Genomic DNA, 288,358 nt, shown 5'->3' with positions numbered 1-288,358 from the left:
CCTAACTTCTTAAATTATCCCCCCCCCTTTTTCCTCTTTGGTCTATAGGTCTGTTTATGTTTTGTATAGTTCATTTGTATCTTTTTCTTTTGGATTCCACATATAAGCAATATCAGATGATATTTGTCTTTCTCTGTCTGGTTTACTTCACTTAGTGTGATAATCTCTAGGTCCATCCATGTTGCCACAAATGGCATCATTTCATTCTTTTTATTGGATGAGTAATATTCTGTTGTATAAATGTACCACATCTTCTTTGTCTGTTCATCTGCTGATGGAAATTTAGGTGCTTTCATGTCTTGGCTATTGTAAATAGTGCTGCAATGAACATTGAGGTGCATGTATCTTTTCTCATTGTGTCTTTCTCTAGATGTATGTCCAGGAGTGGGACTGCGGGATCATATGGTAGCTCTATTTTTAGTTTCTTAAGAAACTTCCATATAGTTTTCCATAATGGCTGTTCCAATTTATATTCCCACTAACAGTGTTGGAGGGTTCCTTTTTCTCAACATCCTCTCTAGTATTCGTTATTTGTAGATTTTTTTTTTTTGATGATGGCCATTCTCACTGGTGTGAGGTGATACCTCATTGTGGTTTTGATTTGAATTTCTCTAATAATTAGTGGTGTTAAGGATCTTTTCATATGCCACCTGTATGTATTCTTTGGAGAAATGTCTATTTAGATCTTCTGTCCATTTTTTTGATTGGGTTGGTTGTTTTTTTTTTGATATCGAGCTATATGAGCTGTCTGAATATTTTGCAGATTAAGCCCTTGTCAGTCACATCATTTACAAAAATTTTCTCCCATTCCATAGGTTGTTTTTTGTTTTATTTATGGTTTCCTTTGCTGTGCAAAAACTTAATTTGGTCCCATTTGTTTATATTTTTGGTTTTATTTCCTTTAGGAGAAAGTCCAAAAAGAGATCACTGCGGTATGTCAAAGAGTGTTCTGCCTGTGTTTTCCTCTAGGAGTTTTATAGTATTTGGTCTTCTTCCCATTTTGAGTTTATTTTTGTATGTGGTGTTAAAGATGTCCTAAATTCATTCTTTTACATGTATCTGTCCAGTTTCCCCAGCACCACTTATTGAAAAGACCCTGTTTTCTCCATTGTACATTCTTGCCTCCTTTGTCATATATTAATTAACCATAAGTGCCTGGGTTTGGAATTCTTCAAAGAAAATTTGTTCTGAAATTCTTCTTAAAGGTCTTAATGGTCTTAAAGACCCTTCTTTCTTAACTGGGAAGTAGAAAAATATAAAAATCTCCCAGGGGAATAGGAGTTCAAACTACAAAGATTCTCTAACCTTGGAGATTCTACTTGTTTCTGTGACCCTGCCCACATGGGAAGTCCTCATATGAGATTCACTAGTTGTGAGCCAGTGTGATTTACGGGAATTTGCTTATACCACTTGTATCAGTCAACTTAGGCTAAGTTATGCCCCATTAAAGAAAGATCCCCCACCTCCCCAAATCTTAGTGTCCTACAAAAAGAAAGATTTGTTTCTTGCTCAAGCTGCAGTCCTTTCCCACATTATCTTGTGACCTGCACTGAAAGAGCAGCCCCTATTTGGCAAATTCTGATCTCATTACAGAGGGAGAGAAGAAGGAATGGAACCATATGATGAGTTAAAAATCACTGGATGTGGTGGTAGATATCTCTTTCTTCTTACCATTTTATTGGTCAGAGCAGGTCACCTTTCTACTCCCAAATTCAACTGGGTAGGAATGGGAGGATTAAATGGTCATGCAATTGGGCTGGGAGGAGTAATCTATAAGGAATGATAATGCAATCTGCTATACTACTTGGGTTATGTTTGGAAAAATGGTGAAAAACAGAGCTCTAAACCTTGGGCACCAGACAATCAGATGCCTAACTGACCCATCCATATGTAGCCATCTTTCCTAATCTAGGCTTTCCATTGCTCAGTTTTGAGAAAGCAGTGAACCCTTTTAACTGTTTTCTTAGCTAATGCCATTCCTGCTTACTCTTGCGACCCCATGGACTCCTCTGTCCATGGGATTCTCCAGACAAGGATACTGGAGTAGGTTGCCATTTCCTTTTCCAGGGGATCTTCCTGACCCAGGAATCGAAGCCAGGTCTCCTACATTGCAGGCATATTCTTTACTGACTGAGCTATGAGGGGAAACTTTATCTCTCAAAAGCAATGCTTTTTAAAATTATCCCCCCTTTCCTAATATCCTCAGCTTTTCTACCTTTGTTCACCCATACTCTGAGACCCCATAGTAGCAAATTTCTCTCCTTAGGTATTTAGACACTCTTAAATCTGTACTCTTTCCAAATCTCTTGGCGTGATGCTCCTGCCCCTCATTACTTTCCATTTCCCCACTTTCTCTGTGAAATGCTCTAGACCTATGGTCTATACCACCATCATTATTTCCATTTCCTCCCTAACCCTTGCAGTTCAGTTAAATTCAATTCAGTTGCTCAGTCATGTCTGACTCTTTGTGACTTCATGGACTGCAGCACACCAGGCTTCCCTGTCTATCACCAACTCCTGGGGCTTACTCAAACTCATGTCCATCAAGTCAGTGATGCCATCCAACCATCTCATCATCCTCTGTCATTCCCTTTTCCTCCTGCCTTCATTCTTTCCAAGCTCATCAGGGTCTTCTCAAATAAGTCAGTTCTTCCCATTAGGTGGCCAAAGTTTTAGAGTTTCAGCTTCAACATCAGTCATTCCAATGAATATTCAGGACTGATTTCCTTTAGGATGGACTGGTTGGATCTCCTTGCAGTCCAAGGGACTCTCAAGAGTCTTCTCTAACACCACAGTTCAAAAGCATCAATTCTTCAGCACTCAGCTTTCTTTATAGTTCAACTCTCCCATCCATACATGACTGCTGGAAAAACCATAGCTTTGACTAGACAGACCTTTGTCAGCAAAGTAATGTCTCTGCTTTTTATTTTTAAAAAAATTTTTATTTTTACTTTTTTACTTTACAATACTGTATTGGTTTTGCCATACATTGACATGAATCCACAACAGGTGTACATGCGTTCCCAAACATGAACCCCCCTCCCATCTCCCTCCCCATAACATCTCTCTGGGTCATCACCGTGCACCAGCCCCAAGCATGCTGTATCCTGCATCGGACATAGACTGGCGATGTCTCTGCTTTTTAATAAGCTGTCTAGGTTAGTCTAACTTTTCTTCCAAGGAGCAAGCGTCTCTTAATTTCATTGCTGCAGTCACCATCTGCAGTGATTTTGGAACCCAAAGAAATAAAGTCTCTCACTGTTTCCACTGTTTCCCCATCTATTTGCCATGGAGTGATGGGACCGGATGCCATGATCTTAGTTTTCTGAATCTTATCCAGATAAAGCTCTAATTCCTTGTCTTATATTTTACCTCCTTACAGGATAGCTCATTCTCAGATGATCAGAAATTGAAAGCTTTATCTTTCTTCCTAAATTAGAGCTTCCTCTCACCTTCCCTGTTTTTATCAGTGTCAAATTTTAGACCTGTCTACCATGGAATTCCCATGAACCTTTGCTCTCTGTGCTCTCTTTTACTATTCTTTCCTTAGTTGCTGTTTTTTTTTTTTCCCCTCAATTCTGACTGACATCACTCAAATCAGATTCATATTATCCCATTCCTAAATTGCTCCAATTCTTAGGTAGATTTCCTAACTTCCCCCCTTTAGAAAAATAATTCATCTAAGATGTTGCCACCAAATGTTAAAACATACAGTTATTATATACCGCTACAGCCCCCCCAAAAAGCAAAGGCAAGAAAGGCCTTCTCCATTCCCAAAGAAAGGTAGTTCTAAAGAATGTTCAAACTACTGCACAATTGCACTCATCTCACACACTAGTAAAGTAATGCTCAAAATTCTTCAAGAGAGGCTTCAACAGTACATGAACTGAGAACTTCCAGATGTTCAAGCTGGATTTAGAAAAGGCAGAGGAACAGAGATCAAATTGCCAACATTTGTTGGATCATAGAAAAAGCAAGAGAATTCCAGAAAAACATCTACTTTTGCTTTATTGATTACACCAAAGCCTTTGACTGCATGGATCACAACAAACTGGAAAATTCTGAGAGATGGGAATACCAGACCACCTGACCTGCCTCCTGAGAAATCTGTATGCAGATCAGGAAGTAACAGTTAGCACCAGACATGGAACAATGGACTGGTTCCAAATTGGGAAAGGAGTAGGTCAAGGCTGTATATTGTCACCCTGTTTATTTAACTTATATGCAGAGTACTTCAGGCTTCCCTGATAGCTCAGTTAGTAAATATCATGGCATCCGGTCCCATCACTTCGTGGGAAATAGATGGGGAAACAATGGAAACCGTGACAGATTTTATTTTCTTGGGCTCCAAAATCACTGCAGATGGTGACTGCTGCCATGAAATTAAAAGACACTTGCTCCTTGGAAGAAAAGCTATGACAAACCTAGGCAGTATATTAAAAAACAGAGACATTACTTTACTGACAAGGGTCTGTATAGTCAAAGTATGCTTTTTCCAGTAGTCATGTATGGATGTGAGGGTTGGACTATAGAGAAAGCTGAGTGTTGAAGAATTGATGCTTTTGAACTGTGGTGTTAGAGAAGACTCTTGAGAGTCCCTTGGACTGGAAGGAGATCCAACCAGTCCATCCTAAAGGAAATCAGTCCTGAATATTCATTGGAAGGACTGATGCTGAAGCTGAAACTCCAATACTTTGGCCACCTAATGGGAAGAACTGACTCAGTAGAAAAGATTCTGATGTTGGGAAAGATTGAAGGCAGGAGGAGAAGGGGATGACAGAGGATGAGATAGTTGGACGGCATCACTGATTCAATGGACATGAGTTTGAGCAAGTTCTGAGAGTTGGTGATGGACAGGGAAGCCTGGCGTGTTGCATTCCATGGGGTTGCAAAGAGTCAGACACGACTGAGCAACTGAACTGCACCGGATAGCCCCCAAATTAGCAGAATATCCACAATATCTTTTTAAGTTTCTTTTAACTCTGAATTTTCAAGACTCCATGAATTTCTCAAGGCCGGAGGGACCAGTTTGTCAAATGACAAATGAAGAGAATTCATAGTGTTTGATTCATCCATTCATGGCTCCAGTTTTGGCTATCTTCACTTTTCTTGCTGATGCTTGGTGTTACACCTAAAAAATATTCCTAAGTCATTTACTATGTGCATTCTTGTCATTGTTGCAGTGACTCTATTCTTGGTTCAAGTTCTTACTATTATCTTCGGAGGTTCTTTAAGGAAGGACTATTTTCTATTCCCTCCAATGATTGCTGGTTCTAGTGCGTTCCACGCTTTGGTTTCTGAAGTTACAGTCATTTTAGCTTAAAATTTATGTCTTAATTACTGTCTCAAATTCAGGACAGGCTTATAGCCTTAATTACATGCTCTGCCAGACCAGACTCCCCTAGTATTATCCTACCATTATACCAGTTAACTAGTTAAGAGTCTCCTCTCCTCCCCCATGGTAAATTTCCTTTGTGGTGATGTATATCTTTTTTAACTGTCAATTGGGACCAGCCAAATCATCATTGTAAGAGGTTCTTATAATGTTATACCTCAAGAGGAAAGGTTTGAGTTTTGATCCCTTTCTTCCCAGGAGGCGATTTGCCTCCATCTCTCCCAGCATCTTTGGGCATTGGAAGATACAGCCTTTGTCATGCTACAGAAAAGTTCTTGTTATAGTCTTTCTCTCAGGATGCTTGCATCACTTAAAATTTCCTAAATGAAAAAGCAGCTGGCAACTCCAGTTCTTCCTACTATATCTATACCACTACTTTATGTATACTTATAAAAAATTGATCTACTCTATGGGAACAAATCTCTTAAAAGTTCTCCATAAAAGTAATGGTATTCAAACACCATAACTCCTTTCTGTTTGAACCCAGTTTTTACTTTATCCATGTAATGTTCTTTCACTACCAAAATGACTATTTACTTTTTATCTTTTTTTTCCCCGAAATCATGGGGACTCTTATATCTGTTTCTCCCTTTGAGTCTCTTTAATTCCTATCCTGAAGCTTTCTCTGTTTTTTCCATGTCCATAGTTGATAAAGGCCACCCCCAAAATGGTGGCCCTAGCTCCTAAGTTGTTTAGTTTTTACATATGTAGTGTCCATATCTAGCTAACAGAAGTCTTCAAGCTTCAATTCTAAGTTTTTAGGAAAATTGTTAGATAGCTAGGGTTGATGTTTACTGTTGTCCAATCAGTTGGTTTCAACCAGAAGTTGGATCATATACTAAAAACATGGCTGCTTACATCTGTCAATTTGAGTTTGGTCTCAGAGTACAGAAGCCTGGGTTGAGAAGATAACTCAAAATGTATAATTGTATAGTGTATGGAGGAAAGAATGTGAGCAATTGCTTAGAGTTGGGAATTAGCTTAAAATTTATAATTGGCAATTAGAGTAACCTGACAGGAAGGTATGCTCCATAGCAAACTATTGGAAAGCAAGTGTTTGTGTACACTACAAATCCAATGTCTTGAAGTTTATTTGCCAGTCTCATTACTGTGAATTTTATAATATGGTAAAAGCATCAGGTAACTCGGAGAAGGAGCTTCCCCGGTGGCTTAGTGGTAAAAAATCTGCCTGCAATGCAGGACATGCAGATGACATGGGTTCAATCCCAGGGTCAGGAAGAACCCCTGCAGGAGGGAATGGCAACCTAGTCCAGTACTCTTGTCTGGAAAATCCCATGGGCAGAGGAGACTGGTGAGCTACAGTCCATAGAGTTGCAAAGAGTCAGACACTCTTTAACATAAGAGTCAGATGTGTTTTAGTACAGGAATGTCATTATTATATTAATCATAGATGGGAGCAGTAGAACATCCTTTTGTACTTAATCCCTCAGTCACCTGTATACAGTACTCTTTGATGAGCTTACTTATTTTCTCTTATTTTGGCTATTTGGGGAGCAATAACAAAATTTTACTTGTGCTATCCTAAGTAAATAGAGGAATTTATTATAAGGCCTTTTGTAACCTAAGGGATGGTACTTCAGCCAGGGACTAGAGCCAGTACTAGAAAGCCATTAGAAATTGGAATTATGTAAATGATCTCTTTGAGGACACATGATCTTACATCTCTGCTTTTCTGTGGATATATGCTTTATTCTTTGTGCTAATGAACTTTCAGTTTACTTAGGAAAGATATGGCTTTATAATACTTGTCTTATATCATTTTAAAATTTAGCACCCAGTGGAAACTGACTAGAGTCCAGATTTTTACAAAGTATACTCTTATTGGACATCTTGGCTTGAGCCAGCTGTCCCTGACTGTGACTACGGAGATTTGGGCGAATATAGTATAGGGTGTTGGAGAAAAGCACTATGCATGGATTTGCAGTTATTAATGCTGGGAAGTTTGGGCTGAGGAGAGACTTCAAAAAGTGTCAGCTAAAATTACAAGCTCTTTTAGCTTCATCTCTTTTCAGTTCGCTGCTTTTTGTGTTTATTTCATCTTTTATCCCAGGTTGCAAGGTCATGTTTACAAACAGTCAAAGTTTTTTCTAATCACCACTGTCAATTTTCTTTTTCTGTCTTTACTACAGCACTTTCCCCCTCAAGTCCAAAATGACGGGAATGTTTGCACTTGATATTTCATTCACTTTAGGAAACTTTATTGTTGTTGTTCAGTTGCTAAGTCATGTCTGACTCTTTGTGACCCCATGGATTGCAGCATGCCAGACTTCCCTGTCCTTCACTATCTCTTGGAGTTTTCTCAAACTCATGTCCATTGATTTGGTGATGCTATCCAACCATCTCATTCTCTGTCATCCCCTTCTCCTCCTGCCCTCAATCTTTCCCAGGATCAGGGTCTTTTCCAAGACCTTTAGGATACTAGGCTTAAATAAAGATTCAACCCCACAACAGGGCATTTCTTTATAAGTTATATTCAAAAATATGAGAGTGCAAAGATTCACAAGAGTATCTCATTGAATTTCACTTTAGAAGAAGTCCATCAAGATGATGACCAGCTAAAGAACCACCAGAAATCTCAAAACAAAATCCTTAGGGAAGTTGCATTCAAGAAAACAACTCTGACTAAGAAAAAGAGCCATGAACGTAGTTCATTGTGGAAAAAAAATGTGAGTACAAAATATACTCCTTCAAAAAGAAAGCTTCTTAAATTTGATTCACATGGAAAGAATTTAGACTTACCTGGTGACCTAAGAAACTGTGCAGAAAAGAAATCTGATATAGCTAAAGAGCATAGGAAATCATTCAGTCATAGCTTATCTGATACAAAGAAAGACAAAAATCAAATTGGAAAAAAATGTGAGAAATCATCTACCTATAGCTCATCTAATGGGCCTGACAAAACTCAAACTGACAAGAAATATACTGAACAGGACAAAATTCAAACTGGAGAAGAACATGAAAAATCATCCAGCCATTGCTCATCTCTTACTAAGCGTGAAAAAACTCAGAATAAAGTGAAACCCTATGAATGTAATGAATGTGGGAAGGTTCTCAGCCATAAACAAGGACTTATTGACCATCAGAGAATTCATACAGGGGAAAAACCATACGAATGTAATGAATGTGGGATAGCCTTTAGCCAAAAATCACACCTTGTTGTACACCAGAGAACACATACTGGAGAAAAACCATATGAGTGTGTTCAGTGTGGCAAAGCCCATGGTCATAAACATGCTCTCACTGACCATCTGAGAGTTCATACTGGGGAAAAACCCTATGAATGTACTGATTGTGGGAAAACCTTCAGACATAGCTCAAATCTTATGCAACATGTGAGATCTCATACAGGTGAGAAGCCCTATGAATGTAAGGAATGTGGAAAGTCTTTTAGGTATAATTCATCTCTTACTGAACATGTGAGAACACATACGGGTGAAATACCATACGAATGTAATGAATGTGGAAAAGCCTTTAAGTATAGTTCATCCCTTACTAAACATATGAGAATTCATACAGGTGAGAAACCCTTTGAATGTAATGAATGTGGGAAAGCTTTCAGTAAGAAGTCACACCTCATTATACATCAAAGAACTCACACTAAAGAGAAACCCTATAAATGTAATGAATGTGGAAAAGCCTTTGGACATAGCTCATCTCTTACTTACCATATGAGAACTCATACAGGTGAAAGTCCATTTGAATGCAATCAGTGTGGGAAGGCCTTCAAACAAATTGAAGGTCTCACTCAACATCAGAGAGTTCATACTGGGGAGAAACCCTATGAATGTAATGAATGTGGGAAAGCTTTTAGCCAAAAGTCACACCTCATTGTACATCAGAGAACTCATACAGGGGAGAAACCCTATGAATGTAATGAATGTGGGAAAGCCTTCAATGCAAAGTCACAACTTGTAATACATCAGAGATCCCACACTGGAGAGAAACCTTATGAATGTAATGAATGTGGAAAAGCCTTCAAACAAAATGCATCCCTTACCAAACATATGAAAACTCATTCAGAAGGGAAAGCTCATGAATGAAATTAGTGTGGGAAATCTGAACACAGGTTTTATTTAAACTTATATGTATTCTGTACTTAAAGGATGTTAGAAAGCCTTTAATAAGTCACACCTTGTTACACATAAGAGAATTTGAAAATGAATCTTCACATAAAAGAAATGGATGGAGAGTTTAAATTTGATACTAAACCTTTTATATAAAATATTGTTATAAATGATCTATATATTCAGACTGAAATATAAAGCTTTTAAAATTGTTAATAAATTAAATAATCAGTACACTAGAGAACCAGATTACATATTCTGACAATTCCTGAGTGGCTTGAGTGTTGTGTCCTTAAGCACCATGTATGAGAATTAAGTTTGCATATCTGTTTAGTGCCGTGTATAAACGTCTGTGACTGTTGGTATAAGCTTCATCTTTGATACTATCGCACTAGTCTTTGTATTATCAGAAAACTTTATAAGAGGATTATTATTTATATAAAAATGTTAATGCAAAATTAAGAGAAAATGAAAGAAATCAGCTGAGGACACACAGTGCCAATAGGGAATGCTGTCAAAGATACATTGTTGAGTGAAATAAGCAGGTTGCTCAACTATGTATATAGTTTGTTCCCATCTATGTACAAAAGGGTGTGTGTATTTGCATGTCTGTCCATGTGTATGTAAGTATTAATATCTTTGTATACATGTATTTATCTGTGTGTATGTATGTATGCGTATATGTGTATATACATATTTTTTATGTAAATAGATTGGTTTGAAAAAATACAGAAGAAACTTAGGGGTTGCCTTTGGGCACAGGCATACAGGAATGAGGTCTGGGATGAGAGAGAGACTTTCTCTTTGTTGTATACTGCTTAAATTTTAAAATCATGTACATATATTATTTTCACAATTAAAATCCTTTTAATATGTATAAATCAACACTAATGAAAATTTTCACTGAACCCACTCTATGATGTGATTTGACTAAGTAAAAGTTTCTAGGCTTATTCATAAATGAGCATATGGTATTAAATTTGATACTGAATTCATGAAGGCTTTTCTTATCAAACATATTCTTTCATTAAAATAATGAATTACAACTATTGCTTGGAGCTGTTTCTTTTATTTACTGTAATTTTAAAGACTGAAGATGAACTGTGATTGCAGCTGAATAAAAGGGATTTTCTGAACAATCACTCCACTTTACCTCATATTCAAAGTGCTTTTATACAAATACTTCAATCTGGGATTTCAAATGTATTGCAACAAATGGCACTACTTCCTGTTCTTGCCCAATAGCATACCTTGTGAATGGATCAGTGCACTCTTTCTGAGTGAATCTAGACTTGGCCTCAGAATATTCTCAAGCATGCATTCCAGAAGGTACTGTTAATCCGTTTGGGTTTGCACAGGAAACCTGTTTTCCTATTTTTCCTCATGAGTTACAGACTTAAAAATACAGCTGAACTGTTCTAAAATGTAAGTTGTTACACTAAAAACAGTAACATAAGGACAAAAAATGGTTTTGAATATAAGATAATAATAATATTTGATATATATGTCATCTTTTATATTTTTCATAGCACATTCACTACATTACCTGATTTGTTCCTCAGAATAAACATGAGTTGGTAAGAAAGACTTCTCTAGTCATGGTCAATACTTCTCAATAAATATTTCAAATAAATAGGTACTGTTCTAGCATAATTATAGACCCTTAATAATATGTGGTTAAATGCTATCTTTGCAAATATTTCCTGTCCCAGTGGCTGCCTTACTGACCTCATTTTTTGAGAATTTAAAGGTATAAATATTTAAAATAGAACTTGTGTTTGTGTGTGTACACGTGCACATGCATGTATTGAAAGATCAACTCATGAATATTATACACTCATTACCAAGTAACTTATTTACTCTCAGGTGAAGAAAATGAAATCTGAAAGTCATTTCCCTCAGTAATTTATTACCAAATGAAAATCTGGCACTATACACAGAATGAATTCATCACTGTCTAGAGCTGTAATAAATCTCACTTTTTAGAAGAATAAAGCAGTTGCATGTGTGACTAGATTAACTTTCCTACATCTCTTGGAGAACCCACAATAGTGCCACACCTGGGATGATCAAGAGTATAGTGTGCCTGAATATTAAAAAATGAATGCTGAAAGTCATCCTGTGCAGTAAAAAATGAATTAAAATTTAGCATCAATGAATGAAGAAATAATATTTGAAAACGACTAGAGGCAAACAGTGAAAGAAAATAGACATACAGATGTGAGTCCAAATCCATGATACAGTTGATTGGGCATGCATCACAATGGCCTAGAAGGCTTGTTACTTGAAAGACTTTAGAAACAGGCCCCGCCCACAAAATTTCTGACTCAGTAGGTTTGTGATCTGGCCTGATAATTTGCATTTTAAATAAGTTTACAGAAGATGCTGATGCTGTTGGTTGGGGACCACACTTTGAGAATCACTAATCTGAATAATTGTTTAAGTAAAATTTTAAAATATTTTTAAATGTTCCTGAAATATTTCTTCAATATAAAGAAGAGGAAGGGCATGGAGTTAGTTGTTATATTAACAGTTTTAAACCATTTATTTCTTCATGAACTTTTGATCACATATATATTATATGCTGGGCACTATTATAAATCTGAGGGACATAGCAGTCAACAAAAAAAGAAGGAAAGAAATCTTGTCCTCAGAGAGCTTAATTCTAGAGTGGGAGACAGGCAGTAAATCTAAATATAGTTGCCCCACAGGGGATTGGTTCCAGGACCAGTCACAGTTACCAAAATCTGAGAATGCTCAAGTCCTATAGTTGGCCCTCCAAATCCTTCATATCCAAGAAGTCAACCAACCATGGATTGTGTAGTACTGTATATATTTATTGAAAAATATCCATGTATAATTGGACCCACACAGTTCAGACTGTAAGTGAAATATAGAATATGACAGAGGGTGACAAGTGGTATGGCAAAGGACAAAACAGAGAAGTGGAATGCAATTGTAAGAGAATGAAATTTTAAATTTGATGGTGGTGGTGATGGAGTAAGCTCAATCTCACTTAGTGGTGACACAGTCTTGAAGAGTGCAGAAGCAAGTCATATATATATATGATGAAAGAGCTTTCCAGACATAACTCTTTTAGAATCTGAAGGTATGGAAAGAGAAAGATGCTGAACATACAGAAGAGGAAAAACTAAGAACCTTTTCTATTAAATCAAAAATTTTAAATAATCAGGTTTGCAAGAGAGGCAGAAAGCAAGATCTCTCTCTCTCTCTTTTTTTTAAATGGGAGAGCACACAGACAAGCAGTTTATTTATTTAAGTCAGAAGCAAGACAGACATACATACTCTGAGAAAAAGGGTATGGTCATCCTCTCTGGTGAGGAAAAGCATAGTAAAGAGATAATTTTCATTTTTATTTAAAGGATTTCATTTTCCCAGTTAGACATTTGAGAAAAAAAAAAGTCTTTTTTTTTTTTTTTGGCTGAGACAAATGGTTTGCAAAAAAAAAAAAAAAAGATCTCTCATACACTGCTTTTCATAGTCAAGTTTGTATAACCTATTTAAATGTAAATCTGACAGTGCACACTGCACTCCTACTTCCAGGAATCTGTTCCATGATACACAGTTAAAGTGTACTATAGTGATCACAGAACAGAGAAGTTGGATAAAGCAGTTAATTGCCAATTAACTGATTAAAAAAGTATGACACCCTCATAAGATAAAATTTGATGTGGCAGAGGAAGATAATTTGAGAGAAAACACATAGTTGTTTTTTTTTTTTTTTTCCTTAACATGAAAAACCACAAGACTGAGTTTATAGCAACCACAGCTACTGGAAAATGAGGAGAAAATCCCAGAAAAGAGACACAAAGAGGGAGGACCTCAAATTATGTGAATAAACTCTGCCCTAGTCTCCGGCTGCCCCGAACCATGCATGTGTGGCACAACTACTATCTTTCTGTCTTTTGAACTGAGCTTTCTTTTGTGCTGCTACTGCAGAGACAGAGTTTAAAGTTTGAGTTCAACAATGTTAATTACTTGATAAAAGCATTAACACTCCTCCAAGAAATATACAGAATCCTGAATTGCCATGATTTATCACTCACAATATCTAGGATACAAGAAAATTCAGATTAGGAAAATGTGACCCCATTTCAAGAAAATAGACAACCAACTCAGAAATTGGAATAGCAAATGATGATATTATTATAGATATTATAACTATGCTTAATGAAATAAAATATGCTCCAAATGAATAAAGATTTTTTAACTCAGGGAAAAAATGGAAACTAAAGAAAAACCAAAATAAAATTCTAAAACTGAAAACACAATATCTGAAATATAAAATTCACAAGATAAATGTACCAAATGTAAATTACAAGGAAAAGAGTCACTGCCTTGAAATAGATCAGTAGAAATGATCAAACAAGTGAGAGAAAAATGATGACAACACATTAACCTGTGACCTGTGGAACAAAAAAAAAAGTCTTACATCTATGTAGATGAAGTCCCAAAAGGGGAGTGAGGAGAGAATGGGACATACTTGAAATATTTGAAGATATAATGGCTATTTCCCCAAGCTTGGTAAATAATATAAATATACTGATTTGAGAATCTTGGCAAACTCCTAATTGGATAAAAATGGAAAAAACCATCATTCAGTTCAGTTCAGTTCAGTCGCTCAGTCATGTCCGACTCTTTGTGACCCCATGAATTGCAGCACACCAGGCCTCCCTGTCCAACACCAACTCCCAGAGTTCACTCAGACTCACGTCCATCGAGTCCGTGATGCCATCCAGCCATCTCATCCTCTGTCGTCCCCTTCTCCTCCTGCCCCCAATCTCTCCCAGCATCAGAGTCTTTTCCAATGAGTCAACTCTTCACATGAGGTGGCCAAAGTACTGGAGTTTCAGCTTTAGCATCATTCCTTCCAAAGAAATCCCAGGGCTGATCTCCTTTAGGATGGACTGGTTGGATCTCCTTGCAGTCCAAGGGACTCTCAAGAGTCGTCTCCAACACCACAGTTCAAAAGCATCAATTCTTCGGCACTCAGCCTTCTTCACAGTCCAACACTCACATCCATACATGACCACAGGGAAAACCATAGCCTTGACTAGACGGACCTTAGTCAGCAAAGTAATGTCTCTGCTTTTGAATTGCTATCTAGGTTGGTCATAACTTTTCTTCCAAGGAGTAAGCATCTTTTAATTTCATGGCTGCAGTCACCATCTGCAGTGATTTTGGAGCCCCCCAAAATAAAGTCTGACTCTGTTTCCACTGTTTCCCCATCTATTTCCCATGAAGTGATGGGACCGGATGCCATGATCTTCCTTTTCTGAATGTTGAGCTTTAAGCCAACTTTTTCACTCTCCTCTTTCACTTTCATCAAGAGGCTTTTTAGCTCCTCTTAACTTTCTGCCATAAGTGTGGTGTCATCTGCATATTTGAGGTTATTGATATTTCTCCTGGCAATCTTGATTCCAGCTTATGCTTCTTCCAGTCCAGCTTTTCTCATGATGTACTCTGCATATAAGTTAAATAAGCAGGGAGACAATATACACCCTTGATGCACTCCTTTTCCTATTTGGAACCAGTCTGTTGTTCCATGTCCAGTTCTAACTGTTGCTTCCTGACCTGCATGCAGATTTCTCAAGAGGCAGGTCAGGTGGTCTGGTACTCCCATCTCTTTCAGAATTTTCCACAGTTTATTGTGATCCACACAGTCAAAGGCTTTGGCATACTCAATAATGCAGAAATAGATGTTCTTCTGGAACTCTCTTGCTTTTTCGATGATCCAGCAGATGTTGGCAATTTGATCTCTGGTTCCTCTGCCTTTTCTAAAACCAGCTTGCACATCAGGAAGTTCACGGTTCACATATTGTTGAAGCCTGGCTTGGAGAATTTTGGGCATTACTTTGCTAGCATGTGAGATGAGTGCAATTGTGTGGTAGTTTGAGCATTCTTTGGCATTGCCTTTCTTTGGGATTGGAATGAAAACTGACCTTTTCCAGTCCTGTGGCCACTGCTGAGTTTTCCAAATTTGCTGGCATATTGAGTGTAGCACTTTCACAGCATCATCTTTCAGGACTTGAAATAGCTCTACTGGAATTCCATCACCTCCACTAGCTTTGTTTGTAGTGATGCTTTCTAAGGCCCACTTGACTTCACATTCCAGGATGTCTGGCTCTAGATGAGTGATCACACCATCGTGATTATCCGGGTCGTGAAGATCTTTTTTGTACAGTTCTTCTGCGTATTCTTGCCACCTCTTCTTAATATCTTCTGCTTCTGTTAGGTCCATACCATTTCTGTCCTTTATCGAGCCCATCTTTGCATGAAATGTTCCCTTGGTATCTGTAATTTTCTTGAAGAGATCTCTAGTCTTTCCCATTCTGTTGTTTTCCTCTACTTCTTTGCACTGATCGTTGAAGAAGGCTTTCTTATCTCTTCTTGCTATTCTTTGAAATTCTGCATTCATATGCTTATATCTTTCCTTTTTTCCTTTGCTTTTCGCTTCTCTTCTTTTCACAGCTATTTGTAAGGCCTCCCCATCAGCCATTTTGCTTTTTTGTGTTTCTTTTCCATGGGGATGGTCTTGATCCCTGTCTCCTGTACAATGTCACGAACCTCATTCCATAGTTCATCAGGCACTCTATCTATCAGATCTAGGCCCTTAAATCTATTTCTCACTTCCACTGTATAATCATAAACATCCTAAACACACTCTAGAGCTTGAAGATAGAAATAAAAGCTTGGAAGCAGGAGGAGGAAATGATACATTTTATGTGATAAAAACTATTTTAATGATTGGTGACTTATCATCAATACTGTGGAGGCCAGAAGACAGCAGTGGATCAGTATCCTTAAAATGCTGTAGAAAAACAAACAAAAACTTTCAACCTCGACCTTGAATTCAATAGCCAGCAAAAATATCCTTTAAAAAATGGAGGTGACATAATGACATTTTAGATAAATGAATTCAGTTCAGTTCAGTTCAGTCGCTCAATCATGTCCGACTCTTTGTGACCCCATGAATTGCAGCACACCAGGCCTCCCTGTCCATCACCAACTTCCGGAGTTCACCCAGACTCACGTCCATCGAGTCCGTGATGCCATCCAGCCATCTCATCCTCAGTCATCCCCTTCTCCTCCTGCCCCCAATCCCTCCCAGCATCAGAGTCTTTTCCAATGAGTCAACTCTTCTCATAAGGTGGCCAAAGTACTGGAGTTTCAGCTTTAGCATCATTCCTTCCAAAGAAATCCCAGGGCTGATCTCCTTCAGAATGGACTGGTTGGATCTCCTTGCATTCCAAGGGACTCTCAAGAGTCTTCTCCAACACCACAGTTCAAAAGCATCAATTCTTTGGCTCTCAGCCTTCTTCACAGTCCAACTCTCACATCCATACATGACCACAGGGAAAACCATAGCCTTGACTAGACGGACCTTAGTCGGCAAAGTAATGTCTCTGCTTTTGAATATACTATCTAGGTTGGTCATAACTTTTCTTCCAAGGAGTAAGCATCTTTTAATTTCATGGCTGCAGTCACCATCTGCAGTGATTTTGGAGCCCCCCAAAATATAGTCTGACACTGTTTCCACTGTTTCCCCATCTATTTGCCATGAAGTGATGGGACCGGATGCCATGATCTTCCTTTACTGAATGTTGAGCTTTAAGCCAACTTTTTCACTCTCCTCTTTCACTTTCATCAAGAGGCTTTTTAGCTCCTCTTCACTTTCTGCCATAAGGGTGGTGTCATCTGCATATCTGAGGTTATTGATATTTCTCCCGGCAATCTTGATTCCAGCCTGTGTTTCTTCCAGTCCAGCGTTTCTCATGATGTACTCTGCATAGAAGTTAAATAAGCAGGGTGGCAATATACAGCCTTGATGCACTCCTTTTCCTATTTGGAACCAGTCTGTTGTTCCATGTCCAGTTCTAACTGTTGCTTCCTGACTTGTATGCAGATTTCTCAAGAGGCAGGTCAGGTGGTCTGGTATTCCCATCTCTTTCAGAATTTTCCACAGTTTATTGTGATCCACACAGTCAAAGGCTTTGGCATACTCAATAAAGCAGAAATAGATGTTCTTCTGGAACTCTCTCGCTTTTTCGATGATCCAGCAGATGTTGGCAATTTGATCTCTGGTTCCTCTGCCTTTTCTAAAACCAGCTTGAACATCAGGGAGTCACGCTTCACGTATTGCTGAAGCCTGGCTTGGAGAATTTTGAGCATTACTTTACTAGCATGTGAGATGAGTTAAGAGAATTTATACCCAAATACCATAAATTTCTTTAGACTTAAGGGAAATAATACCAGATGGAAACCTGGTTCTTCAAGGAAGCATTAACAAGCATCAGAAATGGCAAATATATAAGACTATTCTAACCTGTTGCTGCTGTTTTGCTAAGTCACTTCAGTTGTGTCCGACTCTGTGCGACCCCATAGACAGCAGTCCACCAGGCTCCACCGTCCCTGGGATTCTCCAGGCAAGAACACTGGAGTGGATGGCATTTCCTTCTCCAATGCATGAAATTGAAAAGTGAAAGTGAAGTCGCTCAGTCCTGTCCGACTTGTAGAGACCCCATGGACTGCAGCCCACCAGGCTCCTCCGTCTTTGGGATTTTCCTTAAAATACTTAGGGTTATTTAAAACAAAGCTTATAATAAATAAAATTATTATTATTATTTTTAAGGGCTTCCTTGGTGGCTCACTGGTAGAATCTGCCTGCCAATGCAGGAGACATAAGTTTGATCCCTGATCTGGGAAGATCCCACATGCTGCACAGCATCTAAACCCATGCGCCACAACTACTGAGTCCACCTGCCACTATTAATAAGATATCCCTATTAATTTGAAAAAATCCTTTTTATCCCTAGTCTAAGAGGTTTCTTTTTGCTTTCTTATCATGAAAGCATATTGAATTTTGTCAAATGCTTTTTCTACATCTATGGCATATGGTTTTTCCTTTTATTCTTTTAGTAGTTTTATTTCCTGACTCTTAAACATTAATCCAACTTATATTCCTGACATAAATTCTGCTTTTACATATGTTATTTTCATATGTTGTTGTGCAGCTCATTCCTGTTGAGTAATCTGGTTTGAATACTGTAAACTCTTTGGCCTTCCTATTATCTGATTTCTTTCTCCTCAAGTCAGTGAACCCCTGGGCTCTCTTTGAAATATTCCTCCCTGAAAATTTATCCTGAAGCTTCCTCCAGGATGCAGACTGCGGCAATCATAGAGCTCACTGGATCTATTTTTCAAGTATCATGGTTCTGTACTGTTATTCAGTGTCTCAAACCATTGTTTTATATGTTTTCGTCCAGTTTCCGAGTTCTCTAAGCTAAGAGGGTGAATCCAGTTTCTTTTAATCCATCATGGATGGTTGTGTAATTCTTAACCTCCAACCCCACTCCCCTAACAGGATTTTTAAAAATGGAGTGATCACATTTATTTTCAACTTCATCTGAAACTTAAAATACAAAAAATTGCCCCAATTTTTCTGTAAAGAACACTCACAGAGAATTTATCTACCTGATAAACTTATGTAAAAAACAACAGTAATTAGTGTAGTATAGTATTGGCATAGGAGCAGCTTAGTAGTAAAAAAAAAAAAAAAAAGGCTGATATATATATATATATATATATATATATATATATATATAAAAACTGATGTTGACAATGCAGATTTGGACTGCACAGGTCCACTTATATGCAGATCGTTTTTCTATAGTTAATGCTACTTGATATATGGTTGTTAAATCTGTGTATGCAAAACCTAATACTACTTGGCAAGTGTGAAATTATCCTAAAGGGGGTTAATTGTGTGATGCAAATTTGTGAAGGTCTTAGATATTGTTATCTTTTTAGTTCTAGCCCCACAATAAACCTGCTTACTGAGATAAACAGATCTAGCTAATATTTGATGCTGATCTCTTCTCCTCCATGTTGTGTATGAATAGGAACAGGCTACCATTTTTTGCATCTCTCTAACATCTGTTTTTTTCTGTGTTCTGTTTCCATCACTTTACTTTTGATTGATCCATATTTCTTTACATGTATTGCTGCCATCAATAGGGTTGTAATCATGTCCATTTATGCATGACTACTTATGATATCTATACACTTTCTGTTATCTCTTGTGTATAGTTTATGTTTTTATGTTTATAGTAGATAGAAGATTTACTACTTTCAGTGTTTTTAATAGGAAAACTTCAGCATTGCTTTTGTATACTCTCACCAGATACGTCAGTTCAGTTCAGTCGCTCAGTCGTGTCCAACTCTTTGCGACCCCATGAATCGCAGCACACCAGGCCTCCCTGTCCATCACCAACTCCCGGGGTTCACTCAGACTCACGTCCATCGAGTCAGTGATGCCATCCAGCCATCTCGTCCTCTGTCGTCCCCTTCTCCTCCTGCCGCCAATCCCTCCCAGCATCAGAGTCTTTTCCAATGAATCAGCTCTTCGCATGAGGTGGCCAAAGTACTGGAGTTTCAGCTTTAGCATCATTCCTTCCAAAGAAATCCCAGGGCTGATCTCCTTCAGAATGGACTGTTGGGTCTCCTTGCATTCCAAGGGACTCTCAAGAGTCTTCTCCAACACCACAGTTCAAAAGCATCAATTCTTCGGCACTCAGCTTTCTTCACAGTCCAACTCTCACATCCATACATGACCACTGGAAAAACCATAGTCTTGATTAGACAGACCTTAGTCGGCAAAGTAATGTCTCTGCTTTTGAATATACTATCTAGGTTGGTCATAACTTTTCTTGCAAAGAGTAAGCGTCTTTTAATTTCATGGCTTCAGTCACCATCTGCAGTGATTTTGGGGCCCCCCAAAATAAAGTCTGACACTGTTTCCGCTGTTTACCCATCTATTTCCCATGAAGTGATGGGACCAGATGCCGCTGGATCATCAAAAAAGCAAGAGAGTTCCAGAAAAACATCTATTTCTGTTTTATTGACTATGCCAAAGCCTTTGACTGCGTGGATCACAATGAACTGTGGAAAATTCTGAAAGAGATGGGAATACCAGACCACCTGACCTGCCTCTTGAGAAACCTATATGCAGGTCAGGAAGCAACAGTTAGAACTGGACATGGAACAACAGACTGGTTCCAAATAGGAAAAGGAGTGTGTCAAGGCTGTATATTGTCACCATGCTTATTTAACTTCTATGCAGAGTACATCATGAGAAACGCTGGGCTGGAAGAAGCACAAGCTGGAATCAAGATTGCCGGGAGAAATATCAATAACCTCAGATGTGCAGATGACATCACCCTTATGGCAGAAATTGAAGAGGAAGTGATGACAGTGAAGGAGGAGAGTGAAAAAGTTGGCTTAAAGCTCAACATTCAGAAAACGAAGATCATGGCATGTGGTCCCACCAGATACATGCTGCTGCTGCTGCTAAGTCACTTCAGTCGTTTCCAACTCTGTGCTACCCCATAAACAGCCTCCTACCAGGCTCCTCTGTCCCTGGGATTCTCCAGGCAAGAACATTGGAGTGCTTTGCCATTTCCTTCTCCAATGCATGAAAGTGAAAATTGAAAGGGAAGTCACTCAGTCGTGTCTGACTCTTAGCGACCTCACGGACTGCAGCCTACCAGGCTCCTTCGTCCATGGGATTTTCCAGGTAAGAGTACTGGAGTGGGGGTGCCATTGCCTTCTCCACAGTAGATACATAGTAGGTACCAAATAAGTACTTTTGGTCACTCCTGAATTTAGAACTTTAGAACCCTGAACTCTCTTTGAACAACTTCCTAGCCCTTGCCCTTTACTTTGTCATTTTGAGTTGTTCGCTTTACTCTTTCTTTCATAAGTAGTTGCATGCATGAGCCCTTTGTAGGCAGGTATTTGTTTGGTGTTCTAGGAACCAGTGGCACTGAAAGGTGTGCCAGCACAACTTTATATTGTGGTAATGAAAAGAATCAGGCCATTGTCAGATACTATATAAGGAAGTGATAACAATTTTAGGAACTTTGTCTCATTGGTTAATTATAGCTTTGTAGTTACTGTAGATTACCATGACTTTTGGAGAAGGAAATAGCAACCCATTCTAGTATTCTTGCCTGGAAAATCCCGTGGAGAGGAGCCTGGCAAACTACAGTCCATGGGATTGCAAAGTCACGACAGAAGCAACTGAACACACACACACACCCCATAGCTTTTTCCTCAAATGTCAGTGTATGGGATTATGGTATTTACAGGTACTTATCTGAGCTGGTCTTTGAGTTTAGGGACCAGAGATCTTAAATTTTATTTGTGCATGGATACAAGGTATTTCCTTTATTAGTAAACAGTCAATTGCTTCTTTCTTCAAAATACTGTACACAGATAACTTAACTTTGTTGCCTTAAGCATCAAAAACACTGCAGATGGTGATTGCAGCCATGAAATTAAAAGATGCTTACTCCTTGCAAGGAAAGTTATGACCAACCTAGATAGCATATTCAAAAGCAGCGACGTTACTTTGCCAACAAAGGTCTATCTAGTCAAGGCTATGGTTTTTCCAGTGGTCATGTATGGATGTGAGAGTTGGACTGTGAAGAAACCTGAGAGCCGAAGAATTGATGCTTTTGAACTGTGGTGTTGGAGACGACTCTTGAGAGTCCCTTGGACTGCAAGGAGATCCAACTAGTCCATTCTAAAGGAGATCAGTCCTGGGATTTCTTTGGAAGGAATGATGCTAAAGCTGAAACTCCAGTACTTTGGCCACCTCATGCAAAGAGTTGACTCATTGGAAAAGACTCTGATGCTGGGAGGGATTGGGGGCAGGAGGAGAAGGGGACGACAGAGGATGAGATGGTTGGATGGCATCACTGACTCAATGGACATGAGTTTGAGTGAACCCCGGGAGTTGGTGATGGACAGGGAGGCCTGGCATACTGCAATTCATGGGGTCGCAAAGAGTTGGACACGACTGAGTGACTGAACTAAACTGAACTGAACAGCATCAACATTCCTATATTTCAGAGTTCCTGAAGACAACTTAAGACACAACTTTGAGATCCATCATAACCACCCAAGCCAATATCCTGCACCAAGATTCTTAGCATTAGCTTTTTAAATCAAATATTATCTTCTAAGTAGGAAAGTGGAAATGAAAGTTGCGCAGTCACATCTGACTTTTTGTGACCCCATGGACTTAGTCCATGGAATTCTCCAGGCCAGAATACTGGAGTGGGTAGCCTTTCCCTTCTCAGACAGATCTTCCTGACCCAGGAGTCAAACCGGGGTCTCCTGCATCAGAGGTGGATTCTTTACCAACTGAGCTGTGAGGGAAGCTAAGTAGAAAGAACCATATTAACAGATAACAGAGGGAAAAAAATAGAGAAATGTCACAAAATACTTAGCCAAGAAAGAATCAGGTAACTAAGTTACAATCAAGTAGCTAGAAATCTTTGTAAATAACAGTTCATCTGTCCATTGCAGTGGTGGTACAAGGTTCTAATTTTAGTTGGTAGGAGGTGGTAGACTTGGAAATGCTGGTTCGTGTCCACTGTGCAGAGCCTCCTTTTGCGTGCGTGCTATGTCTCCTCAGTCATATCCAACTCTTTGCAACCCCATGGTCTGGAGAAGGAAATGACAGCCTACCCCAGTAGTCTTGCCTGGAGAATCCCATGGACAGAGCCTTCTCTTCAGTTCAGTTCAGTTCAGTCTCTCAGTCACTCAGTCGTGTCTGACTCTTTGCGACCCCATGAATCGCAGCACTCCAGGCCTCCCTGTCTATCACCAACTCCCGGAGTTCACTCAGACTTGCGTCCATTGAGTTAGTGATGCCATCCAGCCATCTCATCCTCTGTCGTCCCCTTCTCCTCCTGCCCCCAATCCCTCCCAGCATCAGAGTCTTTTCCAATGAGTCAACTCTTCCCATGAGGTGGCCAAAGTACTGAAGCTTCAGCTTTAGCATCATTCCTTCCAAAGAAATCCCAGGGCTGATCTCCTTCAGAATGGACTGGCTGGATCTCCTTGCAGTCCAAGGGACTCTCAAGAGTCTTCTCCAACACCATAGCTCAAAAGCATCAATTTTTCGGCGCTCAGCCTTCTTCGCAGTCCAACTCTCACATCCATACATGACCACAGGAAAAACCATAGCCTTGACTAGACGGACCTTAGTCGGCAAAGTAATGTCTCTGCTTTTGAATATACTATCTAGGTTGGTCATAACTTTTCTTCCAAGGAGTAAGAGTCTTTTAATTTCCTGGCTGCAATCACCATCTGCAGTGATTTTCGAGCTCCAAAATATAAAGTCTGACACTGTTTCCACTGTTTCCCCATCTATTTGCCATGAAGTGATGGGACCGGATGCCATGATCTTCGTTTTCTGAATGTTGAGCTTTAAGCCAACTTTTTCGTTCTCCTCTTTCACTTTCATCAAGAGGCTTTTTAGCTCCTCTTCACTTTCTGCCATAAGGGTGGTGTCAGGTCCTAGGTCAGGGGCAGCGGCCTAGAGTGCCAGGCTGTGACGGCGCAGGAATGGCCGAGAGGAGCTACCCTGCGTTTGAGGTCAGGGACGGCAGCCGAGAGGAGCTACCCCGCATCCGAGGTCAGTGGCGGCCGGGAGGAGCTACTGGAATAACTAAGTGACTGTTAAAAATTAGAAACAGCAAAATAGGGCTTGCTGTCCAAGTAATTCAAATGGTAGTCTGTAGGAAACAAAATAATTGGTATACCACAGATGAAACAACTGTATCTGTAGAATAGAAAACAAAGAGAAATACTTATATATGATACTTCCATATGTGATTTAAAAATAGTATCTCAAAACAAATAATGGACTATTCAGTATAATGTTGGGATAACTGGCTATTTATTTAGAAAAATAATTACTTGATAACATGCACAAAATTAAATTCTAGAAAGGAATAATTGAATGCCTTTTTGTGGTAGTTTTCCAGAAGACAGGAGCTAGGCACATAAATCTGGGGTTTCTTCAGATCCTTCCATAACCACTATTGGATAGACACAAATTTAAAAGTTCTGAAGAAACTTTATTATAACTGCTGATAGAATTATAATGGCATGGTTCTCTTCAAATCATTAAGGAATGATTTGAAGAAGAGGAATAAATCTGGAACAAAAGATTAGATATAACCATTTTATCAGTAAAGAGCCCTTTTAAAGGTTACATCTTTTAGATTAGGTTTACAGGAAGGAAAACTAACATTTGTTGGTCACTAACTTAAATAGTATAGAAATTAAGGTGCTAAGGTTATCTAAGTCAATCATTGTTACCCAACTTTTCAGGGCAGAACCAGGATTACAAAACAAATACACCTAAAATTAGTTTAAATACTTTCACAATAAAAAAGTAGACAAAAATAAATTTGTAGGGTTCTGATGACAAGTGATGGGACCAGATGCCATGATCTTTGTTTTCTGAATGTTGAGCTTTAAGCCAGCCTTTTCACTCATGGCATCCAGTCCCATCACTTCATGGTAAATAGATAGAGAAACAGTGGAAACAGTGGCAGACTTCATTTTTGGGGGTTCCAAAATCACTGCAGATGGTGACTTCAGCCATGAAATTATAAGACGCTTACTCCTTGGAGGAAAAGTTATGACCAACCGAGACAACATATTAAAAAGCAGAGATATTACTTTGCCAACAAAGGTCCATCTAGACAAGGCTATGGCTTTTCCAGTAGTCCTGTATGGATGTGAGAGTTGAACTATAAAGAAAGCTGAGCGCCAAAGAATTGATGCTTTTGAATGTGGTGTTGGAGAAGACTCTTGAGAGTCCCTTGGACTGCAAGGAGATCTAACAAGTCCATCCTAAAGGAAATCAGTCCTGGGTGTTCATTGGAAGGACTGATGCTGAAGCTGAAACTCCAGTACTTTGGCCACCTGATGTGAAGAGCTGACATTTGAAAAGACCCTGATGCTGGGAAAGATTGAAAGCGGGAAAAGGGGATGACAGAGGTTGAAATGGTTGGATGGCATGACCGACTCAATGGACATGAGTTTGAGTGAACTCTGGGAGTTGGTGATGGACTTTTCACCCTACTTATATTTCCTTTGTTGTCCAAAAGCTTTTAAGGCCTGGTGTGCTGCGGTCCATGGGGTCACAAAGAGTTGGACACGACTGAATGAACTGAACTGATGACAAAGCTTGTATGAATTTTGCAGTGATATCATACACAAGGGCCTATTCCATAGGGTAGAGCTCATTACTGGGCAGAATACAAACATAGGAAACCGAAGATATGCATTTTCACTTCCTGGGACTGATGGAACAAATTATCAGAAACTAGGTGGCTTAAAACAACAGAAACGTATTGTCTCAGTGATGTTGAGCATCTTTTTATGTGTTTGTTAGCCATCTGTATGTCTTCTTTGGAAAAATGTCTGTTTAGTTCTTTGGCCCATTTTTTGATTGGGTTGTTTATTTTTCTGGTATTGAGCTGCATGAGCTGCTTGTACATATTTGAGATTAATTCTTTGTCAGTTGTTTTGTTTGCTATTGTTTTCTCCCATTCTGAAGGATGTCTTTTCACCCTACTTATATTTCCTTTGTTGTGCAAAAGCTTTTAAGTGTAATTAGGTCCCATTTGTTTATTTTTGCTTTTATGCATATTTGGCCTTGGAGTACAGAATGAAGCAGGGCTAAGGCTAATAGAGTTCTGCCAAGAGAACACACTGGTCATAACAAACACCGTCTTCCAACAACACAAGAGAAGACTACACATAGGACATCACCAGATGGTCGACACCGAAATCAGATTGATTATATTCTTTGCAGACAAAGATGGAAAAGCTCTATACAGTCAGCAAAAACAAGAGTGGGAGCTGACTGTGGCTCAGATCATCAACTTCTTATTGTAAAATTCATACTGAAATTGAAGAAAATGAGGAAAACCACTAGAGCATTCAGGTATGACCTAAATCAAATCCCTTATGACTATACAGTGGAAGTGAGAAAGAGATTTAATCTTAAGAAATTTTAGATTTCTTAAGTAAGAAATAGATCTGATAGACAGAGTGCCTGATGAACTATGGATGGAGGTTCATGACATTGTACAGGAGACAGGACTCAAGACCATCCCCAAGAAAAAGAAATGCAAAAAAGCAAAATGGCTGTCTGAGCAGACCTTACAAATAGCTGTGAAAAGAAGGGAAGCAAAAAGCAAAAGAGAAAAGGAAAGATATACCCATTTGAATGCAGGGTTCCAAAGAATAGCAAGGAGAGATAAGCAAGCCTGTCTCAGTGATCAGTGCAAAGAAATAGAGGACAAGAACAGAATGGGAAAGACTAGAGATCTCTTCAAGAAAATTAGAGATACCAAGGGAACGTTTCATGCAAAGATGGGCTCAGTAAAGGACAGAAATGGTATAGACCTAACAGAAGCAGAAGATATTAAGAAGAGGTGGCAAGAATACACAGAAGAACTGTACAAAAAAGATCTTCATGACCCAGATAATCACAATGGTGTGATCACTCACCTAGAGCCAGACATCCTGGAATGTGAAGTCAAGTGGGCCTTAGAAAGCATCACTATGAACAAAGCTGGTGGAGGTAATGGGATTCCAGTTGAGCTGTTTAAAATCCTGGAAGATGATGCTGTGAAAGTGCTGCACTCAATATGTCAGCAAATTTGGACTCAATGGACCTGGGTTTGGGTTTGGGTGGACTCTGGGAGTTGGTGATGGACAGGGAGGCCTGGCATGCTGTGGTCCATGGGGTCACAAAGAGTCAGATACTACTGAGTGACTGAACTGAACTGAACTGATTCTGGGACGTGAGTCATGTAGGATTTTGCTGTGATTTATGTCAGAGAGTGTTTTGCCTATGTTTTCTTCTAGGAGTTTTATAGTTTCTGGTCTTACATTTAGATTTTTAATCCATTTTGAGTTTATTTTTGTGTATGGTGTTAGAAAGTGTTCTAGTTTCATTCTTTTACAGATGGTTGACAGTTTTCCCAGCACCACTTGTTGAAGAGCTTGTCTTTTTTCCATTGTATATTCTTGCCTCCTTTGTCAGAGATAAGGTGTCCTTAGGTGGGTGGATTTATCTATGGGCTTTCTACTTTGTTCCATTGATTTATGTTTCTATCTTTGTGGCAGTACCATACTGTCTTGATGACTGTAGCTTTGTAGTATAATCTGAAGTCAGGCAGGTTGATTCCTCCAGTACCATTCTTCTTTCTCAAGATTGCTTTGGCTATTCAAGAATTTTTGTATTTCCATACAAATTGTGAAATTATTTGTTCTATTTCTGTGAAAAATACCATTGGTAGCTTGATAGGGATTGGATTGAATCTGTAGATTGCTTTGGGTAGTATAATTTTCACTATATTGATTCTTCTGATCCACAAACATGGTATGTTTCTTCATCTATTTGTGTAATATTTGATTTCTTTCATCAGTGTTTTATAGTTTTCTATATATAGGTCTTTTGTTTCTTTCAGTTCAGTTCAGTTCAGTTCAGTTCAGTTCAGTCGCTCAGTTGTGTCCAACTCTTTGAGACCCCATGAATCACAGTACGCCAGGCCTCCCTGTCCATCACCAACTCCTGGAGTTCACTCAGACTCACTTGTTTCTTTAGGTAGATTTATTTCTAAGTATTTTATTCTTTTCATTGCAATGGTGAATGGAATTGTTTTCTTTAATTTCCCTTTCTGTTTTCTCATTGTTAGTGTATAGGAATGCAAGGGATTTCTGTGTGTTAATTTTATATCCTGCAACTCTACTATATTCATTGATTAACTCTAGTAATTTTCTGGTGATGTCTTTAGGGTTTTCTATGTAGAGGATCATGTCATCTGCAAACAGTGAGAGTTTTACTTCTTCTTTTCCAATCTAGATTCCTTTTATTTCCTTTTCTTCTCTGATTGCTGTGGCTAAAACTTCCAAAACTATATTGAATAGTAGTGGTGAGAGTGGGCACCCTTGTCTTGTTCCTGACTTTAGGGGAAATGCTTTCAATTTTTCACCACTAAGAATAATGTTTGCTGTGGGTTTGTCATATATGGCTTTTATTATGTTGAGTATTTCCTTCTATGCCTGCTTTCTGGAGAGCATAAATGTCATAAATGTGTGTTGAATTTTGTTAAAGGCTTTCTCTGCATTTATTGAGATAATCATATTGTTTTTATCTTTCAATTTGTTAATGTGGTGTTTCACATTGATTGATTTGTGAATATTGAAGAATCCTTGCATCCCTGGGATAAAGCCCACTTGATCATGATGTATGATCTTTTTAATATGTTGTTGGATTCTGCTTGCTAGAATTTTGTTGAAGATTTTTGCATCTTTGTTCATCAGTGATATTGGCCTGTAGTTTTCTTTTTTTTTTTTGTGGCATCTTTGTCTGGTTTTGGTATTAGGGTGATGGTGGCCTCATGGAATGAATTTGGGAGTTTACCTTCCTCTGCAATTTCTGAAAGAGTTTGAGTAGGATAGGTGTTATCCTACCCTACTAAATTTTTGGCAGAATTTACCTGTGAAGCCATCTGGTCCTGGGCTTTTGTTTGTTGGAAGATTTTTGATTACAGTTTCGATTTCTGTGCTTGTGATGGGTCTGTTAAGATTTTCTATTTCTTCCTGGTTCAGTTTTGGAAAGTTATGCTTTTCTAAGAATTTGTCCATTTCTTCCAAGGTTTCTGTTTTATTAGCATATAGTTGCTGATAATAGTCTCTTATGATCCTTTGTGTTTCTGTGTTGTCTGTTGTGATTTCTCCATTTTCATTTCTTATTTCATTGATATGATTCTTCACCCTTTTTTTCTTAATGAGTCTGGCTAATGGTTTGTCTATTTTATTTATCTTCTCAAAGAACTAGCTTTTAGTTTTGTTGATTTTTGCTATAGTCTTCTTTGTTTCTTTTTCATTTATTTCTGCTTAAATTTTTATGATTTCCTTCCTTCTACTAACCCTGGAGTTCTTAATTTCTTCTGTTTCTAGTTGCTTTAGGTGTAAAGTTAGGTTGTTTATTTGATTTTTCTCTTGTTTCTTGAAGTAAGCTTGTATTGCTATGAACCTTCCCCTTAGCACTACTTTTACTGAATCCCATAGGTTTTGGGTTGTTGTGTTTTCATTTTCATTAGTTTCTATGCATATTTTTATTTCCTTTTTTATTTCCTCCATTATTTCTTGGTTATTCAGAAGCATGTTGTTTAGCCTCCATATGTTTGTATTTTTAATAATTTTTTTTCCTGTAGTTGACATCTATCTTACAGCATTGTGATCAGAAAAGACGTTTGAAATGATTTCAATTTTTTTGAATTTACCAAGGCTAGATTTATGGCCCAGGATGTGATCTATCCTGGAGAATGTTCCATGAGCACTTGAAAAAATAGGTGAAATTCATTGTTTTGGGGTGAAATGTCCTATAGATATCAGTTAGGTCTAACTGTTCCATTGTATCATTTAAAGTTTCTGTTTCTTTGTTAATTTTCTGTTTAGTTGATCTATCCATAGGTGTGAGTGGGGTATTAATGTCTCCCACTATTTTTTTTAACTGTTTTTTCCCACTATTATTGTGTCACCATTAATTTCCTCCTTCATACTTGTTAGCATTTGCCTTACGTATTGAGGTGCTCTTATGTTGGGTGCGTATATATTTATAATTGTTATAGCTTCTCCTTTGATTGATCCTTTGATCATTATGTAGTGTTCTTTGTCTCTTTTTACAGTCTTTATTTCAAAGTCTATTTTATTTGATAGAAGTATTGCTACTCCTGCTCTCTTTTGGTCTCCATTTTCATGAAATATCTTTTCCAGCCCTTCACTTTCAGTCTGTATGTGTCCCTTGGTTTGAGGTGGGTCTCTTGTAGATAGCATATATAAGGCGTCTTGTTTTTGTATCCATTCAGCCTGTCTTTGTCTTTTGGTTGGGGCATTCAAACCATTTACATTTAAGATAATTATTGATAAGTATGATCCCATTGCCATTTACTTTGTTGTTTTGGGTTTGAGTTTATAAACCTTTTCTGTGTTTCCTGTCTAGAGAAGATCTTTTAGCAATTATTGATGAGCTGGTTTGGTGGTGCTGAATTTTCTGAGTTTTTGCTTGCCTGTAAAGCTTTTTATTTTGCCTTCATATTTGAATGAGATCCTTGCTGGGTATAGTAATCTGGGTTGTAGGTTTTTCTCTTTCATCACTTCAAGTATGTCCTGCCATTCCCTTCTGGCCTGAAGAGTTTCTATTGAAAGATCAGCTGTTATCCTTGTGCAGACCCCCTTGTGTGTTATTTGTTGCTTTTCCCTTGCTGCTTTTAGTATTCGCTCTTTGTGTTTGATCTTCCTTAGTTTGATTAGTATGTGTCTGGGGGTGTTTCACCTTGGATTTATCCTGTTTGGGACTCTGAGTTTCTTGAACTTGGGTGGCTATTTCCTTCCCCATTTTAGGGATGTTTTCAATTATTATCTCAAGTATTTTCTCATGCCTTTTCTTTTTGTCTTCTTCTTCTGGGACTCCTATGATTTGAATGTTGGGACATTTAACATTGTCCCAGAGGTCTCTGAGGTTGTCCTCATTTCTTTTAATTCTTTTTTCTTTTTCCCTCTCTGCTTCATTTGTTTCCACCATTCTATCTTCCACCTCACTTATGCTATCTTCTTCCTCAGTTATTCTACTGTTGATTCCCTCCAGAGTGCTTTTGATCTCATTTATTGCATTACTCATTATTGATTGCCTATTCTTTATTTCTTCTAGGTCCTTGTTAAACATTTCTTGCATCTTCTCAATCCTTGTCTTGAGTCTGTTATCTGTAACTCCATTTTGTTTACAAGATTTTAAATCATCTGTACTGAATTATTCTGAATTCTTTTTCAGGTAGACTCCCTATTGCCTCCTCTTTTGTTTGGTTTGGCAGGCATTTATCATGTTTCTTTACCTGCTGAGTATTTCTCTGCCTTTTCATTTTGTTTATATTGCTGTGTTTGGGGTGCCCTTTCTGTAGGCTGGAAGTTCATAGTTCCTCTTTATTGTGGAGCCTGCTCCCTGTGGGTGGGATTGGACTAGTGGATTGTCAAGGTTTCCTGGTTAGGGGAGCTTGCATGTGTGTTCTGGTGGGTGGGGCTGGATCTCTTCTCTCTGGAGTGCAATGAAGTGTCCAGTAGTGAGTTTTGGGGGTGTTGATGGGTTTGGCATGGCTTTGGGCAGCCTGTCTTTTAATGCTCAGGCTGTGTTCCTGCTTTGCTGGAGAATTCGCATGGTATGTCTTGCTCTGGAACTTGTTGGCTCTTGGGTGGAGCTTGGTTTCAGGGTAGGTATGGAGGCTTTGGGGTCTGCTCTTGTCTACTAATGCTCCCTGGAATCAGGAGTTCTCTGATATTCTCAAGTTTTGGAGTTAAGCCTCCTGCCACTGGCTTTCAGTCTTATTCTTACAGTAGCCTCAAGACTTCTCCATCCACACAGCACAGATGATAAAACATCTAGGTTAATGGTGAAACAATTCTCCACAGCGAGGGACACCCAGAGAGGTTCACAGAGTTACATGGAGAAGAGAAGAGGGAGTAGGGAGATAGAGGGGACCAGGAGGAGAAGAGGAGGAGTCAAAAGGGGAGAGAGCAATCTAAGCAGTAATCAATTCCCTCAGTGCTCTCCACAGTCTGGAACACCCAGATAGATTCACAGAGTTACATAGAGAAGAGAAGAGGGAGAAGGGAGATAGAGGTGATCAGGAGGAAAAGAGGGAGAGTCGAAGGGCGAGACCAATCTAGCCAGTAATCAGTTCCCTAAGTGTTCTCCACAGCCCAGAACACCCAGAGAGATTCACAGAGTTAAGTAGAGAAGAGATGGGGGAGGGAGAAGATAGAGGTGACCTGGCAAGGGAAAAAGGAGAGTCAAAAGGGAAAAGAGCAACCAAGCCAGTAATTACACCCCTAAGTGAAAATGGAACTGAAGATTGGATTCTTAAAGGTACAAAATTGATAACAAATACCAAAAAGCAAAGATTAAAAATCTAGAGTAGAAGTTAGACTTTCAAAAAAAATATTAAAAACACAAAACAATCACAAAAATTATAAATATATATATATATCTATGAAATTTGCTTTAAAAACAGGGTATTTATTTTTTGCAAAGTAATAGTAGGTTATAAAAGGAAAATCAAAGGAGTAATAAAGAACTCAAATTAAAAAAAATTATAAAGTGATAATAGCAAAAATATATCTAGGAATTTCTCTGGACTTGTTGTGGGCAGTGTGGGGTCAGTTCAGTTTCAGATAGTTCCTTGTTTCAGCTTGCACTCATTCTCAAGGTCTACAGGCCCCTCCAATGCTTAGTCAATGTTAACTACAAGGTTTTAATCTGTTGTGCCTGTCGCTTCGAGTGGTTCCCTCTTCTTTGTTTATTTTGGCTTTCTCTGTTTGCAAGTCTCTTCAGAGTCTAATTTCCACTCTGACACAAGAGGGTAAAGGTGGTCATTTATTTATTTATTGTGTTATTGTGTTTTGGGGAGGGAGGGACACTGCAAACAAATACAAAGAGGGAGAGTCAAAAGGGGAGAGCGATCTAGCCAGTAATCAGTTCCCCAAGTGTTCGCCACAGCCCAGAACACCCGGTGCGGGGAGTGCTTGCAGCGCGTGCGGTCTGTGCCCTTCCCAGGTCTGAGCAGCTCAGGTGACCAGGTGTTCGGCGAGCACACTATCCCAGGTGGGCACTTTCCCAGGTGGACTGTGTGTCTTAATCACCTCCCCATCCGGCCACTCAGTTTCCCTGGTGTGCTGCAAGAGTACTGACTCAGGTATGCTGTGTGTCTCCTCTGGGGAGCTGATCTCGGCTGCAACCCTCCTGGCAGATGTCAGCCGTCTAGGATCCCAGGAAGACATGGTTAGCACCTGGGAGCCTGCTCACAGTTTGGTGGAGCAGCTCCTTGCTTTCTGGCTCCAGCTGTCACACGCCTGCCTCTCTGCCTCTAGTGGGGAGGGAGGGGCCTGTACACTGCGGGCTAGCTCTCCTTTATTCGCTCAACCCTTTGTTCTGTGAGTGGGCCAGGCTGAGCGTTAGAGCCTTTTGTGGCAAAGTTCTCTGCTGGTGGCAGATGCAAGCATCTGGGCTATTTCTCCACTGGCAGTTGAGGTTATGCACGTATTCTGTGGGTTGTGTTTTTTTTTTTTCCTCCCAGTTATGTTACCCTCTGAGATTCCAAAACTCCCCACAGACCCGCCTGTGAGAGGGTTTCTTACTGTATGGAAACTTCTTCACGACTCCCTCTCCAGGATGGGTCTCCATCCCTAACTTTTTTTTCCTCTCTTTTTGTCTTTTATATTTTATCCTGCTGCTGCTGCTGCTGCTAAGTCGCTTCAGTCGTGTCCGACTCTGTGCGACCCCGTAAACGGCAGCCCACCAGGCTCCCCCTTCCCTGGGATTCTCCAGGCAAGAATACTGGAGTGGGGTGCCATCGCCTTCTCCAATGCATGAAAGTGAAACGTGAAGTCGCTCAGTCGTGTCCGACTCTTCGCAACCCCATGGACTGCAGCCCACCAGGCTCCTCCATCCATGGGATTTTCCAGGCAAGAGTACTGGAGTGGGGTGCCATCGCCTTCTCCTACCTCCTTTCAAAAGAATGGGCTGCCTTTCTGGGTGCCTGGTGTCCTCCACCAGCATTATAGAAGTTGTTTTGTGGAAGCTGCTGGGCATTCAAATGATCTTTTGATGAATTTGTGGGGGAGAATGTGGTCTTCTATTCCTCTGCCATCTCGGGACCGCCCCCGGCCCCTCCCTCTTGAACCTCTTCCACCCTTTCCCACCCTTCTAAGTTGTTACAGAGCCTGGTCTGAGTCCCCTGGATCAGGCAGCAAAATTCCCACTGGCTATCTATTTTACATACGGTAGTGCAGATGCCTCCCTGCTGCTCTCCATCTCACCCTCTCCTTCCTCTCCCCAGACTCTTGTCCATAAGTGTGTTCTCTATGTCTGCATCTCCACTGCTGTCCTGAAAACAGGTTCATCAATACCATCTTTCTAGATTCCACATATATGCATTAATATATAATATTTGTTTTTCTCTTTCTGACTTACTTCACTCTGTATAATAGGCTCTAGGTTCGTCCACCTCATTAGAACTGACTCACATGCATTCCATTTTATGAGTGAGTAGTATTCCATTGTAGATATGTACCACCGCTTCTTTATCCATTCACTTGCCAATGGATATCTAGGTTTCTTCCATGTCTCAGCTACTGTAAACAGCGCTGCAATGACTACTGGAGTACGTGTGTCTTTTTCGGTTTTGCTTTCCTCAGGGTATATGCCAGGCACTGCCCTAGGCGATGAGTATAATAGTGAATAAGACAAGTCCTGCCTTCATGAGAAAGACAAATTATAAAAAAGTAAATAAATACAAGATCTTATATACCATTTTCAGAGCTAAGAAGAAAATAAATAGGGGGCCACAGAGAGAAGAACAGGGGTCAGCATACCTAGATGGCAGGGTCATAGAAGGCTCTTCAGAGAGGTGATATCTAAGCAATCTGGATATGTATCTAAAGGTCAGATGTGCTTACCTCTTGGCCAAGAACTCCCCCTTTGAGGAATCCAGAGTACAGACGTGCATACACGCAAATATACACGTGAGAACGTGGGCCAGTGCCGTCTCTCTTGCCCCATCCCCTGCACTGTAGCTCACAGCAGCCTGTGTGATCTCTGGGAAGCTCAAATCTGATCATGTTCTCTGCCCGGCTTAAAACCCATTGATTACTTGCACTTTGGACAAAGTCCATACTCCTTACCTTATAAATCCCACAATAATCTGACCATTCCCCGTTTACAGCATAACTCTATTTCATACCATCCTCCCCTGGCTCCTAATGATCCAGCTGCCCTGGTCTATTTTCTGTTCTTCGCGTGAGCTAAGCCTTTGCTCAGATCATTCCCTCTGTCGGAAAGCTCTTGCCTGGAGCCTTCCTGTGGTTGGCACATTCTCATCCTTAGGTCTCAGCTCAGGGCTCACTTCCTAAGAGTAGCTTCCTGACCACACAGATGGCTTGTGTTCTGTCAAGTTGGTTAAAGTGGGAACTGTTTCCCAGCATTGCTTTCCCTGTATGATTCCATTTAGAGTTAGCCATAAGAGGAACATGCGTGAAATTTGGAAGGTGGAAGTAAAGTAATGGCCATTGCTCTCTGAAGGTTGTTGTATCAGATGTGGTGATGGACAGATGGATATAGAGGTACCCAGCAGATTCCAGCTGGTAGTCAATCTCCCTACCCTTACCCCACCGTGTCTGGCTCTTCTTTCTGACTCCTGGCCCTGCTGACAGCCTCAGGCTCACCCGCAGCAAAGGCAAGGGGTGCAAGGCAAGGACCCCACACCACATGGGCCCCAGGAAGCTGCGGCTCGTGAGAGCTGGACAGCGCAGCTGGTAAAACAGGGAAATGAGATGAATTCAGAGGCTTCCTGCTGGTTGTGCTTCTTGGCCTCCAACATACTGGGCAAGGTGGCTGTGATGATTTCCATCTGAAGGAGGAAAAAGACTGGGCACCCACAAATTATCCAATTTGAACCACCTGAAAAAGAGTATATTAATCATTTTTACTGATTATTTTCAGTATGTATTTTTCTGAGGTCTTTGGCTATTTTTTCTCTTTTCAGAAAAGTTGGTAAAATGTTCAGTTGAGAGGATGCTTGCTAAAAGATTTTTAAAAATATAACTACTGATGATCCAGTGCCCTGAAGTGACTGGTCACTAATGTCATTTAGGCCACTATGCATCTCCAAAATCACTCTAGGAGTGGATCGTGTTTTATTCTCACATGCTTTTGGCTTGTTCTTAGAAATTAAAAAAAAAAAGAAGCAACTTTTGCATGAAACATCCAAAGAAGGATTTTTGACACATCATATAGCCAGAATCTTATTATTCCTTTATTCTTTATTTGCCATGTATTGATTTAGCTCCTGTTCTGTGCCAGGCGCCATTACACCTGCTCTGTGCCCCAACAGTGGGCATTAAGGACACAGCACGGGACAAGCAGACAGAATCCCCATACTATGGGAGTTTATGTTCTATTCAAAGAGACAGACAGTAAGCAAACAAGTGAAACAAATGTGTAATAAAACTGCAGGGACTATGTGCTATGGAGGAACCAAGTAGGCTAAACAGTGATTTTGGGAAGAACAAGCCTTGCCATGACGTAGGAAAAATGTGTTCTAGCAGGGATAGCAGTTGCAAAGGTCATGGGATGGAAACAAGCTTGACATGTTCAGGGAACAGCAGAAAGCCCAGTGAAGAAAGGAGCCAGCTAGGACATGAGGTTGGGCTTGGAGAGGTCAACACTGGAAGCAGTTTGGATGGTTTTCCAGGGGTGATGGAAAGATGGAGATTTTCAACAGTAAAGTGATCTCATTTCCATTTTTGTAAGTTTGCTCTGGAAGTTGTGTAGAAAAATAGGTTTCATTTGTGAATGGAAACCAACAAGAGGAAGATTAGAGCCAATAGCCATTGCTACAGTTCTAAAATTTGTTAAAATAGCAGACTTTCCAATTTTTAAATGGCATCATAATGGGTACCACTTCTGTACTCTGCTGATTCTTCAGGTAGTAGTTGCATATTATATTTACATGTGTACACATGACAAAAATAAGCATTCAGTACTCCCGACCTGAGAAACCTCACAATGCACAGAAGAGAGGAAGCAGGAAGAGGCTGCTCCTGTGGGCAGGGAGCAGCCAGCCAGGCTGTGTGATGCAAGTCAGGCCTCTGACTGGCCACTAGGAGGCAACCTTGCCGCACTTTTGGGCTCTGGTCCGCTGTCTTCCTCTTTGCCAACTTTGGCTTCATCTCTGTCCCAAGCTGCTGATGGGAAATGTAGCTATGAATTCTTCCCCTTTCATCTCTGGGTGAGCTGGAACAGATCCAAACATGGGCAGTTACAGGGATCTTGGAGAGCCTGCTGCCCTTGCAGGTGCATAAGAACAGGTCTTTCCAAGGCCACCTGTTATCTTCAAGATAGTAAATCATGCAGACTTTTTTTTGGTCCTCGTTTTGCTTGACTTTTCATCAGCATTTGATCTGCCCCCGCTTTATTTTTGCATATACTAAATTAAAATTTTATTCAGTGAAAGGCTGTCTCCAAAACTCATGATTGAATAGACTATACCACGTGCAGTTAAACTGAACAGAACAGCCATTTAACATGGAATGTCACACAGATTGGCACATCTCACTGTACAAAACTGTTTATATACCTGTTTCATAATAAAGCATATAGTATTAAATTTGTAAATAATATATTGGAAGAAACTGACAGATTAAAGCATACACTAAAAAATCTATTCCCTATATGCTCTGCAAATCTATTTCAATTTATTTTTGCATTATAAATAAATCTAAATGCCAACATCAAAACTAATCATGGTCATCCCACAGAATCGGCTCTCAAACTCAGAATGCAAGTTTTGAATTTATATATATGTATATATTAAGTGAATAAAGTAGGGCAAAAAACAAAGAAATAATCAGTCATTGCCAAATTCATATAGGCATACTTAATAGTCTAGGTTTAAGCATTTTTTAGGCATTTATAGCTATATAATAGGTTGCATCTGCTAATCCCAAACTAATAATCCCCTACACCCCTGCCCCTTGGCAATCACAAGTCTGTTCCCGGTGTCTGTGAGTCTGTCTATTTCATGGATGAGTTCACCTGTGTCCTGTTTTAGATTCCACATTTAAGTGACGTCATGTAGTATTTGTCTTTCTGATGACTTGGCTTAGTATGATAATCTCCAGGCCCGTCGATGCTGCTGCAGATGGCGCTGGTTCCCTCTTTTCATGGCTGAGCAGTATTCCATGGTAGATATGTGCCGCATCTTCTTATCCATGCATCTGTCGATGGCCATTCTGGTTGTTTCTGTGTCTTGGCTATTGTGAATCATGCTGCAATGAACATAGGAGTGCATGTATCTTTTTGATAAAATTCTATAATTTATGATCAATAATTACATGTCAGAAAATGAAAATCATTGATGTCAGCAGTCGTAACACTACTATTCAGTGGAACCATAAGAGACTGCAATTATTAACTATCTTTTAACCTATAAAGTAAACATTTTACATGGTTTAACTCCATGTTCTCCACAGTTGTCCCCTGAATATATGATCCAGTGCATTTGGTATAGGTTTCTGAGTAAGCTGGAGAAAGCTGTAGATACTAACAACAAACAAAATTGTCCAACTTCACAATGAATTAATTAAAGTTGAAAAATTATTTCCTTAAAAAAAGACATTTGAAAGAAAAGAAAAAGCATTGAACTGATTAGCAGATTTTAACTGTTTAGCTGTGTTATCATGGTTCTTATCAATACTTCACAACAAGCAACTTTCTAAGTGAATGCAGCTAAATGCTTGTATTTTTCTCATTTAGTGCTTCTGGAGGAGAATAACCAACAGGGCCAGTGGTGCAATGGCTAACTGCAGATCAGAAGATTCCAGGTTAGTCTCCTGGCTGACCTGAGGTTACCCCTCGCTGCTCTAGTAGGGAGGTAGGGTGGTGTGTTATTTACAAACCACCTGACGCTCTCTTATTGGCTTCCCTGGTGGCTCAGATGGTAAAGCGTCTGCCTGCAATGTGGGAGACTTGGGTTCAATTCCTGGGTCAGGAAGATCCCCTGGTGAAGGAAGTGGCAACCCACTCCAGTACTCTTGCCTGTAAAATCCCATAGTCAGAGGAGCCTGGTAGTCCATGGGGTCTCGAAGAGTCAGACACAACTGAGCAACTTCACATGATTCACATGGAGGAAAATGAAATCTCTCCTCTTCTGCCCCCTGTTGGCCACTTCGTTTTCCTGCTTTGCCAGTTTTTAATAGAATCTCAGTGGTCTTATGAAGACTTTGCTTTTCCAAAAGGAAAAATATTTGGTTCCTTGACTTAAAGGACTTGCTCCTTTTCAGGATGCCAGACCAATGGTGAATTGGTGGGAAAACTAACTTGGTGTAAAAGTGTATAAATTTCATACCTGTTGTGCAGTAAACCCAGGAGGAAACAGATCATCAGGAATCAGCTGTTCCTCTTTGGAGCTCAAGTCAGCGTCTGGTGGGAGAGAGCGAGACAATTACTTAATGCAAGGCCACAAGCAAAAGAATAAAAAGAAGAGATGTATGTTTGAATGGATTCATTCAGAATGTAAGCAGCAGGCCCTGAGCTTTCTCTTGGAACGCTGGGGTTGCCTTATGTCATAAGCTTGGCTTTTTTTCCCTCTTGATGGTAAGACCTTGTTTTCAACTTCCCTGCTGTTCTTTGCACTGGGTTGGGACACTCAGCAAAGACTAGTTGGTTCCCAATAAAGGTGCCTTGGAGCAATCTCTGTCCCCAGAAAATAGATGTGCCAGTGAGGCTGGCAAGAGCAAAAACAATGCTGTTCTTTAGACAAGAGCATTTCAACAAAATGAGGCTGTGTTTCTGACATGGAATAGTCTGGGGAATTGCTAAAATGTTTGGAAATAAAATATACTTTTTGTTTGGTGGCTCAGATGGTAAAGAATCTGCCTGTAGTACAGGAGACCTGGGTTCAGTCACTGGTTTGGGAAGATACTCTGGAGAAGGAAATGGCAACCCACTCCAGTATTCTTGCCTGGAGAATTCCATGGACAGAGGAGCCTGGTGGGCTACAGTCCATAGGGTAGCAAAGAGAGGACACACCTGAGTAAGTAACACTTTTACTTTCTCTAGAGATGTTCAGTATTTCCCAATGGGGGTGCTGTTGATGTGCTGGATGAAACAGTTCCGTGTTGTAGGGAACATGCTTGTGTGTGTGCTGCGTCCTAAGTGGTTTCAGTCATGTCCAACTCTTTGCAACCGTATTGTATATGGTCTGCCAGGCTCCTCTATCCATGGGATTCTCCAGGCAAAAATAATATAGTGGGTTGCCGTACCCTCCTCCAGGGGATCTTTCCAATCCAGGGACCAGACCTGGGTCTCTTATGTCTCCTGCATTGGTAGGCAGGTTCTTTACAACTGGCACCACCTGGGAAGTCCTGGATCCTAAGCACCAAATGTCAGTAATACTTTCCAGTTACTGCAAAAATAAAAAATGCTGTATCCCCTTCCCCATTTCCAAAATCACTCCTGGGACTAGTGCTGGCCTTAGTTAAGAACCATTAAATCCTCTCATTTTTATCAGTTGAGGCCTAGAGAAGGGAAGGAGCTTGCCTAAATCACAGATAAGACATATAGAAAACAATCAGAGGAGATTTATTGAAAATCAATTACTCAAAGCTCAGGCATTCTACCAGAACCTAGCTGGGGCTGGGGACAACAGAGAGAACACTATAAAAAACAAACAAACAAACAAACCTGATCTCTCTTCACAAAAGAGGTGAGAAAGAGAGTGAATGAGCTAATATTTATTGGGAACCTATTGCATTCTAGCACTCTCTAAGCCTTTTTACATTATCTCTGCAACAACTCTGAGGAAACAGAGGCACAGAGGTTAAGCGTGGAGGCATAATTTGAACTTGGGTTTTCCTGACTCCAAAATCATTATCTTTTCACAGTTACCTTTCCAATGTATGTGTAACCATAAAAACTAGTGTTTTTAAAAATTATCCAGAAATTGAAAAAAGGTAAAAGATAACCATGTGTTCTTTCAAAGTCATACAAGAGAACTACCTAATAAGCCCTCCTGGTGTCCTCTGGTTTTCTTGGCAAATGTGACTTCTTAATTTACTATTTAGTGTTGTTTACAGGCCAGACTCTATGAATTTAGAGATTAATTAATGTAAAATTGCTGCTGCTGCTGCTGCTAAGTCACTTCAGTCATGTCTGACTCTGTGCGACCCCATAGACGGCAGCCCGCCAGGCTCCGCTGTCCCTGGGAGTCTCCAGGCAAGAACACTGGAGTGGGTTGCCATTTCCTCCTCCAAAGCATGAGAGTGAAAAGTGAAAGTGAAGTCGCTCAGTTGTGTCCGACTCTTAGCATCCCCATGGACTGCAGCCTACCAGGCTCCTCTGTCCATGGGATATTCCAGGCAAGAGTACTGGAGTGGGGTGCCATTGCCTTCTCCGATATAAAATTGAGAAGGTGCAAATTATTTCTGTCTGGTAAATATGTAAATGCTCTCTGTCCCGTTGAGACAATGGCCACAAAGGTTGTGGATTTATTGCCCTGTAAGACATTAACTACACATGTCTAATTTAGCAATCTTATTCCAACCGTTTTTTCTCGCACTGAATCATGTGTATATCAGCTTCTCATAACCTCCTTTGAATCAGCTGTCATTCTTTTGGTTCCTTCAATAATGGTTTAATATTAAATCTTTGACACAGACTCACTGTATAGTTGTATGAGAGTCGTTTTTTCTTTTTTTTTTTTAAGCTCTTTTGGAATTATATTTAGACAGTAGCTTGAACCAATAAGTGATTGACTGCTGTAATGTAAGGGTAAAACTCTAAGTACTATGTGTGCTAAGTCGCTTCAGTTGTGTACAACTCTTAGCGACACTATGGACTGTAGCCTGCCAGGCTCCTCTGTCCATGGGATTCCCCAGGCAAGAATACTGAAGTGGGTTGCCATTTCTTTCTCCAGGGGATCTTTCCGACCCAAGGACTGAGGCTAGGTCTCTTATGTCTCCTGCACTGACAGACAGGATCTTTATCACTAGCACCACCTGTGCTCTGAAGTGAAGTGAAGTGACTCAGTCGTGTCCAACTCTTTGTGACCCCATGAACTATAGCCCACCAGGCTCCTCCGTCCTTGGGATTCCCCAGGCAAGGATACTGGAGTGGGTTGCCATTTCCTTCTCCAGGGGAACTTTCCAACCCAGGGATCGAACCCAGGTCTCCCACATTGTGGGCAGATACTTCAACCTCTGAGCCACCAGGGTTATTACCTGTGCTATGGGAACATACAAAGGATGAGAAGAGTGAGCCCTGGGGCATCAAAGGAATTCTTGAATTCTTGGCCTTCGAGGAAGGATAATATTTGAAAAGGCAGAGGAGGGAGGGCTTTCCAGAAGGGAGTGCAGCATGAAGAAAAGAAGGAAAAAGTCAAGGGTTTTTGTAGAGGCTACAATTAAAGGAGAGGCACCTAGTTTGGTCTTTTTCCTCAGGTCACTCTCCTGACCTTATAGGATCCAGAATATGAAGATTAAAAAGAAATAAACCATTGTAGAAGCTCAGTAAGGGCAGGAATTTCAGCTATTTTTGTCAACAGTGTACTCTCAGAGCTTGGACATATTAAGTCCACAGTGACTATTTGTAGAATGAATACGCTGATCAAAAGAAAAGAATATGATTAGCTTCAATTAACTGACCACTTGCTATGTGCCCAGCATTATGCCAGGCTTTTTAAAAATTTTTTTAAATATTCTCTTGGAATACTGTTGATGTAATTACAGTTCATTTCAGGTGTACGACAGAGTGATTCAGTTATACATACACATATATCTATTCTTTATCAGATTCTTTGCCCATATAGTTTATCACAGAATATTGAGTAGCATTTCCTGTGCTATGGAATAGGTCCTTGTTGATTATCTATTTTATATGTAGTAGTGTGTATATGTTAATGCCACTTCCTAATTTATCCCTCCTCCACACTTTTCCCCGTTGGTAACCATACGTTTGTTTTCTAAGTCTGTGAGTCTGTTTCTGTTTTATAAATAAGTTCGGTTGTACCCTTCTTTTAGATCCCACAAGGAAATGATATCATATGGTGTTTGTCTTTCTCTTTCTCTTCTCTTTCACTTACTTCACTTAGTAAGATCATCTCTAGGTCCATCCATGTTGCTGCAAATGGCATCATTTTAATCTACTTTGTGGCTGAGTAATATTCCATTGTATATATGGACCACAGCTTTTCTAATCCATTCATCTGTAGATGGAAATTTTGGTTGTTTCCATGTCCTGGCAATTGTAAATAGTCATGCAGTGAACATTAGGATGCATGTAGCTTTTCAGATCATGGTTTTCTCTGGATATACGCCCAGGAGTGGGATTAATGGATCATATGGTAGCTCTATTTTTTATTTTTTTAAAGAACCTCCATACTGTCCTCTATAGTGCCTGTACCAATTTATATTACCACCAAGAGTGTAGGAAGGTTGCATTTTCTCCACACCCTCTCCAGCATTTGTTATTTGTAGACTTTTTGATGATGGCCATTCTGACTGGTGTGAGGTGATACTTCATTGTAGTTTCGATTTGCCTTTCTCTAGTAATTAGCAATCTTAATCTTTTCATGTGCCTGTTGGCTATCTGTATATCTTCTTTGGAAAATGGCTATTTTTGCTCGCTTTTTTTATATTGAGCTGCATGAGCTGTTTATATATTTGAGAGAGTAATCCCTTGTTGATCCCATGGTTTGCAAATATCTTCTCCCATTCTGTGGGTTGTCTTTTCATTTTGTTTATAGTTTCCTTTGCTGTGCAAAAGATTTAATGCTTAATTAGGTCCCATTTGTTTATGTTTGCTTTTATTTTCATTACTCTAGAGAGTAGATCAGGAAAGGTACTGATGCAATCTTTGTCAAAGGGTGTTCTGCTTTTCCTCTAATAATTTTATAGTATCCAGTCTTACATTCAGGTCTTTAATCCATTTTGAGTTTATTTTTGTGTAAAGAGTGTTCTTATATCATTCTTTTACATGTAGCTGTCTACATGCCAAGCTCTTTACATAAATAATTTCTTCAGATCCTTACATTGATGATATGAAACAGATTTTCATGTTTTCAAATTAGGTCTCAGTTTGGTTCAGTTCAGTCACTCAGTCGTGTCTGACTCTTTGTGACCCCGTGAATTGCAGCATGCCAGGCCTCCCTGTCCATCACCAACTCCCGGAGTTCACTCAGACTCACGTTCATCGAGTCAGTGATGCCATCCAGCCATCCCATCCTCTATCGTCCCCTTCTCCTCCTGCCCCCAATCCCTCCCAGCATCAGAGTCTTTTCCAATGAGTCAACTCTTTGCATGAGGTGGCCAAAGTACTGGAGTTTCAGCTTCAGCATCATTCCTTCCAAAGAATTCCCAGGGTTGACCTCCTTCAGAATGGACTGGCTGGATCTCCTTGCTCTTCAAGGGACTCTCAAGAGTCTTCTCCAACACCACAGTTCAAAAGCATCAATTCTTCGGCGCTCAACCTTCTTCACAGTCCAACTCTCACATCCATACATGACCACTGGAAAAACCATAGCCTTGACTAGACGGACCTTAGTCAGCAAAGTAATGTCTCGGCTTTTGAATATACTATCTAGATTGGTCATAACTTTTCTTCCAAGGAGTAAGCATCTTTTAATTTCAGGGCTTCAGTCACCATCTGCAGTGATTTTGGAGCCCCCCAGAATAAAGTCTGACACTGTTTCCACTGTTTCCCCATCTATTTGCCATGAAGTGATGGGACCAGATGCCATGATCTTCATTTTCTGAATGTTGAGCTTTAGGCCAAATTAGATCTGGCCTATGGCAAAATTGTTACATGAATAATTTTTATCTTGAGAACTCCTTGACCCTTTCCCAAAGGATCCATAATCCAAGACTTATGATTATTCTTCCCACTGCCCAAACTGTCTTCCTCCCATCCCAAGCCTAGTGGTGTCAGTATCAGTGGAATAAACTGGTCCAATGATATGCTTAAGAGAGTCCCAGATGGATTGCTGGGTAACCTGGGCCCACATGCAGTAAGTACTTGCTGAATTTTGATAATCTGATAATGAAATCTTAATAATTTTGAATCTGGAGGCAACAATCACTGGTATCATTGGTTTTCTTACCCACAGGGAGCCCTCATGTTGTGCTAGAAATTTCAAACTAGAAGGGAAGGAAAGGGTTTTTGCCTCCACCGGTGCCCCATGTGAGAAGAGAACTCTGGATATTAGGATGGTGTGTCAGACATAGAGATACATTGCTCAGATTCCCTCTTCAAGAAAGGGCTCATTCTGCAGCTGTGAGGAGAGGGGTTAACCCACAGCCTCCACTGTTACCTGGTTCTGATTGGCCTCAACTCTTGAGCTGAGATGGTGGTCTTCTTGGGGTGGCCCCATCCAGTGACTGTGCAAGACTATGACACAAGGTCCCATCCTTTTCTGCCCAACAGAGGCCTCCTCTCACATGCTCAGAGCTCCCTGCTGGGCTGACAGAGACTTTGTCAGATCGATGTCATGGTCTGGCAGCTCCCTTTCCCTAATCCCATTTCCTTCTTTTCCCTTTCACAAGTGTTAATCCCAGTAAGCCTTTTACACTCCTAAATCTGTCTCAGCATCTGTGTTTTGGAGGGCCCAGATGACACAGATGGGATGATGTTAGCTCCAAGAAACCTTTCATCAGTGAAGGGAGTGGCTACTTTAAAACTGGATTTGAGCCACTACCAGCAGAATATATAATCACCCTGGATGCTCAAGTCCAAGGAGTACTTCCAGTCTGGCACATGAATCAAATAAGCATTATTTCTTGCTATTCCTTTCGGCACTGTGTCTTGCTATTATATAACATGACTTGAATGTTTCTATTGTCTGTCTCAATGAGTGATTTGTTAAATTAATTAAGAGTGTGACTGAGGACAAGGTCATTATGTCCATTTCCATTCTGCTGGTTAGTTTCAGTCAAGTTGCCTGTTATGGATGGACTGTTGTCTGGTCATAAATGGACTCCGTAAACCCCTTACCCATGCTGAATCATGACTTAGGCTAGTCATTTCTCAACTTCCTAGTAGACCGTCACCCTTCCTGAGAGTCACTTATAAAAAGCTCTATATTTTAGCGTTGGGTGAGGAAGTCTTAATGTGGTTGGTGACCAGTACTTATGGCCACAAATCGAAGGGCATAATTTTTGCCTTTTGGGGTATGGAAACATCCCCTAATTCTTTGTTAGAAATGCTTGTATTCACACTCAGTCACTCAGTCATGTCTGACTCTGCAACCCAATGGACTGTAGCCCACCAGGCTCCTCTGTCCATGGAATTCTCCAGGCAAGAATACTGGAGTGGGTTGCCATTCCCTCCTCCAGGGGAATCTTCCTGACCCAGAGGATGAACCTGTGTCTCCTGCATCTCCTGCATTGGAAAGTGGATTCTTTACCCCTGAGCACCTAAGCCCCATTAAACGAGCAGTACCCCTCAAATTATCCATTCACCCATCAAATATTTGTTGACCGAGAGGGCTGCTACTTGCCTGTCACTTGATCTGACCCTCAGCTCTGTCCCTAATGTCACATTTTGGGGAAATCTGCATGCAACTTCTTCCATAGTAACTACCAGGCAGACATCCCTGAGAGTCTAAAGCATTACTTATTCCTGTTCCACCTGTCCTCTGTGTCAGAAACATCAAGCCTCGATCTGTGTCATGGAGTCAGTCAGCGTAGGAGCTCTGGGAACAGACAGTCTTGGGTTCCAATATAGGTTCTCCCACTTGCTTGCTGTGTGAACTTGGTAAGCTTACCTAACCTCTCTGAGTCTTAGTTTATACCTTTATAAACAGGATAATAATACCTATCATACAGATCTATTATGAAGAGTCTAGGAAATAATATTTATAAGGCGCTTGTCTAATACTCATTGATATTCACTCTGTTCATGACAGCAAAATACCATTCTTTAATGTCTGGCTCCTGGACAGCTGGGTTTACTGCTGCAAAATATATGCCCACTGTAGCTACCTGCCTTGGTAAGTGGATTACGGCACAATCCCATGTTTGAACAAATGTGTTTTTGAACGCCCTTCTTTATTTGATTACCAAGTTGTTCCTAGGTTTGTTTAAGTCTAACCACCTTAGATATAAAAATAACAGATGCAACTTGACTGTAATATAGTAGTTCGGATTCAGGTTGTCAATGACATGTTTGAACTGAGGGAATGTGATTAAATATTACCTCTCTGTTCCTAAATGATTGGTAGATGTTTGAGGAGAGGGAATGAGGCGGCATCATTACTTTTTGTGGGTATGATCTGGTCAGTTTTTGCTCTTAATTGTTTTTCCCTTTATTTATTAATTGAAGTAAGTTAAGAATCCCATGGACAGAGTTGATTTACAATGTTGTGTTAGTTTCAGGTGTATAGCTAAATGGTTCAGTTATACATGTATATATATATATATATATATATATATATATATTCTTTTCAGATTCTGATTCATTATTTTTCAAAAATCCTTAAGTAGCACGTCTTCTAAAGCAGCTTGCTACACCACAGACAGAGTTACTCTACATCAAATACTTGCCCTGTATATTTTGCATTATATACTAGATGTGTTCACCATTGATGGATGGTCAGGTGAACTTTTGTAAAATGAATCCTTATGCCATGTACTTACGTCATCTTCTGAGAGATGCTAACATCAGTGGTTGTTACTCTTCTATGTTAGTTTTTTTGGTCATCTTTCCTCATCTCTCTACCCCTTCCTATCTTCCATAGTAAAAAGTCAATAAATCACTCAACTGTGATATTTATTGTTCACCTACAAGTTGTGAGAGTGTTTCATATTGTTAATTTACAACTCCTACCACAAATATTTAAGCACAATTCAGGAATATTGTTTAAGGGAATCCTACTGTAAAGCCAGCATCACCCCTGATTGGTTTAATATTAGTGCAGCTTTGGTTTTGACTGGGTCTTCTCTCACCAGGCCGCTAGGTGAACTGCATCACACCTTTGGTATTTTTGAAGCCCTGACCTTACTATCTCAGTGAATACAGGCTGTCCTGGCAGTGCTTGAGCCGACCACCAAAAATGAGGTAGATCTGAAATGGAAGTGAATAACCAGAGTCGCGGACAGTCAACTCAGATCTTAGTATCAAAAGATAAGATCACCCACAACATGGGCCTCAGATAATAGATTTCAATCCTCTGCCCTCTCTCCACTCCTGTGGACCAGGAGCTAACAATGAAGTCACTGCCCCAAAGCAATATTTAAAAAGGATTTTCTACAAGGTTATTTCTCAAAACTAGAATCCTTGGTGCTTTCTGGGCTTTCCAGGTGGTGCCAGTGGTAAAGAATCCTCCTGCCAAAGCAGGAGACACAAGAGACACAGGTTCGATTCTTGAGCCAGGAGATTCCCCAGAGTAGGGAATGGCACCCCACTCCAGTATTCTTGCCTGGAAATCCCATGGGCAGAGGAGCCTGGCGGGCTACAGTCCATGGGGTTGCAGAGAGTCAGACACGACTGAGCGACTGAGTACATTCTAGTGCTCAGTACTGAGCTTGAAAGCGCATCCTGCTTTTCAGACAGGATTTAAGGTTCAGTCATTCCAGAGGTAATACTATACGTATCAGGTGCTATGGTAGGTACAAAGCAGAACAGGAAAGACATCTCCACCAGCAGCGGAAAATTACAGTGTGCAGCTCTAAGGGTTGGGAATGGTGGTGGGTGCAATGGTGATCTTGTGTGAAGTGGTGGTAGCTGACGCTCCCCTCAGCACCACAGCCCAGGAAGAGTGGGGTTTGTCGTGCAAACCTGGTTGCTCATAGGCTGCCATCTCTTCTTGGGAGGAATCAAACCCGGGGAGTAAAGTACACAGCCTTTGTTACTATTTGTCAAATTCAATTCTTCCATCTCAGGGACAGGAAAACTTGCAATCAGCCCATGATGACAAAAAAGCAGTGGCTGGATATCAGTTAAGCATGAGCTAGGAATGGTCACACAAGGACCTGGGATGATTTTTTTAAAAATATTGACCATTTTTATAGTCTTTATTAAATCTGTAGCTATATTTCTTCTGTTTTATCTTTGGCTTTTTGGCCACAAGACATGTGGGATCCTAGCTCCCAGGCCAGGGGAACGATGTCCCCTGAGTTGGAAGGCAAAGTCTTAACCACTGGACCACCAGGGAAGTCCCTGGGAAAACTTCTTAAAGCAGGCCATAGACTGAATGCCACAATTCTGAGGTCCACTGCCCTGTGCCAGCTCCTCCCACGACGCCAGTCACTCTCTTAGGCGTGCAGAAGGGACTATTGGGTTTCCCTGTTGGCTCAGCAGTAAAGAATCTGCCTGCCAGTGTAGAAGACACGTGTTCAATCCCTGGGGAAGGAAATGGTAACCCACTGCAGTATTTTTGCCTGGGAAATCCCTTGGACAGAGGAGCCCAACGGTGTAGGGTAAGGGAGTTAGAGAAGGCGAGGTTCGGAAAAAGAACGAGACTGGCGCTCTACAGGAACAGATCACCTTTAATGAGGCGAGAAGGGGCAGCAGTCAGATTAGTGAGCTGCTACTGAACTGAACTGAACTGAGCTGAACACTAACCCAAGAAGAGTAAGTATATATAGGCATATATGTGGAAATCTACTGTCCTAAGGGGGCCTGTTCTTCTCCAAGGTTGTTTGGGTTAGTTATCTCTTAAACGGCTGGGGCAAGGAATTCTGGAGATCGGCCAGAGGCTGGACCGGCTGGGAGCTGGGCAAAATCAACCTTAATGTCCATTTTTTTTCTTCCAGTGAGAGAGTTCTTTGTTTTGCATAGAATGGTGGGGAGGACCTTGAGGGGAGTTTTAACTGCAGGCTATTTTGAGCTGTGTAACTTTCCTTCAGATGGGGTGCAGGCCATGGGCTCACACAGAGTCGGACACGACTGAGCACTCATTCGCACCAGTACTCACAAGGGGACACTAATTCGAGGCAGAATAAGCCCCAGCTTTTAACAAGCCTCAGCTATGGGGTCAGGATCCTAGCACAATACTGTCCTCTCACCTGCCAGGCTCTTCCCACATGCTCTGCATATCTCTATTTCCTCTCTAACTTACAAGACCCACCCCAAGTCCTGCTGTCTCCTGGAATAAGTCTCTGATCTCACCAGCCCAGTGTGTGCTGGACATTCTTTTCAGGGTTCCACACAAAGCGTCCCATTGAATCCCTTCAGCGACCCTTGCATGCGAGCTTGCTAAGTCGCTTCAGTGCAACCCTATGGACTGTAGTCTGCCAGGTTCCTCTGGGATTCCACGGGATTCCAGTCCATGGGATTCTCCAGGCAAGAATCCCAGAGTGGGTTGCCATGCGGTGCTCTAGGGGATCTTCCTGACCCAGGGATCAAACCCTGGTCTCTTATGTCTCCTGCATTGGCATGGGTATGTCATTGGTTCTTTACCACTAGCGCCACCTGGGAAGCCTACAGCGACCATGCTGCTGCTGCTGCTGCTGTGAAGTCGCTTCAGTCGTATCTGGCTCTGTGCGACCCCATAGACGGCAGCCCACCAGGCTCCGCCGTCCCTGGGAGTCTCCAGGCAAGAACACTGGAGTGGGTTGCCATTTCCTTCTCCAATGCATGAAAGTGAAAAGTGAAAGTGAAGTCGCTCAGTCGTGTCCGACTCTTAGCGACCCCATGGACTGCAGCCCACCAGGCTCCTCCATCCATGGGATTTTCCAGACAAGAGTACTGGAGTGGGGTGCCATTGCCTTCTCCGACAGCAACCATAGGCAGGTGTAATTATCCTGCTAACACTCAGAGGATAACTCTCAGAGATCTTAAATCTGTCTTCATAGCTTCAGAATGGCAGAGACAGGAAGGAAGCTCAAGTCTCCATGATGCCAAAGCCTGTGTTCTTGGTTACTTTTTTTTTCTCTCTCTTGTTATTAAACAGCAAAGCCAGCAGAGGTCCACCCCGCACACTCCCAAAGCACTTTTATTGCACTAAAAACAGAATTTATAAACAAACACTTGGGAGAGGATGTCTTCAAGATGTACCCACAATCAACTTCACGAGAGATATCAAACATTGTGGGGGCCTAGAAAATGGGGATCCCCAGAGGGAAAGCAGAGCTTTCAGGAGAGTTATCTGGGTCAGAAAAGGGGGTGGGAAGTCCCAGCGAGCATCTAAGTCCCTGCGGGGCTCTCTGTCCACTTTCTCTGCCCTCAGGCCTCTCCCAGGTGGTCCCAGGAGCAGAGGACCTGAGGGAGCAGGCCAGGACTGAGGCCGGAGGGTGCACGGCCAGGGACCCCAGCGCCGAGGGCCTTCGTTCTCAGGTTCAAGGGCATGGGTATGTCTCACCAGGTGGGCCAAAGGGAACACCTGCTCCCCTCCGCAGTTCCTCCCCACCCCCCACTGCCCCCATGTGATCTGGAAAGCCAGAGCTGGGAGGGACACCCTTTGGACTAGGAGGGGGCACCCCAGGATCCCCACAGACCAGCATGGTCCATCCTCACCCCGCAGGCAGCCCAAGAGAGCCGAAGGGCAGGGCTGGCCTGGCCTGGCCCTGCTTTAGACTGTGTTGTTTGTGTCTGGCTGGGCCGGTTGTTGTTGTTCAGTCACCCAGTCGTGTCTGACTCTTTGCGACCCCATGGACAGCAGTAGCCAGGCTTCCCTGTCCTAACAGCTGAGCCGGAAACCGCCACAAAAATCAGTCAAGGACCCACACACTGATGTGACAGTTAAGACAGCTGTCTTAGCAGCCTGAAAAGCCACAAGCTGGTGGACAAGCACCCCTTGTCCCATCCAGCCTAGCACAAACCTATGGACACAGGTGGAGTAAAAGCTGAGGCCTCAGTCCCTGAGCAGCACTTCCTGGGTTCAGCTGCCAAGGAGGGTGCTGGATGCTCAGGAGCAGGCGGGGACAGGGAGGGGCAGGGCCCAGGAGCTAGTGCCACTCTCTGGGCACCATCTGAGCCAGCCTTCCAGAGGAGGCAGGCCTGGATGCCCATTGGGGCCACAGGGTCCCCAGAAAAGAGGGCCTTGGAGGAAAGCAGCCCACAGAAGGGCTGCCTCACTTGAGGGGCAGAGCCATCAACCCCCTTTCTAATCCTCTGGGGCTTCCTCTTTGGCTGCGGGTCTTTGCCATGCAGCTCAGACGTGGCACCCTCCTCCCTCTGACTGGCTCTCATCTCAGGAGCCTGGGAGGGCTGAGAGCTGCCCAGAGACCGCTTAACCCCGGAGTGGGGGTCCTCCCGCAGCCCCATGGGGCGCCGCGGGCAGAACGAGGAGCTAGCATCGCTCTCTGCGGGGTGTCTGGCGGAGGATACTCACAGTGCCGCAGAGAAGATCCGGCTGGGCCCCAGGACAGGCAGCCTCTGGGTGTGTGATCGGACTCTGCTGCCTCCTGGCTCAGGTTCGAGAACTCCGGAAGGGGTGAGCGGCGGCGGTGGGGGCAAGGAACTTGGGGTTCAGAGGGACTCAGCCCGGCAAGCTGTCCCTTCCTTTTCCCGCAGCAGCCCCCTTTCTTCTCTTCCATTAAAAGTAACCCCTGGAAAAGAGTATGACCCAGGACACCCCCAACAAGAGCCTCAGCATCAGGGCTTCCCTGCAGGATCCGGAGGGGAGCGGGGCCTCTACAAGAAGGGCAGCGGTGGAGGTCAGGGGCAGCTCCTTCTTCCCCAGCAGCGTGTGCCGCTTGAGACTGCTGCCCTTGTTCACCACCTTGATCCTGAACGCCAGCTTCCTCACACTGACTGGCCCCAGGCCGTCAAAGAAGTCCTCGCTGAACACGGGGAGGCGGCAGTTCTTGACGTTGGTGCTGCGCTGCTTCTGCAGCTTGCGGGGCGCCAGGCACAGACCCACGCAGCAGCAGATGTTGCAGGCATTGCTCTGCCAGTCGAAGAGCCCCTTTCTCAAAAAAAAAAAAAAAAAAAATTCTTTACCTTTGGCTGCATCTGGCCTTAGTTGCCGCCCCTGTGGCGCATGGACTTAGTAGCTGTCGCTCATGGGCTTAGTTGCTCTGTTGGCATATGGGATCTTAGTTTCCCGACCAGAGGTCGAACCGCATCCCCTGCATTGGAAGACAGATTCTTAAGCACTGGACCACCAGGGAAGTCCCCTTAAGCTCTATCTGCGTGATACGACCTCCTACCATCAGCCCTTTGCTGACCAACAATGGTCTGGACTTGGTCCCATTCACTTGAGTTATTTTCATGCTTGTAGGATTAAGTTCTTATTGAGTACAGGAAGCATTTCCCCACCTTCATTGAAACTTGTTTAAAGGAAGGATGGCAGCTTGTACTTCTCTATTTATCTTATGGGACCTAAGAATGGTGAGGGATACACAGTGATTACACACTTCCTTACTCATTGTGTGGAAAGGAAAGACTACAAGGGTTGAGTTCAGAGAAAAAAGAAAAGGAATTTAAATGTACTGAATACCAGACACCATACTTTAAAGACTTTGTTACTATTTTATCCAACCCCCTTTTAACCAACTGTGTGTTAATGCTTTGTGATAGCTACTATCATCTTTGGCAGAGACAGTTTCTTTGTTTCTGAGGCTATCAAAATGAAGTGACTCACCGAATTCCATTGAGACACAGAGTCCCTACCTTGGTTAGACTCCATTTCTGCCACATGTAACTGGATTTTGGATTCTAAGCCAGATCCACAGTTAAATCTGGTTCCACAAGGCAGCCCTTTCAAGCCTCCACTATTTTTCTAGAGTATGTGTTTTGAGGAGTTTAAGGTCACTAAGTAGATCGAAAAGAGATGAAGTTGCCAGATTTCAGAAGGTCAGGAACAGTCCTTGGCCTCGCCCCAGGGAATAACAGCCCATGTCACAATGTGGGAGGAGGAGAGGTGGTGCCTTGTGGATAGTAAACTGGACCCCAAGTGGATATAAAAGGAGAGGCCCTGGGGAGCCAAGCCACCATCAGGAAGAGACTCACTCTCAGTGACAGTAGAGAAAACAGCGCTATCTCCTGCCAAGATGAAGCTGCTGCTGCTGTGTCTGGGGCTGACCCTAGTCCGTGCCCAGGAGGGAAACTCTGATGTTGTGAGAAGCAACTTCGATATTCCAAAGGTAAGGGCAGGGGAGCAAATTGCAGGCAGATTCTTTACCAACTGAGTTATGAGGGAAGCCCCACACTCACCCAAGGGCAGTGGAGCATAGTGACTTTGGATTTTGGAGGGCATTTTGGAAGATTCTGAAGCAGAGTGGCCCTCTGGGAGGAGAGGCGGTCCTTGACATAATAGAGGCTTCAGATCTGGGTCTAAGAAAGGGCAGTGGTGCCATGTTAAAAGGTGACAACACTTAGGGAACCTCCAACTTACTGGAGGAACAGTGAACAGTGGAAAAAGTCCTCAATATAGTGCCGATTGACCTGAGTCTAATTTCATCTTCACATCATCATGATGGGAGTCCTGGCCCAGAGGACAGGGTTCGAGGAGACAAGGGTTCATGTTGTATTCCTTTCCTCTTTTCTCACCCAATCATTTTATTGATTTATTGCAGATTACAGGGGAGTGGTTTTCCATTCTCTTGGCCTCAGACAACAGGGAAAAGATAGAAGAAAATGGTAGCATGAGGTTTTTTGTGGAGCACATCAGTCTCTTGGAAAATTCTTCTTTGTTTATTAAAATGCATACAAAGTAAGTGTGTATTTTTTTGCTTGGGAAAGGGAAAACAGAAGACTGAATATGATGTTGGAGCTTTACCCACACATGCGTGAACACGCATGTATTCTGGGCCTTTACTAAAATCAGGGCCCATCCTTGATAAAATCGTTGGCACTGACCCAGGGATTGGGGAACCTGAACCTGTGACTTTGCTAGATTTCAGAGATAAGAATTGGGACAGGAATATGTTTCAGTGGGAACAGAGGAGGTAAGGGGTAGAGAGGTATCAGATCATTAGTAGTATGGAAAGACAGCACAGGTTAAGAGCACAGGATTCAGAATCAACCACCGATCCAGTTCTGACTGTCTTTGTGTCACCAGGAAAATCCACCTCTTTCTTCCTCAGTCTTCTCTGGAGTAAAAGAGGATGATATAATTCTCTCTCGTGTCTTTTTGTGAGGACCAAGCAAGGTGATGTTTGTAAGGCACTATCTGAGAAACTGGCACATGGTCAGAACCCAGCTAATTCTCTAGACAAGTAACTGTCATATCAGTAAGAGTGGGAAGTGACAGAGGCATAGGGGTAGAAGTAGTGGGCTCATTCTCAAAGTACCAAGTGAAGTGATACAATGTAAATAAAAGCGCTTTGGAAACTATATCCAAAATGTTCAACAGCTAATCAATGAAATGGGAAACTCAAGTTACAGGTAGAGTCTGAAGGAGCCAATCACTTCAGGATCTCTTGGGCATCAGCTCATTTTGTTTTACAGGGTAAACGGAGTGTGTACTGAGCTTCCTTTGACTTGTGACAGCACAGGAGAGGATGGCGTATATACTGTTAGCTGTAAGTATGTTAAAAAAAAAAAGTCTTTCTAGATTCTACTTCCAGCTGCAAGGAATTTACTCCAATGTCTTCAGGATTTGATAAGTTCCTTATATATTTGTTTAGGTAATCTAATGTGGCCATCTAATAGTCAATATCCTGAATTTGGGAAAAATGTGTGTGTCAAAGCCAGTGCCTGGCACACAGTACCATCAGACAGAGAAAAAAGCTTGGTCATATGTATTTCCTGCAACAAAAGGAAGCTGGCAAATAAAAAAGTAAATTGGCAGGACAGTTTCATATTCCTTACCCACTTTAAATAAATTATTTATTTATTTTGGCTGCACTGAGTCTTCATTGTTGCCTTTGGATTTTTTCTAGATTTAGCAACCAGGAGCTATTCTCTACTTGTGATGAGCAGGCTTCTCGTTGGGCAAAGATTCAGCCTGCAATGCAGGAGACCTGGGTTTGATCTCTGGGTTCGGAAGATCCCCTGGAGGGGAGCATGGCAACCAGCTCCAGTATTCTTGTCTGGAGAATCCCATGGCTTCTCATTGTGGTGCCTTCTCTCTTGTTGAGGATCATGGTCTCTAGGGCTCAGGGGCTCAGTAATTGCACCATGTGGGCTCAGTAGCTGGGGCATGTGGACCTTAGAGTATACGATCTTAGTTTCCCCAAAGCATGTGGGATCTTCTTGGACCCAAGGATTGAACCTGATCCCTTGAATTGGCAGGTGGAATCTTATCTACTTGACCGCCAGGGTAGTTCCATGGCCCACTTTCTGATGATATCTGATAGCCATTGCCAGAGCATATCATTCAGGTTATAGTACTGGGTATATAAGGCCAATGGGGCTTAGAGAGGACATTTGGCAGAGATGGCCGAGGGAGGTGGTGGGTCCAAGGTGTCATAATAGAGGGGAAGTTACTGCTATGGCTTAATTTTTCTACCCTAATTGTCATTCCATTGGTGCTGCTTAGAAATTGCATCTTGAAGCCCAGAGAGATGCAGATGGAAGGCAGTAGATATAACTATTTCTTTCAGGATTTGTTTTGTGGGAGAGAACAGGTAAAAGGGTTACACTTCTTTCCCACAGACCAAAGAAGTTCTGAGCCATGTTCTGTTTTCTCCACAGATGATGGAAATAATAAATTTCCCATACTTCAGGTGAACTATAGTCGCCATATTATTTTTTATCTCGAGAATTTCAGTGACTCGTTCCAACTGCTAGAGCTCTACGGTAGAGTATTTTCATGCTGGCGCTCATCTTGGGGTGGGGAGGCCAGGGAAGGAAGGAAGCCTGGAGACAGAGTGGACTTCCCAATTGTACCCTGGGACCTCTCTCCTCATTAAAGATGGATGTTCCCCTTTGGTAAAATCTCTCAGGCTCAGTGATGGGAAGATGATGACTCTCTCACTGTGCCAGAAAGATATCCTAAAGGTGTCTTTCCTAAAGAAAGACTTTTTTCCATCCCTGAGACTTGTGCCTAAGCACGTAATCAGTGCCATTCACTTTCCCACTCGGCCAGAGACCAACCCCTGTCATGAGCCTCCATCACCAGGAAACAGGACAAAGCAGCTCCTGTTACTCTTCCCACAGCCTGAGAACCAGATACGAGTCCAGAACTCAAGAACGAGTTTGTGGAAATTTGCCAAAAGTATGGAATTGTTAAGGAAAACGTTATTGACCTGACCAAAGTGGGTAAGTTGAGCTATCTCTGGCTTTCTCTGCCTGAAATCCCATGTTGCTGAGTAGGGTGTTACTGAAGGGAGAAATCCAAGAGAAGTTAATACCCCCATTCAGTCCCCTTTGTCCTAACCTGGAAAATCAAGTGGTTTCGTTCTGGGAAATAAACTGGGGTTGGTGTTTGAACGTGCTCTTCTCTGCCTCTACAGATCGCTGCTTCCAGGCGCGAGGGAATGGAGTGGCCTAGGGCTGCAGTTTGGTGAGCTCTGCTGGAGACGGGGTGGCCCAGGATTCCAGAAGCATTAGGGGATTACAGGAGGAGATTTAAAAGATCACAATAAAAATAATTTGGTAGGAAGAGCTTGAAATTTGGAGTTGGAGGACCTGGGTTCAGGATCTACTTCTGCCATGAGTTTTTTAGCAAATGATACAGCAATTAGAAGGGGAACAATGAGGTCTACCTTACAGAATCGGTGTGAATATAATGCTGGAGAAAAGGGCTCAGTAATTGATAATGTGGGAAAAATCAGTAGGACTTACAGTTTTAAATGGGAAAAGGGTGCAAATATGAAACTCAAATACATTCTGTGTTTGTGGTCCATCTTCAAATCCTGAAAGCCCATCTCACCCTCCAATATATGGAAAGAATTTTTTCCTTCAATCTCTGCATATTCTTAACTTATAATCTGGGAATAGAGCTGTCTGGGCTTCCAGTTGTCTTCCAACCTGGAAAATAGACTCTTGACAAGTTTCCTTATCTGTTTCCTGCCTCAGATTTATTGTGTGGCTTCATTCAGATAATGTAGGTGAAAGTCTTAGCAACTATGGCTTACATAAAGTCAGCATTTAATAAAAGATTGCTATGGCTTTTGCCAATTTGTCAAAAATACTTTAAAACTTCCAGTGCTGAGGATGGCAGAAATAAACCTAGCATCCTTCATTGCTTCCACTCTTCACAGGCTCTGGGGCAGGTTAAGATGGGGTCAACAATAGGAGAAAAACAGGAAAAGAATCACTAACACCCTCCTTTCCCCTATTCTGGCAAATAGCATGGGTTAGAATGCAGATTGATGACTATTTCTTCAACGTATTTTTGGTAATAGAAATTCTCTTCATCCTCAGTTCAGTCTGAGAAGCACTTAATAAGCTTTTGTGTTCTCATTCTCATTTGCTTATTTAGTGCCACCTCGTTTGGGCTCCAGAATCTTCTCTTCCATGGTTCCCATATCATCTTATGACAAGTGCTTCGACCTGACTTTCACCACGATTGCACGGGAAGGCACCGTCTCTGCATCTTCAGGATATTCCCTAATTATCTAGGAAGACTTAGCAGCTCACTGAGAATCAAAGTTTCCTCCAGATTTCCGATCTCCTTTGCCCCATTCAGGACAACAGGACCATGAATAAGACCTTCCTCAACCTGCTCAATAAATGATTTGCCTTGCAGTCATGTGGTTTTTCTTCGTTTATGTAAGAATCGTGGGGTGACAGGAAGAAAATGAGGCCTTGTGACCAGAATCTTCCCCTAGCCTCTCAGAACCTTCCCTGAGATTCAGGATTTTCCCTCGTCTGCAATAATTCTCTGTCCCGATGAGTGCTACTGATCTTTTGAGTTGCCCATTTCTTAGTGACCTGGTAAACTGTAAGACTTGCCCTAGAAATTGCTCCATCCTAGAATTCTCTTTTTCAGTGAGGGTCCTGAGAGAGCGTTGCTGCTGGGGCTGACACCAGCTCAACATGTTTTTATGATACGACTTTACAACCCAGCTTCTCTCACTCATCCATCCTCTGAGATTGTCAGTGTCCTTTCTTTCTTTTTCTGGTATGGCAAATGCTTTTATTTTGTAGAAACACATCTATGATATCTAAGTTAAAAATTATCATTGTAAGTTGCTATTAATTTCAAATTCTTCATTTAAAAAATTTTATTGAAGTATAGTTGATTTACAGTGTTAATTTCTGCTGTACAGCAAAGTGATTCAGTCATATATATATACACATATATATATACACATCCTCTTTCCTATTCTTTTCCATTATGGTTTATCGCAGGATATTCGGTATAGTTCCCTGTGCTATAAGTAAGACATTTATCCATTCTGTATATAATAGCTTACATCTGCTAATCCCAAACTCCCATTCTATCCCTCCCTCATCACTTATCCCCCTTGGCAACCACAGGTCTGTTTTCTATGTTTATGATTCCATTTCCGTTTCACAGACAGGTTCATTTGTGCCATACTTTAGATTACACACATAAGTTGTATCATATATCATTTTTCTCTTGGTCAGTGTCTTTTCATACTCTTGGAAAACCTTCAATCACTGCTTTTTTTACTGTGAACATGTTAAGTGAGATTCCGTGAAATGTGATCAATACTTATCTTCAGCATTCTATACTTAATATGGTCAGGAGGTATCAGTGAGGCTAAATGTTACTGGTCTCTTCTTGGGGAGCTTACAGGCTTTGGAGGAAGGGAAATTAAATATCCTCCTTCAGCTGTAACCCTTTGCCAACATCAGCCGATAATGAAAACGATGTAAGAGTCACACATGAGTGTTGTGGCAGAGCAGGGTATGGGTAGCAGTTGTGTGAAAAAAATGACTCACTCCTTACGAACGTACGATTTATATGAACAAAGAGGGCTTTCCAGGTATCTGACTCTCCCCATATTACTCTGCCTTCAGGTCAGAAAAATGTCTTAGGTTCAGGCTTATTAGTCTTTACTTAAGGCCTTGTCCGGTTTGCTGAAATATGACAAAAGGCTATGGAGAAATCCAACCAGTCATGCTGGGATCACTCATTTTTAAAAGAAGCCTTTAAGAGACAGAAGGGTGTGGCCTAGCATATCCTTGGGAATGCTTAGAACATTGACAGCAATAGTAACCAATGCACGGGAGGGCCATGTGGGTGATGGGGGATGGCTGTATCGTGCCACATGTCCAGAAACTACAGCTGATGCGGAAGCACAAAATGACTCTCAGGGGTTCCCAGATCAAGAGGACAGATGAGCTCACACTGAAACCTGACCCTCAGCCCTAGATAATATGCAAATAAAGCACAAAATGTTAAAGACACTCAAAAGCAAGGAATGAAGATGTCTGCGGATCAGAAACAGAGCAGGCCTTTTCCAAAGAAGTGAAAAGATAGAAATCACGGGGAAGATGTGGGTAAAGAGGCCAGAACAGGCTTTATTCATATGCCGGCAATTGTGCGGGAAGGGGAGGATGGACATCCGTCCAAAGGCTGATTCTCCCACCCATCCCCTACTGACAACCAGTGGGGAAAGAGTTTTTCTAGGTTGAAGGAGAGGTCTACATACAGAAACAACACAGTCAGCTCTGACAGTCATCTTCAAGTTTGTCATCGGTGGTCTGACCAGTGTCATCTTGATATCGTTTTAAGTACAGTTAATCTTCAGTTCCAGGATGGGTTTGTTTCTATTTCTTTGAGGTCAGTTCTTGAAATTGTGGCAGCTTATGTCACAGCTACAGTTTGGTCATCCTGTAATTAACTTCTCCAATCTAGTGGGGGTTTTAGTATCTAAAAGATAGCTCACAGGATATAGCTCCGAATATTATCTGTAGTCCTTGAGAAGGAACTAAAGGTTACTGAATATGCTTAATGACTGCATTATTATTATTTGGTCTCATTTGACTCTTCTCCTTTGTTTCCGCATGTTCTCATTTCTCTGACGAAACGTATTCTTTGACTATAGCTTTCCACAGATGAAAGGTAGGCAGAGGACATGGGGCAGGGGGCAAGGACCACAGGGTCCTGCTTCATTTCAGTACGGGTTCAGTTCAGTTCAGTCACTCAGTCGTGTCCAACTCTTTGCGACCTCATGAATCGCAGCATGCCAGGCCTCCCTGTCCATCACCAACTCCCGGAGTTCACTCAGACTCATGTCCATCGAGTCAGTGATGCCATCCAGCTATCTCATCCTCTGTCATCCCCTTCTCCTCCTGCCCCCAATCCCTCCCAGCATCAGAGTCTTTTCCAATGAGTCAACTCTTCGCATGAGGTGGCCAAAGTACTGGAGTTTCAGCTTTAGCATCATTCCTTCCAAAGAAATCCCAGGACTGATCTTCAGAGTGGACTGGTTGGATCTTGTTAGTAAACTAAAATCAATTTCATTAAGTCCGTAAAAGATTTTCTTATCAGCGACATAAATGTGAGTGTTCTTCAACATGTGAAAAGGAATGTACTAGATCTATATTAACATTGTTAGAGCTCAGAAGCAAATTGAAAGGTGAAAAAAGCCAGTTGCTGAATGATATGTGCAGTATGACATCATTTATATAACTTTTAAATAACATACAGAACAATGCAATACTTATTTATGGATTCCTATAAGTATGATCACACAGTGCTTCTTATCACGTGTATACGAATCACTTGCAGATCGTGTTAAACATTAGCAGGCTCTGATTTAGTGGGTCTGGGGATGGGGCTTGAGACCGCTAAATCAGAGCCTGCTACTGTTAAACAAGCTCCCAGAGATGCCTGTGCTACGTCATCATGGGAGACAGGGGACACAGGTAAAGTGAAACTTTCTTACTTTCTTCAGTTTTGTTGCTCAGTGTGGATGCTGGAACCTCTCTGTTGTACTTCTGAACTCTCATAAATGTATTCTTGCCCATGAGTGGTTGTTAAAATGGGTGTATCTGTGGGGTTATGTGGGCTGGCACTTCCTATTCTATCATCCTGCTAATGAACCCAAATCAGTTGTGTATCATTTCACCCACAAAACACACAGTGAGAAAGACACTGAGGTGTTTGTTGTTGTTGTTGTTGTGTGTGTGTGTTTTTTTTTAAATGTTTCTTTATTTAGCTGTGCCGGTTCTTAGTTGCAGCATATGAACTCATCTAGTTCCCTGACTGGGGGTCCAACCTAGGGCCCCCGCATTGGGAGCATGGAGTCCCACCAGGGATGTCTCAAAACACTGAACTAGTTTTTATTTTTCTAGAACATCTACTGAAATCAGGGATCAAATGAAAATTATGGTGGAATTGTTACTGGTTTAGGTCCTCGGACTCTTATTCAGTAGAATTTTATAAGAAGCCCCACAAGGAGTTCTGGCAAGGCTTTATGGGGACTCATGCTGCAGGAGGGAGTGAGAACAAGGAACAGGTGCCCTAGTCACTCCTGGAGGGAGGGTGAACTGGTTCCTTACCCAGGATAACAGCAGGGGTTGGTCCGGGGCTCCAGTAAGAGCGTGGCTTAGATGGTTAGCTTACCCCTTTGGTGGCTCTGTGTACCCTGCTTTGGCTCTTAGCACTTAGAAGCAGGCTTTTGTGGCCTTTGGTATCTTACTGTTTATAATTACCCCGACTGTGCATGCCTGCAGCTATGTTTTTAGCTTCGTATGGTTTCTTTGTATTGTTACTAGAGGAGGCGTTTGTCCAGGTGCAAGGGCTGCAGCAAAGGGTCCCGGGTCCCAGCCCAAATCAGAGTCAGCTGTCAGGGGGAGCTACACTGCTTCCTTGTCCATTTGGCTCAGGGATGGAGGCTAGCCACACAGCAACGTTCCATCGAGGATTTTCCATCATGATATTTAAATCCTAAACTGTGTTTTTATTTGTTCTGTATCACCCTCCTACCACCTCAGTGTGCATAAACTTGCTCCCAGGTCCTGTAACACATTGAGTTGATTTAAGGAGGGGCAGTGGACTTCCCTGGTGGCTCAAACGATAAAGCATCTGCCTACAATGCGGGAGACCCGGGTTCAATCTCTGGGTCAAGAAGATCTCCTGGAGAAGGAAATGGCAACCCACTCCAGTATTCTTGTCTGGAAAATCCCATCGATGGAGGAACCTGGTAGGCTACTGTCCATGGCGTCACAAAGAGTCGGATATGACTGAGCAACTTCACTTCAAGGAAGGGCAGTAAGTCCACTGTAAAGAGCAGCGCAGAATAATATTCCAAATGCAGGTAGCATGAGGTAGGATTGCACAGTAGATCATATGTGCCACTCCCTTCCAAGAGTTAAACGCTTATGTTAGGAAAACTAACAGAGTTAGGAAACTTTGCTGCTATATCAAAGATACAATTAGGAAGCTCTATTCTGTGGAGAAGGAAACGGCAACCCACTCCAGTATTCCTGCCTAGAGAATCCCATGGACAAAGGAGCCTGGTGGGCTGCTGTCCATGGGGTCACACAGAGTTGGACATGACTGAAGCGACTTAGCATACATGCCTGCATTCTTGGCATGCAGCTGGACAGGAGAAATGGGTCCTACATTCGTTTCCTGTTTCTGATGCAACAAATAACCACAAATTTAGTGGCTTCAAACAGCACAAGTTTCTTTTCTTACCACTTTGGAGGTCAGAAGTCTGACATGGGGATCCCTGGGCCAAAACCAAGTAAGCCTGGTATCTATAAATTTATTCAGATCAGCTTTCAAGTCTCGTCTTAGAGTTTTAAAGTACCCTCCTCAGTGATTGTCTGGTGTATTCTTGGTTGTTAATTCCTATCTATTGATTGATATTTCACAGTTTTTTTGTTTATCTGTTTTGTTTTTTCAACAATTAGTTATTATCATGAGTTTTTGCTGGTATAGGGAGATGTTACTGATTTTTGTAAGATCTCTCTAGCAACCTTGATGAAATTTTTCATTAGGTGTAATAAAATTAGTCCTAACACTGTGGATTCTGTTGGTTTTACGGGTACTTATATATGATTATATTATCTGCATGTCAATGTATCTCTTCCAGTCCTTACACCTCTCTCTCTTTTCTTACTCCTCATTCTTTATCCAGAATCTCCAGAAATACTTAAACCATTGATATCATATTTTCTGTACCAAAGTTTGGCAAACTATGGCCCATTGGCCAAATTTAGTTCAGTGCCTGTTTGTATATAACCCATGAGGCAAGAACATTTGCAATTGATGTAATATTAGAAACAATCACTTTTAAGCCCACTTAAGCAAAATATTATTCCAAAACAGAATTTCGTTCTTATTAATTGATACATGGTTTTTCAAAACTGTACTCAATATTATATTTTTAATTGTATCAGAAAATTTGGAAATACATTTTCTCTATTATTATATTAATATCTATAATATATAATATCTTCAGTTTTGAATCTTGGCCTATAAAGTCTAAAATATTTACTATCTGGCTCTTTTAGGAAATGTCTGCTGACTCCCTTTTCTACATCATGGCCTTTCCCCTGACTATTATTTACTATAGTTATTTGTACTACATTTTCTTCTAAATAAATAAGTTTGTCAAATGGAACCCCTCAGGAGGCTTTCAATAAAATAGACTTGAAATTATTGGATTGTGGGTTAAGGAGATATTTTAAGTTGTCCTGTTATCACACCCCTTCAAATATTATGAATACCTTCAACCTGAATAGAGGAAATTTAGATAAATATCAAATTAACTTCCAGAGTAAACATTAAACCAGGACACCCTGAGGTTATTTTGGAGTTTCAGGGACAATGATGAAGACTATAAATCTCTATTCTTGGCTTAGAAGACTTTGTCACTTGATTCTCTTGTCCCAGGACAAAACTTGAGTTGAAACTGTTTGCTCCTGGAGGTGGGCCAATCAGGATGCTAGCTGCTGTTCTTAAAAATTAGCATTTCAGAAGCGTTGTTTTGTTGGTTTCAAAATGTGTAAGTTCAGTTCAGTTGCTCAATCGTGTCAGACTCTTTGCAACCCCGTGGACTGCAGTATGACAGGCCTCTCTGTCCATCACCAATTCCCGGAGTTTACTCAAACTCATGTCCATTGAGTCAGTGATGCCATCCAACCCTCTCATGCTCTGTCGTCCCCTTCTCTTCCTGCCTTCAATCTTTCTCATCTTCAGGGTCTTTTCCAATGAGTCAGTTCTTTGCATCAGGTGTCCAAAGTATTGGAGTTTCAGCTTCAACGTCAGTCCTTCCAATGAATATTCAGGACTGATTTGCTTAAGGACAGACTGGTTGGATCTCCTTGCAGTCCAAGGGACTCTCAAGAGTCTTCTCCAACACCACAGTTCAAAAACATCAATTCTTCGGCACTCAGCTTTCTTTACGGTTCAACTCTCACATCCATACATGACTACTGGAAAAACCATAGCCTGACTAAATGGAACTTTGTTGGCAAAGCAATGTCTCTGCTTTTGAATATGCTGTCTGGGTTGGTCATAACTTTCCTTCCAAGGAGTAAGCGTCTTTTAATTTCCTGGCTGCAGTCACCATCTGCAGTGATTTTGGAGCCCCCAAAAATAAAGTCTGTCACTGTTTCTACTGTTTCCCCATCTATTTGCCATGAAGTGATGGGACCAGATGCCATGATCTTCGTTTTCTGAATGTCGACCTTTAAGCCAACTTTTTCACTCTCCTCTTTCACTTTCATCAAGAGGCTCTTTAGTTCCTTTTCACCTTCTGCCATAAGGGTGGTGGCATCTGCATATCTGAGGTTATTGATATTTCTCCCGGCAATCTTGATTCCAGCTTGTGCTTCTTCCAGCCCAGCGTTTCTCATGATGTACTCTGCATAGAAGTTAAATAGCAGGGTGACACAGCATTGACATACTGTTTTTCCTATTTGGAACCAGTCTGTTGTTCCATGTCCAGTTCTAACTGTTGCTTCCTGACCTGCATATAGATTTCTCAAGAGGCAGGACAGGTGGTCTGGTATTTCCATCTCTTTCGAATTTTCCACAGTTTATTGTGATCCACACAGTCAAAGGCTCTGGCATAGTCAATAAAGCAGAAATAGATGTTTTTCTGGAACTCTCTTGCTTTTCCATGATCCAGCGGATGTTGGCAATTTGATCTCTGGTTCCTCTGCCTTTTCTAAATCCAGTTTGAACAACTTGAAGTGCACGGTTCATGTATTGTTGAAGCCTGGCTTGGAGAGTTTTGACCATTACTTTACTAGCGTGTGAGATGAATGCAATTGTGCAGTAGTTTGAACATTCTTTGGCATTGCCTTTAGTTGGGGTTGGAATGAAAACTGACCTTTTCCAGTCCTGTGGCCACTGCTGAATTTTCCAAATTTGCTGGCATATTGAGTGCAGCACTTTCACAGCATCATCTTTCAGGATTTGAAATAGCTCAACTGGAATTCCATCACCTCCACTAGCTTTGTTCGTAGTGATGCTTTCTAAGGCCCACTTGACTTTACATTCCAGGATGTCTGGCTCTAGATGAGTGATCACACCTTCGTGATTATCCGGGTTGTGAAGATCTTTTTTGTACAGTTCTTCCGTGTATTCTTGCCACCTCTTCTGATTCTGTTAGGCCCATACCATTTCTGTTCTTTATTGAGCCCATCTTTGCATGAAATGTTCCCTTGGTATCTCTAATTTTCTTGAAAAGATCTCTAGTCTTTCCCATTCTATTATTTTCCTCTATTTCTTTGCACTAATCATTCAGGATTTACTTCTCCTTGCTGTTCTTTGGAACTCTTCATTCAAATGGGTATATCTTTCCTTTTCTCCTTTGCTGTTTGCTTCTCTTCTTTTCACTGCTATTTGTAAGGCCTGCTCAGACAGCCATTTTGCTTTTTTTTGCATTTCTTTTTCTTGGGGATGGTCTTGATTCCTGTCTCCTGTACAAATTCATAAACCTCTGTCCATAGTTCTTCAGGTACTCTATCTATCATATCTAATCCCTTGAATCTATTTGTCACTTCCACTGTATAATCATAAGGGATTTGACTTAGGTAATACCTACATGGTCTAGTGGTTTTCCCTACTTTCCCAATTTAAGTCTGAATTTGGCAATAAGGAGTTCTTGATCTGAGCCACAGTCAGATCCTGGTCTTGCTTTTGCTGAATGTATAGAGCTTCTCCATCTTTGGCTGCAAAGAATATAATCAACCTGATTTTGGTGTTGACCATCTGGTGATGTCCATGTGTAGAGTCTTCTCTTGTGTGATATCAAAATGTGTGATAACTCTTTTTTGGTAGTAATGGTCTCAGCGAGGCAATGGTGAGTGGAGGTATGAAGGGAGATCTTAATTCCTTGCCCAGGAACTGAACCTGGGGAGCCTGGATGAGAACCAGAGATCCTAGCCCCAAGACCAGCAAGGGCTAGAGGCTAGAAGCTAGAAGCTATTTTCCCCTGGATCTTTGCCCTCAGCGAAAAATGCATTTATCACTGCAGCAGTGAGTGGAAGCATGAATCGAGATTTTAATTTCCTGCCCAGGAATTGTTCCCTGCCCACCAAATTGAATTTGTTTGGATGAGACAGAAGCAAGGCAGAGATGCACACCTAGCGAGAAGGGTGTGGGCATCGCCCTAGTGAGGAGGAATACAGTAAAGAGATGGTTAAGTCGTTCATATAGATCAGTTCTTCCGTGTCTTTGTTTTCCTTCAGGCCAATTATCTGATTTCTTTTTCCACACCTGAGCTACACAAGGACCCTCCCCTGGATACGCCTGCATCCCTCAACCAAGATGGATCTTGAAGTGTAGGCTTCTGGGAGGAGCAAGACTCGTTACGGCCTGGAGTCAGTCCTTGACTTTTGACTCACAGGGAGCCTTTCTGTGCTTGTGTAGCGTCTCCCTTGTCCTGAAAGAGGTGAGAGCTGAGATCCCTTAATCCTTTACTCCAACAGGGTTTTACCTCCATGTCCCTGCCTTGACTCTTACCTTGATTATTGCCATGAGTGTCCCCATAAGATGTTTGCAAGAGACAAACACTGGCTATTTACCCTGTTACTTTTGTTCCTTCTATTTTGGAGGGCAAACTGGAGGCTGACTGTCAGTGTCTTAACTGGAGCCCTACCATCTCTTGTCTCAGGAAATGCTAATAGTGGCCAATATCCAGCCTGAAGCCCACATCTTCGTGCCCCATGAAATGTAAACAGGAGGCCGGTTCTAAATGTCTGACCTGGAGCCCATCTATCTCTTGCATAAATAATAGACAATTACTGGCATCACCGACTCAATGGACATGAGTTTGAGCAAACTCCGTGAGATGGTGAAGGACAAGGAAGCCTAGGATGCTGCAGACCATGGGGTTGCAAAGAGCTGGACACGACTGAGCAACTGAACAACAATTGGCTAACCACTTGGTAAGAAAGAAAACGGAGTCACAGTTTATTCAGGAGAGCCTGGACTTCCCTGGTAGCTACAACAGTAAAGTGTCTGTCTATAATGTGGGAGACCCGAGTTCGATCCCTGGGTTGGGAAGATCCCCTGGAGAAGGAAATGGCAACCCACTCCAGGACTATTGCCTGGAAAATCCCATGGAGAGAGGAGCTTGGTAGGCTACAGCTCATGGGGTCGCAGAGTCGGACACGACTGAGCGACTTCACTTTCACTTTCACTTTCTGGCCTGGGAAATAAGGTCTGGCCAGCAGCGCTGATGGGGATTATCCAGCCGCCAGAATTCCCACAACCTAACACAACGACCTTCCTCTCCCCATGTTTCTATTAAAGCTGAACTAGCTCCTCACAGATTTTCTCAGACACCCCATGAGCAAGCCCACCTCTGGACCCCAGGCCTTGCTGCTTCCTTTGTGTGAAACACTCATCTCCCAGATGCCGGCATGACCCACTGTCTCACGGCCTCCTGGCTCCTGGGTGACTCCTCCAAACTCCAAGTCTAAGTAGCACTCTTTCCCCATCTTTCCTGGTGAGCCTTCCGTATTTATTTGTTTATTGCCTGTACCCACTCCCTCTAGAATGGAAACGTGTTGAAGTCAAGGAGTTTCTTTTATTCCCTGCAGTATCCAACAGGTGAAACTGCTCAGTGTGACACAAGCAGGCATGCCAGGCTTGTTTCCTCCATATGTGGCCTTCCGGACCTGCACCAGAAAGATTAGAGAGCCCAGCTTCTTTCTCCCTTGTCTGGTGGTAATATTTTCATGAGTGCGTTTCAGCTCAGACCAAAGAATGTGGGGCCTTTAGCATCTTTCCCATTGGTAGAATTGGAGAAATGGGAACTCTAATGTGATTGGTTCAGAAAAATCTCTTCACAAAACACTATGCTCTGAATATCTAGTTTTCACACCCACACACACACACACACAGGTTTAGCAGTCAGCCTTGAGAGAAGAGCAGAGAATCCATGACCCTTCCTCCCCACCTCCTACAACCTGGCCACACTGGCTATTGCCACTCCATTTTTGTCTAGCCTTCTAGGAGGTCTTAAAAAAAAGTTAAGATTCAAGAAGCTACTGACATAGTAGGTACAAGACTTGGCCAGATGGAGGGAAATGGATGGAAATGAATGCTTTTTGGAATGTGATCCAGTCTTCTGAGTTGACTCTGGGTTAGCTGAAGGGACTAGGGGTACTCGCTCAGTTGTGCCTAACTCTTTGCAACTCCATCGACTATAGCCCATCAGGCTCCTCTTTCTATGGGATTCTCTAGGCAAGAACCCTGGAGTGGGTTGCCATTTCCTTCCCCAGGAAATCTTCCTGACCCAGGGATTGAACCCGGATCTCCCGCATTGTAGGCAGATTCTTTACCATCTCAGCCACCAGGGAAGACTTTGAAAGACTATTGGAAGGCACTGGAGGTCTCTGTGTATACAGGTTAAAATGGAAGAGGAGATTTACAGGATTCAGAAGTAAAGGAGAGACTGTGTGAGGGGAGCTCAGGAGACAGCCTGTGCCTGGGCTTTACTTTTTTCACTTTCCTCAAGTTGGTTTGACTGATTTGATTCACACCTTTTTTTTTTCTTTCTTTAAGACATTTCTGATGTGGACCATTTTTACAGTCTTTATTGACTTTGTTACAATATTGCTTCTGTTCTATGTTTGGTTTTTTAGCTGTGAGACATGTTGGATCTTAGCTCCCTGACCATTGGACTGGCAGGTAAGGTCCTAACTCATAGATTCTTGTAGAAAAATATGACTCTTGATTCAACAAAAGCAAATAAATTCCTACATTTGTCGTCATCTTGTATGATACATATATTGCTATACCTCTTCCCCAAACTGACAGCTATGCCCACATCTCCCCATTGCTTTAAGGCCAGGAAAAGATTTGTAAAAAGCTTCCCCCCCACCACCCCCGCCCCACTCAGTTGTTGCTCTCAAATCTCTTTCACTGTACCTTCTCATCTCAGCTCTAAGGCAAGGAATATAATAAGAATCTATCTATGTCCTCTCTATCTTTAAAAGTGGAATAATAATAACGCATGCTCAGTCAGTGGGTGGGTCCCAGGTACTTAACTTGTTGCCACAAATGGAAGCACATAGTGTCTGCTTTTTTGGTATGGAAGCATCCCCTAATTCCTTTTAGAAGTGCCTGTGTTCATGCTCACTCAGTTGTGTCTGACTCTGCAACGCTGTGGACTGTAACCCACCAGGCTTCTCTGTCCATGGAAATTTTCTGGGCAAGAATACTGGAGTGGGTTGCTATTTCCTCCTCCAAGGATCTTCCTGACCCAGGGGTCGAACTTGCATCTCCTGCATTGGCAGGAGGATTCTTTACAATGGAGCCAGCTGGGAAGCCCCATTAGACGAGCAGTACCCCTCAAATTATCCATTCACGCATCAAGTATTTGTTGACCGAAAGGGTTGCTACTTGCCCTCCACTTGATCAGACTCTCAGCTATGTCCCTAGTGTCACATTTTGGGGAAATCTACATGTAACTTCTTCAGTAGTAACTACCAGGCAGACATCCCTTAGGGTCTAAAGCATTACTTATTCCTGTTCCATCTGTCCTCTGTGTCAGAAACATCAAGCCTCAATCTGTGTCATGGAGTCAGTCAGCGTAGGAGCTCTGGGAACAGACAGTCTTGGGTTCCAATATGGGTTCTCCCACTTGCTCGCTGTGTGATCTTGGTAAGTTTACTTAACCTGAGTCTTAGTTTATACCTTTATAAACAGGATAATAATACTTATCATACTGATCTATTATGAAGATTCTATGAAATAATATTTATAAAGCACTTGTTTAATACTCATTGATATTTACTCTATGTCAGCAAAATATTATTTTTTAATTATCTGTCCCCAGTACAGATGGTTTCTGTACTGCTGCAAGATATATTGCCGTAGTAACTACCTGCCTTTGTAAGTGGATTATGGAACAATTCCATGCTTAAACAAATATGTCTTTAACAGCCCTTCTTTATTTGATTGCCAGTTGTTTCTAAGTTTACTCAAGTCTAATCATCTTAAAAATAAAAATAACAGATGCAAGTTGACTGTAATACAGTAGTTTGGATTCAGATGTCAACGCCATGTTTGAACTGAGGCATTAAACATTACTTCTCTGTTCCTAAAAGATTACCCCTAAGTGTTTAAGGCATAGGCAGCCACCTCTGTAATGACTGGTTCATGTGTGCTCACGGGTTCAGTTGTACTTGACTCTTTGAGACCCCGTGGACTGTAGCTCACTGTCAGGAAGCATTTAGTAGGAGGCTTCCTGTGTGCTGTTTTGGATCTGTCATGAATCCTCTGTCCCTTATTAATTCCTGAATATTTAGGAATTAAGTGGAGTAGCAGGCTACTCCTGGGCTTAGGAATGCATGCATTTCCTTCGTTAATTTTTCCATATGGTGAAAAGTAACTATTTACAACCCTCTTTCCTTTTTATGAACCATACAGTAAAAGTGATTATTTAAACCCTCTCTCTTTCATATAGATGACCTCATGTTTCCTTGATAACTTGTAAGTTTTGATTTTATCTCTGATGAAAATAGCTACCTTGTAAGACAGTATAAATATCCACACAATGTTGAATAAAACATGTTTGCTCCATCAGAGCTTGGGTCCCCGTGTCTTTCTTTCTTTCTCTCTCTCTCTTTTACTTTCTTATCGTCGACTCTGGACCACCAGGTTCCGGTCCATTAAAGGACCTCAACAGCTCACCAGGCTCCTCTGTCCATGGAATTTTCCAGGCAAGAATACTGGAGCGGGTTGCAGTTTCCTACTCCAGGGATCTTCCCAACCCAGGGATCGAACCTTCAACTCTTGGGCCTCCGGCATTGGCAGGCAGATTCTTTACTACTGTACCACCTGGGAAGCCCTAACAAAAATGAGGACCATATTCAGCTGATCCCGTAAAGGAGGCAACCCCGAGGCTAGCTCTCCAGATGGCAACGAAGACAGGATGTACACTTGGTCACCTGCCTCTGTTGTACTGCCTGAGACTGTCTCATCAGCCTCACTCATCTGCCTCCACAAAGTCTTTGCTTCTCAGGGAGCCTCCTTTTCCCTCTCCACTGGGCCAGGAGAGGACTGTGGTCTGTTGAAGTTGGTGTCTGTAGATAAAACTGCTGCTCTGAAGGGGAAGCATTCTTCTGGCTCTGATCCTGGAGTTAGGTGGTCGGTCAGGCTTTGATGAGACAAAATCATGGTTTCTTTTTCTCCTTTTTATTCCTCTTGTACATTACCATAGGATTCTCTATTTCCTGATATAATTTTTCCCCTTTTACCTTATATTTCAATTGTTTTCAATTTATCCTCACACTGGCTGGGAGTCTCTTGAAGACACAGCCCTTATTTTATCTCTTTGGGCCCCCAAAATGCCTAAGCCCAGTGTGTGGAGCAGGTGTTTGGTAATGGTAGTTAACTTCAATCATTGTTTTTTGTGTGCGATCTGGTCAATTTCTGCTTTTAATTATTTTTCCTTTATTTATTAATTGAAGTATAGTTGAGAATCCCATGGACAGAGGAGCCCGGTGGGCTATAGTCCATAGGGTAACAAAGAGTCTGACAAAACTGAAGTGACTTAGCATGCATGCACATAGTTGATTTACAATGTTGCGTTGCTCCAAATGTATAGCAAAGTAATTCAGCTATATATGTATATATACTTCTATTCTTTTCAGATTCTGAATCATTATTTTTCAAAACTACTTTAGTAGCACTGTCTACTAAAGCACCTTGCTACACCACAAACAAAACTGCTCTACATCAAATACCCTGTATGTCTTGCATTCTTTGATAGACGTGTTCACCATTTATGGGGAACAAGTGAACTTTTGTAAAATGAATCCTTCTGCATGTGCTTACATCATCTTCTGAGAGATGCCAGCATCAGTGCTTGTCACTCTTCTATTTTCTTTTCATGCTCATCTTTCCCCATCTCTCTACCCCTTCTCTTTCACAGTATAAAGGTTGATAATTCATTCAACTGTGATATTTATTGGTAATCTACAAGTTGTGAGAGTGTTTTATATTGTTAATTTACAACTCCTACCACAAATATTTAAGCACAATTCAGGAATATTGTTTAAGGGAATCCTACTGTAAAGCCAGCATCACCCCTGATTGGTTTAATATTAGTGCAGCTTTGGTTTTGACTGGGTCTTCTCTCACCAGGCTGCTAGGTGAACTGCATCACACCTTTGGTATTTTTGAAGCCCTGACCTTACTATCTCAGTGAATACAGGCTGTCCTGGCAGTGCTTGAGCCGACCACCAAAAATGAGGTAGATCTGAAATGGAAGTGAATAACCAGAGTCACGGACAGTCAACTCAGATCTTAGTATCAAAAGATAAGATCACCCACAACACGGGCCTCAGATCATAGATTTCAATCCTCTGCCCTCTCTCCACTCCTGTGGACCAGGAGCTAACAATGAAGTCACTGCCCCAAAGCAATATTCTTATTTACAAAAGGATTTTCTACAAGGTTATTTCTCAAAACTAGAATCCTTGGTGCTTTCTGGGCTTCCCAGGTGGCGCCAGTGGTAAAGAATCCTCCTGCCAGAGCAGGAGACACAAGAGACACAGGTTCGATCCTTGAGCCAGGAGATCCCCCAGAGTAGGGAATGGCACCCCACTCCAGTATTCTTGCCTGGAAATCCCATGGGCAGAGGAGCCTGGCGGGCTACAGTCCATGGGGTTGCAAAGAGTCAGACACAACTGATCACATTCTAGTGCTTTTAAGACAGGATTTAAGGTTCAGTCATTCCAGAGGTGATTCTAGGTATCAGGTGCTACGGTGGGTTCAAAGCAGAAGGAGAAAGACATCTCCAGCAGCAGCAGAAAGTTATAGTGTGGAGCTCTAAGGGTTGGGAGTGGTGGTGGAATGGGGTTGTAATCCTGTGTGAAGCAGTGGTAGCTCACTCTCCCTTCGCACCGCAGTCCAGGGAAAGTGGGGCCCATTGTGCAAACCTGGTTGCTTATAGGCTGCCCTCCATTCTTGGAAAGAATCAAATGAGGGGAATAAAGTCCAGAGCCTTTGCTACCATTTATCAAATTCAGTTCTTCCATCCCAGGGGCTTGAAAACCCACAACCTACCTATGATGACAAAATATCAGTGACTAGATATCAGTTAAGCATGAGCTAGTAGTCAGACACAACTGAAGCAACTTGGCAGCAACAGCAGCAGCAGCAGCAGTAATAATCACATGGGACCTGGGATGACTTTTTTTTTAAAAAATATGGACTATTTTTATAAAAATCTGTAGCTGTATTACTTCTGTTTTATGTTTTTACTTTTTGGCCATAAGGCACGTGGTGTCTTAGCTCCCAGACCAGGGGAACAATGTCCCCTGCGTTGGAAGGCAAAGTCTGAACCACTAGACCACCAGGGAAGTCCCTGGGAAAACTTTTAAAACAACTATAGATAGAATGCCACAATTCCTAGGTCCACTGCCTGTGCCCGCTCCTCTCATGACACCAGTCACTCTCTCTTTTAGGGGTGCAGAAGGGGACCATTGCGATTCCCTGGTGGCTCAGCGGTAAAGTATCCGCCTGCCAATGCAGGAGACTTGGGTTCAATTCCTGGGTTATAAAGATCACCTAGAGAAGGAAATGGCAAAGCACTCCAGTATTCTTGCCTAGGAAATTCCATGGACAGAGGAGCCAGATGGAGTACAGTCGTGGGCTCAAACAGAGTCAGACCTGCTGAGCAAGGCAGAACGTGCTGTAACTTTTAACAAGCTCCAGTTGAAAGTCAAGGATCCTAACACAACGTTGTCCTCTCACCTGCCAGGCTCTTCCCACATGCTCTGCACTTCTGGAGTGCCCCCCTAGCTTTCAACACCCACCCCAAGTCCTGCTGTCTCCAGGAATAAGCCTCTGACCCACTAGCCCAAGATGTGCTGGACATTCTGTTGAGGGTTCCACACAAAGAGTTCCACTGAATCCCTGCAGTGACCCACAGGCAGGTGTAATTATCCCCATGATGAGGAATCTGAGGCTTAGAGATCTTAAATCTGTCCTCATGGCATCAAAATGGCAGAGATAGGAAGGAAGCTTAGGTCTCCATGACTTCAAAACCTGTGTTCTTAGGCATTTTCCATTTTATAAAATATGTGTTTATTTTTGGCTGTATTGGGTCTTACAAGCAGGTGGACCCTGTAGTTAAGGCTCAGTAGTTGTGACTCATAAACTTAGTTGCTCTGTGGCATATGAGACCTTAATTCCCCGAACAGGGATCCAACCACATCCCCTCTATTGGAAGGCAGATTAACTGATGGACCACCAGGGAAGTCCACTTAGGCACTTTCTGCATGATACTACCTCCTGCCATCACCCCTTTGCTAACCGATGATGGTCTGGACTTGGCCCCACTCAGTGGAGTTATTTTCTTGCTTGTAGGATTAAGTTCTTACGGAGTATATGAAGCATTTCCCCATCTTCTTTGAAACTTGCTTAAAGGAAGAAGAAATCTTGTACTTCTCTATTTATCTTATGGAACCTAAGAATGGTGAGGTACACAGGGTGATTAAATGCTCAGTCATTGTGTGGAAAGACTACAGGGGTTGAGTTCAGAGTATAAGGCAAAGGTATTTAAATGCACGGAATATCAGACACCATACTTTAGAGACTTCGTTAATATTTTATCCAACCCCATTTTAACCAACTCTGTGTTAATGCTTTGTGATAGTTACTCTCACTTTTGGCAGAGACAGTTTCTTTGTTTCTGAGGCTATCAGAACCAATGACTCTCCAAATCCCACTGAGACACAGAGTCTCCAAACATCGCACTTCCTGGTAAGACTCCATTTCTGCCACATGTAACTGGAGTTTGGATTCTAAGCTAGATCCACAGTTAAATCTGGTTCCACAAGGCAGCCCTTTCAAGCCTCCACTATTTTTCTTGAGTTTTTGTTTTGAGGAGTTTAAGGTCACTAAGTAGATCTAAAAGAGATGATGTTGCCAAGTTTCAAAAGGTCAGGAACAGTCCTTGGCCTCACCTAAGTGAATGACAGCCCATGTCACATTGTGGGAGGAAGTGAGGTGGAGCCTTGTGGACAGTAAACTGGACCTGGAGCAGATTTTAAAAAAGAGGCCCTGGGGAGCCAAGCCACCATCAAGAAGAGACTCATTCCCAGTGACGGTAGAGAAGACAGTCTGTCTCCTGCCAAGATGAAGCTGCTGCTGCTGTGTCTGGGGCTGACTCTAGTCTGTGCCCAGGAGGGAACCTCTGATGTTGTGAGAAGCAACTTCGATATTCCAAAGGTAAGGGCAGGGAAGCATAATGACTTTGAATTTTGCAGGATAGTTTGGGAGATTCCGAAGCAGGTTGGCAATCTGTAAGGGCAGGAATTCCTTGATATAGTAGAGGAAATGGGAAGTTTAAGGGCAATGGTACCATGTTAAAAGGTGACAACACTTGGGGAAGCTCCAACTTACAGGAGGTACAGTGAACAGTGGAAAGAGTCCTCGATATAGTGCCAATCGACCCGAGTCTAATTTCATCTTCACCATGATGACGGTCCTGGCCCAGATGTCAGGGTTCAAGGAGACAAGGGTTCATGTTGTATTCCTTTCCTCTTTTCTCACCCAATCATTTTATTAATTTATTTTAGATTGCAGGGGAGTGGTATTCCATTCTCTTGGCCTCAGACCACAGGGAAAAGATAGAAGAAAATGGTAGCATGAGAGTTTTTGTGGAACACATCGATGTCTTGGAAAACTCTTCATTGTCATTTAAATTTCATACAAAGTAAGTATGGGTTTTTTTGCTTGGGAAAGGAAACCTAGAAGTCTGGATATGGTCCTGGACCTTTACACACATACACACAGACACACACGTATGCATACATTCTGCATCTGTACCTAAAATCAGGGTCCATCATCTAGCACTGACCCAAGGCTTGATGAACATAAACCTGTGACTTTTCTAGATTTGGAGATAAGAACTGGGACAGGAATACAGGTACATCGGAGTTCAGGTCAGTTCAGTTGCTCAGTCGTGTCTGACTCTTTTCGACCCCATGGACTTCAGGATGCCAGGCTACCCTGTCCATCACCAACTTCTGGAACTTACTCAAACTCATGTCCATCAAGTCAGTGATGCCATCCAACCATCTCATCCTATTCATCCCCTTCTCCTCCTGCCTTCAATCTTTCTTGAAGATTGAGTTCTTGATCTGAACTCAAGGAGTTCATGATCTGAACCACAGTCAGCTCCTGGTCTTGTTCTGCTGACTGTATAGAGCTTCTCCATCTTTGGCTCCAAAGAATATGTCAATCTGATTTCAGTATTGACCATCTGGTGATGTCCGTGTGTAGAGTCTTCTCTTGTGTTGTTGGAAGACGGTGTTTGCTATGACCAGTGTGTCCTCTTGACAAAACTCTGTTAGCCTTTGACCTGCTTCGTTTTATACTCCAAGGCCAAACTTGCCTGTTACTCCAGGTATCTCTTGACTTCCTACTTTTGCACTCCAGTCCCCTATAATGAAAAGGACATCTTTTCAGGGTGTTAGTTCTTGAAGGTTTTATAGGTCTTCAGAGAACCATTCAACTTCAGCTTCTTCATCATTACTGGTCAGGGCATAGACTTGATTCCTGTGGGAGTAGAGGAGATAATGGGCAGAGGGGATTCAGATCATTAGTAGCCTGGAAAGACAGCACAGGTTAAGAGCACAGGATTCAGAATCAATACCCTATCTAGTTCTTGAATCTCCGAGTTACCAAGAAAATTCATCTCTTTCTTCCTCAGTCTTCTCTGGAGTAAAAGACAATGATACAATTCTCTCTCTGTGTTTTTGTGAGGATCAAGTGAGGTGATGTTTGTAAGTCACTATGTGAGAAGTTGGTCAGAACCCAGCTAATTCTCTAGATGAGTAGCTGTCGTAATAGTAAGAGTGGGAAGAGGTTAGAGGCATAGCGATAGAAAAGTGGACTCATTCTCAAGGTACCAAATGAAGTGAAATCATGTAAATAGAAGTGCTTAACAGCTGATCAGTGGAATGGGAAACTCAAGTTACAGGTAGAATGTGAGGGAGCCAATCCCATCAGGATCTCTTGGGCATCAGCTCATTCTGTTTTACAGGGTAAACGGAGTGTGTACTGAGCTTCCTTTGGTTTCTGACAGCACAGGAGAGGATGGCGTATATACTATTAGCTGTGAGTATGTTTAAAAAAAAAAATCTTTCAAAATTCTACTTCCAAGTGCAAGGAATTTGCTAAGGTCCAGGATGTTGATCAGTTCTTGATATGCATAATGATAATCTAACATGGCCATCTAATAACCAGTATCCTGAATTTGGCAGAAATGTGTGTGTCAAAGCCAGTGCCTGGCATGTAATAGGATCATACAGAGAAAGCACCTCAGTCATATGTACTTCCTGCAACAAAAGGAAGTTGGCAAATAAAAAAGTAAATTGGAAGGACAGCTTCTCATTCCTTGCCTACTTTAAAAACTATGTTTGTTTATTTATTTTTGCTACACTGAGTCTTCACTGCTGTTTTCAGGCTTTCTCTAGTTTCAGCAAGCAGGAACTACTCTCTAATTGCAACACCCAGGCTTCTCATTGCGGCAGCTTATGTCCTGCTGTGTATCATGGGCTTCAGGGCTTCAGGGCTTTAGGGCTCTTGGGCTCAGCACTTGCACCCCATGGGCTTAGTAGTTGGGACTGTGGGCTCTAGAGTATACAATCTTAGTTGCTCTGAGGTATGTGGAGTCTTCTTAGATCATGGATCAAACCTGTGTCCACTGCATTGGCAGATGGATTCTTAACCGCTGGATCACCAGGGTAGTTCCCTGCCCCACTTTCTGACAGTGTCAAAAGGCCCTTGCCACAGCGTATCATTCAGGATATAGCACTGGGTATATAAAGCCAATGGGGCTTGTAGAGAAGACAGAGGCACATAGTTGGCAGAGATGGTTGAGAGAGGTAGGTGAGTCTCAGGTGTCAGGATAGAGGGGAAGTTACTGCTGTGGCTTAATTTTTCTACCCCTAATGGTCACTCCATCAGTGTTCCTTAGAAGTTGCCTCAAGAAGCCTAGAGAGATGCAGATGGAAGGCAGTAGACATCACTTTCTATTTCTTCCAGGATTTGTTTTGTGGGAGAGAACAGGTAAAAGGGTTTCACTTCTTTCCCACAGACCAAAGAAATTCTGAGCCGTGTTCTGTTTTCTCCACAGATGATGGAAATAATAAATTTCGCATACTTCAGGTGAACTATAGTCACCATATTATTTTTTATCTCGAGAATTTCAGCGACTCATACCAACTGCTAGAGCTCTATGGTAGAGTATTTTCATGCTGGTGCTCATCTTGGGGTGGGGAGGCCAGGGAAGGAAGGAAGCCTGGAGACAGAGTGGACTTCCCAATTGTACCCTGGGACCTTTCTCCTCATTAAAGATGGATGTTCCCCTTTGGTAAAATCTCTCAGGCTCAGTGATGGGAAGATGATGACTCTCTCACTGTGCCAGAAAGATATCCTAAAGGTGTCACATTCAAGAAAGACTTTTTTCCATCCCTGAGACTTGTGCCTAAGCACGTAATCAGTGCCATTCACTTTCCCACTCGGCCAGAGACCCATCCCTCTCATGAGCCTCCATCACCAGGAAACAGGACAAAGCAGCTCCTGTTACTCTTCCCACAGCCCGAGAACCAGATACGAGTCCAGAACTCAAGAACGAGTTTGTGGAAATTTGCCAAAAGTATGGAATTGTTAAGGAAAACGTTATTGACCTGACCAAAGTGGGTAAGTTGAGCTATCTCTGGCTTTCTCTGCCTGAAATCCCATGTTGCTGAGTAGGAATGTTACTGAGGGGAGAAATCCAAGAGAAGTTAATACCCCCATTCAGTCCCCTTTGTCCTAACCTGGAAAATCAAGTGGTTTTGTTCTGGGAAATAAACTGGGGTTGGTGTTTGAATGTGCTCTTCTCTGCCTCTACAGATCGCTGCTTCCAGGCGCGAGGGAATGGAGTGGCCTAGGGCTGCAGTTTGGTGAGCTCTGCTGGAGACGGGGTGGCCCAGGATTCCAGAAGCATTAGGGGATTACAGGAGGAGATTTAAAAGATCACAATAAAAATAATTTGATAGGAAGAGCTTGAAATTTGGAGTTGGAGGATCTGGGTTCAGGATCTACTCCTGCCATGAGTTTTTTAGCAAATGATACAGCAATTAGAAGGGGAACAATGAGGTCTACCTTACAGAATCGGTGTGAATATAATGCTGGATAAAAGGGCTCAGTAATTGATAATGTGGGAAAAATCAGTAGGACTTACAGTTTTAAAAGGGAAAAGGGTGCAAATATGAAACTCAAATACATTCTGTGTTTGCGGTCCATCTTCAAATCCTGAAAGCCCATCTCACCCTCCAATATATGGATAATATTTTTTCCTTCAATCTCTGCACATCCTTAACTTGTAATCTGCACATCCCTAATTTATAATCTGCACATCCTTAACTTGTAATCTGTCTGAGCTTCCAGTTGTCTTCCAACCTGGAAAATAGACTCTTGAGTTTCCTCATCTGTTTCTTGCCTCAGGTTTATTGTGTGGCTTCATTCAGATAATGTAGGTGAAAGTCTTAGCAACTATGGCTTACATAAAGTCAGCATTTAATAAAAGATTGCTATGGCTTTTGCCAATTTGTCAAAAATACTTTAAAACTTCCAGTGCTGAGGATGGCAGAATAAGCCTAGCATCCTTCATTGCTTCCACTCTTCTTTTCATAGGCTCTGAGGCAGGTTAAGATGGGGTCAACAATAGGAGAAAAACAGGAAAAGAATAATTAACACTCCCCCTTCCCCTATTCTGGCAAATAGCATGGGTTAGAATGCAGGTTGATGACTATTTTTCAACGTATTTTTGGTAATAGAAATTCTCTTCATCCTCAGTTCAGTCTGAGAAGCACTTAATAAGCTTTTGTGTTCTCATTCTCATTTGCTTATTTAGTGCCACTTCATTTGGGCTCCAGAATCTTCTCTTCCATGGTTCCCATATCATCTTATGACAAGCGCTGCGACCTGACTTCCACCGCTATTGCACGGGAAGGCACCGTCTCTGCATCTTCAGGATATTCCCTAATTATCTAGGAAGACTTAGCAGCTCACTGAGAATCAAAGTTTCCTCCAGATTTCCGATCTCCTTTGCCCCATTCAGGACAACAGGACCATGAATAAGACCTTCCTCATCCTGTTCAATAAATGATTTGCCTTGCAGCCATGTGGTTTTTCTTCGTTTATGTGAGAGTCGTGGGGTGACAGGAAGAAAATGAGGCCTTGTGACCAGAATCTTCCCCTAGCCTCTCAGAACCTTCCCTGAGATTCAGGATTTTCCCTCATCTGCAATAATTCTCTGTCCCGATGAGTGCTACTGATCTTTTGAGTTCCCATTTCTTAGTGACCTGGTAAACTGTAAGACTTGCCCTAGAAATTGCTCTGTCCTAGAATTCTCTTTTTCAGTGAGGGTACTGAGAGAGCATTGTTGCTGGGGCTGACACCAGCTCAACATGTTTTTATGATACGACTTTACAACCCAGCTTCTCTAACTCATCCATCCTCTGAGATTGTCAGTGTCTTTTCTTTCTTTTTCTGGTATGGAAAATGCTTTTATTTTGTAGAAACACATCTATGATATCTAGGTTGAAAATACTATTATAGTTCAGTTCAGTCACTCAGTCTTGTCCGACTCTTTGCGACCCCATGAAGCACAGCACGCCAGGCCTCCCTGTCCATCACCATCTCCTGGAATTCACTCAGACTCACGTCCATCGACGCAGTGATGCCATCCAGCCATCTCATCCTCTGTCGTCCCCTTCTCCTCCTGCCCCTAATCCCTCCCAGCATCAGAGTCTTTTCCAATGAGTCAACTCTTCGCATGAGGTAGACAAAGTACTGGAGTTTCAGCTTTAGCATCATTCCTTCCAAAGGAATCCCAGGATTGATCTTCAGAATGGACTGGTTGGATCTCCTGCAGTCCAAAGGACTCTCAAGAGTCTTCTCCAACACCGCAGTTCAAAAGCATCAATTCTTTGGCGCTCAGCTTTCTTCACCGTCCAACTCTCACATCCATACATGACCACAGGAAAAACCATAGCCTTGACTAGACGGACCTTAGTCGGCAAAGTAATGTCTCTGCTTTTGAATATACTATCTAGGTTGGTCATAACTTTTCTTCCAAGGAGTAAGCATCTTTTAATTTCATGGCTGCAGTCACCATCTGCAGTGAGTTTGGAGCCCAAAAAAATAAAGTCTGACACTGTTTGTACTGTTTCCCCATCTATTTGCCATGAAGTGATGGGACCAGATGCCATGATCTTCATTTTCTGAATGTAGAGCTCTAAGCCAACTTTTTCACTCTCCTCTTTCACTTTCATCAAGAGGCTTTTTAGCTCCTCTTCACTTTCTGCCATAAGGGTGGTGGCATCTGCATATCTGAGGTTATTGATATTTCTCCTGGCAATCTTGATTCCAGCTTGTGTTTCTTCCAGTCCAGCGTTTCTCATAATGTATTCTGCATATAAGTTAAATAAGCAGGGTGATAATATACAGCCTTGACATACTCCTTTTCCTATCTGGAACCAGTCTGTTGTTCTATGTCCAGTTCTAACTGTTACTTCCTGACCTGCTTACAGATTTCTCAAGAGGCAGGTCAGGTGGTCTGGTATTCCCATCCCTTTCAGAATTTTCCACAGTTTATTATGATCCACACAGTCAAAGGCTTTGGCATAGCCAAGAAAGCAGAAATAGATGTTCCTCTGGAACTCTCTTGCTTTTTCCATGATCCAGCGGATGTTGGCAATTTGATCTCTGGTTCCTCTGCCTTTTCTAAAACCAGCTTGAACATCAGGGAGTTAATACTTCACGTATTGCTGAAGCCTGGCTTGGAGAATTTTGAGCATTACTTTCCTAGCATGTGAGATGAGTGCAATTGTGCGGTAATTTGAACATTCTTTGGCATTGCCTTTCTTTGGAATTGGAATGAAAACTGACCTTTTCCAGTCCTGTGGCCACTGCTGAGTTTTCCAGATTTGCTGGCATATTGAGTGCAGCACTTTCACAGCATCATCTTTCAGGATTTGAAACAGCTCAACTAAAATTCCATCACCTCCACTAGCTTTGTTCGTAGTGATGCTTTCTAAGGCCCACTTGACTTCACATTCCAAGATGTCTGGCTCTAGATTAGTGATCACATCATCATAATTATCTGGGTCGTGAAGATCTTTTTTGTACAGTTCTTCCGTGTATTCTTGCCAAATTCTTAATTTAAAAAATTTTATTTTTAATTTTATTCCTTTAAATAAGTATAGTTGGTTTACAATATTTCTGCTGTACAGAAAAGTGATCCTGTTACATAGGTATATACACATTCTCTTTCATACTCCTTTCCATTATGGTTTATCACAGGATATTCAATATCATTCCCTGTGCTATAAATAGAACCTTATTATTTATGCATTCTGTATATGGTAGCTTACATCTGCTAATCCCGAATTCCCATCCTATCCTCCCCCCACCACCTATTCCCCCTTGGCAACCACAGGTCTGTTTTGTATGTTTATGATTCTGTTTCTGTTTTATTTAGAATGTGCAATGTTTCGATTGCAAATATAAGTGGTATCATATGCCGTTTATTTTTCTCTTGGTCAGGGTCTTTTCATACTCTTGGAAAACCTTCAACCACTGCTTTTATTTACTGTGAACATGTTCAGTGAGATTCCATGGAATGTAGTCAATACTCATCTTCAGCATTCTATACCTAGTACGGTCAGGAGGCATCAAGGAGGCTAAATGTTATTACTGGTCTCTTCTTTGGGGAACTTACAAGTGTTGGAGAAAGGGATATTAAACTTCCCTTTCATTTGTAATCCTTTGCCAACATCAGCTGATAATGAAAATTGTGTAAGAGTTACAGATGAGTGTTGTGGCAGAGCAAGACATTGATAGCAGTTGCCATGCGAAAAAAATAACTCATTATGGGCACACAAGGTTCTCTTTAAATGAACAAGAGAAGGCTTTCTAGGCATCTGACTCTCCCCGTATCTTGGTTTTTGGTGTTGTTCAGTTGCTCAGTTGTGTCTGACTCTTTGTGACCCCATGGACTGCAGCATACCAGGATTCCCTTTCTTCACGGTCTCCCAGAATTTTCTCAAACTCATGTCCATTGAGTCAGTGATGCCATCCAACCACCTCATCCTCTGTCATCCCCTTCTCCTCCTGCCTTCAGTCTTTCCCAGCGTCAGGTTTTTTTTTTTTTTTTTTAATTTTTATTTTTTTATTTTTTTAAATTTTAAAATCTTTAATTCTTACATGCATTCCCAAACATGAACCCCCCTCCCACCTCCCTCCCCATAACACCTCTCTGGGTCCTTTCCTAATGAAAGGCCAAAATATTGGAGCTTCAGATTCAGCATCAGTCCTTCCAATGAATATTCAGAGTTGATTTCCTTTAGAATTGATTGGTTTGATCTCCTCACAGTACAAGGGACTCTCAGAAGTCTTCTCCAGCACCACAGTTCAAAAACATAAATTCTTTGATGCTCAGCCTTCTTTATGGTCCAGCTCTCGTGTCGATACATGACTACTGGAGAAAACCATAGCTTTGACTATACAGACTTTTGTTGGCAAAGTGATGTCTCTGCTTTTCAGTATGCTGTCTAGATGTGTCATAGCTTTTTTTCGAAAGGCAAATGTCTTTTAATTTTCTGGCAGCAGGTACCATCCACAGTGATTTTGGAGCCCAAGAAAATAAAGTCTGTCACTGTTTCCATTGTTTCCCCATCTATTTGCCATGAAGTGATGGGACCAGATGCCATGATCTTAGTTTTCTGAATGTTGGGTTTTAAGCCAACTTTTTCACTCTCCTCTTTCACTTTCTTCAAAAGACTCGTCTTTGCTTTCTTCCGTAAGAGTGGTGTCATCTGCATATCTGAGGTTATTGATATTTCTCCTGGCCATCTTGATTCCAGCTTGTGCTTCATCCATCCTAGCATTTCTCAGAGTTACTCTGCATATACATTAAATAATCAGGATGACAAGATTCAGCTTTGATGTACTCCTTTCCCAGTTTTGAACCAGACCATTGTTCATGTCTGGTTCTAACTGTTGCTTCTTGACCTGCATACAGGTTTTGTAGGAGGCAGGTAAGGTGGTCTGGTATTCCCATCTCTTTAACAGTTTTCCAGTTTGAGTGTAGCCAATGAAGCAGAAATAGATGTTTTTCTGGAATTCTCTTGCTTTTTCTATGATCCAGCAGATGTTGGCAATTTGACCTCCGGTTCCTCTGCCTTTTCTAAATCCAGCTTGAGTATCTGGTTCTTGGTTCATGTAGTATCGAAGCCTAGCTTGGAGAATTTAAAGCATTTCTTCATTAGCATATGAAATGAGTGAAATTGTGTGTAGTTTGAACATTCTTGGGCATTGCCCTTCTTTGGGATTGGAATGAAAACTGACCTTTTCCAGTCCTGTGGTCACTGCTGAGTTTCCCAAATTTGCTGGCATATTGAGTGCAACACTTTAACAGCATCATCTTTTAGGATTTGAAATAGCTCAGCTGGAATTCCACCACCTCCACTAGCTTTATTCATAGTGATGCTTCCTAAGGCCCATTTGATTTCACACTCTAGGATGTCTGGCTCTAGGTGAGTGATCATACCATCGTGGTTATCATGGAAAAAGTCAAACACGACTTAACCAAACCACATTTATGTAGGTATGGCTAACACACTGGATATCCCCAAGGCTTTGGGCCTGAGAAATTGAAAGGATAGAATTGCCCTTAACTCCAGTTAATTAGAGGAACCAGTTTAGTGGAGAAGGATGAAATGTTTCAGACATTTAGAATTCATTTATCTAGCTCGTGTGTGTGCTCAGTCAGTTCAATCATGTCTGACTCTTTGTGACGCTATGCACTGTAGCCTGCCATGCTCCTTTGTCCATGGGATTCTCCAGGCAAGAATACCGGAATGGTTTGTGGTGCCCTCCTTCAGGGGATCTTCCTAATATAGGGACTGAACCCACATCTCCTGGGTCTCCTGAGTTGCAGGCAATTCTTTAACCACTGAGCCACCTGGGAAGCACTTATCAAGTTCAGCTGCTATTTAATAAAAGAGACCCAATTATAATTTAGTATTTTACTGAAAGATGGGTCCAGGTACTCACCACTCAAAACCCAATGAGGCCAGGTTGCTGGAAGGAAAGTTTGCTTTATTTCACATGCTGGCAACTGTGGGGGAAGCAGGGGGTGGACACCTGTCCAAAAGCTGACTATTCCCCCCGCCCAGGTGACAACTAGTGGGACAGAGCTTTTCTAGGATGAGGGAGAGGGATGCCTGCAGAAACAGCACAGTCAGCTCTGACAGTCATCTTCAAATTGGTCATCAGTGGTTTGACCATTGTCATGCTGATTGTTTTAAATACAGTTTGGTTTGTTTCCATTTCTTTAAGGCCCATTCTTGGAACTGTGGCGGCTTATGTCACAGGTACAGTCTGGCCACCATGTAATTAACTTCTTCTACCTCGTGGGGGTTTCAGTGTCTATGAGACAGGATATGGCTCCGAATTATATCAATACCCTTTGAGAAGGAACTAAAGGTCTTTGACTCTGCTTAATGGCTACATTAGTATGATTTAGTCTCGTCTGACTATTTTCCCTTGCTTCTGCATACTCTCATTTCTCCGATTAAACTTACTCTTTGACTAAAGCTTTCCAAAGACAAAAGGCAGGCGGAGAACATGGGGCAGGGGGCAAGGACCATAGGGTCCTGCTTCGTTTCAGTATGAATTAGTAAGTGAGAGTTAATTTCATAACTTAGTGAGAGATTTCATTATCAGCAACATAAATGTAAACATTCTTCAACACATTAAAAGGGAATAGTCAGTTCAGTTCAGTCACTCAGTCGTGTCCAACTCTTTGCGACCCCATGAACTGCAGCACGCCAGGCCTCCCTGTCCATCAGCAACTCCTGGAGTTCACTCAAACTCATGTCCATCCAGCCATCTCATCCTCTCATCCCCTTCTCCTCCTGCCTCCAATCCCTCCCAGCATCAGAGTCTTTCCCAATGAGTCAACTCTTCACATGAGGTGGCCAAAATATGTACTAGATCTATATTAGCATTGTTAGATCGCAAAAGTAAATTGTAAGGTGAAAAAAGCCAGCTGCTGAATGATATGTGCAGTACGATGCCATTTATATAAATTTAAATAACACAGAACAATGCAACACATTATTTATGGATTCCTATAAGTATGATCACACAGTGTTTCTTATCATGTGCATGTGAATCACCTGCGGATCTTGTTAAACATTGGCAGGCTCTGATTTAGCGGGTCTGGGGTGGAGCTTGAGATTCCACCTTCTAACAAGCTCCCAGAGATGCTGGTACACCATCATGGGAGACCGGAGACACAGGTAAAGTGAAACTTTCTTACTTCCTTCAGTTGTCTTGCTCTGTGTGGATGCTGAAACCTCTCTGTTGCACTTCTGAACTCTCATAAAGGTATTCTTGCCCATGAATGGTTGTTAAAATAGGTGTATCCGGGGGGTTACGTGGGCTGGCACTTCCTATTCTACCATCTTGCTAATGAACCCAAATCAGTTGTGCATCATTTCACCCAAAAGACACACAGAGAGAAAGACATTGAGGCTGTTGTTGTGTGTTTTTAAAAAGTGTGTATTTAGCTGTGCCGGTGCCTAGCTGCAGTGTATGAACTCTTAGTTGCAGCATATAGTTCTAGTTCCCTGACCAGGGTTCCAACCTGGGCTCTCTGCTCCATTGGGAGTGTGGACTCTCATCCAGGAAGTCCCAAAACACTGAGTTTTCAGAACTATTTCTTATTTTTCTAGAATATCTACTGAAATCAGGGGTCAAATGAAAGTTATGGTGGAATTATTACTGATGCGGGTCCTTGCTCCACAAGGAATTCAGGCAAGGCTTCACTGGGATTTGTGCTGCAGGAGAGCTTGAAAACAAGAAACAGGTGCCCTTTCTTCATTCCTAGAGGGAAGGTGCGCTGGTTCCTTACGTGGGATAACAACAGGGGTGGGTCTGGGGCTTCTGAGCAGGAGGAGTGCCTTAGGGGGTCTGCCTGTTCACTCGGTGGCTCTGTGTATCCTGCTTGTGCCTAGCACTTCAGAAGCGGCAGGCTTTTGTGGCCTTTTGTATTTTACTGTTCATAAGAACCCAAACTGCGCATGTCTGAAGCTATTTGTCAGTTCCATATAGTTTCTTTGTATTCTGTTACTGGAGGAGGCATTTGTCCAGCCGCAAGCACTGCAGCAAAGGGTCCCAGGTCCCAGACCATCTCAGAATCAGCTGTCAGTGGGAGCTACACCGCTTTCTTGTCCATTTTTCCTCAGGGATGGAGGCCACGCTCACAGCCAAATCTAGTGTTTTCATTTCTTCCTTATCACCCTATTGCCTCTTCAGGTCCCATGAACATGTTCCTAGGTTCTGAAAACAAGTTGATTAAAGAAAGGGAAATAAGTCTACTGTAAAGAGCACCACAGAATAACATTCTAATTACTGGCAAGTGTGAGCTAGGGTTGCACAGTAGATAATATGAGCCACACTTCCTTCCAAGAGTTAAACATTTATATGTTAGGAAACTCTGTTGCTGTGTCAAAGATACAGTTGCATGCCTGGATGTGAAGTCACTTCAGTTGTGTTCAACTCTTTGTGACCCCATGGACTGTAGCCTACCAGCTTCTCCGTCCATGGGATTTTTCCAAGCAAGAATACTGGAGTGGGTTGCCTTTTCCTTCTCCAGGAGATCGTCCCAACCTAGGGACTGAACCAGGGTTTCCCACATTGTAGGCAGATGCTTTACCTTCTGAGCCACCAAGGAAGTCTGAGATCCCTTAATCCTTTACTCAAATAGGGTTTTGCCTCTCTGTCCTTGATATGACTATTCCCTTAAGGTGTTTACAAGAGACGAACACTGGCTATTTACCCTGTTGCTGTTGTTAGTTCCATTTCAAAGGGTAAACAAGAGGCTGACTGTAAATGGCTTAACTGGAGCCCATCCATCTCTTGTCTCAGGAAATGTTAACACTTTCCTGCCAAAAGTATTCAGCCTGAAGCCCACATCTTCATGCCCCGTGATGTGGGGCAGTTGTAACAGGAGGCTGGTTGTAAATGTCTAACCTGAAGTCCATCTATCTCCTCCATCAGTAATAGACAATTACTGGCTAACCACTTGGGAAGAAGACAGTTTGTTGAGGAGAGCCTGGCCTGGGAAATAAGGTCTGGTCAGCAGCGCTGACGGGGATTATCCAGCCGCCAGAATTCCCACAACCTAACACAACGACCTTCCTCTCCCCATGTTTCTATTAAAGCTGAACTAGTTCCTCACAGATTTCCTCAGACACCCCATGAGCAAGCCCACCTCCGGACCCCAGGCCTTGCTGCTTCCTTTGTGTGAAACACTCATCTCCCAGATACCGGCGTGACCTACTGTCTCACGGCCTCCTGGCTCCTGGGTGACTCCTCCACACCCCAAGTCTAAGTAGTACTCTTTCCCCATCTTTCCTGATGGGCTTCTCATATTTATTTGTTTATTGCCTGTACCCACTCCCTCTAGAATGTAAACATGTTGAAGTCAAGGAGTTTCTTTTCTTCTCTGCAGTATCCAACAGGTGAAACTGCTCAGCGTGACACAAGCAGGCATGCCAGGCTTGTTTCCTCCAAAAGTGGAGGAATAATAATAATCTCCATAATCTTTCCTGCACCAGAAAGATTGGAGAACCCATCTTCTTTCTCCCTTGTCTGGTGGTAATATTTTCATGAGTGTGTTTCAGCTCAGACCAAAGAAAGTGGGGCCTTTAGCATTTTTCCCATTGGCGGAGTTGGAAAGATGGGAACTCTAAGGCAATTGGTTCAGAAAATCTCTTCACAAAACACTAGGCCATGAATATATGGCAGTCAAGTTGTCTCTCCCTCTCTGTCTCTCTCACATACACACATAAGCGCACGCGCGTTTGGCAGTCAGCCTTGAGAGAAGAGCAGAGAATCCATGGCCCTTCCTCCCCACCGCCTACAGCCTGGCCACAGTGCCATTCCCACTCCATTTTTGCCCAGTCTTCTGGGAGTCTTGAAAAAAGATTCAAGAAGCTACTGACATGGCAGGTACAAGATTTGGCCAGATGCAGGGAGATGGATGTTTCTGGAATGTGATCCAGTCTTTTGAGTTGACTCTGAGTGAGCTGAAGGCGCTAGAGGTCTCTAAACATACAGGTAAAAATGGAAGAGCAGACTTGCAGGATTCAGAAGAAAAGGAAAGACTGTGTGAGGGGAGCTCAGCAGACAGCCTGGGCTGTACTGTTTTCCATTTCCTCAAATCAGTTTGCCTAATCTGACTCACATCTTTTTTTAAGATTTTTTTTTTGGACCATTTTTAAAGTCTTTATTGACTTCATTACAATATTGCTACTGTTTTTATGTTTTGGTTTTTTGGCTCAGAGGCATGTTAGATCTTAGCTCCCTGACCACTGGACCAGCAGGTAAGGTCCTGACTCATAGATCCTTGTAGACAAATATGAGTCTTAATTCTAAAAAAAAAAAAAAAAAAAAAAAAAAACATAAAGAAATTCCTACATTCGTGGTCATCTTGTATAATACATATATTGCTATACCTCTTCCCCAAACTGACAGCTATGCCCACATCTCCCCATTGTTTAAGGCCAGGAAAAAATTTGTAAAAAGCTTCCCCCCACCACTGGCTTGTTGCTCTCATTTCTCTTTCACGGCACTTTTTCATCTCAGCCGTAAGGCAAGGAATAGAATAAGAATCCATCTACGTCTTCTCCATTTGTAAAAGGGGAATAATAGTGATGCATGCTCAGTCAGTGGGTGGTGACCAGGTACTTGTGGCCACAAATGGAAGTGCACAGTTTCTCCTTTTTGGTATGGAAGCATCCCCTAATTCTTTATTAGAAGTGCCCGTGTTCATGCTCAGTTGCTCAGTCATGTCCGACCCTGCATCCCCATGGACTGTAGCCCTCCAGGCTCCTCTATCTATGGAGTTCTCTAGGTAGGAATACTGGAGTGGGCTGCCATTTCCTCCTCCAAGGATCATCTTGACCCAGGGATGAAACCTGCATCTCACGCATAGGCAGGCAGATTCTTTACCACTGTGCCACCTGGGAAGTCGTACCTACTAAATAATAGATTGTTGTGAAGATTAAATTACTAAATATTGCAAAGCATTTAGAACAATGCTTCACACGCAGTAAGTACTATCTGAAGTGTTTGCTGTGATTATGCTTTTAACACATTTGGTGATTCACTTTGCTAATAATTATAATTTTTTATCTATCTCCATCATTGCAATTCATCCATAGTATATTTTTAGTGAACAATTCTTATCAGATTTTTATTTAAGATAATACTAACTTCATAAAATATATAAGGGAGTTTTCTACCTGAAAATGATTCAAATAGCTTTGGGAGGATCTCGTCGTTAGAGATTATCATTTGAATTATAGACAATGTATCTGTAGAACAATTGAGCCATCATCTTTGGTAACTGCTGTCTTCTAATTTTCTATTCCTCTAGGGCTGTGATATTTGTGTTGTCCACCAAAAATTTACATTTCTCCTGAGCACACTGAAATTAGATGTGCCTTGCTTTAATCAGTGAAAGTGAACGATAGTTCCATAGGTCCTGTGTATCAAGATTTTTTTAAAGCTTCCCAGGTGATTCTAAAGTGCAGCCAAAGCTGAAAAAATGCTTACGTAAAGATGGAATGAGTTAGTTCCCCCCACACATCTGTAAACTAGAAGTCTAGAATGCAGGAGACCCAGGTTCGATCCCTGGGTCAGGAAGATCCTCTGGAAAAGGGAATGGCTACCCACTCCAGTATTCTTGCCTGGAGAATCCCATGCACAGAGGAGCCTGGCAGGCTACAGTCCATGGGGTCGCAAAGATTCTGGCACAACTGAGCGACCAACACTATCCAATGGTGGCCAAGTGGCCAGGGCTGAGTTAGGTGCAAACAGGCCACATGGGCCACTTTGGAAGGCCTCTTCCTGAAAGCCTGGGGTCTGGGGGCTTCTGCTAGGGTTCCTCAGACTCTCTGCAAGCCAGAGAAACTAAGTCGATGGAGAACGTGTAGGGGAAGGCCTCCCAAGGGGACTGTGGGTTGACTGGGAAGTATGAGGCTGGCACAGATGTTTTTAGAACCTGGGTGTCTAGAATTCCCCACACCTCTCCACACAGGAGTTGCAAAACTTAGAGCCTGCAGAAGCCCTGTGTTGGCAAAACCTGGAGCCAGCAGGTGGTTGGTTGATCTCTGCTGCTTGCTGGTTAGAGGTAGCCCTCAATGTGTTTGGGGACTGGGAACTTCACCTACCAGGGCCCAGGGCACCCCTAGTTATGTTCAGAATTTGGACCTCAGATTTAGGGCCTGGTGGGGGAGAAGCATTTGGCTGAAAGTGAGTGAATTTGGAGTCTTTGCTTACCCAGCAACTCCAGTGCCTTTAGGAACTAAGGAAGCACCCTCCACCCAGCGCTCCTCCAGCCTCCTCTCTGAGGACTGTGAGTCAGTGCAATGTGGGCAAGTCATGAGCTCTAACCTCCAAATATAGGCATTTCCCACTGACCATCAGAAATGAAAATCAGAGATTCTGTGTGAAAATGCTAACCAGAAAGTTATTTCCTATTTTAATGATTGCTTTCTTAAGGTATAATTGACAATCAACTGCATATATTTAAATCTGATGTTTTTATATAGATGCTCCCATGAAACCATCACCACAGTCAGGATAGGAGGTATCTTTGTGATCCCCCAAAATATCCTCTGTCCCTTGGTAATCCTTTCCTCCCACATCGCCACCCAAGCCTCAGGTAACCGTGTTTCCATTTTCTGTCTCTAGAGTTCGCATCTTCTAGAGATTTATATAAATGCAGTTACCAGTATGTACTATTTGTGTTGTTCTGCTTTCACTTGGCTTAATTATTTTGAGATTCATTCATGTCGTGTTTATCAATATTCTTTTCTTTTTTGTTGCTGAATAGTGCTCCATTGATGGAGAAGGAAATGGCAACCCACTCCAGTATTCTTGCCTGGATAATTCCATGGACAGAGTAACCTGGCAGGCTACGGTCCGTGAGGTCACAGAGAGTCGGACACGACTGAGCGACTAACACACACGGTGCTCCACTGCATGAACACACAACAATTTGTTTACTTATTCCTTTTGATGTTGACGGACATTTGGGTTGTTTCCTAGTTCTTGGCTGTTACAAATAACTACTATGAACATGCGTTTACAAATCCCTTTATGAACATATGTTTACATTTCTCTTGGTTTATACCAAGGAATGGAATGGCTAGGTCATATAGTAAGTGTATACTTAATTTTTGTAAGGAGCTGATGATTTTTTTTCTAGAGTGGTTTGCCATTTTACATATTCATCAACAGTGTATGAGAGTTCCTATTCCTGCAGATCCTCACAAACACTTGGAATTTTAAGTAGAAAAAACTGTGATGTGTTACACAGAATCCCCAAATTCCCAAGTTTCCAAAAATCTGAGTGAGACACGTTCAGCTCAGTTCAGTTGCTCAGTTGTGTCTGACTCTTTGCAACCCCATGGACTGCAGCACGCCAGGCCTCCCTAACTATCACCAACTCCCAGAGTTTACTCAAACTCATGTCCATTGAGTCAGTGATGCCATCCAACCATCTCATCCTCTGTCGGCCCCTTCTCCTCCTGCCCTCAATCTTTCCCAGAATCAGGGTCTTTTCAAATGAGCTCTTTGCATCAGGTGGCCAAAGTATTGGAGTTTCAGCTTCAACATCAGTCCTTCCAATGAACACCCAGGACTGATCTCCTTTAGGATGGACTGGTTGGATCTCCTTGCAGACCACATTAACTGAATAAACAGTAAATTGTAATGTTGGGACATAAAAAGCTTAAAGCATTATTTCATTACCAAAAACTAACAGGGCTGCCTTGTGTTCACCTAAGCCTGGGATGCTTTTCTTAGACCCTTAGAGATGCACATGATTTTTGTTGATAATTCTGAAGTTCTCTCAGTTGTATGTGAGTAAGTTCAGTCACTCAGTAGTATCCAACTCTTTGTGACCCCATGGACTGTAGCTTGCCAGGCCTCCCTGTCTATCACCAACTCCTGGATTTATTCAAACTCATGTCCATTGAGTCGGTGATGCCATCCAACTATCTCATCCTCTGTCATCCCCTTCTCCTCCCGCCTTCAGTCTTTCCCAGAATCAGGGTCTTTTCCAACAAGTCAGTTCTTTGCATCAGGTGGCCAAAGTATTGGACTATAATCCAATTGTATGTGAACTAGAATCCAAACTTTCCCCAGACTGTTAAAAATATTGCACAATATTTTTTATTGTGAACTTAAGTTTTCCCCCAAAGAGCTGCCAACCTCCACCCCCCCCCCCCCCGCCGTATTGTACTGAGAAATACAAATATTCCATGAAGATTTGGGTATGAAAAACTAAAAGACTGAGAAAACATTCTATAACATATGCCTTTATTTCTGCTTTTCCCTTGGGGTTCACAATAGGTGCTGTGCTTACTCTGTTCCTTTGACTGCCTGGTCTTATCACATTTTTCCTTTATCCCCTCTTCCTGTTAAAACAGAAATTATGCAACCTTCAGATTCAAACAATAAATTTGCTCTTTCCACCCAACTACTCACACCCTACCTTGGCGTTGGATGTGATCATGTGACTTGCTTGGCCAGTAGCATGTTGGTAGAAGCAATGGCGTGTCATTCCTTGGCAATTTTGAGAGCCAGTATGTGATTTATCCATCTATCCCTTTGGCAGCACCCAATGACTACTTCTTCCACTTGGTCCCAGAGAATGATGATCCAGAGTCTAGAGTCCTCAGCCAATTTGTGATGGGCAGTTTGGTTGAGAAAGAAATCTTTATGGTGGTAAGCCACTGAAATTTGAAGGTTGTTACCAGAATACATTACTATTATGCTGAATCCTGTTCAGTTGCTCAGTTGTGTCTGATTCTTTGCGACCCCATGGACTGCAGCATGCCGGGCTTCCCTTTCCTTCACAGTCTCCCAGAATTTGCTCAAACTCATACCCATTGAGTCAGTGATGCCATCAGACCATCTCATCCTCTGTCATCCCCTTCTCCTCCCGCCTTCAGTCTTTCCCAGCATCAGGGACTTTTCTAATGAGTTGGCTTCTCAAATCAGGTGGCCAAAGTATTGGAGCTTCAGCTGCAGCACCAGTCCTTCCAATGAATATTCAGGGTTTATTTCCTTTAGGATTAACTGGTTTGATCCCCTTGCAGAATACATGAAGTCAATTTTGGACACCAAGCAAAATTCCTCTAGGTTTTCAAGTTTATTGCCACAGAGTTTTACTTAATATTCTCATGTATATGTCTCATCTCTTCTAATTACTTTGTGAAGTATGTTGCTTTTCTCATTCTCAATCACATTTTTACTGAATATCTGAATCTGCCTTACATACTTTACTACTCCAGTTTTGGGTTTTATTTGTCCAACTTTTTTTTCTAGTTCGTTAATTTCAACTTTTATATGAAGGGAAGAGTCTAGCATGGTAGTTAATATCATAAACTCAAATCCAGACTCTCTGGGCATGAATCAAGGCTTTATCAGAGTCTAGGTATGTGATCTTAAGCAAGCTTTTTATTCCCTGTGCTTGCCTCCTCATCAGTAAATTAGGATAATGAAATTACCTACTTCATTTGCTTTTTGTAAGGATTAAAACATGCAAAACAGTGCCTAGCAATTATGCAGGTTCAATGGTATTACTATTTCTCTTTGTTTTGTTCTCCTCAAATTACTGAGATTAATATTTGGTTCATTTCCTTTCAATCTTGAAAATATTAAAACATTTAAAGCTGGCAGATGGTCTCAGATTTCAGCTTTAATTGTGTCACTTTGGGGAAATATTCCCTTTTCATTACAGATTAATTTCATAATTGAGTAAAAATACCTGAATCAAATAGGATATCAAAATTTCTCAATTCAAATTAAGAATTTGTCATCTTTACTTCTAATTTTATTGATTAGAAAAGAACCTTTGAATTTTTTAAGTGGCCAAATATATATACTGTTTCATATGCTCCACAGAACGTATGTTTTCTATAAAATTTTTCACTTAGAGCTATTATATTACTGCTTATGTATTATTCATCTGTTTTTTACCTACTAAATAGCTCTTAAAAATTACTGTTTAACAATGCCACTAAAATTTTTCTTATCAAGTTTCCACTGTCTTTTGGGAAATTTTTGCTTCTACAGTTGGCTAAATGTAGGCCAAGTTTGACTACCACATTTCCTCCTTAAACAGCAATTAATTATATAAAATCCCTGTTTGTCCTGTTATTGCTTTAATAGTCTCAACCTTCCATTTTGAAGAGATTAACTATTTCACATTTGCACACACTGAACATGATTAAAGTGGACGTTTGGAGGGAGGGAAAAACCTATAATTTTGTTCATGTAACTCCAGTGTATCATATACTGTAGGGAGCCGTAGAACACGAAGAACATAATACACATTGAAATTTGTAGGCAAGCCATAGCTAGGAACTAGATACAGAGAACAAAGCGCAAGCTTAGGGATAGAGTTCTATATCAAGGTGATTTTTTTTTAAATTTTTGGTTGTTCTGGGTCTTCATTGCTAAAGGTTGGCTTCCTTTAGTTGTGGCAAATGGGGGTTCCTCTCTAGTTACAGCACACAGGCTTCTCATTGCAATGGTGTCTCTTGTGGAGCACAGGTTCTAGACATATGGGCTTCAGCGGTTGCAGCACGTGGGCTCAGTAGTTGCAGAGCACAGGCTGGCATGTGGAATCTTCCCAGACTAGGGATTAAACCTATGTCCCCTGCATTGGCAGGCAGACTTCCATCCCATCCACTGTACAACCAGGGAAATCCCGGGTGATTCTTAGACTGCATTAACACATTAGCTTCATGTTCAACATACTTCAACCTTCCTGGGTCACTCTCTAGATATACTTAACATTAGTCTTAAGCTTAATGTTCTAGAAATGTCCTTTCTGCTTCAAGGCATGGTTTATGAATACATCTACTGTATATAAAGTGTTTGGAGAATGGTTAAGGAAAGAGCATGGTTGGTTGTGTGGTCTGTAAGGCTGCTTATATTGAGGCAATTAATGCTGGGGCTCCAAGTTAAACATGGTATACTGGGTGAATGATTGCCTGTGATTCCCCCTGAAACCTGCTAAAATTAAGTCTTTGGGGAGAAAAAAAGAGGAAAGTGATGGAATCCCTCAAGGCAAAAAATAAAATAAAATAAAGAGGAAGAAACAGCAGTGAAGGAAGGACACAGATTTGGGAGTTACCTAACCAGAGAAAGCCCAAAGTATGGCCTTGGAAAATCCAAGAAGAGCACAGCCTCTCAGCGCAACACTCAGGAAAGGCTCCAGCCCAGGAGATAGGGAGGCAGAAGGAACATCTTGGGAGATGGATCAGAGATGCCCTTTGACACCACCTCTGCCACCAGCCGTCCAGACTGCTTCTGTGGTGGTGGTAATGGAGGCAGTGACATGTGGCTAGTGTCTGGATCCCCATTTTTGGGTTTAGTGTGTTGTCTGCGCTGTGCCATTTTATATAAAGGACTTGAGCAAATGCAGAGGATCCTGGAATTAATTCCCCCTTGAGATACTGCTTTTTAAATTTTATTTATTTATTTATTTATTTTACCTTTTAATTTTTTTATTTTTATTTTTACTTTATTTTACTTTACAATACTGTATAGGTTTTGCCGTACATTGACATGAATCCAGCACGGGTGTATATGCATTCCCAAACATGAACCCTCCTCCCACCTCCCTCCCCATAACATCTCTCTGGGTCAAAAACAGTGGTTAGATGCCACGAAGTAGGTGGCAATGCCTTAACCGTATGCGTGTTGTTAGGCCCGAGAGCCTCTTCCATCCTTGTCAAGGGGAGTACTAACCTTCTCTCCTTTCATACAACACTAAAATTTATTTTATTGAAATACAGTTGATTTACAATGTTGTATTAATTCCTACTGTGTATCAAAGTAATTCAGTTATACATCTATATATACATTCTTTTCATATTCTTTTCCGTTATGGTTTATCACAGGATATTGAATATAGTTCCCTATGCTATACAGTAGGACCTTTTTAACCCATTCTATATGTACCAGTTTGCATCTGCTGGTCCCAAACTCCCAGTCCATCCCTCCCCCATCTCCCTTCCCCTTGGCAACAAGGAGTCTCTTTCTGTGTCTGTGAACATGTTTCTGTTTCCTAGGCAGGTTCATTTGTGTCATGTTCTAGATTCCACCTGTAAGTGATGAAGTATTTGTCTTTGTCCTTCTCTTTCTGACTTCCTTCACTTAGTATGATAATCTCTAGGTCTATCCATGTTGCTGCAAACAGCATTATTCCATTCTTTTTTATGGCTGAAGAGCAGTATTTCATTGTATATGTGTATCACATCTTCTTTATCCATTTATCTGTCAATGGACATTTAGCTTATTTCCATGTTTTAGCTTTTGTAAACAGTGCTGCTATGAACACTGGGGTGCATGTATCTTTTCAAATTAGTTTTCTCTAGATATGTGCCCAGGAGTGGGATTGCAGGATCATATGGTAACTCTCAACTTTTTGTTTTATGAGGAAATTCCATACTGTTTTCCACAGTGGAAGCACCAGTTTACGTTCCCACCAGCCATATAAGAGGATTCCCTTTTCTCCACACTCTCTCAAGCATTTGTTATTGCAGACTTTAAAATTTTTATTTATTTTTTTTACTCAAGGATAATTGTTGTACAGAATTTTGTTGTTTTCTGTCAAACACGAATCAGCCACAGGTACACATATGTCCCCTCCCTTTTGAACCCCCCTCCCATCTTCCTCCCCATCCCACCCCTCTAGGTTGATACAGATCCCCTGTTTGAGTTTCCTGAGCCATACACCAAATTCTCTTTGGCTATCTAATTTACACATGGCAATATAAATTTCCTTGTTACTCTTTCCATACATCTCACCCTTTCCTCCCTTCTTCCAATGTCCATAAGTCTATCCTCTATGTCTGTTTCTCCTTACAGTTCAGTCGCTCAGTCATGTCTGACTCTGCGACCCCGTGGACTGCAGCACACCAGGCTTCCCTGTCCATCACCAACTCCCGGAGCTTACTCAAACTCATGTCCATTGAGTCGGTGATGCCATCCAACCATCTCATCCTCTGTCATCCCCTTCTCCTCCCACCTTCAATCTTTCCCAGCATCAGGGTCTTTTCCAGTGAGTCAGTTCTTCATATCAGGTGGCCAAATTATTGGTGTTTCAGCTTCAGCATCAGTCTTTTCACTGAATGTTCAGGACTGATTTCCTTTAGGATGGACTGGTTGGATCTCCTTGCAGTCCAAGGGACTCTCAAGAGTCTTCTCCTACACCACAGTTCAAAAGCATCAATTCTTCAGCACTCAACTTTCCTTACAGTCCAGCTCTCACATCCATACATGACCACTGGAAAAACCATAGCCTTGACTAGACGGACCTTTGTTGGCAAAGTAATGTCTCTGCTTTTAAATATGCTGTCTGTGTTGGTCATATAGAGAAGGCAATGGCAACCCACTCCAGTACTCTTGCCTGGAAAATCCCATGGATGGAGGAGCCTGGTAGGCTGCAGTCCATGGGGTCGCGAAGTCGGACACAACTTCACTTTCACTTTTCACTTTCATGCATTGGGAAAGGAAATGGCACCCCACTCCAGTGTTCTTGCCTGGAGAATCCCAGGGATGGGGGAGCCTGGTAGGCTGCCGTCTATGGGGTCGCACAGAGTTAAACACGACTGAAGCGACTTAGTAGCAGCAGCAGCATGTTGGTCATAACTTTTCTTCCAAGTAGCAAGTGTCTTTTAATTTCATGGCTGCAGTTACCATCTGCAGTGATTTGGGAGCCCCCCAAAATAAAATCTGTCACTATTTCCACTGTTTCCCCATGTATTTGCCATGAAGTGATGGGACCAGATGCCATGATCTTAGTTTTCTGAATGTTGAGCTTTAAGCCAGCTTTTTCACTCCCTCTTTCATTTTCATCAAGAGACTCTTCTTCACTTTCTGCCATAAAGGTGGTGTCATCTGCATATCTGAGATTATTGATATATCTCCTGGCCATCTTGATTCCAGCTTGTGCTTCATCCAGCCTGGCATTTCTCATGATTTACTCTGCATATAAGTCAAATAAGCAGGAGACAATATACAGCCTTGACATAGTACTCCTTTCCCTATTTGGAACCAGTCTGTTGTTCCATGTCCAGTTCTAACTGTTGTGTCTTGACCTGCATACAGGTTTCTCAAGAGGCAAGTCAGGTGGTCTGGTATTCCCATCACGTGAAGAATTTTCCAGTTTGTGGAAGAAATCCACACAGTCAAAGGTTTTGGCATAATCAATAAACAGAAGTAGATGTTTTTCTGGAACTCTTTTGCTTTTTCGATGATCTAACAGATGTTGGCAATTTGATCTCTGGTTCCTCTGCCTTTTCTAAATCCAGCTTGAGCATCTGGAAGTTCATGGTTCGTGTACTATTGAAGCCGGCTTGGAGAATTTTGAGCATTATTTGCTACATGTGAGATGAGTGCAATTGTGTGGTAGTTTAAGCATTCTTTGGCATTGCCTTTCTTTGGGATTGGAATGAAAACTGACATTTTCCAGTCCTGGGCCACTGCTGAATTTCCCAAATTTGCTGGCATACTGAGTGCAGCACTTTCACAACATCATCTTTTAGGATTTGAAATAGCTCAACTGGAATTCCATCATCTCCACTAGCTTTGTTCATAGTGATGCTTCCTAAGGCCTACTTGACTTCGCATTCCAGGATATCTAGCTCTAGGTGAGTGATCACACCAGTGTGATTATATGCATCATGAAGATCTTTTTTGTATAGTTCTTCTGTGGATTCTTCCCACCTCTTCTTAATATCTTCTGCTTCTGTTAGGTCAATACCATTTCTGTCCTTTATTGTGCCCATCATTGGATGAAATATTCTCTCAGTATCTCTAATGGTCTCTGCATTGCTGCTCTGTAAATAAATTCTTCAGTACTATTTTTCTAGATTCCATATATGTGCACTAGAATATGATATTTATCTTTCTCTTTTTGACTTACTTCACTGTGTATAATAGGTTCTAGGTTCATCCACTTCATCAGAACTGACTCAGATGTGTTCCTTTTATGGCTGAGTAATATTCCATTGTGTATACGTACCACAACTTCTTTATCCGTTCATCTGTCAACGGACATCTAGGTTGCTTCCATGTTCTAGCTATTGTAAATAGTGCTGCAGTGAACAATGGGATACATGTGCCTTTTTCAATTTTAGTTTCCTCAGGGTATATGCCTAGAAGTGGGATTGCTGGGTCATATAGTGGTTTTATTCCTAGTTTTTAAAGGATACCATCTTTTTTAAAGACATACCATCTTCCATAATGGAAGAATCAATTTACATTCCCACAAACAGTGCAAGAGCATTTCCTTCTCTCCACATCCTCTCCAGCATTTATTGTTTGTAGACTTTTTGATGATGGCCATTCTGATCAGTGTGAGGTAATATCTCATTGTGCTTCTGATTTGCATTTCTCTGATAATGAGTGATGTTGAGCATCTTTTCATCTGTTTGTTAGCCATCTGTATGTCTTCTTTGGACTTCAAGGAGATCCAACCAGCCCATTCTGAAGGAGATCAGCCCTGGGATTTCTTTGGAAGGAATGATGCTAAAGCTGAAACTCCAGTACTTTGGCCACCTCATGCAAAGAGTTGACTCATTGGAAAAGACTCTGATGCTGGGAGGGACTGGGAGCAGGAGGAGAAGGGGATGACCGAGGATGAGATGGCTGGATGGCATCACGGACTCAATGGACACAAGTCTGAGTGAACTCCGGGAGTTGGTGATGGACAGGGAGGCCTGGCGTGCTGCGATTCATGGGGTCGCAAAAAGTCGGACACGACTGAGTGACTGAACTGAACTGAACTGATGTCTTCTTTGAATGTCTGTTAGGTCTTTTTCCCACTTTTTGATTTGGTTGTTTCTTTTTCAAGCATTGAGTTGTATGAGCTGCTTGTATATTTTGGAAATTAATCCTTTGTCAGTAGTTTCATTTGCTATTATTTTCCAACCCAATTCTGAGGGTTGTCTTTGCACCTTGCTTATAGTTTCCTTTGCTGTGCAAAAGCTTTTAAGTTTAATCAGGTCCCACTTTTTTCCTTTTGTTTTTATTTCCATTACTCTAGGATGTAGGTCAAAGAGGATCTTGCTTTGATTTATGTTGAGTGTTCTGCCTATGTTTTTCTCTAAGAGTTTTATAGTTTCAGGTCTCACATTTATGTCTTTAATCCATTTTGAGTTTATCTTTGTGTATGGTGTTAGAAAGTGTTCTAATTTCATTCTTTTACATGTAGCTGTCCAGCTTTCCCAGCACAATTTATTGAAGAGGCTGTCTTTTCCCCATTCTATATTTTTGCCTTCTTTTGTCAAAAATAAGGTACCCATAGGTGCATGGGTTTATTTCTGGGCTTTCTATCTTGTTCCATTGGTCTATATATATTTCTGTTTTTGTGCCAGTACCATACTGTCTTGATGACTATAGATCTGAAGCCAGGATGGTTGATTCCTCCAGCTCCATTCTTCTTTCTCAAGACTGCTTTGGCTGTTTGGGGTCTTTTGTGTTTACATATGAGTTGTGAAATATTTTGTTATAGTTCTGTGAAAAATGCCATTGGTAATTTGAGAGGGATTGCATAGAATCTGTAGATTGCATTTGGTAGTATAGTCATTTCCACAATATTGATTCTTCCCACCCAGGAACATGGAATATCTCTCCATCTGTTTATGTCATCTTTGATTTCTTTCATTAGTGTCTTATACTTTTCTCTGTACAGTTCTTTTGTCTCCTTAGGTAAGTTTATTCCTAGATATTTAATCTTTTGTTGCAATAGTGAATAGTATTGATTCTTAATTTCTCTTTCTGATTATTCATTGTTAGTATACAGAAATGAAAGTGATTTCTGTGTATTGATTTTGTATCCTGCCACTTTGCTAAATTCACTGATTCAGTTCAGTTCAGTCACTCAGTCTTGTCTGACTCTTTGTGACCCCATGGACTGCAGCACGCCAGGCCTCCCTGTCCATCACCAACTCCCAGAGCTTACTCAAACTCATGTCCATTGAGTCAATGATGCCATCCAAACATCTCATCCTCTGTTATTCCCTTCTACTGCCCTCAGTCTTTCCCAGCATCAAGGTCTTTTCCAATGAGTCAGTTCTTCGCATCGGGTGGCCCAAGTATTGGAGCTTCAGCAACAGTCCTTCCAATGAATATTTAGGACTGATTTCCTTTAGGATGGACTGGTTGGATCTCTTTGAAGTCCAAGGGACTCTCAAGAGTCTTCTGCAACACCACAGTTCAAAAGCATCAATTCTTCAGCACTCAGCTTTCTTTATAGTCCAGCTCTCACATCCATACATGACTACTAGAATTTCACTGATTAACTCCAGTAGTTTTCTGATACTATCTTTAGGGTTTTCTATGTACAGTATCACGTCATCTTATTGCAGACTTTTTAATGGTAGCCATTCTGACTGGTGTACCTCACTGTAGTTTTGATTTGCATTTCTCTAATAATTAGCAGTACTGAGCATTTTTCATGTACCTGTTGGCCATCTGTACGTCTTCTTTGGAGAAATGCTTATTTAGGTCTTCTGCCTATTTTTTAAATTGGGTTGTTTGTTATTGAGTTGCATGAGCTGTCTGTATATTTCGGAAATTAAGTCCTTGTTGGTCACATCATTTGCAAATACTTTCTCCCACTCGGTAGATTGTCTTTTCATTTTGTTTATGGTTTCCTTTGCTGTACCAAAGTTTGTAAGTTTGATTACAGCCCATTTATTTTTGCTTTTATTTCTATTGCCTTGAGAGACAGACCTAAGAAAACATTGGTACAACTTGTCAGAATGTTTTGCTTGTGCTATCTTCTAAGAGTTTTATGGTATCATGTCTTATATTTAGGTCTTTAAGTCATTTTGAGTATATTTTTGTGTATGGTGTGGGGGTGTGTTCTAACTTCATTGATTTACACGATGCTGTCCACCTTTCCAAACACCACTTGCTGAAGAGACTCTCTTTTCTTCATTGTATATTGTTGCCTCCTTTATTGAAGATTAATTGACCGTAGATGTGTGGGTTTACTTCTGGGCTCTCTGTTCTGTTCGATTGATCTATATGTCTCTTTTTGTGTCAATACCACACTTAAAAAAAAATTAATGTAGCTTTGTCATATCGTCTGAAATTCTGGGAGGGTTATGCCTCCTGCTTTGTTCTTTTTCCTCAGGATTGCTTTGGCAATTGTGGGTCTTTTATGGTTCCCCATAAATTTTAGGGTTATTTATTCTAGTTCTGTGAAAAATGAGGGGATCACTATGTTGAGTTGTATAAGCTGTTTGTATATTTTGGAAATTAAACCCTTTCAGTCAAAATAGCTCTCTCTATTTTGAAAGAGAGCCAACAGGATTTTATGATGGTTGGGACATGTAGTGTGAGAGAAAGAATATGTTAGATTTTCAACTCAAGCAACAGGAAAAGTTGAGTTGAGATTAGTTGAAAACAACCAGAGTTGCAGACTGTTCAGATTTAGAGAGATTTGAGATGCCTATTGGACATTGCAGTTGCAATGGTGAGCCATTATCTTTGCAATCCTGGTCAACAAACAAAATGTCCTCTACCCTAGAGAGGGGCATTATCTGTCCTCCCAAGCTGTTTGCCACATGAACATGTATGAAAAGATGGTCCAGGATATAAACTGTCCCAAGATTTTTGGTATGCTATTGAAGACTACCTTCCCAACAATATCCACCCCTCATTTCTACATTCTTTGACTTCTGGCACATTTTCCTGTGAATATATCATTGAGTCAGCCATTATGATTAATTAAGCCACCAGGAACTAAGACCAGATCCATTTAATTTGTATTCTGCGCAGAATTAGACCTGTTGGTCACCCTACAATGCTGACCTCAGCTATGCCCCCCAGGGTTCCAGCTGAACAGAGCTTCAACTATCACTGTCTACCTTAGAAAGCCAAATGACTTTCTTCCTAAGGTTCTGTATTACCCCAAAGCATTACTCCAAGTGGGGCAGGATGTATTCACAATTGCATTGTCCTTGGAAAGTTTCCGGTTTGGGTCAGGGAATGGCTCTGAAGTAGGATCTACGTCAGCTGGAAAGCACAGATTGATAGTCAACTAGTATGCTCTTAAGATCCCAGTTATATCCATTTGGAAGGTATGCCTGAGGACAGTCAGTGTAGCCAGTTCCCATCACCAGCTGGGTTGTATCTGTCCACCTCACAGTGGTCAGAATCATCTGGCTGAGGATGGCAGAGTCAGCCTGTTTAAATTTCTTGCAACAGTTTGGGAGAAACATATCATGGGTTTCCTCCTGTAGGAAGGCTCCAGACAGGTTCACCTCCCAGGTGCTGCTTTTGTTACCAAATAAATTGGGTGACTTGAGTTCCACTGCTCGCCACTGACAAATCAATTACATACTCACAAATGGTAGGGAAAAGGTGCCTTTAATCAGAATGCTGGCAATCTGGGGAGATGGTGGACTCAACATCCCCTCCAAAACCATACCTGAAGATTCTGCCTAGCCATGAGGTTTTTTAAGGAGAAATAGAGAAGTAATCTCAGTTAATCACTGAGACAGAGGTCAGGGTCACAGCCACCCCCCACTGCGTGTGGGCTCATGCTCCTTGTGATCTTCCTCTGGTGTAGATGCTACCTTGTTCATGCAGTTTGGTTACAGTTTGTTCAGGAGATTACTGAAGGGGAAGCTAGGGAAGAGATACGGTCATCTGTTAATTACTTATTCATTTCTACTTCTTTGGTCTATGGGGAGAATCAATAAGTTAGGTAAGGAATTGTATGTGTGTGATTAAAAGATTTGACAGGTGTGCTTGGGCCAGAGGTGAGTAGAACCTGAGGGTGCTGGTTTAAAAATTAGTTACAATGAAGTTTTGCTAAAGTGACAAGAAACACGAGCTTCCTGCCAAGGGCAGTTTCCTACAAGGAGCTGCTTACAAATCCCCACTTGTCAGAACAGTATTCCATTTCTAGGGGATTAGGAGTGAAGGCCTATTTTCTGTAACTTCTCCATGGTGACATAGGGTGCCATATTCTCAGAGAGGGAGATGTCAACATTGATCTATAGCATCTCTTTGCTGAAAATTTTAATTGCCCATTTATTTATATGGGCAGAATAAGCTACAGATATTTTGATGCCCACAAAAATACTGATTATTATGAGCAATAATGTTAACCCCATTTCAATTCTTGGAATTGAGCAGTACTGAAATCTATGGCTAGCACAAGTTAGAGCACCTTATGTCGTGGCTACAGTTTAGACATCAGGTATTTAGTTTTTTCCCTCTGGTGGCAGTTACAGTATTTATAAAACAATTCAGGAATGCACATCAGACACTGAGTCTGAGACTCTACTGTCCCAACCATTAATTGCTTGGTTTTGTACTTGATGCGGGAAGCGGGGGCTGTAGGGTCGTGCTTGTTTCCACTTTGCTGTTCTTCCTTCACCTCCACAAAATCTTGTGTCTTATTCCAGTAGCTATGATTTTACTTGTCATCCAATCATCTCCTACTCACATCCAGACCTTCCATCTGGGAGAGTCAGGTAAGAGACAAGGGCATTTTTGTAAAACTGAAGAATTAACATGGGGATCCTCTGGGCCTCCCTTTCAGTGTAGTCAGAGTAAGCTGAGAAGTAATGTGAAGTAGGGTCAGTGATGAACAGCCCCTACAGCCTCAGAGGGGATCGAAGGGCTGAGAGTTGATCTGCTAGCAGATGGAGGGGAAACGTCCCTCAGGATCTGTCCTTGCTGGCCATGGGACGAGCAGATCAACCTTTGACATAAAAAATAGATTTAGGTCAGCAGCTTGACTCCAGCTGGTCTCAGAATCACCCATCTCATCTCACCAAAAACTTAACTGTAGAGGGTCTCCAATTTTACCCTACTTGCAAGCTGGCAAGTTAGTCTAAAGGCCACTGTTTTTTGGATACCAGCCAAGAAGACACGAAAGCCCTGTGTCAAAGCCAGAAAAACTTATTACATGACAGGCAGCATGAGCCCATGTTTACATGGGTTACCTTTGCTACTAAGTCCAAGGGGAGCAAAGTAGAACAGGCTTAGGTAGATGCTATACATGGAGCGCTGTCATAGCTAAGGAAATCTAGTGTTAGGAAACTCCACTTATTTAAAGTGAAAGTGAAGTCGCTCAGTCGTGTCCGACTCTTTGCGACCCCATGGACTGTAGCCTACCAGGCTCCTCCGTCCATGGGATTTTCCAGGCAATAGTACTGGAGTGGATTGCCATTTCCTTCTCCAGGGGATCTTCCCGACCCAGGGACTGAACCCAGGTCTCCCGCATTGTAGACAGATGCTTTACCGTCTGAGCCACCAAAATGTCCAATTTCAATCACTTATCAAAATGTCTCATCAGGAGTACTCAAGGAGAAACCCACTTAGTTTTAAGTGACTTAGAAATTAAGAGTTCTGGCAAGATGAGTAGTCCCTGCAACATAAGGACCATTGTTTGACAGTTCGTACTGTGCTTACCTCCTACCGCTGTGTTTTCTCAGATACCAACACTCAGGCTGGTCTGGCTAAAATCTAGATCCCCACTTGCTTTCAAGCAGCTTCATTGTGTGATTCTATGGACTTTCTTCTTGTGTAGAAAATTCCATTTTCTGACAGCTTGGACCTCTGGCTTGCTCAGTGCTGTAGGCGGAGCCTGTGGAAGCAAGAGTCCATAGCAAGTAGAGATGACATTTTTTCTCCTTTCCTAGGAGGTGTTCTCCCTCCCTGGTTTCCAGTGGGAAGAACCCAGGGACCTACCTTGTCAAACCATGATTTTCCCCATCCCTTCCATGTGAAGGTTTCATTTGAGTTGTCTTTCATGGTCCTGGTCCCCATAGGTAGTAATTTCCTCCAAATCCAGGTCCGAAGCCTTTGGAGTCTGGGGTTTGTCAGGAAAATCTTCTGGTTTGGTGAGAGTAGAAGAAACAAGGACCCAGTATTTTGGTTCACAGAATTGGATTTGGTAATAAAGAGAGGGAATCTCTCTGTTTTCATCATGGTCCAGACTCAGGCCTGTGTTTCACTCATCTTGTTTGAAAAGTTCTAAGATTGAGGTAATGGTAGGAAACAGGAGTTTGAAGCCAACCGGGAGGGTTAAGGGAAAAAGTAGATTGTCACTAGTATAAATTCCATAGTATAACTTAAGGTCTGGTGCAGTCACTCCCAGACGACTTTCCCTGAGCCGAAGGAAACTTGTGTAAGTTATTGAATGACTGAAGTTCAATTTACACCCATGGAAGAACAGACTCACTGTAGAGTGGCTTCAAGTCTCCTATCCCAGACTCCAAGCTCAGTACGTGTAAACCCTGCCCCAGAAGTGAACAGGTGAAACTTAACTGCCAGACATTAGCGTACAGTCATATCAAATATCCTCACTAACTTTTCAAGATCTCCATTAGCTATCTTTTTTTTTGGCCACACCCCTACATTTTGAAGGATCTTAGTTCCCCAACCAATGATGGTACCTTGGTCCTTGGTAGTGAAAGCACAGAGTTTTAATCACAGGACCACCACGGAATTTCCCACTCTTTTTTTTTTAATGTGAGCACCTTTAAAAAAAGATGTATTTGGCTGCTCCAGGTCTTAGTTCCACCTTGCAGGATCTAGTTCCCTATTCAGTTCAGTTCAGTCGCTCAGTTGTGTCCGACTCTTTGCAACCCCATGAACCACAGCACGCCAGGCCTCCCTGTCCATCACCAACTCCCAGAGTTTACCCAAACTCATGTTTATTGAGTCGGTGATGCTGTCTAACCATCTCATCCTCTGTTGTCCCCTTCTCCTCCTGCCTTCAATCTTTTCCAACACCAGGGTCTTTTCAAAAGAGTCAGCTGTTCACATCAAGTGGCCAAAGTATTGGAGTTTCAGCTTCAACATCAGTCCTTCCAATGAACACCCAGGACTGATCTCCTTTAGGATGGACTGGTTGGATCTCCTTGCAGTCCAAGGGACTCTCAAGAGTCTTCTCCAACACAGAAGAGTTTTCTTCTCTTCTTTCTTTACAGTCCAATTCTCACATCCATATATGACTACTGGAAAAACTATAGCCTTGACTAGAAGGATCTTTGCTGACAAAGTAATGTCTCTGCTTTAGCTGTCTAGGTTGATTGTAACTTTTCTTCCAAGGAGTAAGCATCTTTTAATTTCATGGCTGCAGTCACCATCTGCAGTGATTTTAGAACCCAGAAAAGTAAAGTCTGCCACTGTTTCCACTGTTTCCCCATCTATTTCCCATGAAGTGATGGGACCAGATGCCATGATCTTCATTTTCTGAATGTCGACCTTTAAGCCAACTTTTTCACTCTCCTCTTTTACTTTCATCAAGATGCTCTTTAGTTCTTGTTCGCTTTCTGCCATAAGGGTGGTGTCATCTGCATATCTGAGGTTATTGATATTTCTCCCGGCAATCTTAATTCCAGCTTGTGCTTCTTCCAGCCCAGTGTTTCTCATAATGTACTCTGCATATAAGTTAAATAAGCAGGGTGACAATATACAGCCTTGACGTACTCCTTTTCCTATTTGGAACCAGTCTGTTGTTCATGTCCAGTTTTAGCTGTTGCTTCCTGACCTGAATACAGATTTCTCAGGAGGCAGGTCAGGTGGTCTGTTATTCCCATCTCTTTCAGAATTTCCCACAGTTCGTTGTCATCCACACAGTCAGTTTCAGAGACTACTAACAAGTTCCCAGAAAGACTTCTATTTGCTATCGATTTCAGCTGGTGTCTTCTTACTCCTGGAATATTTTTCTCGTGTGGAACCACTACTTATTTATGTCTTCCCACTAACTGGACAGAAACATGCACCCTGGTATATCTGGCCCCAGATATTTCTATTGCTCCTAACAATCAGACCCTTCCTATCCCACTAACTCCTAACCGACTCAGACAGGCAATTCAATTCATTCCTCTATTAATCAGCTTAGAAATAGCTGCTGGGATTGGGACAGGGACCACAGGACTCACCACTTCTTTAAATTACTATCAAAGCCTTTCTAAAGACCTCACTGACAGCCCAGCCTTATCACTATCCAAAACCAGCTAGGTTCCCTGGCAGCTGTGGTCCTCCAAAACAGAAGAGGATTAGACCTCCTCACAGCAGAAAAAGGAGGCCTATGCCTATTTTTGGAGGAAGCCTACTGTTTCTACACCAGTAAATGAGGTGCTGCAAAGGAAGCAGCAAGAAATCTGACAAAGAGGGCCTTGAGAATACGCCAACACCTCAGTAATTCTTGGGAAAACTGGTTAAGCAATTGTGACTGGATGCCCTGGATCCTCCCTTTTCTAGCCCCTCTCCTTCTACTTACCCTTATTCTAACTTTTGGTCCATGTTTAATGGGTCTTTTTTCAAAATTTATTCAGAACTGCTTACAAGCCTTCACCAACCGAACTATCCATGAGCTACTTCTATCTCACTCAGATTATCAAAAACTTGGACCCCACACAAATCTCCTTGATCCGCATTCCAGCCTTTTCTTATCTTATCCCCAGGATGCCTCATCCTACAGGAAGCAGTTACAGAAGATAGACCTCGGCCTTTATCCTAAATCAAAAGGCTGGAATGATAGGGCCCACATGGGGTTTCATTATAAGATGGCTCTTTATGTCGACCTCGCAAACAAAGAATAAAATCACAGTGATCTGTGAGACTGACCAAACTGCCCAAATGGCATCCTGTTAACTCACTGGCACCTGTCTTTTCAAAGCTGTGAGACCACCAGATTCTAGGCCTCTGGCTACGTGACCATGCCATCAGAGAATTTGTCATTGGTGGGGTATAAGAAGGACTCTGTCAGAAAGGGAGAACGCTGGTTCTCCTTAAGGGCCAGTCACCCTCTCTTTTCCCTCTAATAAATTTCCCTTTTCTTTCCTGACTGCTCGGCTCACTCTCTTTTTCTCTGGACTCGCCTTACACTTATCACTTCCAGTTTGGGAGTCTCCCTTTTGGGTTAATACTCAGTGGCTTCAGAATTTCTCCCTTATTTTTTTCCACTCCCTGGCTAGATTCCTAGAGGGTTTTAGTGTTGTCCTGACTTTGGGGAGGAGGCACCTGGGTGCCTATGATCAGTACCCACTTTCAGAGACGTCCTGCCCGCTCTGGTCGTGGTTCATTGGCACCCATCCTTTTCGTTCCCACCTCCTCTCCCCCTTCACTGGTCTCTATTCAACCTCCCTTCCTAACAGTGGGACCATCCATGCATGTCTGTTTTTTTCACCATCACTCTGCTATCCTGGGCAGTGAGGAAGACTCTCCTGCAACACTCAGGAGCCCTGAGACTCTGCAGGGTGTGGTGGGGGTAGGGAGGTGGAGCCACATCAGGCCTTTCTCCTAGCCTTCATGAGCCCTGCCCTCTCCTGCTCTGCTACGTGCCCTAGCTGGTGAGGCTCTTTCCTAGCAGCCGAGGATCATACACAGAAGCTACATACAAGTTCACGTTTAGAAGCTTGTCTGGTGCTTTTTTTTTTTTTTTTTTGGCCATAGTGTGCAGCAGGCAGGATCTTAGTTCCTGCACAAAGAGGAACATAGTCCCCACCCTGCAGTGGAAGCAGGAAGTCCTGATCACTGGACTACTGGGGAAGTCCCCTGGGGATTCTACTGTGGCTCCACTCTTCAGCAAGGGGAAGTAGCTCAGAAAGCGGGCACAGGCAAGGATGGGATGAGCTGGGAGATTAGGATTGACATATATGCACTACTATATGTAGGACAGAGAATCTCTCTCTCAGAATGAGAATCTCCTGATAGTACAGGGAACTCTACTCAGTGCTCTGTGGTGACCTAAATGGGAAGGGAATCCAAAAAGGGGATATATGGATATGCATAGCTGATCCACTTTGCTGTTCAGTAGAAACTAACATGACATTGTAAAGCAACTATAACCCAGTGACAATTAACTTAATTTAAAAATTAAAATCAGGAAATAGCTCAGGCTCACTCAGGAACACTCACCTAAAGAATTCTCTTAATATTTTCTTCTGTGGTGGGAAACATCTTTCTTCCAGGCCCTTTGTTATTAGTCAGGGAGTGCCTTCTAGACAGGGGCACCTATGAGTACAGCATCCAAGCCAAGGGGCCCTGCTTTTGGGTCCGTTTGTGGTATCCATAATTGGAGGCCCTGATGGAAGAAGAAGACTCTTAGGCATGAAGTGATGTTGCGGTGTTAAGTAGACAAAAGAAGGAGGTCACAATGGCAGGGGGAAAGCCTGGTCATTGCTGCAGCTGACTGACTATTGAGGGGAAGCCAGCTGCTGCTGGGGTTCTGGGCTGACCCCTGAGAGCTTTTGCTATGAACCCCACCAGAGCTTCCTGCTTTTCTAAGAAAAAGCCAGGAAGCTGGAGATGTATGTGCAATGTCCTGGTTTTAAGAAACACCAAGGTTGTGTGGGCCAAGTGGGACCGCTTTGTGTGCCTGTGGGCTTCAGGTTGGGTTGCAGCTGCCCCCTCAGTCCAGCACCATGGCTGACAGGGCCCGATCAGTGCAGAGAGAGACAGCAGGGCGGCCAGGGTGCCAGCATGGCGCTTACCTACCCACAGGCTCTCTCGCAGCCAGGAATCCCACTGCCAGAGGCCTGGAGTCCGCACTCATTATTCCCTGAGCTGCTACGGCCAGGAGTTCTGATGTCCTGGCATGGTAGGGCTCCTGTACTTAAATAATTTCCTCCTCTGACCAGCTCTCAGTTGGAGTATAGGCTGGGCTTCAGACTGTAGGTGAGTCAAATGACCCCTTCCGTTTCTACTGGAAGCAGAAGCAGCAGCTTCTAATCTGTAGACTGAAAGGGCTGACTGATTCTGGAGTCTTTAAGGAGCCAACCTTTGAGGGAAAGTGTTTTAGTTTTTGCTCAATTGCCAAGTCCTGTCGGACTCTTTGCAACCCGTGGACTGCAGCACACCAGGTCTCCCTGTCCTTCACTATCTCCTGGAGTTTGCTCAAACCCATGTCCTTTGAGCCATCTCACCCTCTGCTGCCCCATTCTCCTCTTGCCCTCAATTTTTCCCAACATCAGGGTCTCTTCCAGTGATCTTCGCATCAGGTGGCCAAAGTATTGGAGCTTCGGCTCCAACATCAGTTCTTCCAATGAATATTCAGGGTTGATTTCCTTTAGGATTGACTGGTTTGATCTCCTTGCAGTCCAAGGGACTCTCGAGATGATTCTCTGGAAAGTACTGGTGTACCTGGGATTAATTATTAAATACCTTGGACTTGAAAAACTGGTTTTTGTCCTTCTCCTTGCCCCATGCGTATGGTAAGCCTTTTGCTACATGTCTTCTTGAAAAATACGCAGCATAACTGGTGTGAATTGAAACTCCATATCAGTAGCATCATACCATACGCTTCCTTCTCCAGCTGCTTTTTCCCACTCAGATCCTGATTGTAAGATTTACATAAACAGAAATGGGTAAAATCAGAATTATAATTAAAATGTTTTCAAGTTGTGATAAAATACACAAAAAATTTAATGTAAAATAAAATAACATAACATAAAATTTACCATCTTAAGCACTTTAAAACATACAGCGTAGTGGTATTAAATACATTTATAATGTTGTTTAGCCCTCACCACATCCGTCTCCGAAACTCTTTTCATCTTATAAAACCCAAAGTCTATACCTACCATCTTGGACTATTTTAATCTAGAAAATGACAGATCAAATAAATAAAAAATAAGAGTATAGAATTTTTAAATAGTCATTCTTAATAACACAAATATAGTGCATAAATATATAGAGAAGACTGTGAAAAGAATATATATTCACTATTTGGAGGGTACGAATACCCTTGGTGATTTTTTAGACTACAAGGAAATTCTTCATTAATTCTGTGGATAGAGAGAATATAAAACTAAAACTTTGATTTAATCTTTTAAAAAAGCTTTTTAGACTATAGGTGTTAAATCACACTGGGATTAAATGGGAGGCCTTGAAAAACTGCCTCCTTGTTCAAACAAGTACTTTGAGAATTCAGAGTTTAAGTGGAACTTCCTGGTGCTAACCATGCCCCATATAACTCATGCTCTGAGATGATCACCCTCAAATAATCAGGGTTTCACAGGGAGGTGTTAAAAGCCTGCCTGTCCAAATGCCTGTAAGCTAAAACCAACCTAAAATTTCCTGCTTATCATGGGACATGCCCTTTTTTGTTTAGAAGTGAAATTGTTTAAAGGGATTCAGCCCATTCTGTTGAATTAATCAAGCATCAGCCAAAGAACATATGAATGACTAGACAGGAAGTCTAATGGAAAAACAAAACCTGAAAAAATCCAGTTACATGAACCAAGCGCATGTGGAAATTTCACATAAATTAAGACGGCATAGTTGACACACACCACTGTATAAGTGTAAGGTATACAGCATAACGACTGACTTACATGGTGCCGTGAAATGCTGACTACAGTGAGTTTAGTGAACACCCATCATCTCATATGGATGTAAAATTAAACCAAAGAAAAAAGGATTGCTTCCATATGATGAGAACACTTAGAAGTTACTCTTTTAATGACTTTCATTTATAACATACAGCAGTGTTAATTATATTAATAATGTACATTATATTCCTAGTACATATTTATCTTATTTAATTGGAAGCTTGTACTTTTTTACCACCTTCATCCAATTCTCCCTTCCCCTATACCTCCAGGGTAGACTTTTAATAAGTGGTGTTGTCACAACTAATTAGAAAAAGATAACACTAGTATAAACTTCAGCTAGATTAGAGAGCTGTATGTAAAGGAAAAAAATAGAAGAAAATCTGGGTGGATTTCTTTACACTCGGCAATAAGGAAAACTTTCCTAATTATTCAAGTTATAGCCATGAAAGAATATATTGATAAAATTGACTACACAATAACCAGAAAATTTTTGCATGCAAAAAGTACTATGTGGAAAATCAAAGGATAAATGACAAACTGAGCAAACAATTTACTATCATGTCACAAAGGGTTATGTCACTAATATAAAAAGCTTTTTAAAAAATTTTAATTGAAGTTTAGTTGATTTACATTATTGTGTTAATTTAAGGTGTAAAACACAGTGATTCAGTTATATATATATTTTTTCAGATAGTCTTCCTTTATAGATTATTATAAGATATTATATATAAATTTTTGTCCTGTATAGTAAATCCTTGTTTCTTATGTATTTTATGTATAGCAGTTTGTATTTGTTAATCCCATGCTCCTAATTGATCCCTCTTGCTTTCCTTTGGTAATCGTAACTTTATTTTCTATGTCTGTGAGTCTGTTTCTGTTTTATATATAGATTTATTGTATTATTTTTTATATCCTATAAACTTTTTTTTAACAGTTGCTTAAGAGTACCAAAAGGAATGATGATTGTGATGGATTGAATATATGAATATAAGAAATCCACAAGCGAGATATCCAACACCACGCTGTACCTCTTGTCTACATGTTTTTGCCATTTAAAGATGATTTACAGAGCACCGCGTCAAGATGACAAAGTGAGCCCCACGTCCATTAAAGTACAGGGGTGTTTTAAAGCCCTAAGTAACAGTCTTTGTCAATGAGCATATTCTTCAAGCAACTCCACGTTATAGGCTGCCCTGGTGGCTCAGACAGTAAAGAATCTGCTTGCAAAGCTGGAGACCCAGGTTCAATCCCCTGAAGAAGGGAATGGCTACCCACTCCAGTATTCTTGCCTGGAGAATTCCACGGAGGAATTCCATGGAGGAGCCTGGTGAACTACAGTCCAAGGCGTCGCAGAGTCGGACACGACTGAGGGACTAATATGCACAGCCCTTTGTACTTGCAAACACAAACCATACTTTACAATGGTGCCATCTAGTGGCCATATTAACCAAATGGCTAAAGCATCACCAGGAGTGAGACAGTATGAGGTAATGTGGCTCTTTGTGAGTTTCAAAATGAAACACATTGCATCACCTATGACCAATTCTTGCCCAAAATGTGTAACTCGAAGTTAATCCAGCCTTTAGTTCTAGTCTCTCCAGGAAACCCAGGGGATACAAGAACAGGTTAAACAGCACTATGAAAAAAAGACAAATCCAGAAGGTAGGGTGTAAAAAAAAAAAGCACTGGTCTGTTCTTTTCAGAAAGTCCAGACCATGGCAGTAATGGCACGTCAAAAAGCAATGATGTAGAGAAAAGTGGGAGAATTGTTCCCAGGGATCTATTGATCATTGATCTGTTGCTTGAAGTTTCTAATAAAGGTTCACTGGGATTAATTGGGTTTTGATAGATGAAGTAAAGAACTAGGTCTTGCCTTTTCTTTCATTGCTTCCCCTAGGTATGCCAGCTAGAAAGAAGCCTCTCCAAGGTTTAAAAAAGTCAGGTTCTATTTGACTTAATATCTTCATCACATTAGTCCCATAGTTTGGAAAAGATTGCAAAGAGCCGAGGGTAACAGTAGCAGAGTGCCCCTCATAGTATAGCACTGAATGGTTACTCTCCCCTCCCTTCACCCCAGTCAACCTTCAAGGCCCCAGTGAGCCCCAGAAGCATGAAATCAGGTCTAGCTCGTGTCCATCACCTCACAAGCCCAAAACAGTTTTCTCCTTGCCCGCTCTAAGATCATCACACTCTTTCTCTGAAGCCCGAAGTCAGACTGTTATCCCCTTTTCCCAGACAATGAGGCTACTCACCTGCCTCCGCCAATGGGAAGCTACCATTAGGAACTCCAGGCAAACCCATCTCTACCCTCCTAAGGAATACTTCTAAGGAAACAACTTCAAAGTTCTGGGGAGCTATCTTTAATGAATCCAAGGGGTGGAATTGTTGGTCCCTTTTTATAACTGAAAGTTGATTAGGGAGGGGAATCCACAAATTTGATCTTGGTAACACATCACCTCTGGTAAGATAAACCACTACATCTTATTTTGAAAGATGGCTTTTTAACCTAAAGAATAATGTAGACATCACACCCACTAGGATGGTTATGATAAGAATACATTTTTGAAAGAAAATACAAGTGTTGGGGATATGGGGATAGCCTCAGAAATTTCAGGGATTCAATTGATCTAAATCCAAACAACTGATTTTAAGTATTCATATCTGGTTATGTTTCAACAGCTCCTTTGAGTTAAGTTTTCAGAGACTAGGTCCCAGTTCCTCTTTAATATCTCCTAAACAATAAGTCTGTGAAGAACTGACTCATTGAGAAAGACCTTGATGCTGGGAAAGATTGAAGGCAGAAGGAGAAGGGAACGACGGAACTGAAACAATAAGTCAACAATTGAGGAGTAGATACTTTGAACCATTAGTGGAATCAAAAGGAAGATCCGAAATTTTTTATTGAAGTATCAGTTTAGTTCAGTTCAGTCACTCAGTCGTGTCTGACTCTTTGTGACCCCATGAATCGCAGCATGCCAGGCCTCCCTGTCCATCACCAACTCCTGGAATTCACTCAGACTCACGTCCATCAAGTCCATGATGCCATCCAGCCATCTCACCCTCTGTCATCCCCTTCTCCTCCTGCCCCCAATCCCTCCCAGCATCAGGTATTTTCAAATAAGCCAACTCTTCGAATGAGGTGGTCAAAGTACTGGAGCTTCAGCTTTAGCATCATTCCCTTCAAAGAACACCCAGGGCTGATCTCCTTCAGAATGGACTGGTTGGATCCCTTGGACTGCAAGGAGTCTCCTCCAACACCACAGTACAAAAGCATCAATTCTTTGGTGCTCAGCCTTCTTCAGAGTCCAACTCTCACATCCATACATGACCACAGGAAAAACCATAGCCTTGACTAGACGGACCTTTGTTGCAAAGTAATGTCTCTGCTTTTCAATATGCTATCTAGGTTGGTCATAACTTTCCTTCCAAGGAGTAAGTGTCTTTTAATTTCATGGCTGCAGTCAACATCTGCAGTGATTTTGGAGCCCCCAAAATAAAGTCTGACACTGTTTCCACTGTTTCCCCATCTATTTCCCATGAAGTGATGGGACCAGATGCTATGATCTTAGTTTTCTGAATGTTGAGCTTTAAGCCAACTTTTTCACTCTCCTCTTTCACTTCATCAAGAGGCTTTTTAGTTCCTCTTCACTTTCTGCCATAAAAGTGGTATCATCTGCATATCTGAGGTTATTGATATTTCTCCCGGCAATCTTGATTCCAGCTTGTTTTTCTTCCAGTCCAGCGTTTCTCATGATGTACTCTGCATATAAGTTAAATAAGCAGGGTGACAATATACAGCCTTGACGTACTCCTTTTCCTTATTTGGAACCAGTCTGTTGTTCCATGTCCAGTTCTAACTGTTGCTTCCTGACCTGCATATAGGTTTCTCAAAAGGTGGGTCAGGTTGTCTGGTATTCCCATCTCTTTCAGAATTTTCCACAGTTGATTTTGATCCACACAGTCAAAGCTTTGGCATAGTCAATAAAACAGAAATAGATGTTTTTTCTGGAATTCTCTTGCTTTTTCCATGATCCATCGGATGTTGGTGATTTGATCTCTGGTTCCTCTGCCTTTTCTAAAACCAGCTTGAACATCTGGAATTTCACAGTTCACGTATTGCTGAAACCTGGCTTGGAGAATTTTGAGCATTACTTTACTAGCATGTGAGATGAGTGCAATTGTGTGGTAGTTTGAGCATTCTTTGGCACTGCCTTTCTTTGGGATTGGAATAAAAACTGACCTTTTCCAGTACTGCGAGTTTTCCTAATTTGCTAGCATATTGAGTGCAGCACTTTCACAGTATCATCTTTCAGGATTTGAAATAGCTTAACTGGAATTCCATCACCTCCACTAGCTTTGTTCCTAGTGATGCTTTCTAAGGCCCACTTGACTTCACATTCCAGGATGTCTGGCTCTAGGTGAGTGATCACACCATCGTGATTATCTTGGTTGTGAAGATCTTTCTGTGTACTCTTGCGACCTCTTCTTAATATCTTCTGCTTCTGTTAGGTCCATACCATTTCTGTCCTTTATCGAGCCCATCTTTGCATGAAATGTTCCCTTGGCATCTCTAATTTTCTTGAAGAGATCTCTAGTCTTTCCCATTCTGTTGTTTTCCTTTATTTCGTTGCATTGATCACTGAGGAAGGCTTGCTTATCTCTCCTTGCTATTCTTTGGAACTCTGCATTCAAATACTTATATCTTTCCTTTTCTCCTTTGCTTTTTGCTTCTCTTCTTTTCACAGCTATTTGTAAGGCCTCCCCAGACAGCCATTTTGCTTTTTTGCATTTCTTTTCCATGGAGATGGTCTTGATCCCTGTCTCCTGTACAATGTCACCAACCTCCATCCATAGTTCATCAGGGACTCTATCAGATCGAGGCCCTTAAATCTATTTCTCACTTCCACTGTATGATCATAAGGGATTTGATTTAGGTCATTATTGAAGTATAGTTGATTTGTAATATTATGTTAATTTATGCTGCATAACAAGGTGACTCAGTTATATATATATATATGTATAAAAATGTATATATACATTCTTCTTTTAGATATATATATGTTCTTTTCCAGTATGGTTGATTGTAGGATATTGAATATAATTCTCTGTGCTATACAGTAGGACCTTCCATTCTATATATTTAGCTATAGAAGCTCACCCCTGCTAGCCCAGACCTCCCATTCCACCCCTCCCCCTGAAAACCACAAGTCAGTTCCCTGTGCCCATGATTCTGTTTACCTCGCAGTTTCGTTTGTGTCATATTTTAGATTCCATGTTAGAGATAGCATGCGGTTTTTGTCTTTCTCTTTCTGACTTCCTTCACTGTAATCTCTAGCTGCATCCACGTTGCTGTACATGGCATTATTTCTCTTTTCATGGCTGAATCATGTTCCATCATATATACGCATTTTCTTTATCCACTCATCAGTCAATGGACATTTCGGTTGCATCCATGTCTTGATTATTGTGAGCGGTGCCGCTGTGAACGTAGGCGTCCTTGTATCTTTCTGAATTATACTTTTGTCTGGATATATGCCCAGGAGTGGGGTTGCTAGAGAAGATTTAAAAATTTAAGAAACCATGCCAGATAGCATCTTCCCAGGGAAAACTGTCCACACATACCCTAAGATAACAATAACTCCTTCAAGCAATACAGTCTTCCTTTGAAAAATACATGATAGGATTTCCCTGGTGGTTGAGGGGTTAAGAATCCACCTTGTAATGCAGGATCCATGGGTTCAGTCCCTGGTCTGGGAACTAAGAACCCACATGCCACGGGGCAACCAAGCCCATGTGCCACAACTAAGACCCATCGCAGCCAAATAAATAAATTTTACAAAAGAAAGATACACCATAGATGGATATGAATAGTCCCTTTATATCAGGTTAGGGTATAAGAATTGGAGAAGGAAATGGCAACCCACTCGTGTTCTTGCCTGGAGAATCCCAGGGACGGGGGAGCCTGGTGGGCTGCAGTCCATGGGGTCGCCAAGAGTCGGACGGGACTGAGTGACTTCACTTTCACTTTTCACTTTCATACATTGGAGAAGGAAATGGCAGCCCACTCCAGTGTTATTGCCTGGAGAATCCCAGGGACGGGGGAGCCTGGTGGGCTGCTGTCTGTGGGGTCGCACAGAGTCGGACACGACTGAGGCGACTTAGCAGCAGCAGCAGCAGGGTATAAGAAGTGATTTCCTACAAAGGTGACTCAGGACCAACAGTCAAACCTTCCACCTTCAGATTATCAAGCCTTACAGTCTTTCCTCCCTGCAGTCCATCTTCTCTGCAGTCCATCACTAGGGGGGCTGCTAGTCACAGAGTCCATAGACTTACTGCCAAGTCAGTTTTACCTTTAAAAAAAAAGCTGATATGCCTACTCAGTTCTCCTAAAGCCTTGCTTTCTCCAATTTCCCACAAATTTAATATGGAGTCTCAAGAGCACAATGAAACCATCTGAACAGGGCTTCCAGGGGTCCTCTTCCCTAGGAATCACTGTGGATAGAGGTTGAGTGGTGTGACAGCAAGATTGAAAGCAAAAGATTCAGTTCTCAATAATACCTAGTCAAACAAGAAAATCTGTGGGATGATCCAGACCAATTATAAATGTATCTTGGATAGGTTATTATATTACTTAATAAGCAAACGAATAAGAAAGAATGAATTATAGGAACATATAGGAAAAAAGATTTTAACGTCTTGATGACGACATGAAATAGTGACATCAATAAAGACAGCATAATATCTAATATAGTAAGAACATCATCCATAAATAGGTTCGTGTGCCATTAATTTAAAGATTATGTAATATTAGTTACTGCTCGATAAAAAATGAATTGCCCTGAAATCTCACAGCTCATATTTGAAAGAACCTGTTAAAGTCTCCATATGTGACAAAAATCCCAGAAAGCTGTATTACCAATGAGATGAAAAGTTGAAAGAAACAAGAAACTTCTCTAAACTATCGACTAAAAAGTTATTGTCATGTCAAAGGGTGATCAAAGAGTATAAAAAAGACCTGAAGGGGGAAAAGAGCATTAAAGAAAGGTGTCAAACAGCTGATTAATAGAAATATTAAGTAAAATTCAGAAAAATAATTCTGAATTTTGTGATATTTGAGTTATATCTTAGCTTTGTGGAATTTGTGTTTTGCTGTGATTTATTTTCTCATTCCCTTTCTTCAATGTTTAGTTTTATTTGGGTAATTTAGAATTTGGTTAAGGAGGCTCCCCAAATTACATAAGCTTAAGGCCCCACAAAACTTTGATTTCAGGAAATTCCCTGGCGGTCCAGTGGTTAGAATTCTGGCATTTTCACTTCCGGGGCCTGAGTTTCATCCCTAATTGGGGAACTAAGATCCCACAAGACATCCAGCATGGCCAAAAAAGAAAAACCTGATTTCAACACAATGTCCAATAAGTTGCATTCTCTCTGAGCTGAGAAACTAAAGAGGGTCTGTGGGGAAGTGGCAGTGATGAAGTTGGAAAAGGGAATCGAGGCTGAACCACAAAGGGTCTTGATGCTAAGGGACTTGAGGGCTTCTCTCCTGCAGAAAGCAGGGACAGAGGAAGAGTTTTAGGCAAGGAAGTACTGAGATCAGAACTTCTATGAACACTGTGGGGGAGGCTTTGGAGTCAAGGAGGCCATCAGCAACCCAATGCCAGAGTCCAGGTGAGAAAGCAAAAGGATCAGCTTATGCTTTTCGACAGCGATGATCCAGCTGTGAACTTACCCAAACTTCGGGAGACCTGGGGCCAGAAGACTATGCTGCCCTTTTAAAGTGTTTATTTAACTATCTACTTGCATTTTATACCCCCTTTAGATGTCTCTGTAGAAACAGTTTAGTACATGATTCTACAACTGAATCAGATCGCTCACATAGTTTTTCGATTGAGTGTTCACACAGGGAGTTTACTTCATTTCACTTAAAAGCTATTATAAAGGTACTGCAGCTCAAGCATCAGACCACCCTTCAGCACAACATGTAGCATAAATCTGCTTTAAAAATTTCACAGTATCGCTTGTCTAAATCAAATTAGATCCCAATATGCAAATATGTTTCACATGATGGACAGGTGTTGCTACTACCACAGTCAACCTGGGCCAACTTTCTATTTTATAAAACAATCTAGCTGTGTTGACCTGGAATGCCTCTTTGTTTGGAGACTTCCCCTAGTGGCCATTGCTTTTGAGAGAAACAGAAGTCATTTAGTAGTTTCTCGAAGAGAATCAGATATATTCAACAGTCATCTTTCCAAATACCAAATGCATCTGTGCTGGCAGAAATAGTCTGAGGGTAAGGCAGATTGTAAAATAGTGGCCTTAAGAGGATTATTCATTACACAGAAGTGTTATACTTTAATTTGATTCACTAGCTAAACTAATATATCTCTGGCCTTTATTTATCAAGTAATAATCCAGAATCCATAAAGCCAGAATCCATAAAGATTTTGATTAGGTGTAAGCAAATAAGAAAGATAAGGAACTCATAGAGATGTTGAACTTGGGTACTTTCTGTTGAGTCTCAGATCATGTTTTTAAACTAAAAACATTTTATACTAATTAACCTGTCAAAGCATGAATACAAAAATTGTTCTTTTCAAATAATTGGAAAATGGGTACTTATAGTTAACAGAATTTGTGACGGATAGTAGTAACATACTGTGAGATGCTCAATTATATGCCATTTTAACTATTAATATGTAGACAGCATCTAGACTCATCAAAACACCAAGAAATTTTTCAATGACCTTGTAAGGAGAGCTTAAATGATAGGTAATAAACACGCAATTTTCTACTTAAAGTAAACTCCTCCCAAATAAAGTAGGCTCTTGGGAAACACTGTCTGAGCTGGAAACAGGTAAGGCTTGTGGGGTACTCATGGCTGATCAGGATGAGCCCTCTGCTCTAAGATCTCAAAAACACGCGAGGGGCAAGGGAGGCTGCAGGTGAGGGAGAATGAGTCAAACTGTTGCCACAAGGAGGAGAATGAGAACAATCTCTCTGCCTCCTCTGCCTGTACAGTGTCCTCATCAATAGAGGGTCCTCTAATCAAGCACCCCTTTATATGCCAGGGGTTCCTTCGAGTTACAAACAGAGTCTTAATACTGCAATTAGAATGTCCACTTCAAAATATTTATCGACGTTTCTATGTTTATTTCAAAGATAGGTCTTCACCCTTCTCCCAGGGCCAAGTCCACTGCAGGCTACAAGAGAATGTGTCCTGCTTTCCCCCTCTTCTCCTCTCTCAGATTCCTCCAGGCAGTTCCTGGCTCTCTGAGGAGCACAGGGAGGGGCAAGGAACAGGTAGGAGTGGAAAAGTTCACCCTTGGCTGATACTATCCTAAGGTGACTTTGTGCTCTCTGGACTTGATGTCTGTTTAAAGCAGATCCTTTCTCATGGTGAGCCCCCTGAGTGTCCACTGATTACCATCCACGTGCTGGGACCAATGCTCCTTTGACTGGTTTCTTCCTATCTATACTTCAATTCATGGGGTCGCAAAGAGTCGGACACGACTGAGCGACTGAACTGAACTGATACTTCTCACCCCCACTTAGCATCTTCCTGTAGCACATCACAGAATCTCCCCTGGAAGGTCATCCACTTGGGCAGGATTCTTACAGTCCTGGCCAACATTTTCTGCAACCATTTCTGAGAATGTGTGAGCTTTGCCCTGCCTTTTGGAGAGAAGGCGGTTATTTTCCAAATGCTGACTGTTCCAAGGCAGCTTTGGCTTTCTTAGCCCAAACTGGCTTCTGCATCCCTCTGGATCCCCAACAGCAGAGAGCAGGTGTTCAGACCCATTGGAAGATGTACTGGATCTCTGAGGGAGGCCAAACTGGGATGATGGAACAACCACAGATAGAGAAGCCTGGCAGAACAGACCACGTGAGAGCAACAAGCTTAGAGTTTGGAATGAGCAGTCATTTCAAGCACAGAATGTGATTTTCACAGTTTGACCATGAAAAGGAGCAAGCTCAAGTACAAAATGAACCAGAGACCCAACTGACAGGTATTCTATAAGAAAAACATCTCTCCTCTACTTGCCTTTCTCAGGATTCCAAGAGGATACGTGATTCTAATAAAAGTGAGCTATATTTGCAAGGATCCCCGAAAATGTCTGGGACTATTCAGGGAGCTGTTTCTAGGAAAATAACGTGCTTCAGACTAATAAACCAGTAGGGGCTTGAAGCATGCAACTGTGGGCAGTCATCTAAACGTGATCATGGAATCCAGGAGAGTAGAGACTTGATGTTTTTTGTTTGTTTCTGTTTTTTATAAATTGGAGTATAAATGCTTAACATTCTTGTGTTGGTTTCTGCTGTACAACAACACGAATGAGTCATAATGCTATACATATATCCCTCTGGAGCGTCCCTCCCGCTTCCTGTCCCACCCCTCCAGGCTAGGCTTCCTCTGTTACTTAGCGGCTGCCCACTAGCCATCTATGTTATACATGGCAGAGAATATATGTCAATGCTACTCTCTCCGTCTGACCCACCCTCTCCTTCCGCTGCTGCACTGGCCAAGTCCTTCCTCCACCTCTGCATCTCCTTCCCTACCCCGCAAACAAGTTCATCAGCACCGTTTTTCTAGATTCCATGTGTATGCATTAATATACAATATTTGTTTTTCTCTTTCTGACTTATTTCACTCCGTATAACAGGCTCTAGGTTCAGCCACCTCAAGGACCACTGACTCTGGTTTCATTGCTGCTAAATCCTCAGAGCCCAGAACACTCTTGTGTTAGTAAAGAATTAACCTTGCCCAAAGAGAATTCCGGCCTTTGCCCTTAGTGACTGGAAGGTGATCTCCAGGTGATCTCGTTTATAATATCCTACCAGAGAAGAGTGTCTTTGTTTACTGTGAGGTGAGTGCAGAGAAAAAGAGGGAGAGCCGGGCAGTCAGGCAAGAAAAGGGAAATTTATTAGAGGGAAAAGAGAGGGTGACTGGCCCTTAAGGAGAACCAGCGTTCTCCCTTTCTGACGGAGTCCCTCTTATACCCCACCAGTGACAGATCCTCTGAAGGGATGGTCACGTAGCCAGAGGTCTGGAATCTGCTGATCTCAAAGCTTTGAGAAGATAGGCACCAGTGAGATAACAGGACGCCATTTGGGCAATTTGGTCAGTCTCACAGATCACTGTGATTTATTCTCTGTTTGCGAGGTCGACATAAAGAGCCATCTTATCAATGAGACCCCATGTGGGCCCTATCATTTACCTAGGGGCCTTGGGCCACCCAAGGTCATTTGACAGTGTGGTGTATGATGGGGGTTTGGGGCTATGCAGTATTGTCTTCAGAGGGGCTAGAAATTAGAGGTCAGCCACATGTGCTGTCAACCATGTCTGCATGGTTGCTCCAATAAAATCTCTGGATACCAAGTCCCAGATGAGCCTCTCCAGCTGGCCCTACTCCAAACACGCTGTCACACATTTTTGCCGGGAGAGTAGTCTACCCCTGACTCTACTAGGAGAGGACTGCTGCAGGTTCTACTCTTGGAAACGTCCTGGACTCTGCCCTGTGCATCTCTTCTTTGGGCTAATTTTGTGTTCTTTCGCTGTAACAAAGCATAATTGTGAGTGTTACAGCTTTCAGTGAATTCTGCAAATCTTTGAGTGAATTATCAAACCCAAGGGTGGACTTGAGAACACCCACCCCCGAACTGTCCGTTGCTGTCAAAAGTGAGGATGGTTTGGCAGTCTCCCTAACACTGCAAGTGGCTTGCACAGGCAGATGTTCGATAAGTGTTCACTGAAGGAAGGAAAGGGTGAAGGTATTTGAATATACCAACTGAGGAAGCCATGCCAGTTACCTAAGGGTAGTGTCTTCTTAAATATAGCATCATCATAAAGTTTTGTGTTTATATAATTTACATGACAAAATTAGACTTTTTAATCCTGTGGTGTTCTTCCCAAGTATACTTCGACTTTGCTTGTCATTTTGTAAACATATTTCAATTACCACATTATTTCAAAAACCAAACACCAAGCAGATTTCTGCTTGAAGAGTGAGAATAACAGCAGTGTCATAAGCATCTTTACAGAACATAGGTGGGGTGGAGGCTCGCCCGGAAGGAAGATGCCGCTGCAGGTCTTCCTCTGGAGTTACTCCAGCATGAGTACGTGGAGGGCAGCTGGCCACGGGAGAGACGCATCTTCCATCCATGGCTGGCTGAGGCTTCACACCAGAGCTCCTCACAGGCATAGCACACTCTCTAGAGTGCTATGGACATGGTGGGGTCTCTCCTCAGTGTGTGAGACCATGTTATTCATGATCCCAGAGCAGGAGAAAGCCTAAATATGTAATTTGAGGGCTTCTCCCTGCTCTCCCTTCTTCGGTGAACCAGAAAAGTTCTCCTCTGTCTCCTCTGTCAGCTTCAACTTCAGAATCCAATACATCCCCACTAGCAGGTTACCCTCCAGGGACTTTTCAGAGCGGCGATTTCCCCCCACGCAGTTTTCAGCAGTGAATAGCTGGGAGGCAGTTGCTCTCAAATCGGAAGCAGAGAACAGAGTGTTTATATGATCATGAGGCATAGCCATGGGGGGAAAAGAACTTCTTATTCCTGATTCCTATCAGCTTTTTGATGGTTTGGTATTTGAGTTTTCTCCCAGGATGTAATTCTGGCCTCAGAAATCACCAAAGAAATATTGGCTCCCTTACCCAGACCTGGGCTCACAGACATTTCAACCTTTAGATCCCCGGTTTTGATCTGATATCCTCAGGTGATGCAAAATTTTGCCATAGATACCCATCAGCCTCTTTCTAAGAATTCCTACTTCAATTCCAGAAACATATTAGGAAATCCAACTTCTATTTTTAAACTTCGCTAGTGGGTCAGTTCCGCTTGAATGTAACCCAGATCTTATTAGGTGGTGCTTCTAGCCCTTTAAGTTCTAGAGAACACAGGCTTGAACCCTCCTCTTCTAGAGTCTAGGGTGAGTGTGTGCCAAGCCGCTTCAGTGATGTCCGACTCTTAGCAACCCCGTGAACTGTAGCCTGCCAGGCTCCTCTGTCCATGGGATTCTCCAGGCAAAAATGCTAAAGTGGGTTGTCATTTCCTTCTCCAGATTTTCCCACCCAGGGATTGAACCTGAGTCTCTTACGTCTCCTGCATTGGCAGGCAAGTTCTTTACTGCTAGTGCCACCTGGGAAGTCCATGGAGTCTATGGAGTCTAAAGCTTTTCAATATTTCCTACAAGTGCCCAGAGGGTACATTCTCACGGTCACTCAGCTTCCATGCTCCAGCTTCCTCATGGGCTACATTTCTCTGTTCAGCTCCTTCTACAGTTATCACAGAATTCTCATTTATATAAACAGTTTAAGTGTTTTATATTTTCTTCAAAATGTGGACTAAGTCAGTAATGGAAACAACCTCACTTGACATCTCAGTTGAACTTGAGATCTCTCTCCCTTCTTAAAAATATCCTTTAACTACCAACTACATAGAACTCCCCATCTGATCATATACTTCTCTCTATCCCTTCTTTTCCAAACTCTCCAAACAAATTTCATTCTTTATTGCAGCAGAGCAATTTATTTATTTTTAAAAAATATTGTTATTTAGCTGCTTCAGGTCTTGGTTGCGGCACGCGGATCTTTGTTGCAGTGCGTGGATTCTCTAATTGTGGCACACAGGCTCAGTAGTTGCAGGGCTCAGGATTAGTTTCTCTGGGGCATGTGGGGTCTAGGTTCCCTAACCAAGAATCAAACCCATGTTCCCCGCATTGCAAGGCGAATTCTTAACGACTGGACCACTTGGGAAGCCTCTGCTGCAGAGCAATTTAACCATTCCACTTTGTGGCCGTGGTTCTTGCTGTTGACTCCCACTCTCTACCAATCAGTTTATCAAAATATTTTCCTAAACCAAAGACAGTTCTCTGCCTGGAGAGAATCCTGGTGTAATGAATTCAAGTGTTTTTCTTCGTTTCATAAAGAAGTACAGTTTACACTTGAACAACACGGGGGTTCGGAACGCCACCCTCTGTGCAATGGAGACCCTGTGCAGTTGGCTGTGTATCTACACTTCCCCTGTATACTTGTTCCTCCATAAACGTGGTTCCACACGCATGGATTCAACCAAGCCCGGACTGCATAGTACTGTAGTATATACTACTGAAAAAATCCTGGTATGAATGAACCCATGCAGTTCAAATCCATGTTATTCAAGAGTCAGCTGTATTTTGGCTCTATTGGGTTCAATCAACCAACGATCACTCCTTATCATTGCTCATCTGTGGAGATGGGCACTGTTTTATATTGGATTCCCTGGAGAAAGACTGACACAGAGAACTGCTTGCAGAAGGTTTATTGAGGAGTGTTCTTGGAGGTATCCTTGTAAGGAAATCAGGAAGGCTGGGCTGGGCATAGGGAGCCGCTGACCCGCAGTGAGGCTGCAACCGACACCAGCTCTGTGAACCTTGAACAACTCTGCTAAGGACTTCTGGAGTTGTCCCAAATTGAAGCAAAGGAATTGGACCTTTGTATCCTTTCAGTTGCCAGTTGTTCGTCGAGGGGATGATCCCTGGGAACGGTGCAGAAGCTTGGGCAAAGCAGCCCATTGTGTGAGTGGAATTACCAGTGAGGGACGCAGCTGTGGGCGGGCAGTATTTGATACTCAGCTGGGGACTAGGTGCATTGGCTCTGAAGAGGGGATTTGAGTAAACACTACAATATTTGCTGCAGCTCACCTCTCACGTCTCTCAGATCCAGCTGGGGATGACTTTTCCACAGTTCTGACTGACCTAGTTTACTAGGAAACTGACAAGAGATGGGTTAGTGTGCCAAACTACGGCCACAGCTCAATTGAGGCCATGAATGATACTCTCTCCTCCCCCTCCCTTTATATACTCCTCTCACCACCCCTGCTGGTCTAAGCGGCTGGTGAGGAGACCCTTAGGGATCACTGTCCCTAAGGTGTTTGTGCCTAAACCTACTGTCTTACTCAGTCTGGCCACTGCACTTGTCCATTTACTATCATTAACAGGGGGCATGGGAGCTCTGAGAGACACCCCATGGAACTCCTGAGCACCAAATATTCTTTCCTGTGTCGTTGAGTAGCTTCAGCCCTAATTACCCCTACCTTTCCTTTTTTGCCTGCTGTTCTCTTGTCACATGGGCCTGAGCAACAGCCGTAGCTTAAAGTTCGATGGGATTCTGTGTCCCCTGATGGTAGTGGCCCCTTCTAGACCTGCAGAGCTAAAGCTGCAGGGTTGGGAAACAGAAATTCCCCAAGAGGGTCCCTGGAAGTGATGGTAAGAGGGGTCACACTTACTTCCACCTTTTAGCTTTCAGACCCATGTAGTCCACATTTTAAGGGTCAGAGAACAGCATCATGGGCCTCCTAGGTGGGCTAGTGTTAAAGAACCTGCCTGCCATTGCAGGCAGATACGCTGGTTCCCTTCCTGGGTCAGGAAGATCCCCTGGAGGAGAGCATGGCAACCCACTCCAGTACTCTTGCCTGGAGAATCCCATGGAGAGAGGAGCCTGGCGGGTGACAGTCCAAGGGGCAGTGGAGAGCTGGACACAAGTGGGTGACTTGGCAGCAAGCAGCATCAGAACAGCATTGTGTAATGGTCATTGATTTAGAATAACCCGGATGATAACAGCTCATCCTCAAAGGGTGTTACCTCTAACCTAAGATCCTGGTTGGTCTTTAGATGATTTATTTATGGATGTATTTATTTTTGGCTGCACTGGGTCATTGTTACGGCTCATTGGCTCTTCGTTGCTGCACAGGGCGAGTGGGGGCTACTCCTCAGTTGTGGTGCACAGGCTTCTTGTTGCAGTGGCTTCTCGTTGCAGAGCAACAGCGGCGTGCAGCTTCTTTAGTTGTGGTGTGAGCTCTAGAGCGCAGGCTCAGTAACTGTGGTGCGTGGGTTTAGTTGCCTTGTGGCATGTGGAATCGTCATTCCTTGACCAGCGATCGAGCCTGCGTCTCCTGTATTGTCAGGCAGATTCTTATCCACTGTGCCACCAGGGAAGTCCCTTGGTTGGTCTTACAAAGACCATTGTACTGCTCTACCATGCTGGTGGTTTCCAAGTGATGAAGTATGTATTCCAAGAATTCGCGGATCCCAAGGCCTTGTGCCAACTACTGTACCTCTTTTGTTCTAAAGTAGGACGCTTAGCTTCAATCTCTTGCTGATAACCAAACCCTCTATGGTCTCAGATAGTGGTGCTGACTGAGGCTCCGCATCAGGAAAAGTTAACCTATATACAGAATACGTATCGAACTTGGTCAAGATGATAGCTGCCCATCCTAGTGTGCTAGGGACACAAGGTAGTCAAGTTGCTGCCAAGTGACTGGTGAGTTTCCTTAGGGCATGATGCTATATTGGGGCTCAGTGGCGGTCTCTGCTGCTGACAAGTTGGACTTTCAACAGAAGTAATATTCATACCTTGGGGGACTTAATAGAACTAGGTACACTTCCCAGAAACTTTCCCATTGGGGGGATTTCCTCGCTGCTCTCTTTCAGTACCACACCTGAGTGGGGTTCTGAGGCAGCAGCAGTCCTTTGGCTTATTAAGTTCTCTGACGTATTCAGTTGGCACTGACTGTTTGTGAACCAAGGTTAATCTTTCTCCCCATTCCTTGGCTGTCATAAGAGATTCCTCATGCAGCTGGTGTTGAGGGAGGGCACCGGAGGACATGGGATCTGGGCCACCTGTTCATGTCCCTAGTTTGTGCCCTCTGGCCCTGCCCCAGTGTAAAAGCTCAAAATTGTCCAGAAAATGAGATATTCTCCTGTATGGTGTCTTCTACACACACATTATCTCATCTACATCTGGTCCATTCTGTCTTCCTCCCTGTGATCTTCTCCAGCTCAAGAGAGATTAGCCCTTCCATCCCTTCCTTTCACTGTAAGATCATGATCCATTTCTTATTCCCTCTCCAAGCTAACTGTTCCACCAGTTTCTTTTCACTGGCTCTTTCCCATTAGTCTAAAATCCTTCCCAATAACCACACTTTGGATAGGGACGCCGTGTTGCACAGCTCCACAAGGCACCATTGACATCATCCTCTATGTAACTGGAGCCCCCTGGCGTTGAGCACGGCACAGAATAAAATGAATGAACAATGATGAGTGGGAAATGGAGCTCACTAAGCGGTGCTCTGACAATCCCTGGAGGAGGGCATGGCACCCCACAAATATTCTTGTCCGGTGAGTCCCATCGACAGAGGACCCCAGCAGGCTGCAGTGCCTAGGGTCACACAGTCAGGCACGACTGAAGCGACTTAGCACGTGTACACGCACAGGCGGCGCTCTACCAATTTTTAACTATCCACTGTGGCAGTGGTTGAGTGGTTTCATCCAGTGAGCTCACTACCATTTTCTTAGCAGCGTAAATCTTTTAAACACAAGGGTCCTGGGATTAAAGTCAAATTCTGAAAGAAACTTTGAGTTTTGCATCGCCTCAGCTTAAAAAAAAAATCTTTGGATGGAAGGAGTACAATTCCCACTTAGCTTAGCCAGCTGTTCAGTCATTTCTTTGTCCAGTCAGTCAAGAAGCTTTGACTGAGCACCTCCTATCTCTCAGGCACTGTGCTCCATGCTAAAGATCCAGGTGAGGATCAAAAGAAAAAAGCATGGACCTTTCCGATATTAATAAAAAAATTCATGCAAGCATCATTAAATTACAACAGTGGATACAGTTACAGATTAAAAGTACATGATGTTATGAGGACATCTAATAGACCAAAACAAGAAGTTCAAGGAAGACTTCCTTGAGAATGGGATGGCTGAGTTAACCTTTGAAGGGAGAGTAAGTGTTGTTGATTAGATAAAATGGAATTGAAATATCCTTAGCAGAGAAAAAAGCATGTTCTAGGGGCCCTGTAGGGGATTCAAAGAAGGGAATGATGAAAACCAATGTGGCTGGACCACTGTAGACAAGGAGGAGGGTCAAGTGAAATGAGACTGGAGGGGTAGGGAGGATCAGGACTCATAAACAAGTTGGGAGATTATTGAAATAGATCACAGGAGAGAAACCAGTGGCTTGTATGGAGGTGGCTTTGAAAAGCTCTATTAGAAATTCATTCCTTATATCAAACATGCATAGTGGCCCCCAGGTCTTTCTCTGGAACCACAAAGAACAAGTCACATCACTATGGCAGACTTTTAAGCAGATCGAGGAATGCATGGTGCTACCACTTCGTGTACTCTGCCCCTTCTTGCCCTTACCACTTAGTCTCCTTTCTTCTTGTTTTTTGGTTGCACCGAGTCTTTATTGCTATGCACGGACTTTCTCTAGTTGTGCCGATCGGGAGTTCCTCTCCGTTGGTGGTGGGCAGGCGTCTCACTGCACTGGCTTCCTCTGTTGTGGAGCTCAGGTTCCAGGTGCACAGGCTTCAGCGGTTGCTGCCCATGGGCTCAGTAGTTGTGGCACACAGGCTTAGTTGCCCTGCAGCACGTGGAATCTTCCCAGACCAGGATCGAACTTGAATCCCCTGCCTTGGCAGGTAGGTTCTTATCCACTGGACCACCAAGAAAGTCCTCCTTTCTTCTTGTTTAAAAAGCATGATTCTTTTAACAGGTCATCAAATGGCCTGAAAAGGAATTCCCTTTGCCATCCTCACTGCCCTTTCCAGAACAGTCTCAGTGGGTTAATAAAGACTAAATCTCATGATGAGACAAGGCTTCTAGAAATTAAGATTAATATAAAAGATAGGCTTGATATGTTAAACTTTAGAGTATGAAAATAAACAAGGAAGTGTTAAACCTACAGCCTGACAGCTAGAAAAATCATAAATTAACTTCTGACTTCTCCATCAGGCTGTTACTAATAGAAGTCAACATTTATTGAGACTTTAAAATATATACTATGTACATTGACTCATTTAGTCCTCCAAACAACCTTTGAGGTAGGTCCTAATATTATTCCCATTTTACAGATGGGAAAAATAAGGTACGAGAGACTAAGGTTATGTAATCAGTAATCATGAAGCCTAGACTCAAGCACTAATCTGATTTCAGGGGTTGTGCTCTTACCACTACACTACACTGCCTTCCAAGGTTAGAAAAACTATCTTCAAACTTTTGGAAGGGAAAAATACAAACATGATTAAAAGGAATTAAAGCCCAAAGTTAGAGAAGATAATCAGAGAGTTTATAATTATTTGACTTTAATCTAAAGCCCAGATGAAGAATATTTTAAGACACTGAAAGAACAGTCAGATATAAACCCAAAATAATAATTGGTTATCTTTTAGAGGGCTTCTCTGGGGGCTCAGTGGTAAAGAATCCACCTGCAATGTAGGAGACCCAAGAGATGCAGATTCGATCCCTGGATCAGGAAGATCTCTGGGTTGGGAAGATCCCCTGGAGAAGGAAATCGCAACCCACTCCAATATTCTTGCCTAGGAAATCTCATGGACAGAGGAGCCTGGCCAGCTACAGTCCATGGGGTCACAAAGAGTTGGACACAACTTAGCTACTAAAAAACAACAACAAATATTGGAAGATGACTAGAGATGTCCAGTATATGGTCAGGCCACTCAAAATGGCTGTTTTCGTGCTCTTTGTACATCCCCTGACCCTCAGCCCCTGTTTTGCCTGCCCCTACTCACATGAGGGCTGTCCCGATGCCTCAGCGGGTAAAGAATCCACCAGCAATGCAGGAGACATAAGAAATGCAGGTTCAGTCTCTGGGTCAGGAAGATCCCCTGGAGGAGGAAATGGCAACCCACTCCAGTATTCTTGCCCAAAAAAACCCATAGAGAAGCCTGGCAGGCCACAGCACAGAAGGTGGCAGAGTCTTCGGCACTTGTTCACATGAAGGCGCTTTGCCACTTACCCCAGCGAGTGCTTATTCGAATCCTTAAGCCAGAATGGCTCCACATGCTAGTATATTGAGGGAAAGTTCTGCTCTTGGGATGACTGTTAATCCAAGGGGCTATGAGGGACGTGCCCTAACTGCTGGTTTCCCTGGTAACTGATGAGCCAACCCAATGTTAATTGCCCCATAAATGGTAGCCACGCCCCCAGTAGCGAAGTTTGCTGCCATTGCCTTCCTGCCTGCCTCATCTGGGTGTTGCTCCTGGACCTTTTCCTTCAGGCATGTGAGATCCCCTTGTCCAACAAACCACTGGTGTCTCTGTCATTATCTCTGGGTTCTTTCTTTGGTCTTGACGCTGGGCAGCTACGAGGCTTGCAGGCCTTTGGGGTGCAGCCCAACAACTAGCAAACCAGCTGGGAGGCCGAGGAAACTCTGATGAGTGCCAAGATGTTGGGAAATAAGAATGGGGAAGGGAAAGTGCCGGGGGTAACCCGCCCACTAGCACGTGGGCCCCTGTGGCAGCTGACCACCCCGAGAGCTGTCTTTCTCTTATATTGATGGTGCATTGTTAACCTCAGTCTCTTTCAAGTTTAAAAGTAGCAGCCCTGTGCTCATGGCTCATCTGATTGCACAGGGGGTGGCTGGTGAATATAGACAAAACATAAGGACCTGGAATATCTACAAAATACGTGCATACCACCTACTCACCACACCTAAACAACTACAGGCATGGGCGCTGGGAATATTAACTCAGGGACAGGCTTATGAATTGGACATGGCCAATTACCTGGAAGGGTTTGGAGCGAACCTGTGGCAACAGCGAAATAATAAAAGTACCCTTGGGCTTTTAGCCCTAGCTATGGGAAGGGACAGAGCAAAGATTTATGTGATGGAAAATAGCTACATGCTGAATATGATGTGTTATAACAGGTGGAAGACACCGTGAAAGGCCTACCTGAGTTGCCAAGCAATGCAGGAAAACATTATCCGGGGTCTAGAACGGCGGTGTGTAATAATACTGGACCCCCGTGAACATGGATCGCAAGCACTTCACCGGCCAGCTATTGGTCAGGACAATAACTTCTGCCTTTGCCACAGGGTCTACCCTCAGGGAACACATTATAAAACAGCCCTGGGACTGGCAGAGAAGTCCCAGAGGTCTGGGTTTGCTGCCCAGTGGGAAATAGGGCTGGAAAGGGGTTTACAGAGCTCATCAACCCCACCTGAGACTACTAAAGTTTATATGGGGACCTTCATGGATTGGAGAAGGAAATGGCAACCCACTCCAGTGTTCTTGCCTGGAGAATCCCAGGGACGGGGGAGCCTGGTGGGCTGCCGTCTATGGGGTTGCACAGAGTCAGACACGACTGAAGTGACTTAGCAGCAGCCCCATCATGGAGAAAGGCACCGTTGTATTAACCTAACCAGGATTTGGCCCAGCTGTGGGGACTGGGGGTGGACAGGCAGTGTGGTCCTGCAGACTGGGACAAAAATCACAAGCAGGGTTGGTGCTCTCTCAGAATGCTGTTACTTCTTGCATTTGGCTTAATGGTCATGATCTGCCCTGTAATATGCTTATTAAACATCTTTCCACTCCAGTCTGAGTGGAGGGAATGTTTGCAAACTGGGTGACAGTGTTGGCCTTACTGTGAACTGAGTCTGGTTGCTGGGTCTACAGTGAGATGTGGTTGTTATCCTCCTCTGGCCACGAAAAACTGACCCGATAAGCACCTGGCTTCCTCTCGCTGCTTGTTAGCTGCTGGTAATCTGTATTGTATTTGTGGTATTCAGTGCATTGTGTCTCTACAGACTGACCCCAAGGATTTAGCAGAAAAGGGGTGGACCAAGTGTCCACCACTGCAAGGGTCATGCAGAGTATGTAGGGGCAGAGTGGATGGTCAGGCCATTCAAGATGGCTGTTCTCTTGCTCTTTGGACATCTCCTGCTTGACCAGTCCGCACTTTGCCTGCCCACTAATCACATGCAAGTGCTTTTCCCACTTCCCCAGCTAGTGATTGTTGGAATCCTTAGGCCAGACTGGCTCTACCTGCTAGCTTATTGAAGGGAAGCAATAAGTTAAACAATTAACTAAATGAGAGCAGAAACATCTGCTCTCCTGGTGGTCCTTAATCTGTAAGGTCTACGAGGGACTTTCCCTTCCTGGTGGTTTCCTTGGTAATTGATGAGTCAACCTGACATCAATTACCCCTATAAATGTAGCCACACCCCCGAGTAGTGAAGTTTGCTTCCACTGCCTGCCTGCCTCATCTGGGTGTTGGTTCAGACCTATAAGATCCCCCTGTGCAATAAACTCGGAGAAGGCAATGACACCGCACTCCAGTACTCTTGCCTGGAAAATCCCATGGACGGAGGAGCCTGGTAGGCTGCAGTCCATGGGGTCACTGAGAGTTGGACACAACTCAGTGACTTCATTTTCACTTTTCACTTTCATGCATTGGAGAAGGAAATGGCAACCCATTCCAGTGTTCTTACCTGGAGAATCCCAGGGACGGGGGAGCCTGGTGGGTTCCCATCTATGGGGTTGCACAGAGTCGGACACGACTGAAGCGACTTAGCAGCAGCAGCAGCAGTGCAATAAACTACCGATGTCTCCATCACTGTCTGCCGGCTCTTTCTTTGGTCTTGAGGCTGGGCAACTACAAGGCTTTCAGGCCTGCAGGGTGCAAACCAACATCCAACAAATTAAAAAGAACATGCTTTCAAAACATAGGGTCGATTTTAGAAAACTGACTTTATCTTCATCATTCACCTTTCCTTTCATCTGTATTAGGATCTTGTATTATTGACCGGGAAGTGCTAAATGGCTTTAGAAAAAACTTTGGAATTGTAACTTAACTAATCATCCACTGATTTATTCACAAATACTTACTGAATATCTACTGAATGTCAGAGATTGCTAGGTTCTGGAGAGTTAAAACAGGGTTTTTCCTCATGGAAATCTCTTGTGAGGAATATCATTATTGATATAACAATAACATAAATGTGGGCATAATGACATACTAAATCATATGCTGCAATTTAAAATTGTGTCCAGAGCAATTTTTAATTTTAAGTGGCAAGCAAGACTGTAAATGACTATTAAGCATTTTAAAAGAAATTTATACAATGAAAAAATCTTTATAATCATTCGATGATTTAAAAGTTTGGTCATACACAAAGAGTAAGACAATATCTAAAATTAGAATAATAGTAGTAAGATTCCACGGGGTCGCAAAGAGTCAGACACCACTGAGCCACTGAACCAACTGAACTAATGGGCAACCTTGTCTTCCTGATTTTAGAGAAAATGCTTTCAGTTTTTTGCCATTGAGGATAATGTTTGCTGTGGGTTTGTCATATATGGCCTTTATTATGTTATGTTACCTCTATGCTTACTTTCTGGAGAGTTTTAATCATAAATGGGTGTTGAATTTTGTCAAAAGCTTTTTCTGTACCTGTTGAAATGATCATATTTTTTTTATCTTTCAATTTGTTAATATGGTGTATCACATTGATTGATTTGCATACAGTGAAGAATCCTTGTATCCTGAGATAAAGCCCACTGGATAATGATGTATGATCTTTTTAATGTGTTGTTGGATTCTGTTCACTAGAATTTTGTTGAGGATTTTTGCATCTATGTTTATCAATGATCCTGGCTTGTAATTTTCTAAATGAAATTAAAGAATCTGTTTAGAGTCCACCTTTAAAAATTGAGATAACTTATATATCATAAAACTTATCCTTTTAAAGTATATAATGCACATGTGGTATATTCAGCAATGGAACATTACTCATCCATTCAAAAAATGAAATAATGCCATTTACAGCAACATGAATGAACCCATGGATAATCATACCAAGTGAAGCAACACAGACAAGAGACAAATATCGTACTGCTTACATATGGAATCTAAAAAAGATACAAATGAACTTATATTCAAGATAGAAATAGACTCACAGATATAGAAAACAGACTTATGGTCCCAAGGGAAAATGCAAGGGGAAGGATAAATTAGGAGTTTGGGATTAACATATACACACTGCTGCTGCTGCTAAGTTGCTTCAGTCGTGTCCGACTCTGTGTGACCCCAAAGACGGCAGCCCACCAGGCTCCCCCGTCCCTGGGATTCTCCAGGCAAGAACACTGCAATGGGTTGCCATATACACACTACTATATATAAAATAAATAACCAATAAGGACCTACTGTATAGCACAGGTAACCCCACTCAATATTGTGTAATAACCTATAAGGGAAAGGAATAAGAAAAAAATAGATGTGTATAACTGGCTCTCTGCTGTATACCTGAAACTAACACAATATGTAATTCAACCATACTTCAATAAAGGTTTACAGTGAAGGGGTTTTTAAATATTAACAAGGTTGTATAACCATCACCACCATATAATTCCAGAACACTTATCACCCCAAAAGAAATCTGCTACCCATTAACGGGCTTTCCATTTCCCTCCTTGCAGTCCCCAGGAACCATCAGTCTATTTTCTCTCCCTATGGATTTGCCTAATCTGCATATAAGTGTTATCATAGAATACAGGGCCTTTTGTGCCTGATCTTCACATAGAATATTTTCAAGATTTATCCATGTTGCAATGTGAATCAGCACTTCATTCCTTTTTATGATAAAGTATTCCGTTGTAAGGATATAACACATTTTTTAATCTGGTCATCAGTTGATGGATATTTGGGTTGCTTCCACGTTTTGGCTATTATGAATGCTACTATGAACGTTCATGTTCAAGTTTTTGTAGGGGCATATGTTTTCAGCATTCTTATATAAACATCTAGGACTAGAATTGCTGGATCTTATAGTAACTCTGTGTGTAACCTTTTGAGGAATTGCTGGAATGTTTTCCAAAGTGGACGCACAACTTTACATTCGACCACCAAACTAGAGATCTCTTCAAGAAAATTAGAAATACCAAGGGAATATTTCACGCAAAGATGGGCTCGATAAAGGACAGAAATGGTATGGACCTAACAGAGGCAGAAGATATTAAGAAGAGGTGGCAAGAATACACAGAAGAACTGTACAAAAAAGATCTTCACAACCCGGATAATCACGATGGTGTGATCACTCACCTACAGTCAGACATCCTGGAATGTGAAGTCAAGTGGGCCTTAGGAAGCATCACTACGAACAAAGCTAGCAGAGGTGATGGAATTCCAGTTGAGCTCTTTCAAATCCTGGAAGATGATGCTGTGAAAGTGCTGCACTCAATATGCCAGCAAGTTTGGAAAACTCAGCAGTGGCCACAGGACTGGAAAAGGTCAGTTTCCATTCCAATTCCAAAGAAAGGCAATGCCAAAGAATGCTCAAACTACCACACAATTGCACTCATCTCACATGCTAGTAAAGTAATGCTCAAAATTCTCCAAGCCACGCTTTAGCAATATGTGAACTGCCAACATCCACTGGATCATGGAAAAAGTGAGAGAGTTCCAGAAAAACATCTATTTTTGCTTTATTGACTATGCCAAAGCCTTTGACTGTGTGGATCACAATCAACTGTGGAAAATTCTGAAAGAGATGGCAATACCAGACCACCTGACCTGCCTCTTGAGAAATCTGTATGCAAGTCAGGAAGCAACAGTTAGAACTGGACATGGAACAACAGACTGGTTCCAAATAGGAAAAGGAGTATGTCAAGGCTGTATATTGTCACCCTGCTTATTTAACTTATATGTAGAGTACATCATGAGAAATGCTGGACTGGAAGAAACACAAGCTGGAATCAAGATTGCCAGGAGAAATATCAATCACCTCAGATATGCAGATGACACCATCCTTATGGCAGAAAGTGAAGAGGAACTAAAAAGCCTCTTGATGAAAGTGAAAGAGGAGAGTGAAAAAGTTGGCTTAAAGCTCAACATTCAGAAAACGAAGATCATGGCATCCGGTCCCATCACTTCATGGCAAATAGATGGGGAAACAGTGGAAACAGTGTCAGACTTTATATTTTTGGGCTCCAAAATCACTGCAGATGGTGACTGCAGCCATGAAATTAAAAGACACTTACTGCTTGGAAGGAAAGTTATGACCAACCTAGATAGCATATTCAAAAGCAGAGACATTACTTTGCTGACTAAGGTCCGTCTAGTCAAGGCTATGGTTTTTCCTGTGGTCATGTATGGATGTGAGGATTGGACTGTGAAGAAGGCTGAGCGCCACAGAATTGATGCTTTTGAACTGTGGTGTTGGAGAAGACTCTTGAGAGTCCCTTGGACTGCAAGGAGATCCAACCAGTCCATTCTGAAGGAGATCAACCCTGGGATTTCTTTGGAAGGAATGTTGCTAAAACTGAAACTCCAGTACTTTGGCCACCTCATGTGAAGAGGTGACTCATTGGAAAAGACCCTGATGCTGGGAGGGATTGGGGGCAGGAGGAGCAGGGGACGACAGAGGATGAGATGGCTGGACAGCATCACGGACTCAATGGACGTGAGTCTGAGTGAACTCCGGGAGATGGTGATGGACAGGGAGGCCTGGTGTGCTGCGATTCATGGGGTTGCAAAGAGTCGAATATGACTGAGCAACTGAACTGAACCAAGTGAAGTGAAGTGAAGTGCTAGCCGTACAGTCATGTCCGACTCTTTGCGACCCCATGGACTGTAGCCTGCCAGGCTCCTTTGTCCATGGGATTCTCCAGGCAAGAATACTGGAGTGGGTTGCCATTTCCTTCTCCAGGGTCTTCCCAACCCAGAGATTGAACTCAGGTCTCCCACATTGCAGGCAGATTCTTTACCACTGATCCACCAGGGAAGTACTGTATATAGCTTTTTAAGTTACCTTCATACTGTTCTTCATAATAGTTGTACCAATTTTCATTCCCACCAAAAGTGTAGTAGGGTTTCCTTTTCTGCACACCCTTACTAGCATTTATTGCTTGCAGATTTTTTGATGATGACCTTTCTGGGCTGTGTGAGGTGATACCTCATTGTAGGTTTCATGTGCATTTCTGTAATAATTAGTGATGCTGAGCATCCTTACATATCTTCCACCTCTTTGTTGATTAGGTTGGTTTTGTTGTTGTTGTTGTTATTGAGCTGCATGAGTTTGTATATTTTGGAGATTAAATCCCTTGTAGGTCATTTCATTTCTCTGATTCTGTGGGTTTTTTCATTTTGTTTATGGTTTCCTTTGCTGTACAAAAGCTTTTAAGTTTAATTAAGTTCCACTTGTTTACTTTTGTTATTATTTTCATCACTCTGAGGTAGATAAAAAATGATACTCCTGAGATTTATGTCAGAGTGTTTTGCCTACATTTTCCTCTAAGAGTTTTATAGTATCCAACTTTACATGTATGTCTTTGATCCATTTTGAGTTTATTTTTGTGTATGGTGTTAGTGTTTTAATTTCATTCTTTTACATGTAACAGTCCAGTTTTCCCAGCATTGAAGAAAACTGTCTTTTCTCCATCATATATTTTTGCCCCCTTTGTCACAGATTAGGTAATCACAAGTGCATGGGTTTATCTCTGGACTTCTAGCCTGTTCCACTGATTCACATTTCTGTTTTTGTGCCAGTACTATACTGTTTTAATAGCCATAGCTTTGTAGTATAGTCTGAAGTCAGAGAGCCTGATTCCTCCAGCTCCAGCTTAAGATGGCTTAGGCTAGTTGGGGTCTTTTTTGTTCCCATGCAAATTGTAGAATACTTTGTTTTAGTTCTGTGAAAAATGCCATTGGCAATTTTATAGCATTGCATTGAATCTGTAGATTATTTGGGGTTGCATAATCATTTTCACGATATTGAGTCTTCCAGTCCAAGGACGTGGTATATCTCTTCTTCTGTTTGTGCCATCTTTGATTTCTTTCATCAGCATTTTGCAGTTTTCTGAGTAGAGGTTTTTGCCTCCTTAGGTTTATTTCTAGGTATTTTATTCCTTTTGATGTGATGGCAAATGGGATTGTTTCCTTGATTTCTCTTTTAAATCTTTTGTTAGTGTACAGAAATAGAAGAGATTTCTGTATATTTTATATCCTGCAAAATTCCAAATTTATTGATGAGTCCTAGTAGTTTTCTGGTAGCATCTTAGGATTTTCTATGTATAGTATCACATCATCTGCAGACAGAGGCAGTTTTACTTTTCCAATTTGGATTCTTTTTCTTCTCTGATTGCTATGGCTAAGACAAGGGAATCCCACAAGGCTATCAGCCGACTTCAGCAGAAACTTCAGGGCAGAAGGGAGTGGCATGATGTACTGATATATTTAAAGTGATAAAAGGGAAAAAACCTACAACCAAGAATACTCTACCCAGCAAGGCTCCCAGTCAGATTTGACTAAGAGATCAAAAGATATACAAACAAGCAAAAGCTAAAAGAATTTGGTACCACCAAACCAGCTTTACAGCACATGTTAAGGGAACTTGCCTAAGTGAAAAAGGAAAGGCCACAACTAGAAACAAGAAAATTATGAAATAGCTCAATAGTAAAGGCAAACATACAGTAAAGGTAGGAAATTATCCACACACACAGTTAGCAGGGGATTAAAAGACAAAAGTACTAAATCAACTATATCCACAATAAGCAGTTAAGGGATACACAAAAATGGAGATGTAAAATAATATTAAGAACAGTAATCATAAGAGGAGAAGAGTACAAATTGCAGGGCTGTTAAAATGCATTTAAGATTAAGAAGTCAGAAACTTTATCATATATATAGACTGCTATATTAAAAACCTCATGATAACCACAAACCAAAAATATATAGTAAATATACACAGAGAAAGAAAAAAGGAATCCAAATATAACACTAAAGAAAGTCATCAAATCACAGGAGAAAACAACAACCGAAAAAAAAAAATCCCACTATAAAAACAACCCCAAAACAATTAAAATGGCAATAAGAACATACATATCAATAATTACTCTAAATGTAAATGGACGAAAGGTTTCACCCAAAAAACAGCTTTTATACTGTTATCTCACCATCTAACAAAGGTCATTAAAAATCATGACAAAAATTTTAACCATAATCAATAATACATCTTGTATAACATTTTAAGTGGTTAACCAAAAGGACACAATTTTACATGCATTAAGTATCAGTGCAAATGTTATTATTGTTCAGTTGCTAAGTCATATCCAACTCTTTGTGACCCCATGGACTGCAACACACAGGCTCCTTGGTCCTGCACTATCTGAGTTTGAGCAAACTCATGTCCATTGAGTTAGTGATGCTATCTAACCATCTCATCCTCTGCCACTTCCTCCTCCTTTTGCCTTCAGTCTTTCTCAGCATCAGGGCCTTTTCCAATGAGTCAGCTGTTTGCATCAGGTGGCCAAAGTATTGGAGCTTCAGCATCAATACTTTCAGTGAGTATTCAGGGTTGATTTCCCTTAGGATTGACTGGTCTGATTGGACTGCAAGGGACTCTCAAGAGTCTTCTCCAGCACCACAGTTTGAAAGCATCAATTCTTTGGCACTCAGCCTTCTTTATGATCCAACTCTCACATCCGCACATGACTACTAGAAAAACTATAGCTTTAACTATATGGACCTTTGTTGGCAAAGCGATGTCTCTGGTTTTTAATACACTGTCTAGGTTTGTCATAGCTTTCCTTCCAAGGAGAAACCATCTTTTAATTCCATGGCTGCAGTCATCATCTGTAGTGATTTTGGAACCCCTCCCTCATTAAAGGGAAGTGATGTGGAATAAACTAACCCAGGTCTATTATGACTCCTCCTAAATCTTGAAAACTCCTCCTAAATCTTGATTTCTGAAAGGGGAAGCAGATGGTCTTTTCTCTTCAGCCCTACTGTGATTCTATAAGTTTGGCAACATCTACACGTGGGAAAATGCCCTTGATTGTTTCTTTCTTCCTCTGGACTAGTTTCAGCCGTTTCCATAGTGTTTGTGTTTCCCTGACACTTGTAGTCTTTGAAATCAGAAAGTGATCATGTCCTAAGTTGACTTACCTCACTACAGAGGTGTTCCCAGGCCTATGCCCTTCATGTCTCTCTAAGATCTACTTTTTCTGTTTCACACACACAAGAAAATTTGACTAGTAAAAATGATAGTGCAAACCAAAAAAAAAAAAAAAAAAAAAAAGCACGTCAGGATGACTCATGCATATATTTCAGCTTTAAAATAACAATAATGCTGCTTCCCCCTTTTTCCTTGCCTTCTTCCTGAATTATAAAAGATGGTTATTGAGACAAAACTTCTTTAACTAGGAACAGACACTGCATTTTAATTTCTTGAATTTGGGGGGTAACATTTTGGAGATTTTTTTTCACTCAGAGGTGGCTGAGCATGTGTTGGGTAAGGGGCATAATTTAGAATCTCACTCCTAAATTAGGGAACTTCAAGTTTCTGTCAGCTCCTGAAATATAGGGATCTTTCCCCCTAGAGAATCAATATGGTGAAGTACCTGAGAGGAGAGAATGGTGGCATTAGCTCTTTTTATTTTTCTAATTGGAGGATAATTGCTTTATAATATTATGTTGGTTTCTGCTATACAACAATGCGAATCAGTCATAATTATATATATATATATAATTTGTATATACAAATATATATCTATGTCTCCCCTCTCTTAGCCTCCTTTCCCGCTCCCATCCTACCCCTCTAGGTTGCCATAGAGTGCCAGGCTGGGCTCCCTGTGTTATACAGAAGCTTCCCACTAGTTATTTATTTTAGCCACGATAGTGTATGTATGTCAACACTACTTTCTCAATTCATCCCATCCTCTCCTTCCCCTGCTGTGTCCACAAGTCCATTATCCATCTGTGTCTCCATCCCTTCCCTGCAAATAGGTTCATCAGTACTATTTTTTCTAGATTCCATATAAATGCATTAATATGATATTTGTTTCTCTCTTTCTGACTTGCTTTAAACAGGCTCTAGCTTCATCCACCTCGCTGCCACTGACTCTAATCCGTTCCTTCCTGTGGCTGAGGAACATTCTATTGTGTGTAAGGACCACATTGTCTTCATCCATTCATCTGTCGACGGACATCCAGGTTGCTTCCAAGTCCTGGCTGCTGTAAATAGCGCTGCAGTCAACATTAGGGTACATGTGTCTTTCTGAATTGTGATTTTTCTCTGGGTATATGCCCAGTAGAGGGATTGCTGGGTCATATGGTAGTTTTATTCCTAGTTTTTAAAGGAATCTCCATACTGTTCTCCAAAATGGCTGTATCAATTTACATTCATTAGCTTTTGTCTGAGACAAGAAGCAAGGTAGGTGTATGTGTGTGTGTATTTTAAGAGCTGCTATATCCTGACCTAGGAGAACCAACAAGGGCTGATTTGCTAAGATTAATGTGACCCCTAAAGCACCTTTGCCAATGAAGTTTCTTGGTTTATTAGGAGCCGCCAGAAAGTGATGAGACAGGAAATATGGGCTGTCGCCCCTGCCTCTACATCCAGCCCCACTGACTGCAAAGTTTTCAGTAAATCAGGGCTTGCAAGAATAGTAGGATCGTGAGCTCACCTTTGTCACCACTCAATAAAATCCACTGTGTGTCCAAAGTGCAGTGCTAATGAGGCTAAGCATCTCATCCCAAAGGTACCAGTGAGTCAAACTTAGCTCCATGGTCATATGCTACTACTGCTGCTGCTGCTGCTGCTGCTGCTGCTGCTGCTGCTGCTGCTAAGTCACTTCAGTTGTGTCTGACCCTGTGTGACCCCAGAGATGGCAGCCCACCAGGCTCCGCCATACCTGGGATTCTCCAGGCAAGAACACTGGAGTGGGTTGCCATTTCCTTCTCTAATGCATGAAAGTGAAAAGTGAAAGAAGTTGCTCAGTCGTGTCCGACTCTTTGCAACCCCATGGACTGCAGCCTACTAGGCTCCTTCGTCCATGGGATTTTCCAGGCAAGAGTACTGGAGTGGGGTGCCATTCTCTTCTCCAGGGGATCTTCCTGACCCAGGGATCAAACCCAGGTCTCTCGCATTCCAGGCAGACGCTTTAACCTCTGAGCCACCAGGGAAGCCCTCAAATAGGATATATATCTTGAAAAGAGAAATCTGATTTCATTCCCGAAGAAGAATGAAAATAAATAAAGATCAATTGGTAGTTGATTGTGTGGGTTAAACAAGAGATAATGAGACTTTGAACTAGGGTGCTAATATCAAAAGGGAAAGAGCTCAATGGATCATGGAGATGTTTAAGAGATTAAGAAAAGATGATTTGGTGAAGAATTACATAAATAAGGCAAGAGAGAAAGATATCAAGGATATTTTTATAACATATTATCTGGACGGATGGATGATAGCACTGTTCACAATAACAGGGGATGCTGTAATGGGGCTGGGGGAAGGAAACGATGAGTATGGACTTGTACACATTAGAAAGATATCAAGCAGGGAGTTGATATGTGGGTCTGGAGTTCAGAAGGGTCTGGATTGGAGACAGAGCAATGAGTCATCTGTATATGAAAGTGGAAGTGTCAGTTGCTCAATCCTGTCTGTCTCTTTGCGACCCTGTGGACTGTAGCATGCCAGGCTTCTCTGTCCATGGGCTTCTCCAGGCACAAATACTGAAAAGGATTGCTGTGCCTTTCTTCAGGGGATCTTCCCAACCCAGGGATTGAACTTGGGTCTCCTGCATTGCAGGCAGATATATACAAATGGTACCTAAAGCTATATGTGTAGGTGAAATGACCCAATCAAAAAACGGGCCAAAGAACTAAACAGACATTTCTCCAAAGAAGACATACAGATGGCTAGCAAACATGTGAAAAGATGTTCAACGTCACTCATTATCAGAGAAATGCAAATCAAAACCACAATGAGGTACCATCTCACGCCAGTCAGAATAACTGCTATCAAAAAGTCTACAAACAATAAATGCTGGAGAGGGTGTGGAGAAAAGAAAACCCTCTTACACTGTTGGTGGGAATGCAAACTAGTACAGCCACTATGGAGAACAGTGTGGCGATTCCTTAAAAAACTGGAACTAAAACTGCCATATGACCCAGCAATCCAACTGCTGGGCATACACACCAAGGAAACCAGAATTGAAAGAAACACGTGTACCCCAATGTTCATCACAGCACTGTTTACAATAACCAGGACATGGAAGCAACCTAGATGTCCACCAGCAGATGAATAGATAAGAAAGCTGTAGTACATATACACAATGAAATATTACTCAGCTATTAAAAAAGAATGCATTTGAATCAGTTCTAATGAGGTGGATGAAACTGGAGCCTATTACACAGAGTGAAGTAAATCAGAAAGAATAACACCAATAACAGTACATTAATGCACATATTTGGAATTTAGAAAGATGGTAACGATGACCCTATACGTAAGACAGTATGACAGACACAGATATAAAGAACAGACTTTTGGACTCTGTGGGAGAAGGTGAAGGTGGGATGATTTGAGAGAATTGCATTGAAACCTATATATTACCATATGTGAAACAGATGACCAGTGCAAGTCTGAAGCATGAAACAGGGCACTCAAAGCCTGTGTACTGGGACAACCCAGAGGGATGGGATGGGGAGGGAGGTGGGAGGACCGCTCGGGATAGGGGACCATGTACACCTGTGGCTGATTCATGTCAGTGTATGGCAAAATCCACCACAATGTCATAATTAGCCTCCAATTAAAATAACAAATTTAAAAAAAAAAGCTATGTGTGTAGGTGAGATTGTTTAGAAAAGAGACTGAGATGAGAGCCTGTGGCTGCACCAATAAAGAATTTTACCTTTATATTCATTTTTACATTCTTTTCCATTATGGTTCATCGTAGGATACTACATATAGTTCTCTGTGTAAAAAGCAAGACCTTGTTGTTTAATCCAGTCTATATATAAAAGCTGGCATGTGCCAAACCCAACATCCCACTCCATCCCTCCTCCAACCTCCTCCACTTTGGCAATCGCCAGTCTATTCTCGGTGATTCTTTCTATTTCATAGATTAGATTCATTTGTGTCATAGTTTAGATTCCACATATATGTGATATCCAGTGGTATATGTCTTTCTCTGACTGACTTCACTTATTATGAGAATCCCTAGGTCCATGCTGCAAATGGCATTATTTCATGTTTTTGTGGCTGAGTAATATTCCATTGCATATAGGTACCACATCTTCTTTATCCATTCATCCATCAGTGGATGTTTAGATTGTTTCCATGTCTTGGCTATTGTGAATAAAGTTATGGACATAGAGGTGCATGTATTTTTTAAAATTATAGTTCTGTTTGGATATATGCGGATCATAATTCTATATTTAGTTTTCCATACTATAGAAGCTAGTTTCTATATAGTTTCTGAGGAGTCTCTATACTGTTTTTTATAGTGGCTGCACCAACTTACAAGGAATTTAAACTTTTAAAGACTGGTTAGGGTTTGAATCTCCAAAGGTGAAAGAAAAGAGTGGTTATAGAGAAAGGAGATAAACCAGGAAGTGTGGTATAGGCAAAGCAAGAGCATAAACTCTCAAAGGTTTAAAAGAGAGGGCAAAACTCTCCACGGCTGCTCAGTAAAGTAGGCTGAGGAAAGAAAATGTCCATTAGATTTAATGACATGGAATCAATGACTTCAGAAAATACATTTTGTGACAGAGCTGAAGATATAAAATTGCAGAGTTGAAAAGTTTGAATGGACTGTCTAGAAGTAAAATGGAAAATAAAGTTTGAGGGGCATGGCAAAGTTCTGAACTTGTAATTTTGGAGGATGAAAGAGTGAGAGTTGACTGGAGGAATATCATAGGACAGCTGGGTAGCTGAGGGCTCATTTGATATTGGAATCAATAAATTTATAGTTCAAATCTGCCTTATTGTGAGATTTACAACAAGTCCTCATCTACCTGAATGCCAGCAGATAACCAGGTTCATCCAGGGTTGACATGCAAAGATAGAAAAACCAGAGAGTTTGATATATGGGAAAGGGTATTGCTAAAATGATGTACCATAAAATCTAAGATGGGAAAGAAGGAAAAATCATACATTGATTTGGAATGATTTGGAAAGTCATACATTAATGTAGGAGTGAGCAGGTCCTGATAAAGGAAACCTTGAAGTAGAAATAGCTGAACAAGAAACACAAGAAAGGGGACTGTAGTCAGAATTTTGTTGTTCAGTTGCTCAGTCTTGACTGAATCTTTTGCGACCCCATGAATGGCAGCACGCCAGGCTTCCCTGTCCTTCACTATCTCCCAGAGTTTGCTCAAACTCATGTCCATTGAGTCAGTGATGTCATCCAACCATCTCATCCTCTGTTGCCCCCTTCTCCTCCTGCCTTCAATCCTTCCCAGCATCAGGGTCTATTCCAATGAGTCAGCTCTTTGCATCAGGTGGCCAAAGCACTGGAGCTTCAGATTCAGCAGCAGTCCTTCCAATGAATATTCAGGGTTGAGATCCTTTAGGATTGACTGGTTTGATCTCCTTGCCATCTAAGGGACTCTCAAGAGTCTTCTCCAGCACCACAGTTTGAAAGCATCAATTCTTTGGCACTCAGCTTTCTTTAGAGCTCAAACTCTCACATCCATACATGACTACTGGAAAAACCATAACTTTGACTATATGGACTTTTGTTGGCAAAATAATGTCTCTGCTTTTTAATATACTGTCTAGGTTTGTCAAAGCTTTCCTTCCAAGGAGCAAATGTCTTTTAATTTTATGGCTGTAGGAACCATCCATGGTGATTTTGGAGCCCAAGAAAATAAAGTCTAACACTGTTTCCATTTTATCCCCCGTCTATTTGTCATGACGTGATGGGACCAAATGCCATGATCTTAGTTTTTGGGATATTGAGTTTTAAGTCAGCTTTTTTACTCTTCTCTTTCATCTTCATCAAGAGGCTCTTTAGTTCCTCTTTGCTTTCTGCCATTAGGGTGGTGTTATTTGCATGTCTAAGGTTATTGATATTTCCCCTGGCAATCTTGTTTCCAGCTTGCGCATCATCTAGCCTGGTATTTGCATGATATACTCTGCACGTAAGTTAAATAAGCAGGGTGACAATATACAGCCTTGACGTTTTCCTTTCCCAATTTTGAACCAGTCCATTGTTCCATGTCCAGTTCTGTTGCTTCTTGGCCTGCATACAGGTTTCTCAGGAGACTGATAAGGTGATCTGGTATTCCCACATCTTTGAGTATTTTTCACAGTTTGTTGTGATCCACACAGCCAAAGGCTTTGGTGTAGCCAATGAAGCAGAAATAGATGTTTTTCTGGAATTCCCTTGCTTTCTCTATGATCCAATGGATGTTGGCAATGTGATTTCTGGTTTCCTTTGCCTTTTCTAAATCCAGCTTGTACATCTGGAAGTTCTCAGTTCATGTACTGTTGAAGCCTCGCTTGAAGGATTTTGAATATTACTTTGCTAGCATGTGAAATGAGTCCAATTGTAGGGTAGTTTGAACATTCTTTGGCATTGTCCTTCTTTGGAACTGGAATGAAAACTGACCTTTTCTAGTCCTGTGGCCACTGCTGAGTTACCCAAATTTGCTGGCATATTGAGTGCAACACTTTCATAGCATCATCTTTTAGGATTTGAAATAGGTCAGCTGAAACTCCACCACCTCCACTAACTTTGTTTATAGTGATGCTTTCTAAGGCCCACTTGACTTCACACTCCAGGATGTCTGGCTCAAGGTGGATGGTCATGCCATTGTGGTCATCTGGGTCCTTAAGACCTTTTTTGTACAGTTCTTCTATGTATTCCTGCCACCTCTTCTTAATATCTTCTGCTTCTATTAGGTCCCTACTGTTTCTGTCCATTATTGTGCCCATTTTTCCATGAACTATTCCCTTGGTATCTCTAATTTTCTTGAAGAGACCACTAGTCTTTCCCATTCTATTGTTTTTCTCAGTTTCTTTGCATTGTTCACTTAAAAAGTCTTTCTTATCTCTCCTTGCTATTCTTTGGAAATCTTCATTTAGATGGGTTTAGCATATTAAAAAGCAGAGACATTACTTTGCCAACTAAGGTCCATCTAGTCAAGGCTATGGTTTTTCCAGTGGTCATGTATGGCTGTGAGAGTTGGACACCGAAGAAAGCTGGGCGCCGAAGAACTGATGCTTTTGAACTGTGGTGTTGGAGAAGACTCTTGAGAGTCCCTTGGACTGCAAGGAGATCCAACCAGTCCATTCTAAAGGAGATCAGTCCTGGGTTCTCTTTGGAAGGATTGATGCTAAAGCTGAAACTCCAGTACTTTGGCTACCTCATGCGAAGAGTTGACTCATTGGAAAAGACTCTGATGCTGGGAGGAATTGGGGGCAGGAGGAGAAGGGGACAACAGAGGATGAGGTGGCTGGATGGCATCACTGACTCGATGGATGTGAGTCTGAGTGAACTCTGGGAGTTGCTGATGGACAGGGAGGCCTGGCATGCTGCGATTAATGGGGTTGCTAAGAGTCGGACACGACTGAGTGACTGAACTGAGCTGATCTTTCCTTTTCTCCTTTTCCTTTCACTTCTCTTGTTTTCTCAGCTATTTGTAAGGCCTTCTCAGACAACCATTTTTGTCTTCTTGAATTTCTTTTTCTTGGGGATGGTTTTGGTCACCACCTCCTATACAATGATATCAACCTCCATCCATAGTTCTTCAGGCACTCTGTCTACGAGATCTAATCCCTTGAATCTATTTGTCATTTCCACTGTATAATCATAAGGGATTTGATTTAGGTCATACCTGATTTGCCTAGTGGTTTTCCCTGCTTTCTTCAATTTAAGTCTGAATTTTGCAATAAGGAGCTCACGATCTGAGTCACAGTCAGCTCCCAGTTTTATTTTTGCTGACTGTATAGAATTCCATCTTTGGCTGCAAAGAATATAATCAGTCTGGTTTTGGTATTGACCATCTGGTGATGTCCATGTGTAGAGTCATCTCTTGTGTTGTTGGAAGAGGGTGTTTTCTATGACTAATGCGTACTCTTGGCCAAACTCTTTTAGCCTTTACTCTATTTCATTTTGTACTCCAAGGCCAAACTTGCCTGTTATCCAGGCTAGATACTCCAGGTATCTCTTGACAGTCCCCTATGATGAAAAGGACATTTTTTTTTTTTTTGGTCTTGTAGAAGGTCTTGTAGGTCTTCATAGAACCATTCAACTTCAGCTTCTTCGGCATTAGTGGTTGGGGCATAGACTTGGATTAGTGTGATTTTGAATGGCTTGCCTTGGAAAGGAACCAAGATCATCCTGTCATTTTTGAGACTGTAGCCAGGTACTGCATTTCAGACTCTTTGTTGACTATGAGGGCTACTCCATTTCTTCTAAGGGGCTCTTGCCCACAGTAGTAGATATAACGGTCATCTGAATTAAATTCACCCACTCCTGTCCATTTTAGTTTCAAATATTGATGTTCACTCTTGCCAGCTCTGTGTTTGACCACTTCCAATTTACCTTGATTCAGGGACCTAACATTTCAGGTTCCTATGCAATATTTTTCTTTACAGCATTGGACTTTACTTTCACCAGCAGACACATCCACAACTGGGTGTCCTTTCTGCTTCGGCTCAGCCTTTTCATTCCTTCTGGAGCTATTTCTCCGCTTCTTCTCCAGTAGCATACTGGACACCTACCGGCCTGGCAGGGGGTTTATCTTCCAGTGTCATATCTTTTTGCCTTTTCATACTCTTCATGGCGTTCTCAAGGCAAGAATGGTGAGTGGTTTGCCATTACCTTTTCCATGACTTTAGAGGTAGTACGGGTACAGTTGATGATCAGACTCAGGATCCAAGGGAGTTTGTGGCTGGAGAAGGGTAGACGTCACAAGAGATGAGAGGTCGTATGCTTGGCTCCATCAAATCTTTTTCATTTGTAGCTGGTGGAAAACCTAAATCAAACTGGGATTGGGAAAGAAGAAAACAGAAACTTTTGTTATCAAAAAATGAAGAGGTAGTTTAGGTTAGGCACAGCTCATAGGATGCCATCAGGGTCTAACTGTCCATCTTTCAGCTCTGATGTACTTGATAAGGGCTTCAATCTTAGGCAAGCTCTGCCTTAGTGAGAGCAAAACAGCTGCCAGCAACTCCAAGCTTTCATCCTTACCAGTCTAAGATGAGCAGAGAGTCTCTTCCCTAACTAGCGTCCTGCACCAATTCTTATTGGTCCAAATTTGGGTCACATTTCCATCTATGAGCCAGTCACTGTGATCACAAGCACTCAGTGCTGTGACTGGCTAGAACTGAGTCTCATCTACCCTTGGAATGGTTCATCAGAGGGAAAATGGGGTATAATATCAGAAGAAGAATCAGTGTGTCCTGGCTAGTAAAAACAGATGTCTTACTTCTACAGTATTGAGCAGGCTGTTCATCAGGCCATTTAGTTTGGGAGATGAGCTTGGGGTGGAGAGGAACCTCATTAAGCCAGAATCTTTGAAAGAGGAGTTGTGGGCTGGCATCAGTGACTTCATGTGTAAAATAGAATTTGGAGTGTTAGTACAGTGCCTGTTGACAATTCTTCATACTGAAAGATCCTTGAGGGCAAACGGTTTGCCTCCCTGGTACCAAATAGTGGTCCAGATCCTCCAAAAATGCTGTAAATGATGGATGGATGATGAATTAATTAATTAGTTAATCACTGAGTTTGAAAATACCGTAGATAGAAACAGGCTCACAGTACTTGACAAAGTGTTCAACAAATACATGCCTTTTCAAAATGTATCTCTTCTATTCAACTATATCAGAAGTGGAACACTGTGAAAATAGCATAGACTTTGAAGTTAAATCAAGATTTGAATTCTAGCTCTGTGTGGCTGCAAATGACTCACTACCCTAGGTCTCAGTTTTCTCATCTGTAAAATTGGGCAGAGCCGCCAATTGGTTAGAGTGCCACGTAGAGGGGGAAAGGCCAATGAAATAATTTCCCAAGGGGATCCATGGAGTGCAATCATTATTTTGATAACCTAATATAGTCAAGGCCTAGCTCTCAGCCTGACAGAGTAAAAAACTTCATTTCATCAGCACGTAAGAGGGAAGTCATTTCCCAAAAAGAGGCCCACATTAACTAAATGAGAAAGGCAGAGAATTCAGAATACCAGTGTATTAACTTACTATGAGAAATTATTTATTCATATAACTAGCATATCTTCTCCCTGTGTGCAGCTATATAGGATTGTTTGTGCTCAGGCACAGGTACTTGGGTACTTGCAGAGATGGCCCAGCCATTGGGAAACCCTAGAAAGAAAGTTCTTGGATGGTCATTGACAAGATTTATCTCTGTATCTTAGGATGAGTTTGTCCTCTTTGTTCATTGTATAGTTAAGTCTTGAAAGGCATAGTCTTTCTTTCACTTGCATTGTCTTGGGGAAAGGCTCTTCTCAGCCCCCAAAACATCAGCAATAAAGAACACCTTTCCCATCAATGCAGGCTGCATCAGCCACCAGGGTCTCCTTGACCATCAATGTCAGATGGCTTAACTCCCGCAGTCCACAGCCTGTGACAAGCCCATTCCAGATTACAGCCAATCCTTGGGAGACTGGTGTTCCTATGGTCTCTTTCTGCTCATGTGATTTCTGCCCAGAGTTATGTTCATCCAGACTTGAATCACAGCTCCTTCACCAGTTTCTATCAAAGTAAAAACTCCTACTCATACAATATGCTCACGAGTAGACTTTTCTGTAGAACCAAGGAGGCGCGGATGAGGTCTCAGGAAACATTTATATACACAGGAGAGACTGTAAGCTCTTTCAAGCCCTGTTAGACCTTCCTATTCTTTTAAAGTTCCTCTGACCTCCTGACAGGGGAGTTCCTGTTCTCAACAGACCGGACTCTCACTTCCCCACACCTCCTGTCCACCTCCCCTCCTCCCCACCCCCTCTACACTCCCCCCACCACTCCCCTTCCCTCCAAAGCAGCAAGCAGTTGCTATCCTGACTCAGGCACAGAGGCTCCACCCACTCTCTGGTGCCTCCTCCACAGCTGAAACCCAGGCCTGGGGATTTCACCTTCTAAACCCAAGGCATTATCCAAACAAAGACTGACTGTTCCTTTCTTTGGGGGCCGTCTGTGGAGAAAACAGATGTCCTGTTTGGTTGAGAAGTGCCTGGGATACACATTCAATCAATACATTTCATCCACCCCTCTGAGTCCTCTCCATTTGTTCATACATTGTTGATCAAGAAAGGTTTCATTATGACTTAAGTGTTTCTGCCCCTCTCCGCATTCCTGCGCAGGTTGGGAGGACGCCCTCAAATAACATTCCCTGACACCACATTTCCCCTATAGCTACAGGCTTTCAAAGACAAGTGCTAAATGCTGGCTCCCCAACTTCCTAGCTGTGTGATCTTGTATGAGTAACTTCACCTCTCTGGCCTGTTTCTCCTCTGACAAAATGAGGTGATAAACTAGTTTATAGACTTTTGGCGTGGGGGGTGGGGGATGAAATTTATTCCTGTAGATTGCTTTGGGCGTGCTCAGTCACTTTAGTCCGACTCTGTGACCCCATGGACTGTAGCTGGCCAGGCTCCTCTGTCCATGGGATTTCCCAGGCAAGTGTACTGGGGTGGGTTGCTATTTCCTACTCCAACCCAGGGATCGAATCCACATGTCTCGTCTCCTGCATTGGCAGATGGGTTCTTTGCCGCTGAGCCATGGGGAAGCCCCTGTAAATTGCTTAGTACATAATACAGGCTCAGTAAATGTTGCTGCTCCTTTTTATAAGTCCCTTTCTTCTCAAATAGTGTGACTTTATCAATGTAAAAAAATGAGAATTTAACCTTTGCAGTTGAATAATGCAAGCCTTGTGCTAGAGACTGAAGTGTCAGGGTCTGGCCTCAACTTGGCTTAAGGGCTATACCTGCTTGGTAGCCTAGATTACACAGGACAGCCAGGCATTCACTTAGCTATAGCCTGCTTCAGAGATGGAGAGAGGAGCAGGACATGATGAAAGATACAGTGCTAACCTCAGTAGCCTAAACTGGGAGAGGCGCCAATTGCCCTGATAATAGTTCATTTCTGGGTCAGAGAATTCAGGTCCCAGGGCTGACTAGCACCATGATGACACAGTTCCCACTAAATGTGTCCTGGACTGGGCATGAATCTCTCAGAGGCCCCTCAAATTTCCCTGGTTTCACAAAGTATGAGAAGAAGGGAGACCTCATGGACCCTCCCAGACCTCTAGGGCTGTCTTCTAGGCTCTGTGGCCCCAAGAAAAGACAGACCTCTTGATTAAATCGCTAAAGTGATCCATCTGGTCCAGGCTGTTGTTCTGGTGGCCATATCTGATGGGTGAATACCATCTTCCTCCACAAGCTATCCATTCCCTGGAGCCTCTGCCCGTTACAGGTATAGGCTGGTCGGACTGCTTTGTTTCTTGTGGCCTCTGGAAGAACAGGGTTAAGAATGGAGTGGGAGAGCCAGGCATGGGTTGGGTGAAACCAGCACCTCCCAAGGTGGGCCTCCGTGACGGAGTGCAAGAGGGCAGTGTGGGAGTTTTGAGGGACTGCCCAGCTTGTAAGAGAGATGAGGTGGGACGTTCTCTTTGCAGAAGGCAGAGCTGACTGAACCTGGACACAGGGCCCTGAGCACAGGGAGGGGTAGAGGAGATTATAGCTCATCTAAAAACTGTCTAAAGGGTGCACATCTACACGAAATCATTTAGAGTTTAGTCCCTACTTCCACAGGTACGTTATCCTTTTGACTTTATAAACTCTCCGCGCAGATCTGATCCTCCCTTGTATGACTTCAGGTTCCTGCTTGCCTGAGCTGCATCGGGGTTAAGCAGACAGGGAGAGAGCTGGAGTGTTCTGCCTTTCCACCCCTGGGGATGATCCTGAAGAAGAAATGTTGCTGTCTGTGGTGTGCCTTTGCCCCTGCACCACCCATCGCCCTGGTCCTCTTTGCAGGAGTGTGTACAGGAAGCAAGGCAGCCAGGGAAACCCGTCTCCACCTACCCAAGGCAGTGAGCCCATGACATGGAAGAAGAACTGCAAAGAAAAGAGAAAGGGTCCTGGGGACTTTACTCAGAAGCAAATAATCCTGGTGACTCTGTTTTTGTGGAATCTGCCCCTGCCAGAGTCCAGTTTAGCATCTGTAGGGACATGCTGGGCTGACAGCACCTCCCCATCTCTTTCTCAGTCCTGCGGTTTGAGGCCAAAGCCTCCAGACTGGGACCTTTGCTGGCTTGGGTCCTGTCGTGGCTCTGGGCCCATGAATTCAGGTGCTCAAAGCAGGACTCTTCTCTGAGAGGTCTTTGGTATGGAAGAAGGGCTAAGCATAGCTTCTCCTGAGGTTTTTGTTTGTTTTTTAATTATGGTAAGAATACTTAACATGAGAGCTCCTCTCTTAACAAAACTTAACATATATAATGTTATTGACTATAAATATAATGTTGTACAGCAGATCTCTGGAGCTTCTTCTGTATTTAGCTTAACTGAAACTTTATGCTTGTTGATTAGTAATTCCCCATTTCTTCTTCCCTCCACCCTCATCCCTGGCAATCACCGTCCCACTCTGACAATTTTAGATACCTCATATGGGAAATCATGCAGTATTTGTCTTTCTACAACTGGCTTATTTCACTTAGCATAATGTCCTCAAGTTTGATCCATGCTGAAACAAATCTCAGGGTTTCTTTCTTTTTAAAAAGATATTTATTTATTTATCAGCTGCATCGGATTTTAGTTGCGGTCACTGAGTCATGCAAGATCCTTGTTGCGGCGCCCAGACTATTTGTGGCACACGCAGGCTCAGTTGCTCCTCCTTAGTTATCTGACCAGGGACTGAACCCTCATTCCCTGCATTGCAAGGCAGATTCTTAACCACTGGACCACCTTCTTCTTGAAGGCCAAATAACATTCAGCTATATTTATATACCACATGTTCTTTTCCCACTCATCCATTAATACACAGTTAGGTTGCTTCTATATCTTAGCTATTGCGAATAGTGTTACAGTGAGCACAGGAGTGCTAATCTCTCTTCAAGAACCTAAAAATAAACAAGTGGGACTACATCAAACTAAAAAGCTTTTGCACAGCAAAAGAAAAAATCAAGAGAGTCAAAAGGCAATTTACAGAATAGGAGAAAATAATGCACACCATATAGGAAGTTAATCTCGAAAATGTGTACCAATTTCTACAATTCAGCCGTAAAACAAAAATGTGCTAAGGACTTAGACAAAAAAAAAAAAGTTCTTTGGACAGAGATTTCACCAAAGACAGACAAATGGCCAACATGCATATGAAAAGATACTCTAATCGTCGGGGTAATGCAAATCAAAACCACAATGAGGTATCTAATTCCTCTCAGGATGGCTATACCGTAATAGCTATAGCGGTGATGGAGGCTCTGAGACACTGGAGCCCTTGCTCACTGTTGCTGTGAAAGGAAAGTGGGGCAGCTTCAATGGAAAACGATGTTTCCTCAAAAAAAAAAAAAAAATGAAAGCAGAACTACCCTATGACCCAGCAATCCCGTGGCTAGGTATTTATGCACAAGTCTGAAATCAGAGAGATTAGCGCTCCTGAGGGTGGGTTGGTTGGTTTCTCTCGAAGTCTGGCGCTACCCGGGCTCCCTACAGCATGTAGGTCCCCGTTGCTTAAATAAAACCTCACTGTCCTTCCCCTCCACCGATCCCAGGCAGATTCCTAGGCACCCCACTGCTTACTCCAAACTGCCTTCCAGGGCCAGAATTTTGCTTCCTGCCCGGGGGACTCAAGCCAGGCCTGGGCAAGTCCCAGGGGAGAGAGCGCCCAGCTACCTGCGCGGATCAGAGCAGCGTGACGCGACAGGGACTCGCTGTGCGCTCCCCAGACGCGTGGCTTCCCTGGGCCGCGGCCAGTCCTGCTCCCCCGGCGGGGGCGGAGCGTGGCCTTTTTTGGTCCGGGGAGGAGTGGCCGCGGTCCGGGAGGTCACCGGCCCGCAGGGCTGGCTGCTGTCACTTGCGCCCTGTGCTCGGGTTCAGCTCAGCTCACCCGGTTCCTGCGCGAACCCGGAGCCCCAGCCCTCGGGAATAGCAGCCGCAGCGCCAGCCGGCCAGCCCCTCCATCCCCCTATCAGAGGCCCTATCATGTGCCAGGGGAGCATCTGGCCGTGGAGGGGCCCCCTGCCTCGCCTCCAGGTGTGGACCTGGATCGAGCCTGTGGTGGCCTCCACGCAGGTGGCCACCTCCCTCTACGACGCGGGGTTGCTCCTCGTGGTGAAAGCGTCCTTCGGAGGCGGGACCTTCTCCAATCACAGTTCCAGCCCGTCGCCCCGGGGGGCTCTCGAGGACGAACAGCAGAGGGCCATCTCCAATTTCTACATCATCTACCAGCTGGTGATGGGCCTGACGCCCCTGTTGTCGGCCTACGGGCTGGGCTGGCTCAGCGACCGCTACCACCGCAAGGTCTCCATCTGCGTGCCCCTGCTGGGCTTCCTGCTCTCCCGCCTCGTGCTGCTGCTCAAAGTCCTGCTGGACTGGCCCGTGGAGATGCTGTACACAGGGGCCGCGCTGACCGGACTGTGCGGCGGCTTCTCCGCCTTCTGGTCAGGGGTCATGGCCCTGGGATCCCTCAGCTCCTCCGAGGGCCGCCGCTCCCTGCGCCTCATTGTGATTGACCTGATTCTGGGCTTGGCGGGGTTCTGCGGGAGCATGGTCTCGGGACATCTCTTCAAGCAGATGGTCGGGCACTCCAAGCAGGGCCTGGTGCTGACCGCCTGCAGTGTAAGCTGTGCCACCTGTGCCCTTTTGTACAGCCTGTTCGTGCTGAAGGTCCCCGAGTCCAAGGCCAAGCCCCGCAAGGCCGTGGATATAGTGCCTGGCACTGCTGGCAGGTATGACACCCTGGATCCTGATCAGACAGACAAGCAGAATGTGGCGGGGCCCCCTCTACCTCCTGCAATGGCTAAGCCCAAACAAATCATCATTGCCCTGCTCTTTGTGGGCGCCATCATCTATGACCTGGCAGTGGTGGGCACAGTGGATGTGATGCCGCTTTTTGTGCTGAGGGAGCCTCTGAGTTGGAACCAAGTGCAGGTGGGCTATGGTATGGCTTCGGGGTACACCATCTTCATCACCAGCTTCCTGGGCGTGCTGGTCTTCTCCCGCTACTTCCAGGACACAACCATGATCATGATCGGAATGGTCTCCTTTGCGTCAGGAGCCCTCCTCTTGGCTTTTGTGAAAGAGACATACATGTTCTACATTGGTGAGTCTGGCATTCTTGGGGAGGCAGGACGAGGACACTGCTGATCCCCTAAGTAACGGGGTGTACACCCGCGGTGCTGTGGTCTATCACAGCTCAGCACCAGAGATCAGGTCTGCTACCTAGGAGGCACAAGGGACACAGGATTATGTGCACTTGAGTTTGGCTGTATTGTGTTATCTGTGTTGCCCACTGAAATGTAATCAGAGCAGGGTCCGTAGCTCTAGGAAGTCAAGGGAGAGATGGTCAGTGGTGCTGGGAGTCAGGAGAGGCTTCAGGCCCTGGGTGGAAGAGATGGGGTTGAGTTTATCTCCCCAATTTTAAAGGGATAAAACATTTTCAAGTAATCCAGCTGAAAAGGTCCTTTAATTAAAATAATTTCAGGTCAAGTACAGGCTTTTCAAAAAGAGAGAAAAATCCTCCATAAATGCCTTCCACAACCAATATAATACATTTCCTCAAGGAAGCAGAATGAACTTTGAGGACACAGAAAACCACAAGCAGAGCACTCTGGACCAGTGCTGTAACAGAACTTTCTAGAGCGACAGAAATGTTCTGTAACATTTCTGCCTAATACAGTAGCCATTAGTCATGTGTGGCTATGAAGCCCTTAAAATGTGGCTAGTGCAACTTGAACGGAACTTTTCATTTTATTTAAGTAGTCATGTGACTTGCCGGTGGCTAACGGAACAACTCTACACCGTTCCCAGAGACCACCCTTTGACTGAGGTCACACGGCTCAGAAAAACATCTCACAAAATGGCTAGATTACTTTTAGCAAGCTCCCAGTTAAACAGGCCAAGTGCAAGCCTGAGTAACCTCTCCCCTTCCCTCCCCATCACTTCTAGCCACTCCCACCCCACCCCACCCCCTCGCCACACACACACACACACACACCCACATCAGGATGATGAACGGGGCTAGAGGGAAAGAGCGGGCTGTAGCAGCTGTGTTAGTGGCACACGTTTCTGGATGCAGCTTGCCAAAGCTACTGAGACTGTGTCCCAGAGATGATGATGTAGGGTGAGGGCAGACACGTCCCTCCTGGAAGGCAAGGAGCTGTAAGTCACTTGAGTGACATCAGCTCCATTTCCTTAGAAACCACTAAACTCTGCCAATAAAGACGCCCTTCACCACCTGTCACGTCCCTGGTGCCTTGCCACCTTCAAGATGGGTCTGCAGCACCTACAGCCCATCCGAGAGCTCAGGGACTCAGCCTGCCCTGGGGCGGGGCGGGGAGGCGGCTTCTAAGGGAGGTTTTTCTGTTATTCTGACGCTTTGGCCGAGGCCAGGCTCCAGTGAGGAGTGTTCTCATGTGCTTCTTTTCCAGCTCGGGCCATCATGCTGTTCGCTCTCATCCCCGTCACAACCATCCGATCAGCAATGTCCAAACTCATCAAGGGCTCCTCTTATGGTGAGTGAAAGGAATCTGAGAGGTTTCAGAGCCACTTGGTTTGAGGCACAGGGTTTGGACTGACAGAAGGCACAGGAGAGAGCTCCAGCAGCAGCCTTGAAGACACTGGGCCCACACCAGTGTCCATCCAGGGCGGAAGAGGTAGGAGCAGGGGAGAGACTGGGAAAGTCACAAAGGAGAACACTGCCACCCACGGGCCGTGGGGAGAGCCAAGTGGATGGAGGCCAGAATCCTGGCAACATGCGCCGGGAACACAGAGGAAGTCAGGGAAGGGGAGGGGGATGCCAAGAGCCTCCCAGAGACTCAGCTATCAGGGAACACAGAGGGACAGCCCAGTAACCTTGGTAACCTCGGTCCCTTCCACAGGAAAGGTGTTCGTCATCCTGCAGCTGTCCCTGACGCTGACTGGGGTGGTGACATCCACGCTGTACAACAAGATCTATCAGCTCACCATGGAGAAGTTCATCGGCACCTGCTTTGCGCTCTCCTCTTTTCTCTCCTTCCTGGCCATCCTACCGATTGGGTAAGATAGGAGCAGTTCCTGCTCTTTGGGCTGGGGCTGAGGTCAAGGACCGTTGGAGCATTTCCAGCCTATTATCATAAAATATTTACTTTTCACATTTACACAATGGGTTCTGAGTAGGTTCTCCCACTAAGAAAAACTTCTCCTGTTCCCCCAAACTAATAATCTGGTAATTTGGGAATTCCCTAAAGTCATAAGTAATAAACAGAGGGCCTCAACATGCTGGCTCACTTCCTGGCAGTTTTGTAATAGGAGCCTCATATACTTTCTTGTAATCAGAGGCTGGGATAAGAAACCCTCTCGAACTACCCAGACCTTGTTGAGTCTCCTTTAGGTGACAGTCATCCGGCCTCACTTTCAAATATTCTTTCTTCTCTGTATCTTGGGAGGGCTTTGAGCACCCCTGCAGGACATGGGTAATTCCTCTGACCTCTCTGGGGAAATTGTCTCATTTGTAAAACAAGAGTGCTTACATTCTGGGAGATAACAGGCAGGAGGAAGGCTGGAGATACAAAGGCCCGTGGGGAGAGTTGCCAGCTGAGGTTATCAACAATATAGACCACATGAAATAGTCTGGTCTTCAACCAGCCCCATTCAAAAGAAATACAAAACCACAAGCACAAGTCATATTATATAATTTAAAATTTTCTAGTAGCCACGTTTAAACACGAGTAACAGGTGAAATAATTTTAATAATATATTTGATTTGGCCCAATAGCTCCAAAATATCTTTGTAATCAACCTACAAAATGAATGAGTTCTTTTGAATTAAGTCTTTGAAATCCGGTATATTTTATACTGACAGCACATCTCAACTTGGACTCCATTTGAATCCAAGAGTTCAGAAGCCAGTGTAACTAGTGGCTACATATTAGACAGTCGAGCTTTGGTCTGTTTAGGCCCTTTTCTCACGCTTGTATCAATCCCACCAGAGGAAAAAGGAACACAGTATGATATTCACAATAAGATACAAAGGACATAATATGGCTTTGCATTTTAAAGGGATCTGCTTGGTAGTACACTGGAGCCCTCCATATCATTAATGGTGGCGTTCTAGGCTGCAGGGTAGAAGAGTTGAAGGCAAAAGCTAAAGGCGGGTTGGGAAAAGCTAAAGGTAGGTTGGAAAAAGTGGGAAGTGGATGGTGAAAAGGGCTGCCTTTGGATTCTCGCATCACATTGTATAGCTTGATGTGCTTGCATAGAAAGTTGAGCTCCCTAAGACAGAAGCCATCAATCATGAGGGTTCTTTGATTTCACAGTTGAGAAAATAAGATCAAACAGCTGAGAGAATTTGTGCAAAACAGCAGACTTGATTACCACTGTAGTCTCTGGCCAGTTTTCATTTTCAAACTGTCCAGCCCTTAGGCCTTTTCATGTGCCCCTGTTTTCATGAGAGTCTTGGATGAATGCATTGGGCTTAGCTAGACCTGACCCACAATGCAAACTTCTCTGGAGTGCCAGCTCTTTGTCCAAGTGAGTAATGGATTAATAACTGTGCTACTTGGAAGTTATCAAGTCGTGTTTGATTGGCAATTGGTTGAAACAGTCTCTTTGACCTAAACAGATCAACAAAAAACAACAAAAGAAAACAAGTCTGACTAGACTAGTTAATATCTCATAGCTAGAGAGATAAATAGACAAATGAAAGCCATAAGAATATGCAATAAATGGTTCCTTTCTACAGTTTCATTGCTTTCCCTTCTTAAAGAGACTTTGGGGCATGTGAAGCAGGTGGGCTGCTCTCCCCCCAGGTGGGGACACCTCACCCCAATGGACTTGGGCCCAGTCCTACATTGTGTGCATGGAATTTTAAGATATCCAGGATCTTCCTCAGCTTATACCACAGAAGCCAGGTCAGTATTTTGAACCAATCCTAAGTAGTAATGCTTACGTGAATTGAGGCACTCAAGTAGATGCCTCTGTTGGAGACATTTAGCAGTAGAGGGACTTGCGTGCTAACAAAGCCTCCTTTGCCTGCTGTACAATGGAATCATTTGGAGAGATTTACAAAGCTACGACTGTCTGGATCCTACCGGTGGAGATTCTAACTCAGTTGATCTGGGATATAGCCTGGGCATGGGAATTTTTTAAAGCTCTCCAGTTTATTTGGATGTATAACCAAGGTTGAGAACCTTTGGTAGAAAGGGAGTGTTTCTAGTACTTTTCCCTCCACAAAGTCACTAAATGAACAAAATCCTGAAAAATTCTTTCAAGCGGCCAAGGCTGCACCACCAATCACTAAGCACGATCAACAGGAAAGACCAGTAGAACTCTCGAACTGCAGAAAGAAGAGCTACATTCCAAAGACAGAAAAGCCCAGGAAGACATGTCACAGCAGGGAGTGGAGGAGGGCAGAAGGTGGAGAAGAGAGGTTCCTGGGCCCAGCTGCCAACAGCTCATTTGCAATAAGTGACTGTGGCCCCAGCCCTTCCTGGTACTGAACTGAGCCAATTTCACGGCACCATGAGAACCTGCCCTCTCCTCCTCACTCTTCCTTATGTGCAGCAGGAGATGCTGAGGGAATGTCTGTCTGATTCTGCCCATCCGCAAGCCCCCAACCCCTCATCACACATGTACTCAGCTGCTGTCTTGTGGTTCATGGATGCCATCAGAAGCGAATGGGCTCATCTTCTTCAAAGGAGACCTCTAAGCCAGAGTTCTTTTGTACCCATCCTGTTCCCCTCCCTCAATCTCTCAAAGATAATAGTAGCAAACATGTAAACAGCCTTGATTATGTGCCAGGCACTACTTTGAATGTTTCATATGTTTTAGCCTTCTCAAACAATCCTCTGAAGCAATTACTATTTTATCCCCATTTTGCAGATGAAGAAACAAAATCTAAGGTGTCATGTAACTTGCCAAAGGTTACACAATTAATAAGAGGCAGTGACAGGATTTGAACCCAGGCAGTTGGTTCTTAGTCACTATTTGACGGTGCCACCCCTTTTCTCCCCTTAGAGTTTACTTGTACTACTTAGCAACTCCATCTCCTGAGTTCTTCCTGTCAGAACTGACACGTGGCTGGCCACCCTCTCGCCTCCTCCTCGCCCCAGCCATGTTGTACAGTGCTGGTCTGCACCTGCTTACTTCCACTCACTTTCAACCCCCTCCAGACTGACTTCCCTGTTCAATGCCTCCAGGGCCGCACTGAGATCTGACTTCCTCACGGCCGAGTACACTGGACTCCCCGCCATCCCCTCCACATCGGTTCTCAGTGGCCCCCAACACTGTGGGTCACTTCTTCCTTGGAAGGCACTTGTCACTTGGCTTTCTTAACACCTCCTCTCCCGGGTTTCTCCTACCTCTCTGACTTCTCCACAAACCTCCAGGTGGAAGAATTCTTTGGGGCTCAGATCTGGGTTGTCTTCTCACTTCATAGTCCCGAAGCAATCTAAATTATTTTCAAAATTTCAAATTACCATCTCAGTTTCCAAAATTGCATCCTTGACGCCCTTCTAACATCTGCTTCCCTCCAGTCTTGCCCATCCCATTAAATGGCATCACACTCAGCCAGGAAAGAAATCTGAGGGTCACCAAAGTCCTCCTGCTTCTTCATCTTCCCGTACCTCCCATCCATCAAGCCTCATTGATTCTACCTCCAATATATGCCTCAAACTACTGTTGCTACCCCTAGTCCAAATCACTTGGGGGATCAACTTCACCCTTGAGCCAATCTCCCCATGTCCATCCACCCTCTTTTTACCAGGTGGCCTGAGAAATTTCCTTAGAGTGGACACCAGTTCACATCATCTCCTGCTCAAAGCTCTGTACTTGGCTTCCACGGTTCTTAGGATGAGCGCCACTGTCTCACGGTGGACCACAGGTCCTGCATAACCCAGCCTCACATTCTTCTCCAGCCTGCTATTCCTGCCACTCACCATGCTCCCCTCTCTGCTGCAGCCCCAGGAGCCTCCCCCTCATGCCCTGCCCCCTTCTTTACCCACATGTCGTGTTTTCTGGCTGGGCTGAGTCTTCGTTCCTGCACGGGCTTTTCACTGCGGTGGCTCTCTCATCACAGAGTGCAGGTTCCAGGTCATGCGGGCTTCAGTAGTTGTGGCTCATGGGCTAAGTTGCTCCTTGGCATGCAGGATCTTCCCAGACCAGGGATCAAACCTGTGTCTCCTGCACTGGCAGATGGATTCTTTACCACTGAGAAGCTGGACGCCTCACACCTCTTTCTTAATATAGCTAGATGTGGTCTTGACTTGAACACCATTTTCTCAAAGAGGATTTGAGAAAATTCCCTTCCTAATCTAAGTTAGATCTTTCTATGATATGATCCCCTAGCTTCCTATACTTTTCCTTCAGAGCATGAGAGTTGATGATTACTTAGTGATTAGTTTTACATGCTTGCTCACTAGACCATAGGCTCCCTGAGGGCAGGAACCACACCTGTTTGAGTGACCTTGTATGCTGTGTCCAGCAGAGAGCTTCAGTTCAGTTCAGTCACTCAGTCGTGTCCGACTCTTTGCGACCCCATGAATCGCAGCACACCAGACCTCCCTGTCCATCACTAACTCCCGGAGTTCAATCAGATTCACGTCCATCGAGTCAGTGATGCCATCCCGCCATCTCATCCTCTGTCATCCTCTTCTCCTCCTGCCCCCAATCCCTCCCAGCATCAGAGTCTTTTCCAATGAGTCAACTCTTCGCATCAGGTGGCCAAGGTATTGGAGTTTCAGCTTTAGCATCATTCCTTCCAAAGAAATCCCAGGGTTGATCTCCTTCAGAATGGACTGGTTGGATCTCCTTGCAGTCCAAGGGACTCTCAAGAGTCTTCTCCAACACCACAGTTCAAAAGCATCAATTCTGCAGCGCTCAGCTTTCTGTAGAGTCCAACTCTCACATCCATACATGACCACAGGAAAAACCATAGCCTTGACTAGACAGACCTTGGTCGGCAAAGTAATGTCTCTGCTTTTGAATATGCTATCTAGGTTGGTCATAACTTTTCTTCCCAGGAGTAAGCATCTTTTAATTTCATGGCTGCAGTCAACATCTGCAGTGATTTTGGAGCCCCCCAAAATAAAGTCTGACACTGTTTCCCCTGTTTCCCCATCTATTTCCCATGAAGTGATGGGACCAGTTGCCATGATGTTCGTTTTCTGAATGTTGAGCTTTAAGCCAACTTTTTCACTCTCCTCTTTCATTTTCATCAAGAGGCTTTTTAGCTCCTCTTCACTTTCTGCCATAAGGGTGGTGTCATCTGCATATCTGCGGTTATTGATATTTCTCCCGGCAATCTTGATTCCAGCTTGTGTTTCTTCCAGTCCAGCGTTTCTCATGATGCACTCTGCATATAAGTTAAATAAGCAGAGTGACAATATACAGCCTTGATGGACTCCTTTTCCTATTTGGAACTAGTCTGTTGTTCCATGTCCAGTTCTGACTGTTGTTTCCTGACCTGCATACAGATTTCTCAAGAGGCAGGTCAAGTGGTCTGGTATTCCCATCTCTCTCAGAATTTTCCACAGTTTATTGTGATCCACACAGTCAAAGGCTTTGGCATAGTCAATAAAGCAGAAATAGATGTTTTTCTGGAATTCTCTTGCTTTTTCCATGACCCAGAGGATGTTGGCAATTTGATCTCTGGTTCCTCTGCCTTTTCTAAAACCAGCTTGAACATCAGGAAGTTCATGGTTCATGTATTGCTGAAGCCTGGCTTGGAGAATTTTGAGCATTACTTTACTAGCGTGTGAGATGAGTGCAATTGTGCGGTAGTTTGAGCATTCTTTGGCATTGCCTTTCTTTGGGAGAGCTTAGTGCATAAGAAATACTCAAAGTCTTTAATGAAAGAACAATCTGACAGAGGGTGTGACGTCAGCACTACTGACCACCCAGGAGCTGCCTGTTGAGCTGCCATGTCAGGGGTTGGCCACCACCATAATCAACAAAAGTTAATCAACAAAAGTTGATCAACAGTCAATCTAAGGAAGAAATAGAAAATTTTAGTCCTGCTAATCCAAGGATTATAACCCAGAGGGAGACTATTTCAGGAAACGCCAAGGACTGTTCTACCTATAAGACGCCAAGGCACAGTTACAGTTCTATGTTTGTGAGACAACGTATTGTGGAGGGGGTGGGGGATAAATTAAAAGAGTTTGGGATTAACATATACACACTGCTGCTGCTAAGTTGCTTCAGTCATGTCCGACTCTGTGTGACCCCATAGACGGCAGCCCACCAGGCTCCTCTGTCCTAGGATTCTCCAGGCAAGAACACTGGAGTGGGTTGCCATTTCCTTCTCCCACACATGCATGCATGCTAAGTCGCTTCAGTTGTGCCTGACTCTGTGTGACCCTATGGACAGCAGCCCAACCAGGCTCCTCTGTCCACGGGATTCTCCAGGCAAGAATACTGGAGTGGGTTGCCATCTCCTTCTGCTATATACACACTGCTGCTGCTGCTGCTGCTGCTAAGTCGCTTCAGTCGTGTCTGACTCTGTGCGACCCCATACACAGCAGCCCATCAGGCTCCCTGGGATTCTCTAGGCAAGAGTACTGGAGTGGGTTGCCATTTCCTTCTCCAATGCATGAAAGTGAAAAGTCAAAGTGAAGTTGCTCAGTCGTGTCCAACTCTTTGCGGCCCCATGGACTGCAGCCTACCAGGCTCCTCTGTCCATGGGATTTTCCAGGCAAGAGTGGGGTGCCATATAAAATAGGTAAACAAGGGCCTACTCTATAGCACAGGGAACTCAATATCTACTAACCTATAATGGAAGAGAATCCAAAAAAGAATATATATATCACTTTGCTGTACACTTGAAAAAAACACATTATAAATGAACATACTTCAGTTTTTAAACATTTCCCAAGATGGACCAGGCAGGGACAAACCAAAGCAACATATTGACAATTTACGTAGTCCAACAAGGTGAGTGGTGGGTTGTGACCTATTACAAGATTGAGAAAGGAATGTTATCTCCCAGGGAATTATCTTATTGGCACCAGGAAGAAATTCTTTTTTTTCTTTCCCAGTGAGTAGGAATTCCTGCGTCTTCTAAGGGGATCAAGTTGACACAATGCAGGCGCGCAATACACTCTAAAGCGGAGGAGATGGTTACTCAAATGGGCAGAGAATCTTAATGTTGAAGAGTTTTCCTGTCCTGCTTTAAAATAACTCACCAACCATACTGGGGTGAGCCGTGGAGTCGGGCCTGGAACAGTCCCCGTGGTCCTGGGCTGCCTGCCTCTACTCGCCTCCCGCCAGCTCTGTCATACAGTGAGCTTTAAGGATAGTGAGCGCTCCTCCCTGGAGAGCCCTGGCGCTCACAGAAGGTAGGAAATCTGTGTTTGGAAGTTTCTACAAAGCTTTTCCTTAGAAGGATTTGGATTTCTGCCCACACCCCACCCACTAGCTCCAGATGTGGTCCATCCATTAGGAAGAACTGTGTTCCAGCTTAGAACCTGGGGTTCCTAGAGCTCAAACAGTGGAGAAGGAGAACACCAGAGGCTGAAGGGCACGCCAAAGGTCACACAGATTCAAGACTTCAATACAGCTCTTCATTCCTAGGCGTCCATCTCATCTCCCAGTATTTTTAAACAATGTGATGATTTATGGAAGAGAAAAAAGGGCAATGCAAAGGCAGAAGGGGACGCAGCTAATTCCGCTTGGGATGAGTGAAGCTTGTGCTTGAGGTCCGCATGGGAGTGCATCATCAGAGGGAAGTGAGATGGAAAGAGGCTCCAAGAAAGGGAAAATGCAGATGCAAAGGGCTCTCCATATTACGGGACAGGAAGGAGGCTGGAGTGAGGGAAATTCCCTGGGGCCACTTTCCTCCAGAGAGTACAGCGGTTCTGCTGCCATAATGGACAGAGTCTCCGAGAGATGGCTAGAGACCCTCCCTCCCCATTCCAGCTGTTCCCCTGTAATTCTCTGTTGTAAATTCTTACAGCATCGTGGCCTATAAGCAAGCCTCATGGCTGCAGCCTGGAGACATCACAGAGAAATGAAGATGCTGATCTGCGGGAGCCAGAAAGACCAGCAACGGCCAGACTCCCTCTGAAGACCAAGGACGGGACCAGGAACTGGTGTCCACAGCAATTCATTGCTCAGTGAACCCAAGTTCCAGCCAGAGTTGGCCTCAGAATGACTTGCTGTGGCTCAGGGGTCCTGGGTGGGTGGCGGAAAGCACTTAACTGGTGATGGAGACACTTTCTCAGCTTTCAGACGTTGCTATTAGGCAGAGGTTGGGTTCTGCAGACAGTAGAGTGCGAACTTTCAAGGGAGATACAGAGGCCACAGGCACAGCCATACCCAACATGGAAGCCAGTTTTTTTTTTCCAGGAATGTTCTGGGGCCTCCACCCATGGTAACTAGTCACCCAGGAGAATGGAAAGGCAGTCAACCACCTGAGGGGGATGAGGAAGGGAATTTTCAAAAGAACTGCCAACAGTGAACATCATTCAGTATTTTTAAAATTGAAACAGAACCTTGAAAACAAAGTTTAGCTTTCTTCCCTCAGGCCTTGTTAGCCATGAATGACAAGGGAGCGATCTAGGGCACATGCATTTGAAGTCAGTGTAGTTTTAAGAAGGAAATTATCAAAAAGGCTTTCTTCAAAGGAATATTTTCCATCAATAGTACTTCCCACAGTGAGAGGTGTGAAAGGAGAGGGGAGATATGCTAACACCATTTTGAGGTACTTATTTTTTTTTAATTATGTGAATAAAAGACTCACCTCCTAATAAATCAACATTCATAGCATGAGTGTGTGACTCACTGTCTCTTTGGTCAGCTTCTCTCTAGAACTCAGACATGGCATTCTCAGACTAGGATAAAACTTAAAGCTAGAGAATGCATCTAAATCTCAGAGCATTTGGGCTCGGAGTCTGTTATCATCACTGATGCCCTGCATGGACTGGTCCAAAACTTCAAGGCTGCATCTTCTCGGGTCCTAGCACCATGCTAGGTGCTGAGGTAGAGCAAGCCTGTGACAGCTCCCAGCCCACCAGTGTCTGACCTAGTGGGCGGAGCAGACAGAACAACAGGCAGTCATGTATCTTATAGTGAACACTAACATAAGGGAGCATATAACCCAAATCCAAGAGCGCAGCGAAGGCTTCTCGGGAGAAGTGGCATAAAACGGGAAAGATGATTTACCAAGGCTGGGTGTTAAGTGGGACTCCAGGCAGAAGGAACATGCTGGAAGACCTGACAGTGAAAATATCCCCAAATACAGAAAATCAACATGGAGGGAGAAAAGAGGGATGGAGGGAGAAAAGAGGGATGGAGGGAGAGGTATCGAGGGGGCTGGAATCGAGAGGTGAGCTGGGACAGTGAGGAGGAACATCAAATCAGAGCCTTTAAAAAGTTTCTCTTTAGGGACTTCCCTGGTGGTACAGTGGATAAGAACCTGCCTGCCAATGTAAGGGACACAGGTTCGAGCCCTGATCTGGGATGATTTCACATGCCGTGGGCAACTAGGCCCGTGTGCCACAACTTCTGAGCCTGTGCCCTACATCCCAAACATTGCAACTACTGAAGCCCACATGCCTAGAGCCTGTGCTCTGAAATACGAGTAACAACCGCAATGAGATGCCCGCGTACTGCAACCAGAGAAAGCCCTCACGCAGCAGAAAGGCACAGGGCAACCAAAAGTGAGCACATTAGCTTTTTAAAAAAGGTTCCTCCTTAGAAATGCAAATCAGAACTACAATGAGGTACCTACCACCTCACACCAGCCAGAATGACCGTCATTAAAAAGTCTGCAAATAACACATGCTGGAGAGGGTGTGGAAACCCTCTTACACTGTTTCTGGGAATGTACACTGGTACAGCCACTACAAAGAACAGTATGGAGGCTCCTCAGAAACTAGAGTCACCATATGATCCTGTAATCCCACTCCTGGGCATATACCCAGACAAAACTGTAACTCAAAAAGATTCATAGCACTATTTACAATAGCCAAGACAAGGAAAAGCCTGAGATGTCCATTGACAGATGAATGAAGAAGTGGTGCATATATACAATGGAATGCTAGTCAGCCATGAACAAGAATGAAATAATGCCATTTGCAGCAACAGGGACAGACCTAGAGATTATCATACTAAGCCAAGTCAGAAAGAGGAAGACAAATACCATACGATATCACTTACATAGTGGAATCTAAAATACAACTCAAATCAACATATCTATGAAACAAAAACAGACCCATAGATACAGAGAAGACACTTGAGGCTGCCAAGGCAGGGTGGTGGGGGTGGTGTAGAAGAGGGAAGGAATGGGAGTTTGGGTTTAGCAAACTATTAATATATATAGGATGGATAACAACAAGGTCCTACCTACGGTATAACACAAGGAACTATATTCAATATCCTGTGACTAATCATAATGGAAAAGAATATGAAAAAGTATATGTGTGTGTGTATAATTGAGTAACTTTGCTGCACAGAAGAAATTAACATTGTAAATCAACTATGCTTCAATAAATTTTTTTTTTAAAAAGGAAGAATCAGTTTCTCTTTAGAGTAATTAGGATAGCTGTTGAATGGTTTTAGGCAAGAATGTCAAATGCTTACATCTGTATATTAGAAAGAGGACTTTGGCAGCACTGAGAAGGAGCTGGCTTTGGAAGGAGTGAGCAAGACTTGCAGAAAAGCGACAAGCAGATAGGGCTGTTGAGGAATCCAGGTGAAGGTGATGGTGGGCTGATACTAGGTAAGAAGCTATGAGGATGGTGAAAGGTTAGACAGACTTGGGGGAATATTTGGAAGCTAGAGGTCAGCAGGAGTGGGTAGTGGATGAACTGCAGAAAGTGAGGCAGATGGAGGCAAGAATGATTCAGATTTGGGATTCAGGCAACTCGAAGGGAGGCACAGGTCCTTGCTGAGACAGGCAAAAGGAGCAGAGAACGTGTGATGGGGAAAATGAGTTCAAGGCCACGCTCTAGGCAAACTCTAATCAATTTGCTCATTCCTCTTGACTCCTTGCCTTCCACCCCAGCCCCTGACCAGTCCCCCAACCTAAATGAATCTAATCACTAGCTTCTCCATTCAAGCTTGCTCTCAACATCTAGAAAAATTTCCTTACTTGTCCATACTGACCCTGCCATAAACTTGTGGGTGTTCACCTAAGCTGGGCTCACAACACCATAGTATTGACTCTTTTTCAACCCCACCTGTCACCAGGTCTTTCCAGGTCTTTCTCCAGGTCTTTCCAGCAGATGTGATAAACCATTAATTCTCAGAGTGTGGTTCCTGGATCAGCTTCATCAGCATCCAATGGGAACCTGTTAGAAAAGCAAATTCTCTAATTTGATCTGAGACCTAGAGATTACCATACCAACCCTAACCCTAACCCATCAGACTCTAGGGGTGGGGCCCCCAAATTGGTGTTTCCACAAGTTCTCAAGCTTAGGAACCACTATTTAAATCTATGGAGATCTTTTTCTCTTTCGAACTTTCCCTGAGCCCCGCTCCACCTGTCCCAGGATCCCTAATTCCTGAGGACCCCAAAGTCCTGCCCTTGGTTCCCTTCCCAGGTAATCTAGTCTACCAGAATGCTCTTTCCAACAATCTAGTCAACACCTCCCCCTGGGTCTCCTCAAATGTAAGTCCAAACCAAATTCTTCTCCTACCCCACCATCTAAGCCTACTCCATTTTTTATGGTTTTCTGCTGATTGATTTCCTGTTTCTGTAAATGGCATCACCTCGCAGCTCCCAGGCTGGAGATCACCAAGGCATCCTTGCCTCATCACTGAAATCCATCCCCTTCCTATCACTTCCCGTTTAATCATCCACTCCCTTCTATTTCCCCAGGCCTTCAGTCTGACTACAATCCTCCAGCATACTATTTTCATAATCTTCTTAAAAGGAAAACAGTTTTAAAAAATGATATATCCCCCCTTTAAAATTTTCAACTGGCAATACATAAATTTTCAGTAAAGCACACAGGAAGGATTCTTATGGGAACATCTCTGATATTTAAGTTGGCTGGATTTGAACAAGTAATAGGATAAGTCTTCCCATAAGGGTTATGACATAAGGAGGGCCCAGCAGACACTTGGGCGCTTTGTAGACATTATTGCTAGTTTCTATCAGCCACCCTTTAGGAAAGGCATGTCTTCATTTCAAAGATAATAATGCTGAATTTCAGAGAGATGGCACTTGCCCAAAGCTACATAGCTAGTAAGTGGAAAAGCTAAGACTTGATCTCAAATCTCTTACCCCACACCTTCCTGCCTCATTCTGTGTGACTGAAGTCTTATATTAATGATATCTACTATCAAAAAGCCAAGTTTAGCACCAGCAGAAGTCTAGCTCCAGTGCATGGCCATCATTAGGTAAGCTTAACTGAGCATTGTGGTCTCTGACTTACAACACACTCAGATGCACTAAAGAACCACAGATATTTCTCCTTTCTTTACAGATTTTTTAAAAAACAACAATAAAAAAAATAGGCAATGACTGGCTCTGACTCAGAATATGACACTGTGCTTTGCTACAGGATAAAGTGGGAAGAAATCCTTCATGTAGCTACCTAGGCCGGCTGCCAGCCTCCCTGCCAATCACAGTTACAGATGGACAGTAGGTGGTTTCTTCATCTTCTCAGATCAGCACCATCTTGTAAGATGTAGGAAAGGGTAAATTGAGGATACGAAATGAAGAATAAAACAGTTGGTATTTTTTTCCTGTTGCTTTGCATATCCTGATTCTTGCCTATAAACAGATACCTCCTTAGAGAAAATGAGAAAATAGGATTAAGAGTCATGCCGGTTCTGTACTATAAAGCTGTACAAATGGAACATGACTCAAGGTAAAGAAAGCATCTTTTATAGGTTTATTGGTCCATTACTTTAAGTTAATTGAGGTAAAGAAACCTTTTTAAAATTTACAAGCTAATAGTTTTTATCAAGCAATACAAATTCATTTGTTTTACCTTGAAATGTAATACTAATCCCATAGTAAACAATGGACAGAATTTTTTTTTTACACAGATATGAAAAAAAAGTGGACAAAAATCTCATGCCAGCATCAAAAATGCAACAAGAATTTTTTTTTTATAATCTCTGGGTTCCGTAATTAAAAAAAAAAAAGTGACATTCTTTTTAAAGTTTGGTAGCTTCATGAAACAAAGACTTTGATCTATAAACCACTTTCTCATCTACAACACACATTCTCAAGCACAATTTTTTTTTTTTCACAGCTTTTGATTTGGCTTAATGCCAGCATGGACAGAAGAGAACACATTTACACAGAGGACTTCATCAATACCTCAAGGATTTTCTTTTAAAATTTTAAATGTAAAGAATGATTTCTCAAATAATAAACAGTCGATAATTTGGACATGACCTAAGCAAAAAGGTTTGGTTCTTTTTCTCCCCCCGCCCCCAACAGTTAAAAGTTAGAAAGTTTGCTGGCAGTTTATTTCATGGGAATATATCAGATGTACCTCATGTCTGAACACATTCCCGACACACAGACATCAGGGAACAGGCACATGGGGACAGAGGACAGGGTGCTACAAGACGGGACCAAACCGCGGGGGTGCCCAGGGCAATGGCGCTGACTGCCCGGAGACGCTGGTTTGTTATTCAACAAGGGCCCAGCTGACACAGGCCTCACTCTATCCCACTGGGTCACGTTTTTGCTTGCAGTGTACTATCTCCTCCTCACTTCCCCACTGGGGAAAAAGCGATTCCCCTTCCCTCCTTCCAGCAGCACCTGCGACTGGAGGGATGGTCTGAGAGTGTGAGCCAGCCTGTCACACAGCCGTGTTGGCAGGGCCTGCCTGCTCACACCCAGCCTCCAGGGAGCCCAGAATCACCTGGAGAGAGGGCTGCACTGCCTGGAGAGGTGCACTGTGCAATACCCAATCACTGGCTTTTACTAATAGTGAAAACTCTGTGACAAACGACCAAACTCTGTGAGTCAACACCATGTGTTCATTGTTTTTTGGCATTTCAACCTGTGGAGAATTTCTAGGTAAAATATGCTGCCTCTAGGTCCCCACAGTATCTTTTAAAAAGCTCTTCTACAGAATCGGGGTAAACCATTAATATGCCATCATCTATAGAGTTCTTTGTATCCGTGATTTGTCGATGCTGATACCATAATATCCTCTACAATAAAATATGTGCCAAAAGGCACGAAATGCGTCTTTCACACTTGAAAACAACAACAACGAAAAAGGTTTTGTGGTCCCTGTATTTCCTGACATTATCAAAACACATCATTTGGCAATAGCAGTACTTAGCTTTCTCTTCCCAAAAGGCAGCCCTAATTATGAACCTCACTTTCTGGCTTGTTTCTTTAAGAGGAATGAAGACTGGCTAGGTTAGGCCTCAAGTGTTTAAACTGAACAACTGATTACATCTCTAAAAACTCTTTTCTAACCAGAATCTAAAAAACAGTAGTTGAAGAATAAGGCATATTAGTAGGTGTTGACAAATTCTCAAAAAGTACAGTTAGGCATTTAACAGTCTGTGGCATGTCCAAAAGTCTGGATTTGTTGATTTTCAAGTGCTAAATACACAATGTTTATGAATGAAACAAATATCTTACTGGTTTGTTAGAGTTATTTTTTCCAAGCACTTATTTACAGGCTATCTATGGTAGTAAAAACTACCTGGATAACATTTTTTTTTTTTTTTTGGCCACAGAGAAAGGCATAGACAGTCATACCCAGAGAACATTTCAAACTCATATGATTGAGAGAACAGTCACACCCCCTGTAACACCCCTCCCCCAAAGCTTTTCTAACACACACAACCTTGCGCCTGCTCTGATCTGTGCAACATGGGGAGACCAGGTACCCTCAACCTAAAAAGCTGGCCACCTACTGGGTGGGCTGGTGAAAAAATCAGGTTTCTTAAATTCACTGAATTCAAAACTGCAAGGAGGTGAACAACTCCAACACACCCAGCTCCATCTGTAGGTCTGGCCCAGAGGGTGGCAGGCAAATCTGAGGGAAACGCCATCGGAAGAAGAGAGACCACAGTGAGTGAGTGGGTGCGCGGGCGTGCTCCACCTGGTGGCCCCTTGGGGACTCTGGGAAGGGAGAAGGCAGACGCAAACCCCAACCTAATTTTGTGTTATCCCAGCCTGATGATGAGACCATCAGGCCATGAGTGAGAGGGCAGGGACCAGCACTGGCGTACCTTACCGTGACCACACACAGACCTACACTGGCCTCATCTGTTTGGGTCTCGGGATGGCTTGAAAATGGGCTCCACCCTGACTGCTCTAAAGGGCTGTTTCTGCTCAGAAGATGGGCTAGTCTAGACTTTGCTCTCCCTTCACTCTCATCTGCTCAGGACACAGGGCAGAGAAGGACTCTCATGAGATTCAGTGAATAGTGTTGAAACAGAATCAAGTGCCTGCAACTCGAATGCTGTCAATGGCAGGGCCAAGTCATACAAACTCCGAGTGCCTCTTGGGCTGATACTGTCCCCAAAGCAAGTCCACGTGCAGACAGCCACATGGCAGGTTCCCTTCTCTAGACTGAACTGCCTGGCGTCCCGACACAAATGGCAGCCTCGCAAGCAATGAGGGCCACTTGTGCCTTTTAATTCCCCCCGTTGTGGATGGCGACTGAGAAAACACATTCAAGTCAACAACACGTAAGACACCCTCTGGGTGTGGCTGAAATTTGGCATGAAGACATACTTAGGTAACATTCACCACCATCCCTAGAGGTGTGCTGGGTTTTGTTATTTCAGCTAAAGAAAGGTGTGTGGCGGGTTCACTGGGCAGCACAGTGAAATACAAGCCAGTCACGTCCACAATCGCACTTATCTGAGGAATCGTTGTTAAGTCTTAATAAAGGATAAAACCCAACCCCGAACCTGGCCTGAGCAGGAGCAGGTTCTTTGCTTTGAGCACAGTAGCTGACAGCCTTCCTGGCAATCCAGCACGGGGTAAGGACGAGCAGTGTCCCTAAAATGCTATAAATCACCACTGCTCTCTTCAACCTCATCTGCATTTCTAAAATCGCTCAGTTTCTACAAGCTCTTTCTTCTGCCCTAGCCTGGACTTCTAACTCAGGTGAATGGAACCTTCCACTTCCCCAGCCCAGGGACAGTCAACAGGGATGACTTTCCACTCCATGGCCATGTACTCAAGTTTCAACCTGTCCACATGTGTCTAAGGTTAAGACACAGCCTGAAGCAAACCTCTCCCAGAAAATAAACACAAGAGAGGAGTTGGTGATTCACGACTTTGTGGAGCCATGAAGGATGGGGTGACAAACCAGGAGGCCGTCTTTGGCACAGAGGTCTCTGGGTCACGCATCTCATGGGGAATCACCTTTGTGATGATGGAGATAAAGAGGTGAATGCTTGGGGCTGCGGACCTTCCATGGTGGGGCCCTTGGCAATGCAAAGGGCTGGAGAGCCTCCACCACTGCCTACTATCCCTTGCCTTCTGGGCCAGTCTCCTCACCTCATCAAATGCCAGCCAGAAATAAGGGACAAAGGTTCATTTTCTGGAACAACCACTCCTCCAAGGAAGGCTGCAAGGTACCCTGGTCCTCCAAGCTCTGCTAACAGTGGCATGCTGGAGGTTGGTTTGCCTCATTCCAATTCTCCCTGGAGGCTTAAAAGTACAGGCACTTCACTGAGGGACCACATAAACAGAGAAAGACAGAAGCCCAAGATGCCTGCCATGCTTCAGAACCAGTCTTCTGCCTCCAATCATGTAAGAGGGTGACTGTGTACCCCACTTATCTCCATACGTCCCAGCAAGGAACCTGATGGGTTTCTTCTGAAGGGCTGCCTTCTTGCCCAGCTGACCTCCCACGGGAACGTCCCTGGGCTCTGGCCAGTAGCAGCAGACTAGAGTCTAGTCTTCCTGTAGCTCCTTCCATGGCTCCTCCCAAGCATTCGTCACGCCAGACATTTTTAAAGCATACGTTCCACCAGGCAAGACTTCGCACGTTTGTTCACCTCTGGGACAGTCTAGTGTCTTCTGCCAAATATCCACAGAAGGCCATCAATCCACTATCAGATACACGCCCCGATTCTACCAACAAGCTGTCAGGCTGGACCCGCACCACCACAGCCACACCAACAGGATGGTTTAGAGGTAGAATGCAACACTGACTCACCACTCGGGGTCAGTGAACTCTTCTTACCCTTTTTTTCCACTGAATCATCTCTAATTGTACCAAACGGAAGATTCACATCAGAGGATTTTAAAATGGCATGAATGGGGTCTAACAGTGCACGAAAGTACCAACTGACACACAAATTATCCCTTAAACCATGACTTTTTCAAACATGATGAAAACAAAACCAAACTCTTCCAGGCTGTCCAATGGCTGCCCCACCAGCATCACAGCCATGGCTACCCCAAGGTCAACTCTGCAGCTGGAAGCAGGATGCAGTGACCTCAGGAGGTTGCATGCTGACCAGTATTTGCAGGTTCACTTGCAAACACAGCAGGGTCTCAGCACAGCTGTTTCATTAAAAAAACAAACAAACAAAAAAATAATACTACCGCTTATTTGAGGCTCAGATTTGTAATTTTAAAGAGATGAGCCACAGACGAAAGAACACAAACATGACATAGGTAGTTTCACTTCAAGAGGGGAAAGATAATTAGCAGGAGGAAGAGATCCTTTTTGTCTATTTTGTGTTGACACACTGGAAAAGGAAACCTGTTAAGAGTCTGAAATGAAGGCTTCAAATGGAGCCAGGAGGAGATGTGAGCTTAACTAGAAGCAAAGAGTTTGCTGTCACACATGTCATCTTCGAGGCCCATCTGGATGCGGGCTCTTCTTTCTGACTAGCAAACAGCAAAGTTAAAGCACTTCATGTGGAGCATTCATTCACACTAGAGTTTACAAACCTTCACTGTATCCTAAGAACACGCCAGCCTCTCCCCCAGAGCTTGCCCAAACGTTCAGTGGACAGAGGAGGAAACATTAAACTAGCAATTTTTGGTGAGGTAAAGGCAAATTGCACAAAGTGGACACGGGAGGTGGGGCTTGGTATACGCCCGCTGACCTCAGCAACTCTCAACAACTCAGAGTTATTCCGACTTCAAGACAACAGATGACCCCTCTCAGGCCTGTCTCTCTACCCTGATGACATTTAACAAGCAAAAGAACGGTGAAGAATGTCACAGAGAAAAATGCACCCTTTTTTTCTCATTTTACATAAAACAGTTCCCAATCTACTACATTTTAGTGTCAGAAAACGAGTTTGGGGAACACTGCTCCCTCCACTTCCCAAGGCATCGGCATAAGGACAAGGACGCTGGCTGGCTGGCTCTAGCCTGGATGCACCAAGACACCGATTTAAGCGGTCCCACACGAACCGGAAACCGTAACACAGGTGTCACTCGTGACAGGCAGGCAGCAGGCCACACTCAGAGCCACACAGACCACTGTACATTAAGGGCTCTTCCTGGAGGCGCTGACACCACCTTCCAGGCCGAGATGAGTCAAGGCCCGTGGAGGCCAATGTCAGAGCGGCCGGGCGTCCACAGAAAGCAAGCGCCGCCTCCTGCTCATGCCTTCCCCACGGCCTTGCGGAGCAGGACCCGGCTCTCCTCCTCAGCAGGCAACTCTGCTGGCCCCAGAGAGGGGACTGTAAAGAGATGTCAGAACGTCAGCTGAGGGCTGACGTGCCCCTCAGTTTCAAATCTTCATAGTGTCCCACCGAGCAGGTTCTTTCACACCACGGAGGCACGCTTCTTCCGCCGAGAGATGACGCCAGCCGTTTACGGACTCCACCAAGGAATAAATACTCATGGAAAACAACTGTCGGACAGAGGCGGGGGAGGGGGAGGGGAAGGAGTACACCGAGGAGAGATGCTGCTGCGGCTGTTTTCTCGCTGCCGCGTGTCCAGCACCGCAGGGATGTTCCGGGGCGGCGGCCAGGCCCTGCGCAGGTAGGAGAGTCTCGGTCCGAGAAGGAGCCTACTTGGCCTCTTGCTTCTCCTGCAGTAGCGGGATGATCGACTCCCACGCCATGAGGCACTGGAATGACATCACACACACAGCGCATCAGCATGGAGACGTGGTCAGCTGCGAGCTCCCCTCCCACAGTCAATCCTGCTCGGTCACCTTTGTCTAATGACGCCCTATGCGGGTTATTCAGAGCTAGTAGAAAGAAGGGAGGCAACAGGTGTTTGTTTTGACTACATCCTCCTCCCCCATCTCTGTGAGAGACAGCAGTGTCTCTACGAAGCCTAAATGAACTATCTGTGAAGCTCATCCCAGTGAGTGGAAAGGTACTCACCGAAAGAAATCCCTTCCCTTTCAAAAGCAGAAGAGAGAGGCAGGCTGCAAACCCTTGGTGAGGCCCCAGCTTCCTATCCGGGGTGGAGACACTGCTCCACGTGTGGGTGGGAGGTAGAAACCATCTTGGAATGGGCCAGACGTGTGACTCGGGGAGCTCTTGTTCAGCCACCTCGGATCTGAGGTGGAGAACTACACAAGGCCTTCCTGAGAGGCAGCACCGGGGTGAAGCAGGACTTTGTGCTGAGTCACTGGGGAGGAGGAGACACACATCTCCAAGGAGACACACATCCCAAGTCAAGCCGGGGGAAGGAGTGGTGGATGGCTCACCGCTTCCTTCCTTGGTGACTCTGAAGCTGGAGAAGCTGGACTCAGACCCTACCCTACAGAAGGAGGCCTGGGGAGCCTCAAGGAACTTGCTGTCAGAGAGAGACCCAGAGCGGGGTCCGCGGCATCCTGGGTCCCGCTCTCTACCTCTGCCATCATCTCTCTTTTGGAAGGTTCTATGTCAGTGATGGGGACCAAGGCCATACCAGCTTGCCTGCTTGCTTTCTTCCCTTTTTAGCATTTTAAAAATACATTTTATTATACAACTATTACATGGAAACATTTTCACTGCAAAAAAATTCAAACAATACAAATGAACCAACTAAGTATGAGCTTTCTTTACCAAGTGAAATACCGGCCAAATGCTCAAGCTTTTTCCCACCCCAGGACCCTTACATATGTTGCTCCCTTTGCCTGGAATACTTGTTCTTTGTCTCTGTGACTCAGGTTAAAAGTTGTGTCCTCAGACTGGCCTTTCCTGCCCACTCTGCTTGCCCCTTCCATCCTGATCTGAATGATGCCTCCCTCAACTTTTCTCCCAGCTTTCTGTTCTTTTCCTGGAGGGCCTGCATCTCTCTGAAGAGGTGGTATTCTTGGATTAACATGTCTCCTCCACTAGACAGGGGCTTTCCTGATAGCTCAATTGGTAAAGAATCTGCCTACAATGCAGGAGATCCCAGTTCAATTCCTGGGTCGGGAAGATCCGCTGGAGAAGGGATAGGCTACCCACTTGAGTATTCTTGGGCTTCCCTTGTGGCTCAGCTGGTAAAGAATCCACTTGCAATGTGGGAGACCTGGGTTTGATTCCTGGGTTGGGAAGATCCCCTGAAGAAGGGAAAGGCTACCCACTCCAGTATTCTTGCCTAGAGAAGTCCATGGACTGTATGGTCCATAGGGTTGCAAAGAGTAGGACGTGACTTTTCCTTTCACTTACCACTAGACAAGGGGTCCTTACTGGAAGGACTGATGGCTAAAGCTGAAACTCCAATACTTTGGGCACCTCATGCGAAGAGTTGACTCATTGGAAAAGACTCTGATGCTGGGAGGGATTGGGGGCAGGAGGAGAAGGGGACGACAGAGGAGGAGATGGCATCACTGACTCAATGGACATGAGTTTGAGTGAACTCTGGGAGTTGGTGATGGACAGGGAGGCCTGGCGTGCTGCGGCTCATGGGGTCGCAAAGAGTCAGATGCGACTGAGCGACTGAACTGAACTGAACGGCAGGAGTCCGGCTGCTCTGTGTATCCATGTGTACAAGGAACCAGGTACACAGATAGTACACAGAAAGCATCTGCCAAGACAAGGCCCCAGGGCAGGGGCCCTGTTTGCAGTATAGTGGGAGGACACAGATAAAGGCCCTGGGTTTGAGATCTGGGCCCTGGGAACACTGGAATTAATAACCAAGAAGAGGAGGGGACATCAGCTGAGTCGGCCCTGGTGCAGTGGGAAGGTGGGGGACAGTGAGGGTGGGAGGGAGAGAGGGATGGAAGCCCCATTCACCGTGCATCAACCACACGCCAGGCACATTCCAGGTGCTCTGGCATCATTTCAGTGTTTCTTCACCATCATTCAGTGGAGAAGGATCACTCCCATTTTACAGATGAAGAAACAAAGGCAGAGAGAGGCACCCCGCCTAATGGCCCAGTCAGCAGAGGAATGAAGCCTTGGCAGCGCCCGGAATGATCTTTCCACCTGTGGGCAGGCAGGACTGTCCCCCTCACTGATAATGCGTGGGAATCCTCAGACCTGTGGACCCAGTGGAGCCAACTCTGACCCTAGTTCAGTCATTTACAAGTTGTGTGACCTTGGGCAGAGTTTTAAAACCTTGCTGAGCTTCCACGTCTTCATCTTTAAATTGAGGGCCTCTAAAACCCATGTCACAGTGTTATGGTCAAGGTTAAGTTTAAATTTAGCAAGCTGACATATGCAAAGCATCCAGCCCAATGTCAACTCAGACACACAGTGAGCGTCCGGAAGAAAGGTACTGAGGAAAGGAGGACGGCCCCTCCCCCTCCCTGAAGCAGTCCATCCTCGACCTGGCAGGCAAGGGCCATTCCGTGACTTTTTCCCTTAACCCTCCTCCAAACTAAGACGCAGACACGCTGCCTCTGAGCAGCGGCCAGAGCATCAATGTTTTTGAAGGAGATGGATTCCTCCAGTTTGGGCCAAGGACATGTTTCTAGAATTGTGGTGGGAGTAGCTGAGTTAACGGTTGTCCAGCTTGATTTCAAGTCTACAGGTTACTTGTTGAATTACGACTGGGCCATTCTTCATCTTCATTAAGCTTTTAAGAAATATTAGGATTCATTAGCAACCATGCTCTAGAGTTGGATGTGCTAGGGGCAAACCTTGACTGAGGATATTCAGCTGCAGCTTGATGACAGTCAAGCCTGTGTGTGTGTGTTGGGGATGCTTAACATGAAGTCCACAGGTCAAGGGACTCGCGAAAAAAAATTGTTTTTTAGTGTTAATAGTTTTCCTTTGTAATCCTATATCCTTTCGTATTAGGTATTTAAAAACAGTATTTTAAAGTCTATTTTAAAAAACAAATAGTGTTCTAATAAGGAGTCTCTTCACCAGATGACCAAAGGGATCCATAGAAGAATAAATGAGAAGAACCCTTGGGTGCAGAACCAGAACAGCCTGACAGGGCCCCAGAGCCTCCATCAACTGGGGGCATCCATGCGCTACAGGCCTGACTGGCAAGCACCCAGTTTCATCAGCAGGGTGTGCAAGTGAAACCCCTGTGGGCACCTGAGGGGGGCCCCCGGTTCCAAACCCAGCACCACATCTAGCAGAGGCAGGGCGAGGACACACGGGGTTCAGTAAGACTAAACACGTAAATTAAGGGAAGGAGATGGGCCTGGCAGGATCCTTCCGGACTTCTGGCAGGCCCTAACCAGAGGCTCTGGCTATTAAGGGGAGGACTGTCGTCTCATCATCAGCTCATTACCTTCTCGTAATACTGGATGTTCTTGTCGGCCATTCCCATAAGCAGCTGCCGAAAGTCCTGTCTCTTGTTGTTCTGCCACCTCTCCATGTCGGCTTTCAGATCAGCGTTGAAACACTCCATCCGATCCTGACACTTCTCCACATCTGCTGGGACCTGGGAGGGGAATGCGTACGTGAGAGCTCTGTATGTATAACAAGGACCTCATGCCCCGGGTTCATGTTTGTGAGAGACCAGATTACTGCCTTAAAATGCCACAAACACATTCCCTCCTCTGGAGGTGCAGGCATAGCCTTGGGTTTCCAAGTGAAAAAAGGAATTCTGAAAAGTGCCATCCCTGACCCAAATTTTCTAAACCCATCCAAGCTAAACAGTGACTCATGGGGGAAACACCTGCCTGTTTACAAACAGGAAGAAGAAACACTGTGATTCAGAGTCATCTGTCTTTTGTTCCTTTTAGGAGTTACCCATCTATAAGTGAAAGTGTATGTAGGCTTTGTGAGTGTTTGGCACTGCCTTGCTATTCTCCCATGCCCCATACTGAAAGAAGAAAATCAGTGTTTTCACATCATATGAACTGTCCCATTACCCGTGACGTTTCTCATTAGCCAGATAATTCACTGCAAGAAGAAGACAACTGCCCACTTTACAAATCAGCTGGAGACTTATCCATGCACTCTCAGATAGCAGATAATCAAAAATAAAGAGTCAAAACTGGGCAATTCTGGGGAAAATGGAAGGCAAGTTGTTTATGCATGCTATAAACCATGAAATTCAAAGAAGAAATATACAGCAGGCTAGTTCTAGTTTTCCTTAAGGAAGTTTGGAAGACTTTCTCAAAACAGAACTAGGTTGCCTGAATTTCACAACTTTCACTTTGCTTTGGTGAGTTTCACCCACTCTACACCCAATATTGTTGGGTGTAGATAGCTGGATAGTATAGTTCCAGTATAGTTGGAAAGAAAACACCCAATATTATAAGAAGGTAATGGGAAATGGTAACCCTGGTACCCAAAACATAAAGCTGGCTTCTCTCCTAACTCAAGAGGCTCCACTGGACTTTGACGGTGGCCAGGGGGTTCGGGGCAGGGAGGCAACCTGCCCAAAGCTGGGTCACACAGTCACCTACCAAATGCTTTCCCAAAACAAGTGAGGCCTTGTACATTTTGTATGCTGGGGCCTCTGATTCCAAATGTAACCATCAAGGTCAATCTCTACCAACCAGGGAAGCTTTATACCCAGACATTATGGGCAAGGAGCCCAGAAAAAGGCCAAGCCTGGGAAGTTGACTCCTTCAGGGTTTCCAAAGTGCTGAGGGCACTTGGCCATGGCTGAAGGATACAAGAGCAGGGGAAGGGAAGCCACCCAGGAGAGGGAATTCAAGTGTTGCCTGGCATGGAAACTATCCTGGGAGAGACGAGGATGAGTGAGAGAAGAAGATATAGAAAGGTATCCTAGGCAACTGAAAAGAAAAGAAATTGGGGGGATTCCCTGATGGTCCAGTGATTAGGGCACTGACGGTCTGTGCTTTCACTGCTGTGGGCTCAGATTCAATTCCTGATTGGGGAACTAAGATCCTGCAAGTTACTCAGCAAAACAAAACAAGTGAGGAACTTTTAAGGGCCAGGGTGAGTGTCCTCTAAAGCACCTATATTCCTAGAGGAAATTTTAAAAAGGACTCGATTTTTATCTTCTGATGCCAGAACTGCAGTCACTTTTGCCTTTCCCTGCTGATTCACCTGTTACTGTTGGCCACCTTGGGGGAAACTGAAGGAAAAACAATACTGCCTGACTTTGCATCTGCAAAGTCTGCAGAGCATCCCTGGTAAACATCCTGGGAAGCAGCCTCCACCCAGCAAACCAGGCCTGGCCTCCCCACCCTCCCGGGAGGCACAGTCCACTTCCCTTATTCCTCTTGCGACCACTGCTAACTATAGTATCTGGGGAAAAGTGTCCAGAAACAACATCCTGTTTGCTTAACAAAACTGCGGCAGCAAGGAGGACAGCCAAGCTCTGAAAGGAAGACTTCCCAGACACCGTGAGAAGAGGCGGGCAGGCGCTCTGATTCCAGGGAGCGCTCGCCTAGGAAAGATTCCTGGGTCTGGTCTGGGGATGGAAGCTCTGGACTGTATGGCTGCCCGAGCCTCAGTGTGGGAAATGTTTTCAGCTTATCATTCTCCCAACATACTCCACACGGGACACAGAGGGGACATGAAAGTGCTTAGGTCTCAGCAGGCAGATCTTGTCTCAAGTCTCCCAGAGTCGAGGTGGAAAGAAAACAAACATGGCTGGACATGGAGGGGAGATGGTTCACGTGCTTTCACTTCACTCGGAGCCTATGACTCTCACACCGTCAGGAGGAGCTGGAGACTGAGGGCAACGTGGATGCGGGAGAGGGGAGGGTGCCACTGAAGCGACACCTAGCAGAAGACGGAGGGACTTCCCCAGTGTTACAGTGGGCAGTTCACCTTGCAACGCAGGACGTGGGTTCAACCCCTGGTCCAGGAACTAAGATCCTACATGCCGAGGAGCAACTAAGCCTGCACCCCACAACTAGAGAGCCCATGTACTGCAAGAAAGCATCCCACATGACCTGGCAAGAGATCCCACGTGCTACAACTAAGACCCAGCCAAACGAGTATTAAAAAAAAGATGGTGGAAGTGGGGACTGGTGACTCCAGGGGACAGACAAGTGACGAGAGGTGAGACAACCCCTGGAGCCACCTCAGGAATGGCTCACAGGCCATAGACCCCCAAAGACAGAGAGAGAGAGAGAGAGAGAACCCCAACTGGCAGAGAACAGAACTCATGGAAGGACCCACATGCGCAGGGTTACTCGAGGAGTTGGCAAAAGTTATTAAGAAGCCTGGACACAGAAGCAGGAAACACGTCAGAGAGAGCAGAGCCACAGAAGCGCAAGGATGGAGGAGGCGGGGGGAGTGCAAGCTAAAAAGAAGGGAATAACAGCAATCTTGTGTTAAGAGGTGAGCTGTACTCTGAAGTAACCAGCTACTAAATTGCCCAACTTTATGGAGAGGAGGGCCACTGGGGCTTGTGTTCCTCTCATTTTTGTTTCTTTCTGGATGATGTCTCAATTTACCCATGAGCAACAACCAGCATTCCCTCTTATCTCAGAGTTTTGATTTTTTGACTGAGGTACTCTTAGAGGTATTGTCTGGAGGGGTTACAGATGGAAATATCTAATGCTAATGGTTGGGTGCTGCTGTTCACAACCTACCAAGAAGGACAAAAAAGTCTCCAGATAAGACTTCGCTGTTATTTAGTTGCTAAGTCAGGTACAACTCTTTCATGACTCCGTGGATTGTATTCTGTTTATGGGATTATCCTGGCAAGAATACTGGAGAGGGTTGCTATTTCCTTCCCTAGGGAATCGTCCCAACCCAGGGATCAAACCTGCATCTCCCCTGCCTCCTGCACTGACAGGTTCTTCACCACTGAGCCACCTGGGAAGCCCCAGATAAGACCTCGTGAGACCAAAATTTCTGAAGAGAGGACAAGGCTACATTCTCCATATTGGTTCCCCTAACTCTCATGAGAAGTTCCATTACAGTATATGAGTTATGGAGTGGAGGGGGAAGGGTAACACAGGATGAGATAAAGCATATATCTGTGTTAGAGAGCAGGGCGGGAATGTGAGCTCATTCAGCATTCAGAGAAACGTATCACTGAGCTCTTTCCATGCAACAGGCATTGCTCGGCCCTACATATAAATCTCTAAGTGTTCTTCTCAGAGGTAGGCTGGAGACATCATATTATCTGTTCCCATGATGACAGTAGGTTAATAAAGTCCTCAAAGATTACATAAGGCAGACATGACCCCAGTAATGGGGGGGGAGAGGGGACTCGTGGCTGCTGGGGGACAGGTGCCAGGACCAAGGACAGAGTCAGTTCGAAACAGGTGTCTTCTCAGTCGCATGCTGCTAACTGAAAAACAGGCAGAGCTTCCTAACTGGCGCCGTGTGAACGACAGCAATACTGGTCCCCCCAGCCCCCGAGGAAGTCAGAGCTGGCCACCTCCAGTTTCAAGCAATCTGGTCTTCAATCCCAATGTTCCATACAAATATTTTCATTTTCTATGTGACCTGTGAGATGGAAGAGAAGTTGAGAAAACACTGAGGCAGGGTGAAGTTTGAGAAGAGGCTACTGAATTTGGCAAATATTCAGTAAGAATGCTTTAAAAAAAATAGAAAAAAAGATGCAAACTTCAGAGAATGGCTGGTGAGGAGGGAAAAGTGAGCACCCAAGATGTGTGGAGAGCGGACACTGAGGAGAGAGGAGCCCTGGGCTCACATGCGTGATGGCTGAATGGACGGGCAGGCCCAGGTTCTCCCCGCCAGTCCCTCCAGCATCAGCCACACATCTTCCAAAAGCAAGAAGTCTCCCCCTCAATGAAGCAAAGGTTGCTGCGAGCCCTCGCAGTGGGGATAAAGGGCTCCAGCTTGGGAACCAGACATATCGGGGGTCCAATTCCAGCCATGTCTGAGCTTTTGTGGGTGGGTCACATAGGTCCCCTGAGCCCTGGCTGCTCATCTGTAAGGTGGGAACCGCATTGACAGAAGGCTGTTGTTGGAATTAAACAACGGAGGTGCCAGAGCTCTGCCCTGCTGTGGTGGGTTACTCTGCTTCCTAAACCAGGCTGAGGTCACGGCTCCTGTGGAGAGAACTGGGAGTCATCAGGCGTGCTTCTCCTCACTCATGAGAGGTATCTGGAAACAGCAGATACTCCTGCGGAACTCTCAGGCCTACGGAAGCTCCATATTCAGAAGTCCCCCTGTCTCTAGCTGCTATTTCAGAACTGGAGTTCTTGCTACCCACTGCCACATCCCCTTCATTCCAGAATGTTCACCATTCTGGTGGTTCTAAGAATTTGTAAAGGTCCACTGCCTTTGAGAGGCTTGTCCAAGTGGCCTCGAGCGCTCCCTCCCCTCCTCACCCTGAGAAGCGCACATCTAGCCTTCTGCTCCATCCACCTCAGTCGCACCACACGCCTCCACCCACGATGGTGCTATCCACTTCCAACAGCCTCTGGAAGGATCCAGTACCAGGCTTCAGTGGGTTGGGGCCTGAAACAGCCCCTCTTTTTCTTTTAACCTTTCATAAAACATTCTCTCTTGGCATCCCTTTTTTAATTTTTTGAATCAACATGTGACTATATAAGCATTTGTAGAGAATCAAACACAGAATACAATGTGCCTGGTCCCCTGGGGTTTGCCCTCACAGGAGTCCACATTAGAGTGTGCATGCTTGCTGACCAGTTTTAAATGCAATTCCTTGGGCCCCCTCTGTTTCCACTAATAGCTTTGATAGCATCCCTTTGATAGCTTCTAAGGAAGGGCAAATTCTCAGATTTCCCTAAGTCCGTGGTTCTGACAGAGGCAGCAAAAAGCAGCCAGCTCCCTCCCTGCTCAGAGCCTTTCATTTCTCCAAATTAAAATCAAAATTAAAATAAGGAAGCCGAGTCTGCACAATCAAAGCTCCACTTGCCTGAGAATAAACCACCTCAGGGTCTGTGGACTTTCCTTCACCTAAAACCACAGCAATCTTTAAATTTTACGATACAAACATTTTCCCTCCATTCCAGAGGCCTCATTATTGCCTGCCTCCAGCACAGCACATGCCGAGAAGCCGCAGCCACCGGGCTCCCCATCCACCTGGCCAACAGCTGGAGTCACAGGGCTCAGCCCTCTGTCCAAAGGCATCCACTCCCCTGTGAAATCCCAGTGAGGGACACTGAGACCCAAGAGGCCAACCCCTTCTGCTGGGTTACAAAGAAGTGGTCAGTTTTCAATACCTCTCCTTGGCTTCATATAAAATCAACTTTGCCTCACTCTTCAGAGCAACCTTTCAAGACTCAAAAGGAAGTCAGCCCCCAGACTCCCGCAGATCTTCTGTTTTCCAGCCCAGACCCCAGCCTCCCTGTGAGAACCCCCCGTCTTCGGGTGGGAGTCCTTTCCTTGCCTGCAGCCCTGGGATGGACCTGTGAGCAGTCTTGTTCCCACGACAGTTACCAACAGTAGAGCCTGTTGAGTCCTGGGGGAACATCAGCCCTGACCCACTTCCTGAAAGCCTGGCTCTTTTCTCACCAACAGCAGCTCTGGAAAGTGAAGCTCAAACATAAGACATTAAACAGAACACAGCCAAACCTTAAGCTACTCAATTTCCTACAGCAGCTGTCTCTCTGTTGCTATAGACATCTGGGAGGCGTGGGGATGCAGGGGACACTTGGGGACACAAGGAAACATTGCCCCCAACACTGCACTCAGAAAAAAAAAAAATTAATAATTAAAAAAAAAAAGTGGCCAACAAACCTAGAAAACGAAGCTCTCGTTCAGCATTCCTACTAGAGGCAATGCGGAGCCAGTCTGGACAATAGAGGACCCACCAGCACAGCATCTGTTATTGCATCAGACACTCGACTGATTCTCCCATCTTCACAGCAATCACATGGATGAATCCCACAGAGGCTGGGGACAGAGTGGGGATTCAAACCCAGGGCCATCTGATTCCAAGCCTGGGCTCCGTCTACCAAGCAGCGGTTGATTGAACAGGCCGCCAACCAAGCCCTCCACGGTCCACCAAAGCAGCGGCTGCCCCAGACCCCAAACTGGAGACACAATTTCAGCTGCCCCTACTGTTGATTACACTTACCTGCTTTGTTAAATATCACCATTGCTATACGAGAAGCAAGTTCACTTTGGAGTGGTTCAGAATCCCACAAAACAGAGGGAAGACAGACACTGCGCCCTCCCCCCGCCCCCCTCGACGCTGTGCTTAGGGTGTGGGAATGTTTGGAACCTCCAGATTGGAAAGAAACCCTTCCCCCTCTTGGAAGAACTCTTGTGGCCAAGAGAATGAGTCAGATGGGTGAGCAAGTGATGCTCCAGGGAAGTGAGGGCAACAGCAGCAGGAAGATTTCAACACCCAAGATTTCACCCAGGCCGGCACAAAGGGCACAGCACGAGGCCCGAGCCCCACAGCTTAGCTGGGTGGAACGTGGGAGCCAGAAACAGCAGCTTCCTCTGCTCCCAGGTGGGTGTGACCCGCAGGCAGCCAGTTCGGCCTATTACTCATACCCTTTAGTTCCTGTCTTTGGTAAGGCGCCATCCCAAATTGGGCTGAACAGCTACCAAAAGACCAGTTTCTGAGAAAGCTTGCACTGGGTGCTGAGTAGGTAGGACAGCTGATAAAACTATTTAAGTGACATCTTTTAAACACAGGATTTTCAGCTTCCAAGCTGGGCTAGTGGCAGAACTTCTTGTCTCTCCTTCCATCCCTTGCCAGGAAAAGTGACTTCTGTACTTATATTTAGAAGCTAAATTGTTAAGAGTGAGATTTTTAAATACAGTATCCCTTGTCATTCTTTTAAATGAGACTGAGATGTGAGCTCAGCAGGCTGCACCGTGTTCCAGAAAATCAGAGGAGCGGCTTGGAGCTAGTCAGCGGGACCGGCAGCTACAGGCAAAGAGTGGCTGGGCACACAGCATTTTAACAGTGTACCTCTTGGCTTCTGTGCTTTTGGGTGGGTTACAGTTTGGAGAACACTGATCTAGACTGTCCTCCTTTCTCCTCAGTCCCATTTCATAGATGGGAACTGCCTCTGAATCGCAGAGCTGGAAACCTCAAAAAAAAAAAAAAAAAACAACCCAGGAAACAGTAAGAGAAAGCTCAACCCCTCAATGTACATCGGACATAAAAGGGAGCAAAAAGAGGAAAAGAACAGCATCAACCCCACCCAGCTGGCACTGGTCACTTTGGTCATACCGATCAAGGGACATGAATTCACCTGGCACAGCTGTGGGGTGGCACAGCCCGCCCGCCCCAGGGGTTCCCCTGACCTTGGGCCGCTCTTCCTTCCTCAGAGCCACAGCTTCCAGTTTGGCTTCGTACTCGGCTTGCACTTGGTCCCTCTTCTTCAGCACGCTCTGTGGGCGGGAGAAAGGGAAGCGTGAGCACACCCACTGCTTCTGCACCCCGTACCTGCCCAAGCCACCGCCACAAGCTCCTAGGATGGTCTGGCCGCAGCTGACACGGGCTCTGTTCCTAGGACTGCCTGGTCGTGGCTGACATGGGCTCTGGAGAGAGCCAGTGGAGGAGGGAGAGGAGAACCGTGCTTAGAGATGGAGGTTTCCAGTGCAGTAACTCAGCCTGATGCTCAAAGTCACAGAATCGCAGGGAAGGGTGGGTGGGGGGAGCGGTGCCCAACCCACAGGTATGTGGATGAGGGAAGGGTGGGTGGGGGGAGCGGTGCCCAACCCACAGGTACGTGGATGAGGGAAGGGTGGGTGGGGGGAGCGGTGCCCAACCCACAGGTATGTGGATGAGGGAAGGGTGGGCGGGGGGAGCGGTGCCCAACCCACAGGTATGTGGATGAGGGAAGGGTGGGTGGGGGGAGCGGTGCCCAACCCACAGGTATGTGGATGAGGGAAGGGTGGGTGGGGGAGCGGTGCCCAACCCACAGGTATGTGGATGAGGGAAGGGTGGGTGGGGGGAGCAGTGCCCAACCCACAGGTATGTGGATGAGGGAAGGGTGGGTGGGGGGAGCGGTGCCCAACCCACAGGTATGTGGATGAGGGAAGGGTGGGTGGGGGGAGCGGTGCCCAACCCACAGGTATGTGGATGAGGGAAGGGTGGGTGGGGGGAGCAGTGCCCAACCCACAGGTATGTGGATGAGGGGACCCTCAGCCCCCTGTGTACAGAGACCCCAGCTGTGCCAGGCCATGGAGCCTGGCAGGTGCCAAGGTGGGATGCTGTCTGAACTGTTAATGGAAAAGTCTAAGTCAGGAGAGTTCTTGTTTCTTTAATTCATCGAGTTGCCCCCTGGTGGACTGATCCACTCAGTGATCCACTATTAGCCACGTATCTGTCCTCCACTCTGGGTCGGGTACCTGAAGAGCAAAGATACACAGCTCGGACCTGAGGGAGTCTGTCTATGGGAGATGTGTGGATGTGGAACGAGGCTGCTCGTGCTCAAAGAGCCACGGATGAGGCCAGAAGCCCTGCGACCACATGGGGAGACTGCCAGACACAGCGCTGGATGGGCACAGGGGCCAGCCTGGGCAGGACTAGGGGGAGGCAAGCCAGGCGCCCAGGATGCAAACTCTAAGGAGACACTCAGTCCTGGGTCTGTGCAAGTTCAAGGCTGGCACCTAAGTGTGAGTCCCTAAACTTATGCCCTGGGCGCCACCCTCTGTCTCTGCCGCTCAGACCCCAACAGACAGAACAGAAAAGCTTACAGTCAACTTTCTAGAAAAGCATGTTTCATCCAAAGGTTTCTTTTTCTTCTTTCAGGTGAACCACAAGTGGCAAACCAAGAGTAACAAGAACTTTCTTCGCCACTGACTCAGAAGTTTCTAATCTCTGAGTTTCTAATCTCCCGTTCTCCAGCAGAGCATGGGGTCCGGTGGGATGGGGCCGTTCCTCGGCCACCGCAGTGGACACCTTCAGCTGTACAACGTGCTGAAATGTGATGAGTGACTGAGTCACGGACAGCGCTCTGGGGACAACCTTCTCATGGAAGGCGTCAACATGGGGAACCCCCAGTCTCCCCTAAGTATGTACTTGCAGAAGTGTTTCACCATGAGAAGAGCATGAGATGAAACCTGTAATAGCTTCGCTTTTCATTGCTTTCCTCTCAACTTTCTAGAAGGTGTTCTGAGGTCTCCTCCCCACACTCGTCAGCCTCTGGGCCTAGAACTTTCTGCCGTGATGGAGAGGATCCACGACCTATAGGGACCAGCACAGCAACCGCTAGGCCCACATGCCAACTGAGCTCTTGAAATGTGGCTGGTTTGGCTGAGGAACTGGATTTAAAATTTTTATTTAATTTTCCATAATTTGAGTTTAAACTGAAATAGCCACCGATGGCAAGCAGCTGTTGTACTGGACGGAACAAATCTGTAAAGCAAACACAAAAGAACAAAAAAGCCAGGGCTCCTTTCTAGATTTCACAGAGCCGAAAGCATTCTAAATCTACTGGTCTCTTAGCAGGAGCTGCTCTCCGTAGGGACACAAATGTGGTTCGCTGGGGGCCAGGAGGACAGGGGTGGGGGGTGCTGTTGAAGAACCTGGTTCTGCCTTGTACTCCCTTCACAGGATGCCTCTCATGGTTTGGGAAAAGCACGCGTATCCAGGCTAGGAACAGGCTCCACAAATGATGAGTTGTTCCAAAGACACACCCCTGTCAGTGTGGCAAGAAACTCCCAGCCAAAGCTAGAAATGCTCTTAAAACTCCTTCAAAACACAGTTTAAGCACAGTGTGGCATGCTTCCTGTCCCCAGTTCTGCCGAGAGTCGCAAGTCTCTCTGATGAGGTTGCCAGGCCCTCAGGCAGGGAGGGACGGTGACGGAGCCCTGTGAACTCCACTCCGCTCAGTGCGTCGCCTCTCCCCCGCCTCCAGGCAGATGAGGGGGCCGAAGACGCAGCCACACTTCCTCAGGACTGCCCTGGCCCCGAGGAGAGGTGAGGGCTCTTTCTCCTCAGCCGCTGCCAGCCCAGAGCCACCGGAACGCGGCCTTCTCCTGAAGCCTGAAGAGGCGCTCTGGGCTAGCACCCCTACCTCATCGGACTGCAGAAAAAACTCACGACAACCACCAAAGCTCTTAACAACCCTGCGGAGGTGAAAGGGTGCTATCTCCGCTCTCCAGGCAAGAGCACGGAGGCACCCTGAAGCGGCCTGGCTGAGGTCACACTCTGGCTAAGAGCACAGCGGTGGCTCACTCGGGCCTCTCTGCTGAATTCCAGAGCGCGCGTGGTTCCCCACCCTGACTGCCAGCCAGCCAGGGCAACCTGTTCCGAATCAAGATAAACTGCTGAAGACTACCGTCCTTGCTGGGAGCACCTTTGCACACCATGGGCGGTGGTCTGAAGGGACTGGCCTCCCTCCCCAAACAGCACAGGCTCTGCTGTTAGTCCCGGCCACGCTGGCCTCTGGTTGAGGGGGTCTCAGCCTACAACGGAGGGAAAGGGCCTTCAAGATACTGGGTCAGCATCTGCAGAGCAGTTTCTCCAGCACCGAGTGATGGGCCAAAGACCTTTACGCTCCGATTTCTCCCAGAGATCGACAGAGCTCTCTGATGCCGGTGGATGGGGGGATACGTGCTTCCCACCCTGTGTCACTCTCCCCCGGGTCTGCACGGCCATCCCCACCCCACTTCTGTCTTGCCTTAACATCTCTTCATTCACCCAGGTGCTGGAGATACGGCAGAGAGCAAAACACACAGAACCCTCGCCTTCCTGGAGCCTGCGTTCCAGGGAGGAGGCAGGCAACACACAGATAAAATAGAATCGGCCTGAGTCTGGAAGATAACGCTAGGTGTCCAGGAGGAAAAACAAAAGCAGGAAGGAAGGGTGCAGGACTGAGGGTCTGGGAGACGGCGAATCGCACACGGGGTGGCCCGGGAGGACCTCGATGAAAGGAAGCTTTTAATTAGAGACACGGAGTAAAGCTCTCTCAACGCTACATGTATTTTTAATGTAGAGCATTTCATCATGATTTCCAAATGGTCCCAGTAACCTGGAACTTCACTACCTCTCTTTTCAAATGCAGAGGGGGAGAAAAATGACTCCTTACTTTAATAAATAAATTGCAAAGAAAAATAAATATAAGGGGAGGGATTCTTAAAATACTTAAGAAACTATATCAAGCAATGTATGGATTTTATTTATATCCCACTGTGGAAAAAGCCTAAAAACAGTGTCTGAAGCAACTGGGAAAATTGAACACTAACTGCATATCTGAGGAACTATTAAGAAAAAAAATATCCATTTAGGTGTGACACTACAAACAAACCTAGTGGAGGTGATGGAATCCCAGTGGAGCGATTTCAAATCCTGAAAGATGATGCTGTGAAAGTGCTGCACTCAACATGCCAGCAAATGTGGAAAACTCGGCAGCGGCTGCAGGACTGAAAAGGTCAGTTTTCATTCCAATCCCTAAGACAGGCAAGGCCAAAGAATGCTCAAACTACCGCACAATTACATTAATCTCACACACTAGTAAAGTAATGCTCAAAATTCTCCAAGCCAGGCTTCAGCAATACGTGAACCAGGAACTTCAGATGTTCAAGCTGGTTTTAGAAAAGGCAGAGGAGAACCAGAGATCAAATTGCCAACATCTGCTGGATCATGGAAAAAGCAAGAGAGTTCCAGAAAAACATCTTTTTCTGCTTTACTGATTATGCCAAAGCCTTTGACTGTGTGGATCACAATCAACTGTGGAAAATTCTGAAAGAGATGGGAATACCAGACCACCTGACCTGCCTCTTGAGAAACCTGTATGCAGGTCAGGAAGCAACAGTTAGAACTGGACATGGAACAACAGACTGGTTCCAAATAGGAAAAGGAATACATCAAGGCTGTATATTGTCACCCTGCTTATTTAACTTATATGTAGAGTACATCACGAGAAACGCCGGGCTGGAAGAAGTACAAGGTGGAATCAAGACTGCTGGGAGAATATCAATAACCTCAGATATGCAGATGACATCACCCTTATGGCAGAAAGTGAAGAAGAACTAAAGAGCCTCTTGATGAAAGTTAAAGAGGAGAGTGAAAAAGTTGGCTTAAAGCTCGACATTCAGAAAACTAAGATCATGGCATCCGGTCCCATCACTTCATGGCAAATAGATGGGGAAACAGTGGCAACAGTGGCTGACTTTATTTTTAGGGGCTCCAAAATCACGGCAGATGGTGATTGCAACCATGAAATTAAAAGACACTTACTCCTTGGAAGGAAAGTTATGACTGACCTAGACAGCATATTGAAAAGCAGAGATATTACTTTGCCGACTAAGGTCCGTCTAGTCAAGGCTATGGTTTTTCCAGTAGTCATGTCTGGATATGACAGTTGGACTATAAAGAAAGCTGAGTGCCAAAGAATTGATGCTTTTGAACTGTGGTGTTGAAGAAGACTCTTGAGAGTCCCTTGGACTTCAAGATCCCACCAGTCCATCCTAAAGGAGATCAGTCCTGGGTGTTCATTGGAAGGACTGATGTTGAAGCTGAAACTCCAATACTTTGGCCACCTCATGCAAAGAGCAGACTCATTTGAAAAGACCCTGGTGCTGGGAAAGATTGAGGGCAGGAGGAGAAGGGGACAACAGAGGATGAGATGGTTGGATGGCATCACCTACTCAATGGACATGAGTTTAGGTGAACTCTGGGAGTTAGTGATAGACAGGGAGGCCTGGCGTGCTGCGGTTCATAGGGTCGCAAAGAGTCCGACACGACTGAGAGATTGAACTGAACTGAATAATGTGGTCCTTCTTTTTTTTTAAAAGAATGCTTGGGGACTTCCTTGGTGGTCCAGTGGTTAAGACTTCACCTTCCAAAGAAGGGTGTATGGTTTCGACCCCTGGCTGGGGAGCTGAGATCCCACATGCTACATGGTCAAAAAACCCAAAAACATAAAACAGAACCAATATTGTAACAAATTCAATAAAGACTTTTAAAAATGATCGGCATTAAAAAATTTTTTTAAAAGAATGTATTTTAGAGACATGCATTTTTGTATGAAATGATTTAATGCCTGAGATTTGCTTTAAAATAAGCCAGGGGGTGGGGGCTGGGAGCAGGTGGGAGGAGAGCTAGAATAAGATGGAATGTGAGTGGGCGAGTGTTTGAATAAAAAAGTTAAGCAATGGAAACATAATACCTGTCATCCAAAATGTTTACAGAGCAAACTAATAACAGCCATTAAACAAAAGCATCAGGAAATTAGATCACAGATACTAGGCAGGCCAACAAGTTTGTTTAGGTTTTTCCATACCATTTTGCGGAAAAGCCAAATTTACGGAAAACCCGAATGAACTTTTTTGGCTGACCCAGTACAGCCTGTGATTTGGCTCTCGACATCTGCACTGGATTTTTTCCAGCGTGCCATGGTGGTCAGGATCAACTGGAAAGCCCGACACCCAGGAAACAGGAACGCCTCCCCTTAAGGAGGCTGTGGGTTCACAGACGTGGGGGCGGAGGAAAATGCAGTCCAAAGACAGCCCCAGTGCAAACGGTCAGCAGCTATCCCGAAGGCTCCTGGGGTCCAGAAGGTTTTTGAGCATCAGATCCTTTTGTAAGAGGTGAAACGGGATTGAGAGAGTAAATGAGAGCAGTAGGAACAGCTCAGCCACATGGAGAGAATGACAGTACAGAGTGGCCTACGGCCTGGTACGCCTAGGGCTGACAGCCCGAAAGAGCCAGGGGGAGATTGTGTTTAATGAGGAGTGTTCCGTAACAAAGAAGCTCAAATGAGAATAAAACTCAAACACACAAAACCAAACCAAGTCCAGACTCACAGAGAACAGGTCAGTGGTTGTCAGAGGGAAAAAGGGTTATTAGGAGGGTTACGAAATGGCTAAAGGGGATCCAGAGGTACAAAATTCCAGACATAACTAAGTTATGAGGGTGCACCGTCATGGAGAACATGGTTATAACACTGCGCTAACCCTGTTAGGTGACAGAGGCAACTAGACTTATTTTGGTGATCACTTTACAATGTATGCAAATGCGGGGTCATTAAGGGCACACATGAGACTAATATGTCAAATGCACTTCGATTTTGAACATTTATAATAACTGAAAAACATCTGACACCCAACATAGCCCTGGGGCCTGTCTTTGGGTGTCCCTCCGTGACAGCGTTTCCCTAGAGGCAAGAAATTTAGTCTGAATTTGATCCTGGTGACATGTGTGACTTAAATGACCAAACTTAGGTCGCCCTTTCCAACATGCTCTTTTTTACACATTCGTTCTTTGATGACAGACCACCTGTGAGTTACATTTTCTAGGACAATATTGCTAATACTAAAACCACACATTGTGCCTTCATTTTAAACAATATTTGTTACAGATAATTTGAAAAATAAAGAAAAATGTAGAGGAAGAGGTTAAGCATTAACCACCTCATCTTTCAGGCACGGCCAGTAACATGTTTTGTCTTCACTTCCAGTCTTTTCTCTTGAATGACTCTGATGCTCCCCCATCTCTCTGTTTGCTCCTCCTGTTTTCCAGATATTGGATATCTGAGATATTGGTAGATATCTGGTCTGGTCTGGTCCTCTCACTTTTGTATATTTTTTCTCTCCAATCCTCCATCTGTCTTTCTGTTTCATTTTATAGTCATTTCCTTAAACTGTTCTTCTAACTCTGTTTGTGGTTTTGTTTTTTCATTTCTGTCCTGATCGTCATTCCATGAGCTCTTTGCTTATTCTCTGGAATTTTAAAAATGCTTGTTTTATTGCTGTGACATCTCTTCTCTTTCTGAAGATATCAATGAATTTTTTTTCCTGGAAACGTTCTTCTCCCGCAGTGATGTTTCATGTTTTTCCCTTCTTTGTATTTACTTGTAGTCACATTAGAAGCTTCCCTTAAATATTTGGTAAGCCTTTTCTGCACACTCTCCCAAGACGGAAACACTAAAAACTGGTTGAAACTTCTCTGATATGGAGGGCTTCCTGACAGTTCTCTACAGGGACTCTGCTGGGTCCTTTCATTGAGGATTCCTCCCTCCCACTAAATATCAGTATATTCTAGTCTCTTCTCCCAGCCTGTTTAGATTTTTCTAAAAGGCCCTCCAACTCTTCCAGGAAAAGGTATAAGGCTGAGAGCCCAAGCAGAGGAAGACAACCAAGAGTTTCAACGTTCAGTAACCTTTCGCTCTTGATTTTAGGATTTCAGTCCCCACCCTCAACGGTGCCCGGTGTCTCTTGGAGCAGAGACCCTCTATGGGGACTTCCCTAGTGACTCAGTGGGTAAAAAATCCACCTGCAATGCAGAAGATACAGGAAACGTGGGTTCGATCCCTGGGTTGGGAAGATCCCCCGGAGGAGGAAAATGGCTACACACGCCAGTATTCTTGACTGGAGAATCCCACGGACAGAGGAGCCTGGCGGGCTACAGTCCACGGAGTCGCAAAGAGTCGGACACGACTGAGCTATCAAGCGTGTGCAGCAGAGAATACACCTCCAGTTCTGCCCGAGTGGCGAAGGGACAGTGCCCCGGTGTTTGGAAGGAGGACAGAACTGGACGCTCTAGCTGCTTCATAAACAGACCCCTGCTCAACCCTTGTCTTCAGCTCCCTCTTTCCCGCAGTCCCAGAGGTAGCTGGTGCTGGCCACTCTCCACCTTCCTGAAAGAGTCCGCAGTGTAAACTAGGTGGCTTCTGTTTTCCCCGCAGTCAGCTTCAGCAGCCTTGAGTCACCTGCGTCTCTCCCACCTCTCAGCTCGCTTTTGGTTCCTAACTGCACTGCTGCAGTTTCCCTTCCTGCTGCTCTTCCCACCCACTGCCCCCACCCCCGCCCCGCCGACTTAAGCCCTGAAAAAAAAAAAAGAAATCATTCTGGAGTCATTCTGATTGTATGGAAAGAGGAAGTTTCAATATGTATCCAGTCAACCCTAACTGGGAATCTCAGAGTTTTGATTTTTATATTTTTCTAAATTGAAAAATATTTGAGATCATTATGTATATTGATACATCCCTAATTCTTCACATTTTCAAGAAATCAGGCCCTCAAGCCTATAGCCACTTTTGTTTAGGAAGGAGGACTTTCTTCCCCTCAAATCAGCCTTCTAGAAAATCTCTTTTTTAAGTTTTGAAAGGCACCCACCCCACTCCAGTACTCTTGCCTGGAAAATCCCATGGATGGAGGAGCGTGGTAGGCTGCAGTCCATGCTAAGGGTCAGACACGACTGAGCGACTTCCCTTTCACTTTTCACTTTCGTGCATTGGAGAAGGAAATGGCAACCCACTCCAGTGTTCTTGCCTGGAGAATCCCAGGGACGGGGGAGCCTGGTGGGCTAACGTCTATGGGGTCGCCCAGAGTCGGACGCGACTGAAGTGACTTAGCAGCAGCTAAGTGGGCAACCTAAAAGCATAGACTAGTCACTTGACTCATTAGCTCCACCTCGTGGTCTCTGGGGGAGTAGGCGCATGGGCCAAAGAAATCAGACTGGACCTGGACTTTATCATAGTAAGTGAAGTTTAAGTCAGACAGAGAAAGATAAATATCATATTATACCGCTCACATGTAGAATCCAACTTTTAAAAAATGACACACAAGAACTTATAAAACAGAAACAGACATATATATCAAAAGCAAACATGGTTAACAGAAGGGAAACATGGTATCAGGAGCTTGGGATTAACATGCATACAGTACTATACATAAAACAGATAACCAATAAGGACCTACTGTATAGCCCTGGGAACTCTACTCAGTATTCTGTAATGACTGCTATGGGGAAAAGGTCTGAAACAGAATGAATATAAGTATAACTGAATCACTTTGTTGTACACCTGAAACAAACACAGCATTGTAAAATCAACTATACTCCAAAAAAAAATTTTTAAGAAAAATTTAAAATAAAGTCAAGAGATCGTATGGCAATGAAATGATCAGAATTTTTAAAACAATTTTTGGGTCTTCCAACCCAAACCTTGTAGCTACATCTTACACCTTGAATCACGATCAGCAGCGACTTCCGCATTATTAAGTCTGATGGTCACTGCTTACCATGTTCTTTCTAACAGTTGTTTCTCTGGGCTTCACTAAGGCCCTCCTCTACTCTTTCTCCTAGCACACTGACCACTCCTTTTCAGGCTCCTTTCTCCTACCTGTCCAGCCCCCTAATTAGGTGTCAGACCGCTAAATACTGGGAGATACAGGAAGAGTCCCAGACTATTTGCCTCAGTCTCTTCTCACCAGATGATTGCCCCAAGTCTCACAGATTTAAACGCCATCTATAAACAAACCACTCCCAAATTTCTATTCCTTCTGAACTCATAACCAGATGCCATGACAGCTCTACTTCAAAGTCTAATAGGCACTTTTTTAAACTCAGTATGGCCAAAACAACTTGATTCCCAACTGTTCTTCTCCAAACTTCTGCCCCTCACTAAACAGGACCTTTATCAACACAGTTGCTGAAGCCCAAAACCCAGGAGTCATCCTCAAATTCCCTCATGTCTCACTTCACATTAACAGAGCAGCAAGTCTAGCTGGTCCTGCACACAAAATATATCCCAAGTTTGCTCACTTCCCCAAGCTCTACCCTCAGTTATCTGCTGCTCGGCTCCCTGCAAAACTTTCCTGATGGCCTCCGGACCTTTATCTCTCTCTCCCTCTCCCCGACCCTTTCTCTCCACAATCCATTCTTCGTTATTATAGCACCAGCTGTCTTCCTAAAGTACAAACCATAGCCTGTCATTTCCCTGCATGAAACCAAATGGCTTCTCTTTTATTCCTAAGAACAAAATCCAGACTTACCAACTATGACCTTTAAGACACTACCGTATATCTCCTCACGTCTTATCCTTTACTTATCTGACCTCCCCACCTGCCACCCATTCCCTTGCTCAGCTGGCTCCACTCACATTGGCCTTTACCTTATCACTCTCTCCCTGACTCTCATCTCACTAGTTATAACCAGTACTTCTGAGATAAGCATGTTCTTTGACTTGCTACGTGTAGATAAACCTACTACAAGTTATTAAAAATAACAAGATAGGTGTCATACAATAGTTAGATATCTGTAAACATTCTAAATGCACCACACTGTCAGCTTCAATTAAATATTCACCGACTACCTTCCACGAATAAGGCAGTGTGAGATATGAAGTATAGGGCCCTTCCCTAACTTTCTTAAATAAAGTTTCTCCAACTCCTGGCCTGGTCATATTGACACCAGTGCTCAAAAAGCACTGCTAGGACTTTGCTAAAGACTCTAACGTGTTCTCTCTCCCAGCCCATCACTATCATAACCATATTTTATATACACGCTGTGTATAGAATGTGAGCCCATATAAGGGGCTCACCTGCAGATGTCTACAGCGTGTTTGAGTCCTGGGCCTGAGGGCAACTATGGTACCCTTCTCTCTCAAGCTCTGCCCACTCCACAGTGTTCTTGGAAGCACACATCCTCAGCCACCAATCCAGCACAAGCTGCCTTCACTGTCCACTGACCATGACCCATCAGTTCCACGTGGGCTCCTAGGGCCGTTTGCTGTGCTTTCTCTCTGCCTCTGAGGGGAACAGAACGTGCCGTGCCACGACGACACTTAAAGACAGACAAGGTCCGCCTCAGCCTTGACAAGCAGGAACTGACCCAGTTTCTCTCGCCAACAGTAAAGGCATGAATATAAGGTGGCTGCTCATTAGAACTGGGACCGTGGAGCAGAGAAAAGATCTACCCGTGAACCTCTGCTTCTTCATCTATAAAAATGAGCCAGCTAGCCAAGATAAACCTCGCCCACCATCACAGGAGTGCCCCGCAGCTACACTCTCCAACCGGTCTAACTGCAGGCTGGGGCAGTTTCTAATGCGGACAATTAAAGCATTTGATCCTGTACCTGAATCTTATCACTTCTGCCCTAAAATTTTACAACGATATGCTTTGGGTTGGTTTTCTGTCCAGTCCTTTTGCTGGGTAATCACCCTGTCCTTTTCATCTAAAGACTTGTGCCCTTTGGTTTAGGGAAACTTTCTTGTATTGCTTCTTTCATAATTTCCTTTTCTCAGTTTTCTCTGTCCTTTCAACCATAACTCTTATTAGTCACACGCTGAACCTTAGAGATGAATCCTCTACGTCTTTTATCCTTCTTTCACAGTTTCAGTATTTTCGCATTTTTGTTCTACTTTCCAGCTACATTTTTAAGTTCGTTTTACAATACTTCCCAAGATTTCCTCAGCCTCATTTTCCAACTGTGCTCTTCCATTTTATTTTAGCAGCCACACTTTAACTTCAAAGAGCTCTAATTATTATTCAATTGCTCTTTTCTCACAACATACTGTTCTTAATCAGATGTTACATCTCAAACACTCAGAGAACTCTAGCTAGCTCCCCCTCTAAGATTCTAGTAAGAATCTCTTCCAAACTTTCTTTTCTTTTTTCATTTAATTCACATACTTGGATTCACCATGCGTTCTTTCTACATGTTCAGGAAAGAGGTCAGTCCACATGTCTGACCCTGCCCATCTAGGAAGAAGGAAACCCAAGTGAAGTGAAGGTCGCTCAGTCGTGCCCGACTCTGTGTGACTCCGTGGACTATACAGTCCATGGAATCCTCCAGGCCAGAATACTGGAGTGGATAGCTGTTCCCTTCTCCTGGGGATCTTTCCAACCCAGGGATCGAACCCAGGTCTACCACATTGCAGGCAGATTCTTTACCAGCTGAGCCACCAGAGAAGCCCAATACCACAAGCAAATAGGCAATAACCAATTAGTTTTTGGTTAATGACAACAAAGAAAGTACCTAGGTGCACAATGAGGGAGCCAGCTTACCTTCATGGAGTCAGAGTATAAAATATATTCCCTGAGCACAGGTAGAAAGTCCTCCGTCATGTCATCGGTCAGTTCCTCCAAGGCTGTAGAGCAGTTGCCGATGCAGGCTGACACACCCTCCAGGGGCTCGGCCAGCTCCGCCTCTAGGGCGCTCCATGTGGAGTACACGGGCCCGTATTCTCTCAGCTCTACAAGGTACTCTAAAAGGGGAAGAGAAACCAGTTGAGATCTGGCTGGGCAAGAAACTGTGGAAAATTATGAAAGAGATGGCAATACCAGACCACCTGACCTGCCTCTTGAGAAATCTGTATGCAGGTCAGGAAGCAACAGTTAGAACTGGATATGGAGCAACAGACTGGTTCCAAATAGGAAAAGGAGTACGTCAAGGCTGTATTTTGTTACTCTGCTTATTTAACTTATATGCAGAATACATCATGACAAACACTGGGCTGGAAGAAGCACAAGCTGGAATCAAGATTGCCGGGAGAAATATCAATAACCTCAGATATGCAGATGACACCACCCTTATGGAAGAAAGCGAAGAAGAACTAAAGAGCCTCTTGATGAAAGTGAAAGAGGAGAGTGAAAAAGTTGGCTTAAAGCTCAACATTCAGAAAACAAAGATCATGGCATCTGGTCCCATCACTTCATGGCAAATAGATGGGGAAACAGTAGAAACAGTGGCTGACTTTATTTTGGGGGGCTCCAACGTCACTGCAGATGCTGACTGCAGCCATGAAATTAAAAGATGCTTGCTCCTTGGAAGGAAAGTTACGACCAACCTAGATAGCATATTCAAAAGCGGAGACATTACTTTGTCAACAAAGGTCTATCTAGCTAAGGCTATGGTTTTTCCAGTAGCCATGTATGGATATGAAAGTTGTACTATAAAAAAAGCTGAGTGCCGAAGAATTGATGCTTTTGAACTATGGTGTTGAAGAAGACTCTTGAGAGTCTCTTGGACTGCAAGGAGATCCAACCAGTCCATCCTAAAGGAGATCAGTCCTGAGTGTTCACTGGAAGGACTGATGTTGAAGCTGAAATGCCAATACTTTGGCCACCTGATGTGAAGAGCTGACTCATTGGAAAAGACCCTGATGCTGGGAAAGATTGAGGGCAGGAGGAGAAGGGGACAACAGAGGATAAGATGGTTGGATGGCATCACCGACTCAACAGACATGAGTTTGGGTAAACTCTGGGAGTTGGTGATAGACAGGAAGGCCTGGCGTGCTACAGTCCATGGGGTCGCAAAGAGTCAGACACAACTGAGCAACTGAACTGAACTGAAAGGGGGAAGAGAAAAACCAGCTGAGATCTGGCTGGGCAGTAATTGCTGGTATTACTGACTCAGTAACTATTGCAGGAAAGAGCTCTCTGAGCATGCTTCCCTTTAAACACAGCACTGATGGTAACAGAATATTTTTTACAATTTCTGTAAGCTGATGTTGTAGCTAACATCATAACATCAGTCAACTCCACTCCATAATGGAAATGTCATGCCTCTGGATAATGGGAGCCCCCAAGCCTTCAGGGGAAAAGTACTGGGAGTGACATCCACTAAATATCTTCCAAAAAACTTACTCACCTACTCCTACAGTGAAGCAATATTTTGACAGGCCATGGAAGCAGAGTTTCATATAGGTTTAGGGGGATGTTTTCAAAAGGGAAAAAAAAAGAAAATCAGTCACAATGGAAAACCAATCGAATTTTAGGAAATACCTGATATAAGAAAGTGTGGGCTTACATAGGCAGACTCGCTTTCTCACTCAGGGGTCACCCCACCACCTTGGGCCCATCAGAATTTACCCCATATGATCTTTAGGTGTGGATGGTACCTAAAGCCATCTCTAAAACCTGCAGGCCCACATAAGACCAGCAGCAGGTAAAGGAGAATTAAAACACAGAGAACAGGGGAAAATATTATTTCTCCTCACAAAGAAAATTGGCCATCAATGGCAAGGATTCTTGCCGTTACGATAAAAACGTTGCTGCCATTTTTCAATAACCAATGGACTGCAGCTACCGGGGAATCCTTTCCTACGTTTCACATCACATGCCAGCATGATCACACATAGTGTTTGGCCTACACGTGTGTAAGAAGACAAAAGGCCCCCACATTCTGGGATACAGAAAAGCTAGTGGCCAAGAGAGGGGCGGGGATGAAACAGCGGCAGCAACCAGGAAGGGTAAAGAAAGGCCTGGAACTCTCAGGAAGAGTGGGCTTGAAATGAAGCCAAGGCGAGGCAGGTGAGTCAATTTCAAGTCTGAAACCTCCTCAGGATCAGAACTTTGGCAAACACAGGCTGTCCTTCTCAATCACCTTTCTGCCAGAAAAGATACTCAAGTTTAATTTTTAAATGATCGTCCCTATAGATGAGAGAGAGGACGGCATCCAACCATCTCATCCTCTGGCGATGGAAGAAGGGAAATCGAGAGAAAAAACTAGAAAAGCCTAGTGGCTCAGAGTGGCTGTTTGTCGTGGGGAAATCAAACACAGGATGAAATGCAAGGCCAGGGATGGAGTACAAAATTCCCCTCTGGTCTCAACTACCTCCCCCGCTCCGTATATATACATGTGTGTTGGTTTCACGAGGATAGTGTGGCCTGGTTCTGCCACTCCAGCATTTCAGCAGTTTGATTCTGCCTGGCACACACGAGTGCCATTTCTGCAAACGTGGTTCGCGGGCCTGACCCAGACCTTGACACACAACTCACCTATTTCTTCCTTGATGATCCGCTGGGCTATTCGATCGATGGTTCCCAGCTTGAGCGCAAACGTGTCTAAGTACTCGCCGATGGCTGCGAATTCAAGAGGCCGATTTCTCAGCTTGTAGCCGCCAGCGACATGCTTGACCGACTCGCCCACTCGAGTCAGCAATGCCATCCCTTGCTTCTTGTGGGCGTTCAGGTCCTAAGGATGACACACGAAGAGACAGACTCAAAGGGCTCACCCGCTCACACGGCCAGGATTCGGTAAGCCAATTCCTTTAGGAATTGGAGGACTCTGAAAATAAGGGACTGGGGATTCCCTGGTGGTCCGGTGGTTACAAGTCCACCTCCTGATGCAGGAGACGTGGGTTCAATGCCTGGCTGGGGAACTAAGCTCCTGTATGCTGCGGTACACCTAAGATGCAACACAGCCAAATAAATATATTTTTTTAATTATTAAAAAGCAAAAGAAAAGTAGCTGAGTTAGGTAAGGCGCTAACCACACACACACAGGCACACACGTCTCCTCCCCTGTGTCATCGCGGCTAACCACACACACACAGACACACACACGTCTCCTCCCCTGTGTCATCGCGGCCCACCCGTGCTCACACGCCCCCTGGCATCCCTGCACACACCAGGTCTCCTCTTTCTCCGGCCGCCACCCCTCTCCTGCCACCAGGTTCTAGGCTGGACTCCTTCCTTTCCAACAAGGAACACTGACCCTGCACACGTTCATTTAAGCACAACTGTTGAAATACAACTTTTTTTTAAAGAGTCCCTTTCTCTTGTACAAAATATCCTAAATTGTCTTTAGGAGCAAAATTCAACAGCTGAGATTCATTCATTTATATCCAACCGAAGCCACGTAAGGGAAGTAGAGGGTGGGAGGCAAAACCCAGCCAGCGCTCTGCGATGCTAGAAATCAGGCCAGCGTTCGTTCTAGGGAGGAGGAGGGCGCGAGTGACTGGGAGGGGGGCTTCCAGGGTGTTGGGGATTTTCTGTCTTGATACAGGTAATGGTCGCAAAGGGCGTGTTCATTTTCTGATCACCTATTGAGCTATGATTGGCGCACTTTTCTGGACGTGTGTTCTCCTTCAGTAACAAACCTGAAGACATTTTAAACATCAGTCCATCTTGCTTGGCCCACAAATAAAAACCACACATACAAAAAAAAATACCTTCCTCCTTATTTTTCACACAAATTCCTAGTGACCAGGGATCCAAGCTTTCTCCTGCTTTGTCCTTTTATTCAATAAAAATGATGAAACCTGCAATTTGGGTGAAACGGTGTGTTGTACTTCTGGAGAACAGGGGGGACTTTACTTTGCGTTTACTCTGGAAGAACTGTGCCTGAGGAGCAGTTCACCAGGAAATATTCATTTTTTTTAAAAGAACACAAGTTTGAACTGTGGAGGGAAGGCTTCCAGGGAAAAGAGAAGATGAATAAGAAAGTCATCCAGGAGGGTGAGTGCCAATTGAGGTTTGGGAAAAAGGGGAAAAAAAAAAACCAAAAAACAAATTGCAACACTGGTGGACTCTGGCATGTGGTCCTCACTGTCTGCAGAATGGCATCCCTCTAAGGTCTTTACGTCAGGTGACGCTGTTTGTAAATATTTCTCAATATGGGATTTTGAAAAAGAAAATTGGAAAGTACCTGGACCTAAATATCCTTGCCAATGCGGGAGGAATTACCTATGGCCTGAACACGAGACTAGGAGGCATGAGCGTAAAGGGATGGGGGGTGGAAGACAGCTGGCACGAGAGTCTGAACACGGGCTCTCACTTCTGCAGACAGACAGAGTGGAGCACCTTGGGTTCTGGACCAGTTCTGCCAAGAGGGAAGTCCCGCGACTAGGCAGGGGGTGGCCCCTTGAGTCAGCTGCATCCCATAGGTTTGGGGCTGTCATGTTCCCACTGACATTTGTTTCCAGGAATTTTTTAATTTCACTTTTTATTTCCTCAGTAACCTTTTCGTTATTTAGAAATGTACTGCTTAATCTCATGTATTTGTGTTTTTTACAGCTTTTTTTCCCCCTGTAATTGATATCTAGTCTCACAGTATTGTGGCCAGAAAAGATGCCTGATGTGATTTCAATGATGCCTGATAATGATTTCAATTTTCTTAAATTTACTGAAGGGGAGATGGCCAACTTGAGTCTGACTATGTAGAATCCAGCACCTGTGTTTGTCCTGACTCTGTCCCTGGCAAGTGCCTGGAAAATGCCCACCTGCCAGGAACTTGGCTGCAGGTAAGTAATGCTATATTCATTGGAAGGACGGAAGCTGAAGCTGAAGCTCCAATGCTTTGGCCACCTGGTATGAAGAGCTGACTCATTGGAAAAGACCCTGATGCTGGGAAAGATTGAGGGCAGGAAGAGAAGGGAACAACAGAGGATGAGATGGTTGAATGGCATCACCGACTCAATAGACAGGGGTTTGGGTGGACTCCGGGAGTTGGTGATGGACAGGGAGGCCTGGCATGCTCCAGTTCATGGGGTTGCAAAGAGTTGGACACAACTGAGTGACTGAACTAAACTGAAGTAATGCTAAACTCCTCTTGGTCAGGTGGTCTGATACCCAGGAAAACTGTGGCCTCAGGAGCCACAAAGACCCAGTTTACACCCCAGTGATGCCAGCTGAACTCGAACACACACCCTGAGCTTCAGTCTCCTCACCCGTGAAATGAGACTCCGAGCCAACACTCATGAAGTTCCTGTGAAAAATGTCCTTACCAAACCCTCAATGAACATTCTCACCCTTTCATGCCCACTGTTATCAGAATGGCCTCGTCCAGTAATATTGCTGGTAAGTGTTCAGGAAAACATCTCTGCTTTTGGCAAGTGAAAATAGTCTAACTTCCTCAGCTGCTGCAGGGGGATAGTTCTCCTGAATTCTAACCCGGAAACCATGCCAGGGCAGACGAGCACCAAGAAAAAACACTAAAGACACAAACCCAGAGCAATTCTATGTCACCCACTTACTACAGGTGTGCCTTGGAGAGATCAGAACACCTTTCAAGGGAGAGTAGAAAGAATGCTGATTTGGGGGAGGAATAGAAAAGAGTCTGCCTTACCTTGGCAGTAAGGAAAACATTAAAGTGTTCATTGAAGGAGAGCACAGGGTGATCTGTAATTCTTTTCAGGAATTTATCCAAAGCTTTTCTTCTGGTCTCCACAAACTCTTCTGAAAATCGATCCACGACACCTTTCACCACAAACTTCTCAGGAAGTGGCTACAATGACATGGAGAAAAATATTCAGAATAACTGATAGGCAGGTGCAAGGAAAAACTAGGCTAGCAAATAAGTCCTGGGACCCATCCATCAAGAATGGTCTTTCTTAAATCAGTTAGATCTTTATGTAGTCATCAGTATAAACAAGTCTGAGAAAACGCTGATGGAGTAAAATTACAAGTACACTGTCAATTTCATAATAATAAAAAAAAATGAAACAGTAGAGCACAGTCTCTGGAACACCAAAAATAGTCAGGTAACATCTTCCAGTAAATCCAGTTGTTATCTTTACGCCGCTTGATGCACAGGTGACAAAGTGGGAAAGCTAGCACAAGATAAGAAAGACAGGAAAGGAGCCAGACACAAGCCATATTATTTACATAGCCTCAGATTCTACTTCCAGTTCAAAGAATAAAAGAATTTGGTAAATGAAAAAATAAGCATATTAGGGAAACCCCTGTGTCTACAAAATACCCTATTTTTCCAAAGCCCTTTTTTTTCATTTAGGTTTATGTTTAAAAGTTCTTAATGATATAACTTCCTTTACTCCTTACTTGAATCTCTCCATTGTTATTTACTTTCAGCCAACATTGTGGGCAATTTAATACTACCTGGCCGCCAAGGGATCTTTGAGCTTTAACCTATTTCCGTGGCAGCTTCATTAAAAGGCCTTCCTCATCACTGCCACCACAGGGAAAGAGAGTACCCACTAATGCATAATTTGGAAGTGTTTTGATTATGAAATATTAAAAGAACATTTACATTTTTAAAAGGTTAAGTGACCCAGTAGACATTTGTCCAAAGAAGACACACAAATGGCCAAAATGCACATGAAAAGATGCTCGACATTATTAGTCATTAGGGAAATACAAACCAAAATCACAGTGAGATACCACTTCACTAGGATGGTATCTCACTAGGATGACCATAATAGAGATGGAGAAAGACAGGAAAGGAAAAGAAACAAGTGCTGATGAGGAGACCAAAAAACTGGCACAAGCATTTAAGTCTGCGACCTCCTTAAATTCTGTAATATGTCTATAAAGAAATTTTTTTCAAGTTATAAACCTCTAAGCGCATGCGTGCACACACACACGTACACAAATGTTGAAATAAGATACATGAACAAGAACTTAAGCCCCCAAAGTAGAATCCTAAGCACTTAAGAGTAGGGAAAGCCAAGAAGCAACCCAGATTTTATAACAGAAGACACTTGAAATATTTAGGAATTGGCAATACCAGCACTCCTGGAAAAGAAGCACTTGCGTATGAGCGAATTCAACAGCCTCAACCTGAAGTGCTTTGGAAAGACCATATGTTTTCGATCTCAAGAGTCAAGACTCTACTGGGTACCACCTTTGCCTCCACGCCTCAGTTTGCTACAGAGAACATCCCCGTGCCCAGAGCTAACCATTCCATCTGTGTCCATTAGTTCACTGTCTTGCACCTGTCCTCATCAATTATTTACACCTTCTCTGCCGTTTGTCTTCAACATCTGACCTAGCTCTATTCTCAGTCTACAAAAACATGGTTGGTTCTCATGCTACTGACCATGGCGGGGGGGGTGGAAAATCTATCTCTTAACCTTATATCTTCTCCATCTCCTTCCCGTCTCATTCAGCCTTTTTGAAAAGAACCATTTACCTTTACTTTCACTCTTTCCCCTTGATTTCTCCACCCCTAACCTTTCTTCACCCCAAAATGAAGCCATCCGTGGTACTGCCTTCAAGGCTGCATTTCTCTGCCCCATCCCTGCCTAATGCAGAAACCACTCTTCTCAAATCATCAAAACTTTCTAATTACCAAATCCAGTGCCATTTTAATCTCATGAGTCCTGCTGAGCATACTCCCATCTGCTTACGCTGAACAAGAATCAGGGAAAAGGTCTAATGAGCAAATAAGTAGTTAGGTGTGCCTCATTTCACACAACAGACAACCTTCTGAAAAGAGTTATCCATTCTTCAGATTTAGTACCTTGAACGTGGTTTAATGAACCAAAGAAGCTTGCTAGTTAAAGGAACCTGGGAGTGAATCCTTCTGCAAACAGAATTTCCTTCTGTAATAAGCAATCTTATCATTAAATGTCTGTGGCTTCATAAATTTGTTTCTTCCCATTTCAAGCTTCCTTAAAAGAATACACCTACTCTCTTCCGCCCCCTTATAATTACCTACTGGGTTGTTTATGCATAGGAATCTGAAGTGAAAGGCACTCAGTTGCGTCCTACTCTTTGCGACCCCATGGACTATACAGGCCACGGAATTCTCTAGGCCAGAATGCTGGAGTGGGTAGCCTTTCCCTTCTCCAGGGGATCTTCTCACCCAGAGATCGAGCCCAGGTCTCCCGCATTGCAGGCGGATTCTTTACCAGCTGTGCCACAAGGGAAGCCCAAAAATACTGGAGTGGGTAGCCTATCCCTTCTCCAGAGGATCTTCTGGACCCAGGAATTGAACCCAGGTCTCCTGCATTGCAGGCAGCTTCTTTACCAACTGAGCTATCAGGGAAGCCCATATATGAGTCTGGATTGCTGGTCAAGTTGAGGGTAACTATACCCTGTAAGTGAAATAATACAAGTGAAGAGCTCAACACTGCTCCCAGCACATGGTAGATGTCAAATGAATGCCAACTACTTGTATTAACTTGTAAATTCTGAGGGCAGAAAGCAAAAAAGGAAGTGGACTAAACAGCAGCACCTCCATATACGTTTTAAGCCAAAGTATTAAAAAAAAAATATCACCTGGGATAACATTTCAAATCCACTAGGACGGCCATAAAAGGCGGGAAAGAAAGGAAAATCACAAGTGTTGGCACGTAGATAGGGAAACGGGAATTCTCCCACACTGCTGGCAGGCATGTAAAACGGCTCAGCCACTGGCACAACAGTTGGGCAGTTTCTCAAAAACCTAAACTTAGAATTGCCATACAATCTAGCAACTCTACTCCTTGGCATATAGCCAAAATCACTGAAAGCAAGTTTTCACACAAAAACTTGTACGGCAAATGTTCAAACAGCATTATTCATAATATTTGGGCTAGGGAAAAAGAAGGGATTGGATGGGACTACTTAATGGGTATGGGACTTCTTTTGGGGATGATGAAAATATTCTGAAATTAGATAGTGATGGTGATTCAAAACACTGTGAATATAATAAAAGCCACTGAATTATACACTTTGGTGAATTTTATGTTATGTAAATTTTATCTTAATTTAAAAAAAAAAGATTGAAGGATGGAACCAGATGTCAGAGAGGAGAGGAGATGTAATGCCACTGGCTTTGAAGATGGAGGGAGGGGCCTGAGCCAAGCAATGCAGGCAGCCTCCAGAAGATGGAAAAGGGAAGGACAAATCCCCCCTAGAAACTTCACAAGGGATACAGCCCCGTGTATATCAATATACCAACTATTCTACTAAGCCGCCTGCAGTGCAGGAGACCTGGGTCCAGAAGATCCGCTGGAGAAGGAATAGGCTATCCACTCCAGGATTCTTGATATTAATCCATGAAGACTGATTTTGCACTTTCGACTTCCAGAACTATTAGATTAAAAAATGTTGTTTAAGTCACTTTTTTGAAAAAGAAAAAAATCACCTGGTGTGGGGATGAGGGAGTGGGTAGGGACAGAGATGAAACGAGACTGGTCATGAGTTGATATGTGCTGAGACGAGGTGACGAGTACATTGAGGGGTCACCGCACTGAAGCGACTTCGGCATTTTCCAAAATGAAGTTTTTAAAAAACAATATATGCATATATATATATATATATATATGTGTTGGAACCTTCAAAAATCCTATTTGCAAAATGTTACAATAATCTATTAAATATATCAAGGTTTAATCTTAAAACATTTACATTTTAGAGCACTAAATACTCTGGTAAAGTACTTTCATATATACCATACTTTATGTTAGTTTATAAGAAAGTATTTTATAATCTATGAAATAAAAGTACAGTAGATTGTCTCAGAAAAGCTACTGTTTCTGGGTAGCAAATCTGGACAAAGATTTCAACTGCTCAGTCTTTATGTGTCCACTGTCCTCTTGTCATTTTTTTAATTGCTTCTTCTATGCAATTTGACAGATATTTACTGCATAGCCGCTACGTGACAGAAAACTATTTTTCCTATTCATATCAAACTAACAGAAAATATTGCTCCTAACCAAAAATAAGTAACAAACAAATAAAAGAGCATCAAGATTAAAAGGAAATCTTAACCATCTGAAACAACATAGATGGACTTGGAGGGTATTATACTCAGTGAAATAAGTCCTACAGAGAAAGAAAAATACTGTATGATGTCACCTATATCCCCGTGGTCACATACGGCTGTGCAACTGGACTGTAAAGAAGGCTGAGTGCTGAAGAACTGATGCCTTTGAACTGTGGCGCTGGAAAAGACTCCTGAGACTCCCCTGCACAGCACGGAGATCAAACCAGTCCATCTTAAGGGAAATCAACCCTGAATACTCATTGGACTGATGCTGAAGCTGAAACTCCAGTATTTTGGTCATCTGATGTGAACAGCTGACTCACATGGAGAAGTCCCTGATGCTGGGAACGACTGAGGGCAGAAGGAGAAGACAGCGTCAGAGGATGAGATGGCCGGATCACCGGTGCAACGGACATGAACTTGGGCAAACTTCAGGAGATGGTGAGGGACAGAGAGGCCTGACATGCTGCAGTCCATGGGGTCGTAAAGAGTCAAACAAGACCGGCAGACTGAACAACCACATCATCACTGATACGTGGAATCTAAAAGGTACAACAAGCGAGTGACTGTAGCAAAACCAGAAGCAGACTCACAGATACAGAGAGCAGCCAGCAGTTACCAGCGGGGAGAGAGGAGAGGCGATTACGGGAGGAGGACAGTAAGAGGTGCAAACAATTAGGTGCAAAACAAGCTACAGGAATATACTGCACAACACTGGAAATATAGCCAATATGCTATGGTAACTATAAGTGGAGCAGAACCTTTAAACACTGTGAATCACTACACTGTACCCCTGTCATTTATATAATATTGCGCCTCAACTACACTTAAATAAAATTAATTAAAAAAAATTTTTGTTCCTATAAAGAACAGTCACCAAGCCTGATTTAATTCAAAGTTCAACCAGTGAATTCACTGCTTATTAACTTACGTGCTTGATCAGCTAAAAGCACATATACTGAACAGGACAAAAAAGGAACCAACTAAAGAGTGAAGTGAGACATTTTACTGATTACTTCATATTAAGAAAAACAAACACTGCATTACAAATTTCTCCTTATTAATTCCTATGTGTTTACCACTACCCAAAACATAAATGGGTCCGTAATACACACAAATGCAGCTTTCTAGAAAAGCTCCCATCATAAAAATTGAAGCAAGCATTAAATTTCCAAGTGAAACTGAAAACTAAAGATTTTAATAAATGTATTTGCTTCATCTCCAAACTCTGTGCCCATCGAGTCATGAAATCTCTCTGCTGCGTAATGAGTTGTGCCCTAGTTAATGAAGCAGTGTTAAAGCCAACTTCCGAGACAAAATGTAAATTAAAAAGCAAAAACCACATCACAGTGAAGACTCTGGTGGCTCCCACTGTCAGATTACAAAGAAAAGCAAAGTGAACTGCCATTACGAGATGACAAACATCCCCATCCACCGCAACTCTAGCTTTAGGGTGCCATTTGAAAAACACCTGATTGTTTCTGCTTTTCAAATCCCAGAAAAGTTAAGCAATATAAAAAGAGAAATTTTTTTTGGAGCACTAGAGAATATAATGGTACTGTTAATAGGACAGAATTTGTTAAAGACACAAAGCAGAAAAGATTGGGTTGAGAGAAAAACCCATCACCATTAACCATCTTGTGATACTATTCAGGCAAAGGAACAGTCGACAGGAAGTAAGGGGTTGAGTTTCCCTGGGAGAGCCCCGGAAGCTACCAAGTTCAGAGCCACTGGGGCTGAAAACCGGGCAAGCCTCAGGGCAGCCAATGGGAAGAAGCAAATGGAAGAACTTGGGGGCCTCCCCAGAACCAAAGTCCGGCTGGCTGTTTGTCTGCCATTTCACATGGCTCCAGTGAAGCCCTCCAAAAAGTGGGAACTTTATCTCCATGCTCCTAACATAAGCAATAGGCTCTGAAAGCTCAGGAATTCTCACAAAGTTTTAACCATAGCTGACTAAAATTGGAAAAAAAAAAAAACCAGCAAAAATATCCATTTCTCCACCATCATTCCCAATTTTCCAGCTGACTCACTAAAGTTCTAACGTTCCCTTGAAAAATAAAGCATGTGCAAAGAGCCAAAAAAACTTGGAAAACAAAGAATACTGTGGGTAGAGACAGGGACCTATCCAACCAGATGCTGATACATTCTGTAAACTTATAATAATTCAATAGTGTAGCAGGGATACCACACTAAAGAGATCGATGAACCAGAAGGTTCAGAAACAGCCCAAGACTATACAAATCTAATGCATGACAGAGTCTAACACACGAGCTATGATATAGGTGACTGACTACTCCTAAGCGGTTGTGGGACAACTCACCATCTGAAAAAAACAAGATCTCCCCATCTCACGTCAAAATACACTCCAGCTTTAAGCACTAAATACAAGGACACAAAAGTAACAGAAGAAAATATATTACTTTTTTTTTTTAACATCCCAGGTTAGAAACAAGCTTCAAAGCCAGAACTGTACGGGAAAAATTACCATGGCTGGGAGGGAAGGGATACTACTATTACAAAGTCAAGTTGAAGAAAAAAGGTAACTAAGAAAAAAAATAGATATTCTCAACTGCGTTAATGTCCTTTGCAGATATACAGAGTATTCACAAAACAATGAGGAAAAAAATTTTCAAATGAAGAGGCAATTCATAAAAGAAATGTCAACCTCCAGTAAAGTCACAGGAAGATATCCAGCTTCACTAACTGGATAATGAAAACTAACCGTACAAAAACAAACTCAAAATAGGTTAAAGACCTAAATATAAGAGCTAAAATTATAAAAATTTCAGTGAGCAACATAGATGTAAATCTCTGTGATCTGGGATTAGGCAATGGTTTCTTAGCTAAAACACCAAAAGCACACACACACAGGGTACAATTGGTAAACTGGACTTCATTAAAATTTTAAAACTTTGTACTTCACAGGATACCATCAAGAAAATAGAGAGACAAGTCATTAAATGGGAGAAAATTTTTGCAAATCATATACCTGAAAAGGGACTAGTATCCAGATTATATAAAGAACGGTCTTAATGCAATAATAAAAGGACAACCCGGTGCTAGAGAAGACTCAAGAGTCGCTTGGATGGCAAGGACCAAAGCAGTCCATCCTGAAGGAGATGAACACTGCTGGCGTGAACATAAAATGAAGCAGCCACTTTGGAGAACAGTCTCACAGTTCCTCAAAAGGTTAAATACACAGTTAAACGCAATTCAGCAATTATAGTCTTAGGTATACACCTGAGAAAAAAGAAAACATAATGTCCACACAATAACTCACACGTGAACGTTCACAGCAGCATTACTCACAGCAGCCAAAAAGTGAAAACAACCCAACTGTCCATCAAAGGCAGCGAACAGAGAAAATGTGATATTTCCATAGAAGGGACGCTCATCTGACAACAAAAACAAAGCACTGACTGACACGTGCTAGAACATGAATGAGCACTGAAAACATTACGCTATGGGGAAAACTGGCACAGAAGACCACTGTGTATGATTCTCCGTATATCAAACGTCCAGAAAGAGGCACACCTACAGAGACAGGACATAGAGTAGTGGTCGCCAGGCCCTGGGAAAGACAGGGTTTGGAATTAACAGGCAAGGATCAAGAGGTTTCTTTTAGGGATCATGAAAAGGTTCTAACACTGATCTGCTGATGGCTCTATGAATACACTAAAAGCTCTTGACTTGTATTTTCAAGTGGGTGAATTGTATGCTATATCAATCAGAACTCAATAAAGCTTTTCTTAAAAAAAGAAATGAAAATTTAAACAATAACTATGCTATGTGTTTACTGGGTCTCCCTCTGATAATAAACTCTCCTGGAGAGGCGTCTTTGTCCATCTCATAATCCCTCATCTTCCCAAGTGCTGTAAGAGGACCAACACAAAGTTGATTATTAACAACAAACAATCACCTCCTAGAAAAGCTGCTGTAAAGTGAACTTCTGGGGAAAAAAACGGTTTCCAGTCTGACTTTCATGTTTAAGTCAGAAATGCTCTCCTACACTGAATCTCTCTCCTCCCCAGATATGCACTAAGAATTTACGAAGAAATTTAAATCTCTACATGCTTCAAAAGTACCTTCTACTCAATGCTTCCACCCAGACCAAAGGAAACCAGACTTAAAGATACTGGTTAAAGATAACAGACTTAAAAATTCACCTTGGGCATTCTGGAAGACTTCCAGTCTCCTAATTCTGGCTTGTGTCTACACATGAGGCTATTATGTTTTACCAGCAGGTGTCGCTGTCTAACTTTGATCTTTAAGTGCAAAACTTCAAATTCACCTAGTTGCCAGGAGGTGGCGCATTAATTCCCCTTATGCATAGTATGGACTACACATAAAGAGCAACTTTCTACAGAGGAGAGAAAAAAGGGGTAACTGTACGGTGGAAAAACCTGACAAGCATTATCTCAAAGCAGGTGAACAAGATTAACATCCACAGTGATAAATACTGTTAATGACAGTATGTACCCTTTCATGATGTAACGAGGATTGTACTTAACCTCTGTGCTTTTCCTCCGCAAAACACATCACACCTGGCTAACTGCGAGCAAAACACCAGACAAATCTCAACTGAGGAACATTCCACAAAAAGCCTGACCAGTACTCCTCAAAGCGATCCAGGTCATCCCAAACCAGGAAAGCCTGAGAAACCGTCACAACCAAAACAGCCTGGGACTAAGGAAACTAAATGTAAAGTGGTACTGGTTCGTTATTTGTGACAAACGTGCCATGCTAATAGAAAATGTTTATAATAAGCCAAACTGGCCGTGAGGTCTATGAGAACTCACTGCACTGTCTTCTCAAGAATTCAGTAAATCTAAAACTGTTCTAAAATAAAAGTTTATTTAAAAAAAATTCACTAGTCGCCAATTTTGCCAAATTAGTATCTGTAAGGGATAGTTTCAACTTCTTACAAACTATTGGCTTTTTTTTTTTCTTTTGGCATGTCTTGAAGTGATCAGAAAAAGGAAAAGGGAAACTTTAGGCTTCAAGAGCAGAGGGAATGGGAGTAGGGCGTGGGGGGTGGAGGGTGAGGCGGGGGTGGAGGTGGGGTTCATTCTCCTCACAGCACTAGCAACATGGCCACTTCTGCCTTGAAAATTAAGAAAACTGCTAGAGAGCTCCCAGCATAGCCAGCCTCTTCCAACCATGAGGGGATGACTGGAAGATGCAGCAGGCAGTGCTGAGAAGTTACCCAGCCAAGGTTTTTACTGAAAGATAAAGCCATCACTTCATGGGAAATAGATGGGGAAACAGTGGAAACAGTGTCAGACTTTATTTTTGGGGGGGCTCCAAAATCACTGCAGATGGTGACTGCAGCCATGAAATTAAAAGACGCTTACTCCTTGGAAGAAAAGTTATGACCAACCTAGACAGCATGTTGAAAAGCAGAGACACTACTTTGCCAACAAAGGTCCATCTAGTCAAGGCTATGGTTTTTCCTGTGGTCATGTATGGATGTGACAGTTGGACTGTGAAGAAAGCTGAGCGCCGAAGAATTGATACTTTTGAACTGTGGTGTTGGAGAAGACTCTTGAGAGTCCCTTGGACTGCAAGGAGATCCAACCAGTCCATTCTGAAGGAGATCAACCCTGGGATTTCTTTGGAAGGAATGATGCTGAGGCTGAAATTCTAGTACTTTGGCCACCTCATGCGAAGAGTTGACTCATGGAAAAGACTCTGATGCTGGGAGGGATTGAGGGCAGGAGGAGAAGGGGATGACAGAGGATGAGATGGCTGGATGGCATCACGGACTCGATGGACGTGAGTCTGAGTGAACTCCGGGAGCTGGTGATGGACAGGGAGGCCTGGTGTGAGGCAATTCATGGGGTCTCAAAGAGTCGGACACGACTGAGCAACTGAACTGAACTGAACTGAAAGCCCTTATTGAAGTGTTTCATGACCCAAATTTCCCTAAAGCCCCAAAGCTCAAGAAGCATCTAGGATCTAAATAGTCATTTATACTTCAAAGAGAAAGTAGTCAGAGAAGTACTCCACATGTATGCTGATTTTAAGTAGTCTTTTAAATTTTATTTGCTCCAGTTTTTGTTTTTTTTTTTAATGTGCAACTAAAGTAACAGACGAGTAGTATGTTTCTTCAATAAACAGAGTTAGGCGGCTTTGGGTTTGTTGTTTTAAAGGAAAAGCTATGGTTGATGGATTATGTGCTAGACTCCTGCTCCCTGAATTACCCATGTCTCAAGAAAACCCAGCCAGCTGTAATCTGAGGCATCTTTCTCCACCTGGTGGCAGCTCTCCAAACCTCAGAACTGTATCTAGGAAGGGTGCAACAGCCAGCCTTTAAGGAGGCAGCAAAGGAGAACTAGAACTCTCTATACTTAAAAAAAAAAAATCAATCTCCTTGTCACAAGGAATATGAAAATCTACCCCACTCCACCCAAGAAACCAGCATACGATATAGCAGATCAGAAATCAAAACCCAAAATGGAAATAATTATACAGCATCCACAAAATGAACAGCTGATGGGTAGATCTGGTATAAAATTTAAGGCAGTGTTTGCCCATAATTTGAGGGGTGAGAGTTGAGTGAACAGTCAGGAAAGAGAAAGAAGGAAAAGTGAGTAACAAGCTGTACTGACTTAGTACCTACGGGAATGAGATGAGTGGGCTGGGATTCTTCCAGTTTGTTCCTCAACCAGTCAAAATCCTGGTATCTTCGACGGACAGAATATTCTGGCAGGTCAAACTCCACCCGAGTACTCTGCAGATGAGAAGAGCAGAACAAAATCAGGGTGAGAAAGAGCAGCTGTCCTGGCAGCAGGGAAGGAAAAAAGCTCTTTCTGGATAACCTAACTGGGCAAGAACACACTTTCCTTCCACCAAACACGCCAGCCACATGGCAGGGTTTCCCGGGATGGAATGACGAGTCTAGGCGTGGGGTCTAGTTAAACATTTCAAGGATCTATATGGAAAATGTTGAGATTTCATTCCCCTCGGAAATGGAACTATCCCCCAAAATTGTGTTCAGAAAACATCTGATTCATCTCCAAGCTTAACTTTGAAAATTTCTTTTAGTAGATCCCTGGAGAAGAAAATGGCAACCCACTCCAGTATTCTTGCCTGGAGAATCCCATGGACAGAGGAGCCTGGAGGGCTACAGTCCATGGGGTCGCAAAGAGTCAGACATGACTGAAGTGAGTAACACATACACAGAGTAATTCCACTGAGAATCTTGCTTACTGAATCCAAACCTGTGACTCTGTTTAAAAAAAAAAGTTTCCACCTTCTGCTAAATATGCTGATAAGTTCTGCCAAAGGCAGAGGAAAAACAAAAAGTAGAGATAACAGATTACCTGCTCATTTAGGAACCAGATTAGATGAAAATAGAAAAGGTTTTGCCTATTCTGCCATATCCTGCCAGGACCATAAGCCTGAAACTATACTGCATTTTAGATGATTTTTTTTTTAATCTAGAAGGAAATGATACTAAAATATCATTGTATGGCAGAAAAAAATATTAATCACATCCCCTTCCCTGAATTTAAGTTTTCTGAAATGTGATTTCAACACTTAACAAAAACCAATACTAAATAAAATGAATTTATACCAAAGCAAGATTTTTATACATTAATTAGTCCAAACCAAAATTATGTCTCCAATACACCACTTCTCCCTATGAGGGTACCGACTATATGGCAGTCATAGTTCTCAGAATTTAAAGTACAGAATAAAAATGGCTCAAGCTATCTTTTATAAACTTACTGAAATCTTTCACATCAAAAGTCTGTTTTAATCCATGGCACCAAGAAAACCTTAAAAACACATAAACAAGAGTCATCCATCACAGAAGCAGCCAGTGAACAGCTCTGGCATCAAAAATTATGATTTCATCCTCCCCAGAAGCCAGGCTCACAGACTGAGCAAAACTGTGAAGTCAAAGGACTCGATCTTGGACAAAACCCCAACTCTTCCTGCCTCTTTTCCCCTTGTCAAAGTTCTGCACACCAGCATATGCCCACGAAACACAACCCTCCCCTGTGAAGCAGAGGCAGGAGCGGGAGACATGGGCACGTTTGTTTAATGAGGCATTTATGATTTATTAGAAGGCTCCCCAGAGGAATGAGTGTTGTAGAACTCCAGAGAGAGAGAGGAGAAGGAAAAAAGTTAAATCTAAATCACTGTTAATCTCTAGGCACAAGGGTGACAGAAACATGGGCAGTAGCTTGGCACTTTGGCCACTTGATGCGAAGAGCCAGCTCATTGGAAGAAACCCTGACGCTGGGAAAGTGAAGTGAGGTCACTCAGTCGTGTCCGACTCTTTGCGACCCTGTGGGCTGTAGCCCGCCAGGCTCCTCTGTCCATGGGATTCTTCAGGCAAGGATACTGGAGTAGGTTACCATTTCCTTCTCCAGGGGATCTTCCCGACCCAGGGCTCGAACCCAGGTCTCCCACATTGGAGGCAGACACTTTAACCTCTAGGCCACCAGGGTGGCTAGCCCCTAGATGCTGGGAAAAATTGAAGGCAAAAGGAGAAGGGGGCAGCAGAAGACAAGACGATTGGATAGCACCACCAACTCAAAGCACATGAGTTTGAACAAACTCGGGGACATAGTGGAGGATAGAGGAGCCTGTGTGCTTCAGTCTATGGGGTCACAACTGAGCCACCGAACAACATCAAGAACAATAACAACAGAGCCTGGCCCTGCACCTGAGGCAGGGGCATGAGCAGTCCCAGCATCTCTGGGACACCACCACGACTCCCAGAGCTTCGGTTCCCCTAGCGGGAGGAAGGCAGCTGGAACGGAAGTGCTTCAAGACCCTGCAGAGCGCCCCCAACAGACTCTGTCTGGGGACTTGCCAATGATTATGGGCTCATGAGAAGTAGGTTTTGAACAATGACAAATTAATGCAACTCATTTTCATTGTAAACAGAACAGGTAAGAGGGCTCTGCTTTCTGCCCTCCTAAATGTTACATGATATCAACTGGTTGCTCCCCTTTATTATAGTTTGCAAAACCATTTCACTGAATTATAGTCTATGTAACATTTCTACTCTAACTTTAAAATCAATCTTTGATAACCACAAAAAGCAGTATGTACGATGAAACACAAGTTTTATTTCTGCTGTAACCAATTTTACTCTCAGGCAATTGCTTTTTTTTGTTGTTTGTTTTTCCTTCTTATTTAGACTAGACACATTTATTTTAAAACGTCAGGAAAATTAAAGTAATACAAAATAAAACCCATAATCCCTCTAAACAGAGAAAAATGCAATTATATTACGGTTTCCATGTTTTTTTCTATGCATAGTCACTCATATTTTCTATATCTCTTTAATATATCTTGGATATCTTTCTATATCAATATGATCCACATGGATATACCATAATTAAACCAAATAACCATTCAGGTTATTTCTAATTTTTTAATCAATAGATCATTACAGCAAACATCACTGAGCAACTGTTTGATAATTCTCTTGAAAGTATGAAACAGTAAATATGAAAGATTATACTAATTTTTAATCAACAAACTATTTCCAGATATAGACCAATTTATTTTCTAACCATATATTCTCAGTACTGGTTATCTTCGATGGAATTATAACTGAAAAATAGTATATCTGTTTTGTTTATTTAATGACTGTTTCAATTGAATATCTTTTAGAATATTTGTTGGCTGCATATTTTTCTTCTTTTGTTAGAGAAGTTTATTTTTAATTTGTGAGTCTAGTCTTTTCCATATGTGAAAATGCTTTAGAGCCATTTAACCTATCATAATTGCCAAATAGCTTTTATTACACAGAATTTTTTAAATTGTTAAATAGTCAAATTTATCCATTTTTTCCCCTTTAGCATTGCTACTTTTAGTGTCACTGGTAAGAAGGCTGCCCTCATTGTAAGCTTTTAAAAATATCTGCCTGAATTATCCCCTTTATTTGTGGCTTGTGTGTGTGTGTGTGCGTTCAGTCACTCAGTCATGTCTGACCCTTTGCAAACCCATGGACTGTATAGCCCACCAGGCTCCTCTGTCCATGGAATTTTCCAGCAGTTTGCCATTCCTACTCCAGAGGATCGTCCTCACCCAGGAATTGAAACTGCATCTTCTAAGTCTCCAGTATTGTCAGGCAAATTCTTTACCACTGTGCCACCTGGGAAGCCCCTTTATATATTTGTCTTTAACTGCTACTATTCTATGTCTAGGACTCTATCATTAGAAAATACTTTTTAAAATTGTGGCAAAGATATTTGTATAATGATGTTCACTGAAATATTATTTAAATAAGTTCAAAGAAATTAAATATCCAACAATAAAAAAATGGTCAAGGAAATTATCGTATAATTATTCTACAGTTATCAGTAATCATGCCTACAAGTCATTTTTAACAACAAAAATGTTTCAATATAGTTTTAAGAAAAAAGTAGGATACGAAATTGTATATGATTTCATTGGTATTAAAATTTTGGACATAAAAAGTTAGAAGAAAAATCTAGAACTGATAATGACAACTATCTACTTTACATGCAACTTTACTTCCAAACTTTCTAATATTCTCGTATAATACTTTTAATAGTTACAAAAAAACCTGCTCATTTAAAAAAATAACTCATTTACGGACAGAAGACTTAAGAAATCAGTGAAACTTGTTTGATGCTTTGGAAACCAGTAACATGAAAAACAAATCATAAAACAGAAAGGAAGCTCACAACTGCTGACCCAATATTTATTTTACTTATCTTTACCACTTCTTGTTCTAGAAAAGATATAGTGATACTTGGAATATGATCAAGTGACATAAATTAGAAGTAGGTGAGCAAGATAGAGGAAAAATAAGGACAGAAAGAAAAAGTAGAGCTGAGAATGAGGCTAGCAACACGCACTCACCTTGGAATTCTGCATGCTTGTTAAAACTGGGCCACAGACATTACTGTGAATTTCTGGAGGGAAATCGTCTGTTATAAGACACACAGTGCTCGTAACAGTTGCAGGTCAATAAAACCCCAACTCTGAGTCTGCAGTAAAATTTTCCTCTCTGAAATTCAGAGTCTAACTTAGAAAAATAAAGTACTCATAAGTGTTTATCTCTATTTTCTAGTATCTGTAGTCAACAAAACAATAAAAAAGGAAGTGTACACCCATAATCCCATGATGAGAGGCAACCACTTCACACCTTACTGTGTTCCACAGTCTAGAATGTTCCACAAGATCACCAGATCATGTGTACACACCTAAAGTCAGATCTACAAATAGGCAACGGAGCACAAGAGTAGTAACGAAGAATATCCATTTCCACCGCTGCACCCTACGAATATCTCCTTGGTCACTCTTAAGCATCTCCAGCCCGTTTTGTTAACACGCTAGAAGACTAAGCACAGGGCCACAGTAAAATCAACCACCCAGGAGCTCACCCAGTCCCCTGGGCCTCACCTTCCCACAAAAGAACGCCTCTTTACTCCCTAGGGGCTGATGGGCCCAGTGACTGTGGACTGAAGCTTCTCCCAAGAATTTTCATTAAATTCAAAATTTACAGTCCTTTCACTCTAGAGAGATTCAGTCTTTTGTAATAAATGCCATCTATCTAGGCCACAGCTGGATCCTAAGAAGCCTAAGCAACTCCCTCCCTGGAGAAAGGACCTCTTCCCTTATCAAATGGTAGCCAGCGCACTCCAGTACTCTTGCCTGGAAAATCCCATGGGTGGAGGAGCCTGGTGGGCTGCAGTCCACGGGGTCGCTGGGAGTCGGACACGAACGACTTCACTTTCACTTTTCACTTTCATGCCTTGGAGAAGGAAATGGCAACTCACTCCAGTGTTCTTGCCTAGACAATCCCAGGGACGGGGGAGCCTGGTGGGCTGCCGTCTATGGGGTCGCCCAGAGCCGGATACGACTGAAGCGACTTAGCAGCAGCAGCAGCAGAAGCATCTCATTCTGCTTCAAAGCCCCGCGGCGCTCAGCACACCTGAAACGACACCTGAAGAGGCTTCCGGCTGCCTCCCTCTGCGCTCCCATTTACCTCCTCCTTAGATCTTCCCACCTAGTTCCCTGGGACTCCTGTTCCGCAAGTCATAGTCCTGCAGTTCTCCGACCTGCTCACGTCCTGAACGCTGGCTCTCCCGAGACCACACCCCGCCCTCCACCTTGCTGTGCATCAGGCGGAAAGCTGCAGGCGTTCTCACATCTCACCGACCTCTGAGAGGGCGGAGAGCCGCTGGTGACGGCCGGCTCGCTTCGCCCGCCCTCCGCCACGCCCGAACATCCCTGAGAGGCCCTGCCGTCAGGACACAGACCTCTCTGGCCCTCCTGGCGCTGTCACCCGCTGACACGCCGGCCCTTCTGCTGACTCCCTGACAGACCAGGCTCTCAGGCTTCGTAACAGGGCTGCCCTCAAGACCCAGGTGTTTCCACACCTCCAAGCCAACAGCACCTCACCCCATGCCCAGGGCAGCCCTACAGACGTTGCCATCACGCTGAAATCCAGACATCTCCCTTGCTAACTGGCACCTCGTATAGTACAGACTCTTCCATTTCCCAGTACCCCTGTTTATTCAGCCTCGGGATCTACAGTTCCTGACAATCCATCCACTCTTGTCTTTACTTCTTCCTTATTCGGCCGTCAGTTCCACGATGAATCACTTCAACCTCTTCCCTGCTGATATCCTAAATGCCCCTTCCAAGCTGTCATTCATGCATGCATGCTAAGTCGCTTCAGTCCTGTCTGACTCTTTGCAACCCTATGGACTGTGGCCCTCCAGGCTCCTCTGTCCATGGGATTCTCCAGGCAAGAATACTGGAGTGGCCATACCCTCCTCCAGGGGATCTTCCCAACTGAGGGACCGAACGTGCGTCTAGCCTCTTGCACTGGCAGGCAGGTTCTTCGCCACTAGCGCCATCTGGGTAGCCCATCGTTTAAGCAGCTCTGGCAAAAATGCAACCACCTACTGCCTGCTTTTCTAGACTTAGGCACTGTCTGAAGGAAAAACAAAATCAGAGAAACACACTGAAACCATGAATTCTACAACTGGACCCGAAACACTGCCAAGCAATCTCTGGATACTTCCTTAGTCAATTCTCTTCCCCATTTTTCATGAGTTAATGCAAAGTTTTGAAAGCTTCTAAGCACCACTTTAAAACCTCCCCCTTCACTCTTTGTAAAGACTTGGTTATCTCTTTATGGGAAAACTGCAGATATAAGCAAAGAATCCCTCAACTTCCTGCCACAAAAAACTCCTACTTCCCTTTTTCCTCCAGAAACAATGGGAAAAGTAGGCCTCCCTCAATGGAGGCTGTTCCTTCCCCCAATTTTGCTCAGGACTCTCTCCCCCCTCCTCCTCAGTGGCTTCCATCCTTACCTCCAACCTCTGACCCAGTTCTTCTCTACCAACATTGGCCACGTGGCACTGATACAAGTCTCTTCCGTCCTAACAAAATGCCTCTCCCCTCAAAGCCACAACCCCACTACAGCCACTGCTCTTCTCTCATTACTTTCATTGCCAAACGGGGCACTGTACCACCACTGCGGTGAAACTGCTCTCACCTTAGTCATCAACAGCCTTCTGGTCATTAAATCTAACATTCACTTTGTAATCCTTATATATAACTTGACCTCAGCAGCATTTAGCCTCTGTTGACCACCGAGGCATTTGAAGAGAGGAATTAATTGGGGCATAAGCCTTGGGCTCCAAAATCACTGCATATTTTGACTGTAGCCATGAAATTAAAAGACGCTAGCTCTTTGAAAGTTATTAAAAAAAAAAAAAACCTAGACAGCATATTAAAAAGCAGAGACAACACTTTGCTGACAAAGGTCTGTATAACCAAAGTTACGGTTTTTCCAATAGTCATGTACAGATGTTAGAGTTGGACCATAAAGAAGGCTGAGCGCCAAAGAACTGAAGCTTTTGAACTGTAGTGCTGGAGAAGACTTTTGAGAGTCCCTTGGACAGCAAAAAGATCAAACTAGTCAATCCTAAAGGAAATCAGTCTCATTGAAAGGACTGATGCTGAAGCTCCAATACTTTGGCCCACCTGATGGGAAGAGCCAGTTCACTGGAAAAAAACCCTGATGCTGAGAAAGATTGAAGGCAAAAGGAAAAGGGAGTGAGAGAGGATAAGATGGTTGGATGGCATCACTGACTCAATGGACATGAATTTGAGCAAACTCTGGGAGACAGTGAAGGACAAAGAGCCTGGCCTGCTGCAGTCCATGGAGTCGCAAAGAGTAGGCCATGACTCAGCAACTGAACAACAAAAAAGCTTTAGTGATGACTATCAGGTGATGGGATAAAAGTCAAGAAGAGCATGGCTTCTGAAGGGAGCAGAAGGCACCTCTCTATGTCTAACACCCGTCTACTTGCACTTCATCAATTTCAACAGTCAGACCATGGTAGTAGACACCACAGTGCTGGGGGCGTGGGGGTGGAACTTTCTGGAAAACCATGTTTTTTGAAAGCACAGCACAAGACAGATCTGGGTTTAAGTTTCAACACATGTTAGTTGCATGTCTTTGAGCAATTTTCTCAATTATTGCTGTGTCTTAGGTTCCTCCTTTGCAAAAGTAAGAATACTATCAGTACCTACTTCATTGAGGATTAACTGATGATATATTTAAAGCACTTAGCACAAAATAAATGACAGTCCATCCACAGAATGGAATACTGCTGCACGCTTAGAAACGATAGCATAAAATTGTGCTCATTGGCATTTACTAGCAGAGAAAGGCATTTGCAACATATTAGGCGAATTGGCCACTAGCAAAATACTCACTTTTGTGAATGGATAGAGACAAATAGTTCAGAGAATTCTAAATCATTATTTCTTGCTGGAGAGCTTGTGTTTTTTTATTTTATTGTTTTAACTTACTTGAGTTTTTTAATTTCTCTGTAATGAGCATGTATTAGTTATATAAAATTTGAAGGGTTTTGACTGCAAATAAAACACATAAAAGTACAGCATGTGGGAAATGCTCAGTAATTCTGTTATTATGATGTTATCTTCTAGAAGTTGCAGAGAAAACTGCTAGGATCTGCCGGCCCTGAGAAAGCTGCTCTCCACAAATGGAGAGATAAGATACCCATGACTTAGACCTGGGTGGGGAACACTTTGCCTGCATTCGTTCCCAGCCCTAGGTTCATTTGAGCTCAGGAAAAGCAACTCTGTACTCTGGCCAGTTTTTGTCATCAGAAATCTGAACTAGGCCTGGGAGTCAAAGCAATAAAGTATTTGCACAACCTCATCCTCGGACCATTAACTCTACTTGATAATCTCAGCAGGAGTCGGGGTCCCAGACAAGAGCAGGTGGTTGGGAACCTGTGTTCCCCTCTGTCCCCTCTCTCATCCTCAAATATCCCTCAGTTCATTCAGTTCAGTCACTCAGTCATGTCCGACTCTTTGCAACGCCATGGACTCCCTGTCTATCACCAACTCCGGAGCTTGCTAAAACCCATGTCCCATCGAGTTGATGATGCCATCCAACTATCTCATCCTCTGTTGTCCACTTCTCCTCCTGCCCTCAATCTTTCCCAGCATCAGGGTCTTTTCCAGTGAGTCAGTTCTTCACATCAGGTGGCTCAGGTGACTGAGCTTCAGCATCAGTCCTTCCAGTAAACACCCAGGACTGATCTCCTTTAGGATGGACTGGTTGAATCTCCTTGCAGTCCAAGGGACTCTCAAGAGTCTTCTCCAACACCACAGTTCAAAGCATCAATTCTTCTGTGCTCAGCCTTCTTTATGGTCCAACTCTTACATCCATACATGACTACTGGAAAAACCATAACTTTGACTAGATGGACCTTTGTTGGCAAAGTAATCTCTGCTTTTTAAAATGCTGTCTAGGTTGGTCATAGCCTTTCTTCAGAGGAGCAAGCATCTTTTAATTTCATGGCTGCAGTCACCCTCTGCAGTGATTGTGGAGCCCAAGAAAATAAAATCTCTCACTGTCATTGTTTCCCCATCTATTTGCCATAAAGTGATGGGACCAGATGCCATGATCTTAGCATAATCTCTCTAAATGTTGAGTTTTAAGCCAGCTTTTTCACTCTCCTCTTTCACTTTCATCAAGAGGCTCTTTAGTTCCTCTTTGCTTTCTGCCATAAGGGTGGTGTCATCTGCATATCTGAGGTTATTGATATTTCTCCCTGCAATTTTGATTCCAGCTTGTGCTTCATCCAGCCCAGCATTTTGCATGGTGTACTCTGCATAAATAAGCAGGGTGACAATACACAGCCTTGATATACTCCTTTCCCAATTTGGAACCAGTCTGTTGCTCCATGTCTGGTTCTAACTGTGGCTACTTGACCTACATACAGGTTTCTCAGGAGGCAGGTATGGTGGTCTGGTTTTCCACATCTTTAAGAATTTTCCAGTTTGTTGTGATCTACACAGTCAAAGGCATAGTCAATGAAGCAGAAGTAGATTTGTTTTTGAATTCTCCTGCTTTTTCTATGATCCAACAGATGTTGGCAATTTGATCTCTGGTTCCTCTGCCTTTTCTAAATCCAGCTTGAACATCTGGAAGTTCTCAGTTCACATACTGTTGAAGCCTGGCTTGGAGAATTTTGAGCATTACTTTGCCAGCATGTGGACCTCCCTGGTGGCTCAGACAGTACTACATCTGCCTGCAATGCAGGAGACCTGGGTTCGATCCCTAGGTTGGGAAGTTCCCCTGGAGAAGGAAATGGCAACCCACTCTAGTACTCTTGCTGGAAAATCCCATGGACAGAGGAGCCTGGTGGGCTACAGTCCATGAGGTTGCAAAACGCTGGACACAACTGAGCGACTTCACTTTCTTTCTTCCTTTCTTCCCTTCCTTCCCTCTTTCTTTCTTTTTTGCCAGCATGTGAGATGAGTGCAATTGTGCAGTAGTTTGAGCATTCTTTGGGATTGCCTTTCTTTGGGATTGGAATGAAAACTGACCTTTTCTAGTCCTGTGGCCGCTGCTGAGTTTTCCAAATTTGCTGGCATATTGAGTGCAGCACTTTCACAGCATCATCTTTCAGCATCTGAAATAGCTCCACTGGAATTCCATCACCTCCACTAGTTTTGTTCATAGCGATGCTAAGGCCCACTTGACTTCACATTCCAGGATGTCTGGCTCTAGGTGAGTGATCACACCATCGTGATTATCTGGGTCGTGAAGATCATTTTTGTACAGTTCTTCTGTGTATTCTTGCCACCTCTTCTTAATATCTTCTGCTGTTAGGACCATACCGTTTCTGTCCTTTATCGAGCCCATCTTCCGCATGAAATGTTCCCTTGGTATCTCTAATTTTCTTGAAGAGATCTCTGGTCTTTCCCATTCTGTTGTTTTCCTGTATTTCTTTGCATTGATCACTGAGGAAGGCTTTCTTATCTCTTCTTGCTATTCTTTGGAACTCTGCATTCAGATGGATATATCCTTCCTTTTCTCCTTTTCACATATCCCTAAGCATCCTTTTTATACAACACTCAGAAAGAAGGCTCCAGGTGAATTACCAAGGTATTAAACTTGGTGTCACTATTTGAAACAGGAGAAGAAAAAGAGTCTGATTTGAGGTCAGAAGTGGAATTCACAGTAAGAAGTAAAAACTGAACCTTGCAATAAGTTCAGCCTTGAGGTGTTGTCCTTCAAGCCAAGGGAAAATGTGGGATTGGAACTTGGAAGAGACCATTCTGAGATAATCCTGACTTAAGAGAAAATAAAATAACCCCAGGAAAAGAGACAGAAGTAAGAGCACAACGGAGAAAGGGGCCAAGGGAGGGCAGAGAGGAGGAGAGGAGAGTGTGGGGAGCTGCAGGAGCGCATCAGCCTGAGAGCCCGATGGCAGGGAGGCACACTGCGAGGCGGAGGCGCAGCAAGGCAGGTGAGCACTGCTGGGCCAGCAAGGGGGCAACCTCGCCATTCAGCTGTTTAGCGCACAAATGCGAGCAAACCAGGCTTGCATTTCACTGACTACAGGCTAAAAGATGAGCTGACCCCAGGGTGAAAAAGGCCAACAAAGGCACGTGTAGTCAAAGTTCTGATTTTCCAAGGCTTCCCTGGTGGCTCAGCGGTAAAGAACACACCTGCAATGTAGGGGACACAGGTTCGATCCCTGGGTGGGGAAGATCCCCTGGAGAAGGAAATGGTGACCCACTCCAGTATTCTTGCTTGGGAAACCCCATGGACAGAGGAGCCTGGCTGGCTACAGTCCACGGGGTCTCAAAGAGTCAGACACGACTTAGCGATTGAACAACAACAAGGGGAAAAAAATAACTAACTAGAAATGACTCATGGGAATACACGTATCAACCTAGAACCTCTGAGGACATGCTACACACTGAAGCACCTAGTGATACTGAGGAATATTACCCAGTGGCAAAAGAGATGGGGGAAAACTGAGTTAGCACGTGTGCATGTACACACACACAAATTTTCAAACATCAACCGGTGCAGAAAAGACCAGGCAGTAACACAGTGGCCCGTGGCACAAAGTCAATCAATATTAATTCCCATCCTTTTTTGACATCAAGTCTAATGACACCAGATTAAAATCATGGTCTCATCACAGAGCTTCAGGCTGATATAATGACTCATAAATTTCAACAGTAAAGAGATTCTGGGACTTCCCTGGCAGTCCAAGGGGCTCAGGTTCAATCCCTGTTTGGGGAACTAAGATCCCACATGTTACACAGTGCAGCCAAAAAAAAAAAAAGAGAGAGAGAGAGAGAAAGTAATGAGATATTAACATATTAAACACTGTCACCATAGAAAGTAAATGTCTTACTTTCTATGACTAAATTTGAAAGACTGGAGTCACAATTTCTCCTTCATTTTAAGATAAAAGAAAAAAGTTACATATAACCCTTTTAAATCTGAATATATCCACTCTCTGAAAGAGCTGTACCCACAGCTGTGATAAAGGCGAACAGAGCTGTGCAGAGGGAGGGAAAAGGAAAAGGCAGGAACCACAGCGGGAGGCCGGCTTCTCCAAGCGGTGCCCACAGGTGGAGGAGGACGGAGGGACCTACTTTGGTGGTGATCCTGTACGTGATGTAGGTCTCCATTGTACAGACATGCTTCTTAGGGTCATCAACCGTGACAAAGAGGTCTCTGGTCTCACCATCCATGTCATCATCAAGCTGAAGTCTGTTGAGAAGGGAAGATGAAGAAGCTGGACTCGCGGTGCCTGCTGGAGTACCGCCATTGGGCAAAATGAGATCCTGAGGGAAGAAAAGAATCACCTTACACTTGAGCTGAAACACTCTCCTAGAGAACACCAGCCAAAGCGGCTGGCGCGGCCAAACCGAGAAACACCTCTAAATACAAAAATAACTTTCAAAGAATCTGATCCTCTCCATTCTTAACATTTCTTAAGTGAACAGAGTCTTTTATGACCACAAGAAACACACGACAGACAGTGCTCGCCACCAAATCCTATTGATTCATTTCCCAGCGCTGCAGGAACCAACAGTTCAGGGACGGAGAACCTAAGAGCCACCTCCTAAGAGCCACCTGCACCATCAGACTTGGACAGAGAAGGAACTCCTGAGCACGCCACAGTCTCTCATTTCCCCAGTTTCTCAAGACCGCCACTTGGGCCCAGGTGAACATTAAAGGGCCAGAACCCTCTTAAATATCTAACACATTTGAAAACTCAACCAACCATCACAAAGAGATCATTAAACATTATATATCTGGAGTAAGTTCACACCACTACCTATTAAGTATGCTTCCCAGAAAACTGAATCTATATCCTGAACAAAGCACAACATCCATTTACAGGAAACATAGAGGAGTGAGGAACACGTTAAAACAGTCTATAAGGACGAGATAAGCAGAATCTACGCTCTGTGAAACTAAAGAGAACTAGAGATCCAGTTTCTTCCATAAATAAACTGCAAGGAAAAAAAAGAGAGAGAGAGAAAGAACACCTATAGACGTAAAGAAATTTAAGAGATCTATCAACAATTGCAGTGGGTCCTGATTAAAACACAGGGTTAAAACCTTTTTGGATATTCAGGAAAACGTTAATAGCAAATACTTATTTGATGACATGAAGGAATTACTAGGTGTGGTAATGAAAGTATGGTGATTTTACAGTCTTCATCTTTTAGTAACATGTAACTATGGTATTCATAGATTAAATGATGGAATGTGTGGTGTTAACATTTTTTTTTAATAATTAAAGACAGATAGGTGGGTAATGGGCTTCCTTGGTGGCTCAGACAGTAAACAAACTGCCTGCAAAGCAGGAGACCTGGGTTCAATCCCTGGGTCAGGAAGATCTCCTGGGGAAGGGAATAGCCACCCACTCCAGTATTCTTTCTTGCCTGGAGAATTCCACAGTCAGAGGAGTCTGGTGGGCTACACTCCATGGATTCACAAAGAGTCAAGATATACCAAAGTTGATCATTATTGAAGCTGGTACTTGCAGATCCATTTAAAATTCTCTCCTCTTCCATATTTGTTTAAAATTCTCCACAATAGAAAAGTTTAAAGGAGGTGGGGAGAGCAAATACCAGAAAAGAAAGGGGAGGAAAGGTTAAAAACTTAGGGACTTCTTTCTTCTTAGGTCTCAGCAGGAGGCCACTTGAATCAATTATGTCCCTTTAATATCAAAAATATGCAGTCTTCCAGTTACCTTTTCCGCTTTTCTTCCAGTTACCTTATGCTACTGCTGTTTTTCTGATTCTAAGATTTGACAAGAGAACAAAAGCCTGTCCTAGCAGATGTGAAAGCCTCTGAATGTCACCTTGGAATAATTAGAAGGCAACGACTAAGGAATATGGCAAGAAATGACATGATACTAAGCAAAGGGCCTTGGTCAGGAATGTTGTCTGCATTCCTGACCTGTGGGGCAGTCAGATCACAGGCTGCGGGTGGGGAGGTGCTTTCCCCTGAATGATATCTTCTTGTGTGCAGGCTGGATATGACTTAGCCCCCAGAGAAAAGAACATACAGGAAATGAAAAGTCAACCGAGCCATCATATCTACGAGCTCCAGCTGAACAGGGCACATCTGGGAACAGGGTCTGGAACAAGGCAGAGGGAAGCACGGCCTGGGGTCAAGGGCAATGTCACCCAACTCAATGGGTGACGGAAAGTAAATTAAAAAGGCACCTTCCTTTGTCTCCCTGACCACAGATAATTTAATCACATTCTTAACATACGTCATCACAAATACTTTTGTAATTACTGAAAGGGTACCATTTCACAGAAGATACTCAATGGGAACGGACCCCACCCCTCCACTTCTCAGCCAAGGGGCTTGTCAGCTGGGAAGGCAAGCCCCTCAGCGGCTGCTCTCGTGTGGCCCACAGAACCTTGATACAGCAGTATCCTGCAAACTGCTTCCTCAGCACACTGATGCCACGGGGCATGCAGTGTCCTGCCCCAGGGCCTAGGGATCCATGAGAGGACATCTCTGGAGCTCTGAGACAACCATCACATCTTTATCTCTTCAGTAAATATCTAAACGCTGACCTCAGGTAAGACACTCAATTAGGCATTGAGGGGCCCCCTCTGATTTTTTTTTGTCAACTCTAGCTCACTGGGCCTCAGAAAAGCTTTATCACCTACAGCTAAACATAGCACAAAAGAATGAAAGAATTCAAAACCTTTAGTCAGATAAGCCAACATCAGCTCAGACAGCAAATTTCCCCAATCTGGCCTGAACTGATCCTGGAAATCACTATGCTATTGCATATTCCTCATCATGGCCTGCACGGCATATACACACCCCTCTTTCTATGCAGGGGGCTCCAAGGGTCTCACAGGAATCTGCCCAAATGACCCCCTCTTGGAATCCGTCCTGGATCCACGCCCAGGCAGAACAGCCACTCCCTTCTCAATACCTTGAAGATACATCCACGGAAGCAATTTTCATGGTTTCAATCATTTATTTACATATATAGCTTACCCATAAGTTCTGTGCATCCCCAACAACTGTTAACTGTGCCTTGTTTGTGTGTGTGTGTGTGATTATCTGTTTGTTTGCAGGTCCCCCCATGACTCCAGCCAACTCCCCTAACCTTTGCTCTGGGGACCTGAGTCAATAACTCTCCAGGGACAGCCCACAAGAAGGTCTAAAAAGTCTTGGACGGAGAGTGGGAACTTCAGTTCTCAAGTCAGTGAGTGGGGTTTGGGGAGGACAAGAGCACATCAGCCAGACCTTGTCACATAGCATTCTTTCCTTTAGAACTGCACGACCAGGAAAAGCACCCGTACCTATCCCACAAGGTGTTCCCTGGGGTGTTATTTGAGCATATATGCACAGCTAATGAGCGATATGCCTGGAATTTTCTAAAAACGGAAGCTACGGTCTTTGAGTTCCATGGCACATCTGTGCACAGGGCTTCCACATTCTTATTTCACTGCCCCCGGCGTCAACCTTGTGAGGTTAGCAAGCAAACACTATCTCTACCGATAAGGAAGCAGACTCGAAAAGTTGAGGACTGTGTTCAAACGTATGGAAGCCAGTCATCACTCTGCTTAGTTGAGCCCAGGCTTCTGGGGTCAAGGGTGTGATCAAGCTGAATCCCCTTTGTGTGGTGTTTCCCAGCCCAACACTGTCCCCTGTCTCCATTCTCAGGCCATAAATCCTTTTGGGTAAACACGAAGCGTCTGTTTTTAAAACAAGTCCAGGAATGCAAACATTTTCCCTTAGGGTCTGAATACACCGTTATTCCCCAGATAACCCCTCTCAAGATACTGTCCCCACGAGGAATAAAGGTAAAGAGAATATATGAAAATCTTCGGAGGAAGGGCAGGGGTCAGGTGGACTCAGTGACGTGACTCCTCTGCCCCCGGAGCCCTCCGGCAGTGTGTCTGCTTCCCTGAGACCTGAGCAGGCATTGTGGGAGAGCCGTGCCTTTGCGACTAGCATGACTTACAGGACGGGAGAAGTGAGACAGCCCCTTGGCTGAACGCAAAAGCCTCCTGTTTCCTTGCTGCTACCTTACGGTCAGTCCTCCTTACTGCAGCCAGAATGTGCTCTGAAAAATGTCAATCAAAACACATCACACACACACACATACACACACTGGCTCAAAACTCTCCAAGACTTCCACCCACTCACGTTCAGAATAAAATCCAGATTCCCTCCCATAACCCACCAGGGCCAGCATGATCTTATCACTGTCTCTGACCTCCTCCCAGACATCCTCCCCTTCCCCCCGGCTCATCCTGCTCTACATGCTCTGGCCTTGGCTTATCCTGACCTCAGGGCCTTCATGCTTGCGGCTCACTCTGCCTGGACATGGCTCTCCTGGCTCCTGTTGCCACTGGGCTGGCTTTTCTCCTCAAACTGGTTTTTGCTCAAATGACACCCACTCGGAGAGGCGTTCTCAGCCCACAAAAATCTAAAAATAGCCCTGCACCCCTCCAGCATTTTCCAGTCCCTTCCCTGGCTTTATTTTCATCGCAGGACTCACCTCTCTCTGAAAATGTATTGTATATTAATTATTTGTCTGACTCCCCACCAGTCCATAAGTTCCACAGGAGCAGAGACATTGTCTTGTCCACTCCTCTGTTCTCTGACACATGTTAGGTACTCAGTAAATATTTGATGAATGAATGAGTTTTGGCAATGATCCAACTCAATCTCTTCCCAATATAACATACTCAATAAATGCCAGCTGAATGTGAATGAAACAGGCCAACCTAGCCAAACTGCCTAGTTTTGAACCCCGGTTCCACTATTTACTAGCAGCATGACTTCAGCAAATTCCTAATCTCTCTATGCCCCGATTTCCTCACTTATAAAATGGGCATAATGAGACTGAGTTAACAAATGGAGCAACTGGAACAGTACCTGGAACATGGTAGTCTCTACATCACTATTAAAATACACACACACACCAAAGTCAACTTGTCTGCACATATTCATGCATACCCTTACAGACTATGGGGCTGGGTTCACAGCAGACAATCAGTTCAGTTCAGTCACTCAGTCGTGTCTGACTCTTTGCGACCCCATGAATCACAGCACGCCAGGCCTCCCTGTCCATCACCAACTCCCAGAGTTCACTCAGACTCATGTCCATCGAGTCCATGATGCCATCTCATCCTCTGTTGTCCCCTTCTCCTCCTGCCCCCAATCCCTCCAGCATCACAGTCTTTTCCAATGAGTCAACTATTTGCATGAGGTGGCTAAAGTACCGGAGTTTCAGCTTTAGCATCATTCCTTCCAAAGAAAATCCAGGACTGATCTCCTTCAGAATGGACTGGTTGGATCTCCTTGCAGTCCAACAATAAATGCTGCTGAAAATTAAAATTACACCTAGAGTCACAGTCCCTGCCTTAACCACATCTTTGTTAACATTTCACTGTAACAATAGATCTATCTACAGTAGCCCTTGTGAGAGTCACAACTGCAGAGTTGACAAATAAATGAAAACTTCTCATGGCTCCAAATGATCAATTCTTACTATGCAGTTTCAGTTATAAGAGAATTTCTTCTCCCAGCCACCCCTTTTTACTTAGGAAGAGAAATATATAATTAGGCCACTCTGGAAACTCCCCTTATTCAAAGAATTTCAGTTAAAAGATCCAACATCATGGTCGGCCAACCCCAAAACAGGTTATTAAACTAACAGAAGTCACCAGTAAAATTCTATTGCTATATTAAACACAGGGTTTAGGAAAGAAAGTAGTATGCATTAGGAGCCAACATGGATGTAATGAAAACAAGTCATGCTAAAATACTGCAGTTTCTCTTTTTGATACCGTTAGAGAAATGTGATGGCAGGCCACTCCAGTACTCTTGCCTGAAAAATCCCATGGGCGGAGGAGCCTGGTGGGCTGCAGCAGTCCATGGGGTCGCGAAGAGTCGGACACAACTGAGTGACTTCACTTTCATTTTTCACTTCCATGCACTGGAGAAGGAAATGGCAACCCACTCCCGTGTTCTTGCCTGGAGAATCCCAGGGATGGCAAAGCCTAGTGGGCTGCTGTCTATGGGATCACACAGAGTCGGACACGACTGAAGCGACTTAGCAGCAGCAGCAGAGAAATGTGGGCACCACAATGATCTAGTTTCAGAAGAGCCTGCCAAAGCCTCTCAAGGCATCCTGAACAAGAGAACGGTCAGAGGAACAAGAAGGTGCCTGCTTGCACCTTCATGAAGTCAGCTGCCCTGGGTGGGTCCACCAAGCACAGAGGAGGCAAGAGCGCACATTCTGAAAATGCTGAACTCCACGAGATGAGGAGAGCACGTAGAGCAAGGAGGCGGCCAGGCTATACTGGACCCAAACAACAGAGGAACCAAGCCAGGTCTTGCTAACCGCCTTCCCCTGACCCTGGCTTGCCCTCTTCTAGGGCTTTCCCCCACAGACAGACCACTCAACTGACCTGTCAGCTGGTCACTCAATTTAACCTACAGTCCAAGAACACAAAGGTAACATCAGGTGCAAACAGGGTATCTAATTACTCATCTGTTCTGGTGAGAGGCAACTAGCAGGCCTGTATTACCTCATTAGACCCAAGAAAACCGAAAAATTTATCCAGCCTATATTAACTCATCATCCAGACCCAAGAAAGCTGAAACATGAGGGAAGCAATAGACCTTAAGAGCAGTTAAATGTATACATTTGAAAAAGATTTATCCCACGAAACAGTACGCTGTACTTTGTACTCTCATTTAAAAAGAAAAGTCAACAGAGAGTAGAAGAGGGAATAAAAAAATTAAAGCATAAATTGAAAACAAACAGGGGGACTTCCCTGGTGGTCCAGTGATTAGGACTCTGAGCTTCCAAGGCAGAGGGCACAGGTTCAATCCCTGGTTGGGGAACGAAGGTCCTACATGCTGCCTGGCCAAAAAATGTGTTTGTTTTTTTTTTTAATGTGTAAGTTATAAATGAAACAAAAAATTTAATTCTTCTAAAAGATTAATTACATAAACTAAAACTTAGGAAGCCTGATCAATATAGAAAGAGTGTGGGGGAAAATGAGCAGGCAACAGTGATTTAAATCTTACCCCTATGTATGATTATAAATTACAAGGGTGTGCTATGAATAGCTATGTTAATAAATCTTTAAGTCTCTACGAATTTGATGACTTTGCAGGAAAATGTATGGCCAAGGAGAAATTAATTCAGGCAGAAAATCTAAACAAATAAATAACCTCAGAACTATGGTCAGAGAACTTTTACTGAAAGGTGAGCTAAGTCCCAATGGCTTTACAGCTGAGCTCTAATGAGCCTCATGGAAAAAAGCTCTGTTTTGTTCAAACACTCCAAAACACTTCAAAACATGAGGAAGGTTTCAAATCATTTTATTATAGGAGTTACCTGTGAAAAACTGAAAGTGTTAGTCGCTTAGTCGAGTCCAACTCTGCAACACCATGGACAGTAGCCCGCCAGGCTCCTCTATCCATGGACTTCTCCAGGCAAGAACATTGGAGTGGGTAGCCATTCCCTTCTCCAGGGGATCTTCCCAACCCATGGACCGAACAGGGTCTCCTGAATTCCAGACATATTCTTTACTTTCTAAGCCATCAGAGAATATCTGATATCAAGATAGTAGGACAAAAAAAGGAAATCAGATTAACTGTAAACTTTGTCAATAAAGTAAATGGTACATTAAAAGAATTGGTTTTTAAAAGAAAGAAAGAAAAGTAATATATCAGCGTTGAGTCAAACATTCTCCAGGAAATCAAAAATTATTTAAGAAAGTTATAATGCTATGCATTACATTAACTGATCATTGTCAAATATAATCGTGTACACATCTGCCAAAATGTTTGTTGGCATCACTCACTGGTAAATATCACTCATTCCATTAAAATCTCTAATTAAGAAAAAAAAGATCCCTAAATATGTTAAAGAGTATATATCTGAAAACATCAGCTATGAACCTTGAAAACACTGCTCTAAGTGAAAGAAGCCAGACGTGAAAGGCCACGTGTATAATTCCATTTATATGAAGAAGCCAGACAGGCAAATTAGAGAGACAGAAAGCAAACTTTTGGTTGCCAGGGGCTAGAGGCAAGAGGAAATGGGAGTGAACACAATAAATAAGAGTTTTCTTTTTCAGGTGACAAAATAATCTGGAATTCAACCTTAATGATGGTTGCACAGTGCTGTGAGTACACTAAAAACCACTCAACTGTATAGTTTAAAATGATGAATTTTAGAGTATGTGAATTAGATCTTAGTAATATAGTTTTGCAGAAGGAAGCAATATGAAACCCTGAAGGCACGTCTATTAAATTCAGAAACAAGACTCTGATACCTAATACCACTCCTTTATTCATGTCGCTCCGGAGACTTGAGCTAAATCAACAATGTACGGCAGGGCTCCATGCACTGCAGTCATTCAAGCCAAACACGCAGGGATCTACCACATTACTTTATGGCCAAAGGGTGCTTTCTTCAAAAATTAATCTAAAATTGTGATACCCATAACAGGCAAGAAAATGCATTGAAAGCATTTTAAAATGGTAAGTCTAAATCGAGGTAAGGCATTTACTACGTGGTTCAGTAACCAAAGGAGAGGACAGAAACCAAACCGTATGGTAGACTGTATTATCGTTCGCAACTATTCACTCCGTACCTTTAAGAGGATTATATACCCTCACTATTGCCAAGTGACTGCCGCCAGGAAAGCTCATCCCCACTCCCTAAGTAACCTGTTTCGGCCAATGGTGCATGAGCGAATGTGATCTACGCCAGATGGGAGCAGACGCGTTAAGAGCCAGGGCATGTTTCCATCAGCTCTCATGGTCTCTTCTCTCCTCTGCTCTGCAACTAGCACGTGCCAAACAGGCTGAGCTTTCAGAACGGAGACTTGTGGAAAAGAGCCATAGCAACGGACTCATAGCCACCAACACGTAACTTGACCTAGAAATGAATGCTGGCTGCAAACCTCTGTATTTTGCGAGCTGTTCACTACCACAGCAAGGCTAATACATATAATTATAAAAATGTCTATGCAATTTATTTTGTGGCTGAGCTATGCAGCACGAAGGACCTTAGTTACCCGACCAGGATCAACCCCCTCTACATAGGGAGTTAATCACTGGACCACCAGGAAGTCCCAAAAATGTCTGCATAATTTTTTTTTAATCTGGGTAGGAAATAGTGTATAAAGAACATGGAATTTTAAGAGGTACAGCTTTTTTTTTTTTCCTGCAGAGTTACATAAAATTCATCTTAACTGTGTGACCTAAGTCCTAGAACTCTTACTTGCTCATCAGCAGAAGTTCAGTCTTCCTTCCTTTCCACCCCTGTCCTAGAATCACATCTCCAATATTCTCCCAAACCTCCAAGGTTGCTTGCACAAGTGTCCCCAAATTCTCACAGCCCAGCAGTCTGTGACGTCTAGGTTAGCATCTTCCTTGAGCAGACTTACATTTTCCCACTTCGGATTCTGGAGCATTACTTATAAGGCAAAAAGGCTCTTCTTTAGACATGGGTTAAGAGATCACTTGTAATTATTTGTAGGTTAATAAAGTCACTTCAAATGAAACTGTTTCCCCAGCTTTTCTATTAGAAAAACTCCCTTCATGTAAAATCCTCTACTGACCCAAAAGATGACCTCCAACAAGATTACAAATGAAGAGCAAGAGCCCACATCCACATTCTCCAGCTCAGCTTCCAATGTTTACTACCAGCTTTTTCTAAGACTCTTCAGACATTCCTGTGATTCTTGGGAGGAAAGGTTTTTTCCTACCCTCAGATGAGTTTAAACATGATCTCTTTCCATCCTTCTAAAGAGGATATATACTGTTCAACCACATAGTGAAATATCTAACACACGTTAGTCAAAGTGCTGACACAGAGCTACGAGGATGTGACCCCTGTGTTTAGATGACTCAATCTGGCTGGGCACATGGCCACAAAAACCTCTACCTATGACGCAAAACAACTTGGGATACAATGGAGGTCCATGCGAAATGAGGGAGGCACGCAAAGGCTGCTGGGGCAACTCGAGAATAACAAGAAAATTTGCTGAACAGAAAAACAAGACAGTGGGAGAGCTTGGTCTGCACATTCCAGGCTGAAGGAGAGGTATTTCTGCAAGCTTGTCCCTAACTGAATGATACCTAGGACCCACATCACAAAGGTTGTAACTCTGTTGCTGGTCAAGTATATGCATGATGTGGAGGAGAAAAGGCCAAGCAGACAGCTTTCTGAACACATGAATTAAACCTCAGCCAAAGTACCCAACAAAGAGAACATGACTAAAAACCTCTCTGAAAACCTATTTCCTTCCCACCTTGATGCATTCTGCCAACTGAAAGCTCAGCAGGAAAGTCATTCCTCCCTGACATTTCTACATCAAAATCACGCAGGGGTCTGGGGCAGAGAACCCCTCAGATCATCCAAGTTGTTTGTGTCACTTATAAGAAAAGACTCAGAAGTTGCACGTAAGCAGTCATGCAGGCAGTAATGTGAGGACGTCAGGTCTTTGCTCTCTCACCTAGGGCTGTGGTTCACCACATAACCCAGACACCCCATACAAGAATGAGTATGAGACCCCGGAGCACGTAAAGAGCTCCAGAAGACCAACTGAGAAAAAGTTACATGATTGGTGGCAATCAACAGAGGAGAAACAATGTTTCATAAAGACCTACTGGGGGTACTTCCCTGGTGGTCCAGAGGCTAAGACACCAAGCTTGGGCCTGGGATCACTCCCTGGTCAGGAGAAATGGATCCCACAAGCTGCAACTAAGATCCAGTGCAGTCAAAAAAAAAAAACCAAACAAACCTACTGGGGATATTCAGTCTAAGGGCCTCATTTCTATACTCTCCCAACCTTAATACACTCCATCTACCTCTGGTCTTTTAACAGACGAGGCAACGCAGGAAGGAAGACCTGGGCTTACTAGAGTCCAGATGACTGGGCTTGAATTCTGGCTTTGCTCCTCACCAGGCCTGGAGTGAGGTACTCAATCTCTCTGAGCCCAGTTTCTCCATCTATGACACAGAGGGTGTACGGATTCAAGGAAACACACAAGCAATGTGCTACCATAATCCCTTATATGTTTTAGTTCTTTCCCACCCTTCACATAACACTCCTTAACTGTACCATTTGTGCATCTCACAAACTGGTCCTAACGGACGTGATTTTTGTTACTGTCTGACACAGCACTGCACACGTGGAATGCACTCAAGAGTCTAGGTAACGAGTCAGACGCCTACGGAAAGAGAAGGGAAGCATCTTGGTTTTCAGAACAAGGACTGAGACAAAACAATATACTTATATTGTTGAATATCTACTAGGGGATCAAACACTTGTTGATTAATCATCACCTCAGACCAAATCCCTTTCCAAGGACAAAAACCATTCAAGTGAGGAACAGACCAGGGCAAGACTCCACCACCAGTTCAAGTGAAGTGGTTACTTTTAAGGCTATGCTTACACCATTCAGCTGTGCTTAAAACAGCCTTGAGCATTGAGCAAGACTAAAAGTGTCTTGTCCTCAAAAATGACCTGAGGCTCACCATTCCTCCATAACTGGGACTCTTTTCTAGAATCCAAAGACACCCCATGCCAAAAATAATGTGCAAAATTTTGCACGTGCCCTTGTAAATCTGACTCTTCCTTCGGAGAGAACCTAGCATTTTTAGAGTCCCAAAAGTACCCATGGGGGACAAAGTTAAGCCCTGCTGCTTCTAAACTGTCTCTCTCAATTAAAAAAGGAAGCAGAAGTATGTTTCAACTTACATGAGCTCCCTAAATTCAAATCGCTCCTTAGTTGAGTACTCTCATGCTCAACAATCTGTGCTCCTTAATTGTGTACTCTCACACTCAACGATCTGTGACACACAGACCCAGCCTTTAGGAGGATGCCCTTGAACCTCCATCCAAGCCTAAAACTAACCTGAGGTGAGCATTTGTCAAATTAGAAAGAAATATGTGACTGTACTCAAATAGGTCACAGTTGCTTCATCTATTAGGACTCTTTCCCTAACAGGAGTCTCTCAATATTAGTCTTGTGGTATTAAACACTGTTGTGTTGATTCAGGAATCTGCATCTAACCACAGAGGAGCTAAAAGAGATGGTTTTCTGAGAAATTCTTCAAAGCCTGAGATATGCAATCCCCATGCCATCCTTTTTAGAAGCCTGAAGCATACCCACCTCCCACCCAAAAGTACAGATGCATTTCTAGGCTTGAGACCTACCTGGCTACCTGGTTGCTCCAGATCTAATCGCCACACTCCTACTGACATGACTCGAACTGGACCGGGACATGGGGGATCTCTCTTTATTTCCATGGTGAATGGATTTACTGGAAAATAAGAAGGCACTCAACATCCAGCTGATCACAGTCCTAAACAACCAAGAGTGAGATAAGAAGCAAGAGTAGGACACTCTACACCAAAACAGCTCAAGAGAGTTTCACAACTAAGTAACCGGACAAGGAAAGTGGCGGAAAGGCAGGAACGAAGGACATGCAAGAAAAGGGCCCCGCGCTTCATACTGGTTGGTCTGGCCCTCTTATGTGGGTGTTCTGAGCTCAGAGGCAGAAACGAGTTCTGTAAATATTAATATAAGGATGAGTGGAAGTATTTCAGACTGGGTACAAACGTAGAGGGCAGAAACAGATAAAAGAAGTCAAGGAATGAATGACAGGGAAAAAAAAATACTGCGACTTTATATGCCTATGAACTATGAGGATAAAACAAAGTCAGGGGCTTCCCTGGTGGTCCAGCGGTCATAAATCCACATGCCAATGCAGGGGACACAGGTTCAATCCCTGATCCAGGAAGAGCCCATGTGTGGAGGAGCGCCTAAGACCCTGCACTGCGCAACCCCTGAAGCCCGTGTGCCTACAGCCCACACCCCAAAAACAAGAGGAGCCACCGCAATGAGGAGCCACCGCAATGAGGAGCCTGAGCTTGGCAACGAAGAGAGTAGCCCCCGCTCACCGCAACTAGAGAGAAGCCTGTACAGCAACCAAGACCCAGCACAGCCAAAAGTGAATCAATAAAATAATACATAAATAAAAACAAAGTCAGAAAACGGGCAGCTTCCCTGTGGTGGCGCAGCAGAGGCTGGAGGGTACGCATCCCCGTGGGGAGGTGTGGAGCTTTGTCTTGAAGCCAGTATATAAGAGAGCAAGACACAAGGATTTCTCAAGATGCTTTCATTTACACTTCACACACGACAGAGAAAGATGTCAACTGTCCACAGTAAGGATGCTTATTATTACTCTTCAGGTAAGGTGGTTCTTGTGGGGAGGCGGGGACTGACAGATCAAGGGAGAGTTAACTTTCATCAAAGCCTCTTTTAGGTATAGCTGTTGTTTGACAAAATTTAGCTGAAGGATTACCTTCTTACAAAATATATAATTAAATACGTTTTCAGCATCTTACTTCAAGGAATCTCTGTGAGATGGCAGAGGGAATGGGACAAAATAATGACCACTTTCTATTTCTTCTGTAGGCCAAAAGAGATGTTTTCCTACACACAGGCGTTTTAAGTACCCTAATTACCAGGGTACCATCTTTCCTCAAACCACAAATTACAGGATATGGAAAGAAAAAAAATCTACTCATTCATGTCTTCATCCTAACAAACATTTATCGAGTTCCCACTGAGGGCCAGGTACTATTCTAGAAGCAGGAGAATTTGAGGAATCAAGTTTCGGGGTGGACTGCGGATGTGGCAGGGACCCAGGACAGACAGCAACATGATCTAGTGAGACAAATACACGAATAAGGGGACAGTGCTGTGCTGGAGTCCAGAGAAAGCGAGAGTAACTGCACTCCGAGGCCGGCTCCAGAGAGGCACCCTGCCACCCCAGCCCTCCTACCAGCTCTGCGGCAGCAAGAAAACCACTTGAATTCACCAATGCTCACTGGAAAATGGTAAGGCCAAGCCACCCAGGTGGCCAGGCAGCATGGAGGATACAGAGAATGTCTGTGGAAGCCTGTGTACACAGCGAAGAGCCACTCCAGGTGGGGCCGAGGCGTCCCCAGCCTCGAGCGCGGCCTCGGCAGGCAGACACAGGCTAAGAGGCAAAGGACACGGCTAGGGACTGGCCTCGTGGGCTGAACCAGGGGCAGCGGCTGGAGAGAAGGCCTGGAGCGCCGATGAGCTCCAAACTCTGAAAGATCTCAAATACGAGGCTTAAGAATTTGCGGTGCACCCTACAGGCAGTGGCTAAGATTTTAGGCAAGAAAGTGACAATCAAGTGTAAGGTTTTCAAAAAGACTTCAGAAAGAAAATAAAACAAACACAGATCAAATAGAGAGGAGAAGAAATAGGAGACGAGAGAGGGATCATTTAGGGAGCCCTTGTAATTGTCCAGGCACATCTCCCCTGCCGTGCCCCCAGTGGTACCTGAGTCAGGTGGGAGATGCCACAGAGAAGAAAGGACAGGTGAGAAGAGTCACCAACAATAAGGTCGGGTGGCCTGGGAGACTCTGATGAATGTCTCCTCAGCAGGAAAAAAAAAAAAAAACAGTCTGGCCACACTAGAGGGATCATGTTTCAAACACAGGTAAATTACAGAGGATTAGAAATTCCTGAAGTTCCAGCAAAACTGAATAAACAGAAGGTCAACAGCCCTGTGTGCTGTGGTTAAATCCATGAAGCCCATCCCTGGGACTAGAGGGCAAATCCTGCCAAAATGACTGTGCTCAGCAAGGCTTACACCAAGGTGGCCAGGACTTGACACTCTCACCTGGGGAGGGGGAGCTGCCTCCATCGAGCAGACTCCACCCACTCACCTTCCGACACCTGCTTTCGGGATACCTGTCTCAGGTCATTTTTCCTCTGTCACAGCCAGCACGCTCACTCAGGAACTCACGGGGAGAATCTCACACCAGCGTCCACTTACGGCCACATGAGCAAACAGCCCTTAGACTGTCAGCACCGCCTGGTTCCAGTACCTGGCCAGAGGGTTCTGGCTATCACCTAAACCCACCTTTGGCAGAGAGCCAGCTGAGTGCCCTGGGAGCCTGGGCTATGAAGCAACTCAAAACAAAACAAAATGCCAAAACCAAAAGCAAACCCTTGGGACTGAGAAAGATCACAGGCTGCTACTACTAATTCGCTTCAGTTGTGTCCGACTCTGTGCGACCCCACAGATGGCAGCCCACCAGGCTCCATCATCCCTGGGATTCTTCAGGCAAGAACACTGGAGTGGGTTGCCATTTCCTTCTCCAATGCATGAAAGTGAAAAGTGAAAGTGAAGTCGCTCAGTAAGTGTCCGACTCTTAGTAACTGCATGGACTACAGCCTACCAGGCTCCTCCGCCCATGGGATTTTCCAGGCAAGAGTACTGGAGTGGGTTGCCATTGCCTTCTCCGGAAAGATCACAGGACTTGGAAACAAAAATCCATACATATGCACACACCTCTAAGTCAAGGAAAAACAAATCAAATATTTTAAGCTCATACTCTCTGCTGAGCACTGTGCAAGCTTGACATGGTACGTCTCAACCCTCAAACTAATACAGGGGTGGGATGGGGGGTGGTGAGCTTGACTATACATGTTCCTACTAAGAGAACAGGTCCAGGGAAGGTTAGAGGATGGGCCTAAGGTCACTCTGCCAGTACAAAGCAGAACGCACAACTGAAGCCCAGCCCCAAGAGATCAGAGCAGAAGCTATGGCTGTCCCGCACCGGCCCCTGGTCACGGGAGATCTCTTGGAACAAGGACCCACCCAACAAGAGACCCACCACCACTGCGCTCACCTCGGAACCTGCAGCACGGCCTGGTCATGAGCCATCCTTCACGTGTGTTCCTTCAAACCAGTAAATTCCCAATCCACCAGTGCCAGAGACCTTGCCTCTCAAAGGATTTTTTAAGAGCCAGCCAGCTCCAGAGAAGATCCAACATAAAGGACCAGAAACCATTAACCAACAGCTCCGTGTGGCCAGCCGCAATCCCCCACGGGCTCCAGAAGAATCAAGCCAGAGACATCACAGGGTGTGCACGCAGAAATAAACCTGAGAGGCCAGCCTCCACCGTGCACAGGTACGTCTGGCTTGAACACTTAGTGTTAATGCAGGAGGCGAGGGCTTCTCATTCCCAGAGAAATCCTGCGTAGACTATATCCTGCCAAAATAGCCTAATGATTAATCCCATCAATATCTAAATTGATGGAACAGATCTGAGTTTTTAGTATATGATAACTATGGAATTTCAAATAGTGAGGAGAGAACAGACTAGTCAATAAATGCTGATGAAGAATTTGGTTAACCAACTAGGAAACAATTAAGTCATACCCTTACAGCAAGTGCAAAAATAAATATCACGTCATTTACCAAATTAAATGCAATACATTGACTATACCTTAAATTGTTTAAAAAAGAATGAAACGCAAGATTAAAAAAATAACCAGATGATGTTTTATATCAGAGGCTGGCAAGCTTTTCTGGTAAAGGACCAGACAGTAAATATTTCCAGCTTTTGGGGTCACAGAGTCTCCACTGCAGCAAGTCAAATCTGCTGTTGTGGTACAGAAGTCGTCTTACACAGTAGGTGGACAAACAGGTGCAGCTACATTCCAATAAAACCTCAGTTATGGACACAAGTCTTAATTTCACTAATTTTCTTATGTCATGAAATATGAATTTTTTTCAGTCATTTAAAAATGCCATTTAAAATCTCTTAGGACTGAAGGTGTCATGGAGGACGGGGTGGGCATGGTTATTAAACGGCAGCAGGAGGGAGCCCTGCTGTGCGGAAAGAGCTGGCATGTTGACCGTGGGGGTCCTGGTTACAGAAATCTACACACGTGATAGCATTATAGAGAGCAAACAACGGGCATGCGTGTACACACAAAGGAGTGCTTGTGAAACAGCTGAAATCTGGACAAGTTCTGTGGATTGTACCACTGTCAATGAGCTGGTATTGTTAAGCAAGATGTTAGCTTTGGAGGAAACGAGATAAAGAGCACCTGGAATCTTCTTATACACACTTTCAGTGAATCTGTAATTGACTGTGAATTATAATTATTTCAAAATAGAAAGTTAACAACAACAATTCTTTACTCATGAGTTATATGTATTAAAAAAAAAAACAAGGTAGCTGGCCAGAGTTAGCTTCTTGGATTTCATTTGCTGTTTCCTAATTTAGATGAAGTAATGCTAATTTAGTAAAGTAATGCTCAAAATTCTCCAAGCCAGGCTTCAGCAGGAAGCCTGAACTTCCAGATGTTCCAGCTGGTTTTAGAAAAGGCAGAGGAACCAGAGATCAAATTGCCATCATCCGATGGATCATCGAAAAAGCAAGAGAGTTCCAGAAAAACATCTATTTCTGCTTTCTTGACTATACCAAAGCCTTTGACTGTGTGGATCACAATCAACTGTGGACAATTCTTCAAGAGATGGGAATACCAGACCACATGACCGGCCTCTTGAGAAACCTATATACAGGTCAGGAAGCAACAGGTAGAACCGGACATAGAACAACAGACTGGTTCCAAATAGGAAAAGGAGTAAGTCAAGGCTGTATATTGTCACCCTGCTTATTTAACTTATATGCAGAGTACATCATGAGAAACGCTGGGCTGGAAGAAGCACAAGCTGGAATCAAGATTGCCGGGAGAAATATCAATAAACTCAGATATGCAGATGACATCACCCTTATGGCAGAAAGTGAAGAGGAACTAAAAAGCCTCTTGATGAAAGTGAAAGAGGAGAGTAAAAAAGTTGGCTTAAAGCTCAACATTCAGAAAACGAAGATCATGGCATCTGGTCCCATCACTTCATGGGAAATAGATGGGGAAACAGTGGAAACAGTGTCAGACTTAATTTTGAGGGGCTCCAAAATCACTGCTGGAGAAGGCAATGGCACCCTACTCCAGTACTCTTGCCTGGCAAATCCCATAGACGGGGGAGCCTGGTAGGCGGCAGTCCATGGGGTCGCTAAGAGTCGGACACGACTGAGTGACTTCCCTTTCACTTTTCACGTTCATGCATTGGAGAAGGAAATGGCAACCCACTCCAGTGTTCTTGCCTGGAGACTCCCAGGGACGGGGGAGCCTGGTGGGCTGCCGTCTATGGGGTCGCACAGAGTCGGATGCGACTGAAGTGACTTAGCAGCAGCAGCAGCAAAATCCCTGCAGATGGAGACTGCAGCCATGGAATTAAGATGCTTACTCCCAGGAAGGAAAGTTATGACCAACCTAGATAGCACATTCAAAAGCAGAGACATTACTTTGCCAACAAAGGTCCGTCTAGTCAAGGCTATGGTTTTTCCTGTGGTCATGTATGGATGTGAGAGTTGGACTGTGAAGAAAGCTGAGTGCAGAAGAATTGATGCTTTTGATCTGTGGTGTTGGAGAAGACTCTTGAGAGTCCGTTGGACTGCAAGGAGATCCAACCAGTCCATTCTGAAGGAGATCAGCCCTGGGCTTTCTTTGGAAGGAATGATGCTAAAGCTGAAACTCCAGTACCTTGGCCACCTCATGCGAAGCGTTGACTCATTGGAAAAGACCCTGATGCTGGGAGGGATTGGGGGCAGGAGGAGAAGAGGACAACAGAGGATAAGATGGCTGGATGGCATCACCGACTCGATGGATGCGAGTCTGAGTGAACTCCGGGAGTTGGTGATGGACAGGGAGGCCTGGCGTGCTGCAATTCATGGGTTCGCAGAGTCAGACATGACTGAGCGACTGAACTGAACTTAGATGAACAGTATATAAAATCCTGTGCTTTGGAAAAACTTTCCAGAGTTTTCCCAAAATCAAAAGTAGAATCCATAAAGGAAGAGCAACAGATTTAACAATTTTTTTTCTTCATGTCAGCAAAACAATAAAAGTAAAAATATAAACAGCAAACTGGGAAAAGGATTTGAACATGTATGACCACAGACTGATTTAAGATATTAAGGGTTCAGGAAACCAATATTAAAGACAGACAGAGCCTGGTATAAAAATGGACAATACAGTAAATATGGCCAATAAATAAAAATTGTTCTGGAATATTATGCAGCCATAAAAAAGAATAAAATAATGCCATTTGCAGCAACATGGATGGACCTAGAGATTATCACACTAAGTGAAGTAAGTCAGACAGGAAAAGACAAATAGCATCTGATATCACTGGGAAATCCCAAGGACAAAGGAGCCTCACAGGCTACAGTCTATGGAGTTGCAAAGAGTTGGACACAACTGAGCAACTAACACACACATACACACACATATGTGGAATCTTAAAAAATTATACAAACGAACTTATATACCAAACAGAAATAGACTGACAGACATAGAAAGCCAACTTATGGTTACTAAAGGGAAAAGGTGGCGGGGAGGGATAAATTAGGAGTTTGGGATTAACACATACACACATATATAAGACAGATAACCAAAAAGATGTACCGAATCACTCTGTTGTATACCTGAAGCTAACCCAACACTGTAAATCAACTATATTTCAATTAAAAAAAAATAATTGTTCAACTTCAACAGTAAACAACAAAATGAAAATTAAAACAAGATATAGTTTCTCCTGTCAAATTAGTGCAGATTAAAAAGATTACCTCTGGTTCTAAAGTCATGCTGTTTCTACTATACCATACTAAAATAGACTCTTGAGAGTCCCTTGGACAGCAAGGAGATCAAACCACTGAATCCTAATGGAAATCAACCCTGAATATTCATTGGAGGGATTGATGCTGAAGCTGAAGCTCCAATACTTAGGACATCTGATGCAAAGAGGCGATTCACTGGAAAAGATCCTGATGCTGGGAAAAACTGAGGGCAGGAGGAGAAGGGGAAGACAGGATGAGATGGTTGGATGGCATCACCAACCGAATGAACACAAGTTTGAGCAAACTCAGGGAGACAGTGAAGGACAGGGAAGCCTGGCGTGCTGCAGTCCAGGGGATCACAAAGAGTCAGACAGTTTAATGTCTAAACAACAACAACATTAAAAAAATATTCAGGACAACAATAAAATAAAATGGCTTTTTCCAAGCTCTGTTCAGAGCCAGAAGAGCAAGCAAAGAAAAGAAAGTGAAGTCGTTCAGTCGTGCCCAACTCTTTGCGACCCCATGTACTGCAGCGTGCCAGGCTCCTCTGTCCATGGAATTTTCCATGCAAGAATACTGGAGTGGGTTGCCACTTCCTTCTCCAGGGGGTCTTCCTGACCCAGGGATTGAACCTGGGTCTCTCACACCTCAGGCAGACTCTACCATCTGAGCCACCAGAGAAGAGCAAGAAGGACCCTGTAAGAAAGAAGAGAGACTGTGGGCTGGGTGACAACCTGATGGCTCAGAGACTCTGTGATGGGCTGAACTACCTTTATTAGCTATGAGAAAATGCTGGTGATAGAAGTAATGTCCCCTCCTTCAATCTGCAGCCGTACCCAGGTGTCATCAATACCTCTGTCAAGAACAAAGATGCAGGAGGCATGACCCACATGTATTTGTCTTCAATGACCCGTGTGCTTTTCCTCTGTCAGCTGAGACTAACAGCAGACGGTAATATTTATACCCAGTGAGTTTCATCTTCCTATGAAATTCAAGCCCAGGAAAACAGACAGTCCTCAAAATCACCCAAGGAAGCAAAGGACACAAACGACAGTTGGCCAAACGGTGTACTAAAACTCAGAGTAAGGAGCAAGTTTTTCTACACACGGTGGTGTTACTATAACAGGGGAGGAGTCTGTGTAAAGCAGGCAGGAAACCCATTCTTTTGGTGTAAAGATAACAGCTTCCAAAAGTGCAAGTAAAAGGCCCAGAGATCTCCTTCCAGCTGCTATCAGCAAATCCACACATCACGTGTTCAGACTCTAGAGTGCTTTCCTTTTCCTTAGGCTGTGCCAAACAGGTCCCGTGATTGCTTTTTTTTTAACTGTGGCAAAATACATATAACATGAAACTTAACCATCTTAGTCATTTTTAAGTGTACAGTTCAACAGTGTTAAGTACACTCATATTGTTGTGCAATTCATCTCTAGAACTCTTTCCATAACCTTTACCTACCTAATGTCCCTGTGTGCCTTAAGACTCAGCTCCAGAGATACTCCTGCGAAGATGCCTCCTTTCTTAACAGACCTCCCCATCCACTCCAGCACTTGCCCAGTTTGGGTCAGATATCCCCTACACTGCTATCATGCCTGTGTCTACCCTTCTGAAAACACGTTATCACCTGCGCTGTGACTGCCTGTTTATTCACCTGCCTTTGTCCCAGAAGGTCTGAGGATCTATGGTCCTGGAATCAGTTATCTTTGTGTCTGGGTCAGTTCATGTATTTTAAAGGACAGACATAACGTTATCTCCCATCCCACGTGTTTATCTGCAATGTGCCCTGGCCACTTCCCCATCAAGAGATGGAGGCTATCAACCCACCCTACTGAATCCGCACAGGCCCCATGTATGCTTTGAACAAAAGAATATGGCGGAAACGATGCTGTGCCGATTCTGGGCACAGTCCTCACATGGCCCAGAAGCTTCCATTTCCCATCTCTTGGGATGCTCATTTTTAGGACACATCCTCCAGGAACCCAGCCAGCCTGCCTGGAGCAGTCCAAGCCACATGAAAATGTCACTTGAGTTAACTGCCAGCCACAAGCCAATTTAGGCACCCAGCTCAAGCAAGCCTTCAGATGAGCACATGAGATACACCAAGCAAGAACCATGTAGCTGAGTCCAGGGGATGCATAGAGCCACAAGGCATAAGAATAAACGTGTCTTGGGACTTCCCTGGTGGTCCAATGGCTAAGACGCCTCGTTTCCAATGCGAGAGGGCTGGGTTCAGCCCCTGGTCAGAGAAGTAGATCCTGCATGCTTCAACAAAGATCTTGCATGTTGCAGTGAAAAGCAAAGCTCCCACATGCTACAACTAGGGCCTGGTGCAGCCAAATAAATATATATATATATATTTTTAATGTGTCTTTTAACCTACCTCATTTGGGGGTGGTCTGCTAAGCACAGTGCATAACCAAAACACCGTCCACCTGGTACACAGAGGGCACAAAGTGAAAGAACAATTAAATCAGCTCTGACATAACATGCAGCCCATAGCACTCAATTTAACAGCAGCTGCTGCTACTCAAATTATGTGGAAGGGGAACAAAGAGAAACTGGTGGAAAAGGCAGGTACATTCCTGCCAGTGAAAAATAACAAAATCCACTACGTCCACAGTGGGTATGTGCTGAGCCCTGGGGTTGACTCTTGCAGTCCATCAAATTCCACAGAAATGACAAGTGAAATATAAAATTCGGAATAAATCTGTTTTCAAAATCTGGAAAATGGGGATGGATGCCATCACTCAAAACAAATTTGGTTTGCAGTATTTCTGGAAGAGATGTGATAAGATAGGATCAAATTTATATAAAAATCAAATTTAGCCAGAGTGGAGAGACCAACACCTAACTGGACCACGGTGGGAAATGCTGGATATGGCAAGGGTCTGAGAAAACCCCCAATTCAGAAGTAACTAAGCACAGAAGCACTGAGTTGGCAGGTGGGGTAAGGAAAAGGGAGAGGAGTGCTGAGTTTCTAATGCAACCTGAAGAAAGAGAAGAGGAAGGGGACGTCCCTGACGGCTCAGTGGTAAAGAATCTGCCTGTCAGTGCAGTAGACAGGGGTTTGATCCCTGGTCTGGGAAAATCCCTTATGCCGCAGAGCAACTGAGCCCATGCACCGCAACTATTAAGCCTGTGCTCCAGAGCCTGGGAACCACAGCTGCCGAAGATCTCTCACTCCAGTGCCCAGGCTCCCCAGCAAGAGAAGCCACCGCAATGAGAAGCCAGTGCACCTCAGCTAGAGAGCATCCCCCGATTGCTGCGACTAGAGAGAAGCCTGCACAGCAGGGAAGACCCAGCAAAGCCAAAAAAAGAAAAAGACAAAAGAAAGAAAAGAGGAAGGGTATTTTTGGATCAACTGTGAAGTTCTCCATCTGCAGGGCAACTGTCTCCCCACTTCCTCAATTAAGAAAGGTCCACCCAGCCTATTGTCCTATTATCTGCCACCCACCCCGACAGGAAGCCTGCCCAAGAGCAAAGCCACGGATCGCTTCTCCATCCTCTTCTTACCGCGTGGCATCCCATCCCAACCCAACCACTGCAGTCAGGCAGAGGCTGACCACACGGTCTCTGTGTATCACTTATAGCCATGCTGCTGCTGCTGCTAAGTCGCTTCAGTTGTGTCCAACGCTGTGCGACCCCATAGACAGCAGCCCACCAGGCTCCTCCATCCCTGGGATTCTCCAGGCAAGAATACTGGAGTGGGTTGCCATTTCCTTCTCCAGTGCATGCATGCATGCTAAGTCGCTTCAGTCATGTCCGACTCTGCAACCCCATGGACAGCAACCCACCAGGCTCCTCTGTCCACAGGATTCTGCAGGCAAAAATACTGGAGTGGGTTGCCATTTCCTCCTCCAGCTTATGGCCATACATGCACGTTTGCATGCAAACATAGGTATGACATGGCCAAACAATTGCATGCCCCAGAGGAGGCCCGAGAGCAAATTTCATTACTTGGGACAACAGCATGTGCCTCTCCAAGAAGGGAGAAGCAGCCAAACCCCATGTGCAGACCAGAAGGTCCACGCACCTCCGTCTAAAGGTGGTCAGCTCTTGCCCAATGCCAGGATCATCATTGCGGACACCATATTGTGAGAGCACGTCCAGAAACATGATTGCTAAAACAAGTTAAGATTCAATTTAAACAGAAAAGTAGAAATAGTCGAGTGGAATGAAATTAAAAATAAATCCATCATTCAGAAGGTCAAATCAATGAATCTTCCCAACATAAAGAATGAAAATATAATCTGATAAAATCGGCCCAGAAAAAGTGGAGCCTCAAAAAGTACAGACTAAAATCCAAACAGCCACAAGTCCTTTCTCCTAAAAAAGAGAATGAAGGAAAGAACAAAAAGAATGAAGAATAAAAAGGATACAGACAAAGCAGTAAAACTGAAAGGCTTTAGAGTACAAATATCTAAGAAAAATATACACCTAAATACAAGCAGGCTGCTAAACCTCTCAATTTAAGAAGAAAACCCTAGGCATACGTGGAAGATCGGGTAAGGATGAAAAAGAATCACCGGCACAGACTTCTCGCCTGGGACTCTGAACTGAGAATATCAAGGAATATTATGCGGTCATTAACAGAAAAGGAAGGGAGGGGAGGGAGGAACAGAGTTATGTACCATATGGAATGGTCTCTAAGATCTATAACTAGCGTACAGCAAGGCACAGGACTCTCTGTACAGTATGCTGCCACTTGACTTTCAAAAGGGTTACATGTGTGTACTTTCATATTTGCGCATAACATCTACCTCTAGCAAGCTTCTCCAGAAACTGGTAAACCTGGTTGCTTCTGGGGAGGGAAACCTGCTGCCAGAGGAAGGGAAATGATGGGGCCTGGGCAAAAGGGACACTTCATCAGATACAAGTTTGTATCTTCTGGATTTTGTGCCATGGCAATGCACTGGCTATACCACACACCAAAAATTTTCAATCGCTCTCCCTCCCTCTTTCCTCCCCTTCTCACACACACAGTCAGATTTAAAGTAAAAACGACAAGCTATAGAATGGGAGAAAATACACATATCTGATGAGCACCTGTATCTAGAATGTATCAAAAACTCTTAAAAAGAATACATGTGAGATACATACATATATATATATACACACACACAATGAAATGTTATTCAGCCTTAAAATAGAAAATTCTGCCATTTGCAATGACATGAATGAATATGGAGAACATTATTAACATTATGTACAGTGAAATAAGTGGGTCACAAAAGGACAAATTCTGCATGATCCCACTGATCTGAGGAATCTAAAAGAGTTCATTTCATAGATGCACAGTCTGCTCTTTCATAGTTCATTCCCATAGACGGGAATGGGAAATGGGCTGGGGAATGGGAAATGGGCTGGGGAATGGGAAATGGGCTGGGGAATGGGAAGATGGGGCGGTATTAGTCCAAGGGTACAAAGTTTCCATTATGCAAGATGGAAAGTACTAGAGATCTAATGTACTGCACAGCATCCACAGTTAACAGCAGTGAAGCTTCCCTGGGTAACACTCTGCGCTTCCACTACAGGGGTGTGGGTTCCATCCTTGGTCAGGGAAATTCTGCATGCAGTGAGCTGTGGCCAAAGAAAAAAATTAAAAAGAAAAAAACAATACTGCATTGTACACTTTAAAATTTGCTAAGAAGATAGATCTTATTACAAATAACAATATTAGGAATAGCAATATAAAGAGGGTACGAGGAAACTTTTGGACATGATGGACATGTTTATGGCATAGTCGATAGTGACAATTTAAGCAGATACATACTTATCTCCAACTCAAATTATATACATTAAACATAAACAGCTTTCTGTATGTCAATCGTACCTCAATAAAGTGATTTTTAAAAGAAGAATATGTAACTAGTTCAGTATATATAGTATATTCAATATATAGATAGATATGTATATATCTCAACAAGAAAAACAACCCAGTAAACATAGGCAAAAGATTTGAAGATACTTTGAAAATGTATACAAATGGCCAATCAGCACGTGAAAAGAGGTTTAACGTCATCAGTAAACACATAAAAAAGACACGAAGGTGACAATGAGACACTACTACGCATCCACTAGAACTGACCAAACAACACCAAGCCTCAGCAAGGACGTGGAGCTGCTGGAACTCTGGGACACTGCAGCTGTACTGCTAGGCACTTACCCAAGAGAAAGGGAAACCTGTCAACTCAAGACAGGAACGTGAATGTTCACAGCAGCTGCATTTGTGTCTGAGAATGCGTCCATTCTCTCTAAGTCACACAGCTCACTGACACAGAACTGCTCACACCATTCCTTTATAACCCTTTATTATTTCTGTAAGGTCAGGAATGTCTACTCTTTCACGTATGATTTTAGTACTTTGGATTGTCTCTTTTTCTTGGTCAATTCCAGCTAAAGGCTGCCAATTCTGCTGACTGTTTTCAAAGAATGAAATTTTGGTCCTATTAATTTTCTCTATTGTTTTCCTATCCTCTATTCCATTAATTTCCATTCTAATCTTAATTTCTTCCTTCTGTTTGCTTTAAAGGTTAGTTTGTTCTCTTTTCTTCAAGTGTAGTAGCTTAATTTGTAACAGCCCAAAGCTCAAAACAACCTACATATTCATTAATGAGTGGACGCATAAACAGATAGTAATTATACTCAGCCAAATCACCATTCAGACAAGAAAAGAATAATATATCCCACTCAGCTGTTGTTATAGAATATATATCATCCAGGGTAGTTGTGTTTTTTTTCCTTAAGTTACTCTCAGACATAAAATATAGTATACTGAGAAATAAATCAGATGAAGATTTGTTTGAGAAAGAAATATTAGTTTAAGGAAGAGCTGATAATTTGACTCAACTGTTAAAAAGAATTCATAAAATAGAAGAGGCATTAATCTAAAAAAAAATTTTTTATCACAATGAGGAACTCAATAATTTCACTAAAACCTAAGAGAGGAAGTAAAAACTAACTCAAGGTCTCTCCTTGTTCTGGAGAAAGTTACAAATACTAATTAAAACTTGATTATGGTAGAAGAATATAATTATAGACATTAGTCAAATAGAAACAGGAAACAGAACTTGGAAGAAAATAAAATTGAACAAAAGCACACTTGATCAATGTATCCAAAGTCAGGAAAAGGAGAAAGAAAACAAAAAGAAAGCATAATAAATAGAAAATAAAGAATAAAAGTAAAATTCCACACAAAATATTAGCAAACTGAATCCAAGACTAAGTAGGACTCATTCTCAGGATAAATAAGTATAAGTAAGTATTAGGAAATTAACTATTTAAAATATCAATGCAGAAAAAAATAATTTTCATAGATGCTAATAAGGCATTTTATTAAACCCAATTCCATTCCTAATTTTTTTTAATTGGTAAGCAATGAATACAAAAAAAAACTTTAACTTGATAAGAAAACAACAACAAACATATCTAATGAGAAAATACTCGATATATCCCCTTCAGCAAGAAACAAGATAAAAATGCTCTCACTATTTTAAGAATTTCCGTAGGTCTTGGTCAGTGCAACAAAATGAAAAAAATATATTTTAGGAAAGAAGCATTCAGTTGCAAAGTATATGATTCTCTAGGATTTCCAAGTAGAAAATAAATGAAAAATGATTCAAAACATGTTAGGAATTCAATAAGGTGGCTAAGTGCATGATAAAATTTCAAAAATAAATAGCTTCTGTACATACAGGCAATAAGAAACTGCAATTAACAGTAATTTTTATTTTAGAACTTTATCTTTTGATCTTGGGGCAGAGGAAGAGAAACAGGAACCTGAAAAGCCCAGAAATGCAATGGTCTGTCCAAAAGGGATTTGGCTAGAAGCACCTAGAACAGTGCCGGGCACTGGATAAATATTTTATGAATAAATGAATGGAATATGAGCTTCCTGATTAGGTCTGGTTCCTCTCATCTATTTCCTCTAGGAGGGAGTTCTGTTTTCTTGCCAGCTGAAACAGACCTTTCTTCTCAAGGTATACAGCTCACACATTAGAAAGATTTCTCTTCCTTTTTAGTATGTTGAATGAGCCAAGAGTAATTTACTCTTATTCAAACAAAACGAAAATCAAATAAAGGAGAGGAAGTGAAAATATCTACCATAATCAAGTCATGGCAATAATCACATCAATGGTAATGTAAATATGACATGATTGTGAATGTTTATTGTGAGCTGTTTATTGGTTAAAGCTATCTATAATCTGGCCCTGAACTGCAGAAAATAACCCTAGAGCTGACTCAAGGTTTTCTTTCCCACAATTTATGCATTCTTTCTGTGGAACTGGGTCTGTTTCCTCTTCCTTCTGTGCAGTCTTATAAAAATTCTTTACACAACCTTGCTATAGTCTAGGAAGCATTTTTCTTCTCTTTCACCTGTATTATTATGTTCTGAATGTTACACCACATGGTGCACATATGCCTACCACTGGTACCTTTCAAAACAGGCAAGGAATCTTTGTAGTCATCTAAAATATGTTGTTCATATCAATTACAAGGATCAGTCATGGGGCTTTCCTGCTGGCTCAGTGGTGAAGAATCCATCTGCCAATGCCGGAGACATGGGTTCGATCCCTGATCCAGGAGATTCCACATGCCATGAAGCAACTAGCCCCATACACCACAACCACTGACGCCCGCACACCCTAGAGCTCATGCTTCACAAGAGAGGCCACCACAGCGAGAAGCCTGCATACCACCACCAGAAAGTAGCCCTCGCTCTCTGCAGCTAGAGGAAAGCCCATGCGGCAACAAAGACCCAGCACAGCCACAAATAATAAACAAATAAAGTTATGAGAACAGCTTTTGGGGCCTACTATGCATGTGACTGCAGCCATGAAATTAAAAGACATTTACTCCTTGGAAGGAAAGTTATGACTAACCTAGACAGCATATTGAAAAGCAGAGACATTACTTTGCCAACAAAGGTCCGTCTAGTCAAGGCTATGGTTTTTCCTGTGGTCATGTATGGATGTGAGAGTTGGACTGTGAAGAAAGCTGAGCGCCAAAGAATCGATGCTTTTGAACTGTGGTGTTGGAGAAGACTCTTGAGAGTCCCTTGGACTGCAAGGAGATCCAACCAGTCCATTCTGAAGGAGATCAGTCCTGGGTGTTCATTGGAAGGAATGATGCTAAAGCTGAAACTCCAGTACTCTGGCCACCTCATGTGAAGAGTTGACTCATTGGAAAAGACTCTGATGCTGGGAGGGATTGGAGGCAGGAGGAGAAGGGGACAACGGAGGATGAGATGGCTGGATGGCATCACTGACTCCATGGACGTGAATCTGAGTGAACTCCAGGAGTTGGTGATGGGCAGGGAGGCCTGGCGTGCTGCGATTCATGGGGTCACGAAGAGTCGGATACGACTGAGCGACTGACCTGACCTGAACTGAAGCATGTCATTAAGTTATCAGAACCACCTTACTAGCTCAGATGGTAAAGAATCTGCCTGCAATGCAGGCGACCCATGTTTGATCTCTGGGTTGGGAAGGTCTCCTGGCTGAGGAAATGGCAACTCACTCCAGTATTCTTGCCTGGATAATCCCACAGACAGAGGAGCGTGGCAGGCTATAGCATGGCGGGCTACAGTCCATGGATCCCAAAGAGTTGGACATAACTGTGCAACTAAGCTGGTATGCATGCACTATAATTCTCATTTTATTAACAGGATAAGAGAGGCTCAGGGCAGGTAAGTGACTTCCCAGCCAGTAAGTGATTATATTAGGACTCCCTTGGCTAACTCTCCAGGTTACATTTTTTTCTTTCTACTCAGCTGCACCAGCTTCAAACCTACATTACTCTAACTCTTCTAATGAACAGTAGAAATTACTTTGGTTTGGAACCAGAGGAGCAAAAACCCTTTATTCCTCTTGCTGCTGGCAACATTGTTTCTCATGATGGACAGATTCTCTCCATCCATTTCCTGCAACATCACAGACCAACAGAGAAATGAAGTTTCCCTGATTCAGGAATAAGTCAACAGCAAGATTCTTCTGTCAGTTTCATCATAATTCCACCTCCAACAGAGTTTAAAAGGGACAGTCTTGTGATTTTAAGTAAGCAGCCCAGCCTGTCAAGGTCAATACCTGAAAACATATTCAGCTATGTGATACCAAAACTTCTACAGCTTACAATCTTGGGATGCTATGGTGTGTCTCTAACGAATGTTATCCTTTTCCACTCACACATCCAAGAGAAGGATGATTTGAGAGAAACAAAAAACAGTGGCTATCTTCTTCAGAGTCAGGTTGAAAGTGGAGATGTGACCATTTTGCTCAAACCACAGCACTTGAGACACGCTTAGTAATCTGTGGGGACCTTCCTGGTGGCTCAGTGGCTAAGACTCCACACTCCCAAAGCAGCGTGCCCAGATCTGATCTCTGGCCAAGAAACTAGATCCCACATACCACAGCTAAAAGGATCTCATATGCCAGGACTGAGACCCAGCACAGCCAAATAAATAAATAAAAATAAAGATTAAAAAAAGAAATCTGTAGATGCACGTTAGCCCCAAATTTGGATCTCAGTCTAAAAATCTAAACAGTCCAGTCTAAAATACTATATAAAATAGTACCTAGGTTACTCAAAAAGCTCCACAGATACCTACAATAATGTGCCGAGCCGCCCAGAACACCTGGGAAGGAGAATTTGGTTACACTGAAAAAGTCAAGTCCACTGAACTGTTTCAGACAGAGCTGTTGGTCTGTCCCTAACATAAGCATGCATGCATGCTAAGTAAGTCACCTCAGTCATGTCAAACTCTGTGTGACCCCACGGACAGCAGCCCACCAGGCTCCCGTGGATTCTCCAGGCAAGAAGACTGGAGTGGGTTGCCATTCCCTTCTCCATCACTAACATAACCACCCCCTGGTACCACATCTTCCATTTGCATTTGTTTGTAAGTTGGTCATCCCTCTCTCTAAAAAGCTGCAACAAAGCCCAAAACCCCTCACCAGGATAAGGACTGCTACGAGGAAAACTGGAAGGGAGAAGAGCTCTGATCATCACTGGCTGAAAACGTGTCTCTTTCATGGAGCTAGGCGAGGGCCATGGCAGCCCTGTGGTCAGGGAGGGTGGGGGCAAGAGCATGAAACAGGGTCTGACAAGGTACAGACAGCTGGTAAAACACGGCAAGGTCCTGCTCCTCCTCAGTGACTTGAAGCAGGAAAGAAAAAAATATCTTAACCCCAGGGAAAAAAAGATAGTTCAGAAAATTGAATGATCGTTGGAGAAAAGGGTAAAAGCTCACTCTGAGCTAGTATTCACCCGTATTTGATGAGAACAGATTAAAATCTACAGAAAAGGGCTTTCCTGGTGGTCCAGCAGTTAAGAATCCACCTTGCGATGCAAGGGACACTGGTTCGATTCCTGGTCGGGGAAGATTCCACACGCCTCAGAGCAGCTAAGCCTGTGGGTCATAACTACCGAAGCCTGCATGCCCTAGAACCTATGCCCCACGACAAGAGAAGCCACCGCAACGAGAGGTCCATGCACCAGAGTGAGAGAGGAGCCTCCACTCTCCACAGCAAAAAAAGCCCGCACAGCAACAAAGACCCAGCAAAGCCAAAAAAAAGATAAATATTAACAAAAAGCGACAGAAGAGCACCGTCTCCTCCCTCCCCTCGGTTAGCAGCTGAGTTGAGTCCTCTTTACCTCTGCGCAGTTTTAATTGTTTTCAGGCACGAACAACATACACATCCCACCGCACATGACTGTGAGTAAAAGCCCCATTTTTTTTTTAACAATTTTTATTGGAGTACAGCTGCTTTACAATATTGCGTTAGTTTCTACTGTACAGCAAAGTGAATCAGCCACGTATATACGTATATGCCCTTTTCTGGATTTCCTTCCCATCTAGGTCACCAGAGAACACCAGAGTAGAGATCCTTGTGCTATTTGGTAGGTTCTCATTAGTTATCCACTTTATACACAGTATCAGTAGTGCATATACTACTATTTGAAACACAGAGTTACACAAGGGTTGCTAATCAAGTTTTCCCTTTTTCATCAATACCAACTTTACTAACCAAATTAGGAAGAGAGAAGGAGGGCTCTTCCTCTCTGATTTGGTCAGGGAGCCTCCAAGGAAGGCAGGCCACACTCTCAAAGGGTCAGAGAATTACCTTCTGAGAAGCATCAGTGCACCGTTGCGAGGCTAGCATTCACACCTGCACTACTCTCACACGTGCACACAGGCGACAACAGGCCACTCGTGGTTTGTAGTTTCCTTTTTCACTTACTATATCTTGCCATTACTGCAAATGAGTGTGTGTGTATACTCTTTTTAATACATTTTAAAGATTATCATGGTTTACAAAACTAGCTCCCTATTGGTGGATATTTAGGCTCCTTATCTTTTGCCATTAAAAATAACATTGCAACAAATACACTTGTGCACGTGTCTATTGAGTCAGCACATACTTGGGTACTCACCCCATCCTAGGCTTTGTTCACGCACTGCCATTACAGCATCAAGCAATCAGAGCCCCTGCCTTCACGGAGTTTACAGTACAGTGTAGGAGATACACATGTCCGAGGGCGTGTTTCCTCTGAGTGAATCAGAGGATCCTTTTAAAGCAACTGATCTCAACCTTGGCTACACGTTATAATTCTCCGGAAAACCCTTTTTAAGAAATACTGGGCTCTGGACCATCCTAGACTCATGGGATCCAAATTTCTTGAGATGGGGCCCAGGCAACAGCACTGTCTAAGAAGTCCTCAGATGATGAGTGTTTAGCTACATACATCTTGATTAGGATATTCACAATGACAGCGTTAATGAAGAAGGACATATAAAGAACAGTGATGTCAGCTGTTCTCGCCTTCCGAGATGGCCTACACACTCTGCCTGTGGAGTGTGTTTCTTTCTAAATAAATCCGCTTCTTACCTATCACTTTGTCTCTTACTGAATTCTTTCTGCAGTGAGACATCGAGAACCTGAGCTTCACTGAGTCCTGAGACCAGCTGCAGGGGATCACACCTCGGCCACACCACACTGGAGTAAAGACGACCTGGAGAGACAGCCTGGGGTAACAGACCTCCCTGACTGCTCACACGAACTGCTCTCTGACCTGAGGCTTCTCGTCTGAAAACACAACAGACGTGCGGCCAGGGATACGCAGGCCATAGCAGTGGGCCTCCACATCAGGGCACACAGCTGCCTACAGGCGAAAGACCTAGAGTCCTGCATTTTTAGGGAAAATCTGCTCTTGATAATACTTGGGCCCTGTACCTTTAATTTTTTCTTAAAAAAAAAAATAAAAGCAGTGATGTTATATATAAAAACAGCATGTTTAAAAAAAGAGGCAAAGAACGATGTGGTTTCAAATACTTTCACCATAGGGAGATTATAATGTGCTAAAACAAGAATCACAGAAATACCTGGAAAGATGTGTTTAAAGCTAGAAAGGAAGATGTGGGAGTCCTAAGCCCTGCTGCAGTAGTAAAGTCCATCCAGAGATGAAACCTAAGGAACTAGCAAAGGGCAGGAAGCATGGCAGGACAGGCTCACCGTCGGAACTTAGAAGGAAGGAGAGGAGGGCCCAGCGAAGCAGGGGCAGAGCAGGGGAAGGAAGGCCAAGAGAGGAGAGAATTAACTCATCCAGTGAATGAAGCATCCACTCTGTGCCAGGCACTGGGCCGTGAACAGAGTTTAAGACCCTGAGAGAAAAAAAGGCAGAGAAAGAAAGCACTGAGGGGAAGCTAGTTAATGTATCACTCAAGGAAAATGAGCACTGAACCAAGGGTCTAGAAACCTGGCTCCTGACCTCAACTCTGCCACAAACCAGCCGGGTGACCCTATCTGATAAATCACTCCTCTCTCTGAGTCACAGTTTCCTCTACTGAAAAGAGAGGGTCCTGGAGGGAGAGACCACGGCGTCCTCTGCGGCTCTAAAGGCCTGAGTCGTTAATGGCACAGAAACAGCTGCTGCGGTTCTCCCTGAGCTGCGAGCGGTCGAGGCAGGACCTGGCCGGTGGGGCTGGATGCCGAGGCAAGAGGAGGCAGATGGTGAGGCAGATGGGAGCAGTGCGCAAAGACTGCTCGTCCAAGGAGCCTGACGGTGACGGGAGAGCGAGCAGGCAGCGAGCCCTGGGAGACTTCTCTAACAAGGGAGGCTGCTGGGGGGGAGGAAGAGGCTGGAAAAAACCAGAAACTGAGATGAGGGAAGAGACACAGGCTAAGATACACAGGGGTTGGTTTCATTTCCCTTGGCCTGAAACTGTGTTTTGTGTAAGAAACGCAACCTACAGTGCCTGATGCAAATAAACGCTCAAAACAGCGGGGAGTGGGTTTGGAAAACGATGCCAGTTTGCAGCAGTCGATGAAGAGAGTGGGCTCTAAGACTGGACAGATCCAAGTTCAAATCCCAGCCCCACTCTCTTCCGGCTCTGTGACCTTGAATACGTAAATGCAACTTCATCTTTCAAAGCCTGTATTTCCCCAGCTGTCAAAGGAAAAGGAGATGGTAAATGCATGCTAGGGGAGTGCTCCGGGAGGATGCAGTACGGCTCCCAACCAAAAGAAGTGCTCCCTAAAGGTTCGTAATGATTACAGACACGTTACTATCGTCTCTGGGTAAAGGTGGTAACTGTGGGGACACCCTGGATGGGGAAGACATCAGAACATAAGGAAAAGAGAAGAGAAGCAACAGTTAGGGACGTGACAACAGTCCCAGGTGGATGTTAAACATGACAGTCTGGGCATACAGGAGACCGTGTTAAGTTAGTCTAGATGTTGACGGGGGGATGGAGTGTTCCGGGCAAGCCCCACAGTCAACCCAGAATGGAGAAGCCAGCCCGACTCACTGCAAGCATACCCCCAGAATGGCAACGGTCCTGAACCAGAAGACTGAGATGGTCAAGAGGTGATTTTAACAGGACCCGGAAACCAGGACGTCCAAAGGATACACTCAGGGCCAGCTTCACAGGGACCCCACGTGCCGAAGGATTTCACACTAGGTTTAATGCTCTGCTATTACTATCTTGAAATTCTTAATAATTCTTTTAACATGGGGTAAGAATTTTCATTTTGCACTGGGCTCCACAAATTACATGGCCAATCTTGGATATACATACAGTGGTGAAGAACAGTCACTGCATTAACATGCATACAGTAAAAGCTAAAGGACTGAAAATTTTACTATTAACTTAGGCCAAAAAACAATTATTTAAATCATTGAAATCCCAACACTGACTGATTCAGAAGGCAAAATGCAGTTGTTATCTTTAATAGCTAACCCGAGACCTCCTTCCAACATGCTTCACTTACAATTTTCTTTAATAAATTACTCTGCCTACCCCCCTGGCATTCAGCACGTACCCCTGTTATCATGTTAAACAGCAGTGACTCACCTGTACTTCCCTGTCTCCCTTCCTGGACCTTGAGTGGCTAGAAGGTAAGGTCATCTGTTCATCTTTGCATTCCCCAAGCATGGCACATGAGAGGCCCACATAAATCTCTGAGAATGGACAAAAAGTCCAAGTGTCCTTCACTAGTGCTGATGCAAGTCATGAAATAAACAAGATTTACTGGACCAGACAGTGCAGAAAAAAGGCTGCTATACCGCATTTTTGCAGCACAGATGCTGACGCAGCAAGATGATAAGCCTAATTCCTTAGAATGTTGTTGTTTAGTCACCAGTCGTGTGCAACTCTTTTGTGACCCCATGGACTGTAGCCTGCTGGGTTCCTCTGTCCATGGGATTTTCCAGGCAAGAGTACTGGAGAGGGTTGCCATTTTTCCTTCTCCAGGGGATCTTCTTGCACTGGTAGGTGGATTCTTTACCACTGAGCCACTAGGGAAGCCCTCCTGAGAACATACCTCTTCCCTAATTAAATAGCCTGAAAAGAAGGTCTAAGTTTCCACTTTCACAATAAAAGAATTATTCTACAACCATTTTTACTCTATACATCCAGTAAGCCATTTTTCACCTGGAATGTCTGAGCCCTGACCTGTCCCAGGTAACCGTTATTTCCAAAATGTGGGTAACTTAACTCCCAACGAACTTAATGCCTCCCACAGCACATAAGACGGAGGAGGTTCAAACACATGTACAAAAATTCATGTTAGCACTTCAAGTATTAATACGCTCTATTGATTCTAGTAAGAAATTATATTTAAAAGTACGTGTGTATGTGTGTGAAGTCGCTCAGGCGTGTCCGACTCTTTAAGACCCCGTGGACTGTAGCCCACCAGGCTCCTCTGTCCATGGGATTCTCCAGGCAAGAATACTTACAAGTATATACACCCTCAAAGGGGAAAGAATAATTTTTTCAGCAAGTGATACTGAGAAACTGGATATTCACATGCACAAGAATGAAATTGGACCCTCTTCTTAACACCATATACAAAAATTACCTCAAAATGGATTAAAGACCCATAACTACAAAACTTCTACAAGAAAACATGGCGGGGAAGCTTCATGCCACTGGAATTGGCAGTGATTTCTTCCACATGACACTAAAAACACAGATAATAAAAGCAAAAATAGACAAATGAAACTACATCAAACTTAAAAGAATTTGTGCAAAGGATGAAATCAAAAGAGTTAATAGGCAAACTACAGAATGGGACAAAACATCTGTAAATCATATATCTGATAAGGGGTTAATATCCAGGATATAAAAAGAACTCCTGCAACTCGACAATAAAAAAAATCAGATAATCTGATTTTGAATAGACATTTCTCCAAAAATGATATACAAATAGCCAACAAGAATACGAAAAGATGCCCAGCATCCTTAGTCAGAGAAGTGCAAATCAAAACCACAAGATACAACCTCATAGTCATTAGGATGGCTACTACCAAAAAAATGGAAAAAAAATTAGTGCTGGTGAGGATGCAGAGGAATTGGAATCCTTGTGCACAGTTGGTGCGACTGTAAAATGGTGCAAACACTATAGAAAACAGTATGGAAGCTTCTCAAAACTTTAAAAATAGAATTAGCATATGATCCAGTTTTTATATATAAACTTTTGGGTTTATACATCCAAAAAAAAAAAAATGAAGACTGGATCTTGGAGAGATAGCTGCACATCCACTGCAGCACTGGCAAGAGGTAGAAGCAACCTAAATGCCCATCAATGGATAACTGATTTTTTAAATGTAGTAGTGTTCTTGCCTGGAGAATCTCACAGACGCCAGAGCCTTATAGGCTGCCGTCTATGGGGTCGCACAGAGTCAGATACGACTTAGCAGCAGCAGCAGCAGCATACATACAATGGAATATTTTTCAGTCTTAAAAAAGAATATCCTGTGACATGCTACACCATGGATGAACCTTGAGAACATTATTCTAAGTAAAATGAGCCAGTCACAAAAACACAAATACTGTATGATTCTATTTATATGAAGAATCTAAAGTAGAGGCTTCAAATTCATAAAGACAGTGGAATGGTGATTACCAAGGCCTGGGGGGAGGGAGATAATGGGAGTTGTTATATTTAATGAGTATGGCACTTCAGTTTTGCAAGATGAAGAACTTTGGAGATCAGTTTCACAACAATATGAATATACCTATCAAACTATATCCAATACTTTGGCCACTTGATGTAAAGAGCCAATTCACTGCAACAGACCCTGGTGCTGGGAAAGACTGAAGGCAGAAGGGAATGACAGAGGATGAGATGGTTGGATGGCATCACCAACTCAACGGACATGAGTTTGAGCAAACTCTGGGAGACAGCGAAAGACAAGGAAGCCTGGCACGCTGCAGTCCATGGGTCGCAAAGAGTCAGACATGACTGAGCGACTGAACAACTGAACTATACACCTAAAAATGGCTGAGATGGTTAAAAAACAAATAATCAGGGTATTTACAACCATCTCATTGTACATTCAAGTCTAAAACTACTACTAACTTCAAATGTCAAAATTATTGTAGAAAATTAAATAAATTCTATTTCATGTCTTTTCTTTTTTTTTCTTTTGGCTTCACTACAGGGCGCTTACTCCTTGGAAGAAAAGTTATGACCAACCTAGATATCATATTGAAAAGCAGAGACATTACTTTGCCAACAAAGGTCTGTCTAGTCAAGGCTATGGTTTTTCCAGTGGTCATATATGGATGTGAGAGTTGGACACTGAAGAAAGCTGAGCACCGATGCTTTTGAACTGTGGTGTTGGAGAAGACTCTTGAGAGTCCCTTGGACTGCAAGGAGATCCAACCAGTCCATTCTGAAGGAGATCAGCCCTGGGTGTTCTTTGGAAGGAATGATGCTACAGCTGAAACTCCAGTACGTTGGCCACCTCATGTGAAGAGCTGACTCACTGGAAAAGACCCTGATGCTGGGAGGGATTGGCGGCAGGAGGAGTAGGAGACGACAGAGGATGAGATGGCTGGATGGCATCACTGACTCGATGGACGTGAGTCTGAGTGAACTCCGGGAGTTGGTGATGGACAGGGAGGCCTGGTGTGCTGCGATTCACGGGGTCGCAAAGAGTTGGACACGACTGAGCTACTGAACTGAACTGAACAGGGCAGCTGGAATTCGAGTTTCCCAAACAGGAATCTAACCCAAGTCTCCTGCATTGGAAGCATGGAGTCTTAATCACTGGACCACCAGGAAGTCTAATGTGTTTTTTTTTAAGCATACAGTGGTCCTTTGAACAACATGTGGGTCCTCTTATTACTGGATTTTCTCACTACAAAATCCAAGGTTGATTGAAACCATGGATGTAGAACTGTGCTGACTATAAAGTTAAAATGTGGATTTTCAACTGTGTTGGAGTCAGCATCCTAATCCCCAAATTGTTCAAGGGTCAACCATATGTATCTAAGAAACAACCCAAATGCTCATTAACTGCTGAATGGATAAACAGAAAGTAGTCTGTCCATCCGATGGAATATTATTCACCCATAAAAGGAATCAGTACTGATACACACAACATGGATAAACCTTAAAAACATTAGACTGAAGGCCACATATTCTATAACTTCATGGAGAACAACAGCAGATTAGTGATTGCCAGGGGCTGGGAGTGGGGGAAATGGAGTGTCTGATAATAAGAATGAAGAGTTTTCTGGGGTCACAAATTTTATGGGGTCCAGAAGTCACAAAAACCCTCTGGAATTAGATAATGGTGTCAGCTGTACAACCTTGTGAATATACTAAAAATCACTACATTGTATGTTTCTAAAAGGTGGTGTTAATGGTCTGTGCATATGGTATTGCTTAAATGGCAACCCACTCCAGTATTCTTGCCTGGAAAATCCCATGGATGGAGGAGCCTGGTGTGCTACAGTTCATGGGGTCGCAAAGAGTCGGACACGACTGAGCGACTTCACTCACTCAAAGTAGTGTGAGCTTGGTTTCTATTGTTTGCAAATGAAACTCCTGACCAGTACACCTCCTGAATCCAGTGAGTCAGAGCCTTCCTGAAGCTGCCTCCCCTCTACCCACCACTCCTGCAAAAGGACACTGCCAAGCTTTGGCACAGACTGGTTCTTTTGCTCCAGTTACCCCTCTTTCCTGTCCATTTGGGAAACATCTACTTCACCCTCCAGCTTAAACAGCATCTCCTTTGGAAAAGTCACCACGCTCCTGAGCACCGTCACTCCTTACCCCACCCCTACACGTTATTTCCATGCAGATGCCGTGGGTGCCCATCTGTCTCCTCTCGCTGGCCAGTTCAGTGCCCACTGACCTGACTTCCAACCACCAACACCCACACTTCTTGGCCCAACTGCTTCCCCCATTGCTGAACCTACTTCGCCCATCCATGGGCAGGCTGGAAAAGTGCTCAGAATTTAATGCTCAAACACCACATCCATGCAGTGGTCAACCAGTAATTGACAAGGGCTGCTGTCTGAAGACCCAGCCCCTTCCCAGGGTGGGGATAACTGAGGTGCATGTTCTGTACAGGCTCCCAGGACCCCCAGTTATTGCTTCTAAGGCAGTTACAACACCAGCATTTTCATAGTACTTACTATGTGCCAGATACTATTCTAAACTTCAGAGCACTACCTGAAATAATCCAAAATTTAACAAGGGAGACACCGAGGCATTACAAGGTTAAGGAACTTGCCCAAGGCCGCAGTGCCAGTGAATATATCTAGGGTTTTCACATTCTATTGCATCTGGGTATATGTCTCCTCTCTTCTGCACTGGACCATGACTCTCTCAGGAGACAGATCTTTTTTTTTTTTTTTTTTTTGGTCGAACCAGGCAGCATGTAGACTCTTAGTTCCCCAACCAGGGATTGAACCCTTTGCCCTCTGCAGTGAAAGTGCAGAGTCCTAACAACTGGACCACCAAGGAAGTCCCGAGAGATCTTTTTCTTTTTTTTAAAATCTTTCTCAATGTCCCCAGCATCCAGCACAGAGCCAGGCACGTAACAGATACTCAAGAGGTTCAGGTTTTGAGAAGTGCCCAAACTGTGACACCCAAAGGTGCCGTATGCTTTTCCTGCCTCTGCGCCTTTTTTCAAATGAGAGTCCTGAAACACCTTTTCTGCATGTCACTTGTGCCCTTGTCCCCTCCAGCCCCAACACACCCACACATACACTCGCACAAATTCTTGATCCCTGCTCTGTGGCAGCCAAAATGAGGAATTCTGTGGGCAAGGCAAACGTGAGAGAGCGTATGACTCACCTGCCCCAGGGTCTAGTAAACAAACCCAATTGCTCACATATGAGTTACTGCACCTTCATCAAGCTGTTACTTATGTATTTATTCTGAGAGACACTCATTTACCAAGGAACATCTGTCTTTCTCCCTGTAACCTCTATTAATCCCTGATCCCCCATCCTAAAGACCTTCCCTCAACCCTATTTTTCCCCCAAGCTACCACCTTTCTTCCTACAAACTGCTAGGATCTCCTGCCTTCCATTTGACTGCTAATATCCACTTTGTTTAAATTCTGACCTCAACCTCTTCATCTCCCACTCTTATCTTGCTTTGGATTGCTTGGAGTTACACATTCGTAAAATAAAGAAGCGCTTTCCGGAGGCAGCACGTGTGCTAAACCTTGAAGTCTGAGTGGGCTTTTAGCAGCAGGGTTCAGACAAACTGTCCCAACTTGACTTCATGCTGCATTCCAGCCATCTTTACACCTGCTCACATGCTCTTCCCCAGCTGTGTTCTTCCTCTCAGCGAGGGCGCCAGTCTCTTTCTTAGACTAGAAAACCAGCCATCCCCACTGCACCAAAACTAGTCATCTTTTCATTTTCTCATTTTTCTTCTTTCAGGCCACAACGGCAACTTAAACCAAACTGACAGCTTTCTAACTTAGCTCTTTCACTGCCAGACTCTCCCCACCCCAAGCACTGATCACACACTCCCCTGGTCAAACATTCTCACGGGCTGGCTGCTGCCTAAGAAATACAACTTCCACATCAGAGCATCCAAAGCAGTCTCAGCCTCCTCCTGCTCTGTCTTCCCACCTCCTCTCTCCCTGATCCCCATCCTGACTCTCCAAACCCACTCCCAACACACAACCTGACCCAGCGCAACCCCAGTGGACACAAGTCTCTTCCGTCCCAGGAGCTTTGCTCTAGCTGCTTCCTGGGCCCATGATGCCCTCCCCACCCGGCCCCTAAAAGCCACCTCAAACTTCAAGGAACCTGGTGAAAACACACCTCTGCCACCAAAGCTGATTTGCTGCTAATACACTCTGTATTTATAACATATCCAGCAGTGGGGCTGGCCAAGAGGAACTAAGCATCCTCCACTCCATGCTCCCAAAGTAAAATTTAATTTTCACTTCATGTTTTAAAGTCGACGTACTGGTCTTTTTTTTTTTTTTTAAAGTTTCAAGGGACAAAAAGGCAACCCCGGGACCTCCCTGGCGGTCCAGCGGCTAAGAATCTGCCTGCCAGCGCAGGGGACACGGGCTCTATCCCTGGTCCTGGAAGATCCCACGTGATGTGGAAACAACTAAGCCTCAGCACCGCAACCACCGAGCCTGCGCTTTAGAGCCCGTGAGCCACAACAAGAGAGGCCACCGCGACGGGGAGCCCACGCACGGCAACTAGAGAGTAGCCTGCACTCACCGCAACTCGAGAAAGCCCGCACGCAGCAACGAAGACACAGCACAGGGAAAACTAGAAACGAACTTTTTAAAAGGGCATCATGGCCTCCTGTAAGCAGGATGCCTGGGCAGCAGTGCTGGCTTCAGGCACGGCCGGCACAGGTGGATCCAGGCTTCAAGTGATCTTCAGGGATCGTCCCCCTCTTCCTCTCTCCACTCTCCACATCACAGGGAACAATGGCTCGTGATCTAACAAAAAGAGGGACTCTTTCCCCCCAGCAGCCATCTGAGCAAATCTCTGTTTGGTTACTTGGCTCTGCTAGGATCACGTGTCCACCAAGGATGCTGCTGGGGCCAATGGATGCCACAGATGAAAGACCTTAAGCGGGAGGAGGAGAGAAGCCAGAGTGTGTTTCTCCCCCACCCTAAGCCCGCCTCTCTGGGTCACAGAGCATCCCTGGCCGCAGCCGCTTCCTCTCCAGCGCTCCCTCCTCCTGTGGTCTCTGCACTGGCTCAGCTGTCCAGCCATGGTCTAGTTTCCACAGAAGCTCCTGGATTCTGCTGACCTCACCTCCTCCCACCCCCTACCCCCGCCGCTTGGGTGACTGCAGCTTCCTGCTTTCCTAGGCTCTGGGTTACCTCCCTGTCCTCGGCATGACTTCAGCATGTCTTCCAGCACCAATGTAATTAACTCCCTGCATTATAGTCTCTCAGTTTGAAAAAACCTACTGTAGTTTTTAACTCCCTGACCAGACCACAACCAATATTCAAGTTGACAAAGGACAGACAGAAATGTACCAAGAAAATGTGAAGAGGTCAGTATCAGGGAATAACAAACACCACTACCACCACCTCACAGCTATTCAAGGGTGGGCTGCCGTCTATGGGGTCGCACAGAGACGGACACAACTGAAGTGACTCAGCAGCAGCATGCATCAGGCGCTACTCTAAGTGTGAACTCACTGCATCTTCGTATCAACCCTGTGATGGGGGTACTCACTTCTGTTATCCCCTTTTCACAGAGGAGGAAACTGAGGCTCAGAGAGGTTAAATAACTTACTGTCGCAAAGACTACACACAGTGGAGCTGGGATTCAAATCTAGGCAACCTGGCTCCAGAGCATACACTCTAAAACACAAATCCCAGTGAGGAGAGAGTTTCAAGCAGGGGGTTACTCAGCAGGATCAAGTGCTGTTCAACCTATCAAGAAATCAGGGAAGGCAGAGATACGAAGTGCCTACTGGATTTAGCAATAAGGAAGTCACAAGGGACCTGTAGTAAAGCCAGAAGCCAGACAGCAGTAGGCTGAGTAAGCTAGAGGTTAGGAACTAGAGACAAGAGGAGCAAACCTTTATTTCAAAAGGTTTGGCTCTGAGGAGGAGTCACAAAATAGGGCATGAGATGGAGAAGGAAGCATCATAAGAGTTCCCTTTGTTTTAGAAGGGAACTACTTTGTTTTAGAAGCAAGAGCAACTTGAGGACCTCTAAACACTGATGGAAATGCAGACACAGACCCGCAGACATGGAAAACAAATTTATGGTTACCAAAGGGAAAAAGGGTAGGGGATGGATAAATTCAGGGCTTGGGATTAACATACTCAATAGTATATTTAAAGCAGAAAACCAACAAGGACTTACTGTATAGCACAGGGGACTACATCCAGTACTTTTTAGTAACCTATATGGGAAGAGATTCTGAAAGATATATATGGATACAGGTACATAAACTGAATCACTGTGCTTGTACGCCTGAAATTAACACACTGCTAATCAAACATATGTCAATTTTAAAAAGTATTTTTAATAAAAATTTTCTTTAAATTTTTAAAAAATTGATGGGAATGAGCCAGTTGACAGGGAGCGTGAAGACACAGGAGTGAGGCAGGCCAACAAAAAGCAGGGTCTCTGAGAGGCCAGAGCAGGTGGGCTGTACCCACAGTCCAGGATGGGCCTCTGAATCCTCTTCTACTGCAACCCGGGTGGGAGGTACAGAAAGGGAGGCCACGGATTCTGATCACCCTGAGTTTGGTGGAAGGAAGTTCTTTTACAGCAGCTTCTAACTCCTCTAAGGCAGGAAGCGAGGCCAACAGAATGAGCGGGTAGAGAGGAGGTGGGGGTGCAAGGTGTGAGGAGCAAAGCTTCCATCAGCCATGGTGCAGAATGGGAGGAAAGAAAGGAAGGCCCAGCCCAACATCCCCTAGGGAAGGGAATGGCAACCCACTCCAGTATTCTTGCCTGCGAAATCCCATGGGCAGAGGAGCCTGGTGGGGTCCTATAGTCCATACAGCCCCTCTTCCCACACAATTGCAGAGGGGTGGAAAAGGGAATGTAAATATGAAAGTAATGTGTGGATGTTAGGCTCATCAATTTGGGCTACAGTGAAGACAGGACTAACAGCCCCTCTAGTCCATGGGATCGCAGAGAGTCAGACACGCCTGAGCACAACACAACAGGCCCAACATCACCAAGGCCCCGGCTGTGCTCGGAAGCTGTGAGGCTACACTGGCAGCAGCTCTCAAGGTACCTCCCCTCCCAAGGCACGGGCAAAAGACAGGAACAAACGGAAGGACCCAGACTGGATGTAGAGGAAGGAGAGTGAGGGGACTGCGTCAAGGACAGCGGCAGAAGAAACCGACAAGCTGAGCCATGGAATCTAAAGGAGTCCGGTGAGCACAGGCCTTGGGGGAACAGGTGCAGGCAGTTCTCACTGACTGGCAGCAGGACAGGCAAGATAAGAACTATCCGATGGCACTATTTCAGAGTGGGCACAGCTGTCGGTGTTACAGTGCGAGGGTGTGGCCACAAGAGAGGGCAACTGAACTGGGTAAAAGGATGGAGGTGAAAGATTTGCACAGAGTTCTTGCAATGAAGATATAATTGGAGAAGACAGCTGGGGGTTTAAAGATTTTAACGAATAAGAGAAGTAGGGAAGTTATGAAGAAGTAGGGACAAAGGCGGCAGTGGAAGGTCTGTGATGGACACCTGTGAAACAACAGATGCTCGTCCAACATTCATTCATTCCTTCTCCTCCTAAGAGCATCCTGACCCTGCTTCGGAAACCACCACCTTCTTCCCAGGCACAAAGAGGGCTCCCAGGATACGAGTAAGAGCCTATGCCTTAACTCTATGTCTGGAGGGTGGGGGTAGGAACAGAAGTGCTCATGTTATTATTCTTTAAACTGTATAGATACATAATACAGAAAACATTTACATACTTCATCTATTTTATATTCACAGTTAAAACTTCCCTCCTCTACCCTCCAAAGATAAGGACCTGGCCCAGGCCTTGGGCAATCAGTTACAAAGATTCAGCATCTGACCCAATTCAGGCCTAGAAGACTCTAGCCCAGAGCTTTGGCTGGAATTATTAATATCAGGAAAGAGGTGCTCTCTTTCGGCTGGAGTTGCAAACCTCGTCTGTAGGCTATATCCCTTCACCGGCTTGAGAACATCACTAGTTAACACAGAGAGAAGGAAGCAGAGCCAGGAGTCGGAAGTGACAGAGTCCCAGCATCATTTGAATACCTTGTTCCAGCCATTCCAGAAACCAAAATACCTGCGGCTTTTCAACATGAGCCAAGAGATTTTTTTTTCTTTTCTTCAGCTAGTTTGCACTCAGTTTATGTCTTTTTGACAAAAAGGAAACTAAACTCAGTGGAGCAGTCAAATAAAGGATTCTCAATTCAACAGCCTGTGTGATCCTTCGATACTTAAGTCAAATCATACCCTCCTACTGTTCAAGTCCCTGTAATGGGACTCAAAGTCAAGGCATAAGTTGAGAGCGGCATACCAGGCTCTAGATCACTGGCCCCCTTCCCCTTCTATCCATGGTCAAGGCCTCCCCACTAGCACTCTGCCCCAACCACACAGGCTTCTAAGGTAGCCCCTGATATGCTGAGCAGGCGCCTTCAGGACTTAGCTCTGGCTGTTTCTTCCACCAGGACACTCCTCCAGACATCCACTCGCTAACTCCCTCAACTCCTTCAAATTCTCTGCTCAAATCTCAAGTTCTCAATAAGGTCTACCCACCTCTGTACAGTCAGTGATCCTGAACACTCCCCCCGCCCCTCTAGTTTGACTTCCTTTCACAGCACTACTTAGGGACTTCCCTGGTGGCTCAGATGGTACAGCGTCTGCCTGCAATGCGGGAGGCCCGGGTTCAATCCCTGAGTCGGGAAGATCCCTGGAGAATGGCAACCCATTCCAGTACTCTTGCCTGGAAAATTCCATGGACAGAGGAGCCTTGTAGGCTACAGTCCATGGGGTCGCAAAGAGTCGGACACGACTGAGCGGCTTCACTTACTCACTCACTCACAGCATTACATAAAATCACTAAAAATATACCCAACCGGGACAGGGGTTTTCAGCTGGTTGACTTGAGGTCCTAGAACAGTGCCTGGCTTGTAGGAGGCCCTCAAACATATTCTGAGTGAGCAAATACAATGACATGAGCCTCAAAGGAGCAGCACTTGGTCTTTAAAAGGCAATGGAGAGAAAGGACATCGACCACCATCTCCTGAACGTAAAATAAGCAGAGTGGAGGAGGAAAGGACCCCGACCCCCATCGCCTGAACTTGAAATAAGTGGAGTGGAGGAGGAAAAGATACCTCCGTTTTGAAGACTTTGAAGGGGAAGTAGTGATCTAAGGGAGCAGAAAGTAGGTGAAAGAGCTCCGTGAAGAGGTTAAGGATGTGGGTAGAGGTGTTAACCACAGGTGGGGCTTGAGAGGACTTGGTGTTACGTTTTGGGAGGAACACAAGAGCTGGAGGCTGAGTTAGGGGAGAAGCAATCCCAGAGTGGTTTGCAGGTGAAAGTAAAAAAGAGAAATGGGCTGAGTGGTTTACTTACACTTCAGGTGGCGATAAAAGATACAGTGCCAGAAGACCCGGTGAGTTTAGCCAGCATAAAAGAATTCCGAGCAGCCCTTGGTCGATAGAAAGGATTCTGCCCTTCACACCAAGGTTTGAATGATTTTAGACTGTGGGTGAAAAGGCCATCACATTTGGTCTTTCCTTCCTTCCCCAAACCCCAGAGGCCACTGAGAAGTGTCTGCTGGACTGAGACGCAAGGCTTTCCCTCTCATAGCGCTACAGAAAGCAATTCCCCTCTGCATAATAACCCTGCACTATGAGCAGCCTGTCAAACACTCATTCTCCAGGTCCAGAACGGACTATGAGTCAGGCATCCAGGGTCACAATCCCAAGGCCCCAAAAGGCAAGAAGACACAGGCTCCTTTTCAAAGACAGACCATAGCACTCAATGCTCCTACCTGCCCTCCAACGACCCCGATATTTCCTGGGCAAGAGAAACCGGGACAACGGAAAGGCTTCCTTCCACGGGTCCTGATTCACCTCTGTTGCTTGATAAGCTTCTCTCTGCAGAAATTTCTCCAGAGTTATGAGAACATATGTGTATGCCAAGACTCAAGGAAAATGTTCCTCCCAGTCAAAGAAAGAAATTCTATTGCTCAGTAAGCCTCTAAGGAAAAGTGGCTCACTATAAATCAGGCTCTTGGGAGGGAGGTCATTTTGATGTTCCTCATAGCTCTAATGAGACTTATTAAATATTCTGATAATTAATAATAATGCCTTCAAGATTGCCTTTCTCAGGGATCTGTCCCTGTAAAGGAAGCCAGGGGTAATTAGACTTAAGCTTTACTTCAGGGACACCAACTAGATCCTGGGGGTACAGGGCATCTGTCCTTTCAGTACTTAGCAAAAATGCCCACACTTCTAAGTCAGGTGTCCTCCAACAGTGGTTCATTAAGCAATCAACTTCCAAGATGGCCCCAACAATTCTCACTTCCTGGGATTCATACCTTCTTCCCAGACTGCACCAGTGATGACCAGTGTGACCAACAGAATATGGCTCAGCTATATCATTTCTGAGATTATGCATCTTGGGATCTCTCCATCTCTTGGATTCCTTGCTCTCGGGGAAACCAGTTGTCACCTGAAGCAGCCTTATGGAAAGGAACGAAGGCCTGACAACAGCCAAGTGAGTGAGCATGTAAGCTGGAATCCACCCTCTAATCCAGTCTTCAGTGACTGCAGCCTATGTCAAAGCTTGAAGAGAAGCTTATGAAAGATCTGAGTCAGAACCACTGAGATTTAAGTTGCTCCCAGATTTCTGACCCAGACACTATTTTCAGATGCTCAATGTTGGAGTAATTGGTTACACAGCCATAGATAATTAATTCACTATCCTATATAGACCTGAGAAAGAAATCTTAAGTTTAACCTCAATTCCTATTCTACATGCACACACAGGACCAAGTTCTCTGTCCATAAGAAAGCAACAAATTATCATCATTCAACAATTACTTATTAAATAGCAAATATAGGCAAGGTATTTCCAAGCAACTGAAACCTTCATATAGTTTATAATCTTCTATAAAATAAAGAGAAATATTTACAATGAGACATGCACATACCTCCAGTTGCTCAACCCATTGGTTTCATTAGCTTTATAAGTTTCCTTACTCCTAATGCTGTCCCTCCCCTTGCTCCCCCAACTCTACTCTCTGCTTTCACAAAGCTCCTGGGAAGGTTCATCAAGTCCCACTCCCTGGCTATTCTGACTACTCAGTGCTCTCACACTCATTTTACCACCACATGTCCTCCCATCTAAGGGGGAAAGAAAGTTGGGTCTCCTGATTTCATTTAGTACTGGGACAAAGAGGCATTCATTTAGTATTTTACTAGGAGAGAGTAAATATCCTGATCACAGGTGTTGAGAACAACTCTAATTTCTGCAATTAGTGACTAAGTCACCACGGCAGCGCTGATACAATCACTGCTGAGTCCTGATCACAGCTGAGATGCCTGTGGGGGGAAGGGAGATGCCGTCCGCCCCTAACCCTTCACTGGACTCTCCCGTGCCTCAAAGCAGCAGGAGGGTCATGCTGCTCTAAGAGAATCAGGAACCTCCCTCTACACAAACGAGGTCAATGGGCGACCTTTCTTCCCATCCGCCACAAAACCAGCCTCTGCCAAGCCTAAACAGCGTGGGAGACCGTCAGAGGTAAATGGAGCCCCAGACAGAAAACCACAGGGGCACTCTCCTCCCGCAGCCGGCGGGGATCTGAGTCAGGTGACTCTCCTGGGCACACAGCAAACCTAAACAAAGATCACTCCCCACGTGACAGACGGGGGGTAAGAAGCCTCTGGCAGTTAAGACCACGGAAAACCATTAACTCTTTTTTCTTTGCCGTCCCAGCAAACTGGCGGAGCTACAAGTGACTGCATCTGGAGGAACCGGGACCCCATCCCCGGACACAGGCGCCAAGCACCGCACACACGCCTCCAGCCTCAGCGAGCAGGCGGGACCCCTCCCCACCAGCTGTCACTGGCGCTCGAGACCAGCCAAGCCCGGCCAGCCCCTCGACTCTGGCCGCTCCCCCTGCGCGACTGCGACCCCGCGGGGGCGGCAGAGAGGAGACGCTTCTTCCCAAGGCTCTGGGGCTAGGGCACGCCGGCCCCCGGGAAACGGGCGGCAGGGTGGGCGCGGCCCGGTGCCCAGCCGGGCTCTAGATGCTTCATCCCCCTCGGGAGCCCAACCAGTCTCCCAACCGCAGCCCCGCGCGTCCCACCTTGTCGCCGAAGCTGCGGGCAGTCAGCAGGTCCGGGCTGGGCGTGCTGTCGCCGCCCACGGCCTCCTCGCTGCTGGAGCCGGCCAGCGGGTGCGGCATGTCGCGCAGAGATTGGGGCCCGGTGGACGGCAGGGCCTTGGGGGGCCCGCCAGACATGGCGCGCTCGGCTCGGGACGCGCCCGCCGCCGCCGCCGCTTCCTTCTACAGCCCGCCTCCGCGGGCTCCCCCAGCGCCCCGGCCGAGGCCGCGCTCGATCGGAGGCCCAGCACCAGCGGGGTCGGGAGCCGCCGCCACCGCCACCCGCCGGCTGCGTCTGCCCGCGCCGCGCTGGGCTGGGCTGGGCCGGGCTGCTCCGCTCCGAGCCGCGCCGCGCGCCCCCGCTCGGCACCCGAGCCTGCGGCGGGTCCGCTCGCACCTTAGCCCGGGCGCCCGGCCCGCAGCGCCACGCCGCCCAGCCAGCTCGCGGCCCCGCCCCCGCGGCGCCCGGCGGTCCCGGGAGGGGGAGGTGGAGGGGGCGGGGAGAGCGCGGGAGGGGCGGGGAAGGGGAGGCGGTCAGCTCGGTCCCCGCCCGCCGTCCCGCAGGAAGTGCGACCCCGGCCCTCTGCGGCGGTCGGGCGAGCGTCCAAGCTCGTCTCCCGGAGGCCGGCCTCTTGGGGTCTGCGCGCACACCCCGGAGCTAATGTTTAACGGAAATCAGAGGTGGAAACAGACGTTGGAGGGCCCTGTTCTATCTATTCCAGCCGCGTTTACTGCTGCGCCCAGGGGCAGCCACGCTTGGGACTCGGGCGGGGGCTTTAGGGACACGCACGTGAGTTGGGATTTTCTGGCCTCTCAAACCCGAGATAGAAAGAACGACGAAGCAAGAATGGCATAAAAGCTTATGAGGCTCCTTGAGCACAGAGAACATCGGGCGGGGAAACCTACAAGGGAATTCGAGGAGGCATTGTGGATTTCATCAGAGGCACGCTGAGATCCCTATGCCTTCTTGCTTCTGCAGTTCACCGGGTTTATGTAAGGTAGAACCTCAGGAGAGAGAGCATCAGTAAATAGAAAGCGAGTGCTACACTTGATCTATGACTCTTAAAGGCACACCTTGACCGAACTGCCGTTTGAAAGCATCGTGAGGTTCCCTGTCGTTGGTTTTCATGCTTCTGTGCTTCCTTTCCAGGCTTTTGGCTGGGCTGGACTCTGACCTTCGTTAGCCGGATGGATAGTCAAGGCGTTACTTGGCTATTTGAAGATGGAAGTTCACCTTCTTTCTCCACTTTACCTGGCTTCACCGCTTCTGTGTTCAGGGCCAAGTCAGTAGAGGTCATCAGCCCATGTTAGAAGAGATTGGATACTACAGTAACAGGGAGGGGTGCCCTTATAAGGGACCGCATTTCCTGATCTATTTCCCAAACCCTTTAGGTCTATCCAGTTTCACCTGACTAATCTTTTTTTTTTTTTTGGCTCCCCTGGGTCTTAGTTGCAGTGGGTGGGGATCTTTCGTTGCTTTCTATGGAATCCAGTTCCCTGAGCAGGAATCAAACCCAGCCCCCCTGCATTAGGAGCACAGTCTTAGCCACTGGACCACCAGGGAAGTCCCATCACCTGACTAGTCTTGAAGCTGGGATTCACTGTGGTCTCCATCACGTTTTTGTTTTTGTTTTTTTCAAACAAACAAATGATACTTTAGCAGGAGGAGAATGCCAAGAGCTAAAGCTGACCCAAAACATCTCCCAGGAATTCACTGAGACCTTCCCTTATTTACCCTGGTCTAAATCATCTGACCTTAGTCCTCAAGTTATCATCTATTCCCTTCCCCCGACCCCCAACGCGGGTCTGCCTTGGTGGAGGAGAACAGGGCTCAGAGGATACTGGGAACAATTTTAAATACTAAATCTACCTCACAGGAATGCCAGTGTCCAGCCATCTTGGAGTTGCATAAAATTAATACTTTTATATTCAAGGGATACTTACAACTATGACAGACCCTGTTGTCTGTTCTTTCAATTAAAGCAAATAGCATGAATATAACTAGACATGAGAGTTCTATAGATGTACAACAGATATTTTTTTTTTTATTGAATGGTGTTTTTTTTTCTTTAACACCCAGGCCACCTTCCCATAATCAAGGTCTTATTTTATTCAGACTCCACACAGCTTTCTCTTCAGAATGCCAAGTAAGAGTGAAAAGGGACCAATATTTGAATTCCTGATTGCAAACTCTAAGTGGGTGACCATGAGCAAGTTACCTAACCTAAATGAACCCACTTCCTAAACCAAAAAGGACAAGGAGCAGGTAATAAAACTTCCTTTACTTGGTGGATGTGAGAACAAAATAGCATTTGCTATCTAACATTCCCAGCAAAATGCTGGCATGGATAGATGTTCCCTAAATCTTAATCCCCTTTCTTTCCCTCTGTGCTTTCTCTACTATTCTTATGAAATGATAATCATAAAGCTTTCATAAACATGCTACTCTCCAAACTCCTCTATTTGCTCATTTGGGGTCAGTGTATCATTTTTCTATGCTCCTACCATTTAAAAAAACCAAAAACAAAACAGAGTCTCTGAAAGCCCATATGAAACAGTTTATTTTCTAGTTTCCTGGTTGGTCAATGGCTTGCGGCCACAATGATCCAGTGGGTAGTCATCAAAACTAAAGAAAGTGAACTTCTGTGGAAAACATTTTGGAATACAGTTTCCACCATTCCAATTTAGCCTAGGACTGCCTATTCATATTCACCATTTCCTGTTGTATTTCAGTGTTCTTTGTGGTGGAAAACTGTCACTGAAATAGAGCAAGTGTTCCGGACTGTGTGCCTGTGCGTCTACTAAAAGGTTTTCAAAGCAACATGGTGGCAAGGAGGAAATGTGAAGTGTCTGCATCGGAGCAAAAGGTTGTACTGTTGACTGGAATTTATAGAGGGAAGCTTGGGTTTCTAGGGCTCAGCTCTGAGGAAAATGCACTGGATGTGTGTGCATAGGGGAGGTACCACCAGGACCCAAGAACACAGCATGGGGCCTTCCCCCACCTCCCAATCCCCTCACCGCTGTCTATAAGCTGGAACCTTTCAGAAGACAGGGCTTTGGGCCCCAGAATTCGGTAAGTATGCCTGAATCCTGAAACGTCATAGCAAGTCTCAGGGCTTTCCATGAGCACCCAGACCTCAGAAACAAAGCAGAGTCACAGTGAAGCATTCTCTCTTTCCCTCCCCTGGTACAGCATGTGCTTAGGCCTTATTCATGTTTGTGTTAGCTGCTTATCCTCTTCTGGTTTTTCATACAATCATGGCTTTATTTTATATGACATCCCAAACCCTGCCTCAAAATAACACCACGACTTCTGAAGTGGACGGCTGATGAGGACAAAGGAGGTTTTCAGAGGGCATTCAGAGTGACATGTAGAAAGCCACAGCAGGCCGCCTCCAACAAGAGGGGCAACTGAGAAGGCGCTATCACCAACAGAGGCAAAATTGTGTGCACAGTTGAATTTAGCCAGTGATGTCCCAGGAAAAAGCAAAAGCCAGAAGGTCCACTGGAGGCCTTTTGCAAACAAGAAATTAGAACTTACCCCAGAAACAGCAGAGAAGCTTGTGGGTAAGTGATAGGATTGTTTCATCTTTCCACGTAGAAGCTCCAAGCTTGAAAACATGGAGACCCTCTGCAGCAGGGAATATAGTACAGATGGTGGAGTTGGTGCCTAAGAACCACCAGTGAGTTTGTTAAGATGCAACTTTCTAGACCCACCTAAGAGAGTCTGATTTAGGGATGATGGGGTCTGGAATCTGCATTTCTTAAAAACAACATCCTAGCTGATTCTGGTCTATACAGACTATACTTTAAGAAATACTGTTTCTCATAGCTCCACCCATTTCTCTAAATCATATATTGATGTGCCTGTTTGTGTCAATAGCACTTTTAAACTTGTTACTTTGGAAAATTTTCCTGTTTGATGAAAAGTTGCTCAGAAAGGCAATTTTCTCTTATCAAATTCTAATTATTTGGTCCTTTTGCCCTAAATTTTATGCTAATTTTTATTGACCATTTACCAGGTGCTTAAAATGTGGGCGAAGAGCTCAGATAAACTGTCTGCTGACAGATTCATATCACAGCTCTGGCTGTAAAGACCCTCACAATGAAGTAGATGTTTTCCAGAGCCCCCTCCACCCCCAGACTTCTCTAGCTAACCCTGCAGGCTTCCCGGAGTTTCATCTGGCCACGGAAATGTGATTCATTGCCAGTACAGAGGGCTACCTGTTACCTGACTGTCTTTACAAGATGGCTCTGGAGTGGGTAGGTGTATGTATATTCCTTTCTAGTGTCTACCCATTTGAGAGGCTGGGCTGGAGAAGGGTATTGAGCTGACAAGCACTGGAAGCCTTAGTATTGAGGCTTATTAGTGAATCTTTGGACAGAATGGAAAGCCTGTTTATTAGCTGTGTGACCCGTGATAGTCTTTGGTTCCATCATGAGGAATGATCTTTAAAAAGCATCTAGAAAATGAACATTCAGACATCATATGACCCAACAGTTCCACTCCTAAGACATATAAACAATGCATATGTATATTCATCAAAAGATGGATTCAAGAGGGACTTCCCTCACAGTCCAGTGGTGAAGGCCCCTTGCTCCCAGTGCAGGCGGCATGGGTTCCATCCCTGGTCAAGGAGCTAGATCGATCCCACAAGCTGCACAGCATGGCCCCTTCCCCCAAAAAAGAAAAGATGGATTCAAGAATCTCCATAGAAGCAGATATTTATAGTAACCAAAACTAGAAAAAACCCACCTGACTGTCAACAGCGTAGTGACACAAATATATGTTATACTGCAAGGAGAATGAAGAAGCACGTGGTGGGGAGATCCCTGGCAGTCCAGTAGTTAGGATTCTAGGCTTTCACTGTGTGCGGGGGTCTGGCTTCAATCACTAGTATGGGACACTGAGATCCTGCAAGCTGCCCAGCGTGGCCAAAAAAAAAAAAAAGATGCAACATGGTGAATGAATTTCACATAGTGTTGAGTGAAAAAAGCCAGATAGGAAGGAATGTCTCCAGCTGATTTCATTTGTATAAAGTTCAAAGACAGACAAAACTGATGTACTGAGGTAAAAGTGGAATAGTGTTACCTT

General features: G+C 43.8%; 4 protein-coding genes across 7 annotated transcripts in view; 3 read left to right on the top strand and 1 right to left on the bottom strand.

The window, feature by feature from the left end:
* Nucleotides 1-10,529, top strand: part of ZFP37 (ZFP37 zinc finger protein) — a 15,563-nt gene extending 5,034 nt beyond the window's left edge. The window contains exon 4 of one of the 3 annotated variants that reach the window (XM_018052611.1): nucleotides 7,946-10,529. In XM_018052611.1, coding sequence (XP_017908100.1) covers nucleotides 7,946-9,456 — 1,511 coding nt within the window. In that variant the 3' untranslated portion in view covers nucleotides 9,457-10,529. Of the gene's footprint in view, nucleotides 1-7,545; nucleotides 7,655-7,945 lie in introns of those variants that run through there. The other 2 variants (XM_018052612.1, XM_018052613.1) reach the window with 2 other exon arrangements.
* LOC102169183 (major allergen Equ c 1) lies at nucleotides 53,069-80,122 on the top strand. 2 transcript variants are annotated; one of them, XM_018052609.1, is made up of 6 exons: nucleotides 53,069-54,018; nucleotides 54,451-54,587; nucleotides 55,325-55,398; nucleotides 79,312-79,416; nucleotides 79,776-79,877; nucleotides 80,073-80,122. In XM_018052609.1, exons 1-6 carry the CDS (start codon nucleotides 53,926-53,928, stop codon nucleotides 80,108-80,110), a joined length of 549 nt encoding a protein of 182 aa, XP_017908098.1. In that variant the 5' UTR covers nucleotides 53,069-53,925; the 3' UTR covers nucleotides 80,111-80,122. The 2 variants fall into 2 exon arrangements, with proteins under 2 accessions (XP_017908098.1, XP_017908099.1); XM_018052610.1 differs by lacking the exons at nucleotides 53,069-54,018; nucleotides 54,451-54,587; nucleotides 55,325-55,398 and adding exons at nucleotides 76,305-76,397; nucleotides 76,748-76,884; nucleotides 78,217-78,290.
* SLC46A2 (solute carrier family 46 member 2) lies at nucleotides 158,557-171,125 on the top strand. The gene is made up of 4 exons (XM_013966271.2): nucleotides 158,557-160,482; nucleotides 161,810-161,893; nucleotides 162,260-162,416; nucleotides 170,311-171,125. The coding sequence occupies exons 1-4, from the start codon at nucleotides 159,363-159,365 to the stop codon at nucleotides 170,366-170,368; spliced, it is 1,419 nt and encodes a 472-aa protein (XP_013821725.2). The 5' UTR covers nucleotides 158,557-159,362; the 3' UTR covers nucleotides 170,369-171,125.
* On the bottom strand, nucleotides 175,176-283,573 carry SNX30 (sorting nexin family member 30). Its single transcript, XM_013966270.2, has 9 exons — nucleotides 283,246-283,573; nucleotides 234,281-234,472; nucleotides 221,946-222,056; nucleotides 210,959-211,117; nucleotides 207,889-208,084; nucleotides 205,174-205,373; nucleotides 192,738-192,824; nucleotides 184,885-185,037; nucleotides 175,176-181,342 (listed from the first exon to the last, which is right to left on the bottom strand). Exons 1-9 carry the CDS (start codon nucleotides 283,399-283,401, stop codon nucleotides 181,283-181,285), a joined length of 1,314 nt encoding a protein of 437 aa, XP_013821724.1. The 5' UTR covers nucleotides 283,402-283,573; the 3' UTR covers nucleotides 175,176-181,282.

The sequence above is a fragment of the Capra hircus genome, chromosome 8, assembly GCF_001704415.2.
Source record: "Capra hircus breed San Clemente chromosome 8, ASM170441v1, whole genome shotgun sequence".
Classification (NCBI taxonomy): Eukaryota; Metazoa; Chordata; class Mammalia; order Artiodactyla; family Bovidae; genus Capra; species Capra hircus.
The sequence above is the reverse complement of the archived record's forward strand: the minus strand, read 5'-3'. Positions and strand labels throughout refer to the sequence as shown.

What these genes read in the sequence shown, in the direction of transcription:
- LOC102169183 (XM_018052609.1), top strand. Translation starts at nt 53,926, where the DNA reads ATGAAGCTGCTGCTGCTGTGTCTGGGGCTGACCCTAGTCCGTGCCCAG. An exon ending in TGGCGTATATACTGTTAGCT is followed by an intron (nt 55,399 to 79,311) that starts GTAAGTATGTTA and finishes TTTTCTCCACAG; the next exon opens with ATGATGGAAATAATAAATTT. An exon ending in CCAACTGCTAGAGCTCTATG is followed by an intron (nt 79,417 to 79,775) that starts GTAGAGTATTTT and finishes CTCTTCCCACAG; the next exon opens with CCCGAGAACCAGATACGAGT.
- SNX30 (XM_013966270.2), bottom strand. Translation starts at nt 283,401, where the DNA reads ATGTCTGGCGGGCCCCCCAAGGCCCTGCCGTCCACCGGGCCCCAATCT. An exon ending in CGTACAGGATCACCACCAAA is followed by an intron (nt 222,057 to 234,280) that starts GTAGGTCCCTCC and finishes TCTCATCTGCAG; the next exon opens with AGTACTCGGGTGGAGTTTGA. An exon ending in ACATCCAGTATTACGAGAAG is followed by an intron (nt 181,343 to 184,884) that starts GTAATGAGCTGA and finishes ATGTCATTCCAG; the next exon opens with TGCCTCATGGCGTGGGAGTC.
- SLC46A2 (XM_013966271.2), top strand. Translation starts at nt 159,363, where the DNA reads ATGTGCCAGGGGAGCATCTGGCCGTGGAGGGGCCCCCTGCCTCGCCTC. An exon ending in GACATACATGTTCTACATTG is followed by an intron (nt 160,483 to 161,809) that starts GTGAGTCTGGCA and finishes CTTCTTTTCCAG; the next exon opens with CTCGGGCCATCATGCTGTTC. An exon ending in CTGGCCATCCTACCGATTGG is followed by an intron (nt 162,417 to 170,310) that starts GTAAGATAGGAG and finishes AAATTCTTACAG; the next exon opens with CATCGTGGCCTATAAGCAAG.